General features: G+C 53.0%; 8 protein-coding genes across 14 annotated transcripts; 6 read left to right on the top strand and 2 right to left on the bottom strand.

Annotated features, from left to right (window-relative positions):
• Positions 1–75,685: 75,685 nt before the first annotated feature.
• On the top strand, positions 75,686–86,870 carry PRODH (proline dehydrogenase 1). 2 transcript variants are annotated; one of them, XM_059485113.1, is made up of 14 exons: positions 75,686–75,864; positions 76,417–76,604; positions 81,489–81,523; positions 81,828–81,977; positions 82,110–82,174; positions 82,499–82,615; positions 82,757–82,836; positions 83,098–83,179; positions 83,476–83,568; positions 83,658–83,804; positions 83,928–84,103; positions 84,183–84,281; positions 84,678–84,766; positions 85,936–86,870. In XM_059485113.1, the coding sequence occupies exons 2-14, from the start codon at positions 76,468–76,470 to the stop codon at positions 86,115–86,117; spliced, it is 1,452 nt and encodes a 483-aa protein (XP_059341096.1). In that variant the 5' UTR covers positions 75,686–75,864; positions 76,417–76,467; the 3' UTR covers positions 86,118–86,870. The 2 variants fall into 2 exon arrangements, with proteins under 2 accessions (XP_059341096.1, XP_059341097.1); XM_059485114.1 differs by having other exon boundaries at positions 84,678–84,765; positions 85,894–86,870.
• Positions 86,871–90,682: 3,812 nt separating this feature from the next.
• SCARF2 (scavenger receptor class F member 2) lies at positions 90,683–111,165 on the top strand. The gene is given in 12 exon segments (XM_059484884.1): positions 90,683–91,037; positions 91,040–91,205; positions 96,291–96,349; positions 97,847–97,948; positions 98,261–98,780; positions 98,877–99,095; positions 99,468–99,596; positions 101,947–102,050; positions 102,529–102,646; positions 104,618–104,739; positions 108,786–108,938; positions 109,247–111,165. Coding segments are annotated over 12 exon segments (3,252 nt in total). The 3' UTR covers positions 110,452–111,165.
• An 11,233-nt stretch (positions 111,166–122,398) lies between these two features.
• LOC132081405 (protein DGCR6) lies at positions 122,399–130,284 on the top strand. Its single transcript, XM_059485104.1, has 5 exons — positions 122,399–122,561; positions 122,630–122,790; positions 123,378–123,478; positions 127,332–127,472; positions 129,546–130,284. Exons 1-5 carry the CDS (start codon positions 122,437–122,439, stop codon positions 129,627–129,629), a joined length of 612 nt encoding a protein of 203 aa, XP_059341087.1. The 5' UTR covers positions 122,399–122,436; the 3' UTR covers positions 129,630–130,284.
• Positions 130,285–134,694: 4,410 nt separating this feature from the next.
• SLC7A4 (solute carrier family 7 member 4) lies at positions 134,695–139,470 on the top strand. The gene is made up of 4 exons (XM_059485123.1): positions 134,695–135,691; positions 135,808–136,484; positions 137,264–137,372; positions 137,868–139,470. Exons 1-4 carry the CDS (start codon positions 134,710–134,712, stop codon positions 138,059–138,061), a joined length of 1,962 nt encoding a protein of 653 aa, XP_059341106.1. The 5' UTR covers positions 134,695–134,709; the 3' UTR covers positions 138,062–139,470.
• A 7,764-nt stretch (positions 139,471–147,234) lies between these two features.
• P2RX6 (purinergic receptor P2X 6) lies at positions 147,235–156,764 on the top strand. Of its 2 annotated transcripts, none has more exons than XM_059484997.1 (12): positions 147,235–147,414; positions 147,519–147,663; positions 147,862–147,933; positions 149,959–150,034; positions 150,437–150,530; positions 150,810–150,890; positions 151,627–151,768; positions 151,944–152,053; positions 153,114–153,207; positions 154,812–154,877; positions 155,581–155,658; positions 156,386–156,764. In XM_059484997.1, the coding sequence occupies exons 1-12, from the start codon at positions 147,290–147,292 to the stop codon at positions 156,422–156,424; spliced, it is 1,122 nt and encodes a 373-aa protein (XP_059340980.1). In that variant the 5' UTR covers positions 147,235–147,289; the 3' UTR covers positions 156,425–156,764. The 2 variants fall into 2 exon arrangements, with proteins under 2 accessions (XP_059340980.1, XP_059340979.1); XM_059484996.1 differs by lacking the exon at positions 156,386–156,764 and adding an exon at positions 156,037–156,213.
• Positions 156,765–157,300: 536 nt separating this feature from the next.
• Positions 157,301–158,926, bottom strand: LOC132081610 (transmembrane protein 17B-like). The gene is made up of 4 exons (XM_059485442.1): positions 158,809–158,926; positions 158,440–158,543; positions 157,942–158,055; positions 157,301–157,582 (listed from the first exon to the last, which is right to left on the bottom strand). Exons 1-4 carry the CDS (start codon positions 158,924–158,926, stop codon positions 157,301–157,303), a joined length of 618 nt encoding a protein of 205 aa, XP_059341425.1.
• Positions 158,927–162,268: 3,342 nt separating this feature from the next.
• Positions 162,269–228,547, bottom strand: AIFM3 (apoptosis inducing factor mitochondria associated 3). 5 transcript variants are annotated; one of them, XM_059484990.1, is made up of 20 exons: positions 228,307–228,547; positions 211,013–211,226; positions 187,415–187,524; positions 185,984–186,093; positions 184,877–184,921; positions 183,633–183,729; positions 180,145–180,257; positions 177,219–177,305; positions 176,515–176,606; positions 174,665–174,795; positions 173,460–173,575; positions 173,059–173,130; positions 172,671–172,734; positions 171,547–171,623; positions 170,593–170,710; positions 169,618–169,716; positions 168,968–169,043; positions 165,214–165,318; positions 164,011–164,031; positions 162,269–163,518 (listed from the first exon to the last, which is right to left on the bottom strand). In XM_059484990.1, the coding sequence occupies exons 1-20, from the start codon at positions 228,404–228,406 to the stop codon at positions 163,479–163,481; spliced, it is 1,887 nt and encodes a 628-aa protein (XP_059340973.1). In that variant the 5' UTR covers positions 228,407–228,547; the 3' UTR covers positions 162,269–163,478. The 5 variants fall into 5 exon arrangements, with proteins under 5 accessions (XP_059340973.1, XP_059340976.1, XP_059340974.1 ...); XM_059484993.1 differs by lacking the exon at positions 228,307–228,547 and adding an exon at positions 218,509–218,640; XM_059484991.1 differs by lacking the exon at positions 164,011–164,031.
• Positions 228,548–241,500: 12,953 nt separating this feature from the next.
• POLE (DNA polymerase epsilon, catalytic subunit) lies at positions 241,501–274,801 on the top strand. The gene is made up of 48 exons (XM_059484958.1): positions 241,501–241,734; positions 242,210–242,290; positions 242,372–242,416; positions 242,555–242,647; positions 243,157–243,311; positions 246,350–246,491; positions 246,781–246,861; positions 247,103–247,210; positions 247,608–247,718; positions 247,985–248,070; positions 248,718–248,837; positions 249,578–249,710; positions 250,192–250,305; positions 251,063–251,275; positions 251,965–252,072; positions 252,737–252,865; positions 253,677–253,779; positions 253,855–254,001; positions 254,579–254,724; positions 255,501–255,649; positions 256,007–256,099; positions 256,764–256,908; positions 257,388–257,545; positions 259,472–259,667; positions 261,827–262,041; positions 262,299–262,401; positions 262,585–262,665; positions 262,738–262,860; positions 262,948–263,166; positions 263,485–263,691; positions 264,848–264,991; positions 265,320–265,460; positions 267,680–267,833; positions 267,913–268,019; positions 268,918–269,094; positions 269,478–269,701; positions 269,849–270,069; positions 270,667–270,871; positions 271,265–271,438; positions 271,695–271,820; positions 272,303–272,435; positions 272,528–272,714; positions 272,803–272,934; positions 273,040–273,233; positions 273,429–273,629; positions 273,908–274,033; positions 274,159–274,248; positions 274,459–274,801. The coding sequence occupies exons 1-48, from the start codon at positions 241,504–241,506 to the stop codon at positions 274,570–274,572; spliced, it is 6,885 nt and encodes a 2,294-aa protein (XP_059340941.1). The 5' UTR covers positions 241,501–241,503; the 3' UTR covers positions 274,573–274,801.
• Positions 274,802–280,744: the final 5,943 nt, after the last annotated feature.

Raw genomic sequence — 280,744 nt, forward strand, 5'->3', positions numbered from 1 at the left:
TTGGAGCTGCCATTCAACAAAATCATTGACTTCTTTGCCAAGAAACGCACCAGAAGAGATGGAAGGGGGTTGCCCAGCCCTGCCTATTTATGCCTCTCTCTCCTCACTGCAGAGCCCAAAGGATCTGTAGTACCACAGCAGGTGGAGGTGATGCTGCCCTAGGACTGAGCAGGCACTGTAAATGATCATTGCCTTCAGTGTGGGCTGAGCGTGGACCCCCCTGCACCCCCTGAGCCCACCCAGCCCATCTCCTGCTCCAGGTGAACAAACCAGATTGGCACTGGGGTGTCCCTGGCAGGCACACACTGACACAGGGGGTCTCAGTTACTGTCACATCATCTCCCTGTGACAGCCATTCTCAGCACATCTCCTGTCCTGCTCAATGCCCCACAGTCTCCTTGCTTATCTGAGCTCCCAGCGTGTAGCTCCTGGCAGCCTCACAAAGGAGGCAAGCCCTGGAGGGAATGGGATGAATATTCATGGTCACTGTGTCTGAAAGGAGAAGGGAGGCTCTAAGCACATCCACAGGTGAGTAAGACATTCACCAGAAAATTCACATTCAGGCTCTTATTCCTCTTACAGCATTAAATATTTAACAACAGAAACTTTCAAGTGTCTTCACAATGTAATCATGGTGCCAGGAGGATCAGCTCCACTTGCTAAGCCCAGCTCACTGCTGGGCTCAGCGCCGCCAGCCTGGGTGCTCTCAGTCCCACCTGGGCTCCCTAAGCACCTGCAAGGACAAAGCGAAAAAAGAAACCAAGGGTGTGAACGTTGTAATATGGAGAGAGGCTGCAGGGACAGCACAGATGTCCAGGAAGATTAAAATGGAAGAAAAAATCCCTGTTGCATTAATATAACAAAATCCATGGTGATGGGAAGAGGAGGAATCAGGAAAGAGAAGGTGTACCATTTCTCAAGGGCAGCAGTTTGGGGAGGGATGCAGGCAGGGCAGTGAGGGAGGAGCTGCACCTGGAGAAGTGCAGGCAATGCCACAATGCCACCCTTCCAGCCAGGCACACTCCCACACTGAGGGCACATGAGGAGAGAGGCAGCCTCTTATGCCTTGAAGTACAATCCACAGTTGAACACAAACACAAACACACACACAGTGTGTTGCTAATTGTCTCTAACATTCCTCAAGGAAAGCTGAGATCCAGTAGCATATCCACAATCCATTCATCAAGAGAAAGCATTCAAGGGAGATAGACTCCCAGGAACAATGGTTAACATCCCAGCAAGAACATAAGAACAAGAGCAGTTACACCCTTGGCTGCTGACAAAAAAGGGGAAAAAGGGTCAAATCCAGTATGTCACTGGGTAACTGAAGAAAAACATGAGGTTTCTTAGTGCAAATTAATGTGTCAAGGCTGAATTTGCAGGGTAACATTCTCCAGTGATATCAGTCCTTGGCAGAAAAGCAGCAAAGCTGATACAGAATTGAATTAATGAAGAATTAAATGCTAGGAATTTTATCAAGGCCAGTCAGAACAATGTTATGGAACACAGCCCCTGCCCAGAAAATCTGTTCTCATTTGCAGGGGAGAGCACCCATGTGGCTGATAGGATACAGAGCCCAGGCACAATCAGGCTTTACAGACTTGGATTAAAACCAGGTCCAGCCAATGCTGGTAAAGCCCATTTGTAAATATGCTGAGTGCTGGACAGAAATAGCAGACTCCAAACAGGCAGGGAATTCTCATCAAATAAGAGTGTGATGGAGGGAGTTCTGTGAAGGACAGCTTTAAACACTGGAACTGTGGGGAAGGAAGATGATGAGATGGACATGGACATGGACATGGACATGGACATGGACATGGACATGGAAATGGGATGGAGATGGAGGTGATAGAGATGAAGGTGGGTTGGAGGAGAACAGTTTGCCTGTTAGACAAAATTTGCAGGGTGCCAAGCAATGTCAAGTATGAAGCAGTAAGGGAAGAGGTCCAACTCTGAGCAGCTGGGTCTGTGTGAGCAACCCAACACTTTGATGTAGCTAGGTCATAAGACCCAGCATGAGGACAAAGACCAGCAGTTATAGCAAATTCCCAGTGCTGCAGCCTCCCAGCCCAGGTACAGCAATCCCTCCTCTGTCTCCCAGCCTGCAGAAAACCCTGGACAGGCAGGAGCTTTGCCTTCCCCAAGTCTTCCTGCATTTCCCCATAGTTTACTGCTCATGGTCTTTGTGTTTCTCTTTCAGGGATCAGCAGGTGAAGTGGAGCTGTTGATTGTGTGAACACATGGCCTGGCTTTGCTCTTTGTTCACCATCCTGCTGAAATCCATGAAATAAAGGCTGCTGAGAGAGAAAATCCTTCTCCCTTGCCCAGACTCGCCTCCTGGCAGCAGCTGCCTTGTTTTGCTCTGGTCTCACCCTTTGACAGCCCTGGTTGCATATTATTGCTTAATTATCATCTCATTACAGAGCCCAGGCACATTTCACATGGCCTGTGCTCTGCCTACATTGCTGGAGGAGCAGATAACAAATGGCTCTGCATGTCTCACTAATCAGACTAAACCCAGGATCACCATTCTGGTAAGAGCCCTGCTGATGAATAGGCATGAACTGCAGCTCCTGGGGATCCCAAATGTTTTTCTCTCCCTCTCCTGGAGCTCTGGGCACAGTTAGGCTGTTTCAGGAGGACAACAAGGCATATTTGACATAGAGCAGCCTCTGGGGCACTCAGTAGAATTCACTCTTGACAGACCATCCATGCACGGGGAAACTGGGCCATCCTTGGAGGAGGACCACAGGTATACAGAGGATCTGGATGTCTGTCTAGCATCAAGTCCACAGAACAAGCACCCAGAACAATTCCGGGGAACATAAAATGCAAACAACCAATACTGAAAATAGTAACAATGGTCAAGAAGAAGAGGAAGAAGAAGAACAACAACAACAACTTAAACAGAAGCAACCCCTTATTTCCCACTTTTTCACCGTTTCTCCCACCCCATTGGTGCTCTCCTCTTCCTGACCTAAGGAGGTTTGCAGGGTGGGAGGTGATTACAGCCACGTGCTTGCCCCTGCAGGATCAAGCCAAGTTCATCCTCACCACAGTAGTTTATGACTGCAGCACTCTGAGGTGGATAGACTATGGGAATAAAGATTTACAAATGTTTTCACTGAGAAAGTGAGCCACATAAAAATACATCAAACTATTGATAGTTCTCCTACTGGAAAAAGCAAGACTGCTATTGTAAGTAATGTGATTTCTAACACCCAGGCAATGTAAGCAGAAATTGAAATTTTGCATAAATGTATATAAAACTTGTATTCATTGATGTGATTGATATTAAACAATAGCAATGCATTTGACAGAGAGATGCCATGATAAAAGACCATGGATATGATAGCTCGCAGCAGAATTTTATGTTGCAGTTCAATTTTAAACCCCCATCTGTCTCTGCAGATACGACTTCCACGCTGCCTCGTGGTCTCTGAAGGCTGGCCAAGAGCATCCTTGCCACAGGATCAGTTTTCTCAGCTCTGGCATGGAGCAGAGGCACAGGAAACATGAGCCTGTCCATGTCCATAAAACACATAACGGGGTGTGTGACATGAGGCGGCAGGATCTGAGCTCCCTGGCTGCCTGTGCCACTCCACACAGCTCTTCAGCCTGTGCTTAAACCCAGAGAAGTGCTCAGGTCTCATTGACACAAAACACCAGGGCTGACAGTGAGCTCTGGAAATGGAATGTACCTTGGGATGCTTGTGGAAGGGTTGACGTGGCTGCTCATGATTGCTGCTGCTCCTCTGGTTTTTGCACAACAGCAGTGAAAGCTGATTTTTTTTTTCTAATTCAATTTTCATCCCTCAGTTCATCACTCAGGGTCAGCTTCCATATAAATGTAGCTGTCTGTCCCCACACAGGCAGCAGCTTGGTGCTGGAGATGTTAGTTCTGCAGCTGAGCTTGCCCATATGCTGTGAAATTGCAGTCAAATAAATGGTCATGGGATCCAAGTGACAAAGAGCAAAGTCTGTGGGAGTAACACCAGCTCCACTGGGCAGGGATGAGTGCAGATCCTGTTACAGAGGAGCCAAGGAGACAAGTCTTCACCCAGCTCTGCTGGAATGGACTTGGACTCTGAGAACCCTGTGAGTCCCTTCCAGCTCAGGTTATTCTTTGGTGAAGGATCCCAAGATGAAGCCATAGGAGGAGCAGCTGAGGAGTGCTTGGTTTGTGCAGCTGGAGAAGGAAGAGGGATCGAGCTCAGACCTCACAGGTATCTGCATCTCCTCCTGAGGACAGCTCCAATCTCTGCTCTGGGACAGGGACAGCACCCAGGCCATGGCTGGAGCTGGGCCAGGGCAGCTCAGGCTGAGCTCAGGGCAAGGTTCTTCCCCCAGAGGGTGCTGGCACTGCCCAGGCTGCCCAGGGAATGGGCACGGCCCCGAGGCTGCCAGAGCTCCAGGAGCCTTTGGGCAGCACTGCCAGGGATGGACAGGGTGGGGTTGTTGGGGGTCTGGGCAGGGACAGGAGCTGGGCTGGATGGTCCTGGGGGTCCCTCCAGCTTAGGATATTCTGTGATTCTGTGATTCCATTACTCTGCTAAAATCTCTGTCTCAACCACACAGAGCTGAGCAGGGGGTGGCTGTTCCAGCCTCTTCAACTCTGCAACCTGACTTGATCCACCTTGTCCCTCAATACCTTCTGCCACGTGCCGTGTAGGGCCCCATACAGCACCTTCCCATGTTCCATGTATCCCTGCAATAGGGCAGGAACTGTCAGTGAATAGAGCACACTGCTTTTCATTTTCAGGTAGCTGATTATACGGGTGGGGCCTCCTCAGCAAGTCACCATGCACTGCTTACTTACTGCCCCTCCCATTTCCCCTCCTTTCCTCTGCAGGGGGAAGGAGCTGGAAATTGGAGGCACAAAAGGCAAAGATCACAGTTTGAGACAAGAACAATTTACTGGAAACAGCAATGAGATAAGGAAAAAAAACCCAGTGACAGGAACAATATTTTTTAAAAAGTGTATAAAAGAGAGAGTGATTCACGTGTCAGAATGCTTACCACGGACCCTGAGACCGTGAACAAGGGCCAAAGGCTTCCCCCCTCCCACGTTTTTTGACTGGAAGCCATTTCCTTCTTCTCAGGAGCCCAAGAGAGTCCTTTGCTCCATCCTGGAAATGACCTGAGATCGTATCGAACAACAGGAGGGTCCTGGCTGAAACCAGGACAGTTTTCAATAAATTTCAGTCCTACTCCAGCTAGAGAGAGGGAGATGGGCAAAAAGCAGAGGTCACTACTGAATGACTCCTGCAGTGTCACTTACAGGGTCACGTCTGTCCTTCCATGGTGAGTGTTGGTCTGAGAGGTCAGCAGGAGCTCTGCTCCACAGAAAAGCACTGAGGGGGTGGAGGAACCACATCCTCTGAGCTCCCAAAGGTCCCAGTGACCTTGTTCCCTCTCCCTGTCTGGAAGGTGGTTGAAAACAGTTAATTTCAGTCCATCTCTGTCACTGACAAGCAAGCAAGGAGAACAGTTCCCCCATTAGCATTCTGCCAGATGCCTTCAGGACAGTTTCATTTACATCTGTATAATTTTTATGATTTAGAAGATTCACAGGGAACTGCCTAAGATTCAGATGTGTCTGGAATGGGAGCTCCACACGCTGGTTTATTTGAAGATCTCTTTGTCAAATCATATTTTGGGTTGGAAGGGACCCTTAAAGGCCACTTGGAGCACCCCCCTTGCAATGAGCAAGGATATCTTCAGCTAGACCAGGTTACTCAGAGCCCATCTGACCTGGCCTTGGAGGTTTCCAGGGAAGCTTTTGAAAGCTACAAGCATAGAAAGTAACAATCTCAGGGGAAAAAAATTGGTATGGCCAACTCACCCAGCACAGTCTTCTCAGCAGGTTCACAGGCCCTCCTGCCTTCTGGCCAGGGCGTTGCTGGCTGGACAGTTTAAACATGATTTTATGAGCAATTTGCAGCTGTGGACTGCTGCAGACTCTCCTCAGTGCTCCCTGAATGCTGACATGGGGAGGACATGTCCAGCCATACATTTCTTCTCCTCTCACATAGCAGCTTGACCTCAGGAGGAAGCGTAGAATACATGTAGGTGTCATGGAATCATAGAATGGTTCGGGTTGGAAGGGACCTTCCAGCCCCCCGCCATGGGCAGGGACACCTGCCCTTGGAGGAACCAACCCCAGCCCACCTGGCCTTGGACACTTTCAGGATGGGGCAGTCACAGCTTCTCTTAGCAACCTTTGCCAGGGCTCAACCACTCTCCTAGTAAAGAATTTCCTCCTAACACCAAAAGTAAATCTCTCCTCTGTCAGTGTGAAGCCATTCCCCCTTGTACCATATGTATGTAGATATGGAGAAATATGTATGTAGAAACTGTAGAATAGTGTACAACAAATAGAAATGTATGAAGTTTGTGGGACTTCAGGGTTTTCTTCTCAAACATTCTTTAATCTCATGGCCCTATGAATTGTAGCAGTTCCAGCCTGGAGTGTCCTGCATTATTTGTAGGTCAGAGTGGAATTCTTTAGGCAGTTATGCCTCACCTTCTCACCATACCATAGCTGTGGCTGTCTCTCAGCAACCAGAGGTACAGGAGAAAATCCTGGGATGCCAGCCTGGTCAGGCAAACCTGCAAGAGCAGGGAGCATGTGCCATCTCCTGCCACGGGAAGCACCACAACCTACACACACAGGGGATGAGCCAGAACGGAATGGATCCAGAATGTGGGGGCTTCCCCAACTTCCCCAGTCCAGAATGTGCCAGTAGGATTTCAGTGATCTTCCTCACCCACCACAGCAATTATCAGCATCTGATCCCTCCTGTGGCTCCTATTAGAATACCCAGGTAAAAAAGCAATATTTTAGGGATTTTTTCACTGGTGTCAATGTGCAGGTACAGCTTATCCAGGGGTACCAGGGCAGATCTGAGCCCTTTCAGGGCAGGCAGTTCCCTGGGAGCAGAGGCAGGAGTGTGGATGCACATGGCCTTCCCCATGATGTGTCCCACAGCTGGGCTGCTCCCTCCTCCTGTTCTTCCCTGCCCTGCACAAAGCCAGTGTGCTCCTGCTCTGGAGGAAGTAGAACAAAGGAGAGAATGGAGCTCTTCATGCATCCCTGATGGCTGCAAGGGGAGCAAAACCCTTGGCTCAAACTTAGAAAGTTCTTAATGCCAAGAGGAGCTGAGCTCTTGGCACGGCAGAGGCTTTGGACGCAGCCATAGCCAGAGAAAGGGAGTCGGAATGATGCCTGGAATGAGGGGAGGAGGGGACACCTGGTAGCACACGGGTGGGGCTGAAGAACGGCCAGCTGCTCTTCCCTGGCCTGCAGGGACCGAGTGATCCATGGCACTTGGCCTCTCTGCTGGTTCCAGTCCCCTCTCCAGCCCAGCAGATATATCTGCTCAGAGAAGTGACTCACCAGGGCCTGCTAAAGAAAATCCATTTTCTGCTGAAGCCCAGAGAGCCTGCAAGGAGTCTGTCTTTGGCAGACGAGCTCAGGGAAGAGTTAAAGCACAGCATCAAGCTTTCAGCAGAGACAAAAAGTTGTTCTCCCGTCTTTCTTTTCATTTTTTTTCCCTCGCTCTTAAAAAAAATGCCTCATTTTCACTTCAGTGAAGCTGGAGAGGCAGGAAATAATACAAAGGCTCTTTACAAAGCCCGGCTTCTTTCTTCTGTGGCATCTGTGCTGAAGTGTCTGTGATGGTAACAGCCTCTGCTTTCTCTTCACAGGACTCAGTTTCATCAAATATTCCCTCTCTTGAGGCTGTGCAATGGTGGGATTCCCTCTCCCAGCTCCATTGCTTTTCCAGTCACACTCTGAGCTGCTTACAGAGCTCAGGCAGAGAAAAAGGAAAATCTATTCTGTTTGCTGCTTGCAGTGAGAAGAAGGGGCTGTGGCCCCCCTCAGCCTCCCCAGCCTCAAGGAAGCTCTCCCTTGGGCCAGCCAGACACAGGGAGCTTGGTGGCAGCACTGTGACCCCCCCCATACACTTGTCAAATCACCATTTTCCAGACATATTTTAATCCCCTTTGAATTGCTCTAATCTAAATAATTAATCAGTGCTGAGTCGTTGTCTGTTCACTTGACAGGAGTGCTGGGAGCTGTTTGTACTCCCTGTGCAGCACCTGCCCCTGCCGGCCCTGACACGGGCACAGCATTTCTGCCACAGCCCCTGTCCCCTGTGTTCCCTCTGTCACCTCTGGGTCCCCTGTCGAATTTGCAGGGAGCCCCGACAAGGGGGAGAGAAGATGATGCATCTGACTCCATTGATATCAGAAGGCTAATTAATTACTTTATTATACTATAATATTCTAAATTATATTACACTATATTACATTACATCTAAACTGAATCTGCCAAGCCCTCAGCCCCACACACACTGCACTGAACTGCTCTGACTCTCGTGGCTGTCAGTGACAGTCCTGACACACACACACACAGACACACACAGACACACACACACACACACACACACACAGACACAGACACAGACACACAGACACACACACACACAGACACACACACACAGACACACACACACACACACACAGACACACACACACACACACAGACACACACAGACACACACAGACACACACACAGACACACACAGACACACACACACACACACAGACACACACAGACACACACAGACACACCTGGCCCTGACAGGCCAAGGAAACTAAACACCATCACTTTGGGTAGACAATCTCCATATTACATTCTACTTTAGCACAAACACAGGCACAGCAAATGATAAGAATTGTGTTTTTCCTTTCTCTGAGGTTCAGAGAATGTGAAACCCAGAAATATTCTTGGGAAGAATTGTGCCTTGCTTTTCTCTGTGAGGAGAAACGTGGCAACAGTCCCCCAGGCCCAGCTGCTCCCAGGCCCCGCAGATCACCGTGCCTCGTTTTGTGGGTTCATGCCAGGGAGCAGGGGCTGGCAGAGGTGAGGGCTCCCCAACTTTCCCCACCACCCCCCGGATCCCCCACTCCACACCTGCTCAGCAACATCTGCTCCTGTGGCAGGTGACAATGACTTGCTGTGGCTCAGGGAGGAGCCATCCCCTGTCCCTCAGCCTCTGCAGGCAGCCATGGGCCCTGAGGGCGTTGCCATTACCCGGCCAGTTCATGCCCTATTGCCACCAGTTCATGCCCTATTGCCACCCATCCCGCAAGGAGAGCCTGAGGACAGCCCTGGGCATTCTGCTCCTGTCCTGTAGCCCCTGCCCTGGGAGCTCATCCCTCTGGCCAGTGTGCCTTGGGCACCTCTGGCAGGGCCCAGACAAGAGTGTCTGTCCCAAAGTGACCGTGTCTCTAGCAGAGGGGATGCAGCACAAGAGTGGCCAGGTGTCACAGCCCGGGCACAGGAAGGTGCTGGGGGACCAGGGAACATCCCAGCATCCTTGTTCAGAGTGGGGAAGCAGCCCCAGGGTGTCCCCAGGTCCTGCAGGCAGCAGAGGCCACAGCAGCAAGGGCGTGAGGTGACCTCAAGAGCATCGGCTGGACCTGCAGCAGCACAGGCAGTGCTGCAATGTCCTCCAGCTGCCTGGGACACGGATGCACACACAGGTACACCCCAAGAGCCCCTGGCTCTGCTCAGCAGTGCAGGAGCTCCCTGGCCACTGCTCTGGGTGCAGCACGGGCTCTGGGTGCCCTGAGCAGCTCCTGCCCGGGGATGTGCTCTCCTCCAGGCCGGCACAGCAGGCACCAGGCTGGCTCAGCCCTGGGGGCTGGGGAGGGCTCCCAGCAGTCTGCTGGTGATGATGGGCAGGCTGATGCTGCTGGGCGGCTCTCAATCCCTCCTGTCCCCCTCTGGCCCATCACTGCTCTGGGAAGTCTCTCAGCACTCTCACGCTGACCCCAGACACTCCAGGAGATTGCACCCCTGCTGGTTTCCTTCCAGAAATACCATTTTCATAATGAAAGTGGTACTGTTTTCACCTCTCCCTGGTGCAGACACACTTTGTTCTCTCATGTTTTGATTCTCAAGTTCCTCTCAAGTATTTCCACTGTAAAAATTGACTCAGAACAGCACATTTCACCTCCTCCCACAGGTCCACACAAGTGCAGTTTCCCTCTCCAGGTGGGGGGGAAGGACATCCCAGGAGCCACTGGCCAGGCTCTCCAGCAGACCTGGAGCATTGCTCCTGTTCCCAGGCAAGGAGAAGACTGGAGCTCCCTGTCCCAGGGCACCCTGCATGTGTGTCTAGAGACCGCCTGCTCCAAGCAGGGAGAGCCAGGGGTGGGCCAAGAAGGGGTGGATGGATCAGGAGCCATGTGAAGGGTGGAGAGGGTCCTCACTCAGAGGATGGCCCATTGGGGGTCAGTATGTCCAGCCCTGTGTCTGTAGCTCCTCCCTGCACCTCAGCAGCTCCAGGTGATGCATTATCCCCATGGAAGTACCAGCTGGAGCCACAGAAAATGTGGATGATGTCCAGGCTTGCTGGCCCAGCATTTCTATTCCTGCCTGCCACCCCATGGGCTTGGAGGGCCAAAGTGGCTGTGGCACAGCATGGGCAGGGAGGCTTCCAGGATCAAACCCAGGGGGAAAAAGTGGTGGAAATAGGAGCTTTTGAATCTGCACACCTGCTTACCTGTTCTGCCTGATTTTAAACTGGATAAAGATTAGAAAGCAAATTAGGAAAACAAATAAGCAAAAAGCTAAATCAAATTTATTTCTTTTTCCCAAGAGAAAATATCTTGATTTTTAGCTGATGTGAAAAAAATTTTGGATTTGTGCTCACAGCTTTCCTTTGGGCTCAGTGGGTCTCCTCTGGGTGAGGGAAGTCAGCCCCAAGGCCATGCTGACTAGGGAAGGAGCACGAAGAGTTTCTTCAGAAGATTTCATCTCACAAAAACAGCAGGGATGGAGCCAGTAACCCCCAGTCTGTGATGAATCCCCAGGAAGATTCCCATAACTGGCAGCACAGCTCTGCAATCCAGGTGGCACAGAGAGATCCCCTGTCACTGTCATATTTTCTGGAAAAATCCCTTCACCAGGATTTCTTTTCCTGGGAAGCTGAGAAGCCTCAAAAAAAAAAAAAAAAAAAGGAAAACAATAATTATCTGATTGTTTCTCCTGTGTTTTGCTGCTTTGGAATGTGGTTTGGAGATTGTTTATCCAACATGTGAATTGTTTTAACTTAATGACAAATCACAGTCCATCTGGGCTGGAACTCTGGAGAGAGTCACGAGTTTTCATTAGTATCTTGTTAAGCCTTCTGTCTGTATCCTTTCTCTATTCTTTAGTACAGTTTTAGTATAGTATTTTAAAAATAATGTAACATAATATAATATAATGTAATATAATGTAATATAATATAATGTAATATAATATAATATAATATAATATAATATAATATAATATAATATAATATAATATATAATAAATTAGCTTTCTAAGAACATGGAGTCAGATTCATCATTTCCTCCTTTGTCCTGGGGACCCAGCAAATACCACAGGATCCCACACCCTGGGGAAAAATGCAAAAATCAGGCAGCCCCAGCCATGTACCCAAAAGAAACAGAATCTCAGAGTGCTCCACTCTTGGTTCATCTGTACCACAAGCTGTGTCCTCCTGCAATTACCCAATGCAGCAGCATCAAAATTTATTTACATATTTATGGAGCATTTACCCCAAACCTCATAATACTACAAAAAACTTGATCATACAGCTGGTAATTTAAATGAAAAATTGTTATTCATACATTTTCATTGTAATGTCACATGTCACAAAATATTATGGGTTCATGAGGCAGCCAGGGCTCTGCTAATAATTAGAATACATTACCACTTTGATTAGGCATTTACACAAAACTGCAGAACCATCTTAGAGCTGCTGAGATGTCCCTAGCACCCCTATTTAAAAAAATGTCAGAGGTTTTTATCTACTCTACTGATTGTGCAGCATAAATCCCACCTTTTGCCTAATTTCAGGCACTTGGCACGCATCAGGACATGGGTGTTGTCACCTCCTGGTCCCCTCAAGAGCCTTGGGGCACAGGTGTTTTGGCTCAGCACAGACAGCGCCTCTGTGGCACCAGGCATGAGCAAGTGTCAGTGCTTAGAGGAGCTGTGGGGACAAGAGCCATGGCAGAACCTGTGAGGGACCTTTCTTTGGGAGGTGCAGAGGGTCTGAGTGTGCCTGCAGAGCCAGGGTGGGAGCTCTGCAGGGCAGAGATGGCCCGGGGGATGGATGGGCAGAGGGCACAGGGTCTGTGGAGAGCAGCACGCTCAGGGTTAGCCAAGGCCACACCTGCCCTCTCCCATCAGGTCCCTCCTGCACAGCCCTGCTGCCCCCTGCACCCCATTTCCCAGCCCCCTGCCCCTGTGCTCATCCAAGTGCTCATCTCCTCCTGCCTCACCTTCTGCAGCCCAGCCCATTATAGTAGGAGTCCTAGTAAAATCTATGTTTTGTATAGGTGGCCTTGCCCCAGTCCTAGTTGTTCTAAATGGGCTGCAGCTGTGATGGCCTTAATTGGGTGGCAGCTGTGGCTAATGAAGATAACTGGGATAAAAGGGTGTGCGTTGGCCAGTCAGGGAGAGCTTTGCGGGAGCTCTGATGAGGGAGTAGGAGTATTGCTGCTGTGAAGAGCTGCTTGTGAGAAACCACCCAGAAGGTACGGGGCTTTAGAAATATGATAGCAACAATATGAATACAACAGCCCAACGTGCTGGTGCCTTCACAAAAACCTTTCCCCAGTCATTCCTGCTGATCCCAGTTGGTCCCCTCAGCCATTCCTGCTGATCCCAACCATTCCTGCTGGTCCCAGTCAGGTGCCCCCAGCCATTCCTGCTGGTCCCAGTCAGTGCCCCCAGCCATTCCTGCTGATCCCGGTCAGTGCCCTCAGCCTCATGCCAGGTCAGTGTCCCCCAGCCCTTGGTCACTCGGGCTCATGGGGCCCCACACTGCCATGGCCATGGTTGCTCTGCTCTGCCCCTCAGCTCAGACACCAGTGAGGGCACCAGGGGCAGCCCTGGCACTGCTCCCAGCTGCTTCAGAGCCCTCTGCCTGCTCCGAGTGCCTGTGTGGGAAGTGGAGATCCAGGAAGGGGGGGTCCCATCCTGCCTGAGCCCCTCAGTGCTGGCAGGGGATGCAGTGGGGCTTTCCCTGGTGAGCTGGGGCTGTGGGAAACCTCATGGCCCCTCAGCTCTCTGCTGACCAAGCACAGCTACCCCAGCACAGCAAAGGGGTACGGCCTCACTGCCAGGCCAATGGGCTGGGCACATGTGTTACCTTTGGGGGTTTTGATGGAAAATACACCTTCCATTCACCTGTTCACTTGTCCCAGGGTGAGGGAAGCTCTGTCTCTGCACGGGCTGCTCACTTTGGGTCAGCAGCTTTTGGCTCAGCCCAGTCCCTGAAGAGCCAGCCCAGATTGCCCCAGACAGGCAGGTGGCACCAGGCAGGGAACTGAGACCTGCAGGGAGAAATAGATGGAAGTGTTGTCACACCTCGAAGGAGCAACCACCTTGGCAGGCACGGCAGCAATGAGCTGTGAAGTTATGAGAAATGCCCCACAGCACCCTCTAGAAGTTGAGAGCACAGCAGGGAAGTCCAAGAGCAACAGGGAAAATCCGTGCTTGTCTCTGGAATCTTTCATACCACTGGCTTCATCAGGGTGTTGGGTTTTCCTGATCCCATGGGAAGCGAAGGCAAGGCCCTCAGGAGCAGCACATCTCTGCTGGCAGCACACACCTCATGCCAGGCTCTCACTCACACCTGGAGGCCTGGGCAGGACAGAGCTGGGGTGCACAGAGAAAGGGATGAACTGCAGGTAATTAAAGCAGGGAGGAAGCAACCAACCAGGGCAGGACAGAGCTCAGGGACCACAGAATTGTGGAATTCCAGAATGGTTGGGTTGGGTTGGGTTGGAATGGACCTTAAAGCCCACCCAGTGCCACCCCTGCCATGGCAGGGACACCTCCCACTGTCCCAGGCTGCTCCCAGCCCCAGTGTCCAGCCTGGCCTTGGGCACTACCAGGGATCCAGGGGCAGCCACAGCTGCTCTGGGCACCCTGTGCCAGGGCCTGCCCACCCTGCCAGGGAACAATTCCCAATTCCCAATATCCCATCCATCCCTGCCCTCTGGCAGTGGGAGCCATTCCTTGTGTCCTGTCAAGGATGACCAAGGCTGCAGAGCCAAGAGGTCCCACAGCTGGTCTCAACTCAGCTGGTGGCTTCACGTGTCTGTAAGTGACATCTGCAGGTGTGTTGTTCCCTGCTGGCAGCAGGAACAGCCTGCCAGGAGTGGTGGGAAGGAGAAGAGCCTTTCTCAGGCTGTGCAGAAATGAGCTGAGAGCCTGAACCCCCCTGTGGCTGCTGGGATGGTCAGTGGTGAGCAGCACACCCTGTGCAGCTGCACTCGCAGGGAGGGGATGGTGCTGGAGGGAACTGAGGTGACACATGAGGAAAGCACGGTTTGGGGGGCCCTGCAGCTGGAGTGGTGCCCTCCCCATCCACCAGGGCCAGCGTGTGGAATGGTCCTTGTGCCCCTGGCCCTGCACGGCCATCCTGGGCCCAGGCCTCAAGCTGGCAGGATGTGGGGACAGTGCCAAAGGTGCGGCACCCCCTTGTTCCTCCCATGTCAGAAGGGGGTGATGCAGCAGCTCCTGGAGGGCTCAATATCCCTTCAGCCCCAGGAGGGCACTGGAGCCAGAGCCACAGCCAGAGGAGGGGACAGCCACTGGTGTGACCCCTGGGGCATCAGTGACTGTGGGCAGGACAGGTGACAAGGGCTCAGACCGGCCTGGGTGGTGGCAGGGCTGGCATAAAAATGAACCTTACAGGAACCCTCTGGAGGGAAGTGTGGGCTCAGCACTGTCACACAGTGAGACTCTGCTGGGGCTAGGGCAGGGCTGAGGCTCTTCAAGGGGTGAAGCTGCAGATCTGCCCAGCACACCTGGCTCACCTTTGGGCTCTACAGCTCTCTGTGCTCCCTCTGCACCCAGCCAGGGCTCAGCTCTGCTCCCCTCCCTCCTCATCCCACTGCCTGTGTGCCATGGTGAAGCAGACCATGGAGCACTGGCACTCGGATTGTGCCTGCTGCAGAATTTGTTATCTGGCTCTGCAATTGCACATTGTGAAAGTACACACAGGACTAATCATATCCCAAGGAATTTTGGGTCAGAAAGAAACAATTGCATGATTGGCCTCTTAAAAGCAAGATGCTTCTCAAACACCTGAGTAGCACTGTACTGGCAAGAGAAAAACTTTCCCAGTCATTCAGGAGTAGAAGAGCCCATCTTTAAGAGAGAAGCGCTTTATTTTGGATCAAAAAGGATGACCCCAGGGATCCTTACCAGAAGCTGTAAACTACATCATAAAAGTGAAATAACTTTTACCCAAGCTCACAAAAATAAAGAAAAAGCCTCCCTTTCAAGAATATTCTGTGCAGCTTAAAAATGACTCTTATTAAAATGAATCAATTTCATAAGCATGCTAACATCTTTATTCCTTAAATGTTAAGTAGAACATTTAGAACTGGAGAATGTATCTCTGAACACCTTCCTTACATCTAAATTCATGTTTCTGCATAAAGGTCAAAGCTTTTCTGGGTATTTTTTTCTTGATAAGCTCCTTCAGAGGTGTTTACAAATTATCTGCTTCCACATGTAAGCCTCATATAATAACTCCTGTTGCTTTGTTCTGTGTGGGAGATGGAGGTGTAAAAGTGTAGCAAGGCCATTTGATGTCATAACTGGATCTCAAAGCAGGCACTGTCAGAGTACAGAATGGAGCAGCAGTGGGCCCAGCTCTGATCTAAGCAGAGCTGTGGTACCTGGGCTGCCTCCTTTGGGTGGCAAAAGCCCCTCAGCCCCCTGTGACCATCCCCTGCTGGTCACAGGTTCTCCCAAGGGGGACAGTGATGCTGCCCAGCACCAACACAGCAGGACAGGACTCACTCCCCAGAAGTTACATTAAGATAATCACAGAATAAATTAGGCTGGAAAAGAGCTTTGAGATTGAGCCCAACCTGCGACCAACCCCACCATAGCAACCAGACCATGGCACTGAGTGCCACATCCATCCTTCCTCAAACACCTCCCGGGATGGTGACTCCACCACTTCCCTGGGGAGCCCCTTGCAATGCCTGCCCAGCCTTTCTGTGAAGAACTTCCTAACATCCAAATGATGTCTGCAATGAGTGATGATTGTTCTGTTTCAAAATTCTCTCTAAAATTTCAATTTCTCAAGAACAGTAGTCATGCTGAAGTGTCATAGAACAGATTTGTCCATGGGCAAAGCAAAGTGTCAACTGCTTTGAGTTCATGATGGTCTCGAGGGGCATTTGAGAGAGTGGGCCAAAGCAGGGAGGGGAACACTGCAGATACTCTGAGGTTCTCCAGCACAGCAGCAGAAGCCATCAGGGTGCTGTTCCACACACAGAGCTGCTCTGTAGCCGTGGGCAGGTCAGAGCATCCAGCCAGGGAAAGGGTGACTGAAATCATGGGTTCCTTTGGGCTCACACAGTTAAATTTTTTCAGGTAAGCAGTGGCTAGACAGCTCAAGCAGGGAACATGGAAAGGAGTCATGACACCCCCAGGTTTTAATGCCACACTGCACATTATTTCCTCAGCACTGAGAGCAATAGGAGGCTGTCAGCATTCTGGCAAGGAATCAGAGTTAATGTATTCTCATAATGAATTTAATGGGATAATGAAATGCTGTTGTAATTGAAGGTATTAACATCTTCTCCTGTTAAATACCAACTTGCTTAGACCATGTGTTCCTTGAGAAAAGACATGTGCTAATCTTGGTAAACACAGAGAAATAGTGGGATTTAATTTGGTTTTAGGACTCTCTGTATCCAGATATTTGGTGGGTTTCAATACTACTCCTTTGAGTGGCTTCTTTTAAATAACTTATTTAAATGCTTTCTTTGGTTGCATTGGATTTAACTGAGATTAATCAGCTTTACATATGCAGATACTATTTAGATTATGTGAGATATGTAAAGAGGATTCTCCAGCCTTTGAATTTGGCTATCGTGCCTATCTCTAAGCTCCTTTAATTGTCTAAAGTGAGTAAGTGGGAGCTCACCAGCAACTCAGGAAAGGATGTGCTTTGTCCCTGACCAGGACAAAGACCCTCCAGGCACACATGCTCTTATCCCATACATCTCAGTTATCAGCTCCCAGCACAGCTAATGGCTGCAGCCACTGTCTGCCATTCCTGTTCTGTCTCGTTTCCTCATTAATTAAAAAGTCATGTTCACTAACTATGATTGTGGTACCTGCCTCAGCTGTGGTGGATAACACACCAACTCAATGCCTAGGGGTCAGCAGACACTGAGGAACACTTGGCCTCTGGGCATTCAGGTGCCCCTTGGCTAAATTTTGGTGCTTTTTTAAGAGAGAATTATTGCCAGCCTTTCAGGAGATCCCCATGAGAGCTGGGCTAAGGGCAGTGGCCCTAAGAGCACCTCCCTGTGGGATGGAGGGGAAGCCTTCAGGGTCTGACTTCACCCATATCACCTGCTGCAGGGTTTTCTGTGTTGCTGTTCTGGTGGCCTGGAAAGGCCCAGGGATGGCCTTGAAGAGCCGACGCTTCAAAGGACGAGGAGAGACTTCTGATCTTGTCTCGGTCTCGGTGTTTATTAATTGTTTATCTAAAAGATTTTCTTTCAGCCCGACAGAGGTCTGCACAGCAAGTCAGCCATGGGCACACTCCGCAAGCCCCCGGGGCGGTCACTTATCTTTATACCCGAAGTTACGTGTACAATATTTATCATTTCTCCCCAATACCTTCTACCCTTATTAACCGGTGCACTTCTAGTAATAACCAATCCCAAAGTGCCACCACCACCACAGAAGATGGAGGCCAAGAAGAAGAAGAAGAAGGACAGGACACGCCCCAATTCCTCCATCTTACTTCTTTAGACCCCCCCTGTACCAAAATCCTAAACCCTGTGTTTTACACTTTAACTAACTTATCCCTTCACCATTCACCCAGTGAATTCCTCCCAGTCCTCATACAGGTCTCGTCTCCTGTGTAGGATCAAAATCCTGCCACCAGACACTTCTGGCAACATTCCAGGACTCCCGAGCCCCCCAAGGGTGGTCTCGGCCACTCTGCACCTCCATCCTGAGGTGCTGAGATCCCACAACCTGCAGCCACCTGGGCTTTGGAGTGTGGCAGTGATGCTGAGTGAGCATTTCTGGGGGGTGCCTTCCTCTGTGTGTCACCTGCATCCCTGAGGGTGATCCTGAGGAGGCCCATGACCTGCAGGAACAGCCCAGCCTCAGCAGCAGCATGAGGAAAGCAGGAGATACAGGAGTGCCTCTAGCAGCAAAATTCAGTTTGAATACTGCCTTTGATGCCTGGGTCAGAAGGGACAGTTGTGCCTGGAAAATGACAAAAAAATGCAATTTTGTAATAAAAGAATATCAAAATCCAAACCTGTATTGGCCCAGGTCTCACAGGGACATGCTGGCTCCTCATGGGGAGTTTCCAGCAGAGAGATCACAGCAGAACCCCAGGGCAGCATCTCCTCCATCCCCCAGCTGGAGCCCAAGAGGAGAGAGGAGGGTGCCAGCATGGATTTTGTTCCTTTGGTCTCCCTTGGCTCCTTCCTGCTCAGCCAGGAGCTGCTGAAGGAGCTCAGGGATAAAGGAGCTGCCTGCACCTCATTTACAGCTCTGTAATTACCTGTTTGGGTGGCAGAAATGCAGGCCATTCTCTAGAGCCTGGGATTGGTCTGTTCCCCACTCTTCAGTTCAACACCACATTCTGCCAAATTGCAGTATTTCTGTAGGTCTCTGCTTAAATAAATCCCAAAAAATAGTTGGAGGAATAGAGACACGCAGAAAAAAGCTACAAAGTTGATTTAAAGGCCAGGAAGAACACCTTCCATGCAGAGATTTAAAGGCTTCAAGCTGGTTAGCTGTTAAAGAAGAAGACTGAGAGGTGACTTCATCATCACATCTAAACTCCTTCAGGGGGAGAAAATATTTTGCAATAAAGACTCTGTGACCGCCATGCGAAAGGCAAAACAAGAGCTGGGAGCTGAAGCCAGAAACATTTGAATTATAAATTAGACACCTTTCTGCAAGGAAAACATTTATCCACCACTGAAAGTAGCCTGAAGAGATCTTCCTGAAAGATGTGTTTCAGTCAAACCCAAGTCACTGGATGCACTGCATGATGAACACAGTGCAATGTAATGGGCTGTGATTTACAGGAAATCAAGTGGGATGATCTAATGCATCTGTCTGGCTTTAGTCTCTGTCAATCCACTCAATAAAACCATCACACAAGCTGCAAGCCAGCAACAAATTCCTTCTCTTGCCACGCACCTGAAGATGAGGAGATGGCTGGAGCTCTCCTGGAGGCACATCCCACTCTGGAGATAGATCCCTGCCATGTCCAAAGGGGAGGCTGGGGGATAAAAGCTCTTGTCTCCCTTGTGGCAGCTTGGTGCAGTTTGAGATGGATGAATCAAAGCTGGGGCTGCCCCTGGATCCCTGGCAGTGCCCAAGGCCAGGCTGGGCGTGGGGGCTGGGAGCAGCCTGGGACAGTGGGAGGTGTCCCTGCCATGGCAGGGTGGCACTGGGTGAGTTGTGAGTTCCTTCCAGCCCACACCAGAGTGGGATTCTGTGATCCTCAGGCTCTGGAGGTTTCATAGCCCTGGTGCAGGAGAAGGCTCCGCTGAGCTGGGGTGGCAGCAGCCCAGCAGTGCCACAGCCCCACTCGGGAGCCATCCCGTGGGCAGGGACAGTCCAGGGGCTCTGAGGAGGCACCCAGGGATGCTCTCAGCTCAGGGCTGACCCTTTTCAGGGCCGGGGACTTTGGGTGCAGCTGAGCGCAAATGGGGGTGCCCAGTCCCAGCTCCCGGTGGAGCAAACACCAGGATCACTGCATTTTCACAAACACAACCCACAGCAGGGGCACAGAGCCTCTGCTAACTCCAGGGCAGGTCCAGAGCCTGGCAATGACTGAACCCCACCTCCCCTCTCCTCTCTGCACTAGGAGCTGAAGAAGACAAGCTAAGCCAGCAAGCCCTTCCCTGGGTGGGTGGCGGAGGACGTCCCTGTTATCCCATCCTCTGGAAGCCACGGGTGTGCTTAGTATTCACAGCACAGCCCAATTATTTATAACAGTTATTTTTCATTTTGAGTTTCAAGGTATAATAAGGTGGTTATAAAACTGATTTAGGGATAGAAAAGTTTGATTATAAAGGGAAATTATTCGAAGGTTTCAATGGAAGGAATAAGTTGTATGAAGTAATGGTGCTGTTGGAGGGAAGGGATGCACAGAATCAAAATCCTTTTTAACTGTTCCCTTGCCCCAAGCATGACCATCCTACCAGCCCTCGTGTTCCAAGAGGAGGGCTTGGGTTTCCCAGGGAAGAGACTCACATTCCCACTGCCTCTGAGCCTATCACAGAGCAGGGAGGGCAGGAGGAAACACTCCCAGCAAAGGGAAACCTGCACAGTGGGATCTGGAATGCAGGTTAGCAGGGGGGAAGGACAACTGTAGGAACCTTATGATACAGCACTTCACCTCAGGAATTGATATAAAAGTGATGGAGTGGAAGCAGACAGAGGGCTCAGCCTCCCACACACAGGACAGGAAGGAAGGGACTGGGCTGAAAGACAGAAGACCCTGATTTCTCACTGTGGTGGGACCTGGTTTTTTCACACCTCAGTGACAGCACATCCTGAAGAGTAGAGGAGGCTAAAAAGCCATTCCCACCCCTCCTCACACGGAGGGCCCTCTGCTCACACACAGCTCAGAGCGATGGGATGGGTGGTATGGGCTGTCCTGGTCCACGAGGAGATCCCTGCTCCTCCCTGCCCACCACCAGCTGCAGACCCCAGACCTCATTCCAGCTGCACCAGTGCTCCTTCAAGGTACCTGGAATGGGAGAGACCAGGTTGGGTTTACTCTGTAAATCAAACTTTAAATACTTGTCATTAAATAAACTTACATCTTAACAAACTAATTGTTGTTTGCTAGCACAGTGGGAGGAATTAACATGTTTTGCAGTGGTTTCATCCTTCCTGACAAAGTCCTGCAGAGAGGACACCTCTGCCCTGCTGCTGGGAGAAGCTTTGCACCACCCAACGCCTTCATGTGTAGCACATTCACAAAATGATGGAATCATGGAATGGTTTGGGTTGGAAGACACAATAAAGCTCATCTCATTGCACCCCAGTGTCCTAGGAGGACGTTCTGCTGCTTGTATCCCCATTCCTGTGCTCTGTTCTTGCTAGATATCATGTTCTGTGCCTTCCAGACTGGCTCTGCAGAGCGAATGTTTTGTTTGGGTTTTGCTCTCAGCCGCTCCCCCACGGCTGGTGGGACACACAGACAGGGCAGTGCATGGTGCTGCTTTTGCTTTATGCTTTTGCTCTTCCCTTTGCTCTTGCTCCTCCTTTGCTCCTGCTTTGCCCTTGCTTTTTGCTTCTGCTCATTAGTTAGTTTAGCCAAGCAGCCCAAATTTTCCCTGGACTGTTTCTCCTTTCCCTTTTTTGGCCCCACTCGAGCCTGCTCCAGGCTGGGCCCTGGGAACAGCGAGAGTTTGCACCTTGTGGCTGCAGCAGCTGCCCCAGCACGGGAGGGACTGAGAACAGAGCGAGCAACCCCAGAGAGACTTTCTGAATTTGTCATCTTTGTCAGAGCGGGGACAGAGTGGTGTCACCTGGTATTGTTCCTTCTGTGTGCTGGGGGTGCTGTGCCTGTTCAATGAACAGGTTCTGTGTGCTGGGGGTGCTGTGCCTGTTCAATCAACAGGTTCTGTGTGCTGGGGGTGCTGTGCCTGTTCAATCAACAGGTTCTTTCCACTTCTCTCCAAGGAATCCTTCCCAACCCAGTTGGGCACAGGGGCTGTGTGGGTTTGCTTTCTGGAGGGGCCCCTTTGGACGTTTTCTCCCAAATTTGCCCTAAACCAGGCCACCCAGGCACAGGTAGGGACACATTCCAGCAGAGCAGGCTGTCCATGTCCATCAGACACTCATCCTGCAAGGCTACAATGGAATGTGCAGCCGTAGCCCTGCCTTCCCAGCCTGGGGAGAGGCAGGCACTGTGTGAATGCACACAGCAATGCCAAGGGTGGGTTAGGCACAGAGCTGGGGCTGGGCACAAGCATGGGGGAGCACCACTGCTCAGGATCCCCAGAGCTGAGCAACCTCTCCTTAGCCAGGGCACTTGCCAGGGACACAGGCAGCTTGGTTCATCTCTGCTCCTGAGAAGTCCAGTTCATCCTGCTCCTCTACAGCAGTGCAGGAGGAGATGGAGAGCATGAAGCTGGGCCAGGGCAGGTCATGCTGAGCTCAGGGCAAGGTTCTTCCCCCAGAGGGTGCTGGCACTGCCCAGGCTGCCCAGGGAATGGGCACGGCCCCGAGGCTGCCAGAGCTCCAGGAGCCTTTGGGCAGCACTGCCAGGGATGGACAGGGTGGGGTTGTTGGGGGTCTGGGCAGTGCCAGGTGGGACTGGGTGATCTTGGGGGTCTCTTCCAGCCCAGGATATTCCATGATTCCATGAGCAAAACAGTGAGCAGGACTCAGAGGTTCCAGCCCATCTACAGCCACCTGCTCTACCAAAACACTCTGAGAGCGAGCTCCAGAAAGTGGGGCAGGAGCAGGCACAGGGCTTGAATACAGACAAAGGGAAACACCACTGCCAGCAGTGCTCCAGCTCTTTGGGATGCAGATAACCACAGCCAGCAACTTCCCACTGGAAAAGGAGACAGAGGATTCATCAAAGAATACAAGTCAACAGGACTGTTATTAGACAGAGATGATAAAATTGCTAATAATGAGACAGGGAAGACAGGAGCAGAAATATTTATGTGCTGTGTGGGGGCGAGCCTGAGGATGTGCTGGGAAATGGGGAGAGTTTCCCTCACTGCTGTGGAGGGTTAAACACAGCCTCTCACTGGGAAGCACTTCCAAACCAATCACAGCAGACAAGGTGCCCCAGCACTCTGAGCTAACAAGGGGTCTTAGGTCAGAAATGGGGCTGTGTGTTCTATTCCCATCTGTCAGAGCTGGGGCAGGTCTCTGCTGTTCATGGGCAGTTTTTTCTTTATCTCTCCCACACCAACCCTCCCTCCAGGAGATCTCTGCTGTCCATGGCCACTGAGTGTCCCTGCAGGGCTGATCCAATGCCAGCATCCCATGGGGAGATGCTGTGCCCAGGGGAGGAGCCAAGCATTCCTACCTGGATCCAATCTGAGCCTGGCACAGCACAGCAGCCTCTGCCCCCTGCATTGCCAGAGGAGCAGCTTTCTGCTGCCCTGCATGGCCAGAGGGAGCCCAGGCCCATCTGCAGCAGCCCTGGAGCTGCAGAGGAAAACTCCCCCCTTGTGCAGGATCCCTGCTGCAGCAGAGCCACAGCTGGCACTGCAGGAGGGCTGAGCCCCCATGGGATGGGGCTGGGACACCCCCTGACACACAGGGGGCAGGGACTGCTCTGACTCTGGCAATGTTGGTTTTTTGTTTGTACTATTGCATTTGTATTTTTAATTTTCCTCCTAAAGAAATGTTATTCCAGCTCCCATATCTTTGCCTGAGAGCCCCTTAATTTAAAAATCAGAATAATTTGGAGGGAGGGAGTTTACATTTTTCATTTCACGGGAGGCTCGTGCCCTCTTTAGCAGACACCTGTCTTTCCAAACCAAGACACAAGGAGATATCTGGCCTTTAAAAATTTTCACTCCCTCAGAGACAACAGGGAGCTGAAGGAGAAGGGAAGAACACTGATGTTTTACTTTGCTGTGCCCCTTGAATAAAGTAGGTCTCTCATCTGAAATCAGTCACAGAAAATAACAGAAAACCAACACAAGTTTTGGCTGACAAAGAATTAAATTATAGAATTAACACCAACAAGGGTAATTGCAGGCAGGCAACTCGTTCCTGGTGGGCTGCATGGGAAAGGAGCAGAGCTGTGCCATTGCTTTGAGATAGAACTGAGGAACAGCATCAGGAGCCAGTGCAAGGACTCTTTGCTGTTAGGAACAGAGTGGGGTGAGCCTTGGCTCAGTGACCTCTGTCGTGCCCTGCCTGGCAGCTCTGGGGGTGCTTCCCACACACACTGGAGCAGTTCCTCACCCTGCCTGTGCCAGGGCCATCCAAGGGAGAGCACTGGCCAGGAGTGGACACACAAACATTAACGATGGCGCTTCATAGTAGAGGGAAATAAGGGTGTGAGAAATTCACTTTTTAAAACAATCAGATCTCCTATTTCCAGTATTAGGCTGCATGGGGGAAACAAGGACATGGGATAATGTGACAGATTAGCCATTTTGGGGAAATGAACACATTTATTTCAACTGTGCTGACAGGCTAAATTCACTTTAAATTACAAAACATGGCAATATGTCTTCATCATCCATTACCTGGGAGTGTGTAAGTGAAAAACTGTAACCAGAAAGGCAGCCTACACTTGTCTAAAGGTTCAGGGAACCTGGCTGGCTGGTGCTGCAGACAGGAATGTGCTTGGGGAGGCTGCTCAGTGTCACAGAGCTGTGCTGCTCCAGGCAAAGCCCCGCAGAAGGTAGGCAGCCCCTGCTCTCCTCCTGCCCCACCATCTCTGCTGGGCCATCTCCCACGTCCACTGGATTCAGGGCATCCTTATCAGAGCATCAGCTCTGCAGGAGCTACAGCTGTGATGGAGGCAGCCAGCTGCTGTCTCTGTGGTGACAAGCTCAGGTGAGACATGTCTTGGTTGGGACAGACAGGTGTCTGCTAAGGAAGGCAGGAGCCTCCCTTGAAATGGAAAATGTAAACCCCCTCTCTCCAAATTATTCTGATTTTTAAATTAAGGGGCTCTCAGGCAAAGATATGGGAATAGGAATAACAGTTTTTTATTGGGAAAATTAAAAATACAAATGTAATAGTACAAACAACTTTTAAAAAGCAAAAAGCAAACCCAAAAAACTAAAACCACTGCCAGAGTCAGAGCAGTCCCTGCCCCCTGTGTGTCAGGGGGTGTCCCAGCCCCATGCCATGGGGGCTCAGCCCTCCTGCAGTGCCAGCTGTGGCTCTGCTGCAGCAGGGATCCTGCACAAGGGGGGAGTTTTCCTCTGCAGCTCCAGGGCTGCTGCAGATGGGCCTGGGCTCCCTCTGGCCATGCAGGGCAGCAGAAAGCTGCTCCTCTGGCAATGCAGGGGGCAAAGGCTGCTGTGCTGTGCCAGGCTCAGATTGGATCCAGGTAGGAATGCTTGGCTCCTCCCCTGGGCACAGCATCTCCCCATGGGATGCTGGCATTGGATCAGCCCTGCAGGGACACTCAGTGGCCATGGACAGCAGAGATCTCCTGGAGGGAGGGTTGGCTGTGGGAGAGATAAAGAAAAAACTGCCCCATGGACAGCAGAGAACTGCCCCAGCTCTGACAGGTGGGAACTGAATGCACAGCCCCATTTCTGACCTAAAATAGCCAGGAGCTGGTGACATCAGGCATTTCTCTAAAGAGTCACTCCATTCAGAAATTTGGGAAGGATTTCTTCCATGGTGTGAGTCCCATCTGACAGCATCTGGGCTGTTCCTTTTTTCCTCCAGTAAGCAAAGTCTCTGTTATAGAGATCTTTTTACTTGGAAATTGTAACTGTTTCATGGAGAGTTACAGCTGGGTCTTCCCCCACATCATTTCTCACTCCCTGTCTCGCTGTGTTTCCTCCTTCTCAGATCTCAGTCATAGCCCTGTCTTTTATCAGAGACTCAGCAAGCCCCCAAAATTACAAGATTGACTCTTCTCTCTAGATCAGTCACCAGTAATCCTATGATTTTGTCTTCTTTGTGTGCCCTCTGTTCAAAAGCCTCTCACTCGTGGGGTTTATTTTCTACATGGGCTGCGCACCCCCCAATTTTCTGTGCCACAGCTGGGTGCACTTAGCCTCTTCTGCTTGACTTGTCTGAAAAATGTGAAACTCTTCAGGAGCTTCAGAGCAAGCAATTGTCAAGAAAAACTGCCTTCAAACTTTCCTTTTTTTTCCTGGTAGCTGTTTCTTGAGGCAGAATGAACAGGGGAAAATGTCTAAGCATACTCTGGTTCAAATTTGTTCATAGGTTCAGTATTTGGGATGCTCTTAATTGAACACAATTTCTGCATTTGCTCCTGGTACAACAGGAGATGAAAGATGATGAGTGCAAAAATAAAAATGAAAGTTCAAAAAAAGTCTGAGCCTGAAGTCCAGCAAAGGTTAAAAGCTACTTGGTATTGGAGAAACTCCTTTATAATCGGCAAAGCAGAGGCCTGGAATAGGTGGAGAGATAAATCCTCCTTACCAGAGGTTTGTTAGTGATCTGTCATGTGAGCACCCATCGATGTGATGCACTTTGGAGGGGAGATGGACAGATGGGCTCATTTATTCTTCATCCTGCTTTCCTGTATTCCATTTCATCTGGCAACTGAAGTTTATAGGATCCCTGTCAGACATATGTACTCAAAAGAGGGGAGGAAACAGGGTTAGGATAGGGTTAGGGTTACATTGATTTTTACCGAACAATTTGAAGACCCAAGAGCACTGAGGCAAGTCCAACATCCATGTTCCATGTCATGTCCTGTGCCTCCTTCATTTGGGGGATGAAGGGAGGTCACATCATTCTCTGAGTGCCAAAACTGGCCCTGGGGGGCTGAGTTCATTGTAGGGATCAGGAGGGATATTCACAGATCCATGGAATGGTTTGGGTTGGCAGGGGCATCACAGCTCATCCAGTGCCACCCCTGCCATGGCAGGGACACCTCCCACTGTCCCAGGCTGCTCCAAATCCTGTCCTGGAACATTTCCAGGGATCCAGGGGCAGCCCCAGCTGCTCTGGGCACCCTGTGCCAGGGCCTGCCCACCCTCCAGGGAACAATTCCCAATTCCCAATATCCCATCCAGCCCTGCCCTCTGGCACTGGGAGCCATTCCCTGTGTCCTGTCCCTCCATCCCTTGTCCCCAGTCCCTCTCCAGCTCTCCTGGAGCCCCTTCAGGCCCTGCAAGGGGCTCTGAGCTCTCCCTGGAGCCTTCTCCTCTCCAGGTGAGCACCCCCAGCTCTCCCAGCCTGGCCCCAGCCCTGCAGCAGCTCCAGGGCCCCCCTGGGCTCTCCAGCAGTGAATGGACACTGTGGCTCTCCCTGCTGTGGCAGCTGCCTGGGCAGGACTCACAGGTTGTATCCCAGTCCCAAACAGCATCTCCCACTGTACCTGAAATTTGCAGACATCGTTTTGCTCCCACACTTTATTTCAGATATGAACTAATTAGTGAATTCATCCTCAGAATGTTCCACAATCTAAATTTTCATTGCAAATAAAAATTTATAGCATTGATGTTTGCTGGAGAAACCTGCAGATGTGAATCAGAGGCAGCAATCTCTTCCCCACACATGAAGGCAGTCTGAAACAGCAGTTTCAAAAAAGCTCTCAACTGCCTATTAAAGGGACTAGGCAATAATTTTGAAATCAAATAACATTAATAATTTCCCAGGTGATTTATTGATCACAAATATTCAGATTGTGCTATCTCAGAACACACAGGGACAAACACAGATCACAAAAACATCAAGGGCTTCCTCATTGCCTTGTGCTCCCAAAATAAAATTCTGTGGTGCTTCCTGCAAAGTACCAAAAAACCCTTTCCACTAAGTTGCCTTCCTGCTTCTTTTAATATATTGCAGCAAATATTTCCCAAGTCTGTGCCTTTAACAGCCCTCATTCCCAGAGTCTATAAACGATATTATCTTTGCTCTTTTGGAGACTTTAGAAAATTTTCCTTCTTGCATAACTTTTAATTGCAGCAAAATTTCATTTGCACACATAAAACTGATGTTTCCACCATTCTGAGATTATTCTAATTGGACAAGCAGACATTTTACCTTAACTTTTAAAATTCAGCTTCACTACAACCCCACTAGAGAACTAATAAAAAATTATTCCAAAGTTCACAACACCCAACTTCCCATGGCCAGGGAATTAGAGACATCCTGATGTGTTTGAAATTAAATGCAGACACCTATTGGAGAATAATGCTTTCAGGTGCCAGCAATAAATACTCTTTCATCATGCTGGTTGTGAAGCCATACCTGCTAGAAAAGCAAAATCAAAGAATAAATAGAAAGAAAGTGGCTCATTGCCATCAGATTAACCAGTGACCTACTTAAGGGAAGCCAGGCCAAATGGGATGTACTGATTTGCTGAAATGCATTGACAGAACTTTTACAAAATCACTCTGGTCCCCCCTGGACCACGATTCAAGATCTGAGCTTGGGTCCTTCCCTCTCCAGGCTGGATTTGTTTACTGAGCACTTGGGGGGTACCAGCTTTAAAGAGAAAGGCTGGGTCTCTGATTCCCAGCACCTCAGGCTCTGCACCACGTGCCCGTGTCCCTGTCCCTGTCACAAACCCCAGGGACCTGGGGGTGCCTTTGAGGTGCCTTTTGATACCACCCCTCTGAGGTCCAAATGCTGCTTTACCTTGACACTCTGCCTCTTCCAGATTCCACCAGACGGGACTGAGCCAGGCTGCATCCATTACTGGGGCTCCCAGGGATGCTCAGTCTTTACTAAATTCCTACTAAAAGGGATGCTCAGTCTTTACTAAATTCCTACTAAATTCCAAGTAACGAGGTCATAGAATCATAGGATCATAAAATGGGTTGGTTTGAAAGGGACCTTAAAGCCCATCCAGTGCCACCCCTGCCATGGCAGGGACACCTCCCACTGTCCCAGGCTGCTCCCAGCCCCAGTGTCCAGCCTGGCCTTGGGCACTGCCAGGGATCCAGGGGCAGCCACAGCTGCTCTGGGCACCCTGTGCCAGGGCCTGCCCACCTTCACAGGGAAGAATTTATTCCTGATTTCTAATCTCTAATATAAATCTAACCTCTAATCTCTAATCTCTAATCTAAATCTTTTTCAGTTTGAAGTCACTGCCCCTTGATCTATCACTGCAGAACCCAGCACTGTGTGGCCGTACCTGTATCCACAGCCCTGGTACTGGTCCGTACTGGTTGTGCCCTCACCAGCCTTGGCCAGGCAGCTCCCCTCCTCTAGCCACTGCCTCTGATGGCTCTTTTCCACCTCCTCTCATGGTAGCCCCATCAGCTCTGTACTCCCAGAGATACATTTCAGTCCCTCCACTGAGTTCCTTTGGAATGCTGTGTTTTTCACACACCCTTTCTTCCCTGTTCCATGTTTTGGGGCTTCCAGGTGTTTGTCCCCTGCATCTGAAGGGACAGAGAGGGAGGATGTTTGGAAATATCCAAGGCCAATCTCCGTGGTTGCTTTCAGCCAAGACAGGCTGAGGAGGTGGTGCTGAGCCCAAAACAATGGTAGGAGTGTCCTTCCTGAGATATTTCAGTCTGTCAGCACCCCCAGCTTTGTTTGGGGCAGCCACAGAGATAAAACCACCTTTTAGAATCACAATGGTTGTAAAGCCCAACCCTTAACCCAGCACCACAATGTTCATCACAAAACCACATCCCCAGCTGCCACTTCCAAATGCCCTTTGAACATCTCCAGGGATGGTGAGTCCACCACTGCCCTGGGCAGTTCCAGTGCCTGATCATCCTTTCTGGGAATACATTTTTCCCAATAACTAATCTGAACTCCCCATCTCTATTGTAGCTGGGATCTCCTTCCCCTTCTCAGACAAACCATGTCCGCTGGTCTGAAAAGTGGGAGGAGATCCCAAGCTAAAATAGAGATGAGAGTGAGTGTAGACAAACATCCCTAAAATCTGAGTGTGGACAAACATCCCTAAAATCTGAGTGTGGACAAACACCCCTGGCCACCATGTCCCTTTGTCTCAGGCTCTCCCAGCCCCCTCCCATGGCATATGCATGAGGACCAAGGGCCACTCTCAGACAGCTCCCATAGCACCCAAATTGACGAGCCCATTTGCATTGATGCCCAAATTCATTTCGAGCACATTGTCTCTGCCCAGCTGGGGGTTTGGACATCAGCTGCAGCCCCAGGTCTATCTACCAAACATGGATGGCCCTTGGCTGCCCCTTAGGAGCCCATCCAAAACCAGCCCTGCAGCCTGACAGGGATTCCCTTGGCCCCTGGTGTCCCACCTTGAGTGGTCGTGCAGCACAAATGAGCTCTGAAATGGAGCAGGGAAGCAGCAGACACTGGGCTGCTTTAGCAGGAGGCTGCACGGGGGTGCAGGCAGGACAACGTTCCCTGGAAGAGCAGGAGCAATGTCATGGGCTGGCAGGAACAGGGTGAAAAGAGGCAGAGAGGATCTCTGGGGAAAGCTGCCTCTGAAATGCATTGCTGGTGCATAATAGGCAGCAGAATAAAGAACTTTTAAAAATGCAAGGTATATGAATCACCATCAGATCTGCAGTGGAGACCATCCAGCTCAGTCCCTGAGTCACGCTTTGCCCTTTGTTGTCTTCATTGGGTGGATGGGGATGTGCCAGCAAATAAGTGAATTTACACATGTGGGGGGCCACAAGTGTGTGGGGACGTGAAGGGGCAGGGGGCAATTCTGAAGGAGCAGAAATGCTTTGCCATGGGCTCTGTGATGCTGTCAGAACTGCAATAATGGAATTGGCTGCAATAAAGGAATTGGCTGCATCTGGCAGGCTTTGTTCCATGTGCAGCCACCTCCCTTCTGTCATTATGATAATGGGATTTTGATATGATAATAACACCTGGATTCATTTGGAGCCTTGGGTCAGCCTGGTGCCGTGCAGACCCCAAAGGGGATGGAGCAATACAACCAGACAAGGAGGTGTTGGTGTTGGTGGCTGCCCTGGATGCAGCAGGGTGGAGAGTGCCTGGAGTCGTGCAGGGGCAGGAACAAAGCCTGTCCCTTTGAGAAAGACCCATGAAACCACAAAGGATGGGATGGAGCATCCCAAGGACAGCCCATGACACACAGGTACCATGCAGCAAACATCAGAGTGGAAGGGGACAGGCACTGGGGAGAACAGGCAAAGCCAAGAGCCCCAGCCAAAGGGGCACAGGAGTGGGGCCATGGAAGGGCTGCTTCCCACTTCACCAGGGACTTCAGAATGCAGCAAAACCATAGAGTAACTTAAGCTGCCCAAGATCTATAGGATCACCCAACAATTTATCCCACAGCTCAGGTGCATGAGGCAAAGCCAAAGTTCTTGTTGGGAGGGCTAAGGAGAGACAGTACCCATTGCAATCACCCATCAGAGAGAAAACAGCTCAGCTCCTTCCTGCTGCTCTAATCCCTCAGGAGGTGGCAATAAATCCCAGGATTTGGCTTGTCATACAAGTTTGCAGCATTTTTCCCGTCCTTTATTATTTTTTTATCTTAGTGAACATCAATTCCAGACATTTGGGATAAATGGCCATATTCCATATTCCCAGTTCTAGAATGCCCATTTTGTCCCATTCCAAGTGTAGCCTGGACCATTAAAACCTCAGACATGAAAAAGCTTGGTGGAGACCCTGCAGATGCTGCATGAGCTGCGTTTCTGTCCCCTGTCATGGGGCACCACAGTTTTGGGACACATCCACATCCCACCACCTCTGTTGGCTGGTGCAGCTGGGTCCACAGCAGACCCTCCCTGGCTCAAGTCCCAGAGGTTCAGGCAGGAGCAGATGAAATCTCCCAGGTGAGCTCCTTTACCAAAGGGAACGGGCTCAGGGTGCAGCCCAGAGCTGTCCCTGGGCGCACCACAGGTGCTGAGTGCTCCAGCCAGGCCCTTTCTCCAGAGTCATCTGAACTCCAAACAGCAGCAGGTGCTGGGGAGCAGGAGAGAGCAGTCAGTGGCACAAGGGACCAGCACAATCCCCCTCACGAGCAGAGACTTTGTCCTTATCATTGTTTTGTAGTGTATCAGGAAGGATTTTGCTGCCCTGCATTTGAAGGTCACTCAAACATCACCAAGCAGAAACCAACAGAAACTCTCACAAAATGCAACAGCCCTGAGCCAAAAATCTGCTTTTTTGCTGAAAAGGGGTGTTCAGACACCAAGGGTGACCCAGCACAGAGCGTGCTGCAACCATGGAAGGAGTTGAGGAAAAGCCTTTAAAGCAGCAAACAGGTTCTCTGCAAGCCCCAAAACATCCAGCATTGCAGACTTCACTGAAGGCACGAGCCACAGCTGCCTCTGTAACTCTGCTTTTAGTTACTTTTAACTGCACCTCTCCCCTCGACCTCCCATTTCAACCCACGCTCTCTGCCTTGGGGTATATGTATTTTTTAGAGCAACACAACCATGTTTTAAGCAGCCTAGGAGACAAGATTAGGAATAATTTAGCTGCTGTCTTTCAGATCTCTTTGAACAGTGGTAATGTCAGATGCCCCCAGTATGAACCTGAAATTTAACACAGTGGTAGATCATCTGTAAGGGAAAGGCAGTTTGCCTTTTGTTGTTTTATTTTTTCCCTTATTTAGTGTCTCAGTCAACATCTAAAGGAATTTCCCATAAATCAAAACATGAAAAGAAATAGGAAGCCACAAAAAAATGAGTGAGATGTGAAAAACCAGCCATGTCTGTGGCTAGAGGGTTTTTCATAACTCAGAAGCACCAGGAAAAGTGAGTTCATATTACTCGTGCAGATCTAATTCCAGATCCCCTGACTTGGAGGGCTTGGCTCTTGTAATCCATGCTCCGAACAGAGGGCACCTCCAGGGAGCATCAGCTGCCCACAGAGCATCAGCCCTCCACAGAAAGGAGCAGGCTGAGCAATTGGCTTGGCACTCAGTCCTCTGGAAGCCAAGGGCTCTGACTTATAGGGCCCATGAAAGGTACCTGATTCATTTCAAATACATTTATAGTTCATGTAAAGCTTTAAGATGGGATCAAGTTTAGTATTTCAGTTTTATTCCATTTTATCATATCTGGACACTGTAAATGCAAATGTTTGGCCTGAGCTCAGTGGGTGCAAATCAGGGGAGCCCCCTGGAGTGATGCTCCATTGACCTCCACCCACCAAAGATTTAACCAGCTCTCTCCTAATACAAGTCCTGATAGGCACATTTTTATTTGTGGTTGCATTAACTGGGGTCTTCCAGACTGCCAAATAAAGAATTGCTATCCAGGGCACAGCAAAATGCTGCTCTTGGCAGGGTTGTTTTCTCTCCCCAAAACAACCTCGCTGGCTATGAGCAAACTGGAGCGTGGACTGAGAGAGGAGCGATGGGAAGTGAGGGTGAAAGAGGGACAGACAAGAGACTGTGACAGTGTTCACAGGGGTCCCAGGATGAAGGAAGACATGAGGATCTGACTCCGTTTCAGAAGGCTGATTTATTATTTTATTTTATATATTACATTAAAACTATACTAAAAGAATAGAAGAAAGGATTTCATCAGAAGGCTCGCTAAGAATAGGAAAGAATGATCACAAAGGCTTATGGCTCAGCTCTCTGTCCCAGCCAGCTTACTGTGATTGGCCATTAATTAGAAACAACCACATGAGACCAATCACAGATGCACCTGTTGCATTCCACAGCAGCAGATAATCATTGTTTACACTTTGTTCCTGAGGCCTCTGAGCTTCTCAGGAGGAAAAATCCTAAGGAAAGGATTTTCCATAAAAGATGTCTGCAACAAGAGACCATTACAAGGGGAAAGAGAGAGGGGGAAAGGCTGGGCATGGACAGAAGGATGTACAGAGCCCAAGGCATGGGGTGAAGGAGAGGTTCAGGCTCACCCTGCCCATCTCCTCACACCAAGCACAGAGGCTCCATGGCACTGGGGACTGCAGTGAGGCTGGAGGGGATGGGGATGGGGGGCTGCACAGAGGGTGTGAGGGCTTCAGACTGAAAAACAAGTCAGAAACATCGAGAGGTGCTTTAAAGGGGAGCCCCATCACACCAATCAGACCCTGGGCCACAGACACCACTTGTCCAGCCCTCTCTGCTCAGCCAGGAAAGGTCCCTGCCAGGCTCCTGGGATGGAGATGTCTGGGGGCAGCAAGGACAGCTTTTTCCTCAGGGAGCTCCAAACGAGTGAAGGGCAGGTTTAGCTGACACATTAGGAATGAATTAGGAATTGTTCCCTGGCAGGGTGGGCAGGCCCTGGCACAGGGTGCCCAGAGCAGCTGGGGCTGCCTCTGGATCCCTGGCAGTGCCCAAGGCCAGGCTGGACACTGGGGCTGGGAGCAGCCTGGGACAGTGGGAGGTGTCCCTGCCATGGCAGGGGTGGCACTGGGTGGGCTCTGAGGTCCCTTCCCACCCAAACCATTCTGCAATTTGACAATCAGATCTTCCTGAAATGATTCACCAAACTAAAATCCTCTTTGCTTTGCTTGGCTCTCTGGTGACACAAAGGCCAGTGGAACACCCAGAAGGTGTCACCCACAGCCCTGCACAGCCCTTCCCAGGAGGCAGGGAGATGTGTACCTATAGGTGAATACAGATACAGATATAGTATATACTACCTAGATACAGATAGATGTATAAGCTTTTAAGTACATATATAAACCTTTTCTCCTTTGCTACCAGGGGCACATGTGAGGTGTGGCCCACCCAGCAGAGCTCCAGAGCAGGGAGAAAGGTGAGGCCTGGCAGGGAAAGGGCACTCAGGCAGCACTGTGAGCAGCAGCTCAGCCCATGTGTGTTGGCAGGGCCCCAGGGGTAACAACTGGGAGCCTGTAAAGAGACACAGAGGCTGAGGAGTGAGATTTGTTCACCTCCCAGACCTGGGGCAGTGTGCAGATGCCTCAGACTCTCTATTGCCTACAGCACCTGGTTCTTTGTCCAGGCTCTCAAACAGCTGCAGGCATTTCTGCCATCCAGGTCCTGGAGGCCACAAGAAAATCCAGCCTGCCTGATCCACTGGAAAATCTCATCAGCAAACATCTCCTCCTCCCTTGCTCAGGGAGAGCTGTGGACCTTGGCTTGGCTGAAATTTGGTGTGGTTTGAAAGACTGATGCAGAAGGAAAAGGTCTCACATGGGCAAGAGATCCAGCAGAATCCCCACAGGTGGGGTTTTTGGAGATGACTGTGCACTGACAAATTCTGTAGGCAGCAGCAGAACATGACCAGAGCACCAAAACCAGCGAGGTGAGCTGGTGTCACAGCACTGCCCGTGCCAGAACAGAGGATTCTCTCCTTGGCTCTGACACTGCAGCTTGTCCGAGTGTTTTGCTGAATAGAAGCTGCTGTCCTTCAAATAAAAGCTAAAACAGAAACCCTGGCTCCTCATGGACATCAAAGCAATCAGGGTGGTAATGTCTAATCTGAACCTCCTCTCTTTCAGTTCAAAGCCATTCAGCCTTGTCCTGTCACTCCAGACCCTTGGAATCAGTGTCTCTCCATCTTTCTTGGAGGCTTCCTTGAGGCACTGGATGGCCAGCAGCAGGTAACCCCAAAAACAAGCAGGGAAGAACAGGAACTCACCACTGGAGTTGAGATCTTGTCTTGCTCAGGGGTGACGTGGAGCTGTACATCCCCTGATCCAGGAACATTCCAACCCAAGGAGCTCAGCAGCACGGCCCTTGCTGTGGCTGCTGGAGGCTTCTGCTGGGCTGGGCTTGCACAGGAGCCCAAAACACCCAGGCACACAAAACCCCCTGCAGCAGCAAGCAAGCAAACCCAAACATGGACTCATGCCTGTCACCTCCTGCACCTACCATCTAGGATTCCTATCTAAGTGGGATCAATCCTCAAACATTTTTCCTTTTCTAGATGTTGGTTTCCTGATCTCTATATTCTGTTATTCCCAAACAACAGGCATTCTTCTGCCATTTTCCTCTCCCAGCCTGGAGAGCAGGAGGCTCAGTCTGAAAGATCAAGTGAACAGAGAGGGTAGGGATGTTGGCATGGAAGCTGAAGCCCAATCCTGCATGCTGAGGGGCATGGATGGCCCTTGCTGAGCAGGGCTCTGAGGACAGCTGGCACCTCTGCTCTGAGCTCCCTCACTGGAGTGCTCCTCTCACCTTGTGCTTCTGAGGGAGTCTCAGCAGGTCCCAAGGGTGCAGGATGGTGATGCCACAATGCCCAAATTCCATTTTGCCTGTGCCAGGGCCCTGGTGACAGGTTGGTGCTCACCTTCCATGCTGCAAGGCTCACAGGAGGGCCAGCGAATTTGCCAGTACTTGCCTTCAGCGGGAAATTCTCTCCTGTAAAGCAGTGGTTAAAGAGGGAGCACGTCCTAGCTGGCTGAGACGAGGCCCTCATGCTCAGTGAAGCAGGCACTGTGCACACACCAGTGCTGTGCTGGGAGATCCTTGGGCAGCTGAAGCCACTGCAGCCTCCCACCCAGCAGTGTGGTCAGGAGATGCTGGACAAACCCCTCCCAAAGCACAAGAGCTGCTCCAGGTGTGCAGGGCTGGTCTGGGCAGCCTGGGTGATGGGCACCTGTGGGCAGGTGTGTGCAGGAGGGACCAGCCCCAGCTGGGAGCAGAGGCAGCTCGTGTGTAAACCCTGTCTGTGTGTTTGCAGGTTCGTGTGTAAACCCTGCCTGTGTGTGTTTGCAGGTTTGGAGAGAGGAACAAGCTGAGCATTATAAATGCTAGAAGGAGTTCACACAATTAATGTTTTTCATGACATGTAATTTATAGACCTCTCCCTTGATGTTTTAGGAGGGTGTAAATATAGGAAAGCAGCCCATAACTTAAAGGCAGGAATGTGCTAATTAAGTGTGCCAAAGGAATGCTAATTAGGAGACGGTGAGCGGGGGAAGGGCACAGACTGCTCTCATCCCGGGAATCCTCCCTGAGTGCCTCATCCTGCCCTGGGGATGCAGCTGCTGCCTGGGGCAGAGGGTCCAGAGGGTCACTCCACTGTGGGGCTGCTCATCCTCCTGGGGGCAGTCAGGAGGAGATGGGGAGCAAGGCACTGCCACGAGCCTGGCCACTCAGGTCAGCACGGAGGACACTTCTCCCCAGGATTAATAACAGACAGCCCAGAGATTCCCTCGCCAGGGAAGCTCAAAGCCAAAATCCATCACTGGGAGTTCAGCTTTTTCCATAGCAGCCCCATTTCCTAAACACAGCCCCACATCCAGGCTTTGGATAACTCAAAGATTTAAGGAAAGGGAGCAAGGAAGATCTGAGCTGTGCAGCATTTGCAAAGGGCTCAGGTTTGTTTGGGTTATGTTTATCCATAACTGTCCTGAGAAATCGGTTGTTCTTCCAAAGCCTCATAAGAATGTCCCAGCTTTCTCCTGACCGGCTGCAGACTGACCTCAGCAGATATCTCTGGGAGCTTCAAGGCAGAGGAATTTTCTACCTGAAATACTGAGGAATCCCTACTCTAAAGAGAGTAAGACTTTTTCTGTTGCAAGGCACCTGCCCCTGGTCATCATAGAGTCATGGAATGGTTTGGTTGGAAGGGACCCTAAATCTTATCTCATTCCATGGGAGAAACACCTTCCACTTGACTAGGTGTCCCAGACCTACATCCAGCCTGGCCTTGAACACCTCCAGGGATGGTGTGCTGTCAGCCCTGTCACCCAGCTGGCTCATGAAGAATATTGAAGACTTCAGGCCCCCTGTTGCCACCCCAGGTCCCAGACCCCACTCCAACCACACCTAAACAAGGTCACAGCAGCAGAGGACACCAGCTGAGTTCCACACTTGGTACTTGGCCTTTTCCTTCACTGCCTGCTGGGAGTTTGTGCCCCTGGAAGGGAGGATACGGCCGCTCATCCCCACAGCAGCCCAAGGAGGGGGGACAGGGACACCGCGCCCATCCTGGGACAGCTGGGACCCTGGCACCGCTGAGCTGAGCTGAGCTGAGAGAGCTCCGGCTGCTGACTAATTACCAAATGAGGCTGCTGACTAATTACCAAACAAGGCCGCTGACTAATTACCAAATGAGGCCGGTGCCGGCGAGGCATCGTTGCCAGAGCCGCTTGCAGCCCGGCTCCGTGAGCACAAAGGAAATCAATGACAGAGGGAGCTGCAATTTCCCAGGATTTCAGAAGTGCTATTTTTCTTTCTATTATAGCGTGTGAACAATGGTCAAGTTGTTACTTCTCCATCCACAGTCCTCCCAAAAGAAAGGGATTACAACTGTATCATTAATATCACAGTGACCTGGCAGCAAGTCGACAGATTTAATCTGGTGACAAGATGAGTGGCACTGAAATTCTCGCATCTCCCCAGAAAATGAAAAATGGGTTCTGCCTGCTACTAGTAAATATTGCTGCTAAGTGAATAAAAATTCAAAAGGGAAAAAGCAATTTTCCTTCTGTTCATATTGTGCTTAGTTCTCAATACACTTCATGCAAGAGGCTCCCCTGCCTGATGGATTCCTCCTAGATTATATCATGCCTTTGAATTTATATGCCCCAGCTCTTTAAAGGACTGTTTGCCAAGGCCTTTGCATTCTGTGTTAGTCTGGTAACTGCTGACATTTGAAAGATGCTGTTGAAGAAAAAATCCAAAAGGTTTTTTAAGTAAGAAAAGGAGACAGACCTAGCAGGTAGAGGGAGATTAAAGATTTAGTCAACATCTGAAATCAAAGTTTTCATGAAGTGGTAATGTCAGAAAAAGTTTACAAGGCCTAATAGAGGGCTTGTGTGTCATGAAAACCCAAATTAAGTTTCAGGTTTTTTCCTTCTAGCACTCCACATGAATTTTTCAAGGCTTTGGCTGCTGTGAAGCAGCAGAGCAGCAACCCAAACACAGCCCACAAAGGCAGAGACTCTGCTGGGAGCAGGTGTGGTGAGTGGGAGGAGGAAGACTTGAGCTCCAACCCAGAACCCTCCAAGGAACCAAGAGAAGTCCCACATGTGGCCACTGGATTTGTATTAAATATCTGCCAGAAAGGCTGTTGTCTGCCATCAAACATTGGGAAAATGCAGCAAATTGTCTGGGCTTCTCCTGCTTTGAGTGAACATTTGCAGCCCAAGGCATCACTTCTGTCCCACAAACCAGATTTTGTGGTGGCCATGGCTGCTGTGGGCTCCAGTGCTGACATCACATTATGCTTCACCTCAAGGGGTTTCGTGTTGAAGGATGGAGGCAGCAGAGCAGGGCCTTGCACCACCTCCACCAGGCCTGGGGCCTGCACCAGGCCGTGGGGCTGATGGAGCAGAGATGGCATCCCCACCCTGTCACCAGGGGTTGGGGACAACCCCCAGGCACAGCTGGCGTGGCCTTGCAGACAGACAATGAACAGACCCAACACAAGGCAGAGCTGCTGGGCCAGAGCACTCCTGGTCCAAGGCAGAGGCCCAGCTGGGGTGGGGAGAGATGGCCACCATGCATCCCCAGGCTGCTGAGGGGAGCTGACAGTGCTCCCAGCGAGGCCGTGGCTCTGCACTGACTGTGCCCTGCACATGCAGCTGCAGGATGGGTGGGGATGAGCTCCTGCAGAGCCTGCTCCCAAGGGTGGCTGATGTCCAGCCTGGGCTGACCTCCTACACCCCCCTGCCATGGGTCAGCTCCACCTCCAGCACCAAGAGAGAGCTCTGCCTCACCCCTGTACAGACCATCTCCACATGAGTCCCCTTTCCTTGGAAACACCAACATTTCACCCATCTCCTTAATCCACAGACCGTGGTCTTCACCACCCTACCCAACCAAGGCCAAGAGACCCAAACTTGGGTGCATTCCTCACCTCTGCAGCAAATCTCTGCCTTTCCCAGTGCCTCGTTCCCTTCCTGGTGTGTCCCCCTCCCACGCCATCCATCTCCCTGGCACACAGCAGGAGGGAGCACAGAGGGCTGGGAGTCACTGCTCAGCCCCAGGCTGTGCTGGGACAGGAGCTCAGCTGTGTGTCTGCACCTCCCCGTTGTTCAACAAAAAGATACCAAAAGCAAAACAGATTTTCACATCTGTGACCTCTACACTTGAAATTGCCACCAAATGGTGCACTTCCAACCCTTGACTAAAACCTCGTTAGCAGCTGTGCTTAACTGCTGTTGGTCTCCTGCCTTGGCCTGGGCTGTCCCATGGAAGATGTGAAAAGCTTTTCTACTTAAGAGAAATGAACCTGCTCCAAAAACTGCTGTTTAAAGAGCAAGTCCAGATCTGAGTAACACCTCCTAACCTGGATCTCCATGACAAGTTGACCAATTTTAGTCAAACTTTGCAAGAAACATCTAATTAGCTTCCAGAGCACGCTTATGAGTCCTCAGAGCTCTGCAGCTGGGTGAAATGCTAAAAACAGGATCTCCATGAAAACTTCTTTAGCACTTAAGGTGAGAGGATGTGACACTGGTGTTGCACTCTGTTCTGTGACCTGGGGTACCACACTGGGTGTCATGGGGAAAAATGGAGGGAGGGAATATCCTGAAGAGAACTTTAGCTATCCCTGGGCCTGCCCGCCCAGCCAAGAGGGTCAGATCCCTGCAAAGTCAGGGCCCATTTGACCCCCAGGCAGGAGTCAAATACACATCCCACTGGGCATCCCCTTCTCCAGGGGCACACCTGCCCTTCGTAGACGGGGTACAGCCTCTGATGGGGTACAGCTTCTGATGGGGTACAGCCTCTGGCGAGTGCTGAGCTCTCCCTTGGGGCAGGGACAGCCCGGGCACTGCCCCAGGTGTGCAGCCTCTCTCCTCATGCAGCCACAGCTTCCCTCCCTCGGGATAATGAATTCACACCGAGCCTTTATCACCACCCTGGGTCTTTATTTAAATGCAAAAAACCATGAGAACAGCTCATTGCCACAGTGGGGATGTCAGTGCTGCCCAAGGCTTTAGACACTGAGAGTGCTCCTAGACAACAGGTGCTGGGAATTGCTCTTAATTTCTGTATTCATTTATTACTATTTACTTCAGAAGGGAAAAAATGGTGTTATTTGGCCAGAAAATCACAGGACAGCAAACCCGTGTGAGTACCATGGGCACGAGGCAGCCACGAGCTGATCCTAAGTGCTTTTAACAAAGCTATTACTTTAAGAACTCAGCCAGCCTATTCGTGTAATTCCCCATTATGCTCAAAGAGTTGACACCGTAAACACTTCCAGGCTTGAATTATGCCCATTGAGGGTTGCTGCCTACTCAACACTTGTCTCCCTCAATTATCAGAAGGACAGGGAAGTTTTGATGAGGCTTTGGGGTGAGCAGCTTCCTCTCTGCACCTTCCTTGACTCTTGGCATCAGTGCCCCTGTGCTCAGGGATGTTCAAGGATGTGCAGTGATTCACTGCAAGCCGTGGATGTTTATTCATCACTAGCCTTCCAACCCCTTGAATCCCTTGTTTGCAGGTATCATTTTCCTGCTCTCAGTGTGTGTTATTGAAATCAGTGGCAGTGCTGATGTGGCAGATGTGGAGACCCCAGCAAAGGGCTCCAATGGCCTCTCCCCCGAGCGCCGTGGGGAATCCAGCTGCAGAGGAGCCTGTGTCCTTATCTCCAGGTAAATATCCCCACTGCTGGATGAGTGAGGGTGAGCCAGCCCAGCCCCACAGCAGCTGGGAGCCTCTTGGAAAGGTCCAGCTCTTGGAGCAAATCCAAGCCAGGAGTGATGGCTCTTGTGACACACTCACAGCAGTTTTGTCACAGTGCCAGGACCATGGCAGGCTTGAACAGCTCAGGATGGTGCTTGGAAGCCTGTTCCCATGTAGGAGAATAAATGTGAAAGAAATGGGTGGCAACTGCTCATGCATTAGCACCAAAGATAACTGGGCCTGCAGAGGAGATTGGCCTCTGCTGCTGGGAAAGGGTGCAGGCTATTCCTGGGAGAGGGACAGAAGCAGAGCCCAAGGTAAAAAATAGGTGGGACAGCCAAGTCAGTGTCACAAAGTGTCAGAAGTGAGGAAGACAAGGCGGCTCCATCTGCCCTCAGCACTGTGCAGGAGGGATCCCTCACTCAGCAAGGGTAAAACAGCAGCACGTGGTGAAAAGCGACCCCAGCCCAGCAAGGAGGAGCTGGGGAGTGCTGAGGTTCCAGCAGTGTGCAGGGAGGGCAGTGTGCAGGCTGGGGCAGGCAGAGGGCCCTGCTGCTTCTGCTGCAGTCCCTGCACCTCTCACTGTCCCTGGGAGTGAATGGGTGAATGAACCGGGCCGTCCCTGCTGTCCCAGAGCTGTCCCAGAGCTGTCCCTGCTCTCCCAGGGCTGTCCTGACCCCAGGACTGTGCTGGCCAAAGCACTGATGGGATTTCTGGTGCTGGCTAATTGTTTCTCAGGCAGTGACCCAACCCTCCTGCTCCCTGTTCCTTTTGGGCTGGGGAATTGGAGATGCCCCTCTGCCATTCCTTTCCTTCTGCAGCTGGGTAATTGCTGGCGACACTTTTTAAATCACTTTGGGGAGGTTTGATGAAACAAACTAGATGGAAATCAAATTTCAAGTAACTGGTAGGAAATTGAAAAGAAATATGTTTATGGAGCAATTTTTTTTTGCTTCCTCAAATGGTGGAAATTGTTACTGTCACTCATAAATTATTAATTTCAATTTGCCCAGTTCTCTTTCCAGGTTGCAGCTCTCCAGGAGCCTGGGCTCTCAGTGAAGGTGCTCCAGAAGTGCTCAGGTGATGGAGGCAGGCAGCACCTCCCCCATGCACCAGGACAGGGTGTCCCTGCCTTTTGGAGGGGGTCAGTACCTTCAAATCAGTCCCAAAGGGGCTTTTGTTTGGTCACCTTTATAGAACCAGTCCTGTGAGAAGCAGGGAAAAACATGCACAAGGCTGGGAACAGAAATCCACCTCTGGAGTGGTTAACTTGGCTGGGAGGGGCTGAGCTGGAAGGTGGGAGGGAAGAAATTACCAGGGTGAAAGTGGCTCAAGGACTCTTGTAATTATTGTGTTTGTAGAATGACTGGAATGGGAGCCAGGAGGGACTCTAGAGAGGCAGATAGAGTCACACTCCTCCCCAGTGCCACCGCAAACAGAGGGACCCACCACCAGAAGTGACTCACCAGGTGTGACAGGAGAACATCCCCTGCAGGGAGGTGAATTGAGAGCAAAACTAATCGGAAAGGACACAACATTGACAGAAAAATATGAGTGAAAACAGGGATTTTTTCTTCAAGGGCAAGAGCCATAATTTCATAATCAAGTAACAGAAAGTTTTTGGCCAGATGCCCATCCTCCTCAGTGATGAAACAGAAGCAGATATTAGAAATCAAGAAAAAAAAGCAATATATAATGAAATGGAGTTTAGGGGGGAAATAGATAACCATTGATTTTGAATTAGAAGTTATGAAGTACAGAAAATTTATATGAGAAGGTACATTCAGCAGTTAAAAATGCATGACTTAGGGAATGAATGGCAGGAAGGAAGCACCTGAAATGCTCTGTGAACAACAGCAACAAAAAAAAAAAAAGGTTTTTGTTTATAGAGATGGCCAGACACTTGATAGGGCAGAAATGCCATTGGTGTTTCTGGGCTGTCTTGGTGTCTGTAGCACAAGAGGATGCTGAAAGCTCACCAGCATTTTTAAGATCAAGGCAGGTGTTACACAGCACTGAGTAGGATGAGTGACAGCTCAGGCAGACCTGGAGAGGGCTATGCAGGAGCATCCTCAGTGCATCTCACAGCCCTGGGGAAGCTGCAGCACCCCAAAGGAGATGGCAGCAGGGTGAGGCTCCTCCTGAGCACCAGGCACAGGCAAAGACAAAGGAAAGGGATCCAGGAGGCAGCTGAATGGAAGTTGGAGGATTTATGCCAATCAATTTTTTTATGGAGAAGAGGTCTTGTCAGCCTTCATTTCACCCACAGAGGAGATGCCCTGCGTGGCTGCTGGCAGTGGCTGAGCAGATGGGATGTGCTGCAGCCTGTGGAATGCGCCTGACTCGGAGCTGTACGGCTGATTAGAAATGAGCACTCTGCATCTGAGACACACGTGAGACAGGGAACCAGGGAAGAGCCCAGGCAGCAGCCCCTGGTGGGGAGCTGTCATTAAATCTGTGTTTCTCATAATGTTTTGGAGCAGGAGGCTCAGACTAGTCAATATTTTCATCAGTGATTCAAACAGACATATTAAAAACTCATTCATAGGAAATCTGTGGCCGACACAAGGCATGGAGAGATTGATAAATCCCATGGAGCTCTCAGCAGGGCTGGGGACAGGCTGAGATCTCCCAGGAGACGGAACCCTCTCCCATGAGCTGTGTTACAGCCCAGTGCTCCATCCAGGAGTCCCACAGGGCTGGAGCTGGGCTCTGTGCCTGTGAGTGCTTGGAGAGGAGGAGCAGCAATGTCCCCTCTGTGTGCTGAGCCCAGCCCAGCTGCCCAGGGCTCAGGGTGAGAGGGGTGGGAATGAGGGATGGGAAGAGCTCCACATGTCTGTCCTGATCCATGACAAACAGAAACTCTGTGGGCTGCTTCAGCCACCCCACACCAACACCTCCCTGTGGAGGAGACTCTTGGTGCTGGCCGAGCTTTGACTGTGGGGAATGTCCCAGTGAGGGCAGAGGGAAGCAGGAGCATCCTCTGCCTCTCCTGCAGAGAGGGACTGTCCTGGGGGTGCTGAGCTGAGAGCAAGTGACACAGCTCTGTAGGAGGCCTGGGTGGGTGAAAGCCAATAGGCTGTGACTTGCTGCAGACCAGGAAGCCACAGGATCCTCACTCGGATTTGTCTCACTTGTTTCTACTCTCCTGCTGGGAACTCTTTGCTTGCAAGGATTCCCGCCCAACAGAGCCTCACCACCCCTCCAGGACAAACTCCTTGGAGAAACCTCCCTATCCCTTAAAGAAACGACTGGTCACCACAGCTTAGAAGCCAAAGTCCCATTCAAAATTGCATTTTTCTCCAAGAAAATTAGGCATCTTGTGCAGATGCACTCAGGCAAGCCTACAGCAAGCAGATAGGCAGCCTGCTGAGGGCAGTGACAGCTGAGCAGGGACTTGTCACCCCAAACTCTCCCCAGGGATGGGCTGCCCCTGCCCTCAGAGCATCTGCAGTGGGACCATGCCTCCAGAGCCTGCTGCACCCCAGATGACAGCAGAAACCTCAATCAATTAACTTCATTTGTCATAGGACAGCAAAGGTTAATGCTGCCATCTCTGGATGTGACATCAGTGAGAAGCCCCCTCTGGAGCCAGGCTGCATGCCAGGGTGAGAGCCTGGGTCAGGGATCCATCAGGTCAGAAGCAGAGGGAGAGGTGAGGTCCAGAGAGCCTGAGAGCAGCAGGACCTCAGGGACCAGCCCAGGTCTCTGTCCCAAAGGCCATCACATGAGACAGCAGCTGGACTAACGAGAGAAACAGCCTGGGAGAGCTGAGGGGCAGCAGGATGTGTAGCTCTGGGGGCAGCTCTCCTCACAGCCAGGATGATGCTGGAGAAGAGAGCAAAGGTTGAGCAAGAACTAGAATACACCCAAGGGGTCTCATAATGGCACACAAAGCCCTGTCTGCACGCTCTGCATGTCTTGCCCTGCCCTGGGCTCCCTTCTGGACCAGCCTGGCTTCACATCACAGCAAAGGGGCAGGAGCAGGTGTCCCTGTCACCAGACAGACCACTAGAATAGTTCATCAGGAATTGTTGCATCCCAGCTCCTGGCCAGGGGGGTACAGCAAGCTTCCCTCTCTGGTGATTGGAACTTCACATCTGCTGGGTCAGCCCCAGGCTGGGTCAAGACCAAGGCAGATGTGAGCTGAGGCCATGAGGTCAAGACTGAAGGCAGCTCCAGTTGGACAACCAGGATTCCCCTGAGAGCCTGGAAAACAATCTGTCCATCACAGACAGAGCACACTGGAGGTCTCTGTTCACAGGGAGTCAAATGCCCTTGCCAAATATTTGCAGAAAGCTCAGCTCTCAGAGCACTTTCTGTGTTTTTAGCTCCCAGCAGCCCTATCTCCCAGCAAACAGTGAGCATTCAGCAAAATCCCTCTGCTGCAGCCTCCGTGCAGAGCAGCCCTGATGTGCCCCAGGTGTCCCTGTTCTCCACGGGCCCAGCTTTCCCAGCAAGGGTGGGAGGCTGGTGCCCACCTCCCTGTGGAGCAGCACCTCCAGCAGCATCCACACTGGAGCTTTGCCTGCAGTCCAGTCTGGGTTTTGCTCAGCAAATCTCTCTGCTGCTCCCAGCAGCATCACCCCGTGCCAAACCTGGTGCTGCCCACATGCAGCAGCCCCTCCAAGTGTCCTCTCCTGGCCAAGGAGCTCCAGCTTCCCTGGGGATGCTCCAGCCATGCCAGCTGAGCATGACGGTGCCCTGATGGAGTGGAAGGGGTGCATGGCCTCAAGACAACCCTACCCAGAAAACAGGAGTCCAAGGGCACCTGCCAGGAAGGAATCTGTGTGTGATGCCCCTCCATGGTCTGAGAACCAATGCAGGTGGTTGAAATCTCAGTTTGTGCTGATGGTGTGGTTTAAATCAGGAAAATGGAGCCACTAGAAGAAAGTGGCAGAGCTGAACTGCTCCTGGAGAATGTCAAGCAGAGCCTGGGGCCTGGAGCACCTCTGCTGTGAAGAAAGGTCAGACAGTCTGTGAGTGCTTTTTGGAGAAGGCACAGGCCAGAGGGGCCCAGGGATGTGATAAATGATCTAGAAGAGAGCGCTCACAGCATCTGTTCTCCCTGCCTCAAAATCCAAGGACACCCAGTGAATCTGGAAAGCAACAGCTCCCATGGGGAGAGGGAAGTTCTTCTTGCAGAAGGTGCCTGTGGGCCTCTCAGGACCTGAAGACACTTTAGTCTCAGGATTTAGTGAGACAGAAGCAGATCTTGTACATCTCCACTGGTAACAAGATTATTCACGTGCGGCTGAGCACAGCAGCAGCTCTGGCAGAGACTCTGCCTGGTACCTTGGGAGGAAGCCAGTCTCCAGCTCTCAGAAACAGAATTATCCCTCACATGCAACCCCTGGCACTGCACCTTCTCCTGCAGCATCTGGCCATGTCCCCTTCATCCTGGAGGTGAGGGCATCCAGCAGGACCATGCTCTGAGGGCTGTGGTGACCAGCAGCCAACACACTGACCCTTCATGCACAGCCCCTACAGAGTGATGGGGCAGGGAGGTTCTGAGTGCCATGGACACACCCAGCCTGCTGCTGGGGCCAGGCTGACACTGGATTTTGGGTCACAGGCTCCATCCAGCTTGAGGTTTGTGCCAGCCCGGCAACTATATACAGGCATGAACAGAACGGGACAATCCGAATCAGTGTTGTCTGCTCTACTGCTTAGAAAACTTTTCACTGTATTAGCAATGTTCACAAGTCTGCTGTCTGAGGCCTGCCTTTTTACCACTTTCTCAAAACCCTCTAATTTTTATGAATCCCAACAGTTTGGAGAGCACAGACTTGAAGCAAATGATGACAAAGCCATGTGGCAAAAGGGATGAGCCCCTGGCAGATCCTTCTGCATTGCTTCTCACAGCCAAGCCCAGGAGCTGCAGCAGAACAGAGTGTCATGGGTTGGAAGGGGCCTTTGAAGGCCTAGTCTGACCCCCTATGGGCAGGGACACCTACCCCTGTCCCAGGCTGCCCCAAGCTCCATCCAGCCTGGCCTGGGACACCTCCAGGAATGGGGCAGCCACAGCTGCTCTGCACTGCTTGTTCCAAGGCCTCTCCACCCTCACAGCAAACCTACAGCAGGCGGCCCCTGCAGCAGGACCACAGCTCTCACCTTCCAGGAGCATCCTGAGCTCACAGGGGCACCTTCTGCCCTCTGATGGGAGATGTCCATCCCCACAACAGGATTGCTCCTGTCCTGAGAAGGCTCATTTCATGGAGCACTTCCTACCCTAATGCTCCTCACTGCTCCCTCCATCACTCAGAAAACACTGCTGAGATACAAAAGTGCTTTTAGATATCAGAGCTCTGCCTGCTAGTGTCACTTATTCATTAGTCACCACTTGGCTGCCTTCCTCCCATGCCTGCAGAGGACATTGTCACCCAGTCCCTCCCAGAGCCACAGCCTGGCAGTGTGGGCAGTGTGAGGGGCAGTCCCAGTCTCCTCACAGCCATCCACAGGCTCTGGGGCTCTGAGGTTTGCTCCAGGCTGGCCAGGAGGAGCAGGTCAGCAGCACCTCCCAAGCTCTGGATCTCGATCACTGCAGTGATTGATCCCAGACTGTGACAAACAAATCAATAAATTCAAATTAAATGACAAAGCCACGACAAACAGCAGGGTTGGGCAGGGCCAGAGCCTCCTCCCAGAGGCACTGGGCAGGTTAATGGAGGCTCCCATTCCTGAGCCCTGGGGCAAGGAAAGTGCCTCCAACTGGCACTCAGGAAAGGAGGGAGAAGCCAGATCCAGTGCACAGGAGCTGGAGGACAGAAATGGCATTTGTAGGAGGGGACTGCTCAAAGCACAGGGCTGGGGAGTGATCACCTTCTTTCCCATTCCATCTCATCCACAGGAACCATGCAGATTCTTTAAAAACTTCTTAAATGAGAAAATAACACTTTATTGCTTCACCTGGACTATCTTTAGCTTAAGGATTTGATTTTCTCATCACTTCTGTCCAAAAATGTTTGTTCTCAGAGCTGACTGAGCACTAAGCCCTCAGCAGCACTGGCCAGACAGATACTGGTGATGTCTAACTTCCCAATCTGCTCTGTGCCCAAGGTTATATCTGCTCCTGCTGATCTCCACTTTGAGGAAATCCCGAGCCTTTCAGGACCACTGGGAGCAGCTGACCTTGTCTGCACAGCTCCAACTCAAGGACAGGTTTTTGCCAGGCAGGACCATGATGATCCAGAAGCCTCTCGCCCTGTGGGTGACCCCTGTGTGGGATAGTCTGGACAATTGTTGTGCCCAATCCCATGAAAGAAAAAGTGACTGAACAGTCTGCTGCCTGTGGCTATGGGTCTTAGGGCCAGCTTTACTGAACAGGTCAAAAACCTTGGCCCCTCCACCTCCCCTGCACATTCCCCCCACTCCTTCCTTGCCTCCAGCCCAGCTTCACCTCAACCCCAGCATCCCTGTCAGTCCCAGTGTGTCCCAACGTGTCAGTCCCAATGTGTTCTCCTGCACTGACCCCCTTTCTCACTCCTGCTCCTGGGCTCTCATGTAGTTTTGGAGCTGCCTTCAGACAATTCCATGCCCACAATTATCCTGGCCAGGCAGGCCACAGATGCAGCACCAGCAGGGCAGGACCTGCTGACACCATGGCACACCCACCTGCTGCGCAGCCTGCTCTCCAGGGTGGCTGCTCAGCCACTCCTGGCCTGGGAGCAGGGTTTGTTCCCACTTCAGGAGGACCTAAAGCACATTATCCATTCTCCCACAGGTGTAACCTGCCTGCTGACTGCAGTCATTTGTGCACACACACAGAGGCACCTCACAGCCTGAACTTGCCTTTGCCAGCCCAGTATTTCATTTGTTTCTCCCCTTTTCAAGGACAAGCACAGTAATTTGCTTGCAGACCTGGGGGCAGTTCAGGCTACACCCCACCTGAAGCTGCAGAGCCTAAGCTCTGGATGCATTACCCTGTGCCCCACAGGCCTCCTGCACCCCCTCAGCACCCTGTGAATAATTCATCACATGCCCCAGCCCTCCTCTCTTTCTGTTCTCAAATTAGCCATGAGCAGATTGTGGCTTTCTCAAAAGAATTTGTTACTTTAAGTCGTTCCTGTGAACGTTTCCAAGGCTGTGGCTCATTTGCAAGCAGTAAATAGCTGCAGTGTGTGTGTCCTTCCCCGGCCCCACCGGGCTCTAGCTCCTGGAGGAACTTTTTGCTTTCCCACCCACAGGATGCTGTCACAGGCAGGTGCCCCTGCTCCTGCCCTTGGCTCAGGGCTGTGGGGCACTCACCAATGCTGGGCTTTCAGCTGGAGGATCCCAGGCAGCACAAAACTCCTGACGATCCTCTGAGCACCACACGAGCTCCACGAGCCTCCTCAGCCCACTCTGGGCAGGAAAGAGAATTTATAGGCAAGTACCGAGGTGGCAGTGCATCCTTGAGGGGGCAGAGCTGGGGGAGGCAGTGTCCAGAGCTGCCTCTGGTGGAGCCTTGCCTGGTGTGTGCCTGAACCCAGCAGGTGTTTGCAGAGATGTCGAGTAGGCTCATGGCTGGTGATGTGGGCTTTGCTTTTCCCTCTCTGTGTATCAGCTGCACCCTTTGCAGGAGTCTGGGGGAAGGGAATATCCACTCGTTCATGTTGCTCATGTGTCCAGGGCAGGGAACGGAGCTGGGAAGGGGCTGGAGCCCCAGGAGAGGCTGAGGGAGCTGGGCAGGGGCTCAGCCTGGAGCAAAGGAGGCTCAGGGGGCCCTTGTGGCTCTGCACAGCTCCTGACAGGAGGGGACAGCCGGGGGGCCGGGCTGTGCTCCAGGGAACAGGGACAGGAGCAGAGGGAACGGCCTCAGGCTGGGCCAGGGATTAGATTGTGTTACACTGGATATTGGGAAAATTTCTCCACTACAAGGGTGGTCAGGCATTGGCACAGCTGCCCAGGGCATGGTGGAGGGCCCACCCCAGGAGGGATTTACAAGACATAGGGATGTATCACCTGGGGACATGGGTCAGTGGTGCTAGGTTGGTGGTTGGACTCAGGGGTTGATCTTAGAGAGCTTTTCCAGCCTGTAGGATTGTCAAATTCCATGATTCCACATCTCTTCTCAAGCAGGCTCTGCAGTACTGCTCCCCAGGGCTGCAGGGGGGCTCTGGGAGGCTCCCAGCTGGGCCAGGACTCCCTGAGTGGCTGCAGCCCCTCTGCCCCACCACTGGGAGATTAAATTCATCTTCTCTCAGTACAACAGGTTTTCATGACCACTCACTAAAGGGGCAAAAACTACTGTCATAATAATCCATTAACCTCTATATTTATTTCTGATATCTGACCTATCAGGGAACTGCTGAATTACTTCTCTAATTAGTTTTCCCATTTGTGAGTGATATGACCTTTCCCTCCAGAGAGAAAAGTATAAGTGAGAAGTCATTTCTTGAAGGTAATACCATGAAAGGAGCAGTCATATCAAGGATAAACAAGAATACAAAAATGTACTATTATAGCACATTTTCCTTCACGACTTAACAAATCTTCTCCATTTCCAAAATGCGAGAAAAAAGAAAAAGATCTATGAATATAGTCTGCTCTTACTCCCAGTCTGGGCCGTGTATCAGTTTCAAGAGGGAGTATCTGACTCCAAATTCCTTCATGAATGGGGTCATTAACTCCAGAGAAATTCCCAAACCCAAGCCCCACTCCTGCTTGTGTTTGGGCTCAGGAGTGTCACAGAGCCCTGCTGGCAGCAGCATTTGTTCCCAGCCCTCCAGCTGCTCCTGGCCATGCCACCTGTGCTGCTGCTGTGAGGAACCTCCAGGGATGACCAGGAAAACCTCCCCAGCTGAGACTCACTGAGGGTGCTCAGCAGTGAACATTTTCCCTTTGAGGCCTTCTGAGCATCCCCGCCTCATGTCACCAGGGCTCCCATACAGCAAACAGGCTGAAGCACCTCTTGTGCATGAGGGACACCTGGATGGGATTATTCCTCGGGCCCTGCCCTGGCAGAGGTCACTGCCATTAATCAGAGGTCACTACAGGTGACATGGGAGCAGTTCTGTCCCTCCTTCCCTTGAGCCATCCTCCTAGGAGGCATCATTCTGTGCAGGATGGCAAAGCGCTGTGGTGGGCATGGCCATCCAGGAGCATGGAGACAAGGACACCACTCCTGCACCCTGGGAATGCTCGAGTGTTTGCTGCCTTTGGCACAGCTTTGTCAAGGAGATGCTGAGCAGGCTCCATCCATTCCTTACCCCAGCTGTTCTGTGGCACACAGCATCCTTGACTCTGGGGCAGGGAAGAATTGCCCAGCTGCTGTCTGGGTCCTGCTCTCCACAGCCCCAGGACTGGATGGTTGCAGATATGCAGGAAGCCTCTGTTCCCACCTGAGCACAGGGGGAGGGCTGAGCTGGCACCAGCACAGGCTGCTGGCAGTGAGGAGTGTCCACTGCCTTCTCCACACCAAGGAAATGACTCCTTTTCTGGGAAGAGAAGAGAACAGAAAATCACTCTCTGGGCAGATTGTCCCCTCACTGCTCTCTGCATCACCCACGGCCATCAGCAGCCACTGCCAGCTCGAGGCTCAGGCACCACCAGGGTGGGAGTGGATTTATGTTCCATGGGGAGTTGGACACCACAGAAAAAACATCTGTAGAAAGAGGCAGGAAAACACTCTTGCCAAGCAAGGGGGGCCACAGGGGGGTCAGTCAGTGACTAGGGGCTTTATTCTCCTGCCCCAGACTGTGGGCTTCATCCTTGAATAGCACAGGGAATTCTCAGTGTTGTGCCTCTTCCAGGAAAGTCTCCATGGGACCACAGTGGGTGCTCACACCCTGGTCTGTCCATTTGGCTTTGAACCATTTCTTCCAGCCAGGGAATTTCCTAGAAGTGAACAGTGTCTTTCTTGACCTTGCAAAGAACCAAAAAGCAAGTTTTCCCCGATGCTTCTCTGGGTGCAGCTGGAACCAGCAGCTGTGACAGTACAGCAAGAGCAGCCAGCCCCTCTCTGTACTGTCACCTATTGGAATATGAATCCCAATATTACCAGTTAGATTGTGCCTGGGCCAGTCTGACCCTCGCTGCTGGGCCAAAGGCGGCAACTGTGGTGTGTCACCCCAGAGACACCTTTAGCTTGCTGGAGATTGCAGCTGGGCACTGAACAAGTCCAGGCTTGTTAGGAACTCCATTTACCTCAGGAGGGAAGGCTTCAGGCGATGGTGAGGAGGAAGGAGATGGATTCTGCCAGAGGATTAATATCCAGAGCTTTATTCCATGGTCACAGAGGTCTGAATCTTGGTTACAGCTCCAACAGAATTCTGACCACGTGGCTTGATTCGACTTTTAAGCTCTGAGACAGGGGGAGGGGACGGACAGGTGTGCCACCAACCAGGTGGGAGGGGCAGGGTCTCAAGGGACGAGGGACACATAGACAGGCCAATGATCCCCAGGCCTGAAGGGCATCCTTTGAAAGTGACCAACCATACGAGACCTTGCTGCAATGTTAAGCCTGATTGACAGAACTCACTCAGCAAGAGGGCGAGGGGGAAGGGAGAGAGGTATTGCCACACCTGGGGAGGGGACCCGGAAGCTTAAAACAGGATATTACAACACACTGCAACAGTCACCTGTGTCCCAGCTGTCCCATCAGCTCCTAGCTGACACCCTCTGACTGCTCCAGCAGATGAGAATCATCAGCAAAACCACATGGCTTCTGGACAGGGCCAGCTGAATGGGCTGAAAGGGCATGGCCACCTGCCTTTGGCTCTCTTGTGCCTGCCCAGTCCCAGCCCATGTGGCATTTTGCTCACAGGGTTTAGATTCCCCTTTCCAAGGTCCTGCAGGGATGAGAGGGGACACTTCACCAAGGTCGTTCCCCAGAGAGGGCTCTGTGCTCGGTGTAGCTGTAGAAGTTCTGCTCTCATGTCCTGTTCACCCACACACTCACAAGTCTGGTTCATGTCATGCCATCGGTGTGTCTCCCATGCCAGGAGCAAAGGCACTGAGGCACCTGTCCCTGGGGCAGTCTGCAGGTGCATCAGGAGATAAGGGCCCTCTCCCACCTGGGAGCCATCAGAGCAAGGATCCCTCACAGGGCCCCTCACACCTTCTCAGGCTCTCCTATTCCCCTGGCAGCCCAGGACCACCCAGCTGAGCACCTTTCTTCACCCCTTCCCAGGGAACCCTGAGCCAGGACAGAACCCCACATACGAGACCAAGACCCTGAGAGCTGCTGTGTCCCCACTGCTCTCCTGCCCAGAAACCTGAGCACCCCCAGGGCAGGCCAGGAGCAGGAGAATGGAGGGGCTCTCCACCCAGCTCTCCAGAGACCAAAACACTGGGTGTGGGCTGAGTGCGGAGGGCATGGCCCAGGAACCTGAAGCTGAGCTGGGAACAGCAGGATGAGCAGATTGGCAGCAGCAGCAAGGTGGGGGTGGCTGGGCAGCAGCAGAGCAGGGGTGCAGAGGAGATGGTCCAGCCCAACTTGCCCAGATCATGCAGCTCTCATCACTCCTGGAGAGCTTTTTATTAAGATGTAAATAAAACCGTCCCTGCAGCCTGGAGATGCAGCCATTTGGATGCCACCTTTGGACCTTTCTCAGTGACATGGCCTGGCAGACCCTGTTCCTATTGGGAAGGTACCCTGTAGACTGGAACATGTTCCAAGCACTGTAATTGCCCAATAAAACCGTGTTTCTTCACCATCCACTTGAATTAGTGCCTGCAATATGTTTGAAAGCTTTATAGCCCAGTTAATTGTGAGGCAGTAACAGGAAGGGGCATTATGGCTTTAGGAACACAAGTTGCATCTGTATTTAATGATACTAAACCATAAGAAGCCTCCATTCGAATAAAGCAATGGCTGCTGTAGTGCCTATAAAAGTGATGATGGCCGTGTACAGCAGAGATGCTGAGCTTGGTGCAGCAGAAGCAGGGACACAGTGCCTGGGGCAAGGACATTGCCCAGCTCCTGTGGTCATTCCTGGGCAAGAACACTGCCCAGCTCCTGTGGTCATTCCTGGGCAAGGACACTGCCCAGCTCCTGTGGTCATTCCTGGGCAAGGACACTGCCCAGCTCCTGTGGTCATTCCCAGAGCAAGGACACTGCCCAGCTCCTGTGGTCATTCCTGGGCAAGGACACTGCCCAGCTCCTGTGGTCATTCCTGGGCAAGGACACTGCCCAGCTCCTGTGGTCAATCCTGGGCAGCTCCTGTGGTCATTCCTGGGGCAAGGACACTGCCCAGCTCCTGTGGTCATTCCTGGGCAAGGACACTGCCCAGCTCCTGTGGTCATTCCTGGGCAAGGACACTGCCCAGCTCCTGTGGTCATTCCTGGGCAAGGACACTGCCCAGCTCCTGTGGTCAATCCTGGGCAGCTCCTGTGGTCATTCCTGGGGCAAGGACACTGCCCAGCTCCTCCAGCCATTCCAATCCATAGCGCCAAGAGCGGCCACCCCTGCACCTCAGGACATCTCCATGTGCCCACTCTGCACATGGGCTGTTATCCCACAGTCCCCAGCCAACAGTGTCCCATGTTCATTTGAAGGAAAGGCCACCACCCCATTCTAGCCACTAGACAGCTCCCACCTTCCCTGCAGGCTCCCACCACCACCCCACCCATCCAGCAAACTGGGACTGGGGACCTGCCCATGCCTCTTCTCATACCTGGTGTGGATGAAGAAGCTTCTGTGGGAGTGTGAACCAGAGCATGAGTGTTCCTAAGTGAGCCATATTCTGTTTTTGTTAGGAGGACATGGATTTGGGGCTGGGGGGGTCCAGGGCAGCAGAACACCAACAACAGTCCATGGTGATGCTCACAGACTCAGCAATTCCTTGCTGGGTACCTGCAAATGGTTCTTTTTGAGAACCTCTCCTTTCCCCAGTCACAGGAGCTTCTGGAGTAGACCCTGGATGGATTAGGGATGAAGAAGGTTATGGTGATTGTTCTTCAGTTCATCTTTTGGATCCAGCATCAGGGGACATGAGAGTATTGAGGGGCAGGGACTGCACAGCACCTCCCACACCTCAAAGACCTTTTGGAGAAACATCTGGGCTTATTCTTGTGCTGGCAGGAGGAAATTTCAGCTGTGTCACAGATCTTCCCATATCATGGATCTTACCCCAGAGAGTCCAGTTCACCAGGCAGGGCCACACCATCACAGCTCCTGGTGACAAGGACATCCCTAGTCAGGGGCAGGTGGCATAGAAGGACCAAGAGAGGGGCAGCAGCTGTGGCTGATAGCAGAGGAGCTGTGGTCACTTCACTGGGTCTTCACAGTCCATCACACCCTTCTGTGCATCCACCTGTACAGGCAGTGTGCACCTCAGTGCTTGGACACCAGGGCAGCAGGGCCTGAAAGGGTTCAAGGCTGGTAGTGGCCATGGACAGAGAGCAACAGCCCCATGGAAAAGCACAGAAGAGAAATGCAGGGACACAAAGAAGGTCCTGGCCAGCAGCACTTCTTGCTTCCTTCAGGGGCTCAGCCATTCCTGGAGCAACCATGGGGCAGTGTGCACCATCTCTGAGACACTCACACATGCTGAGGGGGACTATTTGTGGCCAGCCTGGCATGTCTGGCATGACTCATGAGCCTCCAACAGGATCTCAACAAGCAAAGGACCAAGAGCCAAGAGCCAGGGTCAGGCCAAGAGCCCTGACTGGATGGAAGCCCCCGAGAGCATCCTTCCCTGCAGAGCAAAAGCCTCAGCCCTGCTCTTTGGTTGCAAAGGGTGAGTGAGCATTCAGCACCTGCAGGAGCGGGTGACAGGCAGGTGACAAACCTGTGACTCCTTCCATGTTGTGTTTGCAACTATATCAACTGTTGAGATGAATTCAACATGCAGCCGGGAAGTGAGTTGCCAGTGAGTTCATTTAGAATTAGATACACAATCAATGGAAAATTAATACAATTAAGTTTCAAATTGTCATTTAATAAAATACCTTTTTGCAAGTGGAATATTAAGTGGGACATAAACGCTGCAGCACCGCTGAAATGTGCTGCTCTCAGCAAGGGAGGAGTTTGTGCCAGGAACTGTGCACACACACCCCCCTCCACCACTATAACTCGTTAGACAGACTCTAATTATATATTTATAGTTTACAGAAGTTTCAGCTAATTGCATGATGCCTCTCAGAAGCTGCTGCAAGGCCCTGCTGCTGTTTTGGGGCGTTGGTTATTACTGACATACCCGTAGCCAAGAGTGCTCCGCAGATCTGCTGAGGAGCACAAGCCTCAAATCTCCCTCCCTGACACATTAACTGCATGTAGGGACATTTCCATTGATAGTTCAGCCAGCAGAGGAAGAGAAAACAGCCCAGCTGTTGGTTTCTCTCATGGATTTGGAGAGAAATTGCCCCAGTTTTCCAAAGTGATGTGCACAGGCCAAGCCAGGAGCCCATCTGTGAGAGGACAGTGATGGGACACCACCGGCTGTTCCCAAAACTTCCACAAGACCATTCCCACAGAGTTTTCTTGGGCCATGGTGTGAGCACTGGTTTTTTGGGTGAGCAGGCACCACGAGGGATGTGCAGAAGGAACTGGAGGTGCACAGGGACACGAGGCTTCAAGGGGATGAGGACGGGGCAGAGCCAAGGGAAGGAGATGTGGAGGAAGGATCACAGCCCCAGCAGCCCTGACACACCTCAAACCTGCAGGATTCAGCTCCCACCATCTCTCAGCCCCCATCTCCACTGACCTCAAAGCACAGTGGGGCAGAGGTCCAAGGCTCCCTGTCAGCTCCCTGGGAGGAGATCATCAGTGACATGAATAGATCCTTAATTAAGCTGTTCATGCACGTCTTTTATTTCTGGTCTGGCTCACACTAGTGACTGTTTGTACCACGGGCTCTTCTCTGAGTGCTGCTCTCACCCAAATTCCTGTCTTTCACCCATGCAGCTCTCCCAAAGCGAGGGCTCCTGCTCTGCAGGCAGCTCACTGGGACTCTGCCCCTCACTGCCCAGCCAAGGCAGCTTTTCCAGCCACTCTGCCCTTCCTGCAGCTCTCTTGTGTTCATCTCCCACTTCACCAACACCCCTGATGAAGCGGGGATGCCGTCCTCAGCCAGAGGATCCAGTCTCTCACTCAGAGCTGGGAATGGCACCACAGGGACTTGGCACAAAACAGGACAGCTGCAGTGAGGAGGGGAAGGGAATTCTCAACAATTGCTTGCTTGAGAGATGCACTATTGAATCTCACTTGCAGAGCCTGTGCAGGACCCTGAGTTAGTAGGGAACACCTCAGAGGGTGTGAGTGGGAGAATAAACCCACGCAGGTCCTACTGGACAGAGATGGGCACCATAATGCATCCAGCATTTCTGGGAGCAGGAACTCAGAGTCCTCTTGGAGCCTGTCTGTGATCACACAGCCCAGCCTGGTGAGTGCACAGCAGCAAGACCTCACCCTCAGCATCCTCCAGAACAGCAAGAAAAGTATAGACTGAGACTCAGAGAAGCTTCACCACTACTGCAGGCTTATTACACAAATCCCAGAAAGACTTGCAGCTAAACATGTTATTAGGCTAAATAAAAATAAAATGCATTCTAGAAAATGTTTTTAAATTTATCATGTAATTAAGCTATTAATTTAGTGGTCTTTATTACTTGGATTGGAAATTCACACGGGCCCTCATCTCACTCCTGTTATTGGAAAGCGTGCTCATCATACGTAGTCATTATGCGTTTTCATAAACATTTGATGAACAATAACTGTGAGAAACATAAAATATTGGTTTTGTCCTTCAACTGTAATGGCCATATGGAGACAAGCTGTGCCTTCGAGTCAGCGGTTGCAGCACATCCTCGTTAATAACAGCACTTGCTATTTTTACTGTTTACAGCACAAATGCAGCCCTTTAACACAGGGAAGAAGGGTTTAATCTGTAAGGCCTTTGCAGTGATTTGTAAAAGAGCTGCTGTGCCCACATTGCTCTGTGATTCAGGGTGAGCTATAATTACTCAGTATTCTGGACAGCTCTCCTACAAGATGTCAATTTATGTGTGAGCAGAGCAAGGCAGTAGCTGGAGACAGCTCGGGCCTCTCCCCTGCACACACACACACATCGTTTCCTTAGGTTTTTAAAGGAAATATTTTCCCAGGCAATGGAGTGAGGTCCTGCCCTGGAAGCAGGGCTGCTGAGCAAGCACATTGCCTTGGTGGTGGCCAAGGCATCCTTGCCACATGTCTCTGGTGTCCACAGGCACCTTGCTCTGCTTGTGCTCACCAGGCTGGGGATGGGAGCATCCCCTTGACTTCCCCTCACCTTCAGCTGCCCCATGCTCATTCCTGCTCCTCCTCTGTGGCTGGCAGGGAAAGGACCAAGCTGCTGCACTCAAGGTGGGGCTTGGCCAGGGTGGGCGAGGCTTGTGCACAAGGCTTGTGCACACACAGAGTGTCTGCTCTGGGACAGCTGCCGGCAGCAGGGGAGGTGACTGGCTCTGGTCTCTGCTGCCAACAGACTCAGCTCAGGTTTGCACCAGGCTGAGCAGACCCACAGACATGTCCAGCACCAGGGGCTGGATGAGATTGCTCCAGCTCCTCCCCTCCCTGCTGCAGCACCCAGCTGTGCCCAAGGACAGGAGCCAGCACACTTTTGCTGCCCACAACACCTGCCCTTTTGCTGAGTTTTACCACAAGCCTGGAGTGCAGGGCCAGGAGCCTTCCCCAGTGAGTTCCAATGGCAGCAGTGCCTGCACCTGCTGTCCACAGAAATGTTTGTAGTCTGAAAAAAAAAACACTTCAGACCACAGCCACCTCTTGAAGGTGATTTTCCTCATGTTGCAGAGCATCCCAGAACCTGGTCCAGAGCAGTTCTGTCCATCAATCTAGCAGTTATGCACAAAGGACTCCCCTGGACCATTCAATTCCAAGTCTGAGGAGAGAGGCAGTTTGCACCACTACTGCTCCACAAACCAGAGGAGGCAGGAGAGTAACCAAAATCACAGCAAAATGTGCCACCTCCTGTTCCCCTCCCAAAAAACACCCAGGTCTCCTGCCCAAAGGAGGCTCAGGGGAATAAAACTTCGCCAGGAGTGCCAGGCTGTGGCAGGAGCAGGCAGGAGAGCCCGCAAAAACTGGGGATGAATGTCCCAGGGCTTGGCTGTCTCACGGTGCAAAGCATTAATAAAGTTTCTCCCAGGGCAGGACACAGATTCAGACACAACACTTCCCCTTCAGCACCGAGTCCCAGCCGATGTCGGCCCCGTGTGGATTTATGGCTCCCTGTGCTCGTAAATGTCGGCACGGCCGTGATGGATGCAGGAGCTGGGAAGCGCTCCCCCAACTTCAGGAGATTTCTTTATTTTTTTCTGATCTTTTACAACAGCCATAAACCAGCTGCTGATTAGTGACAGGTCTTAAAACTTTAGGCAAAAGCTGTTGAAATCAGCTTTAAGTGCTAAGCTTCTCCCAAAGCAGAGCAGCTTAGCGTTTCCCTTTTGAGGTCACATATGTGATGGGTGGCTCTCTGAGCCGCTGCTGTTCCCCGGGCAGGACTGGGCAGCCCTCACTGGGTCAGGGGCCAGTCCTGCCCTCCCTGGTGGCACAAGCAGATGTCCCCAGAGAGGTCCATACTGGTGGCCCTGGGTCCTATGCTGTCCACTCTGTGCCAGACAAAGGGCAGGGCCTGCTCTTCTCTCAGGTCAGAGAGAAGAGATTGTCAGAGATGTGAGGGGCAGGACGTGACAGTTCACAATGGTGCGCATTGCCACCTCTGCCAGCAGGGCAGTGTCCCCTCCAGCCCCTCTCTGGGCTGGCACAGTCCCTATGGGGCCTGGCCTTTGCTTCCCAGTCCTGATCCAGTGGTCACAGAGGGTGGGTAGAACCAACAAGGATGGGGAGTGAGAACGGCTGAAGAACCTTCCCATCAGAACAGTCCCCACTGCCCCGAGGACATGGCAGGCCTGGTGATGACTTTGTAGCCAGTGGGCTACTGCAATTATGTTTCCTGAGGTATTCCTTAAGTATCAATTGCAGAGGCCACAAACTTGCAGAAAAATTTGCACAAAATAACACAGAACATGGTTTCACATTTTAGGATGGGAAATTGTCTTCTGGTTCTTGTGACTGCCTGCAGTTTCCAGCTCCCCTCCATCTCCCAGCCCATGGCTGAGTCCTTGTCCTGATCCCAGCCTCCTGCTGACCTTCCCCTGCCTGCTGCACAGGGCTACATCTGCGACCTCTCTGGAGTCCCACAGCCCTGCAGATGGGCAGTGCCTCCTTGCCTCCAAGAATTTTGCAGGATGCTCAGTCCCTTTTCCTACTTCCCACCGTTACAGGCAGCAGATTGTGGTGGGTTGCCTCCATCTGGACACCAGGTGCCCACCAAAATCACTGCCCTCCTCAGCTGGACAGAGGGCAGGAAATACAACAAAAGGCTTCTGGGTTAAGACAAAGGCAAGGAGAGATCACCCACCCATTACCATCGCAGGCAAAACAGACTTGATTGGGGAAAATTTGATTTATTGCCAATCAAATCAGAGTAGGGCAATAAGAAATAAATCCAAATCATAACCTTCTACCCACCCCACCTTTCTTCCTGGGCTCAACTTCACACCCAATTTCTCCACCTGTTTCCCTCCAGCAGTGCAGGGGGAGGGGGTTGTGGTCCCCATCACACTGGATCCCCCATTGCCTCTGCCACCACTTCCCCCCCAGGGGCAGGACCCGCCACTCCTCCCCTGCTCCAGCGTGGGTTCCTCCACCAGGTCAGTCCTTCAGGATCAGGCTGTTCTCTGAGGGTCACCCACAAGTCCTGCTACCACTGTCACCACTGGGCTCGGCCTTGGCCAGTGGTGGGTCCATCCTGGGGCCAGCTGGAACTGGCTCTGCTGGACTTCAGAGGAGGAGGCTTCCAGCAGCTTCTCAGAGCAGCCACCTCTGGAGCCTCCCTGGTACCAAAACCTGGCCATGCAAACCCAGTTCATGGAGGGAGGGAGGGAAGGAGGGAGGGAGGGATGGATGGATGGATGGATGGATGGATGGATGGATGGATGGATGGATGGATGGATGGATGGATGGACGGATGAGTGGGCAGACTGACTCTGGCTAGAGAACAAGTGTGGCATTTTGGGTTACATTTCCTGTGGTGATAACCACTCTTTAACCCATCCCTCCTGCCCTCCCACTCTCCCTTCCCATAACATGTTCAGGCTCAGACCTGGCAGGTCCCCATTGCTCCCTGCAGAGGGAGGGGGCTTCACTTCCCTGCAGAATCACTGCTTGGACCATCTGTCCCACTTTGGGCTGGGCACATTCCCTCCCTGCTGCTGCTTCTCTCAGGAAGAGAAGTTAGTGAAGATTTATCATGGCACTAAACCTCAAATTGAGCACATTTCAAAGAAGAACAATTTATTCATCAAAAATATAGCTTCATTTTATCTGCAATTATTCTCAAGTTAAGGCTCCATTCAGCGAGTATTTGGCTGAATAAACAACAATAATTATGTCTACACCACCCCATTTTGACATTCCATCACACAAACAAATGCAGGAGGACACAGCCCACCCAAAGATCATTTGGAAAGTTCTCTGGATACCTTTTTTATTCCAAAGTGCTGTACTGGGGAGGTAGGATGGGAGCAGCTCTTCCAGCCTCTGACCAGTATGGAAGGACCAGTTGGACCCTGAGGGGCAGAGCCACCATCAACAGCGAAATTGAAATTAAAAGAGAATCCACAAAAACACAGGTGGCTGCACAAACATGAACAGAACAAACTCGGAGGGATGCTTTTCCACCAGCAGCATCCTTCAGGAGGACATCTCAAGGAAAAATTCCAAAATACTGGACTGCGGGAAGTTAGTAAAAGAGAGTATATGAGGTGCACAGCAACTAAACTTCCTGCTGCAGAGGAACCACAGGACAACAGTAAAAGGCCAATACTGCTGCATCAAGAGCACTTTAGTGTCCTGAAAATCAAAAAGGAATCCTATAAAAATGGGAATGAGGGTATAAGGGTGAGTATAAAGGGAAAGCTCAAGTGCATGGGGGCAGAATCTGAGACAGGGTAAGGAGCAGAGAGAGTTACAGCCAGTGAGGGACATAAAAGGAAAGGAATTAAGTTCCAGAAATATACTGGAAGTGCAATGAAAAGTAAAAATGAGTCAGCATTTGTGTCTTGTGATGGAAAGAACCAAAGGAATGACACAGAAATACAAACAGTGACTTCTTCACCATGGCTGCACAGTGCAAACCTCTAAGCAGTGCCCAGAGCTATTAACAGTAATGAGAGAAGCTCAGTGCACTGACTGGTCAGGAGACAAGAGAAATCATCCTGGAAAATATAAGCAACCTCTGAACAATTAGTAGCAGATTGTGACAAATTTTGAAGGCTTAGGGAATCCTGGGGAAGTGCAGGAAAAGCACTTTTTCTGTAAAAAATAAAAATACGTAAATAAAGGAAATTAAGAGTTTGGGGAGTTACAGATCAGCCAAGCTGGCTTCAGTTCCTTGAAAAATTTAGGAACAAATTATTGAACAATCCATTTGTAAGTACCAATATGTGATAAAAATAAAGGATAAAAACCAGCCAACACAACACTACCAAGAAAAAATTATGTCAGGATGATCCAATTTCCCTCCTTGCCAGGGTATTTGGTCTAATGGAGGAAGAAACTATGGATATGATTCATTATGCAAAGACCCTGGTGCATTCCCAGGAACAGGCAGTGAAGTACAATCAGTGAAAACGTGGGAAATGGGTAAAACTGAGAGCAATAGGTGCTCCAAGCACAGCTGGGGGGGTGAAAGCAGGGGCAGGGGGGTGGCAGGGCTGTTCTCATGGTCTGGATGCCTTTTGTTTTCCTACAGCATGACTGGTGGGCATGTCCATGTCCAAACACAGGGGTGACACCTCTGTGGATGCCCAAGACACCAGGGACCTCCAACCCCAGTCTGACACTCAGTAGTGCCACGTTTCCCATGGGAAGGAGGGTAGAGGCTTCTTCAAAACATCTACAAGTGAAAGGAGTTCCTTTTAACTGGACATTTCAGGTGATGGGAGGTGCATGGCTTTGAGTAAAGTGTTATTAAATATAGATATAGATACATGATCTAGATATAGATATAGGTATAGATATAGATATAGATGATATAGATATAGATACATGATATACACAGATACATATACATATTCAGATGAAAATGATCTTTTCTTGTTATTTAACTCTGGTTCATGCACTGCATCCCCACTCTGAATTCTCCTGGCTGTTGAGCAATGACCAGCAGCAGTATCAGCTCTCACTCAGCCCTGGGGCAGCTCGAGGGGAGCCTTGGGCAGCTGCCCTGCTGCAGGATAGAGCTCCCAGTTAAACCAGTTCAGCACAGACCACCAGCAAACACCCCTACCCTAGAGAGCAGAGGGGTGAGCTCCAGCTCCACCTCCTCATCAGAGCAGACAATTCCAGAAGAGCCCCCCAAATGCTCCTCTCTGGGCAGCCCCAAACAGCAAAAAGTGTTTGAACCCACCCCATGACCTTTTATTTCCTCCTTTTTTTCTGCCAAGACCAGAGAAAGGACCCCATTTTGAGAACAAAATACTGCAGAAAACCAAAATTACACAATCTTGGAGTTCAGTGTCATGCACAGCCCCTCAGCCTGAAGAGGTTTGACAGTTTGTACTGGGAAGAAGGTGTGATGTTGCAACATTTCTTCAGAGAGGAAAAAAAGAAAGAAAAAAGGATGGCTTTTATTTTTAGAAGATTTAGCAGCCAAATTGTTGTCAGGCCGTCTGTGCTCTACTGAGCAACACACAGTGTTGGGCACAGCCAAAAAGAGCTTTCTCACAGAGCAAAATGTCACACTAAAACCAGGTTTCATCAGAATCCCAAAACCCTTCATGGAAAAAATTGCCAAATTTTGGACAAACAAATACTGTTTATCATATTTTTTGTTGCCAGCATCTGCTTATGTGTGGAGAAATATGAGACTGCACCTGAATTGCTGCTTTATTTGGGAACAGGCCACATTTCCCTTTGCTGTCCTCTAGTGATGCTGGACAGCTAAAGGAGGTCTGGGACTTTAGCTCTCTTCCATCTTCCACCACCACCCAGGTTTTCCCTTCATTGCTGTCCATCCTCTGCAACTAGAGATGCTTCCAAAAGAAAACAAAGCTGGATTCTTATTCCTCTTTGTTCTCTGGCCTTGAACATTTGCCCCATTGTTCCAGGCCCCAACACTCTCATGACTGACTCAGAGCTCTCTGAGGTTGGGGAACCTCTGGGGATGATCCAGTGCCATCCCTGCTCAGGCAGGGTCACCTAAAGCTGAATTCTCTGGGCTATAGCCCACAGGCTTTGGGATACCTGCAAGGGTGGAGAGCACAGCTTCCCTCGCGAGTGTTTTAAGCACAGCTCTTGCCTGGGCTCAGCCCAGTAACCAGCATCTGTCTGGTACTGGGGAGCACAGCCGGGTGCAGCACCAGCTGGGTGCAGCACTCCAGATGCCACCACGCTCTCTGTAAAAGCAAACTGCTGCCCCACTAGCCCCTGGCACTGAGAGCCAGGCTGTGGGAGCTGTGCCTGTCCTGGTGAGACACTCAAACATGATTGCACCCACTCCTGTCCAGCTGGGACATGGGCCAGGCTGGCAGATGGGCACATTGCAGTGTGGCCAAGGGGACTCTGGGGTCCCCTTCCCAGGAAAGGGCAGCCCTTGGGCCAGCCCAAGGGGGCTCCTGTGGGTGCCCCAAGAAGCAGGCACATTGCAGAGGTTACGGGAATTTTGCTGAGCCCATCCTTGACACCGACAACCACATATGTCCCAGGGAAAATTTGTTGCTTCAGGTTGTCCATAAATGCCATGTCAGTGTGTGATGGATGGGCTGGGAGGTCCTCCCAGGACCTCTCCACAGCAGCTCTCGAGAGCAGCAATAAAACGCCATGGGCCAGGATGAGGTGTCTGGGGGACAGCATGCAGAGGAGCCTTTCTGGGGAGCAGCTGGGCACTTCTGGGGCAGAGCAGGGACAGGGCTGATGGACCCACCTTCGTCTTAATGGCCACTGCTCCACACACACCCCTCTTCCTCCTGCCACCCACTGGGCATATGTGTACCCCAGTAAACACCCTTCTCTGCCCGAGTCCCCCTGGCATGCACCTCCAGGGGCACACACACTGCACAGCCCTGCATGTGCTCACCCTGATCCCCAGCACCCCCACCAGCCCCCGTGGGCACTGGCTCTGCTGGGGCTGCACAGCAACAAGCAGAGGAGGAGGGCTCATTCAGAGAGCTGCGATGTCCCACAGCATATGAACAGGGGATAACCTAGATGTCCCCAGCTCACCTGGCCCTCCCAGCACCCTGCAGGAGTCCTGGCGCTGGCAGGCAGCGAGGGAATTGCTGCAGGCACCCAAAGGCAGCCTCACTGCCACCCACCTAGGACACCAGCCCTGGGGCTCCTTGGGGACCTTGTTCAGCCCCTGATACCTCACAAATTCCACCCACACTATGGGACAGCTGAACACCCCTGCCCACTGCTCCCCCTGCTGCCTGAAGAGCCTGGGCTCAGGCTGGGAGATAGGTGCCAGGACACCTCGGCTAGAGAGCAGCTGGTAACTGGAGTTTCTTAGAGAGCAGCTGGCTAACTGGAGTTTTCATGAGAACTGGAGCACTGTGCTGAGGGGTGGGGGGACAGCGAGGCAAAGGCTGGAGGAGCCTGCGGGGCTGAGGCAGAAAAAATTCACTAGAGCAGCCGCTTCCAGAGTGGGCCAAACCCTGGGCTGGGGATGAAGACCCCCAAGGGGAAGGGGCAGGGACAGCAGGACCTGAGGCCTGAGGGGCAAGGGCAGCAGAACCTGAGGGGCAGGGACAGAAGGACCTGAGGGGTCTGAGGGGCAGGGACAGCAGGATCTGAGGGGCAGAGACAGCAGGACCTGAGGGGCCTGAGGGGCAGGGACAGCAGGACCTGAGGCCTGAGGGGCAGGGACAGCAGGATCTGAGGGGCAGGGACAGCAGGACCTGAGGCCTGAGGGGCAGGGACAGCAGGATCTGAGGGGCAGGGACAGCAGGACCTGAGGCCTGAGGGGCAGGGACAGCAGGATCTGAGGGGCAGGGACAGCAGGACCTGAGGCCTGAGGGCCGCCGCCGCTCGCGGCGTCCCCGGGACGGGCCCGCAGCGCCACCCAGCGGCCGAGAGGCGCCGCCGCCCCGGGCCCTCAGCGCGCCGCTCCCGCCACGGGAGCAGGGAAGGCCTCAGGACCCGCAAAGCCACCCAGGGCCACCGTGCCATGGCAGGGACACCTCCCATCGTGCCAGGAGGGACATCTCCCACCGTGCCATGGCAGGGACACCTCCCACTGTCCCAGGCTGCTCCCAGCCCCAATGTCCAGCCTGGCCTTGGGCACTGCCAGGGATCCAGGGGCAGCCACAGCTGCTCTGGGCACCCTGTGCCAGGGCCTGCCCACCCTGCCAGGAAACAATTCCCAATTCCCAATATCCCATCCATCCCTGCCCTCTGGCACTGGGAGCCATTCCCTGTGTCCTGTCCCTCCATCCCTTGTCCCCAGTCCCTCTCCAGCTCTCCTGGAGCCCCTTCAGGCCCTGCAAGGGGCTCTGAGCTCTCCCTGGAGCCTTCTCCTCTCCAGGTGAGCACCCCCAGCTCTCCCAGCCTGGCTCCAGAGCAGAGGGGCTCCAGACCTTGGAGCAGCTCCGTGGCCTCCTCTGGACTCTCTCCAGCAGCTCCACCCAGAGCCAGACCCAGCTCATCCTCCCGGCGTCCCCTCAGCACAGAACAGGCAGGAGCTGCTGCCACCACCACGTGCCCCACCCAAACTCATGTCCAAGCTATGCTGCTGTCACGGGTGGGTGATGTGACCCAAGGAGGGGCAGGCCCATCTCCTGAGGATCACTTCTGCATCATGGTGCTTTAAGCACCTCTGCCCTGGGACAAAAGCACTGCCTAGGGATGAGCGGCCCCTTCCTGACCATGCACAGGCCCTGGTGTGTTTCTGGCCTCTCGTCATCCTCTTGAGGAAGGAATACACTCAGAAAAGCAGGGAACAAGAGACCTGCACAGGCAGGTTGTTGGAGCTTTATTTCTGTTTCTGGGTAACAAACACAAATCCGTTCTCTCTGGAACAGAGAAAACCAGGGGGAAGGAGATGCCACAGTGCTCCCTGGAGGGAAGGAGAGGACAGCAACCCCACATCAAATCTAGTGATGACTTCTCCAAATTTACAGCAAAGCAGATTAATCTCTCATCTTCAAATTGCTTTTTTTACCTTGAATTTGCTGTCTTTCTTTAAAAAAAAAAAAAAAAGAAAAAAAAAGAAAATAAAAAAACCTAGAGCATAAAGACATCTTTTTAGTAACACAAAAATGGTTTAAACCCTTGGAACGAGTCAGATCTAATCTTCCTGTTTCTTCACAGGTGAATTTTGAGGCCTTTGGCCTCAGCACCTGGAAACTTTCTCAGTGACTCATGGCCTCCCCAAGGAGTGCTGTGGGGCCCTTCCTGGTGCAGGGGAGCCCAGGACTCAGCACAGCCCTTGAAGGTCCTTCTGCAGAGCTCCTCCAACCTTGCAGGGATGGGTTTGCATGCTCTGGCAAGACCTGAGTGGAAGAATTCACAGGAGGGAGGAGTCACAGCAGTCTCCAGCATGTCCCTTGTTCAAAGCACCCTCATCTGCATCCCAGAGCCAGCACAGATAGAGAGTCACTCTTTGCTTTTGGTTTCCAGTAATCAGAGCTTCAACAAGATCCCAGCTCCTCATTTCCATCAGGTGATTTAGCTGGGCTGTGTCAGGGTGTGCTGGTGCCACCACAGATGTGCAGTGTCTGCTGTGGACAGGCAGCCAGAGGATCAAAGCCTCTGGGCTGCCTCTGGGAGTGGATGGGCTGACGGGACAGCCATCTCCACAGGATGCATGACCACTGCAGTGTCTGCTTCTGAAATAGTCACAGTTCCAGAGACAAAAAATAAACAAATCAACAAATAAATAGGGAAAACCCAGAGAAAGTCACCTGTGGTGTGTTAACATCACCTCTTACATGAGCAGAGCCTGACCTGGCCAGAACAGAGCTGCAGGGAGGCTCTCCAAAGCACAGAGCAAAAATGTCAGCACAAGGAACAACCTTTGCTGGCTCTCTCTGCCAAGTCTCATCTGGATTTTGTCCAACTTTACCCTTTAGGTTTGAAATTTTCTATCCCAGAATATTTTTCTTTCCAAGTTCCAGTGCAAAGAGCTACAGCCAGAGGGACAAGAAGCTGGGGCAGCCAAAGACCCCAAGATTTTCTGGGGGATTGCTGCCCCTCGCTGGCAGATGAAGTTTTGGAGAGAGCTCACTTCTTCCAGCTGTATCAGCACCTTTACTTAGAGAAAATTACTTTGGCCTGCATTAAAAAAAAAAAAAATCTGTCATTCCAGTGGAAAGCTGTTGTGTTGCCAGCTTGAGGAGCAGGGACTTGGGAGTGTTGCCTTCTCCTGTCCCCAGAAAATCTGCCGAAATTTGGCTGGTGATGTTGAAAAGTTATTGGAGTTCTCACAGAGTCAAGGTGTGAGTTCTGGTGACGGCTGCCAGCACTGCTGTCCCAGTGTCCCCTGGCTGTCCCTGGTGGAACGTCCTCCAAACCTCAGGAGGAGCTGTGTCCTGTGCTCTCCCGCTCTGGGGTGGCTGTCACAGCTGTGGCACAGCAGGAATGGGGCTCAGCAAGGTGAGCCTTCCCTGTGGATGCCATGGCTCGAATCCCTCTGAGAGGGATGCTCCCTCTGATACTTCCTTGGGCAAAGAATTAAAAAATTACCCATAAAACTTCAACTGGAACAAACTATGAATGAGCAAAATGAAACCACACAAGCACCAGAGTGAAAGATTCAGCCTTGAAAAAGAACATAAAGGGTGAAAAAAACCTCTGAGTAGGTCAGCAAGGATCTGCAGCCAATGCAGCGAGCAAGGACCTGTGAGTTTGGATGTTGTCCAAGCATCCTCTGGTGCCCATCCCAGCCTGGGATCACAGACAGAGCCCACAGGGGACATGGAGCAGGAGGGAGACTCGGCAGACACGGACCTGGACGAGAGCAGATGGAGATGGAGAGTGGAGTCCAGCTGATCTGTCAAGTGACAGATGGCCTTCACACTGCCCAGGAAGGGTGGCAGGGCAGTGCTGGCAGCCAGCAACTCCAGCCATTCTTCCCTTTTTCTCCTTAATTTGTCTCAGAGGGCTCCTGTATTCCCCTCACCTCAGCTGCACAGAGGTTGTGGTGCTTGTGGAGGGTGGGGGACCCCAGGGCTCTTGAATATCCCCTCTCCATCTCCAGGACATGGCAAGACACTCCTGACACAAGAACACAAACTCAGAGAGATGAAACAAGCCCAGAAAATAAATCTATTTTCAACTATATTTTCCTCTTTTTTTTCTCTGTTCAGCCTTTTTGGGATCTTGCTCACCTTCTCTGGGACAGGAGAATAAGGGAAAATCATGAAAGTTCCCACAAAGTATTTGTCCATGTAAAGGAAGGTGGGAAACAACACCAAAAAAAAAAAATTAAGAAATTAAGAAAGCAGAAAAGCTTTTTCCCTTCTCTATACACAGTTCAGGAGCACTAGCGAAAAATGAACATTTTTCCTCCCATTCTGTTCCACTGAAAGAGAAGTCCAAGTGCCTCTCAGTGCCACATGCTTGCAATTACATACACAGAAAGTTAAGAAGCAAAACCAAGTGACACTTGGAAAAAACAAATATCCATCAGCTGGGAGCTGGGAGCTGGCCTGAACCAGCCTAAAACCTTCCCTGGCCAGGAGCTGTCTCTGGCAGGGGCCATCCAGGCTCTGTGGCCACCAGGCCCTCACCGGAGCCACTGCTGCCCTCGAATCAATCAGGTTTTGCTGTGAGACAGCTCTGTTTCCAGAAGCTCAGTAATTAAGAGCCTATTTTTAGAGAAATGAGCCACCACATTAATCAATAAGGAGCAGCCAGCTCCTCTAAGGCTGAAGGAGGTTGGAGCTGTCCTGCTCCAGCCTCAGGAGCTTGTCCCCAATCCCACGATGTGTGACTGACCCCCAGTGCTGCAGGGAGCTCTGCCCCTTGTCCCCACCTCGCTGGGATCCCACAGGCCACCTGGAACCTCTGGCTCCATTGGCCTTCCCAGGGGAGGCTCCTGGCAGGAAAAGGCTGCAAAAAATACAGGGGCTCCTCAGGAACATCACCTGGGAGGGGCTTGGGAGGATGCCTCTGGCCAGCTGGATCAGGAGCAGCTGATTCAGTTCTCAGCAGCAGCTCTTGGGGGACAGGAGGGGCACAGCCATCCTCACCACACACTCTTGCTGTCCCTGCCAGGGCTGGCTCCTTCTGCCTCCCACCACCTCCTGCACACCCCTGCTCTGCCCAGGAAGAAGAGCCAAGCATCCCCTTTCTTGGAATATTTCCCCAGCACGAGGTGTTCAAATCATTTACAAAGGGCTAAAGCAGAGCTGGCTCCCTTCCAGGCACTCTGGCATCCAGGCTCTGTAAACAGCTCACCCGCCAAGGGAGTCAGCTGGGAAAAAAGGCTTTTCATGTCCATTCCCCAGGCCTCACTTCCACAGAAACCTTCCAGCATGACCCTCTCTCAGCTGTAAGAGCAGCAAAATTGTTTCAGGTCTTCACTGGCGTTCCTTTTCCCCCAAGCACACTTGTGGACATCTCACATGATTCCCTTCTGCCAGTGGATGGAAAAAGAGAAGGACTCTGTGCAAAGGAACAATTAACTGATGTGGTAAGTCTGATGTGTCTTTCCCTGCCTTGGATATTTCCTAGGGTCCCTTTCAGAGGCAATTGTTTTTTAATAGCATTGACCTTTATGGAGACAAGAATTCACCTGGGTATTTTCTCATGGCTGCTGAGCTGCACCCAGGAGCTCACAGGAAAAATCAAGAAGACATTTATTTCTTAGGCTGCAAGTGATTCACCAAAAATCATTGGGATGCAAGTGGAAAATGCCAGGGATCAGAACACAGCCCAGCTTTCAAAATCCCAACCATGCTGAGAGAGCAAGGTGTGGGCTGGCCAGGAGATCAGTTGCAAGAGGAGCTACCCAGCATCTCTTTCTTCTGCAGGGTCTGTGGCAGCTCTCAGCTGGTCTCTCCAGGGCCCCCAACCCAAAGGAATGCCCCAGGAACTGGAGCTGCCACCCTGTGACTCCCCAGGTGACCAGCAAGTTCCCAAACTCCTACTCTGCTCTCATGGAGGCAGGACACCAAGGGCTGCAGCCTCACCTGCCTGTGCCACACTTGGATAGCGACCACCCCTAATCCTGCTGGAGCAGCTGAACCTCCTGCAGCCTCTGCAGCACCAAGTGCAAGGGGAAGGATGCAGTTCCCTGGTTCCCCAGCTGTGAGAAGGCAGGCTGGATCCTCCATCCTGCTGCCAGAGTGTGGGCCATACTGTGGCACAAGTCAGATTCACGCCCAGGAGGGTGACACTGAGGCTGACAGGGTGCTTGGGCAGAGTCAGAGGCACCAACTCATTATCCAAACACACCCACAGGAGCTGGGAGCTCCTGTGCACCCCACAGGGGTTCATCCCCTCAGAATGGGCAGTAGTTGATCTGGAGTTCTCCCTGAAGAGTTGCACAGAGGGAGATAAAGCCTCTTGTGAAGAAAAATAACCCCCTACAAGATGAGAACCCACACGTGGCTGCAATTTGGGAAGCACTGTCCTAAAGTCCACCTTCTCCTGGGTTTTGCTAGTGAATCCACATCAGACTCTGACCCACCCAGCTCCTGCCACCCCAGCACCTGCTGCTCCAAGGGACACCTGTGGCAGAGCCAGATGCCAGGTGAGGACCCACCCTGCTCCCACAGGCTGCAGGTGTCCCTCCTGCATGCTGGTCTGCACTGAGAGTGATTTGGTAGCGCAGGTGCTGGGCACAAGTCAGGCATATGGTCAGTGAGAAACACCCGACAGAGGAGGACCTGAGTCAGCACTCTCCAAGGAAACCTCAGAGGAGCAGTGCTGGAAGCACAGAGTGCCATGGCAGCAGGGCTGGAGGGCTCACAGAGCTGAGGGACAGTGAGGACAGAGCCCCAGCCCCAAGGATGGGGCAGGCTTGCCCCTAGCCTGGCACTGGGCTGGAGGGAGAGGAGGGTGAGGAAGGCTGGTCCCACACCTGGGGAGCAGAGCCAGCAGCTTCCAGGATCTGTGTCCTGACCCACTTCTACCACAAGGCAGAAGGAGCAATCACCCCACTGTTCTCCTTCCCAGATGCTGGGAGCGGCTGCTGTTACTCCTTGCCATCTGTGATGTTTGTGGTGTCAGAGGAGCCTCTGCTGAAGGCTGGCCCATGAAATATGCATGGCGTGGCCTCTCCTTCTAAATTGGATCTCCTCCTGTGCCAAGTTCCCTCCTCACCTATTTGTCTCACATTCAAATGTTTCTTCACATTTTACAGCTCCTCAAGCCATCCATAACAGCTTCTCCTGGATTTACTCCCATTGCTGCTGCAGGCGAGAGTGCCCGAGGAAGGACTTGGCCCTGTGTCATCCAGCCATGCTCCCCATGTGGGACAGAGCAGCATAGCTGTGTCCGTGATGTGTGTTCCAGCCATGGGCTGGACTGAGCTTCCCATGCCAGCTGCAGCCACCATGAGCAGGGACCAGCCCCTCCGTGCCAGCAGCACCTGCCTGGGCATGGTGAGGACAGGGACAGTGGCCTCGAGGGCACAATGTCACAGCCGATGGAGATTGGGACCTGGGGGGTCAGTGCTCTGCAAGGCCACAGTGGGGCTGGGTATGGTCCCCACGGCAGCCTGGAGCATCCCTTGTTGGTCTCCCTCCACTGGCAGGGCTACCAGCTCAGGGATTTTCTCTGCCTCAGGCGCCACCATGCTGATAGAAAGCTCATCAGATTTCACTTCCATCAAAAGTGGCTTTTTAACATTTCATCCCTGAGTTTGGGTCTGAAACTAAAGTTTCTTCAGAAACTCAGACCTGTGTGACCGGGGTCACAGGGGTTTGCAGGTGAAGAGAGAAACGAGAATGTTGATTCTATGATCAGAAGGCTTGATTTATTATTTTATGACATATATATAACATTATGACTATACTAAAAGAATAGAAAGAAAAGTTCTCAGAAGGCTAGCTAAGAATAGAAAAGAAAAGAATGATAACAAAGATCTGTGTCTCTGCAGAGAGCGAGAGCAGCTCTGCCATGAGTGGTCAGTAAATCTAAACATCTACATGAGACCACTCACAGATCCACCTGTTGCATTCCACAGCAGCAGATAATCATTGTTTACATTTGTTGCTGAAACTTCTTAGCTCCAGCAGGAAAAATCCTAAGAAAGGATTTTAATGAAAAGATGTCTGCAACAGACCTGGTTTTGCACCCCGCTGGATGCTGCAGCTCTGCTGGCACAGCAGGCAGCACTTGGAAGCTTTCCCTGCTAAGACCAGGCAAGTGTTTCCCAGGGGTGACTGGTGCCATTAGAGCCTTTGAAGGGAATGTTCTCTGTGGCAATTGGCTGAGAAACAAGGTTTGAACTGCATTCCAAGAGTTCATATGTGCAGTCTCATCACGGCAAGGAACTTTGGGTGAATTGTTATTATCTCTAAATGGCACAAAAGAGTTAGCACAGGGAATGTTTTGAAGGAAGTGGATGCTTTTCCAGAGCTTTGTACCTAGCCCCGTCAGAGGCAATGCCACTGCCTGGCTGGCTCCGTGGAAGGACAAAATGTTCCCAAAGAAAACTTTACAAATGAGCTCAGGGAATCCCCGTGGTTTCACTGCCGGTTACAGCAATGTCAGTGTTGGGGAGGGCAGAAAAAAAACAATTGCAGGAACTAATTTTCCCATCTCCTGCCTGCGCTGAGCATTCCCAGCACAAGATGTCACTGAGGAGCTGGATTTGGACAGCTCTGCATTAGTCCGGACTCATCCTCCGGGAGCCACTGGAAACGGGGCTGGAGAAGAGGGCATGGAGAAGGAACATGGTCACGGGGCGAGGACACGGGCACAGAGAAGGGATGAGAGCACAGAGAAGGGACATGGGCACAGAGAAAGTACGCAGCTGTGCTGCAGCTGTGAAACAATCCTGCGAAAAGGAAGGGAGGTGCCCGATTTCCCCGGCCAAGTCTCGGGAGCGTTCCTGGTCGCGGGGTGTCAGGGATGTGCTCGGTAATCTCCGGAGCTCAGCACTGGGTGTGCCGGGGAGGAACAGCTCAGGCTGCCATGAGCAGGACAGGTACTCGCCCTGCCTGGGCAGATCACGAGGTGCTGCCAGCCCTCTCTGGTGCTCCGCGGAGCAGGCGAAGCCAAACATCCCCAGCCCATGACGAGGGAGCCAAGTCTGCTGCCTCAAGCAACCCAAGCACCCATGGACCGCACCAAAATGTTCACACACACATCAGGAGGAGAGGATCAAGTACAGGGGCTTGAAACTTCTCTCCCATAACAGGTCCCGCAGATCTGAAATCCCTTCTCCAAGTGTTTCCAGCTCCACAGGCTGGACGTACCACAGCCTGCCCCAGGGATGGCTACAAGGGAGCAAGCGCCCTTTGATGCATCCTTTGGCCCTCCCTGGGGCTGCCTGAGCAGTCAGTAGCCCCTTGGCCCTGCATCCTTTGGCCCCAGTGCTTCCCACAGGTCCCCTTCAGGGCTCCCTTGGGACCTTCATCATTTTCCCCACGGCTCCTCCAAGGGCATAAGGTCCTCTTTGCCCCGCTCCCAGCACTGCTCCAAGAGCAGAGCTCCCTTCAGGCCCACCCAGGGCTCACCTCGAGCCCCTCCAGGCCCTTCCTGGGGCTTTCGGGGAGGGAGGTGCCCCCGGGACCGGCTGCTTCAGGGGGATGGGAACGGGGAAAGCACCGGGCAGGGGGCGGCGGGAGCGGGGTGCGCTGGGCACGGTGGCTCCAGTCTGGTGCTGGCCCCGGTGACCGTGCCAGTCCCAGCTCCTATCCCCGACCCGGTACCTATCGCAGCATTGCTCTTGCTCGCAGTTCCGCTCCCAGTGCTAATCTCGGTGCCGGTGCTGGTCCCGGTTCCTGTCCAGGTCCGAGTCCTGCTGCCGCTTCCGGTTTCGGTTTCAGTGCCGGCCTCGGTACCGTTACCGGTCCCGGGACCAGTTCCGCTACCGGTCCCTGTCCTCGTGTCGGTGCCAGTCCCGGGACTGGTTTCGCTACCGGTCCCCGTCCTCGTGTCGGTGCCGGTCCCGGGATCAGTGCCAGCCCCAGCGCCGATCCCGATCCCAGTTCCCATCCCCTTGGCGGTGCTGATGCCCGTCTCGGTGTCAGTGCCACTCCCATTCCCAGTCCCGCTGCCGGGCCCGGTGCCGATCCCCGAATCAGTCGCAGTCCCGGTCGCCGCCCCGGGTGCTCGTGCCGGTGCCGGTGCCGGGGCGCGGGGCCGGTTCCGGTGGCAGCAGAGCGCGGCCAACGGCGGGGCGGAGCGGGCCCGCGGTGCCGGGGCCCCGGGGGCGGTCCCGCTCGGGCCGTACTTAAGGCGGCGGCGGGCGGCGGCCCCGCCGTGCCCATGGCTCTCCCCAGCGCCGCGCGGGTGTTCCGCGCCGCCGTTCGCCGGTGCGATCCCCCGAGCCGCCCTCGCTCCGCGCCCGCCGCCGCCGCCCCCCGCGGGTTCTCCCCGGCGGCGGCGGGCGCGGGACCCCGGCCGGGGCCGCCCCCTCCCCCGCGGGGCGCGGAGCGGGGCCCGTCGCCGCCCGCCGTGGATTTCGGGGACTCGCGCGAGGCGTTCCGCAGCAAGAGCAACGCGGAGCTGCTGCGGGGGCTGCTGGTGCTGGGGCTGTGCGCCGTGGAGCCGCTGGTGCAGCACAACCAGCAGGTGGGTGCAGGAAGGGGTCTGCCTTGGGGGGCCGCTCCGGGACGGGGCTTGTCCCCGTTCGGGGGTCACCGGCTCTGCACCGGCGGGGCTCTCGCTCAGGGGCGCCCGCTCCGGGAGGTGTCAGCCTCCTCTGGAGGGGGTTCTTGCTCGGGAAGCTCCATTTTGGCACTGCGAGTCCCAGGACGGGCAGTGCCCCTTCCGGACGTGTCGGTGCGGGATGGGGGTTCTGTTGCTCCAGGGGTGGCTCCCAATGGGGGGGATCTTTCGCTTCGGGAGAGTGCCTGTTTTGCCGGATGTTGGTGCGTGCCAGGGATACTCGCACTCCGGGGGATGCCGGTCCTGGGCTGGGGACTCTCACCCTAGGGGTGCCCCATTTCGGGACGTGTCATTCCCCTTCCGGAGGGACCCTCGGTCTGAATGTGCGGGTGTTGGAGAGCTCCTGGACCCGGGCCAGCAGGTGCCCGTTTTGGGGAATGCCACTCCTGGGTCGTGGGGACTTTTCCTACGGGAGTGCCCGTGCGGGACGGGTGCTGAGGCGCCGCTGTCCCGCAGCTGCTGCAGTTGTGCCAGCGAGTGCTGGGGCAGACGCTGTTCGAGCGGCTGATGAAGATGACGTTCTACGGGCAGTTCGTGGCCGGGGAGGACCAGGAGGCCATCAAGCCGCTGCTCCGGCGGAACCAGGCCTTCGGCGTGGGCGCCGTGCTGGATTACAGCGTGGAGGAAGACCTGGGCGACGGGCGGTGAGTGCGGCGCTGGGGCGCGCCCTGGCCGCGCTGCCATTGGCTGCGTCTGCCCAGCCCTCCGCTCCCATTGGCTGCGGAGCCGTGCGTCACGGCCTCGCCCCCCGTGGCACCGCCCACTCAGCACAGGGATGGCGGTGCCCAGAACACGGGGTGGCAGTGCCCCGCACATAGGGATGGCGGTGCCCAGAACACGGGGTGGCAGTGCCCCGCACACAGGGATGGCGGTGCCCAGAACACGGGGGAACAGTGCCCCGCACATAGGGATGGCGGTGCCCAGAACACGGGGTGGCAGTGCCCCGCACACAGGGATGGCGGTGCCCAGAACACGGGGGAACAGTGCCCCGCACACAGGGATGGCAGTGCCCAGAACATGGGGGGACAGTGCTCAGAACGCGGGGGGACAATGCCCCACACACAGGGATGGCAGTACTCAGAACGCGGGGTACAGTGCCCCGCACACAGGGATGGCAGTGCCCAGAACACAGAGATGGCAGTGCCCCACACACAGGGATGGCAGTGCCCAGAACACAGAGATGGCAGTGCCCCACACACAGGGATGGCGATGCCCAGAACGCGGGGATGGCATTGCCCCGCACACAGGATGGCAGTGCCCAGAACGCGGGGGGACAGTGTCCCGCACCCAGGGATGGCAGTGCCCCGCACACGGCGGGGGCTGTGTCCTGCACACTGGGGTGCTGAGCCCCCACTGGGCTGTACCGGTTCCCCTGCCCCTCTGCACATACCGGGTGCTGCCCCCCCTGTCTGCTGCACCCCCTCTGTCGCCATCCATTCCCTTGCACACAGCGGGGCGCACCCGTCTCCGGCGGTGCTGTACACCGCGAGCCCTCCTGCACCCCCTGAGGCGGTTCCCACCTCTATTTCCATCTCCTATGGGATGCTAACACCCCCTCCCCACCCTCTCCTATTCCATCTTCCCTCTGCCAGCCAGGTCCTATTTTCCCTAGCCCCCTGGGGCGCTGTGTCCGCCCCACACCCCTCTGCACACAGACAAACACACAGCGCTGCTGTCACGCCTGAAGTCCCCCTCCATCGGGATGCTGCCCCCCATTCCTGCCCCCGCCATTCCTCACCATACAATTGTTGCCTCACACATTTTGGTGGACGCAATGACCTTGGAGCTCTTTTGCAATGTTAACAATTCCATGATTTCATGATTTCCACCCTCCACCATTTCCATCCCTCTCAAGCTGGGGTGGTGCCCCCCTTCCTGCACTGTCCCCCGCTCCCAGGCAGCCTTCGCTGCCTCCCGCCCTTTGGCGAGAGCTGGCAGCAGCCCAAAGCCGCCGGTAACTTTCCATGATTCGGGCTGCAGCTCCGGTCAGCTGCGCTCTCCGGATCGATGGGCCGCTGGCACGGCCACGGGGGTGGGCGGTGTCCCCCACCCACAGCAAGGGTGGCCCTTCCGAGGACACCGCTGAGGATGCGCCGTGCCCCGGGCGAGGCTGCCCTGCGGCAGTCGCTGCTGGCAGCTGGGGACACGCTCCGGCTGTCGTACGCTTGTCGTGTGGTGTCAAAAGTACAGCGGGAACGGCTTTTCAGGATGATTTGCGAGCAGGACGTGAGTCAGGCAGGTGCTGCCGCTGGGCGCCTTATCTCTGCTCCACACCCGGGAGCTGCTTATCGGGGATCCCCGTGTGCGTGCCGGGTGCCGCTGCCCCTCGCTGCCATTCCTCCCCTGGAGCGAAGGGTCTGTGGGTCCCTGATGGGAGCAGGCACTGGTGAGAGCTGTGCCGGGGCAGGCAGGGCTGCAGCCTCCCAGAGTGGGCTGGAAACTTGGGTTTTTTTCTAGAAAAGCTTCAAAACACCCTGCTGCTGCCAGGCAGGAGGGTGGCTGTTTTGAAGGCGTGTGACTGTTTTTGAAGGTTAGGTGTTTCTCCCCTGGACACACAACAGTGGTCTGGGCAGTGTTCAGCGTTCCCGTGGGGCTGGGCCAGCAGCACTGGTGCTGCCAGGCTGTCCCTGCTGCCCTCCATGCCTGGCTGTGCCTCAGCCAAGGCCTTTCCTGTGGGACACCATGGAAGACTTTCAGGCAAACTGTGCCTGCAGCTGTATCCCTCATGCTGATGGGTGCCAGTGCTTTTTGAGCTGGCTGGGCTGGGCTGCTCCCCCCCACTGCAGATTTGGGGTTTGCACGTGTGGTACTTCTGGCTAGGTGAGCTGTGTGGGCCGTTCACGTTCAAGAGACTTCCCAAGGCATCCCTGCCCGAGACCCAGAGGGATTTGCCTGGATATCAGGAAAAGGGTCATCACCCAGAGCATGGTCAGGCACTGAACAGGATCTCCAGGGAGTGGTCATGGTCCCAAGGCTGCCACTTGAGGACTGTTTGGACAAGCACGGGGTGAGATTGTTGTCCCCTGCAGAGCTAGGAGTGGAACTTGATGTCCTCATTTGTCCCTTCCACCTCAGGATGTTCTATAATTCTCTGAACAGGAACCAAGCCCAGGATGGGATTGGATGGGTCATGTTGAGTGGTGTCCCTTGCCAGCCATCACTCTGGCTCCTCCCTGGCTCTGTTTGGGGTAAAATCCCAAATTCTCAGTGCTTCTGCCAGGGCTGGTGCTGAGTTGGGCTGCACGTGGCTGAGAAGGGTGGGCAGTCCTGCATTCATGGCTGCTGGACCCTGGAGCTGTGTCCTTCCCCTTGGTGAATGCTTTGGGATTGTGCTGCTGCCAGCCAGGAAGCAGAGTTACCAACCACAGCAGTCAGTGGGTGTTTTGGCCTCTTGGTGCCATCTCCTGTTGTTCTTCTGGAGCAAGCCTGACATAATGGCAGGGAAATGCCCTTTCCAGCCCAGGAATGGGCTGTGGCACCTCTTCCCCAGCCCTTCCAGCTGGGAACAGCAATGACACGTGGGCAAGAACCGGCTTATCCTGCCTGCTGCAGGTCCCTGCCTGCCCTGCTCAGGCTGGCATCCAGGGCTCTGCCAGCTTGTCCCAGGAGCCTCAGCCACGTGCTGGAGGCTGCTGCCAGGTCATGGTGACACAGCTGTAAGTCCTCACAACCTGCTTTAGGCAAGTGTGAGATCCCAGGCCCTAAACTCAACCTTGAGGCTGTTCCTGTCTGGATACAGCCTGCCAGGAGCATCCAGACAGTGCCTGGAGATGGGACCTGCTCTGGGAGACTTATTGTGGGTTTGTAGAAGGGATGGTCAGGTATAAGCTGGGTTCAGTGGCACTTGTGGATGAGGGAATGGCTTTGTTGGCCAAGATTAATATTGCAAAGTGAGCAGCTGATATCCAGGACAAAGTTATTTCTTCAGCTGGAAGCATCTTCCTTTATTTTGCTTGATGCAGAAGAACAAAGCAAGCACCGTGGCCCTGCTTTGAATGCCCCCCTAGAGGATGAAGGAGCAGCTGGTGCAGTCATGCAGCAGAAATGCTGCTGGGAAGGGTGTGTTTATCTTCAGGAACACAAAACAATCCAACTCCAAGGGCGCTGTTTGCTGTTTGAGCTGTGTGTCTTCACTCCAGACACTTGTCCCCAGTACCTTGGATGTGGTGCCCAGGGTGTGCTCAGAGCTGTCCCCTGTGCACAGGACCCCTGTGTGCCCTCATGTCACAGCAGCGTTCAGCTGAAGCTGTCCCCTGTGCCATGCCACCAGCTCCAAAGGGAGCTTCCACCTAGCAAGGGCTTTGCTGACAAATCCCATTGCTGAGTGTATGATCTCTCCTCCTTCCTTTCCTCCACCCTCTGTACTCAGGGACAGCAAGCTGCTTTCCCTGCCCTCAGGTGAGTGAAATCAGGGAGCAGAGCCTGCTAGAAATGGTGCCTTGTGCTTCCTATGAGCTCCAGCTGCTCCTGCCCTGGCTCATGCCGGGCTTTGTGGCACTTTGAGTGGTGTGGGGCTGGTGCTGGCTCCAGGGGCCAGAGGGAATGGCTTGTTCCTGGTTGTTACGCTTCCAGCAGCCCCTAATCCCTGTCACAGGATTTTCATATGGGAGAGCGTGCCCTGGGACCCTGCCATGTGCCTCTGTGCTCTCTTGGCCAGCCTGCTGGCTCCAGATAGGTGGCTTTGCTTCTTCCCTCCTTCCCTCCAACTGTGCTTCTTTGCCATTGGGCACAGCCAGTTTGGGGACAGGGATGCCAAGGCAGAGGCCTCCTGCAGGGGATGGTTCTGCTGCCACCCAGGGCTGCTCTCCAGGAGCTGGCCCTGTTCCAGGTCATACCCTGGCTCTGCACCTGGGTTTAGAGTGTCAGCAAAAAGGCTTAGCTACTCAAGCTCAGGAAGGATGTCGTGACTTGGCCGTCATCCCCCAGGCTGTCAGAGCCTTGTTATCTCCATGGCAGAGAGTTTGGGCTTGAAATGACATCCGAGGTCAGCTGGAGTTGGAAACAAGGTGTTGTTTGTGCGTTGTTGGCTGAAGCAATGGCACAGAGGAGTGTGGGGCAGCAGGCACCCTCGGCTTGGTATGCTCAGGGTCTGGAGGAGCTCTGTACTTTGTGGTCTGGCTGCTGGTGCCATCAAGGTGGGAAGGCAGTGGGTTGAGGTTTGGTGTCACCACAGCAAGGACCATGAGCAGGTTGGAGATGGAGCATGCCAGTCCCACCAGACTGACTTATCTTTGCCATGGTGTGGGCTTTTGGAGAGCAGCTCTGAACCCTGGGACAGGCCATCCTCACTGTGCTGCCTCAGGGCTCCCAGGTCTTCCCTGGATGGATGGTAAAGCCCTGTTCCCTTCCACACGTGGCTTTTGGGCATCTGAAGTGCCAGCTGGATCCCATCGGTGATGGGATGGCAAGGGAACAGCAGGGCCAGCAGCAGGATGGCAGCACAGGAGCCTCAAAGCTGTCCTGTCCATCAGCATAGGGCTTCAGGGGGTTGCTGAACTGGCCCTCATCTTTCCTGTTTCTCTTCTTAGCTCCCGCACCTCTGCAGCCGACAAGGAGACGGGAGGTGAGTGACGGGAGATGGCCTGGAGGTCCGGGCATGAGAGGCCTGGTGTTGTGGGGGAAGGACCCAGGTACCATGGCCTCAAAAAATGAGCTGGATGAAGAACAACATGATTCCTGGCCCAGTCGTGCCCTTCAGCAAAGACTCGGCCTCTGCTCAGGCACAGAGCAAGCAGGGCCAAGTCAGTGCTGGGGGCCCTTCTGAGGTCCAAGCCAGAGCCTCTCTCTCTTCACCCACACCAGGAGCTCCTGGGGAGGCTGTAGGAGCTTGATGGGGCATGGCCCATCTCCCTCCTCTCCCACCCCAGGAGCAGAAAAAAGGGAGAAGCAATACCGAGTGCATCTGGGATTTGGGGATCACCGTGGTGGAATCACTGGGGCCCACTCCTATTTCTACGCAGATGAGGCCAAGTGTGACCAGCACATGGAGACTTTCCTCCGCTGCATTGATGCCTCAAGTGAGTGCTCCACATGTCCTGGACAGCCCCACTGTGCTGGGGACTGCAAGGATCTCTCAGTCCCACCCCCACCACATCTCCCTGCCCAAGGGCTGGCATTCCGGTTGACGCTGTTGTTGTGGTTCCATCCAGGGGGCTGCTCAGAGGACGGATTCTGTGCCATCAAGCTGACAGCGCTGGCCAGACCCCAGTTCCTGGTGAGTGCCAGAGCTGTGGCAGAGTGTGCTGGGGCAGAGCCAGGGTCACAGATGATGCTTCTGCTGGGGCAGGTGCCAGGTGGCATCTCTAGTAAAAGCAGTGAGGAGTGGCCACCAGCAGCCTGTCCCCTGAGAGCCCAAGATCCCTGGAGACCCTGACTCAACTTTTGGGGAGACACAAAGATGTGACATAGGTGGATATGTGGGGTCTATGCTGCCCTGCTCTGGGGCCAGCATCTGCTCGGGCTGGGTATGATCTTGCAAAGTCCTGGCAGGACAGGAGGCTCCAGCCTGGGTGTCTCACCTGGAGCCCTGTCCCCGCAGGTGAGTTTCTCAGAGGTGCTGGTGAAGTGGCGGAGGTTCTTCCACCAAATGGCTGCAGAGGAGGGCCAGGCTGGGCGGGCAGTGCTGGACACAAAGCTGCAGGTGGAGAAGCTGCAGGTGAGGCGGGGGAGGCCTGTGGGAGGAGGCTGTGCTGTAGGGATGCCCTGCTGGAGGTGGCCATGGACACGGAGGTGCCAGAGCAGCCCTGAGCTGTGACACCTCAAGCAGACAGACCCCTGATGCTTCTTTTGGTGGCAGGAGGCACTGGCCAACCTTGGCATTGCAAGCAAGGCAGAGATCCAGCAGTGGTTCACAGGCGAGAACGTGGGCACCAGTGGGTAAGCTGCCTGGGAGCTGGGGGTGCTGCAGCACAGGGACACTGGGGGACTTTGTCCCTGTCCCTGGGCCAGCAGCAAGGGGAGGTCTCCAAAGGCCTGCTGTGGTTCAGCATAGCAATAGAACATAGGGGGCGTTTGGGTGGAGGTGACAAGACAGGACAGGGTGACACATGTGTCCTTCCTGCTGGTGAGGGTTGGGAGCTGATAGAGAGCCCGCTACCTTTGCAAGACACCAGCAAGGACCTGGCTTTCTGCCCCCAGCACTGTGGACCTGCTGGACTGGAACCACCTGTTGGACAGCCGCACCAAGCTCTCCAAGCCTCTGCTCATCCCCAACAGGAAGGTGGGTGCCCACCTTTGCTACCCCCAGAGCGATCCCACAGGGGCTTTGTGGGAGCAGGGCAAGGGTCTCCTGCTCTTTGCAGTAGGTGCTGGTGGCTGCACAGCTCAGCCACGCTGTGATCACAGTGTGCAGCCACCAGGCTGGCAGGGTGGGCACCCGGTCACGCCCTGCTGGGGCTGGGGCACTGCGGTGGGGCAGCAGCCAGTCCAAGGGATGGGCTCCCTCCAGGGGTGTTTGTGTCCCCCACGGGCAGAGCTGGATGCAGGCAGGGTGCCACAAATCTGTTCTTGTTTCAGACTGGGCAGCCGGAGCCTCTGCTGTCGCGCTTTGGCGAGGAGGAGGAGCAGCAGCTGAAGAGGGTGCTGCAACGCATGGACGTCCTCGCAAGGGTGAGGGGGCCTTGGGGCTGGGGGAGTCACAGAGGGGGACACATGGAGCAGGCAGCCCTATGAACCAGCCTGCATGTCCTTCACCCCAGAGTGCCATGGAGCAAGGCGTGAGGCTGATGGTAGACGCGGAGCAGAGCTACTTCCAGCCGGCCATCAGCCGCCTGGCGGTGGAGACGCAGCGCCTCTTCAACAGGAGCCAGCCCGTCATCTACAACACCCACCAGTGCTACCTGAGGGTGAGGCCCGCGGGTCCCGGGAGCTGCTCCCGAAACCATGGCAGTGCCGTGGCACAGCTGCTGAGGCAGTCAGGGGTGGCACTGCAGTAATGACCTTGTGCCATCTCTTCCACTGGCTCGCAGGAGGCTTACAACAACGTGACAGGGGACATGGAGCTGTCCCACCGCGAGGGCTGGCACTTCGGCACCAAGCTGGTGCGTGGTGCCTACATGGATCAGGAGAGGGAGAGGGCGGCTCAGATGGGCTACGAGGATCCCATCAACCCAACCTATGAGAAGACCAATGAGATGTACCACAGGTAGGGGACAGCCCCAGCCACACTGCTGCCTGTTGCCCCAGTGGAAGAGGCCTCACCAGAGGCCCATCTTGCCTTACAGGTGCCTGGACTATGTCCTGGAGAAGATCAAGCAAAGGTGGAAAGCCAGCGTGATGGTGGCGACTCACAATGAGGACACCGTGAAGTTCACCCTGCACAGGTGGGTGCTGGGCAGGCAGCGTGGTGAGGCAGGGACAAGGGGCTCGAGGAATGTGGGAGCCCAGCAGAGATGCAGGGAGATGTGCTGTGGTGTGTCAGGTCCCCCCAGAGCTCACCTGGGGGGATCCTGGCTCCCACGTGGTGCTCAGGGCTTTAGATGGGGCTTGGAGCTGAGGTACAGCACAGTGGCCCCAGTGGCTGCAGAATTGGTCCCATCACCAATTCAGAGGCTCTCGTAAAAACAAATCCGTCAAGCTCTACATCCCAGCATCCACTGGGACGTGGTCAGTGCCACCCTGTCCCACTTGGAGATGATCCCCAGCCTTCTGGTGGGACACAGTGCCCTGGTGAGCTCTGCTGGGTCTGCTCTCCCCCTATGCTGAGGCTTGTTTTGCAGGATGAAGGAGCTGGGGATCCATCCCTCAGACAAGAAGGTGTGCTTTGGGCAGCTGCTGGGCATGTGTGACCAGATCACCTTCCCCCTGGGTGAGTGATGCGAGTGGGGGGCTTGGCAGAGGTGCTCCAGCCCCACTGAGACCCCTAAACAGCTGCTGGGAGGGAGGAAGGGAGGAAGGCCTGTCATAGAGCACTGGCTGAGCACAGTGTGTTGCCATGGGGAATGCTGTGACCCCTGGGTGGGGGTTTGGGGAAGATGTAGATGAGGATATGAGTGAAGAGTGACATCTCTCTCCGGAGGTCCATGACCTCTAGTGGCTGTGCAGGGACATTCCCACTTTGGAGTCTGAGCAGAGACTGGGGTCTCAGGGTAGGGCAGAGACTGGTCCTGGCAGACAGAAGCCCTCTCCTGTACCTCCTCGGCCTGGGGGTGTCCCTTGGCTCCATGGGAGGTGCACACCGAGTCCTGGGCTCCCTGCTAACAGGATGGCACCAGCCTCGTGTGACCCTGTCCTCAGCCACCAGCCCAGGCAGCAGAGCAGCACTGCCAGGGGCCTGGGCAGGAGAACACACAGGGGTCCAGGTACCCAGCCCAGGTCAGGGACTGATCCCCCTGCCCACACCAATGTCCAGAACAGAGTCCCAAGGCCAGCAGAGCAGCTGGAGGCAAACTGGGCAGTTGTCCAGCACAGATGCTGCTCTGTCCTGGAGTTCTCTTGGAAGCAGGGCTTGGCCGCCCATCTGCAGCCTCGTCCGGTCATGCTGGAAGAATGTGTTAACTTGATGTTTCTGGTTGAACGCTCCTTGAGCTGGCCCAGCCCCGGCTGCCGACATTCCCAGGGCTCCTGGTGACCTCGGCCCGCTCCCTCTGGCGCTTTCCCAAGCTCCCGGTGCTGAGCCGGGAGGGATGCGCGGCTGCTGGGAGCCCCTCCAGTGCCACCACAGCCTCCCGCACGGCCTTCAGGCCAGGGGAGGGCAGGCAGGCAAGGGCAGGTGGCTTTCTTCCCCCCACCTTTTTTTATTTTCCCCCCTGTTTTTATTTCACCCCTTTTATCCTCACCCTTTTTCTTTGACCTTTTTTTCCCTTCTTCTCCCCCTTTTTTCTCCCCCTTCCTGTCCCTTCCTCCCCTTTTCCCCCTTGCCCCCTTTTTCCCCATTTCAAGTATCTTCCTCTTCCTCGTTCTTTACCTTTTTTTTCCTTTTTGCACATATTTTTTGTCTCTCTCGGCGATGCCCTGAGCCGCAGCCTCTCCCCTCAGGGCAGGCTGGTTTCCCGGTGTACAAGTACGTGCCGTTCGGGCCGGTGAAGGAGGTGCTGCCCTACCTGTCCCGCCGGGCGCAGGAGAACCGGGGCATCATGCAGCGGGCGAACCGCGAGCGGGACCTGCTCTGGAAAGAGGTCAAGCGGCGCCTCCTCTCAGGAAACCCCTTCAGCCCCTGACCCCAGCCCGGGGCTCCTGCACCTTGGCCCTGAACCACTGTCACCATTCCCCAGCCCGGCTCTGCTGCAGCTCCCCCAACCCCTTTGCCCAGGAGAGAAGTGTCCTTGTTGCTGTTGAACCACTCGCACCTTCGGTGGCCTCCGGGATTGCCCCTGCTGGCGCTGCCCCGGGGATGTCCCTGTGCCATCCCACGGCCTCTGGAGCTGTCCCTGGGGGGGCTCTCCTGCCAGCCCACACTGTGCCTTGATGAACACTTTCCCGGTGTTTTTTCCCTGGCAGGATTGCACAGGGTGATTTATCCACTTGCCTTGTGCCCATGGGCTCGGGTCCAGGTGGGCTGGGTGACTTGGGGACAAGCTGGCCTCAGCCAGAAGCTCCTCCAGCCTTTGCCAGGGTTGGAGCTTAGCCTCCACCAGACCTCTGAAGGGGCAGGACCAGCCCCTGTTGCCTGTCCCAGCTACCTGCCTGCTCACTGGCTTTGCACTGACCAGGGCTGGGCAGGTCCAGGCTCTCCTCCAGCCCACTGGGATAACCTGCCTGGGGTTGTCCATCCTCAGGCACACGTCCAGGGGAGCAGGAGGGGTGAGGGGAGTGGGCTGGCCCCATCCCTGCACCATTCCTGCCCGCAGCCCCTGGTTCTAATGATGGACCATGGCAGTGGGAGCACCAGGAGTTGGACCACAGCTCGTCTCTGCTGTACACTGGATTTGTAGAGAATGGAAATTATTAAATCACAACTGTTCCTGCTGCCATCTCTTTCTCTCTGTTCTTGGGCAGCCACATGTGCCCAGGCACTGCTGTGGTCTCAAGGGAGGGTTAATGCTGCATGCTTTGGCCTGAGCCAGAGCCTGGGGAAAGGAGAGAGATGAAACTTCTTGGGACGGGGACTGGAGAAGCTGTGGAGCTTCCTGTGATGGGTTTGGGGGAGCTGGGAGCCCTGGGCCATCCCCATACCTGCAGAAGAGAGGGTGGCAGCATGGGAGAGACCTGCTTTTGGGGGACATGCACCCTGCAGGATTTCATGCCTCAAATTAGGAGCAGTTTTTCTTGGGCTCTGCAGGACCACAGGCATCTCTGGGATTCCCTGCATGGAGCTGTGGCAGTGTCTCCTTTATTTGGGGGTCAGCCTCTATACTTGGTGAGCTATCCACGCTAAAGGGGTGATGTTTTGACTTTCCAGAGCTGGTCATCTCCTGCCTTTTCTCTAGTTGAGACTCTTCTGCCTTAAAAAATAAACCTGGAGGGGAGCAGGGAGCTTTGCCTGGAGCAGGAGACCAGAACAGCACTGGTGCAGGCAGCAGCTGGGCTCCTGGAATTTAAAGGAAGATGGGAGATGTTCTAGATGTTCTGGGCTGCCTTCCAGCCCACACAAGCAGGATGCTGTGACAGTGGCACAGAGTGCCCTGGTGCCCCAGGGGCTGAGCTCTGATGCTGCAGCTGCACCCAGGGCTGGCTGATGCAAAGACCCACAGGCATGTGTTGGAGGGCAGGTGAAGTCCCTCTTGGTCCTCTTTTTTGCAGATAATCCCCTCCCCAGGCCTGTTCCAGGACAGGACAGCTCTGCAGCCTGGGGCAGTGGTGTTTTGTGTGCCTGTTTGTAGGGGCTGTGTAGGGCTGCAAGTGCTGCCTCCTGAACACCCAAGGCACAGAATGCCCTTGAAACCCCCAAATCCCCATTTCCCCGCCACCTTTCACAGAATGTCCTCAGCTGGAAGGGACCCACAAGGATCCAGTTCCTGGCCCTGCCTGACCCAGGGACCCGGCAAGCTCAACTTCTGTCCCTGCCCAGACCCCCCAACAACCCCACCCTGTCCATCCCTGGCAGTGCTGCCCAAAGGCTCCTGGAGCTCTGGCAGCCTCGGGGCCGTGCCCATTCCCTGGGCAGCCTGGGCAGTGCCAGCACCCTCTGGGGGAAGAGCCTTTCCCTGATATCCCATCCAACTGTCCCCTGGCACAGCTGTATCCATGCTCAGCCAGAAAATAGCAACAGCCACTTTTATTTCTGGGTGCACTGACCCAACCAACACTCCCATATCCCAGGCGTTCCCCACCCTGCTCAGTTCTGGCTTTTGTTGCTCCTGTTTTCTGCTTGTCCTGGAGGAAGAGGAAGCATGGAAAGGTGGTGTGTGTGTGTAGGACCCTGTGCTGCTGCAGCAGTGGGGAGTTGGAAAAGAGCCAAATCCTTGCAGAAAGGCTGAAATCCTGACAGCCTGGGCACAGTGAGGATGGTGACAAGTACCCCACATTGTAGGTCCCACCTTGCCCTGCTGTGCAGTCCTGCCCATCCAAGCAGCCATGGGGATTTTTGAACCACTGACAGAACAGCATCTTTTTGCTTAACTTTGTGTTCAGAAATATTATAGTGCTGGGGTTTCTTTCTTCTGGGATGTTTTCCAAAACACAGAAAGACAGGAGACAGGCACCTGGCAGGGTTAGAAATGGGAACTGCAAATAATGGTGTGATGGAAAGCATGGGCCAAGCTCTGTATGGACAGCAGCCTGGCCAGGGGCAGTGGGACACAAGGGAGGGGTGGGTGCTACCTGTGGGATATGCAGTGCCCAGGCCCTAGCAGCACCAGCCAACCCAGGGCACTGTGAAACCTCCCCTTGCCTCTTGCCCACAGCATCCTCAGCTTCTCCAGCCTCTTATGCCAGCTGGCAGCATCTTCTGAGGGAACAGCTTATCTCCCTGGCTGCAGCCCAGCCCCTGCCCTGCCCTGGGTTACACGGGTAGAAATGGAGCAGCCAAGCTGCATTGCCTGCTGGCCAAGAGAAATACAAGTTAAGTTTATTGAAGCCAAAAAAACATACAAAAGCTGACATATCCTCACACAAAGCACCAGCACAGCAAAGGTGAGGCAGTGTGATCTTGCCCTGACTCATTGTGACTGGGACAGCAGAGCACAAGGCCTGCTCAGCACAGTGCAGGGGGATGAAGCTGTGGAAACAGCCTGAGTGAGGCTACAGCTCCAGGTGGACACAAATGCCCAGGGGGGCACCACCACCACACCCAGATTTCTGCCTAACTTTGGAGCTAAACCTCCTCATCCCCCTTTCCTCAGCAGAAAGGGATGCCAAGCTCAGCCTGAGTCATCCTAAGGAAGAAGCAATTTGTGCCCCTATGGTCTTCTCACTCCAGCAGCTGTGAGCTGGGTGGGGCAGGGGGGACAGGGATGTGGAGGCAGGGGGAGATGGGCAAGGGATGCTACTCCCTGGTGCTATTGCCAAGCAGGTGGAATGTGCCAGGGCAAATAGGAGGGGAGAGAGGGGCTGCTACTCTATGGTCACATTCTCACTGGTAAGACCACCAGAGACTTTCCATTGGGAGTCACCTGTCTGAGCAGGAGAGAAGCCTTCACGTGCATCAGTATTGCCAATACTGAAGATGGAGAGAAGCCACCAAGTGCCTTTGCTCTCTGCTTGATGCAAAGATCCCAAGGTGCTCAGAACTCCCTGATCCTCTCCAGAAGGATGCTGCCCAGCTCTTGCCTACAGGGATGGAGGCTCCCCATCCCCAGGAGGGTGTGTGGTGCTCAGAGGCAGCTCTTTGAGAGATGCACTGTCTGTACACTCCCCCAGCTCTATGCAAGCCATCAGTATTGAGGGGACACATGCAGTTGTCCAGCTGCATGTGCACCACCTTAAGGGAGATGTCCAGAATGTCCCCATCCACATTTCCCCCATGCTGTTATCAGGTATCCTGGGAGCTCAAAGGACCTTGAGCTCTCTTGCAAGTGACCATTGAGCTGAAAATCCAGCTGGCACAGGCTGGTGGCCAAGGAAGCCCTGGCCCATTCAGCGCTGCTGCACTGTCAGGCTGAGGAGGTTCATTGACTGCCCCACCCGGGTAGAAATGTGGGACTCGTGCAGGTGCCCAGGGTGTCCCCCCTGATTCCCAGCTGTGTCCTTACAGTGGGTTAACCAACAGCTGCTCTGCAGCCTTTCTGTCGCTGTACACGGTCCTTGGCTCCGCTGCTGCAGGCACCATTTCGCTCCCATGGGTCCTGCATGGCTCCCAACAGACTGGTCCGGGCTGCCAGACACATGGAGATGGCAGAGCACTGGCATCTGTGCAGGACTGCTGGACACTGGGGCTGTCACACACCTGGGGCTACCAGACCTTTGGGGAAGCCAGATCCTGCGTCTGTCTCCAGCATCCGGAGCTGCTGGATCCCTGGGTCAGGGGGATGCTGAGGGGCTTTCAGGCTCCTGAAGGCTGCCAAACTGCCAGGACAGGCTGACCCTGGGGTCTTTGGGCACCCAGGGCTGTTGGGCCCCTGGAGCTACCGGAACCACAGGTCAGACAGATCTCAGGGCTGTTGTGCATCTCGGGCTGCCAGATTCCAGATACCTGGGACTGCCGGACCCCCGGGACAATCAAAACCCGGAGCTCTGGGACACCCACGGCTGTCGAACCCCTGGAGCTGCTGGATCCCGGGAGACCCAGACCCCGGAGACCACCAGACTGCTGGAGACTCCCGGGGCTCTGCGGCTTCCAAACCGCCGTGACAGCCGAGCCCCGGTGCTGCCGGTTCGCGGGCCGTCCCCACCCCGAGCCACGGCAATGCCAGGACTCCCGGGAGCTGCAGGACCCCCGGGCTGCGCTGGAAGCCGGGACTCCGCATCCTCCCCGGTTCCAGCGGCGCTGCCCACCCGGCGGAGCCTCTCGGGGCCGTCGGGGCGGCGCTGCCCGGGGCCGGGGCGGCGGCGGCGGCGGCCCCCGGAGCCTGGCCCGCCGTCAGGGGAACCAATGCGGAATTTCCTGGCTGGCGGCGGAGCCCCTCCCGCCGCCGCAGAGAGGGGCGCGGGGGAGGCGGCGGCGGAGCGATCGCAGCGCGGCTTCCGCCCGCCGAGCGGCAGCGGGGACCGGCGGCGAGCGGGGGGCAGCGCCCGGCCCTGGCGGGGCTGTGCCGGCTGCGGCTGGGCCCCGGCGCTCCGCCGCTGATGGCGGCCCGCGGGCTGCGGCCGCCCCGCCGCGCCCGGGCCGGGGCCGCGCTGCTGCCGCTGCTGCTGCTGCTGTCGGTGCTGGGGCGCGGAGCCGCCCAGGAGCTGAGCCCCCGCGGCAGGAACGTCTGCAGGGTCGCCGGGTAGGAGCGGGGCCGGGCAGGTGTGCGGGGCGGGACGGGACCCCCGGCACCGGGGCCGCGGGACGGGACGGGACGGGCTCGCCGGTCCATCCCCCATCCCGGGCAGCCGCGGCGCTGGGCGCCTTCCAAGACAAAGTCCGTCCTGTGCGCGGCTGAGGCGGGGGGAGCCGGCAGCGGGGAGAGCGTGGGGAGCTGAGCCCGAGCGGGGGCAGAGACGTGGGGGCTGCTCCTGATCCCCGGGGGGCTGCGGGGAATCGGTCCGGGATGCCCCCGGAGCCAGTCGTGGATGCCCGGGGCCGGTTCTGTTGTAGGGAGCTGGGTTTGGGTGTCTCTGGGGATGGAGTCGTGAGAGGGACAGAGGGCAATCCTGCATCCCTGGGGCAAGATCTGCGCTGGGGAGCCCGTCCCGGGTGTCTCCGGGGATCGGGTTGTGCTGCTGACCCTGGGCTGATGGGATGCAGGATGCTCTGGGTATCATGGTGAAGCTGTCCCAGGCTGCTGGGGATTGTGGAGTTGGCAGCCCCAAGACCCTAGTGTTTGGCTTCAGAAAGTGGCTGCTGGCACTCTCTAGCTGTCCCGGGGTCATATTCTGCCTGCCGGGCTGGGGCAGGCTCTCGGCAGATGGCACTGGCTTCTCCCGGCTCCCAGTGTCCCACAGGTCCCTTTGCAGGGCAGCATCACCTCAGCTGGGCTGCTCTGCAGCACTCAGGCTCGGTCTGCCCAGGCTGCCGGGCCAGGCTGGCCCCAGCAAGAGGGGAGAGAGCCCACAGTCCCTGCCTCCCGCCTGGGAGAGCTGGATCCCCCGTGCTTGATGGGGGGCCCAGGCCATAAATGCACCTTTACATCTCGCCTGTGAGGTCAGACCAGTCCACAAGGAAAACATGTGCTTCAAGCAAGAGGGGCCGCATAATGGCTCCATTCAGCAGGGCCACAGGGCGCTGGTGCCCCCTCCTCAAATTACAGCCGGAGTTTCCTAAGGAGGCATTTCACGAGCCAGAGCAGGCGCAGCTCCCGCCGGTGCTGCTCCTGGGCAGCAGGGAGCCGTCCCTCCTCAGGGAGTGATCTGCACAGCAAAGTGCCACTGCCTCTCGGGGTGGCACAGGGAGCTCCAGTGGTGTCCCCACCTTGCTCCTTGTACGCTGCCCCACGTGCTGGGCGTGAGGGGCCTGGCTTCTCCCCATGCACAAGGACCCCTCATCCCCAGGGATGGAGGCGGGGGAGGTGTGGAACCAGCACCATGGGCTCAGCCTCACTCACTGTGCCCCCCGTGGGTGCCATGGCTGTGAAAGAGGCACTGGATGTTGAGTGGGACAGGTTGGTTGTGTCCATCCATCCTCTGGCGGGACTGGGGCCTGCAGTCAGCCTAGGGGCTGGGGTGATGGGACAGAGACAGTCCCTAGGAAGCTCAGATGAAGTTTGCATCATTTTCTATCCCTCACCCTTCTGCAAACCCTTCGTCCCTCTCCACCCACTCATTCAGCACCCACCCCCATCATTGCTGTGTACAGTGGACATGGAGGACTCTCCACACGTTGCCATCCAAACCCACCCCAGTGGCACCAAGGCCCTGATGCTGCAGATCCTGAGGCCAGGGGCACTGGGACTGGAGGTGGCTTTGGGAGGAGGTCCCAGTGTCCTCCACCCAAGGCTGTTGGAGCTTGTTGGGCCCTTACCTCTGCAAAGCCCCTCCAGACATCCTGTGGAGATGCCACCGTGGGTTTCAGAGGGCTCAGGATTGTGTGACTTCTTGGGACCTGGATCCCAAGTAGAAATTCAAGGAATAATTTAGGGCAGAAGAAAAGGGCATATCTGGGGCTCTTTTGTGTTCTAAATTCAACTTATCCTTAAATTTGAAGTTCTTTTATAACTGGTTTCCCATTGATATGACCAAAGGTGCCAGTGGTGACAGCCTGGACACTGCTTTGACCCTGTCCTGCTCTCTTGCTAACATTCTCTTCTCCTTTGGTCTTTAATTTTATTTCTCTGCCCAAAGGGTTTCTATTTATGCTCATGATCCTATTCCTGCCTGCCCTGGGTATCTGTCTGTCTGTCTGCACCCTGAGGCTGGTGTCAGGGAGCTGCAGCTGGCATCAGCTGGGGAGTGCCAGTGCCTGGGACCCAGTTATCCCAGGCACACTGTGTGCCAGCTGGGTGGCACAGAGGAAGATGAGCACTGGGGTGATGCTTGGAAGGAGCAGTAGGGCGGGGATGGAGAAGCAGTGGGCATGGGGAGGGTGACAGTGGTTCTCTGAGCACCAGGATTGTGCTGGGTGTCTGCAGGGCTCCTTTGCAGCTCCATCCATGGGTTGAGCTGGGTGGTCTCGCATGGGACCACATGCAGCAGCTCCCAGCTGAGCCCCAGAGTCCTGTTCCTGCTTCCAGGGATGTGAGCCTGCTCCTCATTGTTCAGGGCAGGCTGTGCTGCTCTGATTGAGGAGCCACCCCTCCTGCCTCAGAGGCCTCTCTGTAGGATACTAATCCACAAGAAAAATATTCTGCCTTTGTGAAAAGCCTGGGATCATTAGCTGAGATCCCAGTGATGCTCAGCATGAGCAGGACATGGCTATGGGGCAGGGGCACCCTGGCATGGAGGGCTTGTCCCTGCAGGTGACAGCTCCAGCTCTGCACACAGCCCATTCCTTTTCCTCCACATCAGCTGAGGTCTCAAGCCCTAGCCACAGCTCAGAGGCAGCTTTTCATTGTTTTTTTTTCCTCAGCATTTGTAGTGCTTTGAAGGAAAAAAAGTATTTGCAGAATGGATGTTTGCAGTGCCGTGTCCGTGTGGGTCAGGAACGAGCTTTTAAACACAACTCTCAGTTTTCCAGTGGTCAGGGGGCATGTGGAAGAAGCCCTTTGTCAAGGAGCTGAGGCCATGAAACACCTTTCAGTCCCACACCCTGATGAGCATTGGTGACCTGTGGCCAGCACTGCCCCTCTGTGGGCTGCCTGTGCTGGGACCAGTCCGTGTACCCCGCTGGGAGCAATGGCTTTCCAGTGCCACATCCTGGAACATCTCCTTGCCACAGGCCCAAGTTTATTTGTTGTCAAAGCTGCTGATAAATGAGATGGGTGCTGAGCAGGGTGTGGGAGGCCATCAGCAGGCTCAGGCAAGGAGAGATAAGCTATCAGGGAACAGATAAGCCCAAATCCTGTGAGGTGGTGGGCTTGCTCCCAGCTGGGGTGGTTGTGGTGCCGCTCACCTCCTCCAGCTCATGGCAGAAGTTTTCCCCTCCTGCCACCATTCCCAGTAACTCCCAGCTCCCCACCATCAACTCATCACAAAGGATATTTTTTGGCACGTTTCAGGTGATGCCCATTTTGGTGGCCAGGCTGAGCTGTTGGAGGCAGGTTTCCAAGGTGGAAGGGTTTCCTCTGGTAAACCTGTGATGATTTCATTCTAAAGCCACCAAACTGAATTTCTAAAGGGTGGACTGGTGAAAGCAAGTCCAGGTGCAACAGTGAGGCTTTGGCCATGCCATGGGAGGGCAAGAGCACCACGGGCCCTTCTCCACCTCTGCCTGAGTATCCCAGCACAGCTGGCAAAGATTTTTGGGAAGCCTTTTGCAGAGAAGGACCTTGACTCCGGCCTGCCCAGTCCTCAGGGAAGCGATTTGATGGTTGGCCCCCTTTGCTATTAACCCCGTGCATTAACCCCTTGTGTGCTCGGCGGGAGCAGAGTCCCCCCTTGAGCCCGAGGGTCCCTGCGGGGGGGAGTTTGTGCCGCTGCCATTGCAGCATCCCGGGGCTGCTTCCACAGGCTGCAGAGATGGAGCTATTTCGGGCGCCGGCTGCAAGGCATTTTTTCCAGGCCTTGAATCATTTTTGTGGTTCTTTTCTGCCTCCTTTGCAGCTTTTCGCCGCCGGCCCCGCCGCGGGGTCCCGGTGGGTGCTGCGGGCGGGCGCGGCCGCGGGGCCGAGGCGCCGCTGGCAGCCCCGGGATGGGACGGGACGGGACGGGCGGTCTGGCAGCCACACGGGTCCTGTGACCGCGCTGCGCTCGGCCGAGCGCTTCCTCGCTGTCTCCTCCTCTTCTGCATTTGTTACATATAAAGAGGAAAAGGGGAAAAAAAAGGAAAAGAAAAAGCCAGATGCATTCCAGGCTGCAGCGCCAGCCCAGCCCGGGTGAAGTTTCCCTTGACTGCGGCAGCGGCCGGGGCTGTTTGCGACCCTCCGGCATCGCTGCCTCCCTGTGGGTCACCCCAGGGATGAGTGGGTGGCTCCAGGGATGGACAGAGATTTCTGTCGGGTCATGGGGAGGGAGTGCACTCCCCACCCCCAACAGCAGCATCATGAGTCCCCAAACATTTGCCTGGGGGGTTCTTTGACGAAGTGTGGGTGAGATGTCCCCGCGTGTCCCTTCCCAGCAGAGAGCTGAGCATCCCTGGCCGAGCCTCTGGGTGGGTCTGAGCCCCCATCCTGGTCAAGCTTGTGCCAAAAATGCCCTGCCTGATGATGCTGTGCCCGGCAGTCCCTGGAGGTGATGGCACTCCAGGACTCTCAAGAGCTCAGGGACACATTCCAGCTGCCTGCAGTTGGCCTCCCCTGCTTCTGCACAGGGACACTCCCTGGGAGCTGGCTGCGTTCCAGCCATTCCAGCCAGGTGCTTCCAACCTGCCTTTGGGATTCCATCCCCAGGCCACAAAGCACTGGCCTGCAATTCAAGTCATCTTTTCCTCTGGGACATTTAGAGCCTTCCCTTTTCTTTTTTCTTTCTTTTTTTTTTTTTTTTCTTTTTTTTCTTTTTTGGTGGGAGGGGGGGTAGGGCCTTTGGATTTTTTTTTACTGTGGAGGTTGCACCCATGACTTTTGCTTTTTCATCACTCATTAATGGGAAAAACTGGTCCTATTCCCACTCCTAGCATCACCTTAGTGGCTGGTGGGGCATCCGTGGGATCCCCCAGCAGATCCATTAACTCTCTGTGTGCTGGAGGAGAAGCCAAGAGCTCTTCTTCCTCTTTGGAGGTGCAGAAACTCCCAGCAGGATCACTTACCATCATGGCTTCAGTGCTCTTGGTGGGTTTTTGGGAAGGGCCAGGACTTTCTGAGGGTTGTAACTATTTGTGATGCTTTTTTCTATCCCTGCAGCTCCTCAGTTCTCGTGTGCTGCCAGGGATGGAGGCAACAAGGGAGCGAGTGTTTAATAGGTAAACACCAGCATTTTGCTTCACTGGGCTCTGCCCATCCTTCACTGAGCCCTCCTGGCCTCACCACGACTGTCAGGAGCCACCTTGATGTGTCCTGTGGCTGGGACTCCCTGTCCTGTCTCCCTGCAGTGCCCCAGGCCAACACCATGTGGATGGAATGGGTGCTCAGCCCCAGTGTCAGGGCTCAGAGCTGGGGGGGTTTCTTTCCTCACCAGCCAGCTCTGGGTCTGAGGACTTGGGGGTGCTGCTCGGGTTCCTAAGGGACAGTGAAGTGTCCCCCAGGGTGAAGGTGCAGCTGCAGGGATGGGGCTGAAAATCCTCACAGATGCTGCAGCAGCGTGGGGACCTGAGCCAGAGCCAGCGTGAAGGCGAAGCTGCCCACACCAGGCACGTGGTCTCTGGTGGCCTCACTGGGAAGAGGCTGCTGGGGCTGCCAAACACCCCTGAGCTTGGGCTGGGGCCCTAAAAGGTGTCAGAGCTTTTTACTGGGAGCCACAGTGAGCCCAGCGTGGATGCTCAGCATGGAACCCTGGGAGCATCATTCCCTGCATTGCCACCACGGTGGAGGCAGCTGCTCTGGGGCTCCCCCACAGGCTCAGCCGGCCAAAGGGCTCACCGCAGCCCAGGGGAACTGGAGGTGACACTTTGCAGCTGGGACCAAAGCACACATAACCAACTAACCCACTGTGCATGAGCCCTGTAACCACTCAGTGCATGCGTGGGGAGCAGGATGTGCCTGCTTGGAGGGGAGAAGGTCAGGATCTGGCAGGACAGTGGGGGGAGGATTGTGCCACAGTGAGCTGTTCTCATCTCCTGCCCCCAAACCTGCTCTAACCTTTAGACTCACTGCTCCTAACCTGTGTAATCTGTCTATTTTAGGGATTTCTATAATATCCATCACCGTAGGTCTAACAGCTCCCAGGTAAGGTGGCTGGGATGGGTGGTTGTCTCTCCCTGTCCCAGTGCCTAAGGAAGCTTGTCCAGGGCGGTGTGGGATCTGCCTGCACCACATCCTGTGTTTGGCTGGCTCAAGGCATCGGTCTCAGCATGATCCCCTGGGCAGGAGAGTGGCTGGTGGCCTTTGGGGGCAAGTGGCCACATGGGAGAGGCAGTGCTGGGATTACAGTGCCCACAACCCCTCTACTCTGTGTCCCCTTCTCCCCTCTAGCAATGCAGAGCTGAGCTGGGACAGCACCATTGGGTGCAGCCTCTGGCAGGGACGTGGCTTGGCTGGGTGGCAGGAGGCTGGTGGCTAGGATGGGTGGCATCCTCTCTTGGTGGCAGAGGTGGAACTGAGCTGGGTGACAGGAGGCTGGTGGCATTTTTCTGCAAAGGGGCCCATCCAGCTCGGGCAGCCGCTTGCCAGGATGGCACAGTGCTGCAGCTCAGCAGCACTCAGAGGGTCACTGCACAGCCCTTCTTCTGCTCTGGGGGGGCCTGGGGGCCTTTAGGGCACAAGCACTGGTACTCATGGCTGCTGTCTGTCCATCTGTACAGCCGTGTGCGAGGGGAACTTCACCTGCAAGGAGAACGAGGTGTGCGTCAGGCCCGGCGAGTGCCGCTGCCGCCACGGCTACTTTGGTGCCAACTGCGACACCAGTGAGTACTGGCGGGCGCCTCTGTGTCCTCAGGGGGTTCACCAGGGTGGACCTGGCTCATCCTGGGGTAACTTTCCAGAGCAGATCATCAGGGATGGAACTGTGAATGCTCCAGCTCTGCCCTTGCCTGTCCCCTGGTTGTGTTTCCCAGGGCATTGTCCTCTTGCCGGGGTCTCCCCTTAGATCCGGTGCATTGCGGGGAGGAGAGGGAGGACTGTGGTCAAGAGGTGCTGGGGGGACTGGAGGGCTCCACTGGTGCCTGGCATGGGTTTGTCCCAGCGGGCAGTGCTGAGGCTGATGACTCTCCCCACAGAGTGCCCCCGGCAGTTCTGGGGTCCCGACTGCAAGGAGATGTGCACCTGCCATCCCAATGGGCAGTGCGAGGACGTGACGGGCCAGTGCACCTGCAATCTCAACCGCTGGGGCCCCAAGTGCGAGAACATCTGCCTCTGCAAGCACGGCAAGTGCGACCAGAGGACGGGCAAATGCACCTGCGAGCCCAACTGGTGGGGCCCACAGTGCTCCAGCTCCTGCTACTGCAGCCACAACTCCCAGTGTGACCAGCAGACAGGCAACTGCCTGTGCCAGCCGGGCTGGTGGGGCCGTGGCTGCAACAACCAGTGTTCCTGCAACAACTCGCCCTGCGAGCAGTTCACGGGGCGCTGCCAGTGCCGGGACAGGACCTTCGGGCCCCGCTGCGACCGCTACTGCCAGTGCTACAAGGGCAAGTGCAACCAGGTGGATGGGACCTGCACCTGCGAGCCGGGCTACCGGGGCAAGTACTGCCGCGAGCCGTGTCCGGCCGGCTTCTATGGCCAGGGCTGCAGGAGGCGGTGAGTGACCATCGCTGCTGGCTCTGATCCGGCGCCGCTGGGAGGTGGCAGCAGGAGGATTTGGGCGTGCTGGGTGATGGGTTCCCCTCGTTGCAGGTGTGGGCAGTGCAAGAGCCTGCAGCCGTGCACCGTGGCCGATGGGCGCTGCCTGACGTGCGAGGCGGGCTGGAACGGCACCAAGTGTGACCAGCCCTGCTCACCCGGCTTCTACGGAGAGGGCTGCGAGAAGCTCTGTCCCCCCTGCAAGGATGGCCACACCTGCAATCACATCAATGGCAAATGCTCCCACTGCAATCCAGGCTGGATCGGAGACCGGTGAGTGCAGCTGGGTGCAGCACTGGGTTCTGGGAGAGCAGTGCCTGACTTCCCTGATTCTCCCAGGGAACGGGGCCACTGAATGGTTTTGCAGCCCTGGAACCGATCCTGGGCACGGTAGTTTGCAGAAGAGCATCCCAGCCTGAGAGCTGAGCCCCACTGACCCATCCAGGGTCCGAGGGGCATAGGCAGGGGTCCCGCAGACTCCCTCCAGTTCCATGGCCGTGTCAGTGGGCTCAGTCCATCCCTGTACCCCTCTCCTGGCTTCAGAAACCACAAGCCACCAGGGTGATATACAGCCCTGTCTCTGTGCATGTGGAGGGATGCTGGAGGTTCCCAAGTGCTCCAGCCTCTTGCCCTCATCCCTCCCAGGTGTGAAACCAAGTGCCGGAACGGGACATATGGGGAGAACTGCGCCTTCGTCTGCAGCGACTGCGTCAATGGCCAGTGCCACTTCGAGACTGGGCAGTGCCTCTGCCACCCCGGCTCCCATGGCACATAGTAAGTGAGGCACTGGTGAGCTTGCCCGGGGGCACCTCATGGCACAGGTGATGCTCGGGCACCCCTTGCCCCCTTGCCCCCTGTGCTGTTGCCGCTGAGAGGTTTCCTGCAGCAGAAGCGCTCTTGGGCGATGATTGGTGAGCAGAGGGGGAAGGACAAGCTCACAGAGCAGCAAGGGGTGTTGTGCTTTAGAAAAGGCCTGCTTGGCAAAAACAAATCAACAAAAAGTGGTGTTTTGTTGGGGTTTTTCAAGTCAAGGGTGGAATTTCTATCCAAAAACAGAGAGAAAACTACATCACAGAATTACAAACAGCCTGACAAGGGATGGCATTCCTGGGGGGCTCCCACTCAAAGCTCTACCCCTGGGTTCCCCAGGCCTTCTCCTTCCCCAGCTCCAGGGGCACAAGGGCCAATGAGGGTCTACTCATCCTCGGGTAGTTTTTCTCAGCATGGGACTGAAATGTTGTGTGAAAAGATGAGGAAAGCATTTTTCACCCAGCTGGGACATGCAGACAGCTCCCCCAGGTCCTGCTGCGTGGTGCTCAGGTTTTCCCAGCAATTAACAGAGGGTGACAGCGAGACTGGGGATTTAGAGCTGGCATCTTGCCCATGCTGGCATTTCACTCAAGGCATAAAAACAGAGAGCATTTGCATTTTGAGGGGTGGTGTGGTGGGGCTTTGCCAGCTACCTGTGGTTCTGGAACAGTTGCTGGACACTGGCACCGGTTTAGGATGCCCAGCCTGGGCATCATGGCCACCTTTGGTAGGAAAGGCAGAGGTGAGAGGGTCTCAGGGGTATTAGAAATAAGATCCTAATATTACTAGGGGGGGTGTGGTGATGCTTTCAGCACAATGCCAGAGGGCAGAGTGTGGATTAACCTGTTCTGAGACCCTGGCACAGCACTGGGAAGGTGGGGATGGGGAATGCTCAGGATGCAGCCTTGGTGCTGGAACCTTGAGCTGAGCTGTGCCAAGTGGTGCAGTCAGGAAGGCTCAGGAATGTTCTGGGTGCTCAGGCAAATCCCTGCCACTATATCCAAACCAGTGTTTTTGTCAGCAGGGTACAATTTTGCTAAAAAGGGCATTTCTGCAATGAAGGCACAAGCAACCTCCTTGCCGTACAGCATGTCCTCTCAGCTCTGTGTCAGGAGCACGCTAAAGGAGCAGCTGCTAAAATATTTTTGTGTTCACAAAGTACTTTATCTTCTCTGTCTTTCCCAGAAGTATCAGGACTCTCCTGGAAAAAAATCACCCTCCTCTGCTCTCCCAAAATCCCAGCCTGGGGCAGAGCTGTGGGGCCAAGTGGTGGGGTGAGAGGTTTGGCCTTGCTGAGGGACTATCCCTGCTCCTCTTCTGCTGCTTTAGCTGCCCCGTGCAGCACAGCAGACACAGGAGCTCAGCACCCATCCTGGCAGGCACATGACAGGCACACAGCAGGCACCAGGCTTGGCCAAGGTGGCACTTTGCAAGTTGTTGGAGTGTGAAATGGGCTGAGCAGCCTCGGGGCATGGTGCCCAGGGCTGGGGGCAGCTGTGTCCCCAGGGGAGTGGGTTTGGGCTGGGGTCCACTGGCTCCGTCCAGCTGCAGCCCCTCCAGCTGGGGTGCAGCTGGCAGAGGATTTGGTGCCCAGCAACACTGCCAACATGTCCCAGCTCCAGCTGGGTCCTGCTCTGCGGTGCTTGGCCCATGGCTGGGGAGACAGGTTGGGATGGATCTGCTGACACCATGTTTTCCATGCTCAACCCCTGAGACTTGTGGATTGATGTCCATTTATGCTTGTCCCCCTCATCTCCATGACACCATCAGGAAGTCATTTTACCAGCAGTGGAGATTTGGCACCAGGCATAACCAAACTGGAAGGGTCTTAGGGCTGCTCTGTTGTTTTTCCTTCTTGGAGGCAAAAAAATGTCAATCTGGGCACTTTCCCAGCTTGTGGCCACTGTGGCTTTGCCTGGCTTGGTGGAGGGTGGGGTTTGGAGTGGCCACATCACCACTGAGCTGAGCTGGAATGCCTGTGAGTGACATCAGGGTGTCTTTAGATGTGACTGCTGGGTTGATGACCTTTCCTAATTACTGTGTCTGATGGTGAAGTGACGTGCAGAGAGCAGTAAGAGTGTCTGAGATCAGCTGGGCCAAATCCCTTGAGTGATGGGGCAAAGCCATCGCATGGGTGATGGGCTCCTGGTCCCTGTGGGTTAAGGGTTCCCCAGGGTGTGGAGAAGCTGTGTCGGAGCAGGCCGGAGGCTGCTCCCTGGGACAGGGAGGGTTTGGGAGAAGCTGGCAGCCAAGGGCTCCCGCTGTTGTGCCTGGGCTGGGGGATGCACTGCTCTCATCCAGCCCTTCCCTCCAGCTGTAACCTGACGTGCCCTCCTGGACGCTACGGAGCCAACTGTGCTGAGGTCTGCAGCTGCCACGACGGTGCCTGCGACCCCCTGACGGGCGCCTGCCACATGGGTGAGTGCCAGCACTGGGGCTGGGCTGTGCCACGGGCTGGGCTGTGCCACATGGGTGAGTGCCAGGCACTGGGGCTGGGCTGTGCCACGGGCTGGGCTGTGCCACATGGGTGAGTGCCAGGCACTGGGGCTGGGCTGTGCCATGGGCTGGGCTGTGCCACATGGGTGAGTGCCAGCACTGGGGCTGGGCTGTGCCACGGGCTGGGCTGTGCCACATGGGTGAGTGCCAGCACTGGGGCTGGGCTCTGCCATGGCCATGGGCTGAGCTATGCCATGGGCTGGGCTGTGCCACATGGGTGAGTGCCAGGCACTGGGGCTGGGCTGTGCCATGGCCATGGGCTGAGCTATGCCATGGGCTGGGCTGTGCCACATGGGTGAGTGCCAGCACTGGGGCTGGGCTCTGCCACAGACTGGGCTCTGCCATGGGCTGGGCTGTGCCGTGGGCTGGCCCCGAGCTGAGCCACGGGTCTGCCTTGCAGAGGCCAACCAGAGGATGGGGGTGATCGGGGCTGGGGCCCTCCTGGCGCTGCTGCTCATCCTGCTGCTCTCCCTGCTCTGCTGCTGCTGCGTGTGCCGCAAGAAGGACGAGGCCAGCGGGTGAGTGCTGGGGACAGGAGGGATCTCAGCAGGCTGGGAATGCGGAACATCAGTGGGTTCTGGGATTGACAGGGGGATGCAGAGACTGTGCTGGGACAGTGGTTGTGCAGGGAAACTGAGGCAGAACTGTGCTGCTCACATGACACCATGTGGGTACAGGGTCTGAGCAGTCCTGCTGCATCATCAGGCTGATGGAGGCACTCAGGGTGAGCCCTTCCAGGGGAGCACCTTCCTGCTCTTTGTTTCTCTCTCGTGGGCCATCATTTCATGGACACCTGCCCAGTCCCCTCCAGTCACTAGGGTCCTGAGCTGATCTGCAAAGGGGGCCCTGAAACACAGCAAGGGCTACACGACACGGCCAAAACCTTCAGAACAAATCCCTGGGCAAAGGGATGAGGCCTAGGGGACAGGGGGATGCTGACTGTCCCACATGAGGATGGATGATCAGAGCTGGGAGGATGGGTTCCTGCAGCAGGGTTGGGATGCTGACGGCATTTTAGAAGCACCAGGTTAACATCCTACCATAATAATAGGAATGGGGACAGACTCAAGGCAGGGGGAAAGGTTTGTGCTGCTCAGCAAGAGATGAGAGGACTGTTGGAGCTCCTCCAGATGTAGAGAACACCCCCTCGTGCCACCAGCCACTGCACAGGAATTTTCCAGAAGCTTCCCCTTGCAGCCCTGCAAGCTCAATGCCAGCCAGACACAGCTGGTTTGGAGAGCCTGCAGGCTGCAGATAATGATCCTGCAGATAAAGCACAAACCCATCAGGTGAGGAATGGCCCAGGGAGAGGGGAAATGGCGCCAGAGTGCCCAGACCTCAGTGTCCCCAGATACTGGGTGACCCGTGGAGCTGTCCCAGCATGGTCCCTTGCAGGTTACCTTGAGTCAACTCACAAAGTCACTCCCATGGCTGTGGAAAATTGCTTGAAAACATGGCCCCAAGAGGCTTCAAAACCACAGAGCAAATAAAGAGAAGCCACATGTTTGGCTTTGGGTTGGGATGATTTTTTTTTAAGGTTTGGGGTCTTGACCAGACATTGCGGGTATCTTGGGGCTGCACTGCCAATAGCCGTGGTTGGATCCAACCTTCCCACCATTCCCTGGCACTGCTCAACATCCTGGTGTGATGCAAGCTGGTTCCTGGGGCTGGCAGCAGCCTCTGTGGGTCCTCAACTCCTTCAGCCTGGGCACACCCCTGCTTTTCATCCACCCCATTATCACTCCAAAACCCCTGTGCAGTTGCAGCATCCCTGAGCTGCTGCCTGTCTCTGTTGCCCATGAAGGCTGTCCCCATCCCAGGAGGGGAGCTGTGGGAACTCAGCACATCACTCCGGATGTCCAGAGTTACTGAGACAACCCTTGGGGGGGGGCTTGGAAATCCTGGAATGTTGCCAGGAGTGCTTGGTGGTTGGATTTTGACCCTGCAAGGGATGTGCCACCTGTTTGAGGACAAGAGAATCACTTGGGGATGAATGGTGTAAGAATTAATTATTCACAGGGTGAAAATATAGATTTTAGGATTTTGGTACAGGGCGGGTTATGGAGACAAGATGGAGGAATCAGGGCGTGTCTTGTCCTTCTTCTTTCTTCTTCCTGTCATCCATTCTCTGTGGTGATGTTGGCACTTTGGGATTGGTCCATGGTGAAGGTGCACTTGCTAATACGGGTGAAAGGTATTGGGAAATAAAGGTAAATATGATGTACGTAGTTTTTAGTATAAAAAGAGACGACCGCCCAGTGGGAGGTCAGAGTGCCCTTGGCTGCCTTGCCGGTCAGACCTCTGTTGGGCAGAAGGAAAATTCTATAGATAAGAAATAATAAACAATCTGAAGACTGAAAATCTGAAGAGTCCAGACTCCTTTGGAGCGCAGGCTGTCCCAGGGCCATCCTACACGTGTCTGGGCAGAGACAAACAGCCAGACCAGTCAGGGAGCAGCGCCTCTGACAGTGCCATTGCCTTTTCTGCAGCTCCAGCCAGGACCCAGCAGCAGCCAAGAAGCCTCCAAGGCGTTTGTGTGGGCGGTTCAGCCGGATTGGGATGAAGCTCCCACGCATCCCCCTGCGCCGCCAGAAGCTGCCCAAGGTCATGGGTAAGGCCCTGGGTTTGGGGAAGGTGCAGAGAGCCAGGTTTTACTCCTGTCAGGGCAGCACGTGTGGCTCAGAGCAGGGTGGTGAGCATGGCAGGGCAGTGGCAGGGACACACAGATCCCTGGGAGCATTTCAGTGCTTGGTGTGAGCTCGCAGGAGCTCAGCCCTTTCTGTCTGCAGCTTCTGGATGTCCAAGCACATTTTGCTTTGTGAGGACGCAAAGGCTGTACCTGGTTCTAGAGCTCTGCTGAGTAGTTTTGGGTTTATTCTCCCAAGGTTCTCCTGCAGAGGAATGGTCCCTGTCATGCAGCAGGATACCTTGTTAGTGCTTTTGATCCTGAAGTAAGCCCAGGAGCCAGAGCAACTGGGCAGATGCCCTCCCTCCTGCCATGTGCAGCAGAGTTGAGGATGGAGGGGCAGAGATTTGAGTTGAGCTTCACACTCTACCCAGGCACAGAGCTGGCTTGCAGGGAGCTGCTCGTACCTGGCAAAGCCCCTGGCCTGGCACTGTCAGGGCTGTTGGGGACCCCCTGCATCCCAGCAGCTGGGCAATGCTGTCCCTTGCACTTGCAACTCTCCTTGCAACTCTTCCTACCATGGGGAGCCGGGGATCTGCTGCAACCCCATTAACTAAACAGTGTGTGAAGGCAGCAATCCCTGCCCTGTGCTGGGTTGGTTTCAACCCCAGCCCCTTCCTGAGCCCAGCCCCTCCCTGGGGCCATGTCCTGGCACCAGTGGCTCAGTCTGAGGCTAAATCCCTCATCCCAGGCAGGACACAGAGGTGACCCCCATCCCAGCACACCAGGCACTACTCAGCACCCAAGCTGGGGGGACAACCCACAGCAAAGCCCTACCTGGAGCAGGGTGTGCCAGGGCCCAAGAAACATTCCTGCTGCAAGGATAACAGAGGGTCACAGAGGCTGTGTTTGTGCAAGGGGCCAGGGAAGGGCTTGGGGAGGACAGAGGGTGCCTGTGTGCAGTGAGGGTGAGGGGGGCTGCCTGCAGGCGGCTGGCAGCAGTCCAGCTGCTCTGTGTACACGGGGCAGCAGCAGCCCAAGGAAAGGCTGAGGGTGCTCAGGATGGTCTCAGGTCCCAGAGGGCTGGGGCTGTTCCTGGAGTCTGTCATGGAGCTGAGAGTTGGCATCTCCCTGAAGGGAAAGGCTTTGCTCGGGGCTTGCCTTGTGTTATGTGGCACAGTGGGGTCCATGAGGGCTCCAGCAGGTCCCACAGGCTCTGGGGACCCCGAGGTGACAGTGCTCTGTTGGGTTGCCTGTAGCAGCTGCCCCCCTGATGCCCAGTGACCTCCCTGATGCCCAGTGGCCAGGCTGCCACATCATGACCACACCTGTGGAAGCCACAACAGCCAGTGGCCACCTGCCGAGGACATCGGTTCCCCATGCTGGTCCTGCCCCAGCAGGGGGGTCCCAGCGTTACTGAAGGACCCCATCCCAAGGGTCAGTGCTGGAGGAGCTCTGGACCTTGTGGGGATGTCACAGTGAAACTGGTGTAGGCAGTGGTCACTCTGGATCTGCCCACAGTGCTGGCCATGTGTTTGCTGACACCAGGTGGGTTTTCTCTTCTGGGCTCAAACACCAGTGAGCACAAGCCTACTCATGGTAGAACATTCCCAGGTGGGACTGCAGGTCTTGAAGCCCCACTAGAGCTCATTGGGTGCCTGGAATCTCAGGGTCCTCCCTCAAAACTGCTCCCCAGCCTTGGCACCAGTTTTGGATCCACAGCATCTCCCCAGGGATTACCCCTAAGCTGGAAGCCTGTAGGGCCACCCTGGGCTGGCACCAGCAGCCACAGGGCCAGCTTTTGGGTACCCCTGTGTGTGGGATTTGCTCAGGTCACCCTGAAGATGCCAGGGCTAACCTGAGCCCAGCACCCCACCACGTGTCCTCCCCAAGCAGCAAAGCTCAGCCAGCCCCAAGGGTGATGCTGATCATGGGGAGCTTGGGATGAGCGGGAGGGGATGGCCAGGAGGACCCTGGGATCCCTCTCTCATGGTTGTTCTCTGCCTTATCCCAGTCTTGAGACCAGCTGGCCACTGTGCGGGCAGGGCTGGGGTTGTTTCCTGATGCTGTGGCTCCGGGAGATTTTGGGGAGCAGTGACAGGTAGAGATATGTGGGAAGCATCCACATTTCCCTCAGCCCCAACAGCCAGGGAAGAAAAATCCCTGGCAACCATGCTGGAGACCCCAAGCCTCCCAAAGCTTCCAGGTGCACTACATATCCTTATTTCATAATCTGGCTGTGTCATGGGTCTCCCTGCAGTCCTGGAGTCGCCTCGTGGCTGTGAGTCCCAGCCCCGGCACGCCTCCTCTCAGGAAGCATCTCCCTTCATCCGCTTCCAGACGGCTGCTTTTAATTTTCTCTTTTTGGTTTTTATTACAAGGAAAGCCATGTTGGAGCTGCCGCCTCCCCCTCTCTGGGCCATTTGCTCTTTAAATATCTCTGCTTGGGTTTTTGTTTCTCCTTGCTCTAAGAAGCCCAACTGTGCATGGGTGAGCGTGTAGCGCTGCTGTCATTTACACAGCCCCGCATGTCTGAAGCCACATTCCCTAGTAAAGGATGAACATTCCAGTGGGCATCCCAATTACTCTAAAAGTTATTTTATTGTAAATCAGGGATGTGCTGCAGGGTTCAAACAGTCCAGGCAGGCCGTTGCAGCATGACTGGGATGCAATTGGGATGTTCAAAGATTAAAAATACCTGGCAATAGCCATGTACAGCTGGGAGCCTCTCTGTGCATGGGGTTTCTATGGAATCACAGACTATCCTGAGCTGGGAGGGACCCACGGGGATCATCAGTGCAGCTCCTGGCCCTACACAGACATGCCAGCAGTCCCACCCTGTGCCTGAGAGCATTGTCCAAACAGTGCTGGAGCTCTGGCAGCCTTGGGGCTGTGCCCGTTCCCTGGGGAGCCTGGGCAGTGCCAGCGCCCTCTGGGACCACCCTTTTGCAACCCTTCATCCAAAGCAAGCCTCTGCTCTGCTTTGGAGGCGGCTTGTCACTGCCCCAGGGAACAAAAGCCAGTGGAAGGCGATGGGGACAAGTGCATCTCCTGCTGCATGGCTCTCTGGGAGGATCGGTCCCTCCTCCCAGCTGGGTGCTGCCTCAGTTCTGTGGGTACCTGAGGAGGCTGCTGAAGCTGTGGGCACCTGGGGAAGCACCTCAGGATGTGTTGGGACATGAGCTTATGCAGAAAAAACCTTAAAAATATATCAAGCTGAAAAAAAGTCACTGCAGCCCAGACAACTCCTGACTGCTCAACTTCTCTGTTTTGTTTTATTAACACAGTTTTTCCTCTGGTGGTTTCTCTCTTCCACTTTGCTTCTCTGTGGGTGGCCTCTTGGCAGAGGGGCAGTGCCAGGGCGTGAAGGGAGGGATGCTCCTACTCAGCTTCAGGAGGGAAGAAGCTGGCAAAGGGATTGAAAAATGGCAGAATAGGGAAAATGCACATCCCTCTGCTGCAGGCTTCCTTTGATCATCCTGAATCCATGTGCAAAAGCACATGAAAAAGGAAAATGCAGACAGTGATGCTGAAGTGGGAATTAGTGGAATTAAAGCCAGCAGCTAATTTTCTCCCTGGGAAGGGGACAGTCACAGTGCCAGGACCCTCTTTGCAGGGTGGCTGTGCTGGGTTGCACAGCTCATGGGTGACCACCAAGACACTCACCAAGTCCTCATGGGACCCAGGGTTTGGGTGGCTTGTCCCTCACCATGTGAATCCTCAATTTGGGCAGCTGGAGACAGAGACAGGTGCAAGTGTGAGGCTTGAACAGACTCTGCTGCCCACAGCACAAGCACGGGGGATACTGGGCACCACCACTGCTGCTTGATGGTTTTTGTGGACACTTGGCTGGGGGACCTGGTGGGACTGTGCAGCAAAAGGTGTCCCCATGCCTTGGAGGCTGTCCCTGTCCCTGTCCCTGCAGGAAGCTGGGCAGTGGGGAGGCTGTGCAGCTTCCACCCTCCTGGCTGGCAGCAGGGACTGGGGGGTTTGGCAGAACTGACACTGACAGCAGTTCCTTGCCCTCACAGTGGCCCACCATGACCTGGAAAACACCCTGAACTGCAGCTTCATCGAGCCACCCTCTGTGGTGGAGCAGCCTTCCCCATCGTGGTCGTCCCGCGGCTCCTTCTCCTCCTTTGACACCACGGACGAGGGGCCTGTGTACTGTGTGCCCCATGAAGGTGAGCAGGGTGCATGCCCAGGGGACTCCGGGGACAGCACCAGGGGCGTGCTCTATGGAGAGCTGTCCCTCTTGCATGGTGGGGCCGTGTCACCCTGGCTCCTGGTGCCCCAGGAAGGAGTGCGGGTTCCAGTCATGCCTCCCATGTGGTTTCAGAGCTCCCTCCTCCAGCGTTTGCTGCTCCGGGGTTAAGAGCCAGGAGATCTCTGACTGGGAGCCTGACTGGTGGGACACTGTCCTGCGGGAGCATCCCAGTCCTTCTCCCCGCAGGCACATCCCACCTGACGCTGCTGTGCTGTCTTCCCGCAGAGAGCATGGGCGACAGCAGGGACAGAGGGACACCTGCCGGCCCCGGGGACAAGCTGGTAGCCCCAATCAGCGGGGAGGAAGCAGGAGAATACACGTTCCTGAAGGAGACGGGCTCTGTCAGAGCCTTCCCGACCGACAGCAGCGAGACCCCCCTGCTCAAGTCCTCGGACAGCGAGCGCTCCTCCTGCGGCTCGGGCTCGGCCGGCGCCGCGCTCTACGCCAGGGTCGCCCGCCTCTCCAAGCAGTCCAGGGAGGAAGAGGATGCCAGCGCGGAGCCCCGCAGCCCCGGGAAGCCGCCGTCCCCGGAAAGGACCAAGCCCCGTCCTCCAGACCCGGCCACAAAGCCCAAAATCTCCTGGATCCACGGCAGGTACAGCTCTGGCCAGTCCAACTCGCTGCCGGCGCCCAGCCAGTCCCCAGGGCAAGTGGCCGCCCGCTCCGGCAGCCCCGAGCAAGGCCAGGGCTTGGCCAAGAGGAAGAGGAGTCCGAGCGAGACGTCGGCCCATGTGCAGGGCAGAGCGGAGGAGAAGGGCGGTGCCCGGAGCAAGGAGAAAGCGCAGAAGCAACCGAAGGAGCCCGGAGTGCCCGAGGGCAAATCCAGCCTCTACGGGGAGCCGCAGTCACCCTCCAAACCCAGGCAGAGGAGCAAAGCCGGCTCCGAGCCGATGGAGACCATCAACGGGGCGGTGCAGAACGCCTTCCGAAAGATGGGCGCCTTCCAGCCGGAGCGGCGCGCCGGGGACGCCAGGGATGCTCCTTGCAGCCCCGGCGCCAGCAAACCCCGCTCCGAGCCGCTGCATCCCCAGCTGGCCTCCGAGCTGGCCGCCCAGCTGAAGGAAAAGACTCAGAGCCTCAACAAGGGGGACGGAGGCGTCCGGGCGAACGGGGTCGGTGCCCAGCGGGAGAAGCCCACCCCTCCGCAGAAAGCCAAGCGCTCGGCGGCCGCCGGCGGCCAGAAGACCAGCAAACCCTTGCTGCCCACCTCTCCCCATCTGCAAAAACTGATCCCTGCGGCCGCCGAGACGGCAGCCGGGGAGCCCAAGTGGATGGAGAAGCCAAGTGCCGGCAGCGGCCAGGATCAGACTCTCCCCACTGAGCAGACAGCCAAGAAAACCCCCATTAAGAAGCCTCCCAGGAAGAAGAGCCGGGAAGCGAGCCTGGAGCCGCCCAGGGCAGCTGCTGTGCCTGCTCAGGCAGTGCAGTGACCGGGAACCGCACGCCGGGCAGAAGGACATTAGCCAGCACAACCAGCGAACGTGGGAACCTGGACTGGGCTGGGGGCACTGGAAGAGCCTTGACCCTCCCTTTATCCCCCTCCACCTCACTCATCTCCCTTTTTGCCTTAGTGCCCCCTGCCCCAGGACCCGGTCCCTTACTCTGTGCCCTGCTCCTGCTCTCTGCCCAGGAGCCGCCAGCCCGGGGGGGCTCCGTGTCTGCCGTATCCCCCCCCTCCCCTTTTTTTGTAGCAGTATTATCGACCGCATAAGCAGCGCTTGTTGTACTAGACGTGCCCACGGTATATTCTGCAGTAACCGAGCCGCTCGCTTCCCGCGCTCCGCCCCGGTCTCTCGGGGTGGCGGAGCACGGGAGAGGGAGGGAGCTGCTGCTTAGTGCCCCGGGCAGTGCCAGAGATGTGCCCCACGGCCATCGCTGGCAGCAGCTCCCCTGCCCCGGCGCCCTCCAGGCACAGCTCTCCACTGCCGGTGCCCGCCGCAGTGGGGTCGAGCTGGTTTCGACCGATGCCACCCTCCCTCCCTCCCCTCCGCCGCGGCGCTGCTCCTGGCCAGGAGGAAGCACTATTTATGGATGGAGGTGGACGCCCTTGGGGTTCCTGCATCCCATCCAATGGAGTTGGAGGGATTCGTTTGGTATGAGAGAGCCTGGCACCTCTGCAGAGCGCTTTCCTAATAAAAATGTATTTCTTCCGTAGCTGGGTGCCATCTGTCCCTGCCCCAGCCTTCCCGTGGGCAGGCAACATGCCTAGCATTGCTTGGGTGCTCCCTGGTCCTGAGTGGGATGCAGGGGGGAGATGGTTGACCTTGCAGCAGCACAGGCAGGTGGTAACAAGCAGCAGACAAATGGGAGGCAGGTCCCCGCTGGAGCTGCTGCTACACATGCGCACCTGCCATCAGAGATGAGCCCTGAGGACAAGATGAGGAGCTTTCCTTCCCCCAGTATCCAGTGTTATCCCAGTGGCTTGCTGGTCCCGTGGTCAGACACTGCTCAGTGCAGCCTGGGTCAGGCCCTGAGGTTCAAGAGAGCAGAGAGCCCACCCCTGGGTGCTCAGGGTGCTGGGACACAAATGTGGGGGACATGGGAGTAACCCCCTGCCCAGGGTCTGCTAGCTCTGTCAGCATTTGGGGTCTTCACACAGCCCCAGGCAGGATGGTGCCAGAGGACAAGGCTGGGACAAGCCCAGGGGCAGCCCAGAAGCTGAGGCTTCTCCCACACAGCTTCTGTCCAAGATTCCTAAGCAGGACTCTCCCTGACACTAGAATTGGGGCTGTCGGCTTCCAGGGCAGCTGGGGGCATTGGTGCCCATCACGGAGCCGTCCTGTTCCCACAGCAGAGGTTGATGTCCCAGAAAACCACCAGACCAAAAGGTCAACCACAGCAATCTCAGAGGTGATGGAGGCAGCTGGTGAGCACCAGAATGGAATGAGACCCCATGGAACCAGGACTGCCACCAGCCCAGTAGAGCCCTCAGGAGGGGATGGGGCTCTGGCCCACACCTGGGCATGGCTCAGCATTGTGTAGCTGGAGCCAGCACAGTACCTGACATGTCTGGAGAAACATCATCACGTAACACAAAGCTGAAGAATGACATCACAGTGTTGTTTCACAGGCTTCTGGTCACCTTTCAAAGTTCCTTCACTTTTCCCCTTTCCTTCAGGTTTTATTTGGGAAGATGAAGGACAGTGGCTGAAACTAGTCCTGGGACATCATACAGTGCAGAAAAAGGAGTGGATGAATGAGCTCAATGTCGCCAGATACAAAACAGAGAAAATCAATAGAAAAATTGAGACACTGAATCCATGAGACCTGGGATGGCACCCAAGCCCCTCCTTCCACCACAGAGGCTGTGGCTGAACAAAGTGAAGAGGCTTCCAAGACACTCAGATTGATAACTACTCATAGGTCAGTAAAAGAAAAGTAAAGGAGTTGAATGCAGGCAATAAAAGTTCACTCTCCTGGAGAGGAATTTTATTCCAAGATTGAACCTGAATCTTCCAAGCTTCAGCTGGTGACTGTTTACCCCATTGCATCATTCAACACCACCAAGAAGGGTTCAACTTTATCATGAAGCTATGTTAGAGGAAATTTAGGCTGATTAACAGGGACTAACACCCCCAGAGGGTGCTGGCACTGCCCAGGCTCCCCAAGGAATGGTCCTGGCCCCAAAGCTGCCAGAGCTCCAGGAGCATTTGGACAGTGCTGCCAGGGATGGACAGGGTGGGATTGTTGGGGGACTGGGCAGGGACAGGGGCTGCACTGGATGGTCCTGGGGGTTCCTTCAGCTCAGGCTATTCTGTGATTCTCTGACCTTAGCCACTGACTGTTCTCAGAATCCTTCCCCCAGCCCAGCCCTGCCCCCTCCTCCTGGTGCAATGTGTGCCAGCCCCACGAACATGTTGATATTCCTTGTCCAGGCCTCTCCGGTTTCTTCACATCCCTCTTGAACAAGGAGACCACATCTGGACACTTCCTTCAGACATCTGCCTGTGCCCTCCCCAACAGCTCCCACTATGGGCTTTGCCTTGCTCTGAGGAAAAACAATAAGCTGATGTCCACCCTGAGGTACTCTGTTGCTTCCAGGGTTTTTTCAACAGGGTCCTTCCAGCTCAGACAGTTCAGAATCTTCCCGTAATGTCCTGTGATGCCATCCATGGGAAAGACATGGATGAGGCATTGCCACAGCTCGGTATCAGGAAGGGCTAATGAATCTCTTTTCCAGGTTCCAGGCATCCTGCAGGCTTTATTCCCACCACTGCATGTTGGATACCTCTGACTGACAGCTCCTCATGATAGGCACCAGTGAGGAGGTCTTGTTCAGGGGTTTACAAATCAGCAGAGGCTGAAAACCATCAAACAATTTTCCTGCAGCTGTAAGTTCCACCAGGAAATGATCCATACTTGCTGTTCTGAGCTGCTTTTCGGGGCAATTTTGGGCAGGCAGAAAACTTTGACCTCAAGGAAAAGCCAGCTGAACCCAGTCATAATGTGGAGAAATCAGGTATTCTGCTTCCCCAGAGACAGAGCAGGATCCACCTACCCTGACAGACAGGTAGGGCTTTTGGTGACAATGTGGTGGCCATGGCTGAGGAGAAGTTGTGGCAGTGGCTGTGATGGAGCCACCAGCACCCCGTTCCACCAGCATATCATCCATGGGATCAGAGGAGCACAGTGATACTTTTGGCTTATCCTCTCCTCCACCAACACTGCAACACTGATCTGCCTCCCATTTCCTCCTGACTTCCCAAAGCAGAGAAGGAGCTGTTGGGTTGGACAACAGCACGTGTTTTTGGCTTGGCCAGCGAGCAGCAATAAAAGCCAGCCTGCTGCCAACAATTCATTTCCTGTTTCAGGCCCTACCAAAAATAAACCCAAAAGGGAAACTCCAATGAGAACGAAGCACACAGGAGACAACCCAGAGCTCCCAAAACTATATAGGAAATTTCTCTCTCAGTGTTCACTAGGAAGGGGGATGGCAGTGTCAGAGGGAATTTCATGCTGGATGGGGGAACGTGAAGGGGTTTGGGCAGCTCTATCAGAATTATAGGAATATCAATATATATGCAGCTGACACTTCCTGTGGCTATGCTATAGGTGGGGAAATGGCCATTTCCTTCTCTGCCTCACAAAGTGGATGCAGGGTCGTGACTGCCTTCCCCAGGACACTCGGCTGCAGGGATGGCCACACTGGTGATGCTGCAATGTCCCCAGGCTGTGTGGGTGATGTCCTCATGCAGCCACCACCCAGCTGGCACTGGGCTCTCTGCTGCCAGGCTGCATGGGTCACCCCAGGGGACCTCAAAGAGTCACAGTCACTGCAGCACTGCCAGAATCACTTCCCACTCCTCAGCACAGCTATCGGCAGCCTCATCAACATCTCTTGGGGATAGTTGGTGTTTGAGGAGGGCTCTGGTGGTGTTTCAGTGGCAAGAAATAGAAGCCTTTTGCGGGCCATCAGCTGCTGCTGTTGTGCTGTCCTGGTACCCACCAGCTCCTGACCCAAGTAGCACCAAACCTGCAGAGCCAAGGACGGGCCCTGTGCTCCTGCAGGATGGCAGCACCAGCATCAGCATCCAGGAGGAAGGAGAAACCTGTGCCCCAGGGGTCCCTGTGAGCATGGCTGGTGGCTCTGGGACCCTGCAGCACCAGCCCCGGCATGGCACAGACACCTTGATCCAGCTCCTGCAGCTTTGCCTTGGGATGGTGGAGCCTCTGGGTGGGTATGTGCAGCCTTTTCCCTCATGGCAAAATGGGGCAGGGGGGTGGGGAGTGCTTTGTCTCTGCACCCCGTGCCCAAGATGCCACAAAACACAGGACATGGATAGAAATACATACTCCAGGAGTATATGCACTCACATAAAAATATGTTTATATATTATAAACATAATTTTTAAGTCAATATATTTTCTATATTTTTTATTCCTGGAATGTATAAGAGTGTATATTATATATAATTTTTAAATATATATAAAAATAACATCATATAAAAAAGGTATTTGTATGCACTCCTATACACTCCAGGAGTAAATGTTTTTCTATTTCTATATTTATTTTTGTATATAGACACCTACACTCTCCTAGATACTCCCACAGCACATGGTACATATAGTTACACATTTATAACATAGATTTATATACTTCTGTAGTTTTATCTATATGGTAATATATATCTATACACACACAAACACAGTATGTATATATACACAAAAACTTATGTACTTACCTGTTTTGCAAAGCTCCAGGAGCTGAAGGTGCGGACATTGAGGTGAGACTAAGCCTGCCCACAGCACCCAGGTGCCAGCCCCATCCCCACTGGCATCATGGCAGTGCCACCCAGGCATCTCTCAACACCGTGCCCACAGACCAGGTTTTGTAATGCTGAATCCAACAAGGGCTCTCCTGGGTCCTTCCCTGAGGACCTGGCCTTCAGGGGGCTCCAGCACGGACTTGCAGGGCAGCAGGGCAGCAGGATGTCTGGTAGGGACTTCCCCTCCCAGCAGCAGCTCCAGGCTCTTCGAGCAGGACCTCTCTGAAGCCATTTTGTCCCCACCGATGGGCACTCAGGGCTGGTCACCTCTGCCCTGTCCTGCACTGCCATGCATTGCATGGGCTTCCAAGTGGGGACACTCCTTCATCTCATGGAGAGCTTAGGGGCCCTGCAGCCCAGCCCATTCATCCTGAGGACCTGAGGATGGGGTTCCCATCAAGGTGTGTGCTTAGGTGTGCACAGGAGGTGTGCCCTGTGCAGCCCTGCTGTCCATCCTGAGGATGGGGTTCCCATCAAGGTGCGCACTCAGGTGTGCACAGGAGGTGTGCCCTGTGCAGCCCTGCTGTCCATCCTGAGGATGGGGCTCCCATCAAGGTGCGCACTCAGGTGTGCGCAGGGAGGGGCTGCACCGGACCCCACTGCAGGCATCGGGGGGATCGTGCTGCACCTCCCGGCCACACTCTCTGCAAACCCACCTCGGCTCCATTTTAGGCTCTCCCTCACCCATGGACCAGTGGAAGTGTTTCCACGTGATCCAGGACCCCAGTTAATCCCTGGCCGCAATGAGCTGCGCAGAGCAAAGGAGCTTCTAACACACGGAGCCATCGCTGGGCAAATTCAAGAGCCTGAGCCTTTATTTCAGCCTCTGCAAGCATCATTTGGGAAAAATCCGTATTTTTGCAGGGAAAGCATGAGGGCACTCTATCCAAGTGTTTTGAGCAGGAGAGGAGGAATAATCAGGCAGAAGTCAGGCAGAGGCTCCGGGTACCTGATTCATCCCCAGCCTGTGCTCCCGGCCATCGCTGCTGCCCGTGTTTAGTCTGGGTGGGAGCACAAATCACTGCTCAATGTCATCGCTCTGCCCGGATCTGGATTTCATTAGGAGCCACATGATCGGCCCTGGCTGCTGCTGGGGGCTGGCTGCGCTCCCCCCGAGGAGCTGCACAGGATGCAGGGCGGGGGTCGGGGCGTGGGGCTGAATGGGCTCCTTGTCTGCAGCAGAGAAGCCACAGCCACCTCGCTGGGACGGGTGTTTTGTCCCCCTGAGGGGCTTGGAGACCTCCAAAATATCCTGAGGGGAAGGGAGTGCAGCCTGCAGCTGTCCCTGCTCAGCTGGTGACCGTAGGGGCACAGCAAGGGGGATCCTAGGACCCACGAACTGGGGTCCCTGCCCAAAGTCAGGCTGCAGACTCAGAAGGACACAGGGCCAACTGGGCAGCACCAGCCAAGGGATATAAGGGGCTGGCTCCAGGCTGCTGTAACCCCTACATACAGTCATATCCTTTACATCTCTTGCATCCCGTGGATACTTTACATCCCACTGCAACTCTTACATCCCGTTGCACTCTCTGAATCCCTTGCAGCTTGCTTGCATGCATTATTGATAGTCTGCTGCAGCCCTTTAAGAATCCTGTACATCCCTTATACCCCTTGCATCCTTTCTGAATTTCTTATGTCCCGCTGCATCCTTTGTGTCCCCTGCAGCCTGCTGTGTCACTTGCATCCTGTACATGCTTTGCACACACCCCTTGCAGCCCATGGCCCCTGCACACAACTCCCAGCCAAGTCCACACACTTCAGTCTCACCCGAGGTCATCCTTGCTTATGAAGCCCTGTGCAGTGACCTGGGAGCTCCTGCCCCAGCCAGCTGGGAGCCTCCCCGGCCGGCCCAGGGGGAGCAGCTCCTGCCCCTTGCCAGGCTCCCCAGGCAGGGTGTTGTCCATGGGGTGATACAGACCTGTCACTTCAACTCAAACAGACCTGACACACTTCTCTCTGCAGGTGGCAAAGACATGAGATGCTCCTGAGCTTCTGAGCCACAACCCACATGAATTTGCCCTGGCTGAACATCCATGTCCCATCCCAGGAATGATGTGCGCTCAGGATACGTGGCTGCCAGCATCTCCTCTGAGTCCCTATGGAGCTTGGCCCAGACAGCCAACGCCTGGACATGTTTTCTGCCATGTTTCCAGTGATGCACGCTGCCCTCCCAGCCGGCAGCCCTGGGTGTCCCAGCTGCAGCAGCAGCCAGCGGGCAGGAGAGCGTGCAGGCTTCACCCAGCACCTCCGCGAGCCAGCGACCACCTCGATCCAGGTCTTATTTTAGCTGCAGCTCAGGGGTGAAATTCCCGTGCAGATATTCAGCTCCAGAGGCCAGAGCAGGGGAAACACTTTTACTCTGAAGTGTTTAAATTGGAATAAATCCGGTGAGCCTGAGGCTGAGGCTCTGGCAGTCACAGCCATGCCCTCCCCTTGCCCAGGAGATGAGATGAGGGCCCACAAAAGGTTAAAGTGGCCTGAAAAAGGAGGGGGCAAGGCTGGGGACAGGTGGCAAAGCCAGGGTGGTGGCTGACCGTGCAGCCAGTGCAGGATGGAGTCTGAGGGCTGCTGCTGGAGTCCCTACCCCAGAGGGCTGCTGCAGCTCTTATAGGGTCCAAAGAGGAGTGGAGGAGACTTGAGGAAACCATCCAAGCCAAGCTGGCTGAGAGACAGATCCAGCCTTGAGGAGAGCAGCCCCCCAGACCTGGCCTGCGGGGGTTGCTGCTTCAGGAAAAGCCTGGCTCCAGCCCTGGCTCGGGCTCCAGCCAGGCACTAACTGCAGGCCCCGTGCCTTGGGCTGTGCTCCTGCCATGGCCAGGCCAGCTCGGGCCACACTGGTGCCATGGCAGCAGAGCCACTGCTGGGGTGCTCCCAGCCCAAGGACCAGCTATGCTGACCTGTCCCTGACTCCACAGGAAAGGCAGTAAAGCTATGTTTGGGGCAGAATTTGCAGAGCATTGGCCTCTTTCAGTGACAGCTGGCTGTCCGGTGACACCACGCTCACCGAAGGCTGGGGAGGCCACTCCCAGCTCTGGAGTGGTGACTCAGAGCCATGGTGATGTGGCAGCTCTCCCAGGGACTCCAGGCTAGGACAGACATCTCCTGCAGGAAGGTGTGTGCTCAGGGTGCTCGGGGATTATTCCCCATGGCAATATACCCCCATGCACCAGGTTCCACAGACACTCCACTCCTGTTGTATTTCTTGTCCCCCTGCTTCCCCCTCAGCCTCCTCTGCACCACCAACATGAGGAAAGCCCCACAGCTGGTTTAGGGGCTCAAGAAGCAGCAGGACAAGATCAGCCACAGATTCCTCTGTGCCAAGGCAAGGAACATCTCATTCTCCCAGTGCAGAGGTCCTGTGGCCATGAGTACACAATTGTGGCCTCATCCTGCCCAGCAGGAGAGTCCCACTGGGCTCTTCCCCAGCCACTCTCTCACTCCATGGTGGGGGTAACAGGGTGAGCAAGGACAGACGAGCTTTCTCAGGTCTGCCTGTCCCTTCATAGTTCAATCCAGGCTTAGTTAAGGCTCTTCCTGGTCATCACAACCCACCTGCAGGTTGTTTCTGCTCTCAAGCCCCTGGGTCCAGCGGCCGTGGCTTCGTCCTTGGTGCTGGCATGTTCTAGGGAGCTCAGGAAGCACCCGTGTTTCCTCCACCCATGCTGTGTCACCTGAGCTGCTTGTGGCACCACTGCAAACACTGTTAGCTGGTCGGGGACTACACCACCTCAGCCTGAACCCACCCCCCAAGAGCCTCCTGCACATCCCAACCTATCTTGATGTACTCCCTGCCTGGACATACATGGCATGGGACACCCCAGGTCACCGTGGTCTCCAGCCCCAATCCCCATGTGTGCCACCCACCCACCTCTCCTACATTCCCAGAGCCAGCCTAGGGATGCAGATTGTCCCCAATGGCTGACCCAGCTGCAGTCCAGCTCACTGAGCTCCTTCCTCCAACCCAAACCCCACGTCCCTCTGTCCCCATGGCACTTGTGCAGGTCCCAGCAGAGGACCCTGTCCCAGCTCCATCCCCACAGAGATCCCTGCATCCCCATCAGCATCCTGGCCCAGCAATGATGCCGGTGCAAAGCTCCAGGTACCTCACGGAGCACACACCAGCTCAGATCCCCCCCCACCGGGAGCCCCAGGACGGCTGCGTTTGTGTCGCCAGCCCCGCAGGCTGCAGCGGCAGCGCCCGGAGCTGCCGGGCTAATGAGAAATGCATGGGAGCCACATCTGGTAGCGATTGAGGCGGGAGCAGCGCTGGGAACGGAGGAAGCGCAGATTTCCTGCTGCACAAAGGAAGGGAGAGGAATGTCCGCGGCAGAGCAGAGGCCCTGGCCGCCCCTGCCTCCCCCCTCACGGGGGTGCACAGGCACCGATGGTGCCGCTCTCTTGCTGGCACCGTGGGCATGTGCCCTGCTCTTCCCCGGGCCAAGCCTCTCTCAGCTCCCCCCTTCCACCCACAGGGATGTGCAGGGATGCACCCACGGCTGCTGCCCACAGCCACGGGCACGGGCACGCACTGCCGGAGCTCCTGCACGGCCTCCGGCCTGCTGCTGCTCAGGTCCCCACAGCCACACAATCCCACGGGCACAGTCTGCCAGGGCTCCTGCACGGCCTCCTGCTGCTCAGGTCCCCACAGCCACACAATCCCACGGGCACGGTCTGCCAGGGCTCCTGCACGGCCTCCGGCCTGCTGCTGCTCAGGTCCCCACAGCCACACACCCCCATGGCCATGCACTGCCAGAGCTCCTGCATGGCCCCCAGCCTGCTGCTGCTCAGAATTGTCACAGACATCTTTTCATTAAAACCCTTTCGTTAGGATTTTTCCTGCTGAAGCTGAGAAGTTTCAGCAACAAAGTGTAAACAATGGTTATCTGCTGCTGTGGAATGCAGCAGGTGGATCCGTGATTGGTCTCGGGTGGATGTTTGGATTTACTGACCACTCACGGCAGGGCTGGGTCTCACTCTCTGCTGAGACACAGATCTTTGTTATTCATTCCTTTTCTATTCTTAGCTTAGCTAGCCTTCTGAGAACTTTCCTTCTATTCTTTGTAGTATAGTCATGATGTAATATATATCATAAACTAATAAATCAAGCCTTCTGACCATGAGGTCAACATTCTCGTCTCTCTCTTCATCCTGCAACCCTTGCAAGCCCTGTGACACAGGGTCCCCGCAGCTACACACCTCCGGGCTTGAAAGCCCCCAAAACAGCCTCGGGCAGGGAGCAGGAGCCCAGTGAAGCCATGAGAGCAGCAAAGTAAAGGCAGAGGCTGCCTTTACTGTGGCATGCCCATGAGGCTGTGACACTGCAGGGGACAAGGCAGGTGGGTTTTACATCCTAACCAGTGCAGGCAGACATGCCAGGGCAGGTAGCTGGTCTGGTTGTGTGTCAGGGGAAACCATCCCTGAGCATCACTGGCTGTCAATGGGATTTTGGGTTGTGCTGCTGGGGGTATTCCCCAGGACAGCAAAACTCTGTGACAGCAGGTGACACGCAGAAGGGGATATTTAGCAAAAGCTGCCATCAAATCTTCACGGAGGAGTATGGCAAAGTGTTTGGCATGTTTTCATCCCGATCCAGGCTCTTGCCCATGTCCAAGCTGGGCAGCACAGCTCTCAGCTCTGTTTAAAGGACCCATTACCCAGCAGCTCAGCAGAGGCTGCAGCACTCAGCCTCTCGCTGCTCCAGCACAGCAAAACCTCCTAGTGGCTCCTGGAGAAATCATTCCATGGAGGTGCTTCTACCAGGCTGGGGAAGGACAGGCAGGGGCAGGCTGGACAGATGGACACAGCATGGTTAACTCCATAAGGTCTAAGTAGCCCAGGCATAGAGATCTGCAGTCAGCCACCCAAAGCCTCTCCAGCTCTTCGGATTTAGGGATCCTTGAATGGAAATTTAAGGCATTGAACTGGGGGAAAGAAAGTAATTTCCATTCAGGGATGTTTTCAGGATACTCCATTTTGCTGGAGATGCTTTGTGTTCTCTCTGCTATTTCCAGTCCCCCTGAGCAGCAGTGCAGCATCTGTAGGCTTTGAAGTCCTATTAAATCCAGTATTTTTAAGGCATTCTTAACCCATTTCAATGAATCTTTCCTCTTATTAATTGAACACAGGAACCTTTTCCTGTGCTCTGCTGCCATGAATGCACAGCTCATCCTTCTTCACCCCTCATGTCCCACACCCCAGCGTGCAGGGGAAGGACCCATCACCACCCCAGCATGCACACTCCATGTGATTTCAGGGACTGGAAGGGATCTGGGCAGCCGTGCAGCCTCATCCTTGCTAAGGCATCCCCAGACATTGCCCAGCATGACCCTGGCACAGTGTCCATAGGGAATGTTCCTCACTTCATAGGTTGGAATTACTTCACAGAGTGCAATCCCACCAGTGCTGGGGATGCACCACATTTTTGGCCCTGATTGAAGCCACCTTGTCACCCACTTTTGACTCATCCACTCCAAAGCGGACAAATTACGTCTGAAGCGCTCCTGATAAAATAATTTAAAACATCTGTAATTGCTTCCAAGCTGGAACAGGGGGATAGTCCGAGATTCCTGCCCGTGCATCCCATGGGATGGGCTGGGGTGGAACCGCCTGGAAATCTCCGGCCGGGGCCCGGGATGGGCCCCGAGGCTGCCAGAAACGGCAAGGACGGGGATGAGCGGGAATCGCGACAGGGAGCGGCAAGAAAGAGGATGAGCGGGAATCGCGACAGGGAGCAGCAAGAAAGAGGATGAGCGGGAATCGCGACAGGGAGCGGCAAGAAAGAGGATGAGCGGGAATCGCGACAGGGAGCAGCAAGAAAGAGGATGAGCGGGAATCGCGACAGGGAGCGGCAAGGACCGGGATGAGCGGGAATCGCGACAGGGAGCAGGGGGGCGGGGCAATGGGCGAGGCCATAGGGAGGAACTGGCCGGGGATTGGCTGCTTCTGGGGGCGGGGCTTGTGACGGCCGGAGGGGCGAGGCTTGAGCGTCTCGGGGGCGGGGCGGGGCGATGGAGACGTGAGGCGACTTCGCGCATGCGCAAATTGCGGCAGGAGGCGGGGGTCGTGCGGCGCTGCGCAGCCGCAGATCGCAGATCGCAGATCGCAGGAGGGCCGTGAGGGAGCGCGTGAGGGGGAGGGAGCCGGCGGGGCGATGGCGCGGCCCGGCGGGTTCGAGGCGGCCGAGCAGCAGCAGCAGCAGGAGGTGCTGTCCCGGCAGCAGGAGCGGCACTACCGGCTGCTGGCCGAGCTGCAGGCGCTTGTCAAGGCGCTGCCCAGGTGAGCGGAGCCCGAGGGGGGCCAGGGGCCGCTGCCGGTGCCGGCGCTGACCCGGTGTGTGCCCGCAGTGCCTGCCAGCAGCGCCTCTCGTACACGACGTTGTCCGAGCTGGCGCTGGCGCTGCTGGACGGGACCGTGTTCGAGATCGTGCAGGGGCTGCTGGAGATCCAGCACCTCACCGAGAAGAACCTGTACAGCCAGCGGCGGCAGCTGCACAGCGAGCACCGCGGTACCGGGGCCGCCGTGGGGGGAGTTCCGGGCCTCTGGGGGCACTGGAGAGGGCAGCGCTGGGGCGAGGGCCACAAGGGCGGCCGTGCTGGAGCACTGGAGGGGACAGAGCGGGTGGACAGCTCAGGAGAAATGGGGGTGGCACTCCAGGGAAGTGATGGGGACCCTGCGGGAGGAGACGGGCCTGGGGCATCTCTGGGGTGGGGAGGGGGTTCGGAGGATACTGGCGGTGGGGGGACACCAGGGAGACAGGGTGAGGGGGCAGTGGGGGCTTGGGGATGGCGCTGGGGGGGAGGGGGGTGACAGTAAGGGGGCAGGTTATGAGACAGTGGAGGACACTGCGGGTGACACTAGAGGGCACTGGGGGACTGTGATGGGGACACTGGAGGTGATGCTGAGAGGGACAGCTTGGGGGGGTTTTGGGGTGGTTTGTGGCGCCCTGGGGGTGGGTTGTGAGGGCATAAGGGAGCTACAGGGAATGACACTGCACGTTGTGGGGAGGGCACTGGAGGGAGGGAGGGAGGTAGGGGGGGCACTGGGGGCACCTGGCAGCTGTGTGCCCTCCTGAGCCCCCCGTGCCATTGGCAGGGCTGAAGCAGGAGCTGTTCCATCGGCACAAGGAGGCCCAGCAGTGCTGCAGGCCCCACAACTTGCCACTGCTCCGTGCAGCCCAGCAGCGTGAGATGGAGGTGAGAGGGGCTGGGCTGGAGGTGGGGGTGGCAGGAGTGCAGAGCTGTGTCCCTTCCCAGGACTCCCACAGCCCCATTACTGCAGGAGCTCTGCAGCATCTCCAGAGGGTTTGCCTGTTCCTATCCTGCAGCCTCAGGAGACACCAGCTGTCCTGGCTGGCCTGGAAACTAGCACAGACCTGGTTTCCCCACCTCAGTCTAGAGGCCTGCTCCTCTTGCTCTACCTTTTGTTCCCTCAAGGTAGGGGCGCAGGCTCTTGCCATCCCTGGTGTGATCTGAGCATTGTGGAAGCTCAGGAGCCTGCTCCAAAGGCAATGCTCTCCACAGCACTTTAATGATCCATCATTATCTGATGGCCTGAAGCCTGTATAGGATGGGTGTAACTATCCTATGAGAGTACCACTGATAAGGAGGAAACACCTCCAGTTTCATAATTAGAGTTTCTGAGAGCATCCCAAGGCATTTCAAAAAGATTCAGTCCCAGAGGACTTTTCTGTCACCTCTTCGTGATAGATAGAGGCAGTTTTGTAATGTAAGAAAATGGCAAGTAGCTGGTTATGTTAGTCAGTGGGGTTGAAATGTGGGGGTAAGCTACTTTGGTCCACATGAGGTGAATGAGAACAGTTTCCTGCCTTGGCCCATGTCAGTGCTTGCTGTTGTTGGATTCTTTGGTGTTCCCACATTCCTCATTTCCTGCCAAGGTAACTAAAGCCAGGCTGGACCTCTGGTACCTGTCCTTGTTGCTTCTGTCTCTGAGTAACTTAGACTTCCAGCAGTAATCTCTACTGCCTGTTTTCAACACTTCCAGTATTTCATTAAATTGCCCAAGACTTCTCCTTGTCTTACATGCTGTGCAACTTCCTCCTACCTGCCCTCTACCCTTCTTCTGTTTTCCTCTCCAAGGTGTTAATAGAGTCACTTCTTCCTGTCTTCATCCTCTGACAATTCTGCTGTAGAGCATTTTGGGAACAGATTGATCATTTCTGTTGTATCTGATGTGTGTGTAATTGGAGGTACCCTCTGTGGTTAAAGGTTTCCATGATCAGTTCCCATGGGATAACTTGGGATTGGTCTCACAGGACAGGAAATACAGGGTATATGTTTTAGATGTTTGGCTCCTCAGTGGAATCCATGGCATTTAGAAAAGCTTAGCCCATCATGCAGGGTCCATGGCCGGCAGGGCTGAAGCAAAACTTGTGTGCCTCAGATTTGTCCAAGATGTGACACTTTTCTCTAACCCAGAATTAGATGCCAACACTAAGCAATGTGAGGCACTTAAATTTGGGTGTTTTGTTCAAGTCCAAAGAAAGTCAGTTCTCCAGCACAGTAAGTGAAGGAGGCAATGGCCCACTGAGGTGGGTGGGAGGAGGGAAAATCTGGGTAATGAGGCATTTTAATCTGTTGTGTCTCCCACAAAGGGATTGAACCCCTGGACTGAAGAAAGTGTGAGGACAGAGCTTGCTTAGGTTTGTTCCTCAGCATCCTTTGGTGAAGGAGCAGTCATCACTCTGCCTTGGCTTCTGTTGGAGCTGGAGTTGTCTTGAGTTTCTTCCCATTTATTGCCATGAGATCCTGCCCTAAATGTTTTCTCTGGAGCAGCTTTTGTGTAGTCACCTTCGAGGGGATCCAAATTCTGCATCTGTGAAGGTTCCTCACTGTGATATGCTAATTGTGGGCTCTGCATCCAGGAGATGTTCCAAGAGGTAGCTCCTGCCCCATGTGAGTGATAGCTGCTCTTTGTTAGGTCACACCTTGGTGCAGACACACCTCAGCCCTTCCCCACACTGTTCATGGCCGAGAGTTCTGTCACACAAATTCTGAATTTTCACCAGGAATTGTGGGAGGGTGGAGGTGTTCATCTCCCCTCCAAGGCCATTTTAACCAGCAGCCACTGGGGTTTGTGACTTCTGCCTTTCTGTGCAGTGGGAATAGTTTTAGCACATGGATGTTTCCAGCTGAACATGTGCCTGAGTTCTCTGTTACAAAAGGGCAGCGTTGCATGAATGAAATGATGAAAACTTGTGGCTTTTCACAGAATCACACAAAAAGCTGAGTCAGAAGAAACCTACAAGGACCATCCAGCCCAGCCCCTGTCCCTGCCCAGACCCCCAACAACCCCACCCTGTCCATCCCTGGCAGTGCTGCCCAAAGGCTCCTGGAGCTCTGGCAGCCTCGGGGCCGTGCCCATTCCCTGGGCAGCCTGGGCAGTGCCAGCACCCTCTGGGGGAAGAACCTTGCCCTGAGCTCAGCCTGACCCTCCCCGACACAACTTCAAGTCATTCCCACAGGTCCTGTCACTGGTCACCACAGAGAACAGGTTAGCTTCTGCCCCTCTTCTTTGCCTTTCAAGGAAGTTTTAATTTTCAGTGAGTCTCCCCTCAGTCTCCTCCAGCTGAACAGACCATCTGCTCCTCATATGGTTTCCCCTCAAAGCCCTTCACCCTGTTTGTTGCCTTCCTTTGGATGCTCTCTAATGATTTATTTATTTCCTGCTTCTTGCAGGAGAAGCACAGAATGATGGAATGGTTTGGTTTAGGAGGGACCTTCAAGTTCATCCAGTCCCACCCCATCCTGCCATGGGTGGGGACACCTGGCACTATCCCAGGTTGCTCCAAGCCCCATCCAACCTAGCCATGGACACTGCCAGGGATGGGGCAGCCACAGCTTCTCTGGACAACTTTTGTCATTGTGTCACCATCCTCACACGGAAGAATTCCTCTTAACATCTAGTCTAATTCTGCCCTCTCCATTTGAAGCCATTCCCCCTTGTTGTGTCTCTCCACCCCTTGTCCCAAGTCCCTCTCCATCTCTCTTGGAGCCTCTTTAGGCACTGGAAGGGGCTCAAGGTCACACAGAGTCTTCAGCCCTTGGAGCGTCTCCTTGCCCTCCTCTGGACTTGCTCTAGCAGCTCCATGTCCTTGCTGTGCTAGGCCCCCAGAGCTGGAGGCAGCTCTGTAGGGGGGGTCTCACCTGAGCAGAGCAGCAGAATCTGTGCCTTCACTCTGCTGCCCACCCTACAGAAATGAGCCTGTCATTGTTTTTTGATGGGGTTTGATGATTCCTGGTGTTCCCTGTGGCTTGCAAAGGAAGTCTGCTGTTCAGTGCAGCCTGGTATCACCTCTGCACATGTGGGACTCTTTACTTGATCTATTCTCTGCTTGTCCCCTGCAGCCCTGCTCTCTGCTTCCACTCCTGATTTCCAGCATGCCTTTGTTTGCTGGGCTCCATTCTTCTCTGGAGGCATCACAGAATGACTCTGCTGGAGCTTGGGCAGATGTTGGTGAGACAGCAGTGGCCATGCCCTCCTGGTTGGAGCTATTCTGGCAAAGTTCTTCTTTAATAATGTTTTCAGTCTGTCAAAATAGAGCCCAGCATTCAGATCCTTTCAGAAATAAATAGGATCTGTATGGGGTTCACAGCTCCAGCACCATATTAGTGTCCAGGGAGCCATCTTGATGAGCTTCAGTGGCCTAGGTTATTCCTCCAAGGATTCCTTCAGCCTCACCTGAGAGGGACACACAGTTCTTGGGCTGAGCTCAGCCATAGGTCAGGTGGTGACTCATCAGAGAAAGTGATGCAGATACTGTGGTGTTTCCTCATGGTCTTTCCTGGCCTCCAGACACTCAGAGAGCAGGCTGTTCCCATGACTTCCCTGCATTTTCTGGAGTGGCAGCTTTGCAGGTGGAGGTGTTAAGACCTGGGGCTCTGCTGGTTTCCCATTGCTGTCCTTGGACTCATCAGGAGAGATTCAGGGCCTGGTTGCTCTCGAGTTCCAAGTAAAAATTTTAGAGATGAGAAAGAGATGGGAGGAACGCAGATGTTCCATTTTCCCATTGACTTTAACGTTTTTCAGGCTATGGAGCAACAGATCCGAGAGGAGCAGCGAATGATGGATGAGAAGATTGTCTTGGAATTGGACCAAAAAGTAATCGACCAGCAGAGCACCCTGGAGAAGGCCGGGGTGTCTGGCTTCTACATCACCACCAACCCCCAGGTGGGTGTTTGAGCACGGCAGGGGAGCTGTTCTGACCAGAGCTGGGAGGGACAGGACAAGGGGGAATGGCTTCCCATAGCCAGAGGGCAGGCTTAGGTGGGATATTAGGGAGAATTTTTTTTCTGGAAGGCTGGTAAGGCACAGGTTGCCCAGAGCAGCTGTGGCTGCCCCTGGATCCCTGGCAGTGTCCAAAGCCAGGCTGGATGGGGCTTGGAGCAGCCTGGGACAGTGGGAGGTGTGCCTGCCCATGGTAGGGGGTGGACATGGATGACCTTTAAAAATCTCTTCCAACCTCAACCATTCCATGATTGTTTAACAGTGCTCTTGGGTTGGTATCTTTAATTTTTTTTAAAAAATCTCGCTGTAGATAAATTGGGGATGGGTGTGTCAAACAGAACAATCTGTCCTTTGCCTCCCTACTGGTGGGTGGTGTGTGCTGGTCAGAACTTGTACTCAGTTCACAACTAAAGAGCAGAAACCCAGGTACCATTTGGCAGCGTTCCCAACATCCTGCAGTACTTTTTTCCATTGTGGGGGACCAAAACACTGTGCCAACAGCCTGAAGTCCTGTGAATCTCAAATGGGTCTGAAAAGCACTAAAAGAATTCATTTACTGCATTTATATTCAGCTTAGCTATGAAAACTGACTCCAAGACTGTTTATTAGGCACCTTGTTCATTCTTGCGTGTGACTTGCTGGAGCTGATGATCTCAGGCTGTGATAAAGAATTGTTCCCAGTTTCCCCAGGGCATTTGCTCTCAAATTATCTGAGGAGTCACCTGGGTTTGTGCACATTGTCCTTATTTATTTATTCCTTTATGTCCTTTGTTCCTGCCGCCACAGGAACAAAGAACCTCAAAATTCCCAAGTCTTGTTGTAAAGCCATACAAGTTTGCAGGGAACACAGAGACAGGCTGTTCTTAACTCTGTTTTTTCAGCTGATTAAATGTCACTTTGATAAAAACCTACTGCTGAGAAAACACAGCTTAAATGAAGCCAAACAGGCATTTTCTAACACCCACCCGCATGATTCCCAGTTGTGGAGCCTTGAACAAGCCTCTTATTTTTTCAGTGTTGCTATTCCCTGGTTGTGTAATGCAGAGAGCCTGTTCTCTCCCTCCTGCCCTGCCCTTCATGTTGTTTCTGTAAGCAATAAGCCTTATTAGGGTTCCTCTTTGCTGCGTTTGTGTATGTTCACCTTTGGGATAGATGCCAAGACCATTCCGGATCTTGGCTTGTGCCTGTGAGGGCCACCAAGAAATCCCTGCTGGAATCTGTTCACACGGTTCCCATCAGCTGATGTGTTTCCCCCCCAGTCTGTATGAAATGCTTCCTTGTGCAGGGGATATATTCTTACAAAAATAGGTTTTTATTTCCATAGCTCCGTGTCTGCAGGGCTGAGTCACAGACCTACACTCGCAAATTATTGGCTCCACCATGTTGTCTCTGAGCTAGATGTAATTAAAGAACAAGCAGGTGGCAGAGGAACTGTGAGCTGATGTTGATGTCTCCAATAGATTGTGGTCCTGGAAAAGGGAGTTTTCCAGAAACAGGGAATGAAATGCTTGCAGGGAATTTGATGCACCAGCACAGCCATGTGTTGTGCCTGCCTTGGATCCCACTCAGAGGGTTCCCAAAGCAATCCCTCCTCTTCCTGCCCTTCTATGCTGGGAAGGGGTCAGGAAGTTGGAGATGCTGGGGGATGTGGGAAGGGGCCTGAAGAACCTTTACTGGGGCTGCTGGCCCTCCTCAGCCTGCCAGCCCTCATAGCCCCTAGCACATTTATCATGTGTGCCTCTCTGGAGAGCCTCTCTGGATCCTTAAGGAATCCTCAAGTGCTGGCATTCTTAAGACAGCCACAGTTTGCAGCAAGTCTGGTAAGATGTCACTGCTCCATGTTTTAGAGAAACACCTGAACAAGATGAAGCATTTGGTTTTTAGCTGCCTGGTTGATTTTTTTGTAATTCCCTAAGAACAAGAAGCTCTTGGGGACATGGGACAGGCCAGTCCTTCCTGCTTCATGCAGCAGAAGTGGAATCATCTCTTTGCACAAACATTTTTCTCCCTTTGCAGGAGCTGACTCTACAGATGAATTTGCTGGAGCTGATTCGGAAGCTGCAGCAGAAGGAAGCTGAGGCTGAGAAGACTTTTTCCTGAAAGAGCAAATCTACTGTTCACCTCCCAGAGTTTTTCCTCTGACTTCCCTCTAAACAGACTGTCCATGCATTTGCTTTGTTTTGTGTCAGGAAGAGGCTACAGGAGTAGAAGAAATTGCTGAGACGCTTAGATTAGAGCTGGGGTAGGCAGAGCCCAGCACAGGGGATGGTTTGGGGCCTGGGGATGGCTCTCAGGTCCTCAGAGCAGTGTCAGCTGCATCTGGCTCAGCTGGGAGAAGATGGAGCGTGGTCACCTGCCAGGAATGTCCTCAGTGATGCTGAGGCCAAGGCTGGGCTGAGCACTGAGCACACAGAGCCCCACTGTGTGAGGGTGACCCTGTGTTTAGATGATGTAACTGGGGAGGGGAGAACAATTCCAAGGATGCTTCTGTGTGTTGTTAAGGCAGAAACAACCTCTTAGTCAGGCAGACCCTTCCCAGAGTCTCCTCCAGGCTGGTACCAGCATTATCTGTATTCGTTTATCTGTATGCTGGCCAGCATCATCTGTATTAAAGGAGGATTTCAGGCCTCAGCCCAGAGTTACAGGACTGGTGTTTGCAGTGTTCCCATTGACTCAGAAAGCAGAGCTTTTGCTTTCTTCTTTTAAACCAGTTTCCAAATTAAGAAAAATAAAACACTTTTCTTTTGGGGCTGCAGCTTTCTGAATGCCAGTGGTTGTGTTTGTCCTGTCCTCAGTTGGGCTTGTGGTGGGTTTGATGGAAGCTGGGGAGGAACCTGGAGTGTTTCTGAGATCTTTCAGGGTGTTGGAAGAGCTTGTGGGTGGCCTTATGGTGGGGAAAGCTGGTGCTGGAGGAGACCAACACAAGATCAGAGCTACAAGGACCAAGGAGGCTTTTGGAAATTCAGGGCTGGGGCTCCCTCCCATTTCCATCATGTGTGGTGTTCCCTCCCCATGGAGATGATGCTGCTGTGATTCAAGAGCTGGAGACAAGACCTACTGCTTGTGTGGAATCTTCACCTCCTGCATGAAAGTCCCCATCTGGAAAGCAGGCTGGTTTGGGACCTGTACCACTGCAAAGTCCCCACAGAGCTCCTGGAACTGTGTTGCCACTGGACCCTTAGATGGGAGCTCTGTGCCACACTGCTGAGCAGTGGTGAGGGGCAAGGTGGGCAGCATTCCCCTCTGGAGACACCTTCATCCTCCTGGGAAGACACTGGTGCAGGCTGGCTGAAGTCACCATCTGTGGTCAGGTTTGTGACCCGAGCAATTGGCAAGGAAATTGCTCCCTGAGGTGAGGCTGGGGAAGGCAGGGGTGAACAGTGGGTTCTGTCGCAGGAAAGGATGCCCAGGGGCTGGGGGTGTCGCGTTGCCTCCCAGAAGCTTCCCTGTCCTCCACACAAGCTCTCTTGAATGGCTGGAGCAGCAGCAGAGTGAGGGTGTGCTTAGAGGAGCTGGGATCGAGGTTCCTGCCCTGTGGGGTGAGGGCTGGAGTCCACCTGGGTGCAGAGCCCCTGGGACCCAGGGCTGCTGCTGTCTACAGGGAGAGCGGGTGCCAGGGGCTGTTCTGGCACTGCCATGGCAACAGCAGCTCTCGGGCTTCCTGCTTCTGCCATCTGTTTGCACATGGCTCTGCCAGGCAGATTGCATCCAAGCTGAAATTTTCCATGCCTGTGCTCAGGTTGGGTTTCAGAAAGGTCAGGGTGGAGAGCTGCAGGGAGTTACACATGGGTAGCTGGTGGGAAAGGTTATCCTAAGGGAGCAAAGCCCCTGGGATGTGATCAGATCAGCAGGATTTCAGGAGAGGAACACTTGCTCAGCCCCTGAAGCTGAACAGTACAACATGGAGGATACTGATATTTTTCCAAGCAAGTGTCATTGTGTCACCAGAGGGGGACACCATCCCACAGCGTTGCTGTGCCCCAGCCACTGCAGTTGTGGTGCTGCCAGTAACACAGGGCAGCCCTGGTGAGAGCAACCCGAGGGGGCTGGAAATTCTGTTGGGCTTTGGCTGGCGCAGCTCCTTGGTTCAGTGACCTGTGCAGCTCCCAAACTCTCAACTGGTGTTCCAGGATCATGTGTTTGGCTTCAGGCATCCACAGACCTGGACCAAAGGTGCCTGCCCAGAGCTCCATGTATGCCAGAAATTACATGGAGAGGGGACGCAACCCAAGGATCAAGTTCCATGTTCAGGTGCAAGGTAACTGACATGAGAGCTATGGCTCCATGCCAGCCCCATGTTCACCCAGGAGGTGGAAGGTGAGTAATGGGTGGCAGGAAGGGACAAATCCTGTTTATTCCTTCCTTTTCCTATATTTTGGGCTGTTGAGGAGAAGAGCAAGGTCCCCTCCACACAGGAGGTTAATCCAGTGTGATAAAGGTGAGTGTGTTCAGGTGGGAGCCCTCAAGAGTTGCACTGTGGGCTCTGAGTTGTGGATGCAACTTGAGGGTGACATTTGGGGTGGTGACTAGTGGGTCCATGAAAATGTCAGTTTAAGTGCCCGGGAGCCATCAGAAAACTAGATGAAACATGAGAAGGGGATCAGAGAAGAAAATTAAAAACATGTTGCTGCTGTGAAGCACCTAAATAAATTCCTTCACCCTGACAAAGGCACGGTAGGGATGGCACAAGCTCTGCAAAGGCCCTGGGGACGCCAGGGATCTGGAACACCTTCCAGCTGAGCTGGACTCCTCTATCTTTGACAAAGGGCACAAGAGGGGGCAGGGTGGAGATAAAAGTATGGGTGACATGGAGAGGGACTTCACTCTAGAAACACAAGAGCAGTAGCATTGTAGGGCACCTGGAACAGGCAGGTTTGGGTGGGTTGAGTGACTGCCTGGGAAACTCCTGCCCCAGGGGGCTGCAGAGGCAGAAGGTTTCTGGAGGTTCAAGAGGAGGTGAAGCACTTCTGGAAAAGAAACACCTTTTGACTTAGAGATGGATAGAGGTGATTCCCCTTCACTGCCCTGCAGAGCCAGGTGGAAACACCACAGGCTTTTGCTCAGGATTTGTGCTCCTGGCCAGGCAGGAGGACTGTGAGCTGGAGGGGCCTGTTCAGGAGCTCCTCCTCCCACAGCTTTCTCCACACCTCAGTTTCTTCATGACAAACACCTGAGCAGAGAGGATGTGCCTGCCCTTCAGGTAGCTGCTGCAGAGCAGAGTGAGTAGAGGCAGAGGAACAGGATCTCAGCCTCTCGCTCCATCCAGAACTGCATCCAGGGGATGGGATTTGGGATAACTGCTCCATTACAGAATCACAGAGTAGTTTGGGTTAGAAGAGACCTTGGATTAGAAGCTCATGAGCAGGAACACCTTCTACTATCCCAGGTTGCTTCAAGCCCTGTCCAGCCTGGCCTTGGGCACTTCCAGGGATCCAGGGACAACCACAGCTGCCCTGGGCACCCTGTGCCAGGGCCTGCCCACCCTCCTAGCCAAGAATTCTTTCCTAATAACTCAGGTAATCCTGCCATTTGTCAGTAGGAAGCCATTCCCCCTTGTCACTCCAGGTCCTTGTCCCAAGTCCCTCTCCAGCTCTCTTGGAACCCCTTTAGGCATGGGAAAGAGCTCTAACGTCTTCCTGGAGCCTTCTCCAGGCTGAACACCCTCAGCTCTCCCAGCCTGCCTCCGGAGCAGCCCAGGCTGCAGCCTCTGCAACGTCTGCATGACCACCCTGCATCCCGTTTCTGTGCGGCTCCAGCGGGGGGTGCCCACCCTGGGGTGGTGGAGACCCCCCCATGTCTGCCCCTTCCAGGGGTTGGAGGTGCCGCCCCGGTACCGCAGGCTCCGCTCCCCGCTCCGGGAGGAGCCCCGGGCCCGCCCTGCCACCGCCCTTCCGCCGGGCCCCGGGAGGCGGAGCCGGCGGCGGCGGCGGCGCGGAGCAGGTGAGGCCGGGGCCGGTGCGGGGCCCCCGCCGCCCTCGCAGGTGAGCGACAGCCCCTGGGACCGGGGCCGGGCTGGGAGCGGCGCTGTGCGGAGCGTCCTGGGGGAGCGCGGCCGGGGTCGGGGTCGGGGCTCGGCGCCGCCCGGAGCCGGCATCGTGGCGGGGCTGAACAGGGGCGAAACTGTCGCCTCTCGCCGCCCGGGATTAATCCGGAACCCCTACACACCCTCCTCGGTCTGCGGGTCCCCACCCTTGGCCGCCCCGAACTCCGTGGATGCTCCGTGTCCAGTGGGCACCGAGCTCCGCATCCTCCCAGCTGCGCCTGTTGCGTTCGTTGGGATTGGGGACCCCGGTACTGCCAACGCCTCCGGTCGCGGGGACCTGGATGTGCTGGGCTGGGAGTCTCAGCCAGCACGGATTGTGCACGTTGTCCTCACGAGCCATCATCGGTCCCGTCATTCCACCTTCTCGTGGGCTTTCCGCAACCTTTTGGCCGCCGAGATGTGGACCCTGCTGTGGGGCTGCACCAGCCCTCCGTGCAGGACATGTTTTTTTACGTAGGTGTAGGGCTTCTGACACAGGAAGGAGGGCAGCTGGGAGGGGAGAGTGTCCCCAGAGTCACCAATCACATGGAGCAGCTGGGAAGCAGCACCTGAATGTCCCTAGTGCTGTGTCCTCCCACTGTCATGATGGCAGTGCCAGTGTGCCTTGTCCCTGGCACTGGATGGTTCTTGGTCTCCCTGGAGACTCCGATGGGAGCTGCTCTGGACTTCTGCTGCAGCCTCTGGGGAAGCAGCAGGATTCTGGGAGCAGGGAGATGCTGCATGCCCCCGTGGTGGGGTTCTGGCACAGCAGGGCGAAGTTCAAGTAGATGTTGGATAAGGTGCAGAGGAGGCAGCAGGGAAGCCTTCATCAGGGCCAGAGCAAACTGGTTTGGGCTTTAATGGGGAGATGCTGCCCTGCGAGTGCTGTGGTTTGCCTGCCACCTGGCACACTGGCACATGTCCCTGTCCTGTGCCACGCCTGGAGGAGGACACATCTCTCTGCTGAGCTCTCTGCTGGCTGAGGAGCCAGGGACGCCTGGAATGTGCCCTGGTGGCTTTTCCACCCTGTCCCCAGCACTCGATGCCTCACTACCAAGGGAACGTTCACCTCTCCCTCCCCCTCTAGCAGGTCGCCAGGCAGGATCTCACTGCTGAGGACCCCTCACTCTGCTGAGGGCAGGGCCCACTGCCTCCACGATGGCGAGATGGCTGCCCCGCTCCACCGACCTGACCCGCTTCTGCCAGAAGCTCAACCGGGTGAAGACCCTGGAGGATGACATGATGGAGACATCCTTTAACAGATGCCTTTCCACCATTGACTTGACGCTGCTGGGCATCGGGGGCATGGTGGGCTCTGGGCTGTACGTCCTCACGGGCACCGTGGCCAAGGAGATCGCCGGCCCCGCCGTCATCGTCTCCTTCATCATCGCCGGCTTTGCCTCACTCCTGGCTGCTCTCTGCTACGCTGAGTTTGGAGCCCGTGTGCCTAAGACAGGCTCTGCCTACATGTTCACCTATGTGTCCGTGGGTGAAATCTGGGCTTTCCTTATCGGCTGGAATGTGCTGCTGGAGTACATGATCGGGGGGGCCGCAGTGGCCAGGGCCTGGAGTGGCTATCTGGACTCCATCTTTAACCACAAGATCAAGAACTTCACTGAGACCCATGTGGGTGCCTGGCAGGTGCCATTCCTGGCCCACTATCCAGACTTCCTGGCAGCTGCCATCCTGCTGGTTGCTACTGCCTTCATCTCCTTTGGGGCCAAAGTGTCCTCCTGGCTCAACCACATCTTCTCAGCCATCAGCATGGGCGTCATCCTCTTCATCCTCATTATGGGCTTTGTCCTTGCACAGCCCAAGAACTGGAGCACCCAGGAGGGTGGCTTTGCCCCATATGGGCTGTCGGGCATCATGGCTGGCACAGCCACCTGCTTCTATGCCTTTGTGGGCTTTGACGTCATCGCAGCCTCCAGCGAAGAGGCCAGGAACCCGCAGAGGGCTGTCCCCAGGGCCATCGCTTTCTCCTTGGGGCTGGCCACCGGTGCCTATATCCTGGTGTCAGTTGTGCTGACGCTGATGGTGCCCTGGCACACGCTGGACCCTGACTCTGCCCTGGCTGATGCGTTCTACAGGAGGGGCTACGCCTGGGCAGGGTTTCTGGTGGCTGCTGGCTCCATCTGTGGTGAGTACAGGCAGTGGTGGGAGGGAGCTGCCCACCCTCCTGCCTTGGGGGCTGGGAACAATCTCCAGTTTGGGTTTGGGTCTGATGGGATCTTCCTTCTTCTACTCATCCCTCAGCAATGAACACAGTTCTGTTGAGCAACCTCTTCTCCCTGCCACGCATCGTCTACGCCATGGCCGAGGACGGGCTCTTCTTTCAGGTCTTCTCCCGAGTGCACCCCCGCACACAGGTGCCCGTGGTGGGCATCGTGGTCTTTGGGCTGCTTATGGCCCTGCTGGCCCTTGTCTTTGACCTGGAGGCCCTGGTGCAGTTCCTGTCCATCGGCACTCTGCTGGCCTACACCTTCGTGGCCGCCAGCATCATCGTGCTGCGCTTCCAGCAGCACAAGGAGGATGTCCCCGCCGCGGGGGCCGGCGGCCAGCCCAGCACTGAGCCCCACGAGGGCCCGGCCGGGGGCGAGCTGAAGGAGTACGAGTCCTTCTCCGACAAGCTGCACCTGGTGGACAGGGACAAGGGCAAAGAGCAGCGGGAGCCAGGGCAGCTGAAGGCAGCTTTTGAGCCCTACCTGGAGTTCCTCAGCGACTTCTACCCAGGTGAGGTGGTCACAGTGGCTGTGGTGACCTTGATGGTGTCTGCCATCTGCCTCTGCTCCATCTTAGTGTTCGGCAACACCCACCTCCACCTGCCCACCTGGAGCTACTCCCTGCTGCTGGTCCTCTTCAGTCTGGGCTTCCTGCTCAGCCTCCTCCTCATCTGGGCACACGAGCAGCAGCACAGCACCCAGACTTTCCAGGTATGCCCGGGGCCCAGGCAGGAAATCCCTCTGCAGGGGTGAGGGGAGGTGGGAGCAGCTCTGATGGACCCGCAGGGCTCCCAGGCACAGCGCTTTGTTGAAAGCACTACAACTGCTGAAGGAGGAGGAGAGAAGAGAGGAAGAGGATGTTTGTGGACACCCTGTGTGGGGAGTGTTGGTGCCTCTGCTGTTACTCTGTGTTCACTGGTCCCCCAGAGAGGACATCCCCAGCAGTTGTGTCCATCCCATGGGATGGATCCTACGGATTGCTCCTGTCCACCCTGGGCTCCCTTCTCTTCATCCTCACAATTCCTCTCCTCCTCTCCTACCTCAGCTCCTTACTTTGTCTGCCCTTAAGCTATGTGATGGAACCCATTTTCAGCCTCCAAACCACTTCTATGCCTCTTGTGCTCCCCCTCTCCTTTTTTCAGCCCACCTGAGCCCTGATGTAGTCAGTGCAGCTTCATAACACCAGTTGTGATACCACTTCCCTGCCATGCCCCTGCCCTGGCTCCTCTAGCAAGGACCACGTTGGCTCAGGATCACTCCAGGAGCTTGTTTGGTCCTCATGATGATGCCTGTGCCCACCCTGCCAGCCTGGGTCCCAGCTCCTGGCTCCATTGTTCCTTTTCCTTAAAAAAGCACCACTTCTAGAAATCCCAAGGTGACAGTCCCTTTGTCCCACACATTTGCCAATGCTGTGTTTTGTCCCTATAATTTTAAAGACTGAGAATGTGGTCCTGCAGGTGTCACCCCCGCCAACTCCTTTTCTCCTGCAGATCCCCCTGGTGCCCCTGTCCCCAGCACTGAGCATCATCCTCAACATCTACCTGATGCTGAAGCTCAGTTACATGACGTGGCTCCGCTTCGCCGTCTGGCTGCTCTTGGGTGAGTGCTCCCATGGCTGCTCCAGGGAGGGGGAACAGGTTTTGTCTTGGCACTCTCCAGCTCCTTTGGCAGTTCCCCTCCCCCATTTATGGGTATGTAAAGCGTATCCCGCCCCTTTGTGCCTCCAGTTCTCCTTTGGAGACACAAGGCGAGGTCTCCCATCATCTCCTGAGCCTCTCTGTTTCCCAGATTGTTACAGCTTGTTCCTGTTAAAAGTTCAGATCCTCCTTAAAGCCCTAGGCCAGAACCACCCCCTGCTCCTGAGGCAGCTCCCTGGGGCTCAGGAAGTCCTTCCCTTTCCCAGGGACTGAGGGTGCTCCCCTTGCTCATAACCTTGGGCAGGACACTTTTCCTCCTGCATGCAGCTCAGTTAAGCCCCCGTGGTGCTTTAGCTTCTCGCTCTGCTGGGTTACTGGCCGCATCCGTGCCACATTCCGCTGTGGTGCCAGCAGCCAGGCAGTGCTGGAGCCCCTGCTGTCCCTGTCCCCGCTGCAGGCTTGCTCGTCTATTTTGGCTACGGCATCTGGCACAGCAAGGAGAACCTGCGGGAGCCGCGGGCCCAGCGTGTCAGCGCGCGCTACGTGGTGTTCCCGGGGGGCAGCCTGGAGGAGCGGGTGCAGGCGGTCCAGCCCAGCTGCCAGCCTGCCGCTGGGCTGCCGGACACCGACACCGATGACGGCAAGAGATGACAGCCCTGCCTGCGGGGGCACCTGGAGACGGGAGCGGCGGAATCTCCTCCGGCAGTCAGGCGAGAGCCCCACGCCCCTGCTCCTGGTTCCTCTGACAGCAGAGCCACTGCGGCTGCCCGGGCTGTGGGGCTCCACCTGGAGAGGATGAGGATGCTCACCCTTCCCCACACACTTCTGACAGGTTGTGGAGGGGCTGGCTGCCTCCCTCCCCATGCCCTGCACTTGAGAGCTGGGTCTCAGCCCAGTGCCTGGCCTGCTCATGAGGAGCTGTGTCCTTGTTCACCTCTCCCCGAGCACCCCCTGGCACTGTGCAGTACATCTCCTGTCTGCCAGCACATCTGTGCAGCTGGGCATGCAGAGGTTCCCCAGGGACCAGGACAGGCAGCCCAGTGCTGCCCATGCTGACCCTCATCTGAGTGCAGCCCCCCTCCTCCTGCACAGTCCCCTTGGGAAGGAGGCAGGGGCCAATCCTGCATCCCCACAGGCACCCCTGCCATCCCTCTGCCCAGGGCTGCTCTCCTCAAAGCTGGGGCCGAGGGAGCTGAGGGGCAGCTGGAGACAGGACATGGAGAAGGGATATGGCCAGAGTGGGTGTCTGGGAAGGCACCTCGGGAAAGCCAGTGGAGGCTGGCACAGCAAAACCCAGCTGCATCTTCCCAGCTGCTGGAATTGACTCTGAGGGGTGGACTGGGGGCCATGCCCACAGGAAGATAATGCTATGGCCAGGCCCTTGCCCCAGTCCTGAGCAGGATATGGGTGCTCAGGACCCCAGGTATATTGCCCTGTTCCCTGGAGGTCCCCAGTGGCATCCCTGGGCTGGTCTGCCTGGAGCCAGCTCCCTACTTCTGCACCTCAGCAGCACCACCTGCCCCACCATGGGGACTCAACCCCCCATGCTGCCCCTTCCAGGCTCTCTAGGGCCTGGAACAGGCTCAGCAGGTGCTTTTTCAATATTGCCCCCTTCCCAGCAATCATCCCCATGCTTTGGGGTCACCCCAGCTGCAAGGATGCCATGGGAGTCCCCAGCAGCCCTGCTGCAGCCACCCCTGGCTGTTTTTCCCATGAGCCCATGGTCAGTCAAGTGTGAGGCTGCCAACTTGACAGGCCTTGCAGCATGGACACCCTGCCCCATCCTCATCCTCTGCATGCTGCGAGGAGCTGGGGACTGTGGGCAAGCTGTTCCATCACTTCTTGCAGGCCAGTCCCTGGGGGACCCTAGAGAGGCTGTGGGGACCCTCAGTAGGCTGTGCTGGCTCTGGTGAGCCCCTCTGTCTGCCAGCCCTGCTCTGTGTCCCACCTCGTCCCTGCGCTGCCGCCACCGGTGCTGTGGCCCCGCTTGGCACCTCTGTGTCGTGGCTTGTGAGCAACAGGCTGATTTGGTCACCTCATAAACACTGTTTCCTGCCATGGCTCTGACTGGTTGTGATCTCTGTGTCCCCAGGACTCAAGGTGGGAAGCACTCCCCCACTGATGCTCAGGAAAGCCCCCCCAGAAAGCAGGGACAGGGAGGGTGCCCACTGTCCCCCTGCTGCCACTGGGGTTCCAGTCATGAGGACAGGCTCCAGCCAGACCCACAGAAACCACGACCCCACGGGGCTGGGGTGGGCTGGGGCTTGATCCTTACAGTACACAAATACCCTGATAGTGTCCCAGGTAGGACCGAAGCCCACTGTGAGCAGTGAGGACAGTGCTGAGTCAGCACCAGGGCAGGGTTACTAAAGCTGCCCAAGGATGTGAGGACTGGTGCAATTCATAGGAATTATTTATAACCCACAGTCACCCCCATCCCACACTGGTGTTCTCTAGGGAAATGTCCTTCCTGAGATAACAGGGTCCTCCTTCATTAAAAAGCAGGTGTTCAACAGGCACCCAGGGAGGCACAGGCTGGACCCTCCTTAGTGACTCAGCTTTAATCCCCGTAATAAAGCCATTGTCAGCAGGACAAAGGCAAGTAAAAAGATCCACAGGGACACAGAAGGAAAAGGGAGCCCAGTGCAGAGCTGGGGAAGGGCAGGAAAGTCCTCACAGAGAGGGATGGGTTGAGGGTGACTTATATGTTCCCCTGTGGAGGAAAGTCAATGGCAGTCACATCTCTCAGCTCTCCTAGCAGGGGTCTCAATCAGCCTCTTAAGCTGCAAAAGATCAAAGAGTTATTGAATGAGCCTTGTAACCATTGATATTCATTCTGTTTAAATCTATTAATTTCTAAAAATGCACAGAAATCCCTGTTAGGCTGTCGCACACAAAGCACAGGGTCCTCCCCAGCAGAGCAGGAGGTGCCAGGGATGCAGCCAGCAGGGTATTAAAGGATTGGAGTGTAATTCTCTGGCACCTGGAAAGCTGGTGGGGCCTCCCAAGCACACGTGGGGTTTTTTTTGTAATAGGATTACAAAATTGGTTGTTTCATGTGTCATACACTATCCTACAGTGGTAGCATGCTCTGCACAGAACATGTATTAATTAATTTTTAATTGACTACTCATTAATGTACATAGAAGGGAGATGGCAGTAGCCATTCTACAGGAATTTGTTCCTGAAAATTTTATTAGCAGAGAAAAAAATCCAAACTAATCAGCAAAGAAGGCTTTAAGCAACAGGCTTTAAAATGGCAGCCTGTTGTAAGAGAAAACACTGGCTGCCCAATCCATACTCTCGATTCCAAACAGATGTAAAATGAAACCATTCCCATGTGCAACTCCCAGAACTCTGTTTCATGGAGCTCCAGGAGCAGCTACTTGCTGCTTCCCTGTGGCTGACCATACACCTGTTTTCCAGAGCAGTATCCTTCTCCAAATTAGCTTAAAAGTAGAAATAAAGTCCTCTGTTTTCTGGAAGCCATGGCAATGATGTGGTCAGGCTGCAGGAAATCAATCTCTTTCCAGTGCTGCAGGGAGCTATGTGGGTCAGTGCTGGAGTGGCTGGTGCTGGGGCTCTGGGAACTGGGAAGGGCTTTATGGGCCATGGGGCAGGAGCAGCTCTGGCACACGTGCTCTGAGCTGGATTAAGAGGGTTAATGTGAGTCTGGATGATAATCCCCACAGAGAGCATGGGAGTGGACAGGCAGCAGGCAGGGCTGGCTGAGCCTCTCCAGTGATGCTGCTAGACTGGGAGAATAGCTGGCAGGGCAGTGCTGGTTTGTTGTGCCCTGGGAGGACAGTTCCCATAAGGCAGCTGCAGCAGGACAAGGAGAAATGCAAATCCAGAGGGGAATAAAATGGGATTTGTACTAGAGAGAAAATGAGTGTTGGGGCTGCCACCTACCCCCTTTAAATGGCAGTGAGTAACCAAGCCTGTGGACTTTAGCCCCAGCTGCACCTCAGGGGTACTCCAGAGATGGACACACGGACTGAGCCAGTGATGATTTTGGAGGCTTCAGGGCACAGAATCACTGCTGCAGCCCATGCAGCCCCGGGGATGAGACCACTAGAAGCTGCAGAGATCTCTGGGCTGTAGGAGCTCTTACAGAGATCGCTGGGTTATGGAACCCACATAGATTGCTGGGCTCTTGCTTGGGAAAGCACAGGTGAGCAGGAGTTGCAGGTGCACAGTTTAATAACTGGAATGAGCAGCTGCTTGCAAAGTTGAGCCTTGTCCATGCTGGAGGGAAGAAAAGGGGGAGCCCCAAGCACTGGAAGGGGGTGGTGGGTTGCACCCAGGAGAGAACATCTCCACATCCTAATTAAATGACTTCCCAGCCTCATGTTTCTAAATTATCCCTCCCCCCCCCCCCCAGCTCTGAAAGCAGCACAGATGAGCTGCAGGGCTCGGGGAGGCTGGCTGTAAGTAATCCTCTCATTATCCTGTCCTGCTCCTCTCCTCCTCCTGCAGACGCAGCCCGAGGATGAGGTAAGCATCACGCAGCATTCCAGGCTGCCAGCAGCGGTGTATCAGCAGGAGAATGGCAGGTGGCAGGGTGGTCTTGTTGTCCCCTTGTCCCTGCACGATGTGCTGGTGGCCAGGCAGACAGGTGCCCAGGTCATTCCAGAGTGTTTGTGCTGTCTCAGCAGCCCTGCAGCCACAGCTCTTCCTTGTCTCAGCCCTTTCCAAGGAGCTGTGCAAGCGAGGGCACAAACGCCGTGGGCCCATCCCTGGGGCACAGCCTCCATCCAACATCAGATGCATCCACTGCCTCTGCTTTGGGGGCAAGGCAGGAAACGGCCATTTCCCCACATGTAACACACCACACACACACAAAACTGCAGCTGCTGCCCTCGGTCATCTTAGTGGGTTTTCCAACCTTACAGATTCTATAAAAGGAGAATAAATCTTCCCCACATACACAGGAGGCATGGAATGAAGCAGTGGACTGAAACTGCCATGAGGAAGATTTAGGCAGGAGACCAGAAACGTTTCCTGAGGCAATGACAGCTTGGCCTGAGGTTGTGAAACATCTGTCAGATGCTGGCAGGAAGGAGCTGCAGCGAGTGGCTCCTCTGGAGCCAGGATGGCTGATTTCTCAGTACCCCACGCCTCTCTTGCTAGGCTGGAAGCATTCTAGGGCAGCCAATCCTTGCTGGAACAAGAGCCAATGCACCTCTGGGCATGGCAGCACACTCAATATCCTAAAGGAGATGAAAGTGCTCAAGAAAAATACTTGGAAAACACAAAAACCCCTTTTCTGTGTGGCAGGAGCAGCTGGAGCCATGCTAGAGGCTCCACTGCCCAGCCCTACCTCCAGAGTTAGTAAGTGCTACAGCAAGAACTTTGGGATCACCTCTGTAACTTACACTAGAGAAGTTCCACATGGAACCAGGCAATGAGCTTCCCTGGAGCAGTAATGCTCATTTTCCAGAAACAGGCAGCTGGAGCAGTCCCAGAGCACTGCAGCAAAACAAGCTGGCAGATCCTTCTGAAAGGTGACAGGGACAGTCAAGGCTTCAAAAGGCCACTGAGCAAAGTGAGAGCTACTCAAGAATTCTGGAAAAATACCACTAGTGGCAATCAGTGTGGATTTGTGTAACCTCTGTGCTCTGACTCAGAGAGGACCTGGAAAGAGGCAGCAGTGCTGGTGCGCTGTAACACCTTCACGAGGCATCCAACTGCTACCTGGCACTTTTGCAAAGAAAACAAAAAGGAACAATATGGAATTGACACTTGGACCAAAAAAAAAAAAAAAAAGGCTCAGTACTAGAATCATTGAATCCCTTGTGAACAGGGATTCAACAAGTCTTCTGGTGAATTATTCCAAGATTGGTTTCCAACATAGAGAGAACACAACTTAATTTGAGGGAAGAGGAACAGTGATTCCAGCAGGGGAGATCAGCAGATAAATTTGGAGTAACTGGTATTTCAGTCTAACAGGACTACAGTTCTCAAAGTCCCTACATGTTAATTCCTCACAACCCTTGGCAGCAGCTGCCAAAGCACAGCAAATTCCCACACAATCCTCCTGGGCAGCTCCAGCTCCAGCTCCAGCTCCCTCTTCTCCCAGCAGCCCTCTGAAAGGCAAACCCCACCCGGGAACAAGGCAGGCCTGTGCTCGGTGTCCCTCAGGACAGCGGGAGGCCTGAGGTCCCCGTCCCAGTGACGCTGCCCAGTATAGCACTGCTGGCTCACCTGGTGTGTTTCGGTCCCCAAGTGGTTTGCTGATAGGTTTGTTGAGCCTAAATCCACACAGTTCTGACTCCAGTGACAAATTAATGTGTCAAAACATGGGCAAGTGGATCTTCTGCAGCTGGTGAATAAGGACAGACTTGGAGTGTACTGTTTCATAGGATTTTAATCTGCATCTCTTGTTTGGAGAATGCAGGGAGGGCAAGGGGCAAAGGACAAAACAGAAGCAATAAATGGTAAAAAATATTTTAAAATATAAGTACTTACACTGATTTAAACTAAGCCCCAAAAAACTTCTGTGTTCAATACACAAAGTTTTCATCTGGAGACTGAGACAGTGTCAGGATGGTTCTGATGTTTTTAGAGACAGCGCAAATTTAAAGACTGCAGCTCGTATTTATAAATTATATTTGCAAATGGTTTGGACAGACAGTTCTGAGACAAAAGCACAGGCTTGATTTATTAGATACATAACTATAAAATTATTTGTACATTTATAGGACAGACCCTGCTAGGTAAATAATATAATTATTTTCAAATAAAGAAGATAAACTTTATAGAATCACAGAATGTTTTAAGTTGAAAAAAACTTTTAAGACCATTAACCCAGCACTGCCAACTCACCACTAACCACCAACATGTGGTCTCTTTCAGCCTCAGAGGCTGGAAGAACTGCTTCTTATTTTGGTGAGTAAAATTTTTCTAGAATAAAAACAATATATAGACTACAAAACAATATCTGTATTGATTTATGAATCAGAAATTAAAACCATTCAAAACATTCATTATAGTAATTTTGACTCTAAAAAGGAAAAATCTAGAAACAGAGAAATGAAAACATCTGTGATATGTCCATAGATACTGGATGATTTTCCCCTCTTAATTCCAAGGTCCATGTGCTCCCAGGTCATAAATGACTCCTGGACAGGCACAGGCACAAGGCCAACAGCACATCAGCTTCAGGTGAGCTTTCACAGTTTAACAACAGGAGTGAAAACAATTCCCTGCTCCAAGCCTTTGGCCACAGCAGCTGCCCTTGGCTATGGAAATGGTTCCAGCTGATTCTAAGTTTAATCCAATGTTTTCTGTTACAGCCTTTCCAAAAATCTCCCCTAAGAAAAAATACATGAAACCAAACAGCTTAAGAGTTAAAAGGAAGCTTGGGTTGGTTCATGTACTTCTCTGCAACTGTCTGTATTACCTCTAGGGGATTAAAACATCTTTTTCTACTTCATTTACCACGAGCCCAAAGCAGAAGCTGCCAGACAGTGAAGCATCTTCGTTCTTTGACCTCATGTTGCCAAGACAGCAAAGAGGGCCTGAAAGTCCAATCACTGTGACAAAGCCAGGGGCTGGTGCTCACAGGGCAGCTGGGACTGCCCTGCTCCTTCTCCTGCTGGTGGAGCTGCCAGGGAGCTCCTGATCCTGGAACCCCTCCCAGAGATGCTGGAAATCCTAATAGGTTTGCTCAGCAAGTGTTCTGTGGGTTTCCAATGGGGCAGGAAAAAAATAAGGGTGTGGGCAAGGACAAATGAAAAGGAAAACATGTCCATGCCTGAGGCCAAGCCAGCTGAGCAGAACTGTTGGACTGTAAAATGACCAGGAGGTGAGGAGGACAGGGGTGGTGACGAGCAGCCACTGCAGCCTTCAAAGGTAAAGCCAAGGAAAGCAAGCAGGAACTTGGAATGAAGGAGGTGGAAGGCTGGGCTGTTCCTGGTGGCCAGAAGTGGGGAGGATTAAGGTTGCTTTCTCTCCTGTGAGCCAAAGAAGGTCACTGAAGACACAAAGGATGTTCAAGGAGGAGGCTGTAGTGGGTGAGATGTGTGAGGACTGAGGATTGTAAAGCAGTGGATGGAGTGGACATTGAATTTTGCATGAAAGACACCCAGGGAAAACATGGATCTGGCACACAGCATTTCAGAAATATTTACAGTTAAACAGAAGCATGGCCATGACCTTGTGATTATACAAAAGATACTACAAAATCAAATTATTTTCTCCATCCACAGATAGTAGAGACAGGAAAATTAACTGTAAGGGACCTCAGAGAACTATTCCAGACAAAATAAACTTAACAAAAAGTTTATCATCAAAAAAAAAAAAAGGTTTATCATCAAAAATGAGTAGGAAAGACTGTACTCCTTTATGGTCGAAACTACACATTTCCAAGATGCTGTGCCTGCTGAAAGCAACTTCAGGTGGGACTACCTGTCATGAATGTACAGAAGGCTTATAATTTCTTCCTAAAAATATTAATTTAAAATTGTGGAGTACTCCAGGGGAGATGACATAAAGAAAAATTCTTTCTGAGATATACTGATCCATTTACACATCCCATCCCACCTGCATCCAGGGAAGGAGACGATTCTGGTTCCTGAGCACTTCAAAGCAGTCAGATGGCAAATCCCCTCTGCTGGCCACCATCCATCTCGTGTCGTCAACCCTGGGCTCTGGTAGGTCCCCAAACCTCCAGCAGGGCAGACTGGAATGGGTCCTTGACGTATCCTTGATGTAAAGCTTGGGCTGCTCCACCATTCAGAGGAATGACATCATTTTCATCAGCTGGAAAGAAAAATTGTCCCTCCCTTGGTCGGGAACTGGTCTGTACTGGTTTAGCACAGGCTGGGAGAGCTGGGGATGCTCACCTGGAGAGGAGAAGGCTCCAGGGAGAGCTCAGAGCCCCTTGCAGGGCCTGAAGGGGCTCCAGGAGAGCTGGAGAGGGACTGGGGACAAGGGATGGAGGGACAGGACACAGGGAATGGCTCCCACTGCCAGAGGGCAGGGCTGGATGGGATATTGGGAATTGGGAATTGTTCCCTGGCAGGGTGGGCAGGCCCTGGCACAGGGTGCCCAGAGCAGCTGGGGCTGCCCCTGGATCCCTGGCAGTGCCCGAGGCCAGACTGGACATTGGGGCTGGAGCAGCCTGGGACAGTGGGAGGTGTCCCTGCCATGGCAGGGGTGGCACTGGGTGGGCTTTAGGGCCTCTTCCAGCCCAACCCATTCTGGGATGCTCGTTGTGGGGAGACCCCGCGGCTGGAGGCGGCGGAGGATCGCCCGGCTGTCTGGCAGGCCCCGCGGCTGCTGTGTCCCTGTCACGGCCGCCGTGCCCCGGCCCCGTCCCGGTGTGAGGGCTGCAGGCCCGGCCCAGGGCCCCCCCCCCACCCTGTCCCCGCCGCCATGGCAACGGGGAGGGGCGGGGCTGCGGAAGGGGAGGGGCGATGCTGCGGGAGGGGCGGGGCTGCAGAAGGGGAGAGGCGGAGCTGGAGGCGTGGCGGAGCTGCGGGAGGGGAGGAGGTGCGGGAGGGGCGGGGCTGCGGGAGGGGCGGGGCGGGGCTGCAGTGACTGCGGCCGCTGGCCCCGGGGCCGCCTTTCCGTCCTTGTGCCGCTCTCCTCACCGTGCCCGCCTCTGCCCTCAGTGCCGCTCTCCTTACCGTGCTCCCCTCTGCCCTCAGTGCCGCTCTCCTCACCGTGCCCGCCTCTGCCCTCAGTGCCGCTCTCCTCACCGTGCCCGCCTCTGCCCTCAGTGCCGCTCTCCTCACCGTGCCCGCCTCTGCCCTCAGTGCCGCTCTCCTCACCGTGCCCGCCTCTGCCCTCAGTGCCGCTATCCTTACCGTGCCCGCCTCTGCCCTCAGTGCCGCTATCCTCACCGTGCCCGCCTTTTCCCCCGGTGCCACCATGCCGGGCCCACCCTGCGGGTCCCTGCTCGACTACAAGACTGCCAAGTTCTCTCTGACACGGAACCGGCGGGTGGGGCTCTTGCACCGGCTGCTGCAGCTGAGCGCGCTCGGCTATCTGCTGGGGTAGGGACCGTGCCCTCGGGCTGGCCGCTCCCCGCTGGGGCAGGGACATGCCCCCGGCCCTCGGGCTGGCCGGAGCTCCCTCAGAGCCCCCCGCACATCCGCAGGTGGGTGCTGCTGCTGCGGAAGGGGTACCAGGAGCGCGACACAGCCCCGCGTGTCGCCGTGGTCACCAAGGTGAAGGGGGCGGCGGTCGCCGAGGCCGCGGGCCGGCGGCTCTGGGACGCTGCAGATCTCACCTGGCCCCCGCAGGTACGGCCGGGCCCCGGGTGGGACAGGGAGGTCACACATACGGTCAGTCATCTCGACAAGGGGATGCCGCGGATACCACAGGTCTCCCAAAGTCCTGGCAAGTCAATTAGTGCCTGTTCTGCCCATGGTGTCGCAGGGTGTCCCCTTGGACCCACCCTGGTGTCAGCCTCCCTTTGACAGCACCTTCTTGCTTCCCAGGGAGAAAATGTGCTTTTCCTGGTGACCCATTTCATCGCCACAGTCCAGCAAACCCAAGGCACCTGCCCCGAGGTGAGTGAATGGACCTGCCCCAGCCCGGCCCCACGGGGCTGAGATGGAGCCAGTGATTCTGCTGCTCAGCAGAACCCAGTGGAAGACCAGATAAAAGGGAAAATGGATTTATATTCCCACAAAACCCAATTCCCCTCATACTCGGTCATAGTGCTCCCCAGCACATCTGCACTTGCTCTGTCATACCTTCATTAGCCAAGATGTGTATGCATATGCTCTACCAGAACTGTTTCTGTTGGCCAGGACAGGGGACATGGGCCTCTCCAGCTCTGAACTCTTTGTGTGCTGGCACTGTATGACTATTCCAGGCTTTCTGCTGTCCTTGAACAAGAGGATGCCTTGACACACAATCCATGGATACCTGTGTCATGTTTCCTTGATAGCTCCCTGCTGCAGTACTAGGGTCCATCTTAGTGTCCTATTTTTAGGAGGAACAGAGCACGAGGTCTAGATGGTTTTCCAGCTATCCCACACTTAATTGATTATGTTCTCTGGTAGAATTCTTCCCTTTAAGACTGGAGTCAGGCCAGCTCCTCTGCTGAGCTCTCCCAGGCTGAACCCAGCTCAGCAGATGGGAGCAAATGTCCTTTAAGCTGAACCACTGATGGCACTTTGTACCCAAGTCAAGCACCAATTGTCCTAATGGTCCTTTCAGCTCCTGCTGTGGCCAAATGCTGCAGAGGAGGAGAAACACTGGGTTTGGGTTGGGGAAAATGGCACAAATGATCCATCTTTAAAATGCTGAGAAATCCTAAGGTCCCAACAGGGAGGAAGACAACTGCTGTAGGGAATTTCGGGGTTCTCCCAGGCAGCCACAGGCACCTCTGGGTGCTGGGTTTGCAGTGTGCAAGCCGAGGACACACAGAGCTGAGGATTTCATTCCATTCCAGAGCTGGGGTGTGTGGGTGCCTGTCCCAGCCTACACCCTGTGCTAGTCTCCAAGAGCTCCTCAGTTCCTGGCACTGGGACTGTAGATGACATTCATATTTGGAAAGCTTTGAATATTTAGCAGTGGCAGCTTTTGGCTTTGCAGGGAGTTTGAGTTGCCTTAATATTCTTGATGACCAGAGTATTTGGTGCTGGCAGATGAATTTGTCTATGGCCAGAGGCAGCATTGAATATGAGCTGAGCTTTTTCAGCAGCTGTACATGCACTGAAGACTTTGCATCCTTTATCCCTTTATGTTCCTTTTCAGACTACCAAGTTCCCTCCTTCCCATGCCTTCTCTTCCTCCCATTCCCTAAACACCTGGTGCAATCCCCAGATGTTCTCCTGCATCCCATAATGATTCCAGATCCCTAGCAGACCCTACCCAGCCCAAAGATACTGCTCCTCTAAGATCATGTTGGTGGGTTTTACACCTGAATGAATGGCTGTGCTGGGGCAGCCCAGGGAAGGCCTGAACAGACCCCCACTTCTGAGCACATAACAGAGGATTTCCCCCCAGCATTTGGGCCTCTGTGTCCTCAGAGCTTGGGGAGTGGGTTTTTGATGAGCTGGTGACTCCTGTTATGGCCTGGGCTAGATGGGGGAGGTGTTAATGGCGTTTCCCCAGCTATGATCATCTTTCTGTGTTTGAATAAGAGGTTTTTACTGCTCCTGACAATCAGGTAGGTCCAGAGTAAGGGTGAAGGTCTCTTGAAAAACTTGTGTCATGCTAGGTTTAGGGTCTACTAAGCTCTTCCCCAGGGAATTCATCATGGTACTTTACAAGGTGCTTAACGGGCTCAGTCGTTAGGGCCCTCCTGAATCCCTCTGTGCTGGTTCCCAGTTCCATCTGGAAGGTCTGAGGTAGCTCCTGAGGCTTCCTCTGCCACTGAGCAGCAGGACACAAGTACTCTGGAGAGGAGAGATTGATTGCCCTTTGGACATGCCTCTCTTCTGACTGGCTAGAGGCTGGTGGATGTTCCTGTCTGGGGAGCACTTGGAGAAGCAAGAGCAGCAGTGCAACAATGCAGGGGAGAGACAGCATGGCCTCAGGCAGCTGCACAGCACAGTGACAGCACCTCTCTCTGTCCCTCCCAGAGTCCCTCTGTCCTCGACGGGATGTGCACAGAAGATGCAGATTGTCCCGTGGGAAACCCTGTGGTTCATGGCAATGGTACTGTGTGTTTTGCTAAAGAAATAAAATCCTAGAATGGTTTGGGTTAAAAAGGAACTTAAAGTTCATCCTGTTCCACCCCCTTCCACACCTTCCACTATCCCAGGTTGCTCCAAGCCCCAGTGTCCAGCCTGGCCTTGGGCACTGCCAGGGATCCACCCTGTGCCAGGGCCTGCCCACCCTGCCAGGGAACAATTTCTCCCCAATATCCCAACTGAACCTGCCTCTGCCACTGGGACACCCTTCCCTGTGTCCTGTCTCTCCAGGCTCTTGTCCCAAGTCCCCCTCCAGCTCTCTTGAAGGCCCTTTAGGCACTGGAGGGGGCTCTGATATCTCTCCAAAGTCTTCTCCAGGTGATCAACCCCAACTCTCTCAGCCTGTCTTATATTGTCTTGTTTCTAGGGATAAAAACTGGGAAATGTTTGATGTTCAATGCCACCCATTCTACCTGTGAGATCTATGGCTGGTGTCCTGTGGAGAATAGCACCCTGCCCAGGTAATCACACACGAGGAGACAGCAGATATTGGGAGCTTTGGCTCTCTCCCTCTGTGTTACCAGGAGTCTGACCACATATGCCCAAGGGACAACCAGGCTCTGAGAGACCTCTGACATTGACTTTCTGGTCAGTTAAACTCAGAGGGCGTCACCCAAGAGCATTTTTTGCACCTGTCCATTGTAGCCAAAATCTTGGGGTTGCAGGAGAGACTGCAGAGCTTGGGAAATAGGGCCTTGGCCACTGTGCAAGACTTGACTTTCTTGGTGGTTGTTTTCTAGGAATCCTCTTCTGGCTGAGGCAGAGAATTTCACTCTTTTTATAAAAAATACTGTCCACTTCACCAAATTTAACTTCTCCAAGTAAGTACAGTACTTCCCAGCTGGGCTGAGCATGCAGCCTGGTCCAGCCTTGGCACTGAGCCTGTGATGGGGCTGAGGAGCTGAAGCAGTCGTGGAACCAGTGGCACCCAGGGCAGGTGGTGCTGGGGCAGTCAGGGCAGGACAGGTGTTGAGGTGCACACAGGTCACTTCAGCTGTCCTGGGTGTGCAGCTCTAAGAGCAGTGGGATGGGGACACCTCAGAGAGAGGGACTGGTGTCCATCTGCCCATGTAGAGCACTGCAGAGAGCTGGACAAGGCCAGCCATTCCCAATCTCTCATTTGGAAGTGAAACTAATAGTTTTGTCTTTTAGTCCTTGCAAAGTGGTTTCACAGAAGGCAAGTAAAGGGCTGCACTGGCCCCACAGTTCCAGGCACGCAGGCTGTGCTGCCTTACCATGGCAGGAGATATGGCATGAACTGTCCCTGCTGTTACCATAGCAGAGACCAGAGCTGGGTGCTGGGAAGAAACAAAGGAGCACAAAGAGGTGGAAGGGAAGGCCATGGCACGTGCTATAGAGGATAACTCCATGTGAGATTCCTCTGGGCTGGTTTGTCTCCACCCTCTTCCATCTGAGGCTTTAGGCGAGGCATTGACTGTCCCCCCCGCTGATGCAGGAGCACTGGCAGGCCCAATGCAATGGGAGGGTCCCCTTTGCAGTCCCACAGCTGGGCTCCATGACCTCCCACAGCCCTGCCTCCCCTCTCTCCTGTCTCAGGTGCAACACTTTACAAACCAGTGACCCCAGCTATTTCAAGAGCTGCACATATGATCCAGTCTTCAACCCCTCCTGCCCTGTGTTCCGTGTCCGTGACATGGTGGAGGCAGCTGGACAGAACTTTGGAGACCTCGCACTGCTGGTACTTGTTTTTTATACAACTATGGAAGGCAATTCAAAATTCCCCAAGGATGCGAGCATGAAGCAGAGGACTGACCTGAAATGCTAAGGGAATATGTGATCTGGGAATGTCTGAACAGTTAATGACTCATCTAATCTGATTCCATGCTTCTCCTGGAATAAAATGTGTTTTGCAGGGGGGAAGCATCAGAGTTCTTATCGAGTGGAACTGCGACCTGGACCACCCCGCTACCCAGTGCCAACCACAGTATTCCTTCAGCCTGCAGGACATGAGGTACAATTTCAGGTGAGGATGCTGGGACAGTGGCCACACAGGCCTGTGGGATCAGCACATGGCAGTTTGAGATTTCAGTTCTGATGGATGCTGAAAGGAGCAGCAGGGACAGGCAGTGTGCCTCGGTCGGTTCACAGATGACACTGAGCTGGGTGGGAGTGTGGATCTACTGGAAGGCAGGAAGCCCTGCAGAGGGAATGGACAGGCTGTATCCATGTGCTGAGGCCAGTGGTGTGAGGTTCAACAAGGTCAAATGCCAGATTATGCCATGGAATGTTCTAGGCTGGGGCAGAGTGGCTGGAAAAGTGCAGGCAGAAAAGGACCTGAAGATGAATGTGAACCCAGGTGTGCCCAGGTGGGCAGGAAGGCGAAGGGCACCTGATCTGTGCTGGCACTTTTGAGGCACCTCCAGTGCTGGGGCAGCTCTGGGACCCTCCTGACAGGAGAGACCTGGAGGGGCTGGAGCGTGTCCAGGGCAGGGAACGGAGCTGGGAAGGGTCTGGAGCCCCAGGAGAGGCTGAGGGAGCTGGGCAGGGGCTCAGCCTGGAGCAAAGGAGGCTCAGGGGGCCCTTGTGGCTCTGCACAGCTCCTGACAGGAGGGGACAGCCGGGGGGGCCGGGCTGTGCTCCCAGGCCCAACAAGGAGCCTTATTGGAGGGAACAGCCTGAAGTTGCACTAAGGGAGTGTTTAGATTGCATGAGGGATTCAAAAGCTCTGTAGATGTGGCACCTGGGGACATGGGTTAGTGCTGGGTTAATTGTTTGGACTTAATGATCTTAGACACCTTTAAGGCATTGGGAAATGGCTGCTCAGTACAGGGTTGCTGTGGCAATTCCCAGGCTTTGTAGCTCTTTTGTGTTTGGAGCGCAGCAGGGCATTACCCGCCAGTGACCCAAACTGGATGCTGAGGGGATGCTGATGGCCCACTGTTGGTGCCAGTGAGTCATCACTGCACGTGTGTGCCCAGTCCCCAGCCTGGAGGACACGCAGGAACCCAGAGGCCCAGCAATCCTTTGGCACTGGCACCCCCTTCCCTCCGTGCCTTTCTGAGCCATCCCACTGTCTCCCACAGAACTGCCTCCTACTACTGGGGCTCGCAGCGGCAGCTCTACCGGAACCTGCTGAAGCTCTATGGGATCCGCTTTGACCTCTCCGTGCACGGCCAGGTACCGGGAGCTCCCCACCCCAGGGCTGACTCCTCACACCACGGCTCCCACCCTGTCCCCGTGGTTTCTGCTGCCCTCACTTCTCCCCACCTGGGTGAACTCTTCACTTCTTCCCAGAGTTCTCTAAGCAAGCAGGAGAAAACAGTCTCTCCTGTTTGAAGAAAAACCTTTTGGTAATGCCCTGAGAGGGGGGAGTTCCCTCTCTGAGGGTCTGGCATGGGGGCCATGGAGTGTTCAGTAGGCAAGGTGAGCTTGGCTTCAGGGTGTCCCTCTGACAGTCTTATGGTGGGAGCACCCTGACAAAGATCAACGTGAACTCTACTGAACCTGGACAATTAATCCCTTCTTGATTAAAAGTACCCTCGGGGGGAAAAGGTGTGATGTGATTGAGGCTGGATATGCCCCAGCCATATGCACTGAGAGCCCGGAAACGCCCTGTGCCCTGCACTCCTCCTCAGCACTGTGGGCAGGAGGTAAAGGGGGATTCTGCTTCTCTGCCCTGCTCAAGTGCAGTGCTGCACCTGCTCTGGTGTCCTCAACAAAAGGATTTGGAGCTGCTGGAGTGAGCCCAGAGGAGGCCATGGAGCTGCTCCAGGGCTGGAGCCCCTCTGCTCTGGAGCCAGGCTGGGAGAGCTAGGGGTGCTCACCTGGAGAGGAGAAGGCTCCAGAGAGAGCTCAGAGCCCCTTGCAGGGCCTGAAGGGGCTCCAGGAGAGCTGGAGAGGGACTGGGGACAAGGGATGGAGGGACAGGACACAGGGAATAGCTTCTCAGGGTTAGTTGGGATATTGGGAAGAAATCCTTCCCTGTGAGGGTGATGATGCCCTGGCACAGGTTGCCCACAGAAGCTGTGGTTGCCCCTGGATCCCTGGAAATGTCCAAGGCCAGGTAGGATGGGGCTTGGAGTACCCTGGGGTAGTGGAAGGTGTCCCTGCCCATGGCAGGGGGTGGAATGAGATGAGCTTTAAGGTCTCTTCCAACCCAAACCAATTCCATGGTTCCAAGATTGTTGATGCTACTCTGTGCAGCATCACTCACAAACTCAGTGCTTAGCTTTCCAAAGAGGGAGCTGTGCTGAGAGCACTTCCCACACTGAGAGATGTCCACAGCTGGTCTTTCATGTTCAGCAGTGCCCTTTGTACCTGAAGAAGGTGAAGCACACAGTGCAGGACAGGGTGTACCACTTCTAGGCTGAGAGAGCAGGTCCAGGAGCTGTGGAGCAGGAGAGAACAGCCAGAAGAGAAACCACCAGACTCATTTGCGAAGGGAGGGATACATCACATCAGGGTTGTGTTTGCTGGGATGTGGTTCTATAAGTGGCAGCTGCAGCAAAGGGAAGTTCCTGCTGTGCCTGCAGGAGCAGGTGGGTCACAGTAACCTCTGCTGCTTCCAGGTCATCAGGCACCTCAGTCCCTTCTTTGACAACCAAAGGGGGTTGGAGTCAGTACAGCTGCATTTCCTACAAATCAGCATGGGGAAGTATCCCTGGATCCTTCCAGCACCTCCTGACTTTGAGCATGCTGCCCTGCAAGGCTCAGCCCACAAGCTTCTCACCCCTCTGACCACTCTTCACCCTCTCTCTTGCCCCTGCACTGTTTCTCACCAGGCTGGGAAGTTCAGCATTGTTCCTACTGCCGTGAGCTGTGGCACCAGCATCGCCTTCTTTGGTGCTGTGAGTACTCCAGATACACTCTTCTCCTTTGGTCCATGCCTTGGGAATTGCCACTTCTCAGTTGTTTCCCTGCCTGCCTGCCTGCCTGGCACAAGGCTTCCTTAGTGGCAGCCAGCACACAGGGGAGATGGTCTGGCAGGGTGTCAGCTCAGGTCTCCCTGTGACCGTCAGCAATGACACCACTGCATTGGGATGCTGAGTGCTAGCAGAGTCACGTCTCATGGTGGTCAGGTTTATGTGTGGATCCTGGGACACAGCATCACTGGGATGCTGCTGGCAGGAGAGAGCAGCTCCTCTCTGCTTCTCCTCTGACTGAAGGGATGCAGTCTCCTGTCACTATGGTGAGGCAGCCCCTTGTGGAGCCCTTCTGTGGCTCTTCCCTTCCAGCAGAGTAACAGGGAGGTCCCCCACCTGTGCCCCCTTTCCCCCCTGACACGCTCATCCCAGTCCATATGTGACTGTGAAGGTGCTGGAACAGCCCTCCCTGCCCATCCATTGCAGCCTGGGGATCCTGTCTGACCTCCTGTGCAGCTCCTGGGAGCAGGCTGGGTCAGAGAGGGGCCAGTGGAGCTGGCTGGAGACAGGCCTGGCTCACTGCCCCAGCAAATGCCCACAGCTGGCTGCAGGGCTCAGGGGGAGCCAGGATGGAAGGCCAGGCATTGCTGTGGGAAGGTTCCCATCTTCAATGTTTGTCTGTCTCCAGGCTACAATGGTCTGTGACCTGGTTCTGCTCTACCTTGATGCAAAGGCTGACCTTTATTGGAAGGAGAAGTTTGAAGAGGTAAGGAGAGGGCCACATGGGAGAGAGGAGGTTTTGAAGTGACTCATTTTGGATTTAATGATTTTCTGCCCTTTGGTTAAAACTCAGTTCCCAAGATCAGGGGAAAACCTGGTGGAGCAGCTCTTAGTTTTCAACTTTTGGTCTTGATTGCTAGTCTGAACTGGGAGAGGGATCCAGCTGGTGCTGGGAGTCAGGGAAAGTTGCACCATGACCTCAGCTACTGTCAAACCATCCATCAGTGGGTCACCATGGAGACCTTACCTGGAAAACTGACCCAGCTCCGTGCTTTTCATCCTCTTCCAAAGGGAATCTTATGGGACCCCGTGCAGAGAGGTGCCAGCTCCTCAGAGTACATCCTGATCTGTGGTTCATTGACAGGTTCATGTGCTAAGCATGATTACATTGTGGGAATTCACTGCCCTAGTGAATCAGGGAGTCACAGGGAGGCCCCTACAGACCAGAAGAGCTGGCAGCCCTGCCTCAGGTCATTTCCAGCTTTGTCTGGCCAAGTCTTTGGAGCCTCTGAGGGCTGAGATCCCCCATCTCTCCTGGTGAACTGTCCCAAAGCTGCTCCATCCAATGAGGGGGAAACTTTCCTAATGCCTGATCTCGAATCCATAGTGGGAAGGGCGGTGAATCTGGTTGCATGGAACCAAGCAGAGTAGCCAAGGGCCACCTGGGATGCCTCCATGCCTGCTGTATACTGATGTCCCTGTTCATTTTGCAGGCAAGACCCCCTAAAGGTAAGCCTAAGGCCACAGCTTAGGTACATCGGGAACGCTCCACCACGAACGCCCTTCCCTGCAGAGCCACCTGCAGGTAGATCCGATGGGGACACGGCTGCAGCCCTGGTGGAGGAGGGCAGTGCTGGCCCAGGTGGGCACTGCTGGGGTTGGAGCCTGCCTTCCCTGCAGAAGCACTGGCAGCAGCAGCAGCAGCTCTCGGCTCCTGGAGCACCAAGCCATGCCAGGGGCAGCTCCCAGCGCTGACAGCCGGGGCTGGGGCACAGCTGCCCACGGAGCTCCTCCAGAGGGTGCTGGGGAGCAGCTGCTCCTTCTCGGCACACGAGGCTTAAAGCATTTTGCATTTCTACATGTTCCAGTGATAATGGGCCTTGATTTCCCTTGAAAAACAGGGATGCAATGGAATAAAGCTGTTCTGGAAGTGGGAAGAGGTTTTGCTCTGTCTCTAGCCCCGAGGGACTGAAGGTTGTGGAGTGCTGCTCCTGCACCTCATGGCACCCTTCCAGCTGGGATGGCTTCGTGTAGGCCACCTGGATCCTCAGAAGCTCCCTGGGAAGCTCAGGGAGGGCTTAGGAGGCACGTTTTAAGTTCCAGCCCTGGGCTGGTACTTCCTAGGGGGTTGCAGTGGCTCCTGCACCCTGATTGCTGCCTCCTATCAGGGCTGATGCTCAGCAAGGACAGGCACAGCCCTGGGGTGAGCCGGAACATTTCAGAGGTGCTGACCCCTGCCTCCACTTTTCCCAGGCCGTGTTAGCTAGTGCAAGGCAGGGATGAGCTGGGCTGTGCCTGGGTGCTGTTCTGGGGCCTCCACAAAGCTCAGAAACAGTGTCTGTGGGTTTGAGCACTGTTTAATGCTCCTTGCCAGGACCAGCTGTGTGGGGTGGAGGGGTCATGCAGCATCAGCCCATCCCGGCTGCCTGTCCTCCTGTGCCCCCAGGCTCCAGCCGGGCCCTGCCACCCTCCTGGAACTGCCGCAGGTAGAACTGTGCCGCCAGCTGCTTGGTCATAGTCCTCAGCACCAGGAAGGCAGCCACGATCTCGAGGAGGAGGAAGGCCAGGAAAAAGCTGTGCAGGGGCACCTCCAGCGGTAGGTGGATGACCTGCCTGTCTGACAGCAGGAAGAGCAGGAGGGGCAGCTGGATCAGAAAGGAGAGGAGCAGGAACCCAGCCAGCTCAGGCACCTGCAGGATCAGAACCTGCTGAGATAGGGCAAGGAGGCAGTGGTGGCCCGGGGGGACCCTCTCTGCCCCTGGAGGCTCCTGCCTTAGCCTCTGCTGGCCTTGGAACCCGGGGACCAGGGATGTCCCTGCTCCATTGAGCTATGGTCAGATGCTGTCAAACCCCCCCGTGGAGGGACAGAGCAGGAGGGCAAATGGGTCCCCTTCATCCCCTCTCTCCAGGTCATGCCTTTACCCACGATTCTTTTCTAGGACAGCTCCAGGTAGACCTCCAGAGAAAGGACAGTGACGGGCACATGGCTCCTAAGCGAGGGGATATCCAGCTCCCCCAGCTGGGCTGGGCCAGGGCAGGCAGTGCTTACCTTCTCCTGGAGGTTCCCCAGGTAGCCCAGGTAGAGGCGGGAGCCCTCAGCCAGTGAGAGGATGAGGAAGGCTGTGACCAGCAGGAACTGATAGTGCCACGGCAGCAGGTGGTACTGTTATGGGGGCACAGCCTTGTCCAAGTCCAGCTGTCCGTGCCCAGCTTCCCTTTCCCTGTGCACCCTTCCCTGCTCTCCATGCCCAGCTCCCTGTGCCCTCCTCCCCATACCCAGCTCTCCATGCTCTGCCAGCTCTCACCATGCTGGTGCCCAGCTCTGCCTACTCTTCCCCCCCATATTGACCATTCCTGCCTGGAAAGTTCATGATTTCTATCTCTAGCAGAGATGACCAATCTTTTCTCCTGGGGGTCAGGGCATTTTGGGGATCCATTAATTCTGAAGAGGCTCCTCTGTCTCCTGCCCCCTTTGTCCCCCACCCATGCCTAGGGAGACATGGCAGGAGCAGCTCCCCCTATCCCTGCGTGCCCCATGGGATGGTACCTTCAGGTGCAGCATAATCCCCTCAGCCAGGCACCAGACTGGGAAGTAGTAGACATTGAAGTAGAGCATCACCTGGAGGGGCAGGCTGGACAGCACCTTGTGAGCTAGGCAGGACAGGCAGGGATGGGCAGGCTGCTCACCAGCCCCGGGGTCCCCCTGCCCAGAGGGACCCCCCTCACAGCTTGAGGGGAGCAACAGACCCTGGCTCCCACAAGCAGCTGTTTGCAGCAAATGTTCTTAGTTTTGCTCCCCTCCCTGGTGGGTGGGTTCAGGGACCCTTTGGGGCTTTGGTGTGTGCAGAGCAGGGCCATGGGGATGGACAGACAGCCCCTGTTCCCAAGCCCTCCCTGCAGAGCCCCGTGCCCATACCTGGCTGAGAGCTGGGGGCAGTGCCGCTGTCCCACGTCTTGTTGTTGATGAAGAGGGAGCCACTGAAGGCCACCAGGCCCCGGCGCAGGCTGGGGGGCAGCGGGGTGGGCACAGCCATGGGCTGTGAGCCCTGTGAGCAGCCGAGCCCTGCTCAGCCCAGCCCGGCTCAGCCCAGATTAGCCAGGAGGGAATCAGTGAGGTGACAGGCCAGGCTAATGCGCAGGGCCACGCGGCCATTGGTTCCCTGGGGACAGGGCAGCTGATCTGGAAGGGGGATCTGGGAAAGAATTCCCACCTTGGAACACCAAGCCCGTGCAGGAATCACAAGGTGGAGTTGCCAGGAAATCACAAGTCACAGAGCATCTCCCCTCAGCAGCATCTCCAGGGGGTGACAGCAGCTTGTACCTGTCACTGTGACTTGCAGCAACTGCACCCTCTCGCAGCAAGGCTCTATCAACACAAATACTGCTCAAAGAGCCCTGACAGATGAGGATGCCTCATGAGAGGATGGTACTCTTCACCTGAAATGCTTCTTCAAGGCCTCCAAGTTCATGGAGCAGTTACCCATCACTGTGAGTTTCTCAAGCCCCATCCAGGCTCAGGGGTGCTGGAGGGAAGTGGGGGATGATGTATTAGAGGGTGGCTGAGCCAGAGGTGAATGAGAGGAAAAGGTTCTTCAGGAACTTCAAGTTTGAAATCACAAAATTATCAAGGTGGGAAAACCCCTCTAAGATCATCACGTCAAATTATTATCCCAGCACTGCCAGGGTCACCACTAAACCATGTCCCCAGGTGCTACATCTACACATTTTTTTGAACGCTTCCAGGGATGAGGACTCCACTGCTGTCCTGGGAAGCCTGTATAAAAGCTGGACAAACCTTTTCATGAAAAAATATTCTCCAATATCCAACCTGAGCCTGCCCTGGCCCAGCTGAGGCCGTTCCCTCTGCTCCTGTCCCTGTTCCCTGGAGCACAGCCCGACCCCCCCGGCTGTCCCCTCCTGTCAGGAGCTGTGCAGAGCCACAAGGGCCCCCTGAGCCTCCTTTGCTCCAGGCTGAGCCCCTGCCCAGCTCCCTCAGCCTCTCCTGGGGCTTCAGCCCCTTCCCCAGCACTGTTGCTTTCTCTGGACACACTCTATAAGTGTCAGTCAGTTCTACCCAACAGATCTGGTCTCACCTCATGATCTTCAGCCTCCAACTCACCCCATAAGGTGCATCAGAGAAGCTGCTTCAAATAGTGGGAGCAAGTGCTATAAATGAGGTCCTTAAAGGGCCAGGAACTGTCAAGGAACACAAGAAACCAAAGAAAGAGATGATTCTTTTCCTGGATAAAGCTAAAGTGAAATTGCAGAGCTCACTGCCATATTCTGCCAAAACCAAACCATCAGGGATTGAAAGCATGGTTAGACCAGCATCTGACTAGCTGAAGTTGTAGGATCACAGAATGGTTTGGCTTGGAAGAGACCTGAAAGCTCATCTCATCCCACCCCTGCCATGGCAGGGACACCTTCCACTATCCCAGACTGCTCCCAGCCCCATCCAGCCTGGCCTTGGGCACTGCCAGGGATCCAGGGGCAGCCACAGCTGCTCTGGGCACCCTGTGCCAGGGCTGGCCCACCCTCACAGGGAAGAATTTCTTCACTATATCCCAGTTTCTTCCCAATGTTCCAACTTGCTCTTGTCCTGTCCCTCCATCCCTTGTCCCCAGTCCCTCTCCAGCTCTCCTGGAGCTCCTTCAGGCCCTGCAAGGGGCTCAGAGCTCTCCCTGGAGCCTTCTCCTCTCCAGGTGAGCACCCCCAGCTCTCCCAGCCTGGCTCCAGCCTTCAGAGGATCTCTGTGGCCTCCTCTGAACTTGTTCCAGCAGCTCCAGGTCCTTCCTGTGCTGGGACCCTAGAGCTGGATGCAGTTCTCCAGATGGGGTCTCAGCTGCATGGGGCAGAGGCAAAGCCCTAGCTGTCCCCCAGGTCCTGCCAGCACACAAGTGAGACATGGGCAGGGTGACAGACACGGCCCCAGAATCTGAGGAGCAGAAGCTGGTGGAGAGCTCAGGATCTGGGGGCATTGGGTCTGCATGGGCAGGCAAGGTGAGCAACTGAGATTATACCTGGGCAGTCTGGTGGAGGTAATGACACGGGGCATGTGCCCCAGCTGGGCTCTCATTCCTCATGGGAACAGGCAGTTTATTAAGAAGAGATGGAAACTTTCTGTCCTGGCATTAGAGATTGCAAGACAGGCCTGGAAAGGTGGCAGAGAACACAACCCAGGCTTGCCCAGCTCCAGGACAGACTCACCACCAGGCAGCATTTGCCAAGGCACTGGATAAGGAGTCCCAGGTTCAACACCACCCCACACCTGTGCAGAGGAGCAATCCCCATCTGAGCCAGCCCTGTCCATGACCTGACACACGTCCCAAGGAAAGCTACAGTGGTGACTGGGATTTCTTGAGTCATGGGTGATATTACCAGCCCTGGTTGAAACAACTCCTCCGTAAAAAGCAGGGACTGGGACTTGTTACCCCCACTGCAGCTGTGGGCTGGGACAGAAGGTCCTTCCTCAGCCCCTGAATGGTCTTCAGCCCTGTGAACATGGCAGTGATGCCCATTTTATGCAACTCATGCCCAATACTGGATGAGGCCCCATCAGAGGCAAAGGAGGTCAAAAAGCATTTTCCTGAAAAACAAAGTGCTCTGCCACTGTGTCCCCAGTGTAGCAAAGTTGTGCTGGGGGAGTTGCCAGTCTCACCCAGCATGGAGAATATGACAGAGAACTTGAGGAAAACACACAGCTGAAGGGAATGCCACCCTGTGGTGCCCGAGTCCCCTGGCACTCCAGCTGGGTCCCCTGGGGAACTACCAAAGCTGAGTCCAACTATCTCACCAGCAGGACACAGGATACAGAGCCAGATCTTTATGGGTAGTGGGCAGAGCTGAGGCAGCACCTGGGCAGCTGCCTCCACCTGGGCAGTGCCCCCACCCTAGGCCATCCTGGAAGAGCCCTGCCTGGGGCACCAAGATCTGAGCAGCTCCAGCCACCCCTGCCCTTGGAGGAGGACCTGTGGACAGGAATACTGACATTTGTCTTTCAGAGCCTGAGGTGAGATTTGCAAGTTCCCATCGCTTTGTGGATCCAGCAGACACACAATGGTCCCTGTTCATTGCAGGATGTGTGCTGGAGAGTGCACATGCTGGTACCACCCCTCCTGGTCATTCCATCTGGGAAAAGCTCTGCAGTGAAACCAGGAGAGACCAACCAGAGATGTGACAGACACTGGGGCATTTCTACCCAGCCAAGATCTGAAATACTGGAAATATAGGTGAGCTGGACACAGGTGGGAAGTCTCCAGAGAAGAGGTTGTTGAACAACCTGGCCAACATGCAGAGGTGACCCAACGTCTTGGAAAGAATCAGAAATGACCCAGACCCCAAGAATAGTATTGCTTTAATTCACAGGGGGTGAATCAAATTAAAAATATAAATCCTCTTGTTTGGGACTCAGGGTAAAACACTGCTGGGGAAGGAGTTGCCCCCAGAACAAAGCACTGGAGTCTCTCCTAGGGGGACTCTCAACCCCCACTCTGCTGGGCTGATGGACTCTGGACTGTGGCTGGCCAGGTCCACTCCTGAGCTGGAGACATGGCTCTTCTTCAGCATGGGGCCAGAAACAGGACAGCAGAGTACGAGCATGGTGGGCTATGCAGGATTGTCTACACTGGACATGTGCCAGAGAATGGACAGCCAGAAATGCTCCCCCAGCTACTTTTCCTCGAATAACACCTCAGCAACAGCACTGATCCCATGAGAGCATTAAGGAGAGATATCTCAAGGCTGGCTGGAAGGGTGGCCACCCAGCCCAGGGCTGCAGCTGAGCCATCACAGCTCTCAAGTACCCCTGCAATGCACTCCGGCAATGGGCCCGAGAGCTGCCAGTGCCCCAGCCCAGACCAAGCCCCAGGAGACAGGGAACGAATCCCAGTCCCTTGGCTGCTCCAGTACAGGAGATTCTGGCATGGGGACTGATGAGCTCCAGAGCCCTTAGCATGGACAGAGACCCACCTCTACTGGTGGGGCTGCACAGGACCAGCCTGGACAACACAAGCACCAGCTGCACAGAGATCACCCAGTGTAATCTCCTGGCCCACCCAGATGCCCCCGGGGGTGGGTGGGCACAGGGAGAGCTGTGGCAAAAGCGGCAGCCGTGCAGGCAAGGAGCGGATGTCAGGCTCCGCAGGGATGCGCGCTGGAGCTCTGCTGGGAGCAAAGAGAACTTGGAAAGGAGCATCATGCATGAAAGCACAGGAGCAACCAAAGGCACTCGTGCTGCTTATGGGAGTGAGGGACATGCGTGGGGCACACCCGCCTGGGGACCCTCAGCCCTATGGCAGCATCCAGAGCCGTATGGCGCCCATGCCCACTGCCAGTGCCAAGCCTCACGCTCTCTGCGGGCTGCTTTTCCAGCATTCCACAGCAACTGCAACAGCAGAGCCCCATCCCCAGCCCAGCAGGCACAGGGGCAGAGGAGCTGTGTGAGATCCTCCTGGAAGACTTGAAGGCAGGTTCATCAAGGTCTCAAAGGGAAATGGCTGAGCCATGGGGTTCCCACCAGGCCATGGAGCTGCTGTCCCATCTCCCCACAGCGAGTGCAGCATCAGGAGAGTTCAGCCATCCGTGGCTTTAGGTGCCCTTCCCTGTTAGCCACGACATGTCTCCAGTTCTAAAAGAGAGCAAAACAACAACGCTGTGAGGGATTTCTCAACGTGCACAGGCAAATGCTCTTGGTGTGCCTTGGCTCTAGTCCAGTACTTGGTGTCCATCCCAGCAATCAGCTGCCTCCTCTGCCCTCACATATGTCACTAAACTGTCCAAAAAGTCACCTGCAGGTCCTCAATTCTGTGTAAAACTGAGTTCAAACATTTTACTTATTTATACTTAAAAGCTGCCCTTCAGCTGGAAGTCCATGGAAAGCTGCCAAACCGCAGCCAAGCAAGGTGCCAGCCAACAGGATCTGTGCCGCATGTGGCTCCTGGCAGCCCCAGCCCTATCACCCAGCATTGCCCCACATGTGAGGGGGATGCAAAATGAGGACACCCGCCCCATAACCAGTGTCTCCACATGGGAATTAGGGATATGGCCCAGTCATGGGGGTAGCTGTCCCTCCTGCCAGCCCCTCACATCCAGCACACTCAGGACCCCAAACCGAACGTACTTGCCGTGACGAACAAACAGCCTGAAGTTGTGAAAGCAGCAGGAGACAAGGAGAGAGAAGATATTCAGGTTTAATCTGCCTTCCTCGAGCCCCTGAGCCCCACCACAGTCCCAGCAGCTCCTCCCCACCCCCAGGATAGCCACAAGATGCCACCTCCCTCCCAGTCACAAAGTGGGACACCAGCAACCATTTCCCGATGAGCCGGGGTGATGGCACAAGAAATTCTTCCCTTTGAGGGTGGTGAGACCATGGCACAGACTGCCCAGAGAATCTCTGGCCCCATCCTTGGAAGTGTCCAAGGCCAAGGTGGATGGGGCTTGGAGCAATCTGGGATAGTGAGAGGGAAGGGTGCAGGGCGTGGAATTGGATGGGCTTTAAGGTCCCTTCCAACCCAAACTATTCTGTCATTTTATGAACCCTGTCTCAGCTGAGGGGGCCCACGACATGCTCCCCATCCCAGGGATGCCCAGGGAGTCTGAGACACAAAGCTTCCTGGGGGTTGGGAGTGCTCCTCTCCCTGAGCTTTTGAAAATATCTGGTTTTATTCCAGATGTGGAAACACCCCTGGAACAGGGACCCCCATTTCCTCAGCAGCTCTGATTCCCACTCTAAAGGCCTCTTCCCAGCTGTTATCACCTCCCTGGAATTTGCCTTCCAGCACCCACCCTCAGCACAAAGCTATGCTCTTTCTTCTGCATGGTCTAAAAAACACAGTGAAGGGAGAAAAATGTCCTTTGCCTATGAGGTCCCCTCCAAGGAATTGGAGCTGAGACAGCACAGGCCGGCATACTGGCTCCATCAGCTCTTTGGGCTGGGTTGTGCATAGGGGGCTATGCACAGGCCACACACCCAGTCCCTCTCTGCTGGTCTCCTTGACTGACTGGGTGCCCAGGTGCACCCCAACATCCAGCACTGCTTCCTTGATGATGTGCCAGTGCCGAAAGGCAGAGAGTATTCCCATCCCATCCTGTCTGTGCAAGGATTTGGGTCCTGGTGTTTAAGACAAACCCCATGTGTGGGGGATGCCAGACCTGGAGGCAGCTGGGAGGTAGCACAGGGGGGATGGAGGAAGCAGAACAGGAAGGGAGATGCAAGAGGGGCATGGAGACGGATCAGTGTGAAAGGTTCAGCTCTGCCCAGCACCCCATGGCCGTGCTTAGCCTCTGCCCTGGCACTGCCACTTCCCACTGCCTGTCTACTTACTCCACATCACGCTTCCGGATGGTCCTGCCCGCAGCCAGGACCTCGGCCACCTTGGACACGATTGGGTCGTAGTTCATGCTGGCCACAGCCACCACCTCGTCACTCCTGGGGCCGGGCAGAGCAGAGCAGTTAGGGCAGCCTGGATGGGCACAGTCCCACCACCCAAAACCCACCACGATGGAGAGAAGAGGGAGGCAAAGAGGAGCACCCGCTCCAGAGCCAGGCCTGACCCCAAGGTATGAGCACCACAGGGACTGGAAAAAGGTGGCTGGAACAAGGATCAGGAGAGGGTATAGAGTGGCACAGCAGGCCCCACTGGTCCTACCAATGTTGACAATGATGTCATGAGCATCACCAGGGTGCCTGGGTGATGGACACAGGTCTGCCACTCTGGCATCCGTGGGAAATCACCACCAAAGGTAGATCTGATGGTGGATAAAAACCTGGACAACATGAAGGATGCCCAGCTGTGATCCCTGCGCTGCTGCCCTGTGCTGAGGGAGTGGAGAGGCAGGTGGTCAGGATTTCCCTGTGGAACAGTCAGTTGGGATGCTCCACATCCCCTTCCTGATCCCTACCTGTGAACAGGCAGAGTGCCCCGCTCGGAGCTGCTCCACAGGCACTGGCACAGCTGGGGTGCCCAAGCCCTGGGTCCCACAGCCCCAGCAAGGACATCCCCCTGTATATGGGATGTCCAGGTTGGCTGACTGTTCCCCTAGCAGGATCCCAATGCAGCCTCAAAGGCTGAGAGGAAAACAAATGAAGGAGAAGGAAGAGGATGTAAAACTGCTGGAGGAGCTTTGGCTAAAGGTCACAGGCAAATAAGAAGGGCGGTTCTTATGTGGAGTTTGCCGAGGTCAATCCAAGTTAAACCTTCAAAGCCTGACCATGAAGAGATAACTGAATGCACAATGTGAGATCAGGGAAGATGTGTGGGTAAGATGTTAAACTCTGGTGATATTGTTGAATAAACTGAAAAATAGAAGCACCCACTAAACCAAGATCTGCTCTTGAATCAACTGCCAAAGAGCTCTGGAATCAACAGAGCAAAGATCAGCTCGGGTGGGGAGGGATATATGCCTAATTTCCAGGACAAGGAGAGCAAAAGCCATGTTTCAGAGGACACTTCAGCCCTGTGCAGCCACAAAAGTTAATGCTATCTCTCACATCTGTCTACAAAGCCATGGGGCAGCTCCATCACAGACTGTTTCAAAAAACTCCCATTCCTAAGTAAGCTCATAGCAAATAAAGGAGAGCAGTTTCCTGAGCAGAGCTGGGAAACACCAAGTGGTTGGAGAGACCTACCCATCAAAACCAGGGGGAGATGTGCTGTTCCAAGCAATGAATAACCAAGGTGTGCAAGGGAACCAGAAGATGTACTACCACCAGCTGCCCACTGGCTCACCCCCAAACCCCAAAGGGGCCAGCCAGGAAGGTGGATGCAGCCCAGACATTTCTGTCAGCAGGACACAGGGTAGCTGCTCCTTTTGCAAAACAGTTCATGGTGAGCTGGAGCACCCTGCATCAGCAGCAGCTTTTGAACGCTTTGTCAGACAGATGGGGGAAGCCAGGAAGAATCCCTATTTTTCAAAAGGTTTTCAAAGGTAACAAGAATTCCCATCCTAAACCTGGGATTTGTAGCAATCAGAAATCTTTGTGAAGACATAGGGAAGAGGGAAGCACAGTGAATGTATCTACATGGTCTTCCCTTCTTATGCAGCGTCGAACATAACAGAGGTGGGGAACCGTGAAGAAGACAACCACAGCAATTCTAGCAATTCCCTGGTCTCCAAGATCTTAGGGGCAGGAGGACATCAGTCTGTTGTCAAGGCAGTGTGCCACGGGGACATTTGCAGAGTGCTGTCCCCTACACCTCCCAGCACAGGGCCTTTTATTGGCCTCTACACAGCTCTGAGAAAAATGCTTTCCTCCTCAAACTCTGGGGCAGAAGAAGCCTTATTGTGAAAGCCAATACTGAGGACAAGCTGTAGGAGCGGGAACCACCAGTGGTTCCTGCAACAACTAAGGAGGACCAGGGGGAGAAGAGTTCAAACACGGGGTGGGCACAGCAGAAGGAAGCAGGAGGAAATGGTCAGCTTGGGACTGTCCTCTGTCCAAGAGCATTAGCACCAACTAGAAGAACCACCACCAAAAAAGAAAAGAGAAAGAAATGCTCCAGCAGCCTCTCACAGAGAGAGAGCCAAGCAGGGGGGGGGCACACTGGCTGACCCCCACCAGCCAGTGCTTCCCAGTACCTCCGGCTCTCAGCATGGAATGCCGTCCTGGTACCCACACGCCAGCTCCGGGAGACCCTCCTGGGTGGCAGAACAACACAGCCTCAGCAGGGACCTCCAGGTCTGCCCAGCAAGCCCAGGTCCCCTGGCAGCCCCTGTCCCTTGCAGCCACCATGGCACACAGAGCAGGGATTATGCACCTTGTTCAGGGCATTCCCTCTGAACAGCCTCCTCAGATGTTTCATTAAAGCAACCTGATGTTTCCTTTCAAATTAAGGTTGGCATGAAGAGGTAAAAGGCTCTCATGTGAAAAGACTGCAAGAGGGGAACATCCCCACAGCAGCTCTCCCCAGCACAGGTGGTGCCTTGGCACGAACCCGCCCCTTTAGGCAATTTTGACCAAGGTTCCAGCACACTCTGAGCTGTATCCAGTGTGCAAAGGTCCCTGGGTGCCAGCTGGAGCCCCATCCCTGCAGCAGGTGTTTACCCAAGGTGTGCAGGTACCAGGGAGAGGAGGGTGAGCACTGGGGATCCTCAGGGTGATGCAGTGAGCCCCACACCAAGCCCAATGCACACATCCAACCACCAGGCTCCGTTCTGAGAGACACGGGCAAGTGAGCCACCCTCAGGGAGGGACAAGGCATGGGGTACATTGGAGATGGGACAGAGGGACAGGGAGATGATGTCAGCAGAGCCCTGTCTGAGATGATGACAGCTGGCTCCTGTCCTGAGCTCCCTCCTGATCCCTCCCTGGATGCTGCTGCCAAGTGTTTGACAGCTGAGCTGGGCAGCTCTTTGCTTCCCTGGTTTCCCTCTCCCTATCCTTAACATCAGAAAGCACTTAGGGAAACCCCTTTGGCTCCAGCATGAGGATGTTCTGTGGCCACTGGTTTCAGACTGGGATGGACAAAGGAAACAGAAGAATAAACAGCAGCAAATATTTTTGGGATAAATTCATGGTGCAGTGACTTTCCAGTCTAAACAGCCAGCATGGCTCCAGAACAGCTGAGGCAACACATCCCAGCTGCAACACATCTCAAGAATGCGCTCCCAGGGAGGGTCCCAACCTGGGGGGGAGCTGGGTTTCACTACAGATATAACAAAGCTCCCAAGTTCCTTGAAACCTTCACAGCTTGTGATAGACAGAAGAGTTTTTTGAGCTCAATTTGTCAAACCAGAAGCAGAAACAGTGATGCTTGAGCACTCTGTCCAGCACTGGTCACAAATCATTAAGATGGTGATTAGATGGGAAGGAAATATTTGATAGGAATTGCCAGTAGAAGCTGTCATCTGCTCTCAGAGATTATGAGACCAAAGGGCAGAGACACCAGGCCCAAAGACCACTTTAACTTGTTGTACAATCAGAACATCATTTCTCCAGGGTCTTGTATAAGTGTTCCACAAACTCATTGTGCAGAGGTGAACAAAACTGACTGACAGAAGCTCTGGGAAAACTATTTTCCAGCCTAGCAATCTCAGATGAATGCCTGTGTAGGAATATGGACAAGAAAAACACTTACTTGGTATAAAATGCCACAAACTTCAGTTCATCTAGATCTCCCTGAATGACAACGTCATCGAATCCTTCCCCATGACCTGGAAGGCAAAGAAGAAGTCAAATCAACAGCAATTCCTCCAGATCCAGCTCTAAGACAAGGTGTTTCATTCCAGCACTACATGGAGAATGTGCTGCAGTGACCAAGATACCAGCACCAGGAGATGCAGGTACCAAAAACCACAGAATCACAGGAGAGTTTTGGGTTGGAAGAGGCCTTGAAAAACACCTTGTTCCCACCCTCTGCATGGGCAGGGACACCTTCCACTGTCCCAGGTTGCTCCAAGCTCTGTCCAACCTGGCCTTAAACACTTCCACAGATGGGGCAGCCACAGCTTCTCTGGGCAACGTGTGCCAGGGCTTCATCACCCTCACAGGGAAGAATTACTTGCCAATATCTAATTTAAGTGAATCCTCCATGCTGTTTAGAGAAGTGCACTTCATGGCAGATGGGTTTCAGAGGAGACTCTGAACCTCTTCAGAAGCCAGGCAGGGAAGCAGCCCTGTGGCAGAGGTCGGTGGGGAGGGTTCACAGTGAAGGAGGTGACCCTGGCTTCTCTGTCCCAGGGCATCTCCAGCAGAACAAACCCTCAGCAGCCCCAGGGAGCCCCTTACCCGCGTATCGGATGCTCTTGCCAAACATGGCTGTCCACAGGTACGGGACAGTGCTGATCTCCGTGCCATGGGCCAGCATGTTCAGCGCGGCGATGCGGCCTGCAAGAGAGCACAGGATGGGGGAACTGCCACCCCAGGGCAAGCTCCAGGCTCTGCACTCAGGCCACAGCATCAACACCAGCAGTCACAGAGTACAGGGAGACAAAAAACTGCTGCTGAGAAAACCCACACAGCAACCAAGACAAAGCAGGAAGCACACAAGGATGGGCTCAGACTCCTTCCCATGGTGCATCTCCTCCTTGTCACCTCCACTGCCATGAGCCACGTACCCATGAGACTCTTTCCCCCCAGCTTGTGCAATAGTGACAGGGTTGAGAGTGTGCTGAGCTCCTACCCAGATGGGGATGGGACGGACAAACCCTTGGAGGGCAGGGAGACCGCTGGGGTACGGTCCTTGCTGCAGAAGCATATCTGGACATGGGAGAGGTGTCCAAAGGCTGACTTTGGAACTGTGGTTCTGAAACCTCTCTGTGAGACTGTGGCCATGAGGGCAGTCCATCACACCAGGGGTTCCAGGCTGACGAGAGGCGAGAAGGGCTGGAGCTCTGCTGAGCACTCCCAGGCCAGCCTGGCAGTGTGGGAAGCCCAGCTGGGAACCTGAGCCCAGCCTGGCATTAGGATGTGAGCTCCCAAGTGTCCTGGGGCAAGGAATAGAGCAGGCTCCTGCAGCAGTGCCAGGGAGCAAAGGGAATATGGGAAAGAAAGCCTGTCCCTGGGCTCCTCTGTGCTGGCGATGAGGCATTGTTAGGCAAAGCTTGGCAAGAATGCTGACACATGAAGGCATAAGATACACATGCTTCAAAATGTCCAATACAACCACCCAGTCTCTCTGCTGGCCACTGTCTCATTCTTGCCCTGGAGGGTTTGGAAATTTCCTGAGAATCTGGAAAAGGCTCTTTTCTGCAAAGTACCTACCATGCATGTGGGCCATCTGCCAGTGGGGGACATTCACCTTCTTGTTATTCCTCAAGGCCAATGGAAATGTGACAGCATCTCCAGCAGCAAAGACCCCTGGGATGTTGGTCTGCATCATCTGCAGGGGAGAACAGAGGTGGCATGAGTGGGGTTGGCACCCTACAGAAACTCCACAGCTGGAGCAGTCCAGAGCCGCCACAGTCCTCAGAACACAGGGAAAATCTCTGCTTGGCTGTGGGACCCCCATGGGAGATTTCACTCAGCCTTCTTCGCTTTCAAATGAGAACGCACATGCAGGGACCTACAGTATCCCTCAGTGGGTTATCCAATAAAAAGACACATGGACTGGTGTCCTGGAGCCTCTCTCAGAAGTCTGGGGCTCATTGGTGTTGGCTGATAGAGCACAGCTAATTGCAGGGATGAGCACTGCATGGCACTGAGCCCCAGGCTCCCGACATGCTCCTTTGCCCAAGGCACCAACACCCACCGGCTCCAACATTGCTCCTCCCATCACAGTCCCTGGTGGTGGGGAGAAAGGATGAGATCCTTTAGGATCCTTGAAAAGATGTATCTATCTCAATTTTTTCCCCTCTAAATATCCATACCACTCCAGGACAGCTCAGAGCCAGACCCAAGCCAGAGCATCGAGGTCTGGGGTTTGCACAGCCCCTTGCACAGGGGGTTCCCAGGCACTCCTGGTGATGCTTCCAGAATTTCGCCATGTCACAGAATATCCTGAGATGAAGGCAACCACCAGGGTCATTGAGTTCAATTCCTGGCTCAGCACAGGCGAACCCAAAGAATTTAAAAATTCCAATTCTGCCAATCTTGGCAGATAAAAAGCCATGAAAAGCCCCTGTGGCAGCAATTTGGAGCCCCAGGGAAGCTCAAGATCAAAAGAGCTGACCCAGCTCCTCCTGCCCTCCCTCCCACAGGGGCTGCCCCTGGGCTCACCTTGTTGACCACGATGAAGCCCTTGGAGTCGATGTTGATGCCGCTCTGCTTGAGGAAGCCTGTCGCTGGGACTGCACCTGGGGAAAGCCAAAGGCTGCTGCTGCAGCGTCCAGTGCTCCACAGCCCTGGGGCTGATCCTGAGGCCTTTCCTCATGCCAGGACTGGGGGGCTGCCCCCAGGGACAGGCAGCAGCTGCTCTGGGAGTGTGGAGCAGGGCCAGGCACCCCACAGAGCCCCCACTGCCTCTGGCCCCTCAGGATCCCTGTCCTGCCCAAGCCATCACTGTAGCCTGTCCACCGCCCTTTTCTAGTGCTAAGGGATGATTTTCAATTTCATTCTCTTTTATAGATAGTTTGAAAAATATTGTATTTAAAAGGGAACCTTTCAGCTTCCAGCCAGGGCTCTACAGCCTCCCCCCAGTCTGTGCATTTCTTTCACCTTCCTTCTCCTTTTTTAATTTTTCTTTTTTTTTATCTCTAACCTCTTCACAAATCAGAGTAGTCAATAAAACAACAAAACCAGAATTAAATCAATTCTGTGATTCTTCCAGTCCACAGCATTTTGAAGAGGGAAGGAAAGGGAATTTCCCCACCACCACCATGAAGTGTAAAGGAGAAATATATCATATTCTTTGGGATATTTTCTTTAATTTTATAGTATAGGATACATTTTTGATTGCTGTCAGCAGCAATTAAAAATATATCATATTCAAAATATATCATATATAGAAATATATCATATTCTTTGGGATATTTTCTTTTATTTTATAGTATAGGATACATTTTTGATTGCTGTCAGCAGCAATTAAAAAAACACACATTAAAAATTCATTTTGGGGAAGATTTAATAAAAAACAGTTTGAGAGGATGAAACTGCTTTAAATGTTTTTTTTTTTTTCTAGAAAAAAAATGGATTACTTCTGAAATATATTTTCAGTTGCATTTTGTTGTGGGGGCTCTAGAAATGCCTTTTTTAGACATGCAGACTCATGTGTGGTAGTCCAGCAGGACTAGCAGAACACTGCCAGCCCCCCCATGCCACTCAGCCCCAGTGATCTTCTGCTGCCACGTCCCCTGCAATTCTTTCCTGCCCCCCCTCCGTGCTCTGCCCCACACAGCCCTTACCAACACCCACGACACAGACGTCGGCACGCAGCACCTTGCCACTCTTCAGCACAACCTCCTTCAGCTGCAGGAGACACAAGGGGCAGGGGGCACATCAGAGCTATTTTAGGGACAAAACCCCTCTGTAGCAGCAGGAAGCCAAGCTGGCAGCTCACCTCATTTGTGAAATGCAAATTGACCATAATTCCTTAGAAAAGCAGCAGGAGGTGAGTGGGATCAATGGGGTCACCCCACACACCACACTGGCATACATTTGCTCCTGGGGGCCAAATCCAGGAATATGAATTTCAAGGGATAGGAAAGAGGGGAGAGCAGAACTAGGGAAGGGAATGGCAGCTCTGGGGGATGCCACAGCAGTGCCCCCAGGGAGCCCCTGCCCACCACTTACCTTCCCCTCCTGCTCCCGCAGCTCCGACACCTCTGTCTGCATGTAGAACTTCACCCTGTTGTTCTCAAACATCTGGACGGGGGACAAGGGACAGAGCAGGGGACATCAGGGCCCTGAACCACCCTGGTCCTGATGTCCTGCTGCCCCCTACACTGCCTTGCCCACCTTGCAGGCTTGTCTCAACCTGCACTGCTAAGGAGGTCAGCATCCCCACATTCCCAACGTGGCTCTAGAGGTGTTCCATAGCACATGGACCATGACAGGGAAACACAGTCCATTCTCACTGACTGCTGCCATCACAGCTTTGTCAATAAATGTGAAGTAAATTAATTAGTGCAATAAGTGAAACAAGCAAAATCTGCTCTGTTACCAACCCCCGCCAGATGGGAAAGCAAGGTCACCTTCATGACAGCACGGCCAACCCTCTCCCCAAAGAACTTCTTGAAGGGGACATGCTCCAGCTCCACCAGGGACACCGAGTGGGCCCTGTCTGCGAGGTAGGCGGCCACCTCCATCCCTGGGGAAGAGAAGCAGGTCCAAAGAGCCATGTTAGTCCAGGCAGCACTGCCCTGTGTCCCTGGCTGCAGACGAGGAGCAGCCTCACCTGCTCCAAATGGGGAGGCTGGAGCTGCACTCCTGGGAGAACTGGGGAGCCACCAGGCCTGATCACACCAGGGCTCACACCAATTCAGGTGTTCTTGGGTGCAGGTTTTAAAGACCAAAGGGAGGAACTAGCCAGGAAATTCCAAAGTGCCCTGGGCAAAACATGGAACAAGGACCTCAGCCAAGGGAAACCTTCCTCCTACGGCTGGGACAACCTCAGCTATGGCCTGAAAACTGCTCTTGGGAGTAGCTGTTTTCTCCCATCAGAATGGTAGAATATTGGTGCTGGGAATTGCATGGGAACCTCCACCAAGACATCTTCTGTTTGTGAGGGTTTTTTGGAAATAAATCTTTTTGATGACCTGCAGTTTGCAATTGGCCCCCCATAGCACATGCTTTTCTGTAGATCATATTGATTCAACCATGAAAACAAGTTTATCTTTTATGAAGGAAGAAAAACAAATCATTAATATCTTATAATAAATTTCCTGACTAATAACCATTTATGTTTAAGGCTTGCAGGACCCACTCTTATTTTGTTAGGACCCACAATAGTTTTGTTGGAACCATATCAAGCAAAAAGAAGAATCATCACAGAAACAAGACTTTTCCTGTGCATTTTAAAAATTTACCACACTACTGAAATATAAAAGAGAAAAATCCCACAGGCTCCCATCCACCAACAAGCCTCTCCTGACTGAAGCCAACTCTAGACATACCAGATTTGGACCCACATGAGCACCAGTACTTGTCTTGCCATGTACTTTTCAGACTGGGACAGCAATAGCTATGCCCATGCCAGCTCAGTCTCTTTGAAAAATCAATTTCTCTGGCATGGAGATGTCCTTACACCCACCTGGGGCTGGAGGTTGGACTACCCCAGATCCAATTTCATGGGAGTGTTACCTCTACGTGGGCAGTGACAAACTGGGCAAAGGACTTTCCCCATCTGCAGGCAGAGGTGGAGAGCTGGGACAGGGCCACGGGCCAGGCCAGCACTCACCCAGGAAGGATGCTCCCACGATCACAACATTCTTGCTCGTGGCCAGCTTCACCACACGATTGGCATCTTCAGGCGTCCGGATGTTGAAAACGTTTTCCATCTCCTTACCTTTGCAGCTGAGAGTTTTGGGCCTGGAAAACACTGAGGGTGATACAGCTGCTTTTCTCAACTCTGTATGGTTCAGTGCCCAGTCAGGACTGCAGACACTCCTCCCGGGGCTCCAAGAACATTCCCAAATTTCCTTTTTTCACCTTTCTCTGGGCTGGAGACATTACATGGAAAAACCCAGATGCTGGTGGCCAGTGGTGGAGCAGGGGATGCTGAGCAGCCACCCCAGACCCCATCATGGACTGGTGTACCCACAGGTCCAGGGGAGCTCCTGGCTGGGGTAGTGCAGCCAGCACAGGATAGGCATTGCTTTACAAGCCTATGCTCAATTATTGGCATGTCACAAATTTTTTAGAAACTTAATGGGACACAGAAAACTCACTCTGGCCTCCAGTAGTACTTTGGAGCCAGATATTGACAGTTTGATAAGGCTCTGCAGATGTAGGCTACACTCTCCATTCCCAAGGGCACACTGCTGATGCTGTAGCAGCTTAACTGTGCCCTCCCCAGGCACTTACTGCAGCCCATATATTTTTAAATATCTGGCCCCTGCATAACTGACTCACATCTGGAAACAGGACAGAAGGGCCTATATCATTTAGGTACCCTAAAAAAGCCAGTGTACCTGGAGCTTGTGCATGAGGATTTTGAAATTATTGCCAAAGGTTTAATCCTCTTCTGAACCTAATTGGGTGGCTGGTGCACATGGCATTTGGCTGTGATCCTGTACACCCTAGCACCAGCTATTCACACCTTGTGGCACTGGCTATGACGGGTGGCACTTTGATTTCCAACGTGAGTCCCTGTTTTGGCTGATCTACAGCATTCCTTCCCCAGATGGTAAATTATGCAGGGGCTGTATTTCTCCTACTTCATTTTATGGCTTGATGTAAGGAACACAAGGAAGGAGAGTTAGGATGCCTCATTTTCAGCTTAAACTGCCGATTTTGATAAACCTCCAATCAAAAACAAACTGACCCACTACTTCCAGGGCACAAGTGACAACAGCAATCCAGAGTGATGCTCAGCATGCCAGCACATCAATACCACCTTTCCCTATGGCTGGACCAGGTCCAGTCCTGAAAATTCCTATTCTGGGGTCAAGGCTCCCAAAGGGTCTGTTAGAATGGGGCAACAGCAACACCTAATTAAGGCTGCAATTGCAAAGTGTTAAACCTTAATTGCCGAAAAAGATCTTAAAGGTTGGCAGAAAATGAAAAATGGAAATTCAGAGGGATGAATTATCTGGTTGTCAGGGTTGAGTGTTATCAAGGAGTGAAAAGAAAAACAATGTGGCAAAAATGCTCTCTAAAAGAATTAGGATACTTCCACTTTGGAGCTTTTGTTAAAGAAGATATGTTCAAGGTCCTGGTATCACCCCTGGAAGGATCCAAGACCAGGTTAGATGGGGCTTGAGGCAACTTGGTTTAGTGGAAAGTGTTCCCTGTCCACAGCAGGGGTGCATCTGGATGAATTTTAAGATCTCTTCCAATACAAACCATCCTGTGATTCTGTGATTCTATAATACGTGATGTACATATGTATTAAATATATAGATGATGATATATAGATGTGGATACATACAGATATTTCCAATATCTTTTGTGTTCCTTGACTTTTCCATACTCCAACAAATCCAGTGTTTAAATTCACCTGCCACATTTCATCCCTTATCCCCAGGTCCTCACATTCTCAGATAAAACAGTTTCTCTTGATCTTTGAGATGTTTGTCTGAAGCTTACGTGTTTCCCGTTGCTATCAGCAGCTTGTTGTACTCCATCTTAAACCCATCCTTGAACACAGCTATCTTGCTCTTGACATCCACAGCCGCCACCTAAAATCATTCCTAAATAACGTTAAGGGAAGAAATCCCAGATTTTCACCGAGGTCCCAGCCCAATCAACTCGTCTGCCAGGTTTTAGTCCTCCATGTCAGTTTTAGTTAGTTAGTTGGTTGCTTTTAGTTAGTCTGTTAGTTTCTGCCCCACCATGTCCACAGCTTGGCCAACCCACACCTTAAATATTCCTAATTGCATTCTCACAAATCCTTGAAGGTCTCCCAATATAAATAAAATAATGGGGAGAAATATTTAAGCCATCATTGCCTGCACTGTTTGAAGGCTGATTATCCTTATCAGACAGCACCTGGCTCCCCAGATCCACATGAGGAATGGCAGGTAACACATCATGGTCACCAGAGAGCCACATCATGGTCACACCCAGAGTGCCCTTCCTCCCACAGGAGCATTGTGTTTTGAACACAGGAGCTGTGTTTTGAACAAGCACAGGCAACCTGCACTACTGGGCAAAAAGAGGGGGATTTTGGGAGACCCAACATTCATACAGTTGCATCCAGTGAGCCAAGAACAGAGACAGTGGCCACATTCCCTAAAAACAGCCCTTGCATACTAGTACTTTCCTTCAGGCACACACAGGACTCCCCTTACCTGCATTTCAGTCAGGACTTCAATGTCATAGGTGCAGAAGAACTCCTTGGGGCGCAGGGCAATCTGCTCAGGGTGGGAATCCATTGACTGCAAAAAAAGCCATTTTTCTGTCAGCTGCTGTGGATTGAACAGGTGAGTAGAGAAATGGCTGCTACCAGCACAGGTCAGCACTTGCTGCATGGGCTAAGGGAATGGTTCTACAGGGCTGGAATGAAAGCCTGTTCAAGTAGGAATTGTCACAAGAGGCTGGCCTGTGCTCTGGTGCCTTCTCTGCTGGTTTGGCGTGGGGCTGGTGTTGAGCAGCGATGGCAAGATTACAGCAAGTGCTTCAGAGTGTCAGCAGACATAACTGCAACCCCTCCCAGTACACACAGGTTCACAGGAGCAAGAGAAAAGATTCATTTTACAACACAGGTGGTGCGGCCCTGGAAGAGGTTGCTCAGGGAAGCTGTGGCTGCCACATCCCTGAAAGTGCTGGACTAGAGCAAAACCTGGTCTGGTAACAAGAGTAAAAACCACAGCAGGGGGAGTGGCACAGGATGACCTTTAGAAGCCCCTTCCAACTCAAACCATTCTATGAGTATTTGGAAAACAGCCAGCTACTAGGGCAAATGGAAGCTAGAAGAGCAGTAAGAACAAGCAGCATTAACACACAAGGATTCACTTTCAAAAGCACCCAAGTTATGCTGCACAAGTTCCATCCAACGCTGAAGCAAGGGGGTGGGGCCCATATCTGCACATCTTGAGCTGCAAGACAAAGGTTCATGCTTTTCCCAGCCCTCCCTGGTCACTGCAGCGAGATGTACATCTTTACAGACAGTGTTGAGCCTGAGCTCATCTCTCCTCCTGACTCAGTGGACACAAGCTCAGACTCAGGCTGAGAACAAGCTGAGCATCGAGTGGCCAAGCTGGGTGTGCAGGCTGCTCCCTGCCCGTGTGCCCCTCTCTGCCTGCAGCGTGGCAGAACAGGCAGGGATGCCATGGTCAAGCCCTGCTAGAGTTCACACAGTGCCAGCAGCAGCATCCACTCATGCCACACAGGGATGGTGTTTGGGTTTGACCCAGGAGGGACAGAGGATGCAGGAATCAAGGGCTTTCCTCTTTGCCCATGGAGACGGATGTGCAAGATCCTTCTCCCTGGAGGTGGCCTGGTCAGGGGCTGGAACAAGCCCAACAAGAACAAGACCTCACTCTGACTTCAGACAACGCTCTGCTCAGGAGAGAGTGCTGTCACACGACTTGAGGCAGGGGCGGGGTCATACAGGTTTTACTGCAAATTCTTTGAATACTCCACATTTACAGAGAGAAACACCTGACCCCTCTGTGACAGTGTGCAGGAAGGGCAAAGCACAACAATCCACAACCACCATACCTTTTGCTGCTGCTTGGTGCTCTGGGGACAGTAACAGAGATGTGGCAACACACTGGTCATGGTCCAAAGGACACAAAGGGAAACAGCTCAGCAGAACCTGGGGATACACTGATAACAGGCATTCGGCAGGGCAGAGGAAGGGCACTGCTGCAGTTTCAGGGAGCAAGAGCTCTGCTGCTTACAGAGCTAGCAGTGGTACTCCTCCAGTAGCTTGTACAGGTGCAGTCCCACACACAATAGGATTAAGAAAAATTCCATTTTTCCTACCCCCTTCCTAAAAATTCTGCCTTCTCTTCCATGGGCTTTGTGTACCTTTCAAAAGCAACTACTGCCAGAGGTGTTCAGTGGAGGATTTAACAAAGCATGTACAACATCTCTGCCATGTGGAATGTTCTTACTATTTAACAGCAAGAAGAAGAGCCAGTCTAAGACTCAACCATGGGGATGAGTGTGTGGAAGAGCTGTCTGGCTGGGAGAGGGACTCTCAGATTCTCCCAGCTGCTCAGCACAACCCCTGTGATGCCTGGATGCAGGTCACAGGCAGCTGCTCTTCACCCCAGGCAGGACTCACAGAAGCACAGAAATGGCCTGAATGCTCCCAAAAAGTCATGTGCATGTTTGCCTGTCTTTGAAAATCCCTTTTTTTGGGTGCTGGAAGGTGGTATGATTGTAATAGTCCCCATGGGTAAGCATTCCTGCCACGAGGATGAACACACAGTTCACCTTATGTTATCTTCAGGCTCCAAGGTCAAATGCTGCTGTCTAACTTGAGCTGCTGCCTGACATCAAAGAAGGCTCAGGAATCAGCAGCAAAACAATCTGATTAAAGACCATCCTGTGTCTATAAACTGGAATGCAAAATGTGATGTGTGTCAGAAAAAACAACCTTTGCACTTCCATCAAGTTATCAAGCTGTGATGACAGCTGAGAATCATCATAATTATGGCACAGAGCATCCCTGGGCAGCAAGAAACAGACACTAATAAAAACTCTGGTGGACAACACCATTTTTCCACAAGCTCCATTTCATTGCCTTAAATATTTTTCATCCAGAAACACTTTAAGAAGACCCATCCAGGTACAAGCTGGCTAAGAGAGCTACCACTTCATCCATGGAAGAATCATGGAATGGTTTGGGTTGCAAGGGACTAAAGGCTCATCTCATTTCAATTTGCAGGGATATCTTCCACTAGGTCAGATTACTCCAAGCTCCAATGTCCAGCATGGCCTTGAACACTTCTAGGGATCCAAAGGAAGCCACAGCTGCTCTGGGTAACCAGTGCCAGGGCCTGCCCACCCACACAAGGAAGAATACCTTTGTTTTTCTGCTGGAGTAATCTTAATTCAGCTTGAACAACTCCTTTTTTGTGTTTCATATTTCAGTCACAAAGAGGGAAGAAAATTCAAGGGAAAGAGAGACTAATAAAGAGACTAATGAAACAGAACCTTGCTGCTGCAATGAATAATAGTGAGGAAAGGCCCTAGAGCAAATTTTAAAATTGAGGAGCAAATTTTATAACTGGGGAACTGTGGCATGTCCAGAGTGATACAAACCTTACTGAGCTTTGGTCTGTCATAGGGCAAGTGTCTGTCCATGGTGCACATCACAATCCGGTCAGAGAAACCCTCCTGGCGCAAGGTCTCTGCACAGACCAGCCCAGCGGCCCCTGAGGGAGAAGGAGAACAGTGACAGCTGTGTGTGTGGCCCTGGGACGCGTCTGCTGCCAAACACGCTGGGGCTGACTCCCAAACCCAAAACCACAACCTCCAGCAGCCCTGGCCTCACCTCACAGCAGCCCTAACCCTAACCCTAACCCTAACCCTAACCCTAAACCCTAACCCTAACCCTAACCCTAACCCCTAACTCCCAAACCCAAAACCACAACCTCCAGCAGCCCTGGCCTCACCTCACAGCAGCCCTAACCCTAACCCTAACACTGACCCTGACCCTGACCCTGACCCTAACCCTAACCCTAACCCTAATCCTAACCCTAACCCTAACCCTAACCCTAATCCTAACCCTAACCCTAACCCTAACCCTAACCCTAATCCTAATCCTAACCCTAACCCTAACACTGACCCTGACCCTGACCCTAATCCTAACCCTAATCCTAACCCTAATCCTAACCCTAACCCTAACCCTAACCCTAATCCTAACCCTAACCCTAGCCCTAACCCTAACACTAACCCTAACCCTAACACTGACCCTGACCCTGACCCTGACCCTGACCCTAACCCTAACACTGACCCTGACCCTAACCCTAACCCTAAACCCTAACCCTAACCCTCACCCTAACACTGACCCTGACCCTGACCCTAACCCTAACCCTAATCCTAACCCTAACCCTAACCCTAACCCTAACCCTAATCCTAACCCTAACCCTAACACTGACCCTGACCCTGACCCTAATCCTAACCCTAATCCTAACCCTAATCCTAACCCTAACCCTAACCCTAACCCTAATCCTAACCCTAACCCTAGCCCTAACCCTAACACTAACCCTAACCCTAACACTGACCCTGACCCTGACCCTGACCCTGACCCTGACCCTAACCCTAACACTGACCCTGACCCTAACCCTAACCCTAAACCCTAACCCTCACCCTAACACTGACCCTGACCCTGACCCTAACCCTAACCCTAATCCTAACCCTAACCCTAACCCTAACCCTAACCCTAACCCCAACCCCAGCCCCAGCCCCAACCCCAAACCAACCCTAACCCTAACCCTAACCCTAACCCTAACCCTAACCCTAACCCTAACCTCACAGCCTCTCCTAACTCAAACAGCTCTCACGGGAGGCCAGTTGGAGCAGATGCATGAGGCAGCATAAGGGACGCTCTGTCTATGGACCATGACATTAATCCTCTTGTCTGTCCCTAAACTGTCACAAGCACACAAAGAGCACACCTGAGGAGCTTTGCTAAAGCCTACAAACTCTGACAAACTCCAAGCCATAAGCAGCCACTTAGAACCTTAGACTTCTCTAGTCAGAGAAGGGTCTGCACACCTTGCTCCTGGTAAATTTATGGCCAAGCACAGAGAGTAGGAAGTCCTCCCCCCTCCATGGACAAGGTGTTGGTTGTGTGACTCACTGCAGACCATTCTCCATCTATTTCTTTAAGGGGTTTTTTGTTCACTTGTTTCAATCACAGAAAAAAACTCATTAAATCAAACAAAAACTGCCTTCGGACATCTGTCCCACTGCAGCCAGGCAGCCTGGCTGGCACATCCCTTCTTCCCTGGTGAGAACTGGTGAGATTGGAGAGCTCAGGTGAGAAGTCGGGAGTCTCTTCTCAGCCAAGGAAGCCTCACTCCATGACAAGTGTTTTTAGGGCCACAAATTCTGTAACACCACCGAGAGAAGATGGACCTGGACCATATGGTTTGGTCCATCAACAAGACACTCCCACTGATGGAGCTGGGAGACAGTGGAAGAAGAGACAGGCAGGTGGACATCCTGTGGATGCTGCCAGGAGCATCCTGAGCCAGAGCTGATGCTGTGCTGATGTCAGGATGACCCTCACATGAGCAAGGGACTGCAGTCAATTGCTCTCAGCTCTGCTGGGCACAGCTGGACTGGAGTCTTTCCCCAACACTTTCCCACAAATACAGCTTTGAAATCTCCTTTGGTGTCCACCAGAATAGACTCTGCTCTTTAATAGACCTATAAATTTATCTCGTAAAGCCTGAGAAAGTTTCTTTAGCCATGGCAGATGTTGTCTGTGGAGTGACCTTGCTGAGGATTGTGATAACTGTCCAGACCTGCCTCACACCAGGACATTCCAGCTGACCTCAGGGAGCAGTATGTCCCACCCTGGCATTCAGTCAACAATCAGCAAGGGCACAAAGAAGGGAAAAATGTCACCCAGCAACACGGGAAAAGCCAGTCAAGCTGGTTTTCCCCTCTGCTCAGACTGTGAGATGCACCTTAGGTGATCCCAATTTGATGATCCAATATCCAGCTTGGATCTGGTGACCTCGAGACTCAAGTGAGAACAACCCATGTGCCAGGAGCAGATGTTTCCTCCCAGACCCAGGAACAGAAGCTCCTGTCCTCCTCCCACCCTCCATTTCACCCCAACACGGCCCAGCCTTGGCACCCAACCCATTCCAAAACTTGGCAGAGACACTTCACCTCATCCAACACTGAAATGGATCTGGGGGAAGGGAAGGGAAGGGAAGGGAAGGGAAGGGAAGGGAAGGGAAGGGAAGGGAAGGGAAGGGAAGGGAAGGGAAGGGAAGGGAAGGGAAGGGAAGGGAAGGGAAGGGAAGGGAAGGGAAGGGAAGGGAAGGGAAGGGAAGGGAAGGGAAGGGAAGGGAAGGGAAGGGAAGGGAAGGGAAGGGAAGGGAAGGGAAGGGAAGGGAAGGGAAGGGAAGGGAAGGGAAGGGAAGGGAAGGGAAGGGAAGGGAAGGGAAGGGAAGGGAAGGGAAGGGAAGGGAAGGGAAGGGAAGGGAAGGGAAGGGAAGGGAAGGGAAGGGAAGGGAAGGGAAGGGAAGGGAAGGGAAGGGAAGGGAAGGGAAGGGAAGGGAAGGGAAGGGAAGGGAAGGGAAGGGAAGGGAAGGGAAGGGAAGGGAAGGGAAGGGACATTTGCTGGCAAGGTGGAAGAACTTTTATCTTCAGAGAAGCATCTTGAGGTGAGAACTTTGGAGGTGCAATGGGATGAGATGGTGATGTGCAAGGTCCAAGAGAAAAAGGTGTATCAACACCACAGGGACCTGAAAAGACTTTACACTCATCATCTGTGGAAATCAGGGGTTGCTAATGTAACTGGGAAGGGAGTAGCAGGAAGAGAATTCAGGGTTCACTCCAAAGCATGGCAACGGGGAACTGTAAAGCTCCACAGACTGGACCACAGGACATCTTTGGACCACTAGCATGTAGTACAAAAAAGTTCAGAATGACCTTCTGGTGTGACCCTTTGCACAGGGAGGAATGCAAGAGGGGTGATGGTTAGAGGGTGCAGGGGACACAGACACCCCCTCCATGCATCCCTGCCTGGGAGGGCACACACAGTGACCCCAGCATGTCACCCTTACCTGCACCAATGATCAGCACATTGGTGCTGCTCAGGTTGTAGTTGCTCAAGGAGATGCACTTTGCCATCATCTTTGTCCTCCTCTGTGTCTGAAGAGCCTGTGTCACCACCAAAAGAAAAGAAGAAAAGCAATTATCTTTATTCAGAATTACCCTGGGCAGGCAGGCAGGGATGGGGACAACCGCAGCAGTGTCGTAAACCAGCTTGGATAGGAAGGGAACAACAACACCCTTGCACTGAACCTCCAAACCCCTGCTCATGCAAATACCACTCCAATGTCCAGTGCACTGCCCCTTACAAGGTACAAAAGTAAAACAAATCCATCATCTTCTGCAAAGGCATGCACCTACTCAGAGCTGGGGTGGTGGTGGGGCAATAGAAAAAGCAGGTGTCCTTGTGCAATTCTGCACCAAAGGTGAGGCAAAAATGAAGAAACTCTGTCAGCAATTTTATCCTGAACCTGAGCAGAGCTTGTGCACCTGATATCCAAAGCTGATGGACTCGTTCAACCCACCAGAGCACAGGCATGGACCTGTGCCAGGGCAGCCCTGCTGCACAGACCCCCTGTTCCCAGGCATTAGGGGCCAAAATCTGCTCCTGATGGAGCAAAGAGACTCAGTTTCCCCTCATCACACCCCCAAATCAGCTGGAGTGCTGCTGTTCAGGTGACATCTCTGGATCTAACCCAAGTGCTCTAAGGGCCCATTGGGGTTCTGAGCCACTGGATTTGCACACGTGGACATACAACCATGCATCAAAAGAAGGCTTTTCATGGAAAGAAAGATGGTAGTGGCCTGAATGGGCTTCATTCTGCATTCCATCAGGGCGGGAGAGCCCTTTCTACCCCTGCATCAGGTTCCTCTCCAGCAGGAGCTGAGGTGTGGGCTCAGGAGGAAGCACAAGTGGTCTCTTCCATTACCATGCCAAAAGGCTAGAAGGTGGAAGAGGCCTCTCCCCATGGGCCTGCTAAATTAAAAATCGCTCTGAGCTTAAGGAAACACAGGAAAAGTGCAGGACAAACACCTGTAAGGCCTGAGAGTGTGGAGAGCCCAGGCCAGGTGTCCAGCAGCTGCAGGGAGGCTGGGTGCAAGGGGGACCCAACATCTCTCCATAAATTGGATACTCACACATTACTCTGCCCAGGCCAGAGGATCAAAGAGAAGCATCCCCCCCACCACCGCCCATGCACATACAGCAAAAAATGAAAGCATTTGCCTTGATTTTTGGATGCCAGTGGCCCCTCACCTGCTTGCTTGCTCGGATGTATACCTTCTCCTTCTCAATCTTCACCTGAGGGTGACAGAACAGTGCTGGTTTGCAGAGCAGCAAGGGTTCCCTCAGGGCAACAGCTGAGGAGCAGGGGTGAAGGCACGAGTGTGGAGAGCTTTGTGGACACACGAGGTCACCTGCAGGAGCAGCTCAGGCCATGGCAGGGCTCATCCCAGCTCGAGGCTGTGGGATCTCCTGCCTCGGATCAACCCCACACCGACGCTCCGTGTGCAATCTGATCCCTGCCCAAATCTTACACATGGTTTCTCATTGCCACCCCACTCCTGCTCCAGAGACCTCCCAGACTGGGGACTCCCAGGTTCCCAGGAGGTACCTGATGCCTATGGGTGGGTGCAAGGGAGCTTCAGGGGGGAGGGAGCTGCTCTCCACTGATGACACCAGCACATCCTTGGAAAATATTTGCTCCGTGCCATACAGAACGTTGCTTATCCCAATTAAAAGAGTCATTTTGTAGGTGACACGGAACTGAGTGGTGTGGTTGATGCTCTAGAGGGAAGGGATCCATGCAGAGGAATGTGGCCAGGCTGGAGAAGTGACCACATGGGAATCTTATAAGGTTTCAATAAGGGCAAATGCAAGCTGCTGCAGCTAGATGTGAGCAATCTGCCTTACCTGTCCAGGCTGAGGGATGCAGGAATCGAGAGCAGCCCTGAGGCAGACTGTGATTGTTCACAGGGAGAAGAGAAGGCTCCAGGGAGAGCTCAGAGCCCCTTGCAGGGCCTAAAGGGGCTCCAAGGGAGCAGGAGAAGGACTTTGGACAAGGGGCTGCAGTGACAGCACAAGGGGGAATGGCTCCCACTGCCAGAGGGCAGGGATGGATGGGATATTGGGAATTAGGAATTGTTCTCTGTGAGGGTGGGGAAGCCCTGGCACAGGGTGCCCAGAGCAGCTGTAGCTGCCCCACTCCTGGAGGTGTTGCAGACCAGGCTGAAGAGGGCTTGGAGCAGCCTGGGACAGTGCAAGGTGTTCAAGGGGTGGAATGAGGTAAGCCTTAAGGTCCCTTCCAACCCAGACCATTCCATGATTCTATGGTTTCCTCTGCTGCAAGGACAAGGATCTCACCTGGAACCTGGGTAAACTATCCAAGCCAGGGAAGTCCTCAATGTCACCCGTGCCGATGTTGAAGCAAGCTCCATGCCAGGGACAGCGGACTCTTCCTTTGGACAAAACCCCTGCAGGGAAGAGGGCAGAGCAGGGTTGGTGCTGCCCTGCAGCTGCCTCCCCTCCTGTGAGATGCACCTCTCCTACAGGACACGTGGCAACTGATGTGAAACTGGATGGGCAACAGTGGAGTTTTCTCAGCATGCACACTGGGCATGTTTGGGACCAGCTGGGATCCTCTATGAGCAATTCCTTCTAAAATGCCCTGGAAGGCAGGGCCCTCCAGTAGCTCTGGGCGCAGTTCCAAAGCTGTTTGCTCTGGGATATAACTTCACTTTCCAGCCAGGATGGGGCTGCCATCCCCAGAGTCTCATGGTCATTCTTAAAAGCCCCACTATTACCCAGAACGAGTGGTGCCTCAAGCAGAGCATCATTGATTTAGAGTGCACATGTTTCAGAGCAGACCCTGGCACAGCAAGGCATCTGCACACACTGGGAAGCACAGGCATGCCCAAAGCCATGTGCTCATTTCTCTAGGTGTTGGTTCAGAGGCTGCTTCCTTGGATTTCAGCTTTCCCTGCTACAGTGCCAGGGCAGGGAATAGGCCACCATGCAGCCATGGACTGGTCTTGAGCTTGTGTCTCTGCTTGCTGAGGCACGGCAGTGACACATCTCATCAGCACCATGGGTGGGGCACAGGGGCAGCCCCCCTGCAGCTGCAGCAGATGCCCAGAGGGATCCCTGTGTGACAGCCAGTCTGAGGAATGCACCACAGGTCTCTGAAAGGGCGGTGAGCTCTCACCTCCAGGGCAGCGTGGGGCTCCTCTGCCCTGCCCAGCAAGAGGCCCATCCCAGGCTGCTACATCCAGCACATCCAGAAGACACTCAGTGTGTTCCCCAGGATCACAGCTCCAGCAAAACCCCCTCCCACCCCCAGTTTTGGTGATGTATGTCAGCACACAGACTGCTGCCGTTGCTTAGGCTCGGGGCAGAGACCTGTCTGAAGCCTGTGCTGACAAAGTGCCAGGATGCATATTTTTAGATGCCAAGATGGGAAACCACTCTATTTCATCCCACTTCAGTCAATAACATGAGCAATACTCTTTTTGCTCCTGAAAGGATCCCATCAGCCCAAAGAGTGTCCTCTTTCCCCTTAATGAGAAGAAGCCCCAGCCCTGTGATCAGCAGTGGCAGCTGCAAACCAGAGCTGGCAAAGTGCTCTGGGGAGTTCTGTGCAACTGCAGCTTGCTCTCATGCCTTCCCCAGCCAGAAGATGCCCCGGTGATGCTGAGAGTGCAGTGCAGTGCTGCTGCATGCTGGGCAGCACATCAGGGGGCTGTCCTTTGTCCTGTGATGCCCTTGGTTGCTCTCCAGGACATGAAGCAGACTGACCTTTGACCAGCGGAGCCCCATAGTGGGGACACTTGTGTCCCACGGCGTGGAACTCCCCACTCTCCTTGATGAGCAGAGCCTTCCCGCAGCCCAGGTCCACTTCCCGCATCCTGGACAGGAGGAATATGGAAACAGATGGCACAGCATCCACCTCACAGCAGATGCCACTGCTCCACCCTACAATCCAGCCCCAGTCCCACCAGGCTCCCCTCCTCCTTCAACCTGCTCATTACTGGCTTCAGGTGATTACAGATGTAGGTCATTCCTTGTCACCAAGCCAGCTTTGCAGGTGGCTCTGCTGTCCCAGACTGGGGCACATCCAAGCTGGGCCATTCAGTGGCAGCATCTAATTTATCCATCATTGTGCCAAAAGGCAGCTCAAAACACCTCCCCAGCTGCTGGGGGAGCTGGCAGTGGGAGCAAGAAACCAAACTTGTTTTACTGGGACATCAGCTCCCCTCCTGGCCCCAGCAGCTCAGCAGCCCCCTGCCAGGCTTGTGTCAGTTTTTCAAACCAAACACAACATCTTCCAGAGCTGAAAACACGGAGAGGTGACTCTGAACTTTGGGGTCTACCTCCCACACCTCAGGGTTTTTGCTCTGGTCCTGGCCAGTCCCAGGGTCACTTTTCCTGATAAATCCCTCAGGACAGCAGGCTCCTCTGTGTGACCCTCTTGATGTTCTCCTCAGCTGCTTTTGCAGAGTAGAGCTCACACAGTGACCTCCCAGCAGCACCAGGCTCCTGGCCCCAGCTCTGCTGGGTTCAGCTCTGCTCTGCAGAGGAGCCAGCAAACCCTCAAGCCATTCCTGTGGAGGGGTTCAGGTTCTCTTTGAAACCTCACAGTTGCTCACAGAACAAGGAGGAACATTGTTAAACAAAAAGGGATCAGATTAGACTACATATAAGAAAGAAGTTTTTATAATTTGAGTAGCAGGATGCTCTGCCTGGAATAGGGTAAGACAAATCAAACAACACCCAGTTTTGCAAAGCTGTGAGTGGTGAACTGAGAGGGGGTGTCACACTGCTTTTGGTCTTGAATTATGCTAAATCCAGTCTGACTTATCAACCCCAAAGTTAATCATTCTGATAGCAAGAGGAAGATGGGGCAGATATGGTGAATTATCCTTACCTAAAAATGCTAAGCTGAAAAAGCTGGCCTGCAGATACCTGACTGACAATCACTTTTTACTCTAAAAGTCCTGCCCCTTACAAATAGCAGGTTCTTCTAACATATCCCTTCTTGGAGTGCGTGTGGAGATTCCTCCCTGGGGTGGGGACACCCTTCAAGGTCACTTCTCAAGAGTGAGCAAAGGAGATTTGCCCACACTTGGTCTGGGTGAGTGACATCAATCTCTATTTCATAATCATGGGCTTTTCCAGCTTTAATAAAATTACTTTCATATACTCTGTTCTACTCTACTATTAGTTTTAGCTTTTATCGTGTATAGTACATAATTCTGATTAAGATATTTTTGTCTAATCGTTTATCATAATAAATAATTTCTTTTTATACAAGTATATCTGGTTTGCCATCCCTATCCCTGCAGAACAAAGTTGTACAAAGGTTCAGTCACACCTTTGTAATTCCTTAGACTTAAACTGTTGGCAATGAGTGTTGGGATTGGATCCAGCCACACCAAGCCTTCTCTTAGAGAAGGAGTTTGGAAAGGCAGGGAGTCCTTTCTGCACCTCATGACTCAACAACAGCTTCTCTCACAAACTTTGTCTGAAATTCCCACTCCACCATGACAAATTGACATAGTCAGCAGGAGGAAAAATAATTTTGGGAAAGAGACAAAAGGCTTAACAGAATATTTATGGCAGCAGAGGACACACATTGACACTGATAATCCTTGGTCAGTGAACAATTGGTATGAGTGGGAAAGGATACAAGAGAATTAAATAAAAAAGGGATCACTGGACGACAAAAAAGGAAGAGGTATCATGTGTCATGTAGTGAGATTATGCTTAAAGGCTGCATGGCAATGGAGAGAACAAATCATAAAAGAAACTAATAATCTGAAAGAGGAAATAAAAGACAGGAAACGTATACAACTGTCTTTACAGTTATCAAGATGACCAATTAAAGAAACAGCTAAAAGAATTCAAGGAAAAGACAAAAGCCTTGGAAGAAAAATTAGAACTGATATTATAAAAAGCCCCCAGTGCTGAAAAAATGTGAAAATTATTAGTATCACCTGAGGATTGGGATGGTGATTTTTGGGAAAGCCCTGATGAAAATGCTGATAAGGGAGAATGGAGCTCTGATGAAATACTTGAATGTTCACCTCCTAGAGAGGAAGAAGTTCCAGATTTTAAAATGGAACACATAATTAAGACCAAAGTGTCCAAACAACCCCAAGGAGGTCAGAGGAGGAGCAAGGACAGAACGTATGGCCTGGGACCCCCTGCAACTAGCAAATCTACAGGAAAAATATGGGAAAAAAACCAGGGGAGTCAGAAACCAAGTATTTGTGGAGAGTGAGTCTCTGGGGAAGCTAGAATATTGCTGAATGGAACTCAAGCTAAGAGATACTGGGGAATCTTATTAAATATTGGACCTGAGCTTGCCAATCAACCCTATTCAATAACCAGTGAGGCTGCATATCGGGCAGGAGCAATAAATGTTATGAGAAGAGGAGATACAGCTTCCATACCCACATGGTCATCTAATGAAATCTCTGCTGCTGTTACAAAGGCAGCTTTTATGTGAAAACAGAAACACCCCAATCTCCACAGAGGTGGCTCCTAATTAAGACTTCTATTGAGAGGTGCCCCTGCAATGATAAAAATTTATTTAGTGGGGTGATGAAATGAAATTAGAACAGATGTAATGCATAATGAAGGTGATTATCCCCACATGGGCTAAATTCTTGTATGGTTTGGGAACCAGACGAGGAAAATGGGCTAGGAAAGCAATTCTGGAGAGCAAACTCAGGCTATTGAGAGGAGCCTAAAAACTTAAATGCGGATAGGTCCAGAATGCTGGGTGAAGACTTTTAAACATACCCTACTTGAGAGAAACAAAAGATCAAAACTCTGCTTACTTCTGAGAAGAGCAAAAGGAGGTGTGGATGGCAGTGATCTTAGGAGTCCCCTGCGATGCCCTCAGGGGACAGTCCAATGCAGGATAGCAGATTTAGTCAAAGTGGTGAAGGATGGGGAGAACACAAGTAATGGAAAGCCTCCACATGAAACCCCCCTCAGTCCTTCTGAGTTAACAGAAACACAAAAGGAAAAAAATACCTCTGGGTGGACTTTGGGCCTTCTGTCCCAGCTCATTTTGACCTATCAATGATCTGATAAGGATGGGCCCCATATCTACTTACCAGTAGGACCTAGAAAACAATATTTGAATTTTTTAATTACTACAGGAGCCCAAATATCTTCAATCACCCCCACAGATGCTGAAAAAATAAATTTAAGCTTTAAAAAAGGAGAGTCCATCTAACAGGATTCAAAGAACAAAGTATTATATATTCCACTGGCAAAGTCTGTTTATGGCTAGCTGGGGTAAAACAAATGACCTCACACACATTTGCAATCACAAATCATGAAGAAAACATTTTAGGATATGGTGCTCTCAAAAGAAATTTGGCAATTGTACAACAGAAATGTATGGTCATTGTTATGAACAAAAATTCAGTTAATATTTTTTTCTGTGAGAAAAAGTTACCACTACTGCTGGGCTGCTGCCTTTGTTATTGTAATCACGGGTCGTTGTCGTTAATGGTTGTTTTTGTATTAGTAAAAGCCCTGGCTGGGGCGAGTTAATGGCCCTTCTCCTGAGACTGTAACGGGTGGGGACCTTCCCGAGGCTAAGTTTTACCTTTCCCAGAATAGTGAAGACACCTGAGAGGGTGGGGGGGGGTTATGCAAAGTGACTCCCAAGACCAGAATGCTTTGTGGAACCCCCGACTCCAAACCCACGGAGAAACCCCAAAAACAACGAGCCACCTAAGAGTTGAGAGACTGGAGTGATGTCTGGACGTGAGGAGCCGAGCGCGGAGCCTGCAGAGACGCGGAACACCTTCGGACCCTCTCGCCCTGACCATGGGAATTGACCCCGGCGGTGAGACCAAGCTGACAGAATGGCAGGGGCACCATCTGACGGGAATACCACGCCCTAAAGGCTCCCAGCAAGGACTGGATTCCCCCTGCTCTGCCCCTTGCAGACAGAGCTGCGCATATCCTCCTCCTCTGAGTCGCCCTGGGAGAGATGACGGGAGACTGCAGCCCCGCCGAGCTGCCCAATCCTGAGCTGATCACTTTTAATAAAGGCATTAAACAGGAGAAGTCTCCTGGCCGTTGTTTATTTCAGTCATCCTGACCCACAAAAACTGAGTATAATAAATTTTGTGGAAAAAATAGAAAATGAATCTATTAAAAATTTAGAACAAAGGAGTATTATATTTAGGACACATACCCCCTATAATTCTCCTGTTTGGCCAGTGAGGAAACCAGACATGAATTGGCGCTTAATGATTGATTATCAGTGGCTGAATGCCAACATGGGAAGACTCATCCCAAACACTGCCAGTCTCAGTGCCACCCTGCAAGCACCTGCACACAAATGGACAGCAGTTCTAGATGTAAAAGACATGTTCTTCATTGTTATAAACAAAATTCTGCCAATTTTTCTGTAGGAAAAAAAGGTTACAAAAACCAGTCAGACCAGTGTTGCTGCCACCTGCTTGTTATGATAATTACAAGTTGTTGTCATTAATGGTTCTTTTTTGTACCAGTAAAGGCCCTGGCTAGGGCTAAGTTAATGGTTCTTCTCCCAAGACAGTGAAGACAAAAGACGAGATGTGGGAGGGGGGCATGCAAAATAACCTCAGAACCAGCATGCCATGAGAAGCTACTACTCCAAACCTGCTGAAAAGACCCCCAAAACAACGAGACAATATAGAGTTAAGAAATTGGAGTGATGTGTGGACGCAAGGAGCAGATTGCTGGGCCTGCAGAGATGCTGGGGGCCTTCGTTGTCCCTCACTCTGAATGAGAAAATCCTCTCAGACCGGGACCCAGAGAGAGAGAGAGAGAGAGAGAGAGAGAGAGAGAGAGAAGCTGTGGAGTTCAACATCTGGGTCACCACATCCAAGGCTCCCACGAGGGCCGGACCCCCAGCTCTGCCCTTGGTGGACAGAGCTGTGCATGTCCTCCTCCTCTGAGTCGCCCCGGGAGAGACTGCAGACCTGTCGAGCTGCCCAATCCTGAGCTGATCACTTTTAATAAAGGCATTAAAAGGAGAAAAAGTCTCCTGCCCTGTTTATTTCAGCTGGGGTGCTCATCCGGGATAGCCACGCCTGAAGAGGACACCAGGGCTGGCCATCTTGGACCCTCAGGACAGCTGGCTACCAGGATCAGAGAGATTGGCTCAGGACCAGCAACACAGAGGAGCACCGGAGCACCGGACTGGTGAGAAATCCGGTGTCGGGAGTGGGAGATGGGCAAGTGTGTGTGTGAGTGAGACAAGGGCCGGCAGCCGGACCTTCAAAGCGAGAGTGGACCCCTCAGTACCGCGTTTCTGTACCCCTGCAAAGGGGCCGGCCGGGAACAGGGGGAAGTGCGTGGAATTAGTGTGAGTGAGTTGTCTCCCAAGGGGGAAAGAGGGCCCACCCTCTCTGGGCGTGCGGAGGGGATAGTTGTACGAGTGGCACACACCCCCAAAAGTCCTGACAGAGGGAAGTCAGGCAGATTGCAAGTCCCAAGGATGGTTCAGGCAAGCTCACAAGCCCCGCAGGCAAAGTAAATCCTCACAAAGGGGTCAGGCACAAATCCCAGCGAAGGAGGCTGTGGTTTGTTTTTAAGTCCTGATACAGTGAGGCCTAACATTTGGAAGGTTAGGCAAACTAGAAATCAGGCAGTTGTTTTTCCTGACAGAGGGGAGTCAGGCACGAACCAGCTTCTTACGCCGGAGTTTCGTGTTTTCAAGTCCTGATAGATATAAGACCTGATACTGGTAAAGTTAGGCAATCAAGAGATAAGGCAGTTATTTCAGTATAAAATCTTGAGCGTCAGGCAAAAATCTGAAGTTCAGTGGAGGAGGCTGAAGCTCCTCAAACAAGATTTTTCTTGAGATCACCTGCCAGTAGAGGCACCTTTGGGATTTTTTTCTGTTGAGACCTGAAAAATGGGAGGGTGTAATAGTGAAAACACAGGCAAGAGACTGAGGAATATACCTCCCAATAGCCCCTTAGGGGAACTGTTAGAGAAATGGGATTCTATAGAGGCCACAGAGGGATTAGATAAGGTGAAGATGATCCACTACTATGTAGAAGTCTGGCCAGAATTAGAGGTGCAAGGAGGATGGCCTTGGTGTGAGACAAGGGACAAGTGGATGTGCCAACAATTAAATCATTATTTAACAGCTCGAGGTGATACTGATCCTGAGCAATTATTGTATGTAGCTTGCTGGTTAAAGAGCGCTATTGGGGATGAAGGGGTGCGAATTTGTAAGGTACATAAGAAGAAAGAGGCGAATGAAGGAGGGGATGATGGAATTAGTAAAAGATGGGAGCCCCTGGATTATTTGCCTCCTTCTGCCCCTCCACCTTATAATCCTCTTCCTCAGGCACCTCAAATGGCAGGTCCAATTCTTCCCCTGGCTGCCATCTCATTACCACCTGCTCAAATTCCTCCTTCTACCTCTTCAGCTTCCCCTATGATAAACCCAGTATCTCCTCCAGTAACCACTCCCTCACCACCCCCTTTGGCTCCTCCAGTTCCTTCTGCATCACCACAAGTGCCTACTCCACCTGGTGCATTCTCCACCCCTTCTCCAGCTCTACTTAATATCCACTGAGGCTCTTCTCCCCCTCCTATTGCTGTCCCTTTACCTCCTCCTAGTTGGGACACAAATGCCTCCTTGCCCAGTAAACAGCTATCAGCAAATACACCTGCTGATGGGCAGAACGTTCAGGGTAACCCAGATGTCCCTCAAAGTAGTTTGGCATCTGAAGATGGGCCGTACTGTAGTACCAGATCCAAGACCTCCAAGGCAGAGAGACTCTTTCCCCTCAGAGAGGTTCCTATGGGAGGAGTGGCGGGAGGTGTTGGCTTTGTGAATGCTCCCCTAACTGCTTCTGAGGTGAGAGGATTCAAGAAAGAGTTGGGGCATTTAGTTGAGGACCCAGTGGGCATAGCCAACCAAGTGGATCAATTTCTAGGTCCAAATATCTACACTTGGGGGGAGATGAATTCCATCCTGAGTATATTATTTTCCCCAGAAGAGGTTCAGATGATTAGGGCGGCTGGCATAAGAATATGGGAGAAAGATAACAGTCCAGGACCCCAGGTGCCAACAGGTGAACAGAAATTGCCACTAATGGATCCCAGCTGGAACCCTAATCAGTAGGAGGGGAGGAAGGTCATGATGGAATATAAGGCTTTGATAATTTGGGGGATCAAAGAGTCAGTTCCCAAAGGAACTAATACCCAATTGGCATTTGAGGGTGCACAAGAGAAAGATGAAGCTCCTGCTGCCTGGCCTAATCACCCAATGCAGAACTTCCAATTGTACTCTAGAATAGACCCAGACACCCCAGAAGGTCAAATGCTACTAAAAGTCCAATTTGTTACCAAGTCTTGGCCAGATGTACGGAAAAAACTGGAAAAGATTGAAGATTGGCAAGAAAAGGACATTAATGAGTTATTAAGAGAGGCATTGAAGGTGTATTTAAGGAGGGAGGAAGAAAAAGCAAAGGCCAAGGCTAAGAACATGGTTGCCGTAGCTAGGGAAAGTGCAGGGGCAAGCAATTCTATACCACAATCCAAGGTAACAAAGGAATGGGTGAATCCACCACCAGGAGGAGGCAGAGATGGGCCAGTACTGTCAGGGACAAGAGGGATGGAGAGACCTCAAGTCCCTTTGAGCGAACGACATTGCTATTACTGTGGAGAGGCAGGACACGTCAGGAAGTTTTGTAGAAAGCTCAGTCTTGATGTGGCAATAGCAGGAACAAGATAATTTAGGGAGGATCCTTAGGGGTGACGATTAGGGGTGTCAAGGGCTCTATACTTTAGGGGACCCGATGCAACATCTAGAAGAGCCCTTGATAAACTTTGAGGTGGGACCCCTAAATGAAGAATTTGAATTTTTGGTTGATACAGGAGCAGATAAGTCCTGTCTCAACAAAGTACCAAAAGGTATGGAAATTGGGAGAAAATTTTGTGAAGTGTTAGGTGCTGAAGGGAAACCATTTAGAGCATCAGTGATTGAAGATGTAAAAATAATTGGAAACCCAAGACAGTGTGAAGCTAATTTTATTTATCTGCCTAAGGTAGAAAAAAGTTTGTTAGGAAGAGATCTGCAAGTTCATTTGGGGGCTGGGGCTGTCCCAAGAGAAGGGAGGATGGTAGTACAAGTGATGAAGTTATCCCAAGGAGATGTCGCAGAGATAAACCCCGAAGTATAGGGGAAAGAAGGGGCTTGCTACAGTCATTGAACAACTGTTGCAAAATGGAATTTTAGAACCCTGTATGTCACCACATAATACCCCTATACTGGCAGTTAAGAATGCTGAAGGGAAATATAGGCTGGTACAAGATCTGAGGGAAGTCAACAAAAGAACCATTGCCAGACATCCAGTTGTGCCCAACCCGTATAGTCTCCTAAGCAGAATTCCAAGAGAACATGCTTGGTTCACTGTCATAGATTTGAAGGAGGCGTGTCCTCTGGAATGTAGGGATTGGTTTGAATGGGAGGACCTGAGTACGAAAAGGAGACAACAGTTAAGGTGGACCCGATTACCACAGGGGTTCACTGAATCCCCCAATCTCTTTGGACAAGCTTTAGAGAGTTTGTTGCAACAATTTGTCCCTGAAGAAGAAGTGCAGATCCTGCAGTATGTTGATGATCTGATGGTGTCAGGGAAGGGAAAAGATCAGGTCATAAAAACTAGCATTAAGCTTTTGAATTTTCTGGGGGAGAAAGGACTAAAGGTTTCCCAAGAAAAACTACAATTTGTGCAATCAGAAGTAACATACTTGGGGCACGTAATAGGAGGGGGGTATAAGAAATTAAGCCCTGACAGAATTTCAGGTATTTTAGCTCTCCCAGCCCCAAAAACAAAAAAAGATGTGAGAAAACTCCTGGGCCTGTTCGGATATTGCAAGTTATGGTTAGATCAATACACACGGAGTGTAAAATTTTTATACAATAAATTAGTAGCTCCAGATCCCCTACTTTGGACAGCTGAAGATGACAAACAATTACAGAACCTCAAAGACAAATTGTCTTCTGCCCCGGTCCTAAGCTTACCAGACCTCAGGAAGGGCTTTGACCTGTTTGTGAGTGCAGAAGGGGGTATAGCCTATGGTATACTAACTCAAGAGTGGGGAGGGTGCAGGAAACCCGTGGCATACATCTCCAAATTGTTAGATCCAGTGGCTAGAGGCCGGCCAGTTTGTATACATACAAGCAGTAGCAGCAACTGCAATCCTGATAGAGGAGACCCAAAAATTGACCTTACAAGGAAAAATTAAAGTGCATACTCCTCATGATCTTAAGGCAGTACTGAGACAGAGGGCTCAGCAGTGGCTAATCAATGCCAGGATATTAAAATATGAGATAATACTAATGAACACAGAAGACTTAGAATTTATCACATCCAATGCCCTCAATCCAGCACAATTCCTAATGGGAGAGCCTATAGAGAATTTAAAACATGATTTTTTTGAATTGGTTAACCTGCAAACAAAAGTAAGAGAAGATTTAGAAGAACAGCCTCTAGCAACTGGAAGAATCTTGTTCATAGATGGCTCTGCGAGGGTAGTAGATGGAAAAAGGGCTTCAGGTTATGCCATTATAGATGGAGAAACATTACAAATTGATGAAAAAGGGAAACTACCCCCAAACTGGTCAGTCCAAAGTTGTGAAATATATGCCCTGAAAAGGGGACTGGACTTACTGGAGGGGGACCAGGGAACCATTTATACGGACTCCCAATATGCATATGGGATAGTTCACACATTTGCGAAAATATGGGAGGAACGTGGATATTTAAGTTCGAAGGGAAAAAGCTTAGCCCATGAGAACCTAGTCAGAGCAGTATTAGAAGCTCTACAGAAACCTACAGAAATAGCAGTGGTCCATATAAAGGGGTGCCAAAGAGGAGACAGTCTTGAAGTTTAAAAAAACTGACTAGCTGATCAGATAGTAAAAGAAGCAGCTTTAGAACCAGGGGATCCAGTAAACATTTTTAAAGCAGGAACGACACCTGAAGAAGGAGAAAGAAGAGAAGAACCTGTATTTAGTGAAAAAGAATTAGAGGCTGTAAAAGATTTAAAGTTACTCCAAAGGCAACAAAGAGAGTGGTTAACCTCAGATGGACGGGTGTTTTTAAATAAAGCACTGGCTCGGACAGGGCTAACAGAACTACACAAATTAACTCACTGGGGAGTCCAAGGACTATGTGATCATTTCTTAAAAAATAACCTATGCATAGGTGTATATAGCCTAGCTAAAGTCATTACAAGAGGGTGTGTCATTTGTCAAAAAGTGAACCAGAAAGTCATGAGAAAAGTAGCACCTGGAGGGAGAGAATTAGCTTTGAGACCCTTCCAAAGCATACAGATAGATTTCACTGAGATGCCTCCAGTGCAAGGATACAAATACTTAATGGTTATAGTTGATCATCTCACCCATTGGTAGAAGCCTTCCCGACTAGAAGGAAAACAGCAAAAGCAATCCTAGAGAACATTATCCCCAGGTATGGAATGGTGAACACCATAGACTCAGACCGAGGTCCACATTTTGTGTCCCAAACATTGCAAAATATAATTGGAGCTTTAGGAATAAAATGGAGGTTACATACTTTGTGGCATCCCCAGAGTTCTGGGAGGGTGGAGTGGATGAACAAAACTCTCAAAAATGTATTAACTAAATTGATTGAAGAAACAAAAATGAATTGGCTGAAGTGTTTGCCCCTAACGCTATTGCGCATCAGAACAAGACCTCGGTCTGACATAAGAATTTCACCTTATGAAATGATGTTTGGGCTGCCATTCTTGTTAACACCTTATAGCACAGGAGACTATCTGGAAGGGGAAGAGGCTACCAGAAAGTATTTAGAGATAATTGGAAGAACTCTGGAAGGACTTAGGAAAAGAAGATACCTCCCCCAAACTTCCCCTCTTGACACACAAGTTCATAACATTAACCCAGGAGATTAGGCTTTGATAAAATCATGGAATATGGGACCATTAATGCCTAAATTTGAAGGCCCCTTTCAGGTACTCCTCATAACTAATTCGGCTGTGCGGACCAGAGAAAAATGTTGGACTCACATTACAAGAATAAAAGGGCCAGTCTTATCCCCAGGTACGGGATCAGATCCGACATCAGCTTCTCCCTCTAGCATTGGACCAGATTCCACATCACTTTCACCTCCAGGCACTGAACAGGACTCGACCACATCATAAGTTAATTCACCTGAGTATACTGTGATAAAAGGACCAAAATATTTAAAGTTGACTCTCAGAAGGAAGAGTGAAAAAGACTGAACTGTATGGGAAAATAATTAGTATCAGAGCCCTAACATAGCTTAAAATGTCTCAAGACAGTTCTGTGTGTAAATTAAGTTTGTAAAAAGTTTAAAACTGTAAATAAGTAATTCTAGTTAAGTTCCCCCAAATTGGTTCTAAAGACTCCAGGTTAATCCTCTACAGAGCACTCTCCTAAGAGAAACCAAAATTGGTAGGGAACAGACCGAGAGAGGTTTAACCAGAGAAATGGGTAGAAGGGACTCTAAAGAGCTTGGAAGCTTTTCCTCAGTAAAATTCCCCAAGAGGCAAGGCCGGGTGGGCAGGCTGTGCAAGATGGCCCATACTGGACTCTTGGGAAGGGTAGTAATGATGGCTCTGATGGCTGGTGGTGCTCTGGGGAGCCCAGCTGAGCCGTGCAGTGAGTGCTACCAACCCCTCTATGAGGAGGAAGAAGTGAGCTCCTTGTCTAGAGTCCACATCAGTTCTAACCAAAATTGTGTTAACCTCTCCCAATTGGTCCTTTATCAGAAAAAAAGAGAATGCATTGGACAGCACACAATACTGCCATTTTTAGGCAGCCACTCCTTGGAGAGTGCCCTGTAGGAGAAGCCTGGTTCTGCTTTGAATGTGATGCTGCTGAAACAAGCTCAGTAGATCTAGTCAAAAGAAAAGGTAAAAACAGTAAGAAAGATGGTTTGTAACAAGTATTTAGCAGTAAAGTATTCAGCTACCCAGTGGATCCCAAGAGATCCAAACAAATCAGAGTCTGTTGAGAAAAAAGAAAGAGACAAGTGTACTCAACATGAAGTTTATGAATGTTATGAGTGTACTGAAAAAAAAGATAAACCTCTCTTGGAGAATGAAAGAACTGTGTAAATATTGGGAATGCCCAACAGAAACTGATAACACATTTCAGGAGAGCCCTAAACACCTGGTTTTGATCTCTAGTACTACAGCATACACTAAATTGTCAGGAGACTGGTCTGGCAGCTGCGCTGCTAGAATGATAAAACCAACTTTCTTCTAATTACCCAAAGAAACTGGATCAAGTTTAGAAGATCCTATATACAATGATTTGGGAGAAACTAAACAGAACAGGCAAAGTACAATAGAAATTGAGAAAATCCAAAATTGTAAAGGCCAAGTTCAGACCCCAACATCTATGTTAAACAGAATCATCAGGCTCCAGGAAGTATTAAAGAATGCAATTATTAAAAACATTTCAAATGAAATAAAAGAAATAGCATGCGTAAATAACCAAGAACAAACTCCTACACTTGATTCCAGTTGGTGAGATAACCTATGGATTTTCAAAAAGGATGTATGAGAAAAAGTAGTTCTTCTGACTGTGTGTATACTTAGAGGATTGCTCTTTTTACTATGCTTATTTCCCTGTTTTATTAAAATAGTAGTGTTGGCTGTGCAGACCAACCTAAAGATTGGTCTGCAATCAAAAAATGCTAACCTGAAGAAACCAAGAAAGGTAACGAAGTTAAGTAAGCATGATTACCAGAGTGCTCAAGAAATTTATAATCACTACAAAAAAATTAAAGAAATATGAAGCTCATGAGTCAGAAATTGCATGTTGATGTGAACTTAAATTTAAGCTCGATCAAAGAAAAAGAGGGGGGACTGTTATAAACAAAATTCTGCCAATTCTTCTGTAGAAAAAAAAGGTTACAAAAACCAGTCAGACCAGTGTTCCTGCCACCTGTTTGTTATGATAATTACAAGTCGTTGCCGTTAATGGTTCTTTTTTGTACCAGTAAAGGCCCTGGCTAGGGCTAAGTTAATGTCTCTTCTCCCAAGACAGTGAAGAGAAGAGACGAGACTAGACGTGGGAGGGGGGCATGCAAAATAACCTCAGGACCAGCATGCCATGAGAAGTTACTACTCCAAACCTACTGAAAAGACCCCCAAAACAACAAGCCAATATGGAATTAAGAAATTGGAGTGATGTCTGGACGTGAGGAGCAGAGTGCTGGGCCTGCAGAGATGCTGGGGGCCTTCGTTGACTGGGATCCAGAGAGAGGGGAGGCTGCAGAGACCAACATCTGGGTCACCCCGCCCAAAAGGCTCCCACAAGTATGGGACCCCCAGCTCTGTCCTTAGTGGACAAAGCTGCGCATATCCTCCTTCTCCTCCTCCTCCTCCTCCTGATCACTTTTAATAAAGGCATTAAAAGGAGAAAAAGTCTCCTGCCCTGTTTATTTCATTCATGGTTCCATTTCAGGATACTGGAGAAATCATATTCCTGGATTTTCTATAGAGAAGACCATTGTATGCATTAATGAGCAAAAGCAAGACTTAGGGGTTGCTTGATAGTCATAAAAGGCCTTCAAATGCTAATAGAAGAGTTAAAAATATAGTCATCACTTGGAGCAGTTCATTCCAATGATCCTACAAGAGCTGAATGGGGTTTTGCTGAACATGGGACTTACTGTAACATGATCCACCAAGACCCACACAGAGCTAAACAACCATTAGGGCTCAGTTCTGCAGCATTAAAAGATCTTGAGAAGAGATGTACTCTGACTGGGAAAAGGGATTGCTATCTCTGAGCTCTTAAACAAGTAGAAAAAATTCAACAGCACCAATCTGTGCAAACCTAAAAACCCTTTAATCTGTTAGCCAGTATTAAGAAGGGCTATGCTCCACGAGGTGGGATTGCACAAAGACCAAGAGTGCACAAATGCTGTGTACATGTCTCAGGAGTCACAGGTCTAATGAAGGGCCAACAAAACCTGCAAAATTACAGACAGCCATGATCCTAGATATGCTGGCTTTGCAACACCTACTAAAGCCTAGTGCTATACTTGGTGATCCTGCAGTTACATCATACTCTGAAGTTAAAGATGTCTGGTTCACCAATGCCTCAGCCAAACACTTTGACGGTAAATGGAAGTAGAGGGCAGTTATGAGGGAACATCATGAACCTGTGCTAGGAGAGGGTCAGGCTGGATATCAGGGCAAGGTTCTTCCCCCAGAAGGTGCTGGCACTGCCCAGGCTGCCCAGGGAATGGGCACGGCCCCGAGGCTGCCAGAGCTCCAGGAGCCTTTGGGCAGCACTGCCAGGGATGGACAGGGTGGGGTTGTTGGGGTGTCCTGTGCACGGCTGTGAGATGGACTGGATGATCCTTCTGATACCCTGTCAACTCAGGATATTCAGTGATTCTATGGATGCGGTTTGAGCAATCTTGTCTAGTGGAACGTGCCCCTGCCCACGGCAGAGGGTTGGACCAGATGGCCTTTAACAGTCCCTTCCAACCCCAACCATTCTGATTCAATGATTCCATGGTGCAGTACCCTGGATTAAAGCATGATTAGCACAGCAGGAATTGTTTACAACATGGAGCTTGGCAGTTTTTCACCTCACTCGGCCACATATCTCTCCTTGACCAACTAAGCCAGGCTGAGATTCAGCCCCATCCTAGCCAAAAGCATCTCTTTGTTGATCATGCACCTTGTTTGCAAGCCAGAAAGAGCTACTGAGCACACCCCTCTGCTGGATGAGTGATTGATGATGCCACTAGCACTGAAAAGCAGCATTTTAGAAAATCCTTTCTACCACCTCTGGGGTTGTCCAAGAGAGGCTCCATAGCCTGCTCTCCCAGCAGGGATAAACTGAGCAATACACACCTCTACAACATCCACATGCAGGCGAATTTGTCCACAGCATCTCCCAGGGATGTAGGGATGTTGTGCCTCCTCCATGGTGCCCAGAAACTCTGCCTCTGCTGCTGCAGACTGGCTGGGCACAGGCTCTGCACTGCAGCTTCAACTCGTGCTTGTATTTGCCAGAGTTGCCATGCCCTGCAGACTGTGTTGGTGGCCATGTGTCACTGGTCAGTGGCACTACCTACAGGAGCATGAGTCTTTCAGCCATCCATCATTCCCAGGAACTGCTCATTGATGCTCTCTGCAGGCTGGAGACTGGGGTGCAGAAGGCTCCAGCACTGAGGCCTCCACTGCTCCACCTGCCCAGACCTTGGCCAGAGACATTTCCACAGCTTTGCAGAACAGTGCCCAAGTGTTGCTCAGCGACGCTGATGTTGCTCTGCACTGAGCAGATCTTTAGTCTCTGCCCTCTCTGTGTGCCTCCACCAGCTCTGCTAGACCTTCCTCTCAGCACATCCTGTCTCTTCTCACCTCCCAGATGCTCCCTTTCCAACCAATAGTCCCAACACATTCTGTGCAATCCACAGTCTGTCTGAGGCACTGAACCTCTTTCCAATGCAACTATCAGCAGCTGCTTCCCAGAGCAGAGTCTTCCAACTAGCCATGGAGGAAAGGAAGAGCTGAGGAGACAGCCCTCCTTTTGTACAGCGCTGGACAGGGAGCACAGAGCTGCTGCTCCCTGGAGACTTCCCCTCTTCCAGCCAGAAAGCCTTCAAACACAGCTTGATGTTTATCTGGAAATCCTGATTGCTACCACTGCATGAAGAGGACCATCCCTACAGCTATCCCAGCACGTTGCCTTTGGGGCGCCAAACACATCACTGTGGCCATAGCAAACCCCACTTGCTCAAGGAAGCCACTGGCCATGTGTGATTCCAGAATGCTATTCATGCACACCAGGTTCCAGGGTCCCAGAAGAATAGGACAGACTTTGTGTGCTCATTCCTTCGCAGATAACATCCCAACTCAATCCTATTATTTGCCCCCAGGCTACACAGACACTTGCCCCATTCTGCTTTGAAGCCACAGAGATCAGAACAGGGCTCAGCTCACCAACACTGCTGTTCTACCCTTAAACCCAGACAAGCCAGACTTTGGGCAAGTGCTTCACCTGCATCAACTGTCCAATGACAAATGCTCAATTCCCTAATTTCCTTGTCACCTTGGGTGAAAACCAGCAGAGTTCACCACTTCTGCCCTTTGCCCCATTAATTTGGCCACCTGGCTCCTCAGAGATGCAGCTCTGCTCCCTCCCTGAGCAGGACGCTCGGCTCTCGGAGCTCTTCCCTCTGCACAAAGGGAAGAGAGCAGTACAAGTCCTGCTGCATTCCTCAGCTGATAAAACCTGTTCAATGGCAACCATAACTCCCCGGGAAGATACGATAAGCTAAAGAATTTACAGCTTACCCAAGGAGCTGTGTGAACTGAGAGAGTCAAAAACAAGACCTGGTGTCTTCAAGCCAGCACACAGGCACTTGCAAGGCTCCCATCCTGAGTAATCCAGAGAATGATTTACACAGCCCTGCACCCTGCTGAGCTGTTTACTCAGTTGGGAATTTGTCCTGTTGTCCCACCCCACTCCCCACTCTAGAAGCACAGCTAAATCTCAGCTCTGGCCTGGAAAGGACCTTTGCTTGAGAGCTGTGAGAGCACTGGGGGGCTGTTTTCTGCCCCTCCAGTTAGCCTGCTGGGAGGCTGGATGGGTACAGTAACACCAGTTTATCCTCCAGTATCTTTCTGCATCTCAGTTCTGCTGAGACTGTCCTGGTAGCAGAAAGACACAAAGGCTGGGCAGAAAGCATTCACTGTGCTTGCAGACCCCACTAATGGAAGGCAGTGGTGCCTGCAGCCTCATGCCAGCACCCTGCGCTGATGCCATGCCCATGCACACCCTTGCCCAGCACACTCCTTGGGAGAATCATCCCAGAAAATCACTCTGGCTACCAGCACAAGGGGACTCCTTCAGCTTGGCTAATTGCCTACCTGAGCTGTGGGACCCTCTCACAGCACTCCTATCTTGACCTGGACCCGGTCTGCTAGAGAACACCTTATTCTCAACCCAAAATATCTGGTGTTGGCACATCTGCTGTCATGCTCATAGCATGCTGCAGCAGCTGATGCATATGGGACTGGCTCCTGGATCAGTGACAGCTCCTAGCCCTGGCTTTAGCTGAGCAGCAAAAGCTCCCTGCTATGGCCACCTGCAGCCAAGTATGTTCTCACAGGCTGCAGCCAGCTCTTCTTCACCTCCCTGCAGCCAGAAGAGCCTTTTCATGTATCATACTCCCTGCGCCCCAGTCAACCTAGATATTCACAGAATCATAGGGTGGTTTGTGTGGGAAAGAACCTTAAAGACCCTCTCATTCTCTGCCATGGCAGGGGCACCTTCCATAGACCAGGTAAGGCTGCATCTTGACCCTGGAACAGAACCCTACCTGTGCAACCAGTATTTCCCAAGACTGTTTCCCCCTTTTCCTTCACTCCACCATCAAGGCAATTCCGGTTGCTGCCTGTGCTCTGCCCTGCTCCCCTCCAGCCCTGCTGCCACTGCTCACCTGCACAGGTGGCAGTAAGTCACCCACATGTCAAATCTCCTTGAGGGATACATTGTACTTCTCTGTCCCTCTGCATCACCACCTAAAGCACCCACATCCTTGAGCAAAAACAATCCCATAGATGGGTTTGTCTTTGCTTGGGGTAGAATGGATCCAAACTTACTTCCTTAACACATTCTTCCTTCACATGCACCACAGGGACTTTATGCCCTTCTACAGTACATAGAGGTTTTCACTGCACAGGGCCAGCTTGATTGGTGGACCCGCTGGCATTAACTGCAATGTGGCCTTCACTAAACGTAGACCCCAGTGTTTGAAGGTCCCACTACCCAGTGATTTCAATGTAGTTTTTAACAGTGCATTGCACCATTCCACTTTCCCAGGGGCTGGGCATGACAGGGAATATGGTATACCTGCTCAATACCTTGTGTTTGTAAGGTATAACACCTTGGTCAGTGTTGATAAGCCCAGTTCCTCCGCACCTTTAACAGGTGTTAAAGAGCCCAGGTGTTTATAGAGATATTTTTGAAATTAGTCCCCTTGTCTGACTCAATTCTTTCAGTGCTGCTGTGTTGCCACAGGATTTGTTTCTCAAGGGTCCAAATGTGTTCCAGGCAGTGGTGTAAAGCATGGGGTATGTCTCCAGCCACCCAGTCATGCCTCCTACCATTGTCAGCACATACTGCTTGCCTTGGCAGTGAGCTTGCAGCAGGGTGATACAATCAATCTGCCAGGCCTCCCCATACTTACATCAACCACCACCTGCCCAACCACAGGAGCTTTACCCACTTGGCCTTCTTGACCACAGCGCACTTTTCACAATCATGGATTACCCAGGATATAGTGTCCTTAGTTAAGTCCACCCCTTAATCATAAGGCCATGTTGCATCTCTTCCTTGATGGCCTGAGGTATTATGGGCCTACTGAGCCAGAAATTATTCACCCTTATGATGCTAGGCCAGACCTACCTGAGACACTTTAATCTTGGCAGCTCAACCCACCTGTCCATTGTTGGGACACTCCTCAGTGCTGGACTCTCATGGACATGTGCATGCACATGACGGACTTTGACAGCCAACTCCTGCCCAGGCACCGATGTCTCACCACAATTCAGCAGCCCAGAAGGGTTGCTCTCTGCGCTGGTAGTTTGTCTTTTTCCATCGTTCCAGCCAGCCCCACAGAGCATTTGCTACTATGCCCAAGTCATTGTAGAGGTAGTGTTGGCCATTTCTCTCACTGAGCAATATCTAAAGCAAGCTGAAAAGCTTACAACTTGATCCACCCTGTCCCTTCTGCTACGTGCCATGTAGGGCCCCATACAGCACCTTCCCATGTTCCATGCATCCCTGCAATAAGGCAGGAACTGTCAGTGAAGAGAGCACACTGCTTTTCATTTTCAGGCAGCTGATTATACGGGTGGGCCCTCCTCAGCACGTCACCTTCTCCTCCTCCTCTTCTGATGACAGTGAAATTTTCACCTTAGGGCCAGTTTGTGATGATTTCCAAGATCCCAGGACTACTGGGGTTTCCCATCCGAGACCACTGTTGATCAGACCAATCTACTTACTCCAGGTCACATCAATGTACGATGTATGGCAGAGACTTTCTCTTTGAACACCCAGCCCAGCACTGATAGTTGGGGTGCCAGAAGAAGCTGTGCTTCTGTGCTAATCACTTCTGAAGCAGATCAAACCTCTTAACAAACTGCAAGTATCTATTTTTCATTTGGGGTGTAACAGGCCTCAGATCCTCTGCATACTTGACTCCAGAACCACAGGGATTGTCCTCAAGTCTCCCCAGGTACCTTCTACCAGGGGCTCCAGAAGGACCATTCTTCCTGGCTGTGGTGTGGAGCACATTTTTGTCACCCTGTCCTGTCCTGACTGGCTTAAGGACTACTGAATCAACAATCTCCTGTTTAATTTGTTTCACGGCTCCTTGTTCTTCAAGACCCCCCCTTTAAATAATTATTCTCCTGTATCACATGATAGAGAGGGCTGACAATCTGACTGTACTCTGGAATATGCATCCTTCAAAAACCCATAGCTCCTGGGAAAGCCTGTGTCTTCTTGTTGGCTGGTGGCGACAAAGCTGGTGTTTTTTAGGCTACATTCATTGTAATCTGACATCTTTGAGAGCATACCTTTCCCTCACACTTGACAGGAGCCACCTCCAGAGGTGATAGTTTCCATCTTCTTCCCAATTCCCTTGCGTCTTGGTTTGAAATACAGGTCTGCTAAGGAAGGCAGGAGCCTCCATTGAAATAGAATATATGACCCCCTTCCCTCCAAATTATTAAGGGGCTTTTGGGCCAAGATTTGGGAAAAGGAATGGCAGCTCTTTCCTAGTATGCATCCCAAGGCAAACAGACACCAACTGCGGCGTTCCCAACACCCAGAGGCAGAGACTCAATCCCGCCATTTCCCCTCTGGTGCCGTTCCGGGCGCAGCCGCCAGGGGCGCTGCTGGCTCCGGGCAGGGCGGGGGCGATGATTCCCCCGCGCCTGCAGGGGGCGCTGTGGCTGGGCCGGGCCGGGAGGGGACGGGCAAAGGGGCGGCCGCTGCCGGGGCCCGGCAGGACTGGGACGAGCGAGCTGAACGGCAGGAGGGAGCAAAAACATCCGCAGGGAGCAGACGGCGTGTACTGAACCCCGCAGCTGTGGCTGGAACGGTGGGGTGTCCCGGCAGGGTGGAGGTGCAGGGCTACAGTGCACTGAAAACTCGGAGCAGTGGCAAAAGAATGGTGAAAGTGGGGCCGTGGCCGCCCGGCTCTCAAGCAGATGGTGAAAGCCCTTTTTTAGTGAGGTAGGTAATATTATTAAGTCCCGGTTCAGTGCCTGCTATCCCAAGCAAAAGGCTAACCCCACAGTAGAAGAAGCAGGACTGGGTTGGGCTCCAGCAGTGGCAGTGAATTCCTTCCCACAAGCAGCAGCTCCAACCTCTCCAAGCAGAGAGAGAGATGGAGAGAGAACTAGCAGCTGCCCCGTCTCTTAGAGCTTTTACAGCTCCATCTTTTACCAGCCCAATTTTCTTGGTATCTCTGCCCCTGTGAGAGACACCTCAGATAAGAAGTGTGGAGCCAGATGCCCTCCTCCCTGAGCTTGGTCACTCCTTTTATCCAGTCATTCTTGTTTCCTGTCAATTTATGGGACTAAATTCTGGGGGGGGGGGGGGAAAAACTCAAAAAACATCCCAACATCCTAACCCCCAACACCTTGTCAGTGCCTACATCCCAGGACAGGGATCCCAGTTCCTTGGTTTCACTACTGCCTAGTTCCGTATCAGGGGCCGCGATATTCCAGCAGCACCGGAGCAGTCATGTCGCCAGGGGCTCTCCTGACTCCTGATATCCTGTCTTTATGGATATCCCACAACTCACACGGGGACAGGGATCCTGTCTTTTTGGATATTCCACAACTCACACAGGGTCAGGGATTGAGTGATTGTCTCTGGCCTTGCCTCCTCCCCTGTTGTGAAGGCCCTGCTTCCTCTTCATCACTCACTAAGCAGACAGATTCTGTCTTGGATGTCTTCTTCCATGTAAGGCCAAGTGCTCCCAGCGTGGGCTGTCCCTGTGCTTCAGCTGCAGTTGGAGTAGTCATGGTGCCTCTTGCTATTCCTTGCTCCTTTTCTCCCTGAGACTGCTGTCTAGTATGGAGCACTGTGATAAACAGTAGCCAGGGCCCAACACATTGCATAACTTTGCACCTCTCTGGAATTGCCACAGCATTTTTCTTTCAAATGTTCTCCCACTTTATTGGGATCTTGTAATTGTTCAGGGCTGAACTTCCAAACCACTGGAGCAAAACAGTCCTGTTTCTGCCACATTACATGCCACTCTTGACTATCCACCCCTGGGGCAGATCTCTAAATGACCTTCCTAAAATTCTCTTTTGTTACTCTAAACATGGTGTGGACTGCGCTGAGGAGACCTGGAAGACTTAGCAACAAGAACAGGCTTTCCCTTAACATACAAGGGAAATTCAAAACCCTCAAAAGCTGTTGTCACAGACTTGAAGGAAGAAAAGGTGGTGAAACCTGGGAAAAATCTTTGTCTCCTGTAGTCCCCGGAGTCTGGGTATGATTATTAATGGAGTCTCAGAGGCAGCACCCAAGGACAAGGCAGGAGGTCAACTCTGAATACACATCCCAAACAGCCCTCATTGTCCTTCGTGTTATCATGTCATAAACCAATATCCCACAGAATGATCCTGATCCCTCGCCCTGCTCCCAAAAGGAGCACTGTGCTGGGCACAGAGAGTATATATGAAAATACAGACAGGGTGAGGTACCATGCCCACGCGAACAGACCAAGCAATGTTGCAGCCAGCTGCTCTGCACCTAATACAACAAATGCTTAGATCAAATTTTGTTTCCAACCCTATCTGTTGATACCTCAAGCCTTCCCATCCCATGCTGGGTATTAAATAAGGCTGCTGTGGTTTAGGAATGGAATTCCCCAATTTAGTGCTCCCATCAAAACCATGCTGCTGCTCACCCTCCCTCCCCCCTGCCCTACCTGTGGGTGGCTGGAGGAGAATGGGAGTCACAAAAGGCAAAGATAGCAAGGCTGAGATAACAATTTACTGGGATCAGCAATGAGAGAAGAAAACCAACAGCAACAGCCAGAATATTAATAACACAAGTGTACAAAAGAGAGAGCTAGTCACATGCCAAATTGCTCGTCCAGAGCTCAGAGCTCACCATCCCACTTCCCATTCCTTCCAATGCCTTGGAACCAGCATTACCCCAGCATCCTGGGCACCACACTGTCCCCCAGAGTTACTCAACCAGAAGGAACCACTTCTTCCCACAAGAGACTCTATTCCCCTGCCCCAGCAATGAGATGAGATTGTATAGAATAACCTCTGGGTCCTGCCCATGCACCTCCTGGCTACTGCAAAAATTAACCTTGTCCTGGCTGGAATCAGGATACAAGCCAAGCAACCTCAACTAGTCCACATCATGTGAAGATTTAATCCACAGAGTCCAGAAAAGACTCCAGCAGAGGCCAGTGCATCCTTCTGCAGAATGGTATAATACATTAATTCCCACTGCAATGAAGAAAATCCAATTTACTCCTGGATGAACTTAGCTAAGAAAATGAATTTATGGCCCATGAAACCTCTTAAGTTTAGCACAAAGTGAATGGATTGTTCTTGGATACTATCACAGGCAATACTTCAATTTAAAGCAAACAGCTGCCAGACTCCTGCTGTGTCCCACACACCTTACATTGCTCCCTCACTGCAACAAAAGCCATTCCAAACTATTTTCTTTTACACACTGATGGAGCCTTCTGAGATGTCAACGGAACCTACACTTCTACCCCAGAAAAGAGGCACCTGTAAAGCACAGTGACTGGGACAGGCACTCTTTAGATTTCAGAATATTAAATCAGGGTGCCCAGGTGAAGTGTGTTGTTATTTGCAAAAAATCTGAAAATCTGCATCCTTAGTGAAAGAGCAAATTGATGAGCTCAGCTGAAAAAGTCAGGCACTGCAGACAGGATGGAGCACATGACCTGCCCCATCAGCTCCACCCATGTGCTTCTCCAGCTGTTTTGTAAAGTCACTGAGGCTATAAATTTATTTTAAAATGTCTAGGTTGGTTAATACAAATCGAGAAGAGCCTTCTGAGAAATTCTGCTACAGAACATCGCCTCTTTCTGAGCCAAGTCCCAGTGCAGATGATGCAGGGAACAGAAGACCTTCTGGTAAAAACAGTTGTCACTTGTCCATGATGTAATTTTTAAGATTAAAAAAGGCTTACTAAGTTAAATTGTCATCTCCAACAACCCTAAAGAACAAGACAGAGCATTCAGATTAGGTTAGAAGGTTTCTCAAGTTTTATCTACAAAATCTTTGGGCACTTACTGTCCATTCTCCAGGTCCTTTACGTGGCACACAGATGCTTCTACCACATCCTTGGGGTTGTGGTAGGGGTTGCTGGCAATTGGATGCTCCTCAAGGTGGTAGTGCCGGGCAGTCCCGTTGACTTTGTAGATCAGAGGGCTGGCTTTCCCATTGGGTGACATCTCCTCCTTGCTTCTCTCCTTCTCAGGTATCACAACTTCAATTTTCACTTCAACTGCAGGAATAACCCAAAACCTTTGTTAAAATTAAGCCAGAGGTTTTGCTGCTGTTTGCTGCTCTATCACTCCTTCTTTCCCTGAACTTGGAAACAGACATCAAAACAGATATTTTTTGCTGGCTTGACTTGGAAGATAAAACATTTAACATCAACCTTGCCTTGATTACCTGTGCCCATTATTCCTCTGTTCTTTCTGCATTGGACACTTTGCATTCATAAAGTACATATTCTTGAAAGCAGACATGCTTATTATTGAAAGCAAAACAACCTCTCAGTTACAGTTCTTGTCCTGTTTAGTGGAAAACAGTTTCAGGCAGCTCCATATGAAGCATGCCAAGGTCTCTGGGGCTCAGACAGACTTCAAAAACCCCTTTAGTTGTTTGTAGGTAATGTTAACTGAAAGAGAAAGCCAACACTGCATGGTGCATAAAGCTGCTTCATTAGATAGAGACCAATTAATAAGGAACTAGAAATATCCAAAATTATTTTCACATGAGGTTTTGAGTGTGGAGTGACTTCAACAGTAGGTGAGAGAAGCAAGCATGGTCCATTTTTCTCATGTGTGCACCAGTGAACAGGTCTGACAATAAATCATCCCTGTCCTGGAAACCAGAAGACCCAGGGACACATGGGAGCAGGGACTGTAGGGAGCATAGGCACTCTCCTCGGCCACCCAGGTGAGGACATGCAGAGCAGCTGTGGCTGCGCCTGGATCCCTGGCAGTGTCCAAGGCCAGGCTGGATGGGGCTTGGAACAACCTGGGACAGTGGAAGGTGTCCTTATGACAGGGGGTGGAACGGGATGAGCTTTGAAACCTCCTCCAGCCCAAATCATTCTGTCATTCTGTGTTAATATGGTCTCCCTGAAGGCAGTGCTCACCCATCCCCTGCCACAGGCCCACCCAGCTACACCCCTGTGTTCTACTCCATGCCTGGGCTGGGCAAGCTGGTCACAGCAACATCAGAAGCCACTGATAAGCTCTCACATCACAAAGCAGAAAACATCACTTTATCTCCAAAGGACTTCATCAAACTAAAGCCATTAATATAATAATAAATGCCTGGGACTTGTATAGCAAACCAGGGCAACGTGCCAGAGACTGGTGAAGTGACTCAAGTACATGGGAAAACATTGAGCTTCCCCCATCTTATAAATGTCATGAACAGGAAAATCTGTTGTAGAAGATAAAAGTTGAAGTTCCCAAACTAAACAGGTAAGGAAAGGCAGAGGAAGGGTAAAAACAAGTCCTTCAGCAAGGCTTGTGAATGACAAGGATGCTGGGTCTTCCCAGCCTGATCTGTTGTCCCAAAACTTTTATGGCAAGAATATTGAGAGAACAATGGAAGAACAAGTCAGGGAGAAGGTTGTTCATTTTGGAAGGGGAAAAGCAGGTGACCGTGGCCATTCAGGCCCTGGAGGCAGGCAGCTGTCTCAGGAGTCCTGCACATTTCTGCTGTTTGTGCCTGCTCAGCAAGGCAAGGGATGCATGGCTTTTTGCCAAAGTGCCAAATCCCTGTGCTCACCTGGACAGGATTCACCAAGGGTAGAGACAGATAGATCCAGGAAAGTGATTTTCTGTGTATGAATGCTGAACCAACAGAAAACATCACCTTCTGCTGTGCTCTTGCAGCTGCAGGAGTTAATGCAAATGAATAGGCCCTGCACCATAAATTAAAAACCCCACATTGCTATGAGCAAGTCTGTTCCTGGAGCTCTAGAGAAGCAGCCAGGCTGCTGCAGGCACCCAGTGAAGAGGCTGCTCCCCATAAGCACCTCTTTCCTAGGGCACTGGAAGAAGCAGACATGGATTTTCCAGGACAGAGTTTGAAAATATAATGAATACCCATTTATGCCAGTCCCAGTGAAACACTTTTGGCCCAAGAAACGGGAAGCTGATGTCATTCAGTCAATCTGCACAAAATGTGTCAGTGCATCCTTGCAGCCAGACTGCGGAGCCAGACCATGTCGCAGGATGAGACAAAGGTTGGGCAAAGCTGGTGGCTCTGAGCCCTAATGGTGAGGGGGACATGTATATCAGTGAATTCATCTGCAGGGAACAACTCCATCTCTCACTTGGCTGATGCCCCAGGACTTTGTTTTCTAGAGCACATTTGGGTCAGGTGAGCACATGGAGTGCCCACTGACTCACAGGCAAATGAACCTGCAGGGATAAAGATGGAAATGTAGCTCTGAGCTGTCCCCTTCTTCCTCAGCTAGAAAAACATATGCAGGAAGCAGCAAGTCTCTGGCACTCAGCCATCCCCACCTGGCACCCACCAACATTGCTGGACAAATGTCCAGAGGAAAAGAAAAAGAGTTTTAAAATCTTCCCTCTCCTATTTCGGACCCCACACTTCACTGCTTGCCTCTATGAGGGGCATATCCCACTTGCCTCTCAGGAACCCTCTTTACCCCATCTCCTCCTCCTTCTCACGCCTCTCAGCCCCTCATGGAGTGTCCCTCTGGCCTGAAACCTGCATTCCTGAGGGATGATCCCTCCAGGAATCCAGGGCTAAGCAGCACCTGAGCTGATCCAGCAAACTGGTTCAGTTGCCATCAGGGAAAATGACATTTAAATGAAATATTTATAAACCCAAGTTTAATTTAATACCAAATCCAATTGGTAAGGGGCTGGGGCCAGTGTGTTCCAGCTCTTTGACAGTCATATCCTATAGCTGCTAGAAGAGGGTCTAGACAGCAAACTGTTTGGAAAGTTTTAGGCATGTTACTACAAATCTAGACAGTAGGCAACTCCTCAGGAATATAGGTAGAAATATGGATATAAATATGGATATTGTTACAGAGGTATGGACATAAGGTATAGATATAGATGATATAGATAAAAGTATCAACAGAGATGTAGAAATGTATAGGTATAGATATAGATGACAGAAAGAGACAGAAGTGTGCCTGCTTGCCCTGTGCCACCAACATCACTTATACACACACATATGTGTGTGTAGGTGTTTGTATAAGTTCATGAACATTTTTAAGATATCTCTATAGATACACACTTACATAGATAAAGAACCAGAAGGCCAGGGCTGGAAATAGTTTATAAGAATATAGAAAAAAAAGCAGAGAAACTAGCTGAGCATTAGCAAGTGTTCATATCACATATCTACATATACCCCAGCACTGCAAGCTCTCACTACTCGAAAATCCTGAGTCAGCTTCTCAGAGTCATAGAATCATTTAAAACACAGGTTCTTGACAAGACTATAAATGCTGATAGATTTTTTTTTTCTCCCAGGTTTTCAGCCTCAGGTCGAGCACTGCTGGCATTCTTCACATACAATCAGGAACCATGTCCCAACACCATTTATCACTGTTGGCTCTGGTGTTGTTTTTTTCTCTTGTGGCCACCACGTTCTTGTGCTTTGCCTTGGTGTCATTCACCCAAGCAGTCAAAGCTTAATATCCCATTACATCTCCTGTAAATTTATTCCTTCTCCGTCACTATTCACAGCCTGGTGGGACTAGTCAAAATCTCTGCTTGCTCTTGGAGAGGTACTTTAGATGTGAGACTGGAACTGTTGACATTGATCCCAAAGCAGGGTGGTGGCAGGTGGCTGGGCTGCAGTGCAGGGTCACAGGCATTATTTTTTAAAAATTAGGGCAATTGGATGGCCCAATACTTCTTTATCACAGGACTGGGTTCCCAGTATGGCTCAGAGCCCTTCTGGAGGCTAAATTTAAATTATGGATATTGAGACATTGAAAGGTTGTACCTCCAGGTACCCGATACCTAAAATACTAGAAACCAGGAAAATACTGAGCTAATATGGGAAGAGAGAATTGACATGAGCCAAGAGCTGACTTGAGCCAAGGGGAGTCTGAATAAGATGAAGATGTCTAGCTATAAAGGATGGAGGAGCTGAGCTGGCAAGGGGAGAGCAGTGTGTCTGCCTTCCCCAGCCCTAAAACCCTGCAATGCCCCAGGGTGTGCCACTTCAGGGCTGCAGGCACAGGGCACAGGAGCACTGAGGGCAGAGAACAACCTGCTGCTGGCTGTATGGTGCCAACAGCTTTGGGAGCACTGGAAACCAGAAATGCATCAAGGGATGATGCTGGAGGGACCAGCAGGCACCGCTAAAAATCTCAGTTTACCCCAGCAGGGTTTATTTTCCCAAGCCAGCAAGAGTAATCCAGCACCATGGGATGTGCTTAGGGCTCACTGTGCCCTGCCAGAGCTGCACTCTCCAGGCATCCCCTGGGCTTGCCCACCCCACGTCAACTGCAAGCTCCAATGACTGTGACTTCAGGTGGTCTCAAAGAGATTCCAAACCATTTCTATGGAGCACTTCTCCCCTCCTTCCAAGGCCAGGCTGGACAGAGCTTGGAACAACATGGTCTTGTGGAAGATGTCCCTGACCACAGCAATGGGTTGAAACTACTTGGTCTCTACAGACCCATCCAGCCCAAACCCTTCCATGATTCCATCATTCTGTTAAAAATGACAGAGCCAATGACAAAACCACCATGCAAAATGTGCTTGGCTCTGCTCTCCCAGATGCTCTGTCAGCAAATGCTACAGTCCAAAAGCAGGAGGTGGGACTTACCAAGCAAGGCTGGGGACAAGCTCAGAGCCAAGCTCAGATCACACAGCCAATGGCACCCGGACCAGACCCTCCAGCAGTGTGAAGCAGTGTGCAGGGAGCACACTCCCTCTAAATGCATCTTCCATGCAAGGGTGAAGCCCACCCCAAGATACCCCATGTGCTGTGAAGCGACTGCCCTGCTATCAAACTCTGAGCCCAGCAGAAGAAGAATCAAAATTTATAGATTTTGAAGCCACTCTCCTAATACCCAGGGCAGAGACAGAGCTGCTGCAGCTCACACAGAGCTGGCACATGATGGTTCCTGACACTCATTATCCTGATCTGGCTGTGCTGTGGGAGCGGGTGCTGGGATACCGTGCAGGCTGCCAGCTGGGCAGCTCATCCCCAATGGCATCACACACACGAGACAAACCCGAGGAGAGAGTTATGCAGAGACTGAGAACTGGGCCTTCAGAAGAGGATCTGGCATCACGGGACTGCAGCACTGGAGATAACAGCAGATTGCTTCACTGTTTGAATACGAGCTCTTAATTAAACACTGAAATATCCAGACAGGGATGGGTGCTGCAGCAGCAGCCCGACCTCATGGCTGGCCGACAGTACAGTCAGCACAGCTATTTAGAGACTCCACTCCCCAGAGCTCTTGTATCACTCATCTGCCCATCAAAAGGTGATATGTGCACAGTGCCAAGGTTATCTCGAGGGTTCTCAGGACGACTGAGGGTCTCTTGTAATGAAGGAGGTGGAGCAGATAAAGATCTCATGTACACCTTGAAAAAGTGCCTGAATCAATTCTGTTCATTTCAGGCTGCATTCGAAATATTCCCTTCATGTGGAAATAGCACTGATGGAGCAAATAGCTCTATTCTGACCCTGCTTCTTATTCAGAAAAGGAATTGTAAAGTCCAGTACTCAGCTCTTATACTGTACAATTCCCATATGAAACATCAGTGAAACCCTTTGCTAGAACAATCAGTATCCTCAAATGCCTCTATTTAGCTCCTTGCATTTGCAGGTTTGATAAGCCTGGATGAAGTCCTGCAGCCAGTGGTGAGCGATCCGGGGGCTGTGGAAGGCTTGTGCAAAGCCTTTGAAGATGCTAATCCAAACCAGAGCTGAGGGATGGAGGGGCATTGCAGGGTGCCATTTTCAGGCATCTGGTCCAGCTGTGCAAATACAGCTCTCTCTCTTAGCTGCAAAAATCGGCAGCTAAGGAAAACTGAGCATTGGTGTTCCAACACTGGTCCAAGATTATACAGTTTTGCTGATATGATACAAAATTAAGTGGAGCTCATAGCAGAGTTTGTCACAAATTTAGTCAACAAAAGCATTTATTCCTGGATGTGTTTTTACCCCTCAAACATTTTAAAGAAACATATAAACAGGGCTTTCACAGAGAAGACTTACAGGTCAGAGTGTCCAGTGCCATATTACCTTGGTGGTGCCCCATAATCACAGTACAGGTCAAGGGCAGAAAGGCACTTTTATTTTCTCACTGTGCCTTGCATAAAGGCAGGGATGTCACTCCATGAATGTTTGGTGAGGCACAACTTCTGTTGCCCTTCTGACCCATTTAGTCCTTCAACCTGCAATCCCTCCTGCCTCAGACAGTGAAGACAACTTGCCAAGGAAAGGTCTCCAAAAGACATCTTTCCACCCACAAAGGCTACACAGGGATGCTGACTGGTCTGATAGATCATCACCATTCTCTGATTCCCCTTGCCCTGGGACACAAGCAAGTAAAAAGGACAAGGTCACCGTAAGCTCTCTGTGAGGTGGCCAAAACAAGCTGCAGGATGGGAGCTGGGAGCACTCCTCCATGACAGCTTCAGGAACACTGACAGGACCAACCATCACTGACAGGACCAACCATCACTCCCTGGGGTCCTGTGCCAGGGCCATGTAGGTGCTGCCAGGGTGTGAGTATGGGTGATCACACAGTGCCTGCTCAGGACAAGGCTGAGCATTGACATTTCCACACCAGGCCCCCCTCAACCAGCCAGTTTGCCTGAGCAGGTGGCACCACCCCTGCCCCTCACACATACACCCAACCTTCCCCAAACCTTGGAGAGCAGGGAGCCCAGCCAGCCCAGCCATGGAAGGAATGTGCCAGGTAAGGGGAGAATCCCTGATGTCCAGGTGTCTACAGCTGCTTTCCCCACCGAAAGCAGTACAGATGGTACAGATGAACAAGCTTCACCAAGAAAATAAAATCCCAAAAGCAGAGCAGCTCCAGGACCTGGTCTGCTCCTTCCCAAGTCATCCCCTTCCCGCAGGGAAAGAAATAAGAGCTGGCCAGTGTGCCAGAGTGACAAAACCGTGGCAGAAGGAAGGTGCTGAGCCCCATGTGTCTATGCTGGGATAGCTGTCACCCAAACCTACACGGGGGCATGAGGGGGACAACTCTGCTCCAGATCTGACAGAAAGGTAGAAGCAGGTGGGTGGTCAAGAGCAAGGCAGTGTGACCAGGCAGAGATGCCTCCCTCGTGGCATGGGGTGAGCTCCCATCCCACCCACCTACCAGCCCCCTGGCACGGCTGCAACCCCCCCACAGCTCCCTGCCCGGCAGTGAGAGCACTGAGGAATTTTGGGGGATTAAGAGTGCGGTAATCCTCCCTGCAGGAGCCGAGCATTAACATTCCCCCGGCCAGCGTCCACCGCTGACCTACTTCTCGCACGGGGCCGTGGGCTGGGGGCCCGGCGCACGGGGCAGTCACCTGGTTTGGGCTTGGAGAAGCATCCTCCCATGGTGCCGGGCGGGACAGGCAGCGGGGCCGGGGCCGGGCAGGTCAGCGAGGCCGCGGGCACATCCTCGCATGGTACAGGAGGTTCCCGGCTCCCGCGGCGATCCCCACCTGCGTCGGGCAGAAAAGCTCCGTGAGAGCGGGCACGGCCGGAGGGCGGGGGCGGCCGGCCGGGAACCGAACCCGTGACAGCTCGGCCGCCCGTGCCCGCACTGCCGGCAGCACCGCGGATGGACGGACACACGCTGTGTGTCCCGAGGGACACGGGGACAGCGACTGCTGGGGTTACCGTGCTGGGACACACCGCTAAATTCAGCTATGAAGTTTATAAATTCAGTCATCAAAGTTAATTACGAAAACCCCCATATCATTTATGGCCAGACTTTAATAACTTCCCAAAGACCTGCCTTTGGGAATTAAAGCTCTAAGAGCACAGGTCGCAGCACAAATACAATGACTGAACCATAAATACATTTAGTTGAGGTTTTTGTGTTATTATTAGGAGATTGAAAAAAAGAAGTCTATTCTATTGCACAGTCCTGCAAGTTCCCCTATGCCAATTATGCTCATTCCTGCAGAAATGCCATTGACTTAGGAACAATTAATTATTTAGAGAAAAGGCTTTTGCTATCGCACCATTTGCATCAACCTCCTTTTCTTTCCACTATTGATTTTTTTTTTTTTTTTTAATTCTTAAAGTCAAGTTGTGTTTCTCTTATAAGCTTTGACTTGAGGTGCTCTCAGATCTGGTACAGACTAAGAATTTAGATAAACCTTTCCAATTCCATTCCATGACTGAAAACAGCAAAGAGTCATCCAACACACTAGCAATAAAATAGTATATTTAATTTGTTTTATTCAGTCCTGAATTTAACTGATTTCCTGTGGGTTTGCCGTATGTTTTTCAAAAAGCCCTCTGATCTGGGCAGGAAGATAAATACAATTTCTGGATTATATTTTGAGACAGGCAAAGTAGGTTTTTCTGTATCTTATAAAATGCCTCGAGATCTTTACAATAAGAAAAAATTAGAGACCAAGCACCTTCTCTCCTTAGCTTAAACATCAACTCAAAATATCAGGATGTATCCCTCTGTTTTCAGCTATATCCCTCCAAAATACAACTTCCAACTCTCCTTCCATGCATAGCATCACCTCTGCTAAGCCCCAGCTGCGTTGCAGAAGCAGCTTCAGAGCCTGGATTATGATGAATAAGCCATCCAAGCTATAGAGGAACACAAGCCTGATGCTTTGCCCATGGTGCAAAGCAGGCATGTGCTATTTGATACTCAGCAAAGAGGGATTATTAAATATAGAGGGAAGAGCTCTTCTTCCAAGAGCATCCCAGGAAAGTAGCATGACAATGTTTATACAAGAGCAAATGCAAAAAAAAGTTACCATGTCAGAAGGTGCATAAATGCAGAGGAAGATTTGGGAGCAGTGGGGGAAAACAGAGTGGGGATGTCACATGCAGTAGCTGCTGTAGAGCCCTTTGCCAGAACGAGCAGAAAGAAAGGGAAAATGGTTTTGTACCAGGCAAACCGAGTCTTGGGTCACTGATGTATCAGTGATGCAGGGCAATAATTTAGTGCATATAACAAAATACTGGCACTGGTACCTCAGGAGCAAACCAAGTCCCACTAACCCAGATCAGCTCTTTGCAGTGGACTTCCTGCAGCAGAAGTGGACACTGTGGGTGACCCAAGACAGGATCATGGCCCAGGCAAGCAGTGCCCTGGCACCATTGCAGCATTCCCTTGGGATGCTGCACATATAGGGGACCACAGCAGGGACCCCTGGACAGGTGGTGGGTTGAAGGGTAGCTCCCAAATATGCTTCACCAGAGAATCACTCCCACTTCTCCAGCCCTCTCAGAGATGCTGATGTGGGACTGGTTTCTGGCTGGTCTGACTGGTTTTAACAAGGACTTGGGGGGACATCAGAGTTCCTGAATGTCAGAATGTCACCCATTCATCCAAGATGCCTTTGCTTTGTTTGGACCTTAAAGATGGCAATCTGCAGCCATCCCCTCAAGCCCACTTCACATCTCCTAATTTCTCCCCTGATGGTCCCTCCAGTCTTTCCAAAGCACTGAGACATCTGCACCTCCCAAAGCAGGTTAGAGGGAAGTGTTTGCTATCAGAGGTGTCCCTTCCCCACTCCTAGAGCTCCCCAGGCAAAACCAAAATGGTTCTTGGTAGGATTTCAGCTGATGACATCAGAGGAGAAGCCACCTGGCTGCTCCCAGCCTCAGTCCCAGCATGCACATGGAGATGCTTCAGGATCACCCGAGACTCAGATGGTTTCAGAAAGGCACCAGCCTCCCCTGTCAGACCAACTCAGGGGACACAACAGGGCCATGTCACTCTTAGTGGCATCCAGAGGCATCGACCCAGAGCTGAATCCTGCAGTATTTGTGGCCAAAGCCATAAGCTCTGTTAGGAGAAGGAAATAAGCCCATATACAACACAAGGTAGCTGAACGCAGGATCACCTGTAAAACCTTGCTAGGTCCTGAAGGGTGACAGCGTGACCTAAACAAGGTGTCCATGCTCAGTAAACGAGTTCATCATCTGTTCCCTGAACAAAACCACACTCTGTGGCATACAGCTGAACAGGAACACCTTCAGCATCTGCTCAGAAATGGCAAGAAGGAGTGGGCTACCAAAATACGAGGTAACTGTTGTGGTGCTGAGGAACATACAGGTCCCACTCCTAAAAACTCCAGTGTGATTGAGGAACCGGCCCCTCCACCAGGCTGTCTGCAGAACTCCATCATCCACAGAGAGCACTGCCTGAGCACACAACCAGGGACACCAGCCTGGTCCCCAACAGGAAAAACTGGGAAAGTTATCTAACAGGAGAAACATAGGAAACAGTCTAGGGCTACTGACCATGAGCACTTCCCCTGCAAGGCAGCAAAATATGCAAAATATGGCAACATCAAGCTTCAGTGCAAGTCAGGGATATCAGACCAGACAGCCCACCTGGTTCAGCCCAGTGTCCACTGCCCAAGCATGGCCAACAGCACCCATCTGCCACAAGCAGGCAGGAGCGGGCAGGAAGGCAGGGACACTCCAGCCCACACTTCCCGCTGGGCTCAGAGTAGAATTCAGAGCCTGCACCACTTCTGAGCAGTGCAGTGCTGGCAGAGCTATTATTAGCACTGTGCTTCTGCTCTCTGCAGTGCCCCAGGCTCCTGTTTTAATCCAGTGCTCTGCTGTGACTCCAAAATCCTTTCCAAGACCTAATGTGGCAACTATATAACTATATAGGCGTATTAGTACACCATAGGTATAAAAAATGTTTTTTCCCCTGAGCATCAGTTTGTGTTTATTGCCCCGGTATAATTTCCTTACCTGGCACCCAGGTCCCTCCCATCCAGCTGCAGCATCTGTCAGCATCTGTCCTGTTCCTGTGAGTAATCCTGCATTGCCTGCCTAGAAATCTGGCAGAGATATGAGCACCAGGCCATGCCCTGTGACATGGACATTTCCCAGAGATGTCAGCCCCAGCTCGCTCCAGCTGGAGACCTCTGTGGAGCACTGAGCAGAGACACACTTGTGCCACTGTTGGCCGAGTCCCTCAGCCATGATTCCTCTGCTGTGTGAGGGGGGCCTGTGCACATGGATACCAGCTGCACCTGTGCCCTCTCCAGGCTCCTCCAGACCCTCTCACTGAGCTTCTGGCTGCACACTCACCTTTTTGTAGACATCACCCTGACTCCCATTTCCTTGGCCACACCAGCCCTGGGTGCCACCAGAGGAAGAAGAGGTGAGAGGATTCCCATTCCCTTCCCACTTGCCCAGCACAAGTCACCTCACCAGGTCCCCTGGACACACAGAGGGGGTTTCTCCACCTCTCAAGGCAGCTTTGTCCCCTCCCCATCCCTCTGTCCCCTCCTCTCAAGCCCTGGACCCAAGTTTCCTCTCCTCAGTAATGTGGGACCTCCCAGTGTCATCAAGAAGATGACTGATGTGATCTCCTGGCACCAGGGGCTAGCAGGGGCTGCCACAGAAGGCAGGGGCTTGGTGACAACTCACCACATGCTCTCAGAGAAGGGACCCTGCCCTGGGGCTGAAGCACGGAGGAGACAAAGATGCTAGAGCAGCTCCTGAGGATCCTGGATTTGTCTGCCAGAATAAGAAACGTCTCTGTCCCTGGGTCTTACAATCCCAGATCCTTCAGGCTTTGCACAGCCCTGGTCCTCCCACAGCTGCATCTCCTCCGCTGCCCTGTCCTCCTCTTGGGACGGACCCAAGCTAGCCCTGGGTCTGCTGGGACACAGTTCAGGTTCCCAAAGCTCAGGAACATGCCTATCATTCCAAGGAAACTAGACAACAATGAGTGCTCCCATCCTGCCATCACCCACATCCAACCTCTGTTCTCCCAGGGAGCTAAGGATCCGGTGCTCAGCCAGCCTTCCTCCTCTCTTGATGTCCAGGCACTACTGCTTGGACTGGCTTCCTCCCACAGCTGGAAATGCCTGAATGATCTCTGCCATGAGTCCAGCAAGCAGACTCCAAGGACTTTTGTCCTCACACAGGTGAGCTCTCTGCTTCCTTTGCAGTGCTCTGCAGCAGGATCTGGAGGAAAGCTGGGGGCAAGCTGGCAGAGCATCCACAAGACCTTTGAGGAGGTTTCTGAAGAGCTACTGGAATTCAGTGAACAAGTGGGACATCTGGGACCTGCTCTGTTCCCCAGGAGATGACTTCTGTCTCTTCACTGACATCACCAGTCTGCAGGAGAGGGGCTACAGGTCCATGGAAAGCCAAGGTCCACACAAGTGAGGATGAGGAAGGTCTCTAATCAGACACACACCAGGATCTCAAAGCAGAGGTCAGCAAGAGGTATGTCGACATTCTGTCAGGATGAGGAGGACAGCTTCCCCAAGGTCAAGGGAGAACTCCTTAGTACTGGAGAACTAAAGAAAACCACAAAGGAAAGCAGGCACTGTGAGCCCTGGAGTGGCTGTTTTTCAGAGGGAGTGGGATCAAAGGGCCAATCAAAGAGACATTACACCTCTCAGCAGCTTTCAGTGCAGGGAGCATTAACATGGCAGTTGTGGTCATGACTAGGCTGGTATTCATCTCCCATCAGCATAGCACCTCTTGCTCTGCACCTTCTGCCCATGACCATGGGAGGATTTAGGCTGGAAGAGGTCTCTAGTGGACATCTGACCCAATTCCAGCTGTGAGCAGGGTGACACACTAGCCTGGACTGAACCCTAATTCTGCCTTAAGCTTTGGAGAATGGACCCAACACGAGTCATGACAGGACCCACTAACATCTGGAGGTCCTCAAGGGTATAAGACCTTTTTAGATGGGTATCAGTGGGAAAGATTCAATGGTATACAAGGAACAAGAAAATCCATTCCTGGCATCTGGAGACCACCACAGACCATCCACACATTTGCCAGATGCAGCACTCATTAAAAATGGGAACAAAAGGAGATGTTGAAAGATTTCACTCCCTCAACACTTTGGAGCACTAATGGTCTCCTGATGGGACTGGAAATTAATTTTTACTCCCAAGATACCTCACTTCTGGAGTATTTTGTGGCGCTGAGCCCCCCTGAGGTGCCTCCAGTAGAGGAAGGAAAGGGGTTAGGCAGCTGTGCTGTGCCCTGAGCGATGACAGCTGCACAGGTCAGGCACAGGGGTCGCTCACATGCTCAGGTAACAGCTCATTGCCAGTTTGGGATCAGGAAAGGTCTCCCTTGGAGTTTGGCACAAGTGCCAGGGAGCTTTGGCCTTCCTCTATAGCTCTAAACATTGCCCTTTGCCAGGCTCCTTGGGGCTGTTTCTGGCCAGGGATTCCCTGCTGTGGCAGGGCCAGGAGTCCAGCTGTGTGTGTGATCTCTCCACCTCTCTTCCCCATGGCAGCTTTCTTTTCCTGGCTTTCAGTCACTTTTAGCATAGGTCTTCTAAGGCAATGTCCAACAGCTCTGCACTGAACAGGAGCTGCTGGTTTTTAACTGCTCCTGCATACAAAAAAAAATTTCTTTTTATTGAATTTGTGCTCTGTTGTCTGCAAACATTTGCTTATTTCTGCCCTGAGAACTTTGTCCTTCAGGAGCTTTATCAGTTCCCACAGACAATTTTTGGACTCAGGACGCTGTTACAGTTAATTGAAGAGCTCAGCGCTTTCTTGTTGAGACATCCTTCATGGATGTCTCTAAAGGGTCCAGGTCAAGTAATTTCTTTTCTGCTCTGTTTAAGGACTGAGCTCAACATCTGGAAAACTTGCTTGTCTGCTCTGCAGAGTGAAGGGTACCGTGTGCCCGTTCCAGCCATTCACATCCAGCTCTGCAAGCTGGTTCCACATTCCCCAAGCAGGAACACAAGAGAAGGGGGCAGCTGGAGTCTCAGAGCTGGTGTTACCATCCATGCTTGCAGGGAAGAGCTGGCTCTGACTCTGGTCCCTGCTGTGGGAAAAAACAAGCCCTGATCCCAAACCACATTCTGTCCACTACAGTGCTGCCAATTCTCCATACATGCAAAATATTGTCTTTAACACAAGGCCAGCAGGAGCCGTGGAGCAGTCCCAGCAGCAGACCTGTTTTGGTCACACCCTACAAGCAAAGGGCAGCACAGATCCCACCACAGCCTCTCCAGCCTATCCCACAAAGCATAGTCTGTCCCATGTCCTCTGGTCCCTGGACACAAGGACTCTGGTCCACCTGGTCCTGACCATCAGCAGGACACAGAGCATTCTTTCCCATCTACCTCCTCACCACACACAATGGCACCCAACAGGGACCCCATCCCTCAGCCCCACTTCCCCTCTGTGGCTCCATCCCAGGCACACACACCCACCCTGAGCCACCACACACCTGGCACATCACCAGCCCCCTCACACCAGACTCAAGTCATGGTGTGCTCTTACAAGGACTGCCCATTTCTCTTACTTTTTTGGGGATTTGCTCTAGTTTGACTCCCACAGTGTTTAGTCAGAACTAAGCCACCACCCCACCAGGTTCCTCCATACCTGTGCCAGTATTAGAAAGACTTTGGAGTGGTGACTCCACATCCCCCTGTCCTTGATGAGTACACCCAGACTGTCCTTCCCCATCATATCCTGAAGGCCCACTCTTGTTTCACATTAGTGCCACCATGCACAGTCTCAGGCTCACTCCTCCTCCATCTGTGTTCAGTGGTGCAACTCCAGCCACCAGTGATGCTTTCCACCTCCAACTCCTCAGCCAGTTTCAGCTGCTTTGTGGGCAGAGGACATTAATAAAAATATATAACATGGATCCCAAGAGTCTTGCAGTTCACCAAGCAGTACACCTGCCTCTGCTCCAGTATCCTCCTGGCCCTAGTGATCCTGCCAGCTTCAGCCCAGAGGTGCACCAGCACTCTCCCACAGCTAACCTCCATCCCTTCCCAAAATCAGCCAGTCTCCACTGGTATGGCAGAGTTCCAGTCCATCTTTACAAAGCCTGTCAGAGCAGGAGCCAGCACAGACCCCACAGTGAACACACCACATTCCTCATGGTGCACAGTGTGGGTGAAACAGTATTTGGGCTCCAGCTCTTGTCCAAGCACAGCCACACTACCAGTGTTCCACAGCCCACAGGCACCTTCCTGCCATCCTCACCACCCTGCAGAGATCAACTCCCCCAAAAACCACAGCAGCCACCAGCACAAAGTCCTACTGACACCCTGAGTTGCCTGCAGCTCCTCTCTCTGCTCACCCTGGGGTCCATCCTCCACCTGCTGCAACACCCTGGGTGCCACAGCCCATGACCTCAATGAGGAGCCCCCATGTTTCCCAGCAAGGTCTGGCTCAGCAAAAGCAAACTGCCCTGTCTCCAGGGCAAGCCAGACTCTGCTGCCAAAACAAGCAGCTCTCTCCACAGGACACAGGACTCTGAACACAGCCCAGCATGGTTGGAGCACTGGGGAGCCCAAGGCTCTACCCCCACCCCATGGACCATGCTGTGCACTCTGTGTTATCAACACCACCTGCAGAAACCCTGCTCTGACCCCAGGGAGGGGCACAAGGCTTGCCTGCCAAGAGAAAGGCAGACAGTGGGAAGAGAATCAAGTCACACAGAAGACAGCATGACAGGGGATGATGTTTTTAGGGCAGGGAAAGCTTGTATTTTTAAAATGTTATGAGGATGAAAACAGATGGTCTCCATCCTGAAGTTACCATTTTTGTCAGGAATGATGCTACAAAGGATGAAAAGAGAGTCCCACAACCCCTAGCTGTGGTTCCCAGACCAGCAGATCAGCCTTCCAGAATGGGATGCCAAACTGGGGGACCACTCCTGTGTTCATGTCACTGATTCTTGTCCCTCCACCTCGAAGATGCTGCACACAGGACATGGTAACACTCTGCAGATATGCAATGCACTGCTGCCCACCCTCTGCCCATGGAGCAGATGAGCCAAAATCAAAGGGGCTGGCACATAGGAACCCCATTTTCTTGTCTCCCTGGTACCCCAACCTCCCCTCTCTCATTCTTCCCTCTTGATAGCTCTCCAGCTAGCTTCCCCTTCTCTCGGACCAACTCTCCCATTTTCACTTTCCTGCCATTTCCATACCCATCCCAGTCCTGCTGCTTGGCTTCTGCTCCAGGGTACCCCAGCGGCTGATTCACAGTAACTCCGACATCCCCAGACCAGCACTGGACCCCTCCTTCACATCCTGCTCTGTCCTCCCCCCCTGTTTGCCCAGCCCCTCAGTACAGCCCTCCTGCCAAAGCTTTATCTCTCCAGCCACTTCCTGGTGGGGTCCAAGATTTGCCTTACACCCACCTGGAGAAAGCAGCTTTGCCAGGTGATTTCCTTTCAGATGGTCTCAAGAAACAGAAGCAGAAGTCACGCTGCAAAAGGGCGAGACCAGCCCAGGGCCCAGCGATGGGCAGCGCAGGCAGGGAGGGACGTGGGCAGGAGTGACTGCCCCGAGCTCTTCGCTTTGTCACCAGGAGTTTGTGTCTGCAGCAGCACCCGGAGCTACAAAGCTGCCGTTTCATGCACCCGTGGCTCCCGAAGAAGTGCAGCGGGAACGCCGTGTCAGAGCACAGTCAAGGCAGGATTGTGTTCCTGGCTGCTGCTTCAGCAATTTACTGGCTGCAGGTTAAAGGCTCATTCAGCAGCACTATCATTGCCACCCTTCTGCACTCCTCTGTGAGCTAGACTGGAAATCATTAATCATGGGATTTGGTTCAGATCGTAAAGATCTGCCAATAAAAATCATAAATGTTGGAAATTCTCCACGGATAAAGAGTGACTGATGCAAAAATCAAATCATTTCACAACACAAGAGACCTTTAATTCTCATTTGCTCCACCACGGGCAGCCGAGCCCCTGCTGTGCTGCCACTGCCAGGTCCCCATTGCACAAAAGCAATGTGCGTTCCTCACAGGAGCTGGAGCAGGGCAGAAGGAGTTTATCCCGGCAATGTTTTCCACGACTAACAGCTACAGTATAACACCACAGTCCAGCTCCATCCATCACACTCAGATGTTTCCTCTCAAAGGAGACCATGCAGTTCATGGAACCATAGAATGTCATGAGTTGGAAGAAACACACAAGGATCATGGAATGGCTTGGGTTAAAAGGGACCTTAAAGCTCATCTCCTTCCACACCCCTCTGCACAGGCAGGGACACCTTCCACTATCCCAGCTTGCTCCAAGCCCTGTCCAGCCTGGCCTTGGACACTGCCAGGGATGGAGCAGCCACAGCTTCTCTGGGCAACCTCTGCCATAGCCTCACCATCCTCACAGTGGAGAATTTCTTCCTAATATTTAATCTTACCTACCTTTCTTCAGCTTAAAGACATTTACCCCTGTCCAGGCAAGATCATGGTCCCCCCTGGTCAGGAGGAAACAAACTTGGAGAACAAGCTGGCGGGAGGACATGACACAGGGACCTAAACCCCGTTCAGGACAAACGCAGCTTTTCTCCGCGACCCATTTTTATGCCGCTTTGATTTCTTGGGCATTCGCTGCATCTCAGAAGAGATGCGGAGACATGCGGCGCTCTCGCACCGCCTGCCCCCGGCTCCGACCCCGGCCCTGCCGGCAGCTCCGGCTGTAGAGGAGTCCCCGGGCCGGCGCCGCGCCCCGGCAATCCCGATCCCCGCGGTGCCCCCGCTCCTGCGGGCAGCGGCGGCCGCACCGACCGCTGCCCCCGGCCGAGGCGCGGTGCGGTCCTGGACAGCGGCCCCGCACCGGGAGCTCCGCTCGCCTCACATCTCCCCGGGACGCGTCCCCGCCGCCCCCCGCGCTTACCTGGGCAGCAGCGGCGGTGCCAGCGCGGCGGGAGGAGCGCGGCCGGTCCGGGGCGGGGCAGGAGCGGGGCCCGCCCCCGCCGCGGGTGCGGAGCGGGAGGTGCCGCCGTTCCTGCCCGCTCTGGGCACACGCGTGGGGGAGCTCCCCGCCGGCCCTGCCCGCTCTGGGCACACGCGTGGGGGAGCTCCCCGCCGGCCCTGCCCGCTCTCGGCACACGCGTGGGGGAGCTCCCCGCCGGCCCTGCCCGCTCTGGGCACACGCGTGGGGGAGCTCCCCGCCGGCCCTGCCCGCTCTCGGCACACGCGTGACAGGAGCTCCCCGCCGTTCCTGCCCGCTCTGGGCACACGCGTGGGGGAGCTCCCCGCCGGCCCTGCCCGCTCTCGGCACACGCGTGACAGGAGCTCCCCGCCGGCCCTGCCCGCTCTCGGCACACGCGTGACAGGAGCTCCCCGCCGGCCCTGCCCGCTCTCGGCACACGCGTGGCGGGCGGTCCCCGCTGCCCCCGGGCAGTTGGTTCTGCTTGGTCACACGCGGCTGTCACTGCCGGGCTATTCCTGCCCACCTGAAACACCCCGGCCCGGCCCTTCCCAGGTCACTTGCTTTTACATTTTCGTTCTGGATTCACGTCTCTGCCCCCCGCCCCGCCCCTCCAAGACAACGATCTGCACCACTCTCCGCTTCCTCCTGCCTGGGACCTTTCTTCTCTCCAGAAAACTCTTTCCCTCCCCATCATGTCATCTAACAGTGTCAGCATCTCTCTGTGCCTTTTTCTATCACATACCCCAAATTTGTTATTTATTTTCAGTGGATGATTTTTGAGATCACCCTGGGTACAAAGGAAAGTTTTCTCCCCCACATCCAGACAGTTTTGTCTCGGGTCGCTGCTCTCTTACACCGCAAATATACAACTCCCAAGGCTTTCCAGGCAGATCACTGTGCTTCAATATCCAGCTTCAGTTCCCTGCTCTGAGTGGGATGAGTGGCATAACTGGGCTGTTCATCTGCAGTTCTCACTGCTGGTAAAAAAAAATAAAAACTACCCAAGGATGGAGCATTCCAGCGTAGAAGCTCCAGGGACCCATGTGCTTCCAGAGCCTTGGGAGATCGACAATGGGTCCTCATGGAACTGCCTCGATTCCAAGACAGGAGCAATGCTCCCCTGCCAGTGTCTGCAGGCAGCTGAGGAGCATCCCTGCCGTTGGTGCTGTGCCTCCCTGGGCATGGTGCAGAGCTCCATGGGATGGGGGATTGCTGGCAGCGGGGACCCCTAGCACACCTTTGTCACCTTTCCTGGAGCGCAGGATTTTTGACCTGTGGTGTGAAAAACTGTTCCTACGCAAGCAAACAGCAAGGACTGAGCCTTGGAAGGAGTAAATGGGTTTGCAGGGAATTATCCTGACAGCAAGCTCTATCACAAGCTGAGGGCAGCCATGCTTTATGATGAAGGAGAGTTCATTTAAATTGGATGTTGGAAAGAAAATCTTCCCTGTGAGGGTGGTGGGGCACTGGCACAGGTTGCCCAGAGAAGCCATGGTTGCCCCATCTCTGGAAGTGTCCAAGGCCAGGTAGGACAGGGCTTGGAGTAACACGGGATAGTGGAAGGTGTCTCTGCCAATGGCAGGGATGTGGGCTAGATGACCTTTAAAAATCCCTTCCGACCCAAACCAGTCTGTGATTCTATGTTTAGCTGGTGCCACAAGTGGAAACATTTGGGGTTGTTTCGCTGCACCTTACACATCCAAGGACATCACGCCAGGGATGGGACTGTGAGACATGAGCAGTACTGTGGGGCTGCACTGCCCAGGAACAGCAAGAGATGCAGTTCTGCCTGCTGCGGGGTGACAGGGCAGGAGCCCAGAGGGATGGATATCTAGAGGTCCTTCCTTCCCCAAATACCTCACAGAGCTACTGGGCAGTGCATGCCTCCATGACTCTTGTTTCTTGGCCTGCTGGCACTGGCTCCATCACCCTGACACCACTCCCTCACTGAGCACTGCCTGCACTGCAGCGTTGGTCACTGAAATGTCACAAGTAGGTCGTGCCCCACTAGTCCCTGCCCAGCTCCTGAGCTGACCCAGGCACCCTGTGGTGCTTGGGGCGTTGTTCAGCCGTGCTGCTGGTGGTGGCAATGGGTGCTCTGGGGCCCAGTTTGCGGGTCTGCCCCAAGTGGGACAGTGGTGCCTCGCTGCAGGGCCGACAGGGCTGTGCCAGCAGTGCCAGGCAGCTGCCCACGGTGCTGCAAACCTGCAGCTCTCTGCCTTCTCTGCAGTTCTCAAGGAGATGACAACCTGCAGCCCTTCACCTCCCTGCACCCCAGAATTAACAGCCCATCGTGCCACTGCAGCAGGGACAAGGGCAGGGGGTGTCCTGTGCAGCCTGGGGCAGGCGGAGCCCTGGGAGGCCAGGGAGATGCAGGGAACAGGGTGATGGGGAGGTGCTGGGGTGACCCATAACCCAGTGGTGGAGCCTCCAGAATCCCCAGACCTGCTTTCCAGGCTGGATTGAAGCCTCGGCTTCAATGTCTCCTTACAAGAAAACTTCTGCCCTTGACTGCACATCCCTGCCCTGCATTCCCCTGGGAAGGAAGTCCTGCAAGAGGAGTTGGGGAGGGCAAAAGCGGAAAGGGAACAAGGGAGAGAGGCTGTGCAAATGGAGCAGTGCAGGGGAGGGAGCAGGTGCAGGCAGGGCCGTGGGCAGGAGAAGGAGTGCTCAGCTGGCACATGAAGGCACTTTGAGTGAGGATCAGCCCTGATGTCACCTGGCACTTTCAGTTTCTTAGGAAGCGACGGAGCCAGAGCCTTGGATCTTCTGGGATAGCTGGGACAGATGCCATGGCACTTTAGCAGACCACGGCTGGCAGCCCTGGCAAGTTCTGTGTTTTCATCAGGGCTTTGCAGAGTGGAACGTCTGCAGTGTTGGTGTCTCCGTGCAGGAGCTCCGGGCACCGGGCTCCTTCCAGGCCCCTGAACAGGAATGCTGCACTGCAGTAGTGCAGATGGACAGCAACCTGACACTGCAGCACTGTGAAATCACCTCCAGCTGCTTTTTGTGCAGTATACCAACATGTAAGTGCAGGGTGGGCTGGGGGAAGTGAGTGCAGATTTGTCCAAAGGGACGAGGGAGAGTAGGTGCAGATCGGGGTGGTGCCTGGAGAGTCACCCTGGCCAGGAGAACGGGTAGGAGGGAAGGACCCAGGTGGCTGTGGCTATGTGTGCCCCAGGGAGGTGTGAGAAGATAAGGAATCATCAGGTCAGGTCATGGCCTGGTCCTCACTGACAGCCTGGTGAGCAGGGCTGCTGGAGCTGCAGGGGCACAGGGAGGATGTGGAAGTCACAGCACACATGAGAGTATACAAGGGGACTCGTGCAGCTAAGGGGATCAGGAAGGCTGGGTGAAGATTACTGGAGGATGGCTTCTCCTCACAAATATGAGGCATAAAGGACAATGTCTCCCTGTTGTTCAGGACACAGACTGAGGAGACAGTGAGCAGCCTTCACACACCTCTGACAGATGCTTCTCGAGGAGCAGAGAGTGAAGATCTCCCCTGAAGTGAAGGTGCCTGAGGAAGGAGCACTGCAGGGCTGGGGGCAGGCAGGACGGCAGCACATGGGTCACGGTGGTTGGGGTCCAGCACTGCCACAGCAGCAGCACAGCAGCTGGCAGGAGCTGCCCTCGATCCCAGGAGAGGGACAGACCCTGGTGCTGGGCCAGGCAGGCTCCGTGCCCATGCTAGCCTGGTTCCATCCTGCAGGAGCAAGGAGCAGGATGGAACCACACTCAGTGCTGGGGATGCTGCTCATGTTCTCAGGCTTCCACTCCTGCCCCCAGCTGAACAGGCCTTTGTTGGTCCTGGCAAGGCACTGACACAGCCACACACAGAGCAGGCAACCTGGCACTGATTCTGGCTGTCACCTGCAGGGTCAGATGTGCCTTAAGAACCTGTTACTCACAGCAATGCTCTCTCTCCAGATGAGTCTTATCACTTTCACTGCACTAACTCAGCACACATTGCACCATTTTTTAAGTTCCTGGAAAGGCAAATTCTACTTGCTCGCATCCCTAATTTGTTCTCGCTAAACATTTCAACTGCCTGTGGCCACTTTCCTCCCTGCTGCTACACCCAGGCAGAGTGGAATCAACACAGGCTTTACTCAAATAAAAAAAAAGTGCGCAACCAACAACATTTTGGGAAACAGTTCTCTTGGGAAACAGAAACTTCCCCATCTGGAACTTCCAATAGCAAAATATAACCTAAAAATCAGTGGGTGAAACACAGCTTGGAGCTCCAAGCATGGCCATCCCAGCAGCTCTCCTGCCTAGGGGATGCAGGGATGAACCAATGCCTTCCCTCTAGTAGCACTGGCCCAAGTGCATCATATGCCTGCATACAGAGATCTGTATTAAAGAGATGGTGAGCCTCAAGCATAGCTAGTGCTTGTTCCAGGTCTCAGGGTACAGGAAGTGCCAGTCAATGATTTTTTCACTGGTGTCAATGATGTTCACAAGGCTCTGATCTTCAATGCCAAGCTGTGTAGTGCTTCCCTGTAAATCCCAGCACCCCCCTGCAAGCAGCACCCAGTGCAAAACACCCCACTCAGACCAAACTGGCTACATGTGTGTTGCAGGATCTTCCAGAAGCATATCTTCCAGAGATAACCTAACACTCTCCAGGTACCTCACCTGATAAGAGCTATCAGTCCAAGCAGGAGCCCCTTCCAGAAGCTAGCCACCCCTCCCACCTGCAGAGCCCTCTCCCTGGTGCAGGTGACCCCAGTGCCCCATCGCAGGCCTCAGTTTTGGGCAGAGCTCAGCAGGGACCATCATCTACAGATACACCTGAAACAAGCACCTGAGTAAGGCTGACCAGGTGCCAACCAGGTCCCTCTTCCACTCGGAAGTGCAGTCTGGAGCTGTGCAGATGGTGCATCTCCTCTGCTTCATCCACCTCGTAGGTACAGCAGCCACAGGGACCTGGGAGTCCCAGTCCACCATCCTTCAGCCTGCCAACCTCCCAGGACCTCTCCAGCTCCTTGGAGACCTCTCTCCAGACAGGTCCAAATTCTCCCTTTCCTCCAAAGTTCCCCGCTTTTCCCTGTGTTCCTCTGCTTTTCTTTAGCATCCTTCATCCTTCTCTCACTTCCTAAGCTCCAGCTCCACACCACCAGCCTCTCCTTGCCCCAACACTTCTCCCACCTACCACAGTGACCTCTGGACACTCACAGCCCAGCAAGTCAGACCTGCCTTGCTGGGAGAGTTTCCAGCCCTTTTCACCTCTGACAGCTGCAGGTGGCAATGGCTGTGCCCCCTCTGCTCCACCAGGCCAGCAGCTGGCCAGCTGTGCCCGCCCACCACCTGAGCCACTCTGGGGTGGGATGCAAGTGGTCAGAGCTAGCCTGTTATATCTGATTATATTAGCCTGCCAGGTTAATAGCAAGGTGTGTTCCAGAGATAACCCAGGAGACTGGTCATCAGCAGAGCCTCTGGCCCACTCATCCCTAAGTTTCTCATCTCTGGATTTGATCAAACACTGGGCGACTCACACAGTGCCCACCTGCATCTCAGTCTGTAGTGTGTGAGCTTTGCAAGCAGGACACTGCATGGTGAAGTCTGGTAATTTTTGTGGTCCCGTGTTGCCACCTTCAGATCTGCCAGTTTCTGAGCCCTCAGGAAGGCTGCCAAAGGCCTGCAATGCCCTCTGGACCCCAAAGCCCAGGACACACATGGCACCTAAAGCAGAACATTTCATTGTGTGTGGACATGTTCCCTTTCTGGTGCTAAAGCCTCAAAGAGAAGGGGCAGCCTGATAGAAACTTATAAAAACCTTGTTGCCTGTTTATCTTGCAGAAGATAAACTCCAGCCCATATTCCATGGACCACTTTAAATCTGGGAAGATGAGCCTGGAGAGACTGTCCTGACTGACAGCTTGCTTTGTGGTCCTGGAAAATCCACCTTCTCACTGCCCAGAGTGCTTTGGAGAAGGTTGTGTTCAACCTTAAATTCACTCCCCATGAGTGAATGGTGGTGGTGCAATGCCAGCTCTTCAAATCTACCCGATCCCAGGTGACAACTCAGTGGCAATAAGTTAAGAGAGAAGCCCCGGCACAGGGTGCCAAGAGAAGTTGTGTCTGACCCATCCCTGGGAGTGTCCCCAGGCCAGGTCAGCTGGGACTTGGAGCAACCTGGTCTACTGGAACATGTCACTGCTGATGGCAGGGCTGTGGACTGGGTGACCTTTAAAAGTCCTTTCCAACTCAAACCATTCAAACAAACGAAACAAATCATTCACATGTGATTCTGTGATTTCTTTTGCTGCTGAAGGGCAGTCAGGTTTACCAGCACCCAAATCCTGACCTTTTAACGCAGAATCCACAGTGCAGAGCAGCAAGAAGTCCTCTGAACCATCCAGTCTCAGCCCTGCCCTGCATGGCTGACTCATATGCCAGAAGAGGACAACCAGTGTCACACCTGGTGAGAAGTTACTAGAAGAAGAGACCTTGGTTCACAATCCAGTGCTGATGCCTCAGACGTGTCTGTCCCCATGGCAGAGCCTCTAAGCAGGCAACCTGACTTCACAGGACCCAGGTAACAGGCTCACAAAAAACAGCAGACACACAGGTCCCTGCATCTTCAAGGAAAGTCTGAGTCAATAGCAGCTGCTGCACATTCAGAAGAAAACCAGCAGGATATTTTTAAATCCCATTTTTCACATCCATAAAGTCAGTTCCTTTTTGGACCATTAGAATGCCATCACTGATGCTGCTGGACATGCCAGTCAGGGCAGGACAGTCTGTTCTGGCAGCAGGGATCTACAAAGAGATTTTTTGGGTCAAGCTCAGGTATAATTTCGATTTTCCTAAGAGGAGATGGCAAGTTTGGGAAACTCAAAGGTGCTTCAGGGAAGTGGTGACATGCTCCTCACCTCTCCGTGGATTTGTGGGTTGAAATGAGGCCTCTGCCTCACTATGTATATTTTATCTTTTCCTTCTCTGAAACACATGGAGAGCACATTGCTGCATGTTCTGGTTCCAGCCATGACAGGGTTAATTTTTGCAGTAGGCACAAGGGGCCAGGCCAGGATGGGGGTTATTCTGTACCACCTCAGATTATGCACAGGGTGGGGAAGGGGTCTCTTCTGGTGGCTAGGTGGAGCCTGTGATCAGGGTAACATCAGATTCCACATGGTGAGCACTCACATGTGAATTGTTCCCATCTTGTACACTCAGTTATTAGTTCTGTTTCTGTTACTGTTCTGTTTCTTATTTCATTGCTGTTTCCAGTAAATTATTCTTATCTCAGCCTGTGATTTTTTACCTTTTGTGCCTTCAATTCTCCTCTCCAGCCACCCGCAGGGTGGTGCATAATTTGAAATGTTTCACTTCGAACACTAAATTGGGAAATACCTTTCTTAAACTGTAACACTGTGGAAACAGACTATGAGTGTGTCTCTGCTCCTGGCAGGGTTGAAGATCCTCAGTGCAAGCAGGATGTGTTATTAAAAGGAGAAAGATGGGAACAGAGAGGACACAGAGCTGACTGCGAGATGACAAGGGAGGCAGTGAAGGTGGTAAGAAAGATGTGTACTAATGTCTTTACAAACAATTCGATAGGTGAAAGTATTGGTGTTAATGTCTTTGACTTCAAGTTGCAGGTTTGTTACAGAACCCAGAGCTGGGCTAGGGTTACGTTCGACTCCTGAAATAGACAAATGAGTCTGTACAAGCCGGAGCTGCTGAACTTTGGGGGGAAATGACAGGTTCAAGGGGGGATATGTGGTAGGCAGTTCAGGAAGGCTGTACCCTCCTAGTACCTCAGCCAATGGGGAAAGGAAGAGGGCAACATGCAGCCAAGAGTTTAGGGTAAAAGGAGGCTGCATCCTCCAAAACATGGAGAGATAAAACCCCGCGGGCATGTACCCCAGTTGCCCCTCTCCCTTTATTCAAATAAAGTTGCATAACTTCTCTGTCTCCTTTATGAACACTGGCTTCTCATAGCATGATTTTCCATACAAGATGGGGGACTCATCCGGGGTCCTTTCACTGTCTGGGCCTGGCACACAGGAAGAGGAGTTGGAGGCGTGCCTTGCCCAGTTTTTGGGGGACCAAATCCCTCCAGCACTGGCCAGCAGCGAGCAATTGATGGGGTACCTGAGACTGTTCAGGTGACAGACAAGAGGCAGACCAGGGGGACCAAGAAGAGTCCACAGGAAAAGACCACTGGAGATCTCACCAGTGAGTACAGTGGGACCCTCAGGGTGTAAAACATGGCAGGATGTCCAGAGAGGGCAGTAAAGGAAAATCAAGAAAAGGGATGATGATCCCAAAATACCTCCAAAGGGTCCTTTGGGAGAATGTTGAGATGGTTTGCACATTCTGTTCTCCCAGAGGTAGTTAAGGACATGGACTACCAGAGGGGGCAATAAGAGGAGTTGAAAAGGGGTCTCAGCAACTGGGAATGGATGCCCAGAGAGAGCAGTAAGGGAAAATTGAGAGAGGGTCTCAGCAATTGCCACACCCAGAAGGGGCAATAAGGGAAGTCGAGAAGGACTCTCTGCAACAGGAGACTGATGGTGTTGGTTTGAGAAAGGATTGTTCGAAGGGGAGTGTGGAGGAATGTGGTTAAGGCAAACAGCAGAGGGACACTGTGATAAGGAAAGAGAAACAGTGAAGATTAGGATGTTCTCCACCATATCTTCAAAACATGCAGTCTAATACAGGGCCAAAGCCTTTTGTATTCCCAGCTTCCAGAACAGAGAAAACAGGGAGATATTGTTCCTATGCCTGCACCCCTCCCCAGGTCATTATGGAGCCAGAGTGGAGGATGTGTGTTTTCCCACTTACTACTCAGGACCTGAGGGGGTTTCTCTATGGCGAGGAGTGCTGAGAGCAGGTGTCAGACTGCAGGAGCAGGGCCATGGGCTGGGCACCTGTGCAGGAGGTTTGGGACAAGCCGAGGTTGAGGGGCTCAGCGCTGGGCAGTGTCTGATGCCACACGCCACGGGCAGGGCCCCATGAGGCTGCGGGATGTTTCACCTGCCCTCCCTGTGGCACCATCCTCTGTGCCCATCCACCGGCACCTTGTGCTTCACAGAGCTTGTGGTGCTGAGAGAGCTGCTCGGAGACCTGGATGAGCATGCTGGGGGATGTGTCTGGACACTGCGGCAGGACAGGGACTGGTTTTGGTATATGGTCTAAGATACAGTCTATCATCAAATCCTGGCCTGATATAAGAAGGGATTTTGTTTGGGTCACCGGGGAGGTGAGAGATTTGCAGAGACTTCGGTGGCTTTGGGAACATGAGAGCCCACAAACAGTGAGAGCACTGGCTGGAGAGATGACAGCGTGGGCCCTTGCAAGAATTGGTTAGGAAGGCACATCAGGTACATGTAAGAAGGGGTGAGGAGAAGGTAAAGGTACAGGCAAGAATAATGGCACAGTTTTTAATCAATGTGCCATTTGTAAAAAAAAAATAGAACTTTAGAAATTGATTGTTCAGGGTGTCAGGATTTCTATTGTACTGGGGGCTCACCACACTGGAGCCCTTGATAACATGCAAGGTGGGTCTGAACCAAAAAGTGTGTTTCCTAGTAGACTTGGGAGTCTCTCAGTTTACTTTGAATTTTATGTCAAAGGGGGTTCTTTTAATAATTCAGGGAGTAAGTGGGAAATAGAGCCAGTGCACTTTATTCAACCCCTATTGGTGAATATGTGAGATGGGTTTGAAAAGTGTGAATTTCTGTTTGTTCCTAGCTGTGACTGTGTTTTGCTAGGAGGGGATTTAATGACTGAGTTGGAGGTGTGAGTTAGTGTTGTGAGGGGTGATGGGGAAACTGGTGCCATTGTGCTGATAAAGCTTATGCTAAAGTGAACCCATAAGTGTTGGCAGTCCCAGGGCAATATGGAAAACTGCCTCTCCAAATTACTCTGAAGCAACCAGGATAAGTGGTATTGAATACCCTTTTTCAAGGTCACAGCCTGTTATTGAGTCCCTGTTAAAGCGGGGCCTTTTGGAGACATGTATGTCTCCCTATAACACTCCTATCCTCCTGAAAGGAATGAGGGACTTGTCTTCATAAACAAACTGTGAGTTTGCTGGTAGAGAAAACTAGCACTGAGAGATAAAAGAAACAATGGGAAGGATTCCACCGATTGATGAACGGAATGAGAGAGGTTTGTCTTTACCAATAAACTGTAGGTCTGCTGATAAATAAAATTGGATACTGAGAGAAGAAAGAAACAATGAGAAGAACCATAAATTCCATAAGAACTCCACTGAGTGACACAAGGAAAAGACAAAGTGGGGGGAGATACATTAGAAGGGATTCTTAGGTGTTTTGGGAAGTGTGTACCTCTCAAGTACCTCAGCCAGTGGGTAGTGGTATGCCAGCTAGCAGGGTGGCCAGAGGTGTTTCTAGCCACTTCAGCTATTGGATCTGACAGATCTAACTGATTGTTTATTTGATCAGTTAACAAATTATTTCTGAATATGGGATTGTGAAGGCAGTGGACTTGGACAGGGCAACTCATTTTACTGAGGGAACCTTCAAAGGATTATGGCTGCTTTGAGAATTCAGTGGGACCTCCATACCCCTTGGCCCCCTCGGAATTCAGGTCAAATAGAAAGAATGAACGTGTCACCAAAACTGTGGTGAGAACAAAAAACTTTCCAACAACCATTTTTAGTGTTAGAGAATCAAGGCATTGCTTTATTCTGGCCAGAATATGCAATAGAAATTTCACCCACACAAGATTGAAGAGAAAATCATTCTATGACACATAAATTTTATGAGATTTCCCCCCTATTTTATATAGTCAAACCTCACAGAAATTCACTGTTTCAATGTGCATTGGTCCCAAGTTAGGCAGTTCTTAGTATGGGGTTTCCTATTTATAGATTTCTTCACCTCCAAGGCTAATTTGGTCCTCATTTCTTGGTTCTCTTATCAGTCTTTTCCAGACCAGGTGTCTCCAACTACGCCAGGGGGCAGTGTCTGGGGTTGAAGGCTGCCTATCTGCCAGTATCTGTGTCTCCTGGCTATTCCCAATCTATGTGGGTGTTAAATTCATCAATTTTCACCCAGTGAAACATAGTCATTTGAAAAGAAACTTCACTTCCTTTTTCCTCTAGACAAAGACGAACTAACCTGACTAAAGTTACATAAAAAAATGTTAAACCTTGTATAATTTCCAACACTGTCTCCTTTATGTACACTGGCTTTTCATAGCATGATTTTCTATACAAAGGGGACACACTAATCCATGGCCTATCCAGAAACCAGTTGGGGTTGGCCCTTCCCGAAGGATCAGCCTGGGCTTTGCCACTGCTGCACGTGTGAACTGGGACGACACCAGGCACGGGGAGGAGTGTGGGGATGGGGCTGGGGTGTGGTGTGGGTCCTGTGCAAGGTGCTGATGACAGCAGCACCTTGTAGGTGTGTGCACCTTGATCTGTATGCCCGGTGCCTGTGAGTCCTGGGTGTCCTGTGTTTGCATCCATGTGTGTGTCTCTGGGACCTGTGTATTTCTTGAAGTCCAAAACTGGGCAAGAAAATAAAACTCTATAGTCAGAAGGCTACAGAGCAGGTATTTGCTTATTCAGCACTGGGAGCGAGGGGGATCTCTCTGCCGAAAACTCAGTCTTCTGTAGGCTTCAGTTACATTTTAGAAGTCCTTCCCTACAATGACACGATTACAACATATCATTACCATACTCACATTTGCATAAAGCTGTGTCGTGGTTTTACAAGAGTTTGTTGCTTCACCAACAAAGAACTTTGTCAGTTCTTCTGTGGTGGTCATCAGTCTTCTGGTGGTCTTTTGATGAAGATTTCTGTAGTCTTCACATTTGCACTTTCTACCTCTATCTTCAGCACATGCCTTGGTGCTTGTTTTACAGTCTAACTTGGTTTTAGCTAATTTCGCAGTTTGCAAGTTCCCTTAGAACTTGCTATCTGCTCTTGATGGCGTTTGTTAACTTACTTGCCCCATTGTCTTGCTTTTCTTCGCTATCCTGCTTGTTTTACCTGCACATCTTACAATATTACTTGTGGTTAACCTTTGTTAGATACCACTTAGGACTCACTCTGGGACCTGTGCATAGGTTCGCTGCTACCTGAATCCACAACGGGGAAAGCAGCAGCTACATCCTGGCTCTGGGCGGGACCCGGCTCCGGGGCTGCAGCAGCCGGGCAGGGGTTCCCCGCGGCCAGACCACGGCCCCGGCCCGGCCCGAGCCCGCAGCCCCGGCCCGGCCCCAGCCCGAGCCCGCGGCCCCGGCCCGAGCCCGCGGCCCCGGCCCGGCCCCAGCCCGAGCCCGCGGCCCCGGCCCGGCCCCAGCCCGAGCCCGCGGCCCCGGCCCCAGCCCCAGCCCCAGCCCCAGCCCGCGGCCCCGGCCCCGGCCCCGGCCCCGGCCCCAGCCCGCAGCCCCAGCCCGCGGCCCCGGCCCGGCCCCAGCCCGAGCCCGCGGCCCCGGCCCGGCCCCAGCCCGAGCCCGCGGCCCCGGCCGACTCGCCGCGGCGCAGGGGCTGGAGGGGGGGTGCCGGGGGCGGGACGAGGGGGGAGAGCTCCGCCTGTCATTGGTGGGATCCATCCGCGGGGGAGGCGGGGCCGCGTTCTGATTGGTGCTCTCGCTGCGGGGCGCGGTAAGGGAATTCGCTCTCGCGAGAATGTGGCGTAGCGCGGGAAATTTCTCCCGCGGCGCCGCTGAGGTGCGGCCCGGGCCGGCCGGGATGGGGCTGCGGGACGGCGCCGAGGCCGAGCCGGCGCGGCGGGGGCGGCGGCCAGGCGGGCCCCGGGAGCCGGCGGACGGCGCCGGGCCCGGCCGTGACGATGCTTCCGCGCTGTCTGCACTCAAGCGCCTGGAGCGGGCTCAGCGCACGGACCGGCTGGACGCGCTGTTCGGCTTCGAGCGGCCCGCCGAGCCCGGTGAGCGGACTGGCTGGCTCATCAACATGCACCCGGTACGGGCGGGCGCGGCGGGAGGCTAGCAGGCAACAGACGGGGCACGGGGTGTTCCGTGGGGAGACCCCCGATAGGGTCTGGGGAGGGGTTTCCCAGAGATACCTCAGCCGTGCCAGGGATGGGAGTCCCACCGAGTTATGGCCGGTAGGGCTGGGGTCCTTTGGGGAGACCCCCGATACAGCCGGGGTGGGGAGGGAGTGTCCCACGGAGAGACCACAGGTAGGGAGCGGGGGAGGGAGTCCTCTGGGGAGATCCATGGTAGGGCCAAGGAGGCGATTCCGACAGACAGACCCCAGCCGTACTCGGGGGAAAAGACCCAATGTCCCTGCTGGCCCTCCCATGTTTCCCTGGCACTACCGGGAGGGAAGTCCCGCACGGAGACTCCCGGTGAGCCCGGGGGGGAGAGTCCCGTGGGGGGGTCCCGGGGTAGTCTCATGGAGGGATCTTGCTGAGTCTTGGTGCTCTCATGGACAGACGGAGGTGCTGGACGAGGACCGGCAGTCAGTGAGCGCTGTGGACTACTACTTCATCCAGGAGGATGGGAACCGCTTCAAGGTGGGTACCGGGGGCGGGGACCAAGTGGATACAGTGTCCCAGGAGAGAACCTGTCACCATTGTCTGTCTGCTGCTTCCTAGGTGGCCCTACCCTACAAGCCCTACTTCTACATTGCTACCCGGAAGGTGAGGAGGGACAGGGCTGATCTCCCCAGGAAAGGAGACAGCATCTTGGGGAACTCAGGACCTCCTGGGCAGCCTGCTTTGGGATGCTCTCCTCCCAAGGACAGAGATGCACTACTCAACCCCAGGGTCTTTTGACAGGGCTGTGAGCGGGAAGTGTCCTCATTCCTCTCCAAGAAGTTCCAAGGAAAGATTGCAAAGCTGGAAACTGTCCCCAAAGAGGACTTGGACTTGGTCTGTATCCCTCTGTGGCTTTTTTTTTTTTTGGACCTTGCACCAGTCTAGTGATGTAGGAAGGCATGAGCAGGGAGTGAAAGCAGCATGCTTGACTTAAATCTCCTGATGCTGCGGCATCTCAGAAACGTGTTTTCTATGGCTAATTGCTTATTAGCAGTAATTACATTCCTCTCCTTGAACATATCAGTTATTTCAGACAGTGCGTTCAGGACATTAATTTCTAGAATTAAAGTGGTTGGAGGAAGGAGGATACTGCAGGAGGGGGATTTTTCCCTGGGTAAATCCCACTTGTGGGTGCCTGCACAAGCAGCAGGGCTGGCTGGGCTCTTGCTGTGCTACTCTTGTGCTCTTGACACACCCACGAGAATCTCTCCTCAGTGCTTTACTGTCCCACCCATCAGCATCTCCTTTTTGCCCAATCCTTCCACCTGCATCAGTCTTGTTGGCCTTCCACCCTTCTCTCTTGGTACCTATCCCTGAGCTGCTGTTCTCTTGCTGCTTTGCAGCCAAACCACTTGGTAGGCCTGAAGAGGAACTACATCAAGCTGTCCTTCAACACTGTGGAGGACTTGTTGAAGGTGCGGAAGGAAATCTCTCCTGCCGTGAGGAAAAACAGGGAGCAGGACCAGGCGAGTGACATCTACACAACCATGCTGTCGAGGTGGGATCTCCCCCCAGGGGATTCAGTCAGTCTCTCGTGTTAATAATTCACAGAACTGTGGAGTAATTTGGGTTGGAAGGGACCTCTAAAGGCAGTCTAGTCCAACCCACATGCAATGAGCAGGGACACCTTCCTCTAGACCAGGCTGCCAGTGCTGGGACAGCACTTCTACAGAATCACAGACTGGTTTGGGTTGGAAGGGATCTTAAAGATAATCTCATCCACCCTCCTGTCAAGGGCAGGGACACCTTCCACTAGACCAGATTGCTCCAAACCCTGTCCAGCCTGGCCTAGGTCACTTCCAGGCATGGGGCAGCCACAGCTGCTCTGGGCAATTTGTGCCAGTGCCTCATCACCCTCTTAATAATTAGACCCTCTTGAGTATTTCCCAACTCTCTTCAGAGTTGTTATCTTGCCTAGATGTGACTCCTGCTATGCCTTTTGACCACCCATCTTCGGGGTGGTTCTTCCAGCTCTGTGCTGCACATTAAGAGGCCCCAGAGCTGATGGGGTGGGGTTTAGTGGTATATCTGGTTGCCTGTTGTATAGTTTGCCTGTTCCCTGTGAAAGGGTACAGAGAGGCAATGGGCAACCTTACTTCTAATTGTGACCAAGACAGAAATAATCCAACATTTTCTATTTCTCTCCTGTCCCTGACTCCTGTTGCCAGTGTCACCAGTGCCAGTGGGTGTCCTTGGCAGACTGACACCAGGGGAGGGACTATGCTAGATCTGTGGCTTACGAGAAGAGATGGGCTGGTGGGAGATGTGGTGCTTGAAGGCCGTTTGGGGCACAGTGATCATGAAATTACAGAGTTCTCAATATTTGGTGAAATAAGGAGGAACATCAATAAAATTTTCACAGTGGACTTCTGGAGTGCCGACTTTGGCCTATTTAGGAGACTTATTCAGAGAGTTCCTTGGGAAGCAAGAGGAGTCCAGGAGGGGTGGGTGTGCCTCAAAATAGAGATCTTGAGGGCATAGAACAGACTGTCCCTGTGCCCTGAAAGATGAGTCGACAAGGCAAACATTCAGCCTGGATGGGCAAGGAGGTTTTGAAGGAACTTAGAAATAAAAAGAGCACGTATCATCTGTGGAAGAAGTGTCTGGTATCTCAGGAAATATTTATGAGGCTTGCTAAGGCATGTAGGAAAAGATTAGCAAGGCCAAAGCTCAGTTATAACTTAATTGGGCAACTTTTGTGAAGGATAATAAAAAATGTTTTTACAAATATATTAATGGCAAAAGGAAGGGTAAGACCAACCTTGGCTCTCTACTAGATGTGGGAGGGAATTTAGTCTCTGCCAATGGGGAGAAGGCAAAGGTCTTTAAAGCCTTCTTTGTCGCAGTCTTTAGTGAGAAGATGGCTTGTCCTCAGGACAGCTGTGCTCTGGCCTGGTAGATGGTGCCAGGGAGCAGAATGATCCCCCTGTTATCCAGGAGGAGGCTGTCAGAGAACTGCTGAGCCACTTGGATGTTCATAAATCTATGGGCCCAGATGGGATCCACCCCAGGGTGATGAGAAGCTGGCAGAAGAGCTTGCCAATCTGCTCTCCATCATTTGCCAGCAGTCCTGGCTCACTGGTGAGGTTCCAGATGACTGGAAACTGCCCAGTGTGACACCCATTCACAACAAGGGTGGGAAGGAGGATCCTGGTGATTCTAGGCCAGTCAGTGTAACCTTGGTACCTGGTAAGGTAATGGAACAGTTTAGACTGAGTGTCATCACCCAGCACTTAGAGGATGGCCAGGCCATGAGACCCAGCCAGCAGGGGTTTAGGAGGGTTGGGTCATGTTTGGCCAACCTGGTCTCCTTTTATGTTTGGCCAACCTGGTCTCCTTTTATGGTCTCCAGGTGACCCCCCTGGTGGGTGAGGGAAAGGCTGTGGATGTGTCTGTTTGGGCTCCAGCCAGGCCTTTGGCACTGTCTCCCACAGCACACTCCTGGAAAAGCTGCAGCCCAGGGCTGGGACAGGAGCACTCTGTGCTGGGCTCAGACCTGGCTGGATGGCCCAGAGAGTGGTGGTGAGCAGTGCTGCATCCAGCTGGCAGCCAGGCACCAGGGGTGTCCCCAGGGCTCTGAGCTGGGGCCAGCTCTGTTCAATCTTTTTATTGACCACATGGATGAAGGGATTGAGTCTTTCATTAGTAAATCTGCAGATGTCACTAAGCCGGGAGCATGTGTCCATCTCTTGGAAGGCAGGAGGGCTCTGCAGGGAGACCTGGAATGGTTGGAGGGATGGGCAGAGTCCAATAAGATGAAGTTTAATGAGTCCAAGTGCCCAGTCCTGCATTTTGGCCACAATAACCCCTGCAGCGTTCCAGGCTGGGGACAGAGTGGCTGGACAGGGCCCAGGCACAAAGGGCCCTGGGGGTGCTGGTGACAGCCGGCTGAACGCGAGCCAGCAGAGTGCCCTGGGGGCCGAGAAGGCCAAAGGCTCTGGCCTGTGTCAGGAATGGTGTCAGGACCAGGGAGCTCATTCTGCCCCTGCCCTGGGCACTGCTGAGGCTGCACCTCGAGTGCTGTGCCCAGTGCTGGGCCCTCAGCTTGGGAAGGACGTGGAGATGCTGGAGCGCATCCAGAGGAGGCAACGAGGCTGGAGAGGGGCTGGGAACACAAACCCTGTGAGGAACAACTGAGGGAGCTGGGATTGTTTAGCCTGGAGAAAAGGAGACACAGGTGACCTTATCACTCTCTACAGCTCCCTGAAAGGTGGCTGTAGTCAGGTGGGGTTGGTCTCTTTCTCTAGGCAACAACTGACAGAATAAGAGGACACAGTCTCAAGCGAAATTTAGGTTGGATGTTAGGAAAAGGTTTTTTACTGGAAGAGTGATAAAGTACTATAATAATCTGCCCAGGGAGGTGGTGGAGTCTCCATCTCTGCATGTGTTTAAAAAAAGATTGGATGTGACACTCAGTGCCAGGGTTTAGTTGAAGTGTTAGGGCTGGGTTTGACTCGATGATCTTAAAGGTCTCTTCCAACCCAGTGATTCTGTGTGACACATGGATAAGGCAGCTGCTCCCCTCTGCTCTTGCAGTGCTCTGAGTGGGGGCAGTCTAAGCACAGATGAGGAGGGAGCCTCAAAAAAAGTTGCCAACCAGATGGACAACATCGTGGATATGCGGGAGTATGATGTGCCTTACCACGTTCGCCTTTCCATTGATCTGAAGATCCATGTGGTGAGCTTTGCTTTCCCAGTCACACTCCTAAAGCATAGAAAAGTTTTTTCTCTTCAAACCTTTACAAAAGTATTGATGACAATGAGTTCTTGTCTGGAGCTCAGTTCTGTTCTCCTGGGCTTCATATTTAATGGCATGCAGAAAAGCTACCTGATTAATGCGTGGCAGTAGTTCAAACTTTTCTTCTGGGCTGCCTGTGATTGCCACAGTTCCATCCCCAGCAGCTGGATGGAGTGACATGGGGATGTAGCCCTGCCATAAGGCACTACCCAGCCTCATCTCTCCACAGGCTCACTGGTACAACGTGCGATACCGGGGCAGCACCTACCCACCCGAAATCACCCGCCGAGATGACCTTGTGGAGCGGCCGGTGAGCACTGGGCAGCTGTTCTTTGTGCAGATGTTCTGCCCCAACAGTCTGATGTGCTGCCAGTGTAAAACCATGGCGGCAGGGGAAACACTGGGCTTGGGTAGTCTTTTTTGGGTTTATAAAGCACTAAAACGATAAACAGGGATGTTCTGGTTCACTTACTGTACCAACACTGGGTTTTATGGGAAACACCCTTTCAGTCAGCTCTGAAATATTTTCTAATGGATTTGGTCCTACCCAGGATCCTGTTGTTCTTGCCTTTGATATTGAAACAACTAAACTCCCTTTGAAGTTTCCTGATGCAGACACAGACCAGATCATGATGATCTCCTACATGATTGATGGGCAGGTAAGGATACTCGGGTGGTTTCCTTCAGGCTTGGGCAGCAAAGCCAGGAAGCAGCCCAGCATTAACCTCTAATCCTGCTGTCTCCAGGCTTGCCATGCTGCCAGCTGCATGATGTGTGCCTGTGGGGGTGACATTGATGTCTGGGTGATGTTTCATGGAACCCAGCCCAGGTTGTTGGTGCTTCTCTGCAGGACAGAGACAACACTGGTGTTCTGTGTTGTCTCTCCATGGCCTCCTTTCTGATGGTCAATGACGCTTCAATGGATGACTCCCAAAATGTTGTTCCCCCTTGACAGAAGCTCTGGCTTTCAAGAGAAAAGCATCCCATTGTTTGGGCAGCATTTTTGAGTTGTCTGTGACTTCAGTCCTCCTGACTGCCTCCTTGTCACCTTCTCAGGGCTACCTGATCACAAACAGGGAGATTGTCTCAGAGAACATTGAAGACTTTGAGTTTACTCCCAAGCCGGAGTACGAGGGTCCATTTTGTGTCTTTAACGAACCAGATGAGGTAAGTCTGTTCTGTTCTGCAGAGTTTTACCTGCCTGGAGCTTTTCTTGGCCAGAGGGCTCATTCCCTGGCAGATTGCCTCCCTGGGGAACCCAGTAAGTCCAGCAGGGCTGTTTGTGCTTTTGTTTCGTGGGAGTAAGGGTGAGAGATCAGTTTTGGGCTAGGTGCAGAGGAAAGAGGAAGTGTGGAACAAACTGTGGTATCCACCACCTCCCTGTAGAGGAGATGAAGTTCCTTAAATTACACATCTTTTCCGTTTCATCTCAGGCTCATTTAATCCGGAGGTGGTTTGAACATGTCCAGGAGACCAAACCCACCATCATTGTCACATACAATGGAGACTTCTTTGACTGGTAAGATCAGGGATGATGACTAAACTGGCAAGGTGTCACCTGAGCTAGAGGGCAAGGTCAGGTTCCATACTCAACATCCTTCTATAGCTCAGACAGTGTGGGGAGGTCATGTGGCCAGATATGGGGCAGCCATGTCCTGCACCTCACCAAATCCTGTGGTCATTGGCTTGGCAGGAGGACTTTCTGAAGAGTCCCATCCACTTGCCTGAGCTACTTTTAAACCCTTGGCAATGTGGGAATGTCAGCATATGAATGAATTCAGTCATGGGAGAGCAGGGAGTGGGTCAAAAGAGACCTGGAGGATATTGGAAGAAGTGTTCAGATGAGCCTGGGGAAGCAGGAGGAGAGGGACTACAGACCTCTGCCTTCAGATGCAGGATACAAGCAAGCAGGTTTGCCTCTTGAACCACAAAATGGTTTGGGTTGGAAGAGACTTTAAAAATCATCTTGTTCCAACCTCACTGCCATGGCCAGGCACACCTTCCACTAGACCAGGTTGTTTCAAGTCCTGCCTGGAAGTCTATAAACAGATAAATCACAAGGAAAAATAATTTGGTAGTTTGTAACAAAGTGATTATGGAACCGTTGTTAGAGATGCAGGAAAATGGCTGTTCTGCTCCTTCTCTTCATGCTGCCTCTTTCCTCAGGCCCTTTGTGGAAGCAAGAGCAGCAGCTCATGGAATTAATATGTATCAGGAAATTGGGTTTCAGAAGGACAGCCAGGGAGAGTACAAAGCATCCCAGTGCATCCACATGGACTGTCTGAGGTACTGAATGCAGCCCCTCTACACAAAGCTGTGTCTTTTTCTCTTCAGTTCGGATAAAATACCTGTGGTTGTATTTGAATAGTGTTCTCATGTTCTGTCTGTTGGAAGCTTTGTGTGTCACCTTCTTCAGCTGTGTAATAATGCATTCCTGTGTTGTCTTTTTCCCCTTGGTGTGCTGCATTCCAAAGGAGCTGCCAGGTCTTCCCCTGAAGGGTTCCCAGACTGCTCTTGCCCTGTAGCCTTGGGTGTTTGATTGCTGAGTTGGGAGGAGAGAGAAAGGGAGAGGGAGTGGGTTAAGTTTGGCCATTGGAGCAGGGAAAGGGACTGTAGCCTCACCTACCAGCCTCCTGACATAGTGGGAAGAGGAAAGGAGACATGGGAGAGACAGAACTGTAGCGTTTTATGTTGGTTTTCCCCCCTGGAGAGTCTGGGCTCTGGAGCACAGCTGGATGTTCTTGCAGGTGGGGTCTTCTTCAGCGGTGAAACTTTTATCTTAAAGCCACTGAGGGAGCTGGAAGGTGGAAATTATGAGCAGTGGTGGGGAGATGGACACTGGGGGCTGTTCTGGTTGGGCTAGCTAAAGTTGGACAGCCTTGTCCAACTGCATCCACTCTTCTTGGATGCTGGGCTGTCCTTGGTGAGAGACATGGTAGTCGAGGTCCCCTTCACAATCTTGACCCTGTTTTGAAGGTCAGGCCTGGTTTCTCTGCACAAACTGATATTTTCCTGATTCTGTCCAGGTGGGTGAAGAGAGACAGTTACCTCCCAGTGGGAAGTCACAACCTGAAAGCAGCAGCTAAAGCAAAACTGGGTTATGATCCAGTGGAGCTGGACCCTGAGGAGATGTGCCGGATGGCCATGGAGGAGCCTCAGGTATTCTCTCCTTGTGCTCTATGGGAAAACAAGCTGCACTGTGACTGAGTCTATAAGTTAGAGTGGATTTTGAGAAATTAACTGAATCTGTCTCCCCAGATTTCCCATGCCTTAGAGCTCACAGGGAGAAGGAACAGGATTCCCCTGAAGTGATTCTGGCCCTGGCATTGCACTGTGCATTCTCTGTATTTATTTACATTAGTGTGGGGTGAAAAGCATCAGTGAAATCAGAAACACCATGAGGAACTGAGACCTGCTGGAGGAATAGGAGAGGGTTAGTGCTCCAGGTGTCATGGCAGGAGGTTCTGCTGAGCCCTGTAGCAGCTTCCTGAGACCCATAGAGTCCCAAAGGGTATGGAGAAATACGCCTTTTCATTCTTGCTAATAGGAGAATGTCCAGCAGGAAGCAATGAAAGATCATTGTCATTGAACCACTCTCACATGGGATTGGGATTCATTTGCTTCTCTTGTTCCTTGACAGACCCTGGCCACCTACTCAGTGTCTGATGCCGTTGCTACTTACTACATGTACATGAAGTACGTGCATCCCTTCATTTTTGCCTTGTGTACCATCATTCCCATGGAGCCTGATGAGGTGAGTGCTTTCCCAAAATTATCTCTTTTCTGGGTGAAGTACCATGATTCCCACTCTGCAGGGATGCTCTGGCCACAGCTCTGATTCCCACTGCTTAGATACTCTGCGTGTGTGGCAGGGAGGAAGGGAGGGTGGATTTAGAGGCTGCTTCTTTCTCCTACAGCCGTAGGGTGTTTGGAGACAGGTTCCTATAAGAAGACACCTGACATTCGGCAGTGCAGGGCTGGAGCTAGAAAGCCAGAAAGAATGGCTGATGCTCCATACTCAGCCAAGTTCACTTGTCAGTGAACTTGTTCAACTTGGCTGTTGTCAGCTGCAAGGAGGATGATGAAGGAAGCTGTCAAGCATGTAGAAGATGTCAGTCTGTTCCCACCTGGTTGAGCTGACAAAGGCACTTGATGGAGTGGTGCTGTAGATGTGTCACCAGCTGAAGCTGTCCAGCTTGTTGTGTGACAGTCCAGTCTTGCCAGTGCTGGGACAGCACTTCTACAGAATCACAGACTGTTTGGGTTGGAAGGGATCTTAAAGATAATCTCATCCACCCTCCTGTCAAGGGCAGGGACACCTTCCACTAGGTCAGATTGCTCCAAACCCTGTCCAGCCTGGCCTTGGACACTTCCAGGCATGGGGCAGCCACAGTTCTCTGGGAAACCTGTGCCAGTCCAGTGCCTCACCACACTCACAGGGAAGCAGTTCCTCCTGATATTTGAATCTACTGTTTTTGAATTTGAATCCAGATTTGGTTTCTCATGTGCAGGTGTTAAGAAAAGGATCTGGGACACTGTGCGAGGCACTGCTGATGGTTCAGGCCTATCATGCCAACATCATCTTCCCCAACAAGCAGGAGCAGGAATTCAACAAGCTTACAGAAGATGGACATGTGCTGGACTCAGAGACCTATGTGGGAGGCCATGTGGAAGCACTGGAATCGGGGGTGTTCCGCAGTGACATTCCCTGCCGCTTCAAAATGGTAACGGGCCAGCAGCCAGCCCCTGGCCTCATGGAGGGATAGCATTTCCACTGGTGTTGGCATCTCCAGTGTATCCCTGCTGGGCTTCCAGGGCAGCATCTAGAATCACAGAAATCAGTAAGGTTGGAAAAGCCTTTTAATGCTGCCAAGTCCAGCTGTTAACCCAACACTGCCAAGGCCACCACTGTCCCCAAGTGCCACATCTGCATGTCTTCTGAGCACTTTCAGGGATAGTGATTTTGCCACTGACGTCAACAGCCCATTCCAATGCTTGGCAACCTCCAGGAGACCCTTGCCACCTGAAGCTGGGCTGGGATGGGGTGGGAGGAGATCTATAAGTGGCCATCTGTGCTTCAGTGGGAGAGCAAGCAATCTAGTGCTTGTTGACAGCAGGGGATGGTAGTGAAGTAGGGTTTGGGGTTTGTTTTTCAGCCAGTGTTTCTTGGAGGTTAGGCCTCTGTCACTTGGGGTCCTGTCCTCTCTTAAACTGAACTGAATGCTTTTGAACCCTTTCTGAGGGCTTTTTACCTGTTTCTGCTACCTTTATCAACTCCCCCAGTGCCTCAACACATCCCTTACAGCTTAGAGGTCCACAAGCAAAGCAGGGACAGGGATATGGGGCAGAAGCTGCTGGCCTGCAGCCAGGGACAGTTGCCTACAGCCTCACTGCCATCTCCATGTCCCTGTAGAATCCTGCTGCCTTTGACTTCCTGGTGCAGCATGTGGAGAAGACTTTGCAGCATGCCATTGAGGAGGAGGAGGGTATTCCCTTGGATCAGGTCACCAACTTCCAGGAGGTACAGCACCCGCAGCATGGCTGAGTTGGGCAGGAAACTGGGACTGCAGCTCTAAAATGCTTGTTTGGGTTTGGTTTATGTTCTACAAAGAAAGACCTAAGAAGACCATCTACCGGCTGAGTCCTGCATCCCAGCCTGGAGATCAGGGTCTCTGCCCTATCTGAAGAATGCAGCTCCTGCTTTTGCCTTCATGGGTTCAACCAGGAGCAAAGCTCTGAGAGAGCTGGGAAGGAATTTAGAGACAAGGCAGACCCCCTCAGATATCCTAAATGCTCTTGTTCCCTACTTCTTACCAGCTACAAAAGTGCAGGTTGCCTCTCTCCAAATCCAAGTCTGGAGTTTCTTGGAGGGCAGCACTAGACTGGGGACCTCTGGTCTTTTGCTGTTGTCTCCATTAACCCATTTGCACTGAAAAGGTCCTCGATCAAGTCATATTTAGGAAGCAGCTGCTCCCACTTCCCAGGTATCCCTATGGAATAGCTTATTCTGGATATCGAAATCAAAACCTAAAGCAGTGTCGAGGAGACCCTGCTCTGCTCCTTTGGTCCTTTAGATCCATCCCCAGAGCCTGTGGCGAATGAGACTGTGAAAAACCAAATGCAAAAAGTATTTGATTCATTAACTCCTTCCTGCCCTAGTTTCAGTTCTCTTTACCTCACCACAGGTTTGTGATGAAATCAAGGCTAAGTTGAATTCCCTGAAGGATGTTCCCAACAGAATTGAGTGTCCTCTTATCTATCATCTGGATGTGGGGGCCATGTACCCCAACATCATTCTGACCAACAGGTTGCAGGTGGGTAACATGAGTCTTGTCTCTCCTAATCTGATTTCCAGATGACCTTGATGGTCCCTCTGGATCCCCTTAAAAGCAGGGGCTGAACTTTCTGCGCAGGGTAGGGGAAGCAGATGAGGCTGGGTATGAAATTTGGTCAAGCTGCCATGGAATTGTAGAATCACGGAATTATTTTGGTTTGAAAAACCCTCTAAGACCATTGAGTCCAACCACTCTGCCAGCATTGCCAAAGCCACCACTAACCCATGTCCCCAAGTGGCACATTCACATGGCTTTTAAATACTTTCAGGAGAATGCCACTCTGAGCAGCCTGTGCCACTGTCTGGTCACCCTTTTAGTGAAGGATTTTTCCCTAATATCCAACCTAAACATCTTCTGGCACAACTTAAGGCTGTTTCCTCACTTGTTCCCTGGGAGCAGAGCCTGATGCCCACCTGGCTCCACCCTCCTGTCAGGGAGTTGTAGGAGCAAGAATGTCCTCCCTGAGCCTACTTTTCTCCAGGCTGAGCCCTCAGCTTCCTCATCTGCTCCTCACCAGACTTGTGCTCACCCCCTTCCCTGGCTCTGTTGTCCTTCTCTGGGTGGCTCGGTCTTGAGAGACTCAGCTGCAGCTTTAGCTAGAACTCTTCCCAGAAACCTAGCTGTTGTTTTGAGGAGCTTGTGCTCCTGAAAGGCTCTGGAAAGGGGATCTCACTGAGTACTATCTCTGATGTTCACACCTGTCCTCTCCTGCCACTCAGCACCTGTTCTGGCATGAGTTGTGGTTTGGGGACTTGTCCCCTCTAACACCTCTGTGTCTTACTGCATCCAGCCCTCTGCCATGGTGGATGAGGCCACATGTGCTGCCTGTGACTTCAACAAGCCAGGTGCCAACTGTCAGCGCCGGATGACGTGGCAGTGGAGAGGAGAGTTCAGTAAGTACAGCCTACAGAGAAGGAGCCAAATTCCTGCTTCTCCTCCAAGAGACTGATCACTGCCCTCCTCTGCAGTGCCTGCCAGCCGCAGTGAGTACCACCGCATCCAGCAGCAGCTGGAGTCAGAGAAGTTCCCTCCCTTGTTCCCTGATGGACCACCCCGTGCCTTCCACGAGCTTTCTCAGGAAGAACAAGCCAAATATGAGAAAAAGCGCCTAGCAGGTAAAAAAATCAAGGTGATGATCCTGGCAGTGTTTTACACCGTGGACCATGAGCGGTATTCAGCAGTAGTGACCCCTCCTAGGCTGTGGGGTGAAGTCAGGCTGGTCTCAGAACTTCTCCAGGATCCCAACAGACTCATGCATGCTTCCTACAGAGCCAGGCACTGATACCTCTGTCAGTGTTTCCCTTTCTCTTGGAGAGCCATAGATTTTAGCTGAAATATGAATGGCTCCATTTTTTTGTCAGGCTGCTAAATAAAGCCAGTTAATAAAAGAGAAACATCACATTATCCTATCACCTGGAGGGAAGCTGTCCAGCAGAACCACCCAACTGGCTGGGGGCAGAGCCTGGGTTTATAGCTGGGCCATATGATTAGTTTGTTTTCCCCCTGGCCCTCCACCTCCATAAAGAGGTGCTGCATCTTTCCTTACTGGGGTCTTCCTCTCCCTTTGCAGTAGGGCTGTCCCCCACTCACACATGCCTTATGCTTAGCTGCCTCCCTATCCCTACTCTGTTCATCCCTCTGTAGCAGGGCAGCCATCCCTGACAACCTCCCTCTGCCTCCTGCCTTGACCAGATTACTGCCGCAAAGCGTACAAGAAGATCCATGTCACCAAGGTGGAGGAGCGAGTCACCACCATCTGCCAACGAGAAAACTCTTTCTATGTGGACACCGTGCGAGCGTTCCGGGACCGCCGATATGAGTTCAAGGGGCTGCACAAGGTACCGAGCTTGGGTGCTGCTCAAATTGTCTTGCCAAGCCTGGGGACCTCTTGTGCCTTGCTGAAAACCTCAAAGGATTACTCTCTTGGCTTCCCACTGATAGAGGGCAGGGTTGTATTGATTATTGGAAAGAAAATCTTCCCTGTGAGGGAGATAAGGTGCTGGCACAGGTTGACCAGAGAAGCTGTGGCTGGCCCATCCCTCCAAGTGTCCAAAGCCAGTTGGGTTAGATGGGACTTACAGCAACCTAGTCTAGTAAAAAGGTGTTCCTGCCCAAGGCAGGGAGTGGGATGAGATGAGCTTTAAGGTGCCTTCCACCCAAACTATTCTAGGAGGCCCAGGGGCTCTATGTCTGGCAGAGTTAATTAAAGAGCCTGTTGCTTTGCAGTTCCTCCCTGCTGCCTCTTTTGCCATGATTCCCAGGGCTGACAGAGAGGCTTTTCCTACACTGGTGGTTCTGCTGTTATCCGGGTGTGATGGATTCCATCAGGCAGTGTATTGAGTTCTTCCCTGCACACATATGGTGCAGCACAGCTGGTGCTGCTTGAATTCAGATCAATGATGGGAGCTGCAAGTCTCATCTGACAACTGACAAAGTGCCTCTGGCCAACCCCTCCTGTGCTGCAAAATAAAATGGGATGTTTGACTCATGATGCTGATCTTTGGCAAAGATATTCCTGTGGAGCTGCAATGCTCTGCTGGGACTGAGTGGAAACCAGTTGGGTGCCACCAGCAGTGATATGTGGAATTGTCCTGACTCTGCCTTTGGCATGCAGGTGTGGAAGAAGAAGCTGTCTGCAGCAGTGGAGACCGGAGATGCCTCTGAAGTGAAACGCTGCAAGAACATGGAGATCCTCTATGACTCCCTTCAGCTGGCCCACAAGTGCATCCTCAACTCCTTCTATGGATACGTCATGCGGAAAGGGTAAGTCTCCCCTGAGCCATCCAGGATCCTCTAGAGAGGACCCTTGGAAACCAGGATTGTCCTGCTGAGGTAGTCACTTCCTGAAGCACCAAGATGAGAGTAAGTCCTGCCTGTAACACTCTTCTCTTGCTTCTACCCACTACTCCTCATCCTGGAGACTCTTACCAGACATTAAATGATGGAAATCTTGTCAGTAAGTGGGTTCTCAGCTTTTCTGGAGCATGATAAGTAGAGAATTTAATAGGAGAACAATGTTGTGTTTCTTGCCCTTCTTCCCCTAGAGATCCTCCTGCCCCTCCATAGCTGGGTTTTGGAGGGGATATGTCATTGTTTTAACTGTGACTCCTCTGCTCACAGAGCTCGCTGGTACTCCATGGAAATGGCTGGCATTGTCTGCTTCACAGGGGCAAATATCATCACCCAGGCCAGAGAGCTGATCGAGCAGATTGGGTAAGTGTGTGCTGAGCTGAAGAAGGTCCACCTGCAGCTAGGACAGATGTGGGAGCATGTTAAACACTCGAGTTTTCAGAGATATGGAACACATTTCCTGTGAGGAAGAAGGGCTGAGAAAGCTGGGAGTTTTCATCCTGGTGAAGAGAAGGCTCCAGGGAGACCTTAGAGCCCCTTTAAGTGCTTAAAGAGATTCCAAGAAAGATACAGGCAGATTTTGGGCAACAGCCAGGAGTGGTGGAACAAGAGGGAGTGACTTCCCACTGGCAGAGGGCAGGGTTAGATGGAATATTGGAAAGAAATTCTCTGCACAAGTTGCCTGGAGAAGCTGTAGATGCCCCTGAATCACTGGAAGTGTTTCAAGGTTGGACAGGGCTTGGAGTAACCTGGTCTAGGGAAAGTTGTCCCTGCCCATGACAGAGTTGTTGGAATGTGATGAGTTTTAAGGTTCCTTCCAACATCAAGTGATCTGTGATTCTCTCATTCTATGAGCATTCAGATTCCTGACACTGCTGTTGTATTTAAAGGTTTCCTTTGCAGAAGGGAGCAGTGGATGGAACAGGCTGCTGCCTAGTAGGGGACACAGAACTGATCCTCACCTCTCATCCACTCTGCTCCTGACAGTGGCCTTCCTTCCTTCGTTCCTTCTTCCTTTCTTCCCTAGGAGACCTCTAGAACTGGATACCGATGGGATTTGGTGTGTCCTTCCCAACAGTTTCCCAGAGAACTTTGTCATCAAGTCAACCAATATCAAGAAGCCAAAAGTAACCATCTGTTACCCAGGTGCCATGCTGAACATCCTGGTGAAAGTGAGTCTGGCACCTGTCCAGGCCAGCTCTGCAGCCTGGGAAAAGGAGATGGAGAGCTGATGAGTTGGGAGAGCCCCTCTTCCATGTCCACTCCCTATGTAGTGGGTGAGATGTTGGGGGTGATGGCCCTGGAGAGCATCTGAGTGGAGAAAGAGGCTCAATATCCTCCTCAGAGAGGGGGTTTGTAAGAGGCCAGGTTAGGTGCATGCTTACTTGTGCTGGTAGGGAGTCCAGCACAAGGTCTAAACCAATGCTCTGCTTACTCCAGGCTCTATAAGAGAAGAAAATATCATTTTAGGGTCCAAAGCCTTTTTCTCTCAACAGGCAGGAAAGGTGCTTTGACTTTTGAGTCCTAAATTGTGCTATAGCTCCCAGAGGGTTGTTCAGGTGTCCCTTTGGGCAGGGTGTGTCCCAGGGGCATCCCCTGGTGTGACCTGGCAGCTGTAGATTGAAACTGTTCTCCTGGGGCTGTGCCACAGGAAGGCTTCACAAATGACCAGTACCAGGAGCTGCAGGATCCAGCCTCACTCACCTACGTCACGCGCTCAGAGAACAGCATCTTTTTTGAAGTGGATGGTCCATACCTGGCCATGATCCTTCCAGCCTCCAAAGAGGAAGGCAAGAAGCTGAAGAAAAGGTGAGATTTCAAAGCTTGAAATATTGTCTCTTCCCCTGAGTTGAAAGACTAAGGATCTCGTTGCCTTTGTACATGTGGGGCATGTTGGTCCTTGCCTCCAGAGCCAGCAGCATTTGAGTCACTGGCTTTAAATGACAAGTTCCTTATGTCAGATCATTGAATGCAGCTACTATGGCAGTAAATTTTAGCAGATAACAGGAAAATTACATTTCTCCAGCCTAGTGACCAGACATCTGCCTGTTTGGCTCTGAGGTGTGCAGGAGAACATTGACTTTGCTTCTGAGAATTTCTAATACTGCTTCTATTCAATCCAATCTGTTTAAACTTAGCAGTTCCTGCCTTCCTATTTTTCAAGTGTTAACAGACTTCCAGTAACACTTCTCCTATGTATTTGCCCTTCCCTCTCCATCTGTAAGTAGGACTGGTTCTGCCATTACTGTCACATCATGGGATAGTTGTACCCAAACTTCACTGATTTCTCAACGACCACCTCCTAACCAAGAATGTGAGCTAGAGCACTAACATCCATTATTTTGGGTGGCAGCCCACAGACCTGGATCTGACTCCAAAACATGCTGTTGCTGTCCCCAGCACTCTCTGTCCTCATAATTCTGAACATTTTGTGCTTAATCCCTGACAGGACAAGGTTCAGCACACACCATTCCCTACCAGTGCCCCTCTCCAGGCATTCAGACCCTTTTGCAAGAGTCAAAGTGTTGCTCAGCTCTCAGTGGGCTGTGTTTGTACAACTCTCCTCAGGAGCTCTGGATTCCTATAGTTTAGGGGTCTAAGAAAGGGCATTTATTACCTGGTCACTCTCCAAGCACAACAGCCTGGAGATGGCTACAGGCACCGTGGTCAGTGGAGGAAGGAAAGGTTGTGCTGTTGGGAATGTGGGTAGGTGGGAGAAGGGCTGGCCAAGCAGGTTTGAGTATCCCCTCTTCTCACTGGTTATTCCCACAATGGTGGTTTGGGGTTTTTTTGAGACATACCGATAATTTTCAGGGCTGTAAAAGGCAAAGCAATGCAAGAAAAGAAAAGGCAAGAGGGAGGAATGTTCCCTTAAGTGTGTCATGGCTGCATCCAGTTTTCTCTCAACCTCTCTGCCAGCCTTGGAGTTGCCAGTTTCCTGCTTTCTAAATCTCTTCTTAATATCTTCATTTCCCCTCTTGGGCTCTCATCTCCTTCCCTTACTTACACAAGATTTAAGGTCACTCCTCACCCTCAGTGCTGCATCAAGGTTTGGCGTGCTCAGCACAAGAAATCACGGAGCTGCTGCATTGAGTCCAAAGGAGGCCATGGAGATGCTCCAGGGGCTGCAGCCCCTCTGCTCTGGAGCCAGGCTGGGACAACTGGGGTGTTTACATGGGGAAGGCTGCAGGGAGAGCTCAGAGCCCCTCCCAGGGCCTAAAGGGGATCCTAGAGAGCTGCAGGGGGACTCTGGACAAGGGCTGAGAGGGAAAGGACAAGGGGGAATGGCTTCCCACTGGCAGAGAGCAGGGTTAGATGAGATATTGGGAAGGTATTCTTGTCTGTGAGGGTGGTGCAACACTGGCCCTGAGAAGCTTTGGCAGCTCCACAGTGTTCCAGGCCAGCCTGGACAGGGCTTGGAACCACCTGGCCTAGTGGAAGGTGTCCTGCCCATGGCAGGAGCATGGGATTGGATAATCTTTGAGATCACTTCCCCTGTGGTTCGATGAATCAGTGTGGATGATCTGGGGCAAGAGCTGAGGTCCTTTTCTAGACCAAGGTTGCTAGAGAAGCTGTAGATACTTGAGATTATCCAGGTGCAGCTGTGGCTCCTTTGAACATGCTGGATAGTGGCACAAAGGCATGGGGAGAAGCAGCCTGGCAGGAGGGACACCAGTGGCACCCTGAGGGATGTGTCCCTTGGTGCAGGCCAGGTTTATTCACACTCTCTCCCAGGTACGCCGTGTTCAATGAGGATGGGTCCCTGGCTGAGCTGAAGGGGTTTGAGGTGAAACGCCGGGGAGAACTGCAGCTGGTGAAGATATTCCAGTCATCTGTGTTCGAAGCCTTTCTGAAAGGCAGCACCCTGGAGGAGGTCTACGCTTCTGTGGCCAAGGTGGCCGATTACTGGCTGGATGTGCTCTACAGCAAGGTAGGCACAGCTCAGCAAGTCTGCGCTCCAAGCTGGAGCCTGGGAAGGAGCATCTGAGCTGCTCAGGCACTGTGGGAGGGTGGACTTTGTTTGCACAGTCAGGGGTCTCCTGTGCCACTTCAACACTCAGTCACTTCATAGATGACACTGAGCTGGGTGGGAGTGTGGATCTACTGGAAGGCAGGAAGCCCTGCAGAGGGAACTGGACAGGCTGGATATCCATGTGCCAAACCCAGTAGTGTGAGGTTCAACAAGGCCAAGTGCCAGGTCCTGCACAGGGGTCACAACAACCCCGTGGAATGCTCCATGCTGGGGGCATCGGGTCTGGAAAGGCACCTGACAGGAAAAGATCTGGGGATGCTGATCAACAGTGACTAAACACATGCCCAGGTAGACAAGAAGGGCAATGGCACCTGGCCTGTACCAGCCATAGTGTGGCAAACAGGACCAGGGCAGTAACCATCCCCCTCTGCTGGACACTGGTGAGGCACCTTGAACCCCTCGTGACAAGAAAGACATTGAGGGGCTGGAGCATGTCCAGAGAAGGGAAAAGAGCTGGGGAAGTGGCTGGAATGCAAGTCTAATGAGGAGCTGTTGTGGGGGCTCAGCCTGGAGAAGAGGAGATTCAGGGGGGACATTCTTACTCTAAAACTCCCTGACAAATAGGACGGAACCACATGGGACATACAACTCCCACAATCCATGTACAACTCCCAACATGGGAACTGGGCACTTCTCTCAGGCAACAAATGACAGGATTAGAGGAAACAGCCTCAAATTGCAGCAGGGGAGGTTTAGGTTGAGTAATAGAGAAAATTTCATCTCCAAAAGGATTGTACAGCTCTGACACAGGCTGCCCATGGCAGTAGTGGAATCCCTATCCCTGGAGGAATGTATAAGCTGTGTGGATGTGACTAGTGTACATGGTTAGTGGTGGCTTTGGTACTGCTGGGGGAATGATTTGGTGATACTAGAGGGCTTTTCAACCCAAATGATTCTGTGAGATAAGAGGGTGGGAGGGAACAAGAGTCTAACTGAGTCCTTTTCATGACCTGCTGGTCCAGGGGCATGATGTTCATCATAAATTCTCATCAGGTTGAACAAAGACACCGGTCACATGTCAGGAACTCTTTATGTTTTATTGTACAGTCGCTGTAACTCCAGCAACCAGCCTACTGCATAAACTCAAAAGGTGTTAGTCAACAAACCAATTCTTACAATATTTCCACAAGAGTGGAAGCAAACAAGCCCTTAATTTTGTACGCAACACTTCAAGAAGCTCTCAACTCCCACCACAAGCTCCTCAAAATGCACTGGCTCACAAGTCCCAATAGACCACCAGTGTTCAATGGTACTGGCTAACAAGCTGCAACACACCATCACACAAAGGTGCTGGTGCATGAGCCACAACACCACTACTCAAAGGTCCTGGCTAACAAGCCACAACACACCTTTACAAAAGCTCCCCACTCCCACAACAGGGTTCAATACCAAGTATGAAGTAGAATATGATGGCCGTTTGCTCAGGCAAAGCAAGTGAAGAAAACAATATCACCAGTCCTTAGATCTGTGTTGGTCTTGCTTTGGTCATGCCATATGGATGGTCGAGAGCTGGGGCAAACAATGAGACAAAGAAAGTGGTAGAGAAAGAGAGGAGAAAAAGAAGAGAGGGGACCTCTTTGCTCCCTTTCATGCACAGCAAGCCCTTATGGATGTGTGTTGGACAGGGGACTAAGCCTGAGTCTTAAGGCATAGCAGGGAATTGGCTCAGAACAGCACTGCCACACCTCTGTGGGACACTCTCTTCTAATCACACCTTTCCTGTAGCAAAACTCAGAATGTTTGAGACAAAACATGTTTAGTTCTGATCCTCTGCAGTCCTTTTTTTTGTGATGCTGTTTTACAACAAATTCTTGGTGAGCCTAACTTTGTATGCACAACACAAAGCTGTACTGCCACAGCTGGGCTGATGCAATTGATGCCAACCTGAAACCCACACACCCTCTTTTCTGTAGATCCCACTGGCAGCTGCACTGGGAAGCAATCCCCAGGCTCCCAGTAAAGAGACACATCAGCTGTGTGTGGTGTTCCCTCTTTCTAACAGCAGCAAAGTTTGATCATTAGTTCTTGCTAACTTTGGGCTTTTCCCTGGCCTTCAGGCTGCCAACATGCCTGATTCAGAGCTATTTGAGCTCATCTCAGAGAACCGCTCCATGTCACGCAAACTGGAGGACTACGGGGAGCAGAAGTCCACCTCCATCAGCACTGCCAAGCGCCTGGCAGAGTTTTTGGGGGACCAGATGGTGAAGGATGCAGGGCTGAGCTGCCGTTTCATCATTTCCAAGAAACCAGAAGGGTCTCCTGTCACCGAGAGGTAATCCCACCTGGAGGGGCCAGGACTTCTGGCAGTGTGTGAGAAACCAAGAGGGGATACACAGGCAGCAAGAAAGGAGGGAGGTAGAATACATGGCCAGGTGATCACCTGAATCTGGCACAGGCCATGAGCAGGGCAGTGGGTAACACTGGACGGCCCAGTGGCCTCGCAGGAGTTTAGGAGAAGCCTAGAGGATCTCCACAGGCTGGAAGAATAGATTGTGGGGTGCTGGGACATTGATTGCCTGCCTTCTCCAGGGCCATCCCCCTTGCCATCTTCCAAGCTGAGCCCAGTGTGCGCAAGCACTTCCTCCGGAAATGGCTGAAGAGCCCCTCGCTGCAGGACTTCAACATCCGCGCGGTGAGTGAGGCATCCCTGCGGGTGACACCACATCTGGGACACGGGCTCATCCTGTTGGAGACACAACCTGGGTGGTGGCCTCTTGTGCTCACAAAGCAGGGGCCTGGCGTGAGGGTGCTACTGGGATGTTTGATCCTGTGTCTGGGGGCTTTCTTTTCTGCCCAAGCTCTGCCCTCTTTCCAGATCCTGGACTGGGACTACTACATCGAGAGGCTGGGCAGCACCATCCAGAAAATCATCACCATTCCTGCAGCCCTGCAGCAGGTACAGGGCTGTGAGGGGGTGGACAGGAGGATTTCTGCAGGGGACTCAGTGTGATTTGGAGCTATTCTGCAGGTAAAGAACCCAGTGCCACGGGTCCGACACCCAGACTGGCTTCACAAGAAGCTCCTGGAGAAGAATGATGTGTACAAACAGAAAAAAATCAATGAGCTTTTTGTTTCAAAAGGCAAGAAACAGGTAAAGATGGGGAGGGAAAGGTGCTGGCAGTGCCAGTGGGGCTTTTCTCTTGCAGCCCCTATACTCCTGCTCTCCTTGCTCTCTCAGATTCTTGCCAACCCGCCTGTGGAGGGGACACCCAGCTCACAGGTCAGTGACATAGAGGACTTTGGGGCTGTCAAGATCCCTCTGCCACTGGTTCCCATTGCAAATAAGCGGAAGCGTATCCCTGCAGCAGAGGAAAGCCAAGAGATGTCCCAGGACCTGGAGCTGTCCCAGTCCTGGCGAGAGATCCTGGGCCCACCTCCATCCTTCGGCACCACCAAAGTAGGTGAAGCAGATTGTGCAGGGGATGCCCCAGGATTGTACTCATCCATCGAAGCTTGGATGCTTCCAGGAGCAAGCTGTGGATTTCACAGCTGCACTCTGAGAACCCACACTCTGAACACACATGGTTCTGGGATACAAAGAGAAATACAACCAGTACACAGAAAAGCAATCACTGATAAAGAAAAGGGGGTGGTGGCTTCATAGCTGGGGCAAAACATGATGTGAGACTGGAGGCTGGAGGGCTAGGCTGTATGATGTGATGTTGTGGGGCTGGGACGCTTTTGCTGATTTCTTTCTTACGGTCACCCCACTCAGGAGGAGCATCTGGTCTGGCTGCGCTTCCACCAGAAGAAGTGGGAGCTGCAGGCTCGGCAGCGGCAGGAGCGGAGGAAGAGGCGGCGGCTGGAGGATGGCGGGGCGGCGGGCGGAGGCGTGGTCCGCGATGCCTTGTCCAAAGGGCTGGGCAGTTACCTGCGCCGCACAGCGCGCAGCATCCTGGACTTGCCCTGGCAGGTCGTGCAGGTACTGGGGAGGGGACCTGCCACAGAGCAGCCTGGAGCACAAGCCTCACATTTACACTCTGTGGTCAAATGGTGAAGTTCAGGAGCCCTGACCTACCCCATGTAAGTGTTAGCCCTGGGGAGCCCAGTAGGGACTGCAGAGCCTCAGACTCACACACATCTGGATGGAAACAGGTGTCGACAGAGTCGTTCTTGGTGACTCTGAGATGCATGGGTAGATCTGCTGGTGGGGCAGCTCTAGTTCAGCCTGCTGGCAGCACTGTGTAGTCACAGAATGGCAAAAACATCAGCTGAGGCTGGGGCAGCTTTCCTGTGCCTCTGGTCCCACATCCTGCTCAGTCAGGGTCACCCAGAGCTGAGGTCTCAGGAACATGTCCTGGAATATCTCCAAGGATGGAAAGCACCACTTCCATGCATAGGCAACCTGGACCAGGTTCACCTTCTCAGGGAAGAAGTTTCTGACATGCAGAGGAACCCTCCTGCATTCTGCTTTGTGCCTATGATGTCTAGTCCTTCCACTGGGTACCACTGGGAAGAGTCAGGTTCTGTCCTCTCTGCACTTCCCATTGGGTATATATATGTGGATGAGATCCCTCTGAGCTTTTTCTGCTCTGAGATAGACAGTCCCAGTTCTGCCAGTCTTCCCTGATATGAAAGATGCTGCAATCCCTTCTTCCTCCTTGTGGCTCTTCACTCTATTCCTTATGTCTATGTCCTGTGTTAAGGAGCCCAGCACTGGACATGAGATTCCAGTGGTGCCTAGAAGCCGACAATGTACAAATGAAGAGGTGGGGTAGTGTCATCCAGGTGTTTTTACAAACCTTTGTTATGTGTGGCCACCTAAGCCCAGCCCCTGTCACCCACTTCATCCTCCAGAAAGGTGTCAGAGCTGCAGGTCCAGGACTTCAAGTGACTTGGATGACAATCCCTGGAGCTGGTTGGCCAGCCAGAGGCAGAGTTTCCTTCATGGTGCCCTGGGACAGTAGCAGGACACAGGGACTCCAGAGCTGAAAGTGATGACTCTCTAAGCCCCCACTTTGGTTGTAGCCACCAACTGACCATATAGATCCCTCCAGAGTGCTCTGCAGTGTAGATGTAAGCACTGATGGCATGTTGGATCTCCTGCTAGCACTGACCTCGTGCCCTATGTCCTGCAGATTGCTGAGACCAGCCAGCCTGGGCTGTTCCGGCTGTGGGCGGTGATAGGGAGCGACCTGCACTGCATCAAGCTGAGCATCCCCCGTGTCTTCTATGTCAACCAGCGCGTCCCAAAGCCTGAGGAGGGAACAGCCTACAGGAAGGTGAGGACCTACCCCTTCTGGAAGGGGAAACAGCTGCTTGTACTGAGGTAAGGCACTTCACCTCCCCTGTAAGCAGGAGTTACAAGCATCTGTCACGCAACACCTCCTACCCCATGGCTATCCCTCATCCAGGCCCTAGTCCCTCTGCTAATCCCAGTCTGCCTGGAAATCAAGTTCTCTATTAAAGGAATTTGTAACGTGCATGAGCATAACCCACTGATTTCATTAGGAGAGGGCACCAGGAGCTGGCCTGGCTCAGAGTCTGGCTCCTGGCAGTGGTGCCATGTGGTGGGATGTGTCCCAGTTATCCTGTCCCTTACCTTGGCAGGTAAACAGAATCCTGCCCCGCTCCAACTTAGTTTACAACCTGTATGAATACTCTGTTCCTGAAGACATGTACCAAGAGCACATCAACGAAATCAATGCAGACCTCTCTGCTCCGGACATCGAGGGAGTATATGAGACACAGGTAACTCCTTCGGGTGCTCGTCTTTAAGGGTTCCTGAGCAGTAGCTTGTTAGTCTGAGTTCCAGTGGTGAGACACCAAAAATCCAAGATCCTGGACATTGTCCAGGAAACTGGGAATTATGCTCATATGGACAGAAGTGCTGGGCATCACCTCATGGGTTACAGTATATTGAGAAAGGGGCTTCAGTTTATTTGGAGTTGGGAAACTTTGGGGAAAGAAATTGAGAGCTTCCTCTAAACTAATCCTGACCTAGCCTGCTGGTATTGTAACCAGGAAAGAGAAAGGGCATTTGGAGTAAAGCGGGGGAAAAACCCAACATATATGGAGTGATACATAGGTCTGAGTGCCATGTCCTCTAAAACAAAGTTGTAAAAGCTTTAGATATAAGAACAGCATATAACTAGAAAATTTGGGAAGAGCAAGAACAACCTAAATGAAATTCTGTATAAAGCAATGAGGCTAAAATTCAATTTGCCAATGCTGAGAATGAAGGTGGGAACCTGGGATGCTTGCTTCCAGTGAGGATGCTGGTTTGTCCAGCAGATCAAAACCTGATGACAGGAATTTAACGAAGAAGATACTGTAGTGAAAAGACCTGACCTGTATGGAAGTGGCAGAATAGACCACACCATTGTAAGAGTGGAGTTAAAGAAAGCATGAATGCTGGTGAATTTGATACTGAAATGCACCATAGGATTGTTATGGATGAAAAGTCCTGAGTAGGACAAGCTTTGCTGTGAGCAGAGGTGCCACTGGCCATGAAATGCTTTCTGAGGTGCAGGAGGCTGCAAGGGCAAAAAGATCATCACAGGGAGACTTGCTACTCGAGTTACTGGTGTAACTTATGAAGCATTCCAGTGGGACATAGTTGAAGAAAACTTTTTTATTCACCTCAAGTTTCTACTTTTGAAAAATCTGAAGAAAAGTCTCTCAAGGCAAGGCACAACACTTAATGATTATGTGGAGGCTGTGAAATCCTATGGTGATGTAAAAGGTTGAACCATATATGCCATCATCAATTGAAAATGGTCCTCGCCAAACCCTACTGAGGTTAGGTAAGCAGCAGGCAAAACGTCCTTCAGTTTACTTGTCTGAAGTGACTGGCTTGTACCCAAATTCTTTATATCTATAGAACTTCCTCTAGAAAAACCTGAGTCTTCTCCACTCTAGTAGAGTTTAATAAGTGGGAAGAGAAAAAACCAAGAAATTTAGAGAAAATTAAATGAGCAGCTGAAGTAAAACGAAGGACATGGAGAAGTTTTAAAGATATGAAGGGATTTAGATAGTCATGGGGTACCAGCATCTGTCATCTGAGGGGAGGTTGAGTGAGTTGGACTGTGCAGCCCAGAAGAGGCTCAGGGGACCTGCTTGATGGGAAGAGTGGAGAAGAGGCTCTGCTCTGCACCCAGGAAAGAATGGGCAACAGTGGACACAATCTAAAACATGTAAATTCAGTGTAAATGTCAGAAAAAACTTCTGCAAATATCGTTGAGCAGGTTGCCCAAGGGGTTGTGGAGTTTCCATCCTCAGAGACATAGTTAACCCAGCTGGACACTGGCCTGGGCAAGGAAAGCTCTGTCTTGATCTTTAAACATCTGCAGTGCAGTTCTGATCATTATCCCAAAAACCACAGCAGGACTAACAGAGGGATGCAAGGGAGGGAACATTTTGCCCTCAGGGATGGAACTTAGATGGGAAGGCTTCATCTTGCTGAAGAGATGTGAGGGGCCTCTACAACTAAAACTAGCACAAGGGAAGAGCAATTAGGCAACAAATGTTTGTTACTTCTCACTAGTTTGGGACCAGGTTCCTCACCAAGCCATTCAAGAGTCTCCAACAGCAGTGGACTTGACAGCTATGGGGTTAATAAAACAGGATGGCTCTGTGGTGAATCTCCCACCATGCTCCATTATCTGGAGGTTCAAATGGAGCCCCTGCCTCAGAGTGAGAGACCACAAGTTGCAGAGCAGCAAGATTGCCCAAATATTGCTCCACATGTCCTCCAAAGTACCTTGATGGTAGGGTCTGGGCGTAGATAGTAGATGTGGATTTCGAGATACCTCTTCTGTAGCTTTATCAAGGCTGATAGTACCAAACTCATGCCAAGGCACCTCAGATATGTGCTACCTGTGGCTTTTAATCTGGGTTGTTCTAGGTCTGCAACCCCCAAGAAGAGCTTAGTAGCAGTTGTTCCATCACATCTCTCCCCATCATTCCAGGTGCCACTGCTGTTCCGTGCCCTGATCCACCTGGGCTGTGTGTGCATGGTCAGCAGGCAGCTCGTCCGGCACCTGGCAGGGCGAGAGGCTGAAACCTTCAACATTGAGCACCTGGAGATGCGCTCACTGGCTCAGTTCACTTACCTGGAGCCAGGTGAGGCATCCTGGAGAGGGGCTCCTGGGGCACCTGGCACCCATGGGCACCACTGATGCTCTGTGCTCTGTGTCCCCAGGAAGCATTCGCCACATCTACCTGTACCACAGCGCCCAGGGCAGCAAGGCAATCCTGGGCCTCTTCATCCCCTCCCAGCGCAAGGCTGCTGTCTTTGTGCTTGACAAGGTAAGGAGGGCTGTGGAGAATGGAAAACTGGGGGTGCTGATGGCTAGACATGACCTGGCCATATGCCCTGGTAGCCCCGAAAGCCCCCATGTCCTGAACTGATCCCCACAGCAGGGAAGGGAGAGATTCTGCCCCTCTGCCTTGCTCAGGTGAGACCCCACATGTGGAGCTGCTGAAGTAAGTTCAGAGGAGGCCACTGAGATGCTCTGATGAAGGCTGGAGCGCTTCTGCTTTGTAGACAGGCTGGGAGAGCTGGAGGTGTTGAACCAGGAGAAGAGAAAGCTCCAGGGAGACCTTAGAGCCCCCTCCAGTGCCTAAAGAGAGCTGGAAAGGAACTTTGGCCGAGGGACAAGGGGGAATGGCTTCCCACTACCAGAGAGCAAGATTAGGTAGAATACTGGGAGGAAATTGTTCCCTGTAAATGTTCTAGGCCAGGTTGGATGGGGCCTGGAGCAACCTGGTCTAGTTGACCTCAGGTTGCACTAGGGGAGGTTTAGGATGAATATTAGGAAAAACTTCACCAAAAGAGTTGTCAAGCCCTGGCATAGCTGTCCAGGACAGTGGTGGAGTCACCATTCCTGGAGGGATTTAAAAGATGTGAGGATGTGGCACTTGGAGACATGGTTTAGTAGTGGCCTTTGGCAGTGTTGGGTGAACAGCTGGGCTTGATCATAAAGGTATTTTCCAACCTAAACAATTCTGAGATTATGTATTATCTGTGGCAGGGGGTTGGACTAGACAACATTTAAAGGTCCCTTCCACCCCAAACCTGGTAGGGCCAGGCAGCAGGAGGTTTCTTCGTGCATCACACATCCCTGCCAAGTTTTAGAAGGCCCCTGCCACTGCACATCCCAGGGTTGCTCTCCCTCTGCTCTGACCTGGTCTCTCTTCCACCCAGGTACGCAGCAACCAGATGCCAAACCTCACCACCCTGTTCTCAGTGGAGCGCACGGCTCTGCTGGAAAAGGTGGGCAAGGAGCTGTTGCCCCCAGACAAACACACCTTCGAGGTGCGTGCTGAGACCGACCCCAAGGCCATCTACAGAGGCGTCCAGCGGCTGCTCTTGGGCTACAAGGTGAGATGAAGGTGTGGGGAAGGTTTCATTGGGACTGTTTGGACTAAGGGAAGGATGCTGTGGAAGGCACTGGTACAGCAGTTCCAAGAACACCTGCTTGTAACTGCTGGACCCACAGTCATGAAGTGGCTGCTTGTTTTGCTTGTGTGGGGCTTATCTGGGGCAGTGTCAGCAGCAAGGGCACCTCAGGATCTCACTCCATCCCTGCACTCAGCTGGAGAGCTAGTGTTGTTGAAGGTGGGTGCGTGCTTCAGGAATGCTGGGGTGTGCTGTCCCAGAACCGTGGGGACCTGCTGTGGGGATGGGGCACCTGACACCACCTGACACTTCCTGTTGAGCAGGTGAGAGGTGCACCAGGACATGTCTCTTTCTTCTTGCTGCAGGACGAGCGCCGGGGCCCCACATTGGTGGCTGTGCAGTCCAACTGGGACCTGAAGCAGCTGGCAAGTGGGATCCCCATCATGGAGGAGTTCCCCTTGGTCCCTATCCGGCTGGTAGACGACATCAGCTACTCCGTCCTGGACTGGCAGCGCCATGCTGCCCGCCGCATGATTCGCCACTACCTCAACCTGGACACCTGCCTCTCCCAGGCTTTTGAGATGAGCAGGTACCCAAGGTGGCCATGTTCCTCTGAGGCTGCCATGCCCTCAGTGGGACCACAGGAGTTGCCTCACCCCTTGAGGGGACTGTCAGGGTCCCTGTTTTCCCTGGAGCCACGCTCATGCCAATGACCGCTGATGTCTCTGTGCCTCAGGTACTACCATATCCCCATTGGAAACCTCCCTGATGACATCTCCACCTTCGGCTCCGACCTGTTCTTCTCACGCCACCTTCATCGTCACAACCACCTGCTGTGGCTGTCCCCCACGGCCCGCCCCGACCTGGGGGGGAAGGAGGCCGATGACAACCGCCTGGTCATGGAGTTTGATGAGAGAGCCTCAGTCGAGATCAACAACCCTGGCTGCTACTCCACAGGTGAAGAGGGAGGAAAGTGGGAGCACTGAATGGGGCAGAGCTGGATCCTGCTCTGTGAGTCCTGCAGAGGTGTGGATGCAGTCCCCAAAGAGTCTCTATGGTGACAGTTGTAACCAGCAGCTTTTGGGTTTCAGCATCTGTATGGGTAAGGAGGATGCTATGGGCATGCCCTGGAGCAGGGAAGGCTCACCTGAAACATGTGCAGGCATCAAAAGGGGGATTCTTTACCAATGACCACTGACATCAGCACTTGGCAGACCACCTGCAATGTTGTCAGCCCAAGGATAGCTCACTTGGTTATCACTGGTGATGCTGGGACAGACCTCTCTTAGGCAGCTTGAGTTCTTCTAAGGTCCACTGTTGCAGCCTCCAGGAAAACTGGTGGTCCCCAGAGGGTCAGTAGATCTGAGTCTTGTTGAAAGACAAGGCTCAATCAACACCTATGAAGGTCCAGTCATGCCTGTGAAAGCATCTGCCCTCTGAGTGCGGTAGCACCTCTAGATCACCCTGTACCTGTGAAAAGCACTTCTGGCAGCAGCAGGAGAGTGTTCCTGGTCCTTTCCCTGTCTCCCTGCTGACATCTGTGTCTGCTCTTAGTGTGTCTGGAGCTGGACATCCAGAGCCTGGCTGTGAACACCGTGTTGCAGTCTCACCACGTGAATGACATGGAAGGAGGCTCCAGCATGAGCATTAGCTTCGATGTGATTCAGCAGGCATCCCTGGAGGACTTGGTCACAGGGAACCAAGCTGCCAATATCCCAGCCAGCTATGATGAAACTGCCCTCTGCTCCAACACTTTCAGGTGTGGCTTGAGAAACAGCAGGAAGTAGAGAGGTAGTCTCCACCCTGGCAGGTCCCCTCAGGGTCCTACTTCACTCCCTCCTGGCTTTAGCCTTTCCCCAGCAGTAGGGCTGGTAGGGTGATCTAAGTATAAGTCCAGTGCATGGCAGGCATCTTTTCCAGCACATTGAAAGATCCTCAGAGCTGCCTGGTGCCTCAGCCAGCAGATGCATGGGGATGTTGCTTTCTCCTTTGTTCATGCTCCCCCAGGTTATAGAGGCATATATGTGCTGAGGGCTGAAGAAGGGAGTTCCTGTTCTAAATCCTCTAGTGTGTCCCTAAACATGTCCCTGTCAGGAAGGGGGAAGTGTTGCTGGTTGCTGGTGGGGTGATGCCAGTCTCTGCTCGTTGGCAGGATTTTGAAGAGCATGGTGGTGAGCTGGGTGAAGGAGATTACGCAGTACCACAATGTCTATGCAGACAACCAGGTCATTCACTTTTACCGCTGGCTCCGCTCTCCTTCCTCCCTGCTTTATGACCCAGCACTGCACCGCACGCTGCACAACATGATGAAGAAGCTTTTCCTACAGTAAGTGAGGTCAAGTGTGCCAGTCTGGTGGATGGGGAATGGAGAGGCGTGATGTTAGTGACCAGGATCACCCACAGTGATCCTCCAGAAAGGTGGGCAGTAGGAGGGACCTCTCATCCTCTTTGGGTGACTTCCCTTGCCCGGTGTTGCTGCATGTTGACTCTAGGCTGACGAATCAACACGTGCTCTTTGGGTCACATATGCCCCTCATGCATTGCTTTCCTGCCCACTGATGCCACCCTGTGCCCTCTTGCAGGCTAGTGGCTGAGTTCAAGCGCCTGGGCTCCTCTGTGGTCTACGGCAACTTCAACCGCATCATCCTGTGCACCAAGAAGCGGCACATTGAGGATGCCATCAGCTACATGGAGTATATCATCAACAGGTGAGGTGCACCTGGAGGTGGGGCTGGGACAGGGCTCAAGACCAGGGAGGAGGATGCTGATTTTTTGTCTTCTAATGCACCTCAAAACTGAATTTATTTTTTTGGCAAAGCTACAGAAGGGACAAGGCTTCCCAGTTCTCTTGCTGTCATGCCTGGAGTAGTGATCTGTCCCTAGCTGCCCTCTATGGGCAGTATTCCAAGTATACTCATAGGATTCAATCCTGAAGAGATTTCAAGGAGAGCCTGAGATGCCCAGCAACTTGTCCCCTGGCTGGCTGTCCACATCCCAGCTGTGGTATAGGCACCTTGACACAAGAACAAAGAGCCAAGTGTCCTTGGGCATGGCTTCCCCTGGGATCCCTAGCAGGGGCCCAGTGGAAAAGGGGACACTCCTCTCTCCTGGCCAGCACCACGTCCCCACAGTGTCCCATGGAGTAGAGATGGTGCTGACACAGTAACTGACTGCAGTTTCCTCCCTCCAGCATCCACTCCAAGGAGATCTTCCACTCTTTGACCATCTCATTCTCCCGGTGCTGGGAGTTCCTGCTCTGGATGGACCCAGCAAATTATGGAGGTATCAAGGGAAAAGTGGATTCTCGCATCCACTACGGGGAGGTAAGAGATGGGAAGCACCCTGTCCCCTGGGAGCAGAGTAGGGAGGTGTTGGCTGGGCATGAGAGACTGCTATGCATGTCTATGACCCCCAGAAGGACACCAGGAAGACATTGGAAGAGGAGGAGGAGAGTGAGGAAGAGGAGGAGGACGAGGCGAGGGAAGAAGAGGAGGAGAAAGGGGAGCCAGATGTGGAGGAGCTGCTGGAGAATAACTGGAACATTGCACAGTTCCTGCCCCAGGCCGGCTCCTGTCAGAGCTACTTCTTGATGATCATATCAGGTGAGCAGCATGGGGAGATGATGAGGTCATTGTGCCCCTCCAGTGCCAATTCTGGATAGGAGCTGGAGCCTTGCCTATGTCTTCCCAGCCTACATCGTGGCTGTGTACCACAGCATGAAGGAAGAATTGCGGCGTAACACCCCTGGGAGCACCCCCATCAAGAGGAGGAGCACCAGCCAGGTGTCCCAGGAGGCTCTGGGGGAGCTGAGGGCCATGCCTGGTGAGTGCCAAGCCCCAGGGCGGCCCTGCTGCAGGTAGAGACACCCACCTCGCTTGCCCTATGTGCCACCAATCAGTTCAAACACTCTCTGCTTTACCCCTCTAGGCACGATCACCTTCTCACAAGATTACGTGGCCAATGAGCTCACCCAAAGCTTCTTCACCATCACCCAGAAGATCCAGAAGAAGATGGCTGGTTCCCAAAATGCCACAGAGCCCTCAGACATGTTCCCAGTCCTGCCTGGCTCCTACCTGCCACTCAACAACCCAGCTCTGGAGTTCATCAAATATGTCTGCAAGGTCAGCAGGGGTGGGCCAGGCTCCTTGGCTGAAGGACTGGGGTCTGAACTGAAATTCTGGTCCTTGTCCGTTGCTGCAGCTTCTCCCAGGATGGATCTTTTTACTGGGTCCTGAATCTATATGAGGGTCACAAGGATCTGAGCTGTCCTTAGAACAGTGTCTGCTGCTAGGCTCATCTGGCTTTTACCCTTGCAGGTCCTCTCCCTGGATGCTAATATAACCAACCAGGTGAACAAACTACGCCGGGACCTGCTGCGCCTCATCGAGGTGGGCGAGTTCTCAGAAGCAGCCCAGTTTCAGGACCCTTGCCGCTCCTATGTGCTTCCTGAAGTCATCTGCAGGAACTGCAACTTCTGCAGGGATTTGGACCTGTGCAAGGACCCTGCCCCTTCCCAGGTGCAGCCTCTCTCCTAGGGACAAAAGAGGCCCCAGTGCAGCGATGCTGGAGGCCAGCCGATTATCTTACCCACTTTATCTCCCCTTTGTTTTGCAGCTCTGCCTGCTCTCCATGATCATCCTCTCCTAAAGCAAATTTTCTGTTCATCTTTTCTAGCTGCATGTGATGGATCTGAGCATGCTTGGGCTTTGGCTTATGTTCTGTCCTCTCCAGAAACAAGTTCCACCATCCCAGTGCATGGGACTTGCGGTGCTTATGCCCCTCTTTTTGCCCCTAGGACAGGCTGGTGGTGCCCGGCTGGCTCTGCCCCAGCTGCCATGTGCAGTATGATACTGATGCCATTGAGATGGCGCTGGTGGAAGCCCTGCAGAAGAAACTGATGGCCTTTGTGCTGCAGGACCTGGTAAGCACAGGGATCCCCCACTCTGCCTATTTCACTGGTTGTCTGTGCCTGGACACATTCACTTTGCCACTGGCAGAGAAGCTTGGCCTCATCTCTTGACCCACCTGAACCTCCTTGGCCTCCAGGTGTGCAGAAAGTGTCATGGTGTGAAGGAGACACACATGCCTGTGTACTGCAGCTGTGCTGGAGACTTTGCCCTCACCATCTCCTCCCAGGTACTTCAACACCTGCCGAGCCCGGCAGCTCAGTGAGGGGCCCTAAGGTGCCCTGTGCCCCCTCTGCCTCTGCTCTAACTGCACATCCTGCAGCACCTGCTGAGCTGCTCTCTGGCCAGCCCTGCCCAGCCACTCCATCAGAGCCCTCAGAGCCCCTGGCTGCCCAGGATCCTGGGTAGCCTCCTTCCCTCCCTGTTCTTCTCTCCCCAGGTCTTCATGGACCATGTCAGTGTCTTCCAGAACATTGCCCGGCACTATGGCATGGCCTACTTGCTGGAAACCATTGAGTGGCTGCTGCACACCAACTTCCAGCTCCAGCAATGAGGGCTGGGCTGCTCTTCCTGCCTACTCCATGCTCTCACATCCATGGAGAGTGGTACTGGACCCCCTTGGCCATGGGCCAGACCACAAAGACACTGCACACCCCTCCTGCAGGGAGGGAAGAGGAGGAGAGCCATGCTTGGCAAAGGGTTGTCTTTGCCCAGAGCTGCTTGGTGGGGGATTTGGGAGTTTCCAGTGGCTAGAACTGGGTTCCACAGGTCTGTGCTGGCCCCAGGTGTAGTTTTAATTTTCAATTTCTGTAAATAAATGGGTGGTAGAAGGCAGGTGTCATTTTTAGGGAGGGAGGAATCAGGGGCTGTGGGTGCCAGTGGCTGTGGCACCACCCATAGCCTGGGTCTTACTGGTGGCTGTGGTACCAGTGGCTTCACCCCATCCTCAGCCCAGCCCTTGCCAGCATGAGGCAGGCAGTGCCCACAGGTGCTGCCCACACCTGCCAGCAGGTCCTGCCTGTGGGCAGCTGGCTGCACTGGGGTGACTTCCCTGTGCCAATGCGCTTGGGCATGCTTGGCCCGGGCATTTGTCAGCTCTCATTAAGGTATTAATGGGTCTGTCTGGTGAGGTGGGGGACCTGAGAGCCTATACACATCCCTGCAGGACCAGCAGCCCATGGCTGGAGGCTGTACATCCCTGCCATGGCAGTGCAGGGCTGCAGGATGGAGACACAGCCACCAGCTCTGAGCCCATGTCCCTCCATTTCACTGCAGTGGTGGCCCCAGGCAAGGTTTATTGACAGTCTGTACAGTAAAAGCAGGGCAACCCTGATGATGGGGAGAAAGTGATGCATCTGACTCCACTGATATCAGAAGGCTAATTAATTACTTTACTATATTATTCTATATTACATTAATCTAAACTGAATCTGCACAAAGCACTCAAGTGCCCAGAATGCTGTGACTGTCAGCTGACAGTGTGACACACACACGGATTCAATGGGTCAATGAATCAAAACACTCAACCCAGAATCTAATTACCAATCCTCTTCAAGTAAACAGTCTTCCACAATGCCTTCCACTTGTGAACAACAAGAGGCACAGCAATTGAGGTAAGATTTGTTTTTTCTCTCTCTGAGGTTCAGAGAATGTGAATCCAGAAAATATCCGTGGGAAGTTGTGCCTTGCTTTTCTCTGTGAAGCGAAATGCGGCTACAAGCTTGGGGCTGGCAGTGGTGGCAGAGGGGGCTGTAGGACATGTGCCACTCTTCCATGTGTGCTGCTCCTCATGGAGGCAGCAGGTCCCTCAGAACTGGGAGCTACTGATGGTTTCAGGCAGAGCGTGCATTATCCACCCTGCCACCGTGACCTTTCTGCTCTGGTGGTGCCTGCAATGGCATGGCATGGCATGGCATGAGGCTGGAGCAGCCCCAGAGTCATTCCCCCACTGAGGAACCATCTAAGGAGGAGACCAATGGGCATTGTGATGGTGGGACAGGGCCGTCACCTGTAGTTGTAGTCAGGGAAGCCAAAGTGCTTTTCAGGGTGGATAGAGGAAGAGCGTGGGCTGCACTGGGTGGTCAGACAGGTCCAGTTTGCACTTATGGCTGATGATCACACTGACCCTACACAGCAGCAGAGACCATTAGCCCTCACATGCTATGGGCACGGCATCCCAAAGGGCATGTGCTCACCAGAGCCATGGCATCTCAATGGGCACAGGACCACTGCAGCCATGGGATCCTTGTGGGCATGACACCAGGAGCTTTTGGGCATCTCAATACAAGAAGATAAAAATCTCTTAAAGAGCATCCAATGAGGGCTGTGAGGATGGTGGAGTGTCTAGATGTGAAGTCATACTTCACAGCTGAGGGCACTTGGTTTATTCAGACCTCACCAGGGGGGCTGCAGCTCCTCTTGAGAGGCAGGCACTGATCTCTGGTCCGTAAGCAGGGATAGAGCTCCAGAAGTGTTTGGACAACAAACACAGGGTGGGATTGTTGGGCTGTCTGGGCAAAGCATGAATCTTGTGAGTTCTTTCCAACTCAGGATATTCCATGCTTCTATGAAAAGAGGTGACCGGGTGCCGAGGAATAGCTCTGGAGCCCTTGGAGGATCCCAAAAAGAGGAAGAGCTTTGGGCTGGGCAGACCTGGAGCGGCACTGTGGTTGCACTGGGGTCGGTTCTCACTCCTGATGCGAGGCAGGCAGGGGGATGCTTTGCAGGACGGTGTGCTCCTCTGTCCCCTCCCGTCACCCGGCTCACCCTGGAGGCCGTCCCGGGGTGACACCATCGTGCTCCTGCTGCGCCTGATGTCCGCCTGATGTCCGCATCCCCCGCAGTCGCTCCTCTCCTCTGGCTCCCGGGGCCCTCGGCGGGGCAGCGAGGGAGGGGCCTGAGCGGGGCCGGGGCCTGCAGGAGCCGCCCCGCCCGCAGGGGGCGCTGCACGACCGGCTGGAGCGGAGCGGCTCGGCCGGGCTGGGCTGGGCCGGGCTGGGCTGGGCCGGGCTGGGCTGGGCCGGGCTGGGCTGGGCTGGGCCGGGTTCGGCCGGGCCGGGTTCGGCCGGGCCGGGCTGGGTTCGGCCGGGCTGGGCTGGGCTGGGCCGGGTTCGGCTGGGCTGGGTTCGGCCGGGCCGGGCTGGGCTGGGCCGGGCTGGGCTGGGCTGGGCCGGGTTCGGCCGGGCTGGGTTCGGCCGGGCTGGGCTGGGCTGGGCCGGGTTCGGCTGGGCTGGGTTCGGCCGGGCCGGGCTGGGCTGGGCCGGGTTCGGCCGGGCTGGGTTCGGCCGGTCTGGGTTCGGCCGGGCTGGGCTGGGCCGGGCTGGGCTGGGCTGGGCCGGGTTCGGCCGGGCTGGGTTCGGCTGGGCCGGGCTGGGCTGGGCCGGGTTCGGCCGGGCTGGGTTCGGCCGGGCCGGGCTGGGCTGGGCCGGGTTCGGCCGGGCTGGGTTCGGCCGGGCCGGGCTGGGCTGGGCCGGGTTTGGTCGGGCCGGGCCGGGTTCGGCTGGGCTGGGCCGGGCTGGGCTGGGCTGGCCAGGCCAGAGTTCGAATAGATTTTTGCTTCTACTTATTAAAGCCCTGATGTCCTGGGTACTGCAAGGAAGCAACTGGAGATGTTTTATCTCTTCTGGAGGGAACTATCCTGGATGACCCCAAGACTCCTCCCAGTCACCTGGCGCTTTTGGATCTGTAATTTCGAGACCTGATATCCCGGGTAGCAGACTCAGACTACTCCAGGGAAGCTGCCTGAGATGTTTTGCTCTTTGGTAGAAGGTCTCTGTTCGAGGATCCAGCTGAGACTCCTCCCAAGCATCTTATAGAGTCTTTTCACTAATTACCGATAAATCCTGACATCCTGAGTAGTAGTCCAAGACTCCTACAAGTAAACAACCTGAGATGATTTTTCTGTTTTTGAACAAAAGTGTATCTGCTGGAATATCCCTGCAGCTTCTCCCAGGCATCTCCCAATCTTTTCATCTCTACTATAGGCTTTTGATATCCCAGGCACCAGCCGCAGACTCCTCCAGGGAAGCCGCCCAAGATGATTTTTCTCTTTGTGGAAATTGCATCTTCTAGGTTCCACATTAGGCACCTGCCATGCATCTTCTGGAGTCTTTCTGTCTTTTATTTCAGCGCCTGAAATCCTGTGAAAAACGCCAATCACTTATTTAAAAATTTTAAAAGTTTAATAGTAATAAAATGGCTATAAAATAGTAATACAAATTAGAACAATAAGAATTTGGAATCAGAGCTAGGACAATAAAGGACAATAAAAGCAAAGAACACAAAAGTTCAGATGCTTTCCTTAAAAAAAGCATGGCTTGCTAACAAAGGAATAACTCTTAAAAGTAATAGCCTTTTGCATATTCATATATCTCATACATGATGCAGAAATTCTTTTCAAACAAAGGGTTTTCTCTGGTTATTGTCAAGTTCTCCTCCTTAATCCTGTTGGCACCTCAAAGATGAAAAGGAGGTGGCAGAAAGTTTGTCTTTTCCGATAACAAGGCAATATTTATTTTCTTAGAGCTTGTTGCTGTTATCTCTGTGCGAAGAATTTCTTGATTATCTCATCTCTTTTTTGAGCTAGTTAAAGAGTATCTTACATAGCATAGTTTCTGTTTTAACATTATGTTATAACCTAAAATTGTATTTAACACACTACATAAAATAATTAGTACAGCATAATTTTCTAACATAACACATATAATATTCATTTTAATATTTGCGGAAAGCCAAGCATTTTTCACAATCCCAAATAGCAGCCCCAGATTTCTCCAGGGAAGGGATCCAAGACGATTCTTTTCTGTTCATGGGACCTACATCCTCAAGGACCCACCCCAGACTCCTCCCAGGCATCTCCTGAAGGCTTTACACAGCTGCTTTAGTCTCCTCAGAACCCAGGAGCAGCTCAAGGCTCCTCCAAGAAAAGCAACCTGGGATCCACCTGAGATTCCTCCCACTTCTTACAGTGCCCTGTGGTCATGGGTAGCAGCCCCAGACTCCTCCCAGGGAGGCCTCCAAGATGATCTTTCTCTTCTGGAGGACTCTGCATCAGACAGATGCAAAATACAGCACCATGGATCATTGCAGAACTGTTGACTCTGCATAGGTCGAAGGCCCCAGAAATTAGTCTGGGAGCATTTCAAGGATCTTGGATAGTTTATGACTTCTTCTAAGACATAAAAGCCTCCTCTCCCATCAGAAGGGATGAACACTCTCAGGCTGTGGTGTGAATGTCCTGCTGTTTTTCCAGGGCTGGGGGGTTTTACTGGATAAAAAGCAGTATCCCACCTCCCTTCCCTGGCTCAAATCCCACCTTGCACCCCTCTCCCCCTGGGCTGTTCCCTTGTCAGCAAAGTGCTCAGGAGGATCTCTCTGCTCCACAGCCTTCCCAGCCACCAAAGGAAGGAGTTCACTAGATCCCCCTTTTCATCCTTTTTGCAGAAGGATGAAAATGGAATTCAGACATCACATTTGCCAGCCCCCTGGTGAGCCAGGACTGCTGATAGATGATAAAAAAGACCACTTACTTAAAGGACAAGATGCTTTCTTAAAGTTAAAAGAATACCTGTGCCAGTTAAAATATATTTTTCTTTAGATTTAATTAAATAATTTTACTTTATCCCCTAAAATTATTTTCCACAATGGATGCTCAACTTGCAAGTGTTGCCCATAATTCTGTAAAGGCATTTTCCAGACTGAGAAATCCAAATATCTGGTGTGCATGCTGTGGCTTCAGCCAGCACAGTCCTTCTCCTCTGCTGCCCTCACAATGACACCATCACACAGCCACTACCTGCAGGTCTCTCTTAATGATTCATCAGTCACTTTTCCTCTTTTCCTACCTGTCTCATTGCAGCCTGATTTCCTCTGCTGATTCTTATCTATAATTCAACTCATCTGCCTGTCCATTCTCCCATGTTCACGTATCCCCATTTTTGTTTGTATCTCTTGATTGCATGTCCATCTGTGTCAGGCTGATTTACAGGTACTTTAGGGTTGGGATGAAAACATTGAATTTTGGTGGCTTTTTTAAACATGGCATAGCTTTTGATACTTTTTGATTTCTCCTGATGCTGCATCATGGTTTAGAAATGGTATTCTCCAAGGCAGTACTCCCACTAAAACCATGTGCCCCTCCCCTCTCCAACTGGAGGTACAAAAGGTAAAGATACCAGGTTGAGATAAGAACAATTCACTGGAAACAGCAAGGAGATAAGAAAACGAACTATAGCAGCAACACTGCTAATAACGAAAGGTATAAGAAATTAAATTATTACTGGGGAAAATTCCCCACTAATAGATACAACAGATGTTTTCTCAATTGGAAGCAAGCCCTTCTCAGAAGACAGTGCCTTTCCCCTGCACCCAGCAATTACATGAGGTGGTATAAAATAACATCAGGGTCCTGGACATGTCTGCTCCTTGCTACTGCAAAAATGGCCCCTGTCCTGGCCAAAACCAGGGCACCTTGCATGCAGGTGAGCTTACAGGAAAGGCACTGGACAGAACTAAACCCCTCACGGGACCTTCCCAGGCTGTATTCTGTTGTGCTCTGGCAGGGGTCAGTGACAGAAGAGATCTCACCAGATATAGCTTAGTCCTTGTTGCCTGAGCAGGAAAACAAGTGGCTCCAGGCTGCCCAGAAACTACTTTGCCTCGGGGACTGTTGTGCTACCCCATGTGGGACAGTGTCGGATTCCCCTGCGGAGGCAGAGATGGATCAC

This window comes from Ammospiza nelsoni, chromosome 18, assembly GCF_027579445.1.
Source record: "Ammospiza nelsoni isolate bAmmNel1 chromosome 18, bAmmNel1.pri, whole genome shotgun sequence".
Lineage (NCBI taxonomy): Eukaryota > Metazoa > Chordata > Aves > Passeriformes > Passerellidae > Ammospiza > Ammospiza nelsoni.

Excerpts from the sequence above, each read along its gene's own strand:
- PRODH (XM_059485113.1), top strand. The coding sequence starts at position 76,468 with ATGAAGATGACGTTCTACGGGCAGTTCGTGGCCGGGGAGGACCAGGAG. Across the intron at positions 83,180-83,475 it reads TGCTCATCCCCAACAGGAAG|ACTGGGCAGCCGGAGCCTCT; the intron begins GTGGGTGCCCAC and ends TTCTTGTTTCAG. Across the intron at positions 84,282-84,677 it reads GTGAAGTTCACCCTGCACAG|GATGAAGGAGCTGGGGATCC; the intron begins GTGGGTGCTGGG and ends CTTGTTTTGCAG.
- LOC132081405 (XM_059485104.1), top strand. The coding sequence starts at position 122,437 with ATGGCGCGGCCCGGCGGGTTCGAGGCGGCCGAGCAGCAGCAGCAGCAG. Across the intron at positions 123,479-127,331 it reads CCCAGCAGCGTGAGATGGAG|GCTATGGAGCAACAGATCCG; the intron begins GTGAGAGGGGCT and ends AACGTTTTTCAG. Across the intron at positions 127,473-129,545 it reads ACATCACCACCAACCCCCAG|GAGCTGACTCTACAGATGAA; the intron begins GTGGGTGTTTGA and ends CTCCCTTTGCAG.
- SLC7A4 (XM_059485123.1), top strand. The coding sequence starts at position 134,710 with ATGGCGAGATGGCTGCCCCGCTCCACCGACCTGACCCGCTTCTGCCAG. Across the intron at positions 136,485-137,263 it reads ACAGCACCCAGACTTTCCAG|ATCCCCCTGGTGCCCCTGTC; the intron begins GTATGCCCGGGG and ends TTTCTCCTGCAG. Across the intron at positions 137,373-137,867 it reads CGCCGTCTGGCTGCTCTTGG|GCTTGCTCGTCTATTTTGGC; the intron begins GTGAGTGCTCCC and ends TCCCCGCTGCAG.
- P2RX6 (XM_059484996.1), top strand. The coding sequence starts at position 147,290 with ATGCCGGGCCCACCCTGCGGGTCCCTGCTCGACTACAAGACTGCCAAG. Across the intron at positions 150,531-150,809 it reads GAGAATAGCACCCTGCCCAG|GAATCCTCTTCTGGCTGAGG; the intron begins GTAATCACACAC and ends GTTGTTTTCTAG. Across the intron at positions 155,659-156,036 it reads GGAAGGAGAAGTTTGAAGAG|GTTCATGTGCTAAGCATGAT; the intron begins GTAAGGAGAGGG and ends GTTCATTGACAG.
- LOC132081610 (XM_059485442.1), bottom strand. The coding sequence starts at position 158,926 with ATGGCTGTGCCCACCCCGCTGCCCCCCAGCCTGCGCCGGGGCCTGGTG. Across the intron at positions 158,544-158,808 it reads TGCCCCCAGCTCTCAGCCAG|CTCACAAGGTGCTGTCCAGC; the intron begins GTATGGGCACGG and ends TGTCCTGCCTAG. Across the intron at positions 158,056-158,439 it reads GGATTATGCTGCACCTGAAG|TACCACCTGCTGCCGTGGCA; the intron begins GTACCATCCCAT and ends CCCCCATAACAG.
- AIFM3 (XM_059484990.1), bottom strand. The coding sequence starts at position 228,406 with ATGTCCTCCCGCCAGCTTGTTCTCCAAGTTTGTTTCCTCCTGACCAGG. Across the intron at positions 176,607-177,218 it reads AAGTCCTGACTGAAATGCAG|GTGGCGGCTGTGGATGTCAA; the intron begins GTAAGGGGAGTC and ends GAATGATTTTAG. Across the intron at positions 170,711-171,546 it reads GCTTCATCGTGGTCAACAAG|ATGATGCAGACCAACATCCC; the intron begins GTGAGCCCAGGG and ends TCTCCCCTGCAG.
- POLE (XM_059484958.1), top strand. The coding sequence starts at position 241,504 with ATGGGGCTGCGGGACGGCGCCGAGGCCGAGCCGGCGCGGCGGGGGCGG. Across the intron at positions 257,546-259,471 it reads GGCAAGAAGCTGAAGAAAAG|GTACGCCGTGTTCAATGAGG; the intron begins GTGAGATTTCAA and ends ACTCTCTCCCAG. Across the intron at positions 265,461-267,679 it reads AGGGAGTATATGAGACACAG|GTGCCACTGCTGTTCCGTGC; the intron begins GTAACTCCTTCG and ends CCATCATTCCAG.